The 288,358-nt window shown below is 32.3% G+C and overlaps 8 protein-coding genes and 2 long non-coding RNA genes across 14 annotated transcripts; 3 read left to right on the top strand and 7 right to left on the bottom strand.

Moving 5' to 3' along the window:
- Nucleotides 1-7,479: 7,479 nt before the first annotated feature.
- On the top strand, nt 7,480-59,190 carry LOC139513000 (uncharacterized). Its single transcript, XM_071301041.1, has 23 exons — nt 7,480-7,564; nt 16,809-16,966; nt 20,328-22,071; nt 26,594-26,724; nt 30,353-30,394; nt 30,760-30,828; nt 31,552-31,633; nt 32,570-32,658; nt 33,120-33,218; nt 36,844-36,925; nt 38,659-38,747; nt 40,622-40,682; nt 41,664-41,758; nt 42,938-43,032; nt 43,598-43,660; nt 44,256-44,338; nt 45,938-46,019; nt 46,697-46,784; nt 50,663-51,351; nt 51,631-51,741; nt 52,586-52,685; nt 53,069-53,130; nt 54,979-59,190. Exons 2-23 carry the CDS (start codon nt 16,835-16,837, stop codon nt 55,058-55,060), a joined length of 4,170 nt encoding a protein of 1,389 aa, XP_071157142.1. The 5' UTR covers nt 7,480-7,564; nt 16,809-16,834; the 3' UTR covers nt 55,061-59,190.
- Nucleotides 59,191-61,755: 2,565 nt separating this feature from the next.
- On the bottom strand, nt 61,756-70,163 carry LOC139512998 (STING ER exit protein-like). The gene is made up of 7 exons (XM_071301036.1): nt 69,982-70,163; nt 69,001-69,115; nt 68,449-68,490; nt 64,934-65,057; nt 64,563-64,652; nt 63,417-63,509; nt 61,756-62,584 (listed from the first exon to the last, which is right to left on the bottom strand). Exons 1-7 carry the CDS (start codon nt 70,100-70,102, stop codon nt 62,534-62,536), a joined length of 636 nt encoding a protein of 211 aa, XP_071157137.1. The 5' UTR covers nt 70,103-70,163; the 3' UTR covers nt 61,756-62,533.
- A 3,876-nt stretch (nt 70,164-74,039) lies between these two features.
- LOC139512993 (cyclin-dependent kinase 9-like) lies at nt 74,040-86,801 on the top strand. Its single transcript, XM_071301029.1, has 4 exons — nt 74,040-74,219; nt 82,626-82,707; nt 83,663-83,753; nt 84,724-86,801. The coding sequence occupies exons 1-4, from the start codon at nt 74,128-74,130 to the stop codon at nt 85,569-85,571; spliced, it is 1,113 nt and encodes a 370-aa protein (XP_071157130.1). The 5' UTR covers nt 74,040-74,127; the 3' UTR covers nt 85,572-86,801.
- Nucleotides 86,802-94,947: 8,146 nt separating this feature from the next.
- LOC139512992 (temptin-like) lies at nt 94,948-97,413 on the bottom strand. The gene is made up of 4 exons (XM_071301028.1): nt 97,298-97,413; nt 96,531-96,722; nt 95,545-95,692; nt 94,948-95,123 (listed from the first exon to the last, which is right to left on the bottom strand). The coding sequence occupies exons 2-4, from the start codon at nt 96,714-96,716 to the stop codon at nt 95,029-95,031; spliced, it is 429 nt and encodes a 142-aa protein (XP_071157129.1). The 5' UTR covers nt 96,717-96,722; nt 97,298-97,413; the 3' UTR covers nt 94,948-95,028.
- Nucleotides 97,414-109,634: 12,221 nt separating this feature from the next.
- Nucleotides 109,635-128,278, bottom strand: LOC139512999 (temptin-like). Of its 3 annotated transcripts, none has more exons than XM_071301037.1 (4): nt 128,048-128,278; nt 111,293-111,479; nt 110,520-110,667; nt 109,635-109,767 (listed from the first exon to the last, which is right to left on the bottom strand). In XM_071301037.1, exons 1-4 carry the CDS (start codon nt 128,056-128,058, stop codon nt 109,649-109,651), a joined length of 465 nt encoding a protein of 154 aa, XP_071157138.1. In that variant the 5' UTR covers nt 128,059-128,278; the 3' UTR covers nt 109,635-109,648. The 3 variants fall into 3 exon arrangements, with proteins under 3 accessions (XP_071157138.1, XP_071157141.1, XP_071157140.1); XM_071301040.1 differs by lacking the exon at nt 128,048-128,278 and adding an exon at nt 114,007-114,101; XM_071301039.1 differs by lacking the exon at nt 128,048-128,278 and adding an exon at nt 112,467-112,534.
- LOC139512996 (NFATC2-interacting protein-like) lies at nt 114,269-134,416 on the top strand. The gene is made up of 8 exons (XM_071301033.1): nt 114,269-114,352; nt 119,219-119,453; nt 123,020-123,164; nt 124,223-124,360; nt 125,596-125,752; nt 126,692-126,836; nt 130,333-130,463; nt 131,079-134,416. The coding sequence occupies exons 1-8, from the start codon at nt 114,329-114,331 to the stop codon at nt 131,241-131,243; spliced, it is 1,140 nt and encodes a 379-aa protein (XP_071157134.1). The 5' UTR covers nt 114,269-114,328; the 3' UTR covers nt 131,244-134,416.
- Nucleotides 134,417-138,127: 3,711 nt separating this feature from the next.
- On the bottom strand, nt 138,128-164,881 carry LOC139512997 (uncharacterized). 2 transcript variants are annotated; one of them, XM_071301034.1, is made up of 14 exons: nt 164,727-164,881; nt 162,067-162,165; nt 159,728-159,783; nt 157,352-157,414; nt 155,831-155,906; nt 155,202-155,231; nt 153,829-153,873; nt 152,381-152,413; nt 150,830-150,979; nt 150,037-150,072; nt 148,614-148,769; nt 148,008-148,019; nt 139,119-139,284; nt 138,128-138,403 (listed from the first exon to the last, which is right to left on the bottom strand). In XM_071301034.1, exons 1-14 carry the CDS (start codon nt 164,728-164,730, stop codon nt 138,214-138,216), a joined length of 1,116 nt encoding a protein of 371 aa, XP_071157135.1. In that variant the 5' UTR covers nt 164,731-164,881; the 3' UTR covers nt 138,128-138,213. The 2 variants fall into 2 exon arrangements, with proteins under 2 accessions (XP_071157135.1, XP_071157136.1); XM_071301035.1 differs by having other exon boundaries at nt 159,728-159,780.
- Nucleotides 164,882-168,722: 3,841 nt separating this feature from the next.
- On the bottom strand, nt 168,723-176,143 carry LOC139512995 (uncharacterized). Its single transcript, XR_011662370.1, has 3 exons — nt 175,978-176,143; nt 170,772-170,815; nt 168,723-168,786 (listed from the first exon to the last, which is right to left on the bottom strand). It is a non-coding gene; the product is annotated as an uncharacterized lncRNA (long non-coding RNA).
- A 21,878-nt stretch (nt 176,144-198,021) lies between these two features.
- LOC139510685 (uncharacterized) lies at nt 198,022-203,598 on the bottom strand. Its single transcript, XR_011661957.1, has 3 exons — nt 203,522-203,598; nt 198,898-198,924; nt 198,022-198,190 (listed from the first exon to the last, which is right to left on the bottom strand). It is a non-coding gene; the product is annotated as an uncharacterized lncRNA (long non-coding RNA).
- Nucleotides 203,599-241,483: 37,885 nt separating this feature from the next.
- Nucleotides 241,484-272,983, bottom strand: LOC139512994 (uncharacterized). Of its 2 annotated transcripts, XM_071301031.1 has the most exons (15): nt 272,839-272,983; nt 272,065-272,114; nt 271,286-271,339; nt 270,274-270,361; nt 260,354-260,389; nt 258,727-258,782; nt 255,006-255,068; nt 253,472-253,547; nt 252,893-252,922; nt 251,446-251,490; nt 249,260-249,292; nt 247,709-247,858; nt 243,573-243,608; nt 242,220-242,375; nt 241,484-241,626 (listed from the first exon to the last, which is right to left on the bottom strand). In XM_071301031.1, the coding sequence occupies exons 1-15, from the start codon at nt 272,876-272,878 to the stop codon at nt 241,607-241,609; spliced, it is 933 nt and encodes a 310-aa protein (XP_071157132.1). In that variant the 5' UTR covers nt 272,879-272,983; the 3' UTR covers nt 241,484-241,606. The 2 variants fall into 2 exon arrangements, with proteins under 2 accessions (XP_071157132.1, XP_071157133.1); XM_071301032.1 differs by lacking the exon at nt 260,354-260,389 and having other exon boundaries at nt 272,839-272,982.
- Between the last annotated feature and the right edge of the window lie 15,375 nt (nt 272,984-288,358).

Here is a 288,358-nt window from a genome sequence, read left to right as displayed (position 1 = left end):
GACTGTGGGAGTAAATCCCCTTTGAAGCCTGTTTTGTAGGATTTTGATGAAGTCCCTGATAAGATCACGGAGTAGACATTCTAAAATTTTCCCTATAACTGGTAGAACCGTAATTCCACGGTAATTTTTTGCTTCAGATAGTATGCCTTTGTTTTTGAAAATTGGAGTAAGTATACCTAATTTCAGGGAATCAGGTACTGATGCTGTTGAACATATATGATTGATTATTGCTGTAACTGCCTTAATTAATGTATCTCCTCCAAATTTTATATGCTCTACCGTGATGCCGTAAATATCTGGAGCTTTTTTGGTATTAAGTTTGCCGATTGCTTGACAAATTTCCTCTTCTGTAAAAATTATAGGCGAGGCGTTGTTTTTGCAGATTTCTTCGATAACGTCAATATCAAATTCTCTATCTGTATATTCCACATTTTCGTTTGACGTTTGTGGTGTTGCAAGTTGTTTAAAGTGTTTGTTCCACCCTTGAAGAATGTCGTCCTTTGACGTGTGAATTTCTCCTTGTACATTAAGCTCTGATAATATGGTTTTTCCTGATTTTCTTTGCGCATTTACCAATTTGTGGAACATTTTACTGTCACTACGTTGTGCCGTCATAATGGCTTGCATAGATTCATCTCTTTGTTTAGCAATCTCCTGCCGCCTAGCTCTTCGAAGTGCCTTTTTTGTTTTCTTACGCTTTTGCATTGTTTCTCCATCAACAGGTTTATCCTCTTGTCTCCATTGATAAAGTGCCTTTTTGTTTTCTATAAGTGCCAGACCAATTTCATCATTCCAAATGTGTTTGTTTCTTTGTTTTGAGGGCTTCTTTATGGTAACAACTGAATCTTGTGATTGTTTAATGATGTCCAATAGTTTTTCAATGGCTAAAGGATCAGCAGTATAATCAATTGGATTACGATCAAGTCTAGTTGTTAACTCAGCCTCGTACTTAGAAATGTCGATTTTATCCCAGTTGACTTTTTGAGGTTTGATTGGTTGATCACTTTGATGTTTAAGCTTTAGTTCCATTTCAATTTCTGTTAAAAGTGGGTAATGATCAGATGTATTATTATGAAGCATATCTAGTCGTATTGTATTATAGACTTGTGCATTGATGGAATCATGAGTAAGGATGTAGTCAATAGAAGAAGACTCGTGACCGTTTGGATGAATAAAAGTGAGTGGCATAGATCTGAATTTCAAATTTGATGTTTCGATAAATTCTTTCAACCACGATTGTCTGGCTGATGTTGTGGAGCCATTTATTAAGTCACAGTTTAGGTCACCGCATAGAACGGGGGTGTATTTACCCGAGTATTTTACTATTATTTCATGAAGTTGGTCAAGGCAGTCTTTAAATTCTTCATTTGCATGTTTAGTACCACGACATGGCATATAGGCACAAATTAAAAGTATTGGCCTCGGTTTTACATTCAGTTTAATGCAAACGATTCTTTCTGAGCCGTCATCTACCTTTTCGACAATATGATTTAGACTATCCTTCCACAAGATAGCAACTCCTCCATAACCTCTCGGTTTTTGTATTGGTGGTATTGGGTTATTATCATCTACAGATTTAATCGACCAGGAGACATTCTTAAAAAGAGTTCCCATATTTTCCTGCTCAAATTTAAAAAGCCAGTGTTCTTGAATACAAATAAAATCAGTAAAATCTAAAATATCATTTATACAGTCCTGAGAATTATATACATTTTTACAGTTAAAAGTTGATATCCTTATCAGATCGGAGGAGGTTTCTGTTAAGTTATCATTAGGTTCTGACCGCCCTTTGCTAAAAAAGACCTGTTCTGTTCAGTTGTTTCTTGCGTATGTACATCAACTGGCAGGATTTCTTGTTGTGTGTCCTCAAGATCGGAAGAATCTGAAGTATCAACAACTTCAATGGTGGTCACTGCTTCAATAATTGAATCTTTGCTGAAGTCTACAATTTGTTTTTCTCCTATTTCAGTACTGACAGCACCAGTGTCAGTTAACAGATTGTCATGTTTAGGTACTCCAGGTTGAGCAACAGGCTCATCTGAAATCTCAATTGTTTCAGTGATATTTGGTTGTTTTAGTTCAGGCTGACAAACTTTAATTTCATTGTTGGGTATTACTTCAGTCCTGCGAGCTTGTCGAGTATTTAACCTGTTCTGGTTGTTATTGCAATTGTATTTTATTTGTGCTCCTTCAAAATGAGGTACAGGTTTAAATTTTGGATCAGATACACCCATTGGCTGTTGTCCAGCATATGACGGTGGTGGTATGTTCATTGCCTGAGGAGGTAAACCATAAGGAAAATTGCCTGGTGCATATATTTGTTGTGCTGGGTTGTAGAGATGTTGCATGCCGACACTCGTTGGAGTAGGGAGTCGGTGGAACTGTGGATTAAACATTGAAAATGGAGGATTGTACATGGTAAATGCTGGATGATTTGGAATGGAATGAGGAGTTTGAAATGGTTGATATTGTTGGTAAGATTTCTGTTGTTCAAAAGCCATTTCTAAATTTTTAAGTCTATTTTGGATAGATTGTATTTCCATATCCTGCATCTGTCTGTATAAAGTCCTAGTATTTTCTATGTGTGCTATTCTATCTTTTAACAAATTATTTTCCAAAGATGAAATATGAGATTCTATACTGAGTTTTGTCTCATTGTTTGAGTTCTGTGGTAGGCTATTTCTAGTTTTTGTAGGCGAGTCTGAAGGTTGATTTTGAGTGCCAACTATTTTCATACGCAATATGCGGTTACTATTTTCTAGCTCTTTAACTTTGGCTTCCATGTTTACGGAGTATGTTTTCAGCCGTGATTGATCTTTAAGGGTGTCGCTTATAGAGGCTTTTTCTTTTTTTAGTTCTTCTTCTAACCTCTTTAATTTTGATTCTCTTTGCCGTAGCTCTTTATCAGTTGTGCCTATCTCAGATGAAGTCCCATTGAGTTTTTGATTACGGCTCATGGATTGCTGTGGAAGTACAGGTACGTTTGGTGTTTTTAAACCTTCAACTGAATGAGTCCTAAGGGATAGCTCTTCATCTAGTAAAGCTTTTGCTGACGTGATAGTTTGTTTTTCCATAGGACTTACATGTACATGTATTGGGTTGCCCTTAACATGTTTGTCTGGTGTGTACACAGCGTTCAAAGCTATTGGCATTGTTCTTTTATAATTAGGTTGTTTGGGCAAGGAAATCGAGGATTGGTCAGTGGTCTTTTGTTTTGAGACTTCTTTGGATGTTGGACTATGAGTCATAAGACTATTATCTGTGTCAAGACAATGAGAGCAGATGTAGTGCTTGTTACTGGCTGGATTTTCGAGCTTGTCAATGTCCACTTTTTTAAGTTTTTCACAAGCATAATGTATCCAGTGTAGACCTTTTGCGCATAAGACCCCTCTTGATAGAACCCTGCGATTACATTTTGGACAGGTCTCATTATGATTTGACGTAGGTTGATCATCGGTATGCACAGTGTTGGAGTTTGGTCTAGTTTTGGTTTTAATGCATTTGTCACTACTCTGCACACTGTTTGGTTCATGAAGGGATGATGCTTTTGCATGTTTCAAGCATTCATTTCTTATGGTTTCATTCATGTAGGAGTAGTCTTTTATAACGTTCATTTTTGTCGCTATGGTTTGAAGTTCACTAAAGAACTGTTGATGGTTTCTCCCATTTATTTCTGCTCTACATGTTGTATTATAGAGGTTTATTCTGTAGATTTGTCTTTGATTTTGTTGGTTTTTTATTGAAAAGGACTGTTCAACAATTTTCCCTCTACCATCCTGCATGTCATGCAATTCAGCTGTGACATCTGGGTGTGAATAAAAATGTTGAGCTAAAGTTTGACTGAAGTGCAGGAATGCTGCTGCGGTGAATTCTAATATAATGTTCCCCTTTTTGTACTGAACATTGACATCAGTTGGTCTGAAAGTAGTATCAGCTATTTTATCCAGGGCTTTCTGTTCATTTAAGATATAATTTTTTGCACTGGTATTTACTTTTGATGGGGTATAAACCTGAGTTGGGATACGATCCCTTCTTGGTCTCAGGGCTGTTAATGGATCAGACATTACGAAACTTATGACGAGCCACCAATTTCAATCAATAAATATGGTATAGCGTGGTAACTCCCACACTTACCAGTTATCCAATTTAGTTTTAGTATTTTAAATAAAGTTGTAAAAGAGCTAGACGGTACAGATTTTATGATTTACAATTCAGGCAGTAAATTATGGTATAGCGTGGTAACTCCCACACTTACCAGTTATCCAAATTAGTTTCAGTATAAATAAAGTTGTAAAAGAGCTAGGCGGTACAGATTTTTCGGTCTACAATTCAGGCAATAAATTATGGTATAGCGTGGTAACTCCCACACTTACCAGTTATCCAAATTTGTTTCAGTATAAATAAAGTTGTAAAAGAGCTAGGCGGTACAGATTTTTCGGTCTACAATTCAGGCAATAAATTATGGTATAGCGTGGTAACTCCCACACTTACCAGTTATCCAAATTAGTTTCAGTATAAATAAAGTTGTAAAAGAGCTAGGCGGTATAGATTTTTTCGAATTACAATTCAGGCAGTAAATTATGGTATAGCGTGGTAACTCCCACACTTACCAGTTATCCAAATTAGTTTCAATATAAATAAAGTTGTAAAAGAGCTAGGCGGTATAGATTTTTTGAATTACAATTCAGGCAGTAAATTATGGTATAGCGTGGTAACTCCCACACTTACCAGTTATCCAAATTAGTTTCAATATAAATACAGTTGTAAAAGAGCTAGGCGGTATAGATTTTTTTGAATTAAGGCGGTACAGATTTTTCGGTTTACAATTCAGGCAGTAAATTATGGTATAGCGTGGTAACTCCCACACTTACCAGTTATCCAAATTTGTATCAGTATAAATAAAGTTGTAAAAGAGCTAGGCGGTATAGATTTTTCGAATTACAATTCAGGCAGTTCAGGCAGTAAATTATGGTATAGCGTGGTAACTCCCACACTTACCAGTTATCCAAATTAGTTTCAGTATAAATAAAGTTGTAAAAGAGCTAGGCGGTATAGATTTTTCGAATTACAATTCAGGCAGTAAATTATGGTATAGCGTGGTAACTCCCACACTTACCAGTTATCCAAATTAGTTTCAGTATAAATAAAGTTGTAAAAGAGCTAGGCAGTACAGATTTTTTCGGTCTACAATTCAGGCAATAAATTATGGTATAGCGTGGTAACTCCCACACTTACCAGTTATCCAAATTAGTTTCAGTATAAATAAAGTTGTAAAAGAGCTAGGCGGTATAGATTTTTCGAATTACAATTCAGGCAGTAAATTATGGTATAGCGTGGTAACTCCCACACTTACCAGTTATCCAAATTAGTTTCAGTATAAATAAAGTTGTAAAAGAGCTAGGCGGTACAGATTTTTCGGTTTACAATTCAGGCAGTAAATTATGGTATAGCGTGGTAACTCCCACACTTACCAGTTATCCAAATTAGTATCAGTATAAATAAAGTTGTAAAAGAGCTAGGCGGTATAGATTTTTCGAATTACAATTCAGGCAGTAAAATTATGGTATAGCGTGGTAACTCCCACACTTACCAGTTATCCAAATTAGTTTCAGTATAAATAAAGTTGTAAAAGAGCTAGGCAGTACAGATTTTTTCGGTCTACAATTCAGGCAATAAATTATGGTATAGCGTGGTAACTCCCACACTTACCAGTTATCCAAATTAGTTTCAGTATAAATAAAGTTGTAAAAGAGCTAGGCAGTATAGATTTTTGAATTACAATTCAGGCAGTAAATTATGGTATAGCGTGGTAACTCCCACACTTACCAGTTATCCAAATTGGTTTTAGTATAAGTAAAGTTGTAAAAGAGCTTGGCGGTATTTTTTTGGTTTAAATATATATAAAGTTGTCAATAAGCAGATAAAATATGGTTTAGCGTGGCAACTTCCACACTTACCAGCCACTATTTGTTTTGGTATATATTTAGAATCCTATTCCTCTGTTAGTCTTTTAAGATATAATTATATTTTCTCAAGAGTATTTGCAAGGGTAAGCCAGGAAGAATGTCAGTGGTTAAGGTTTACAGTTTGGTGTAGCGTGGTGACATCCACACTAACCAGATTTAGTCAAGTGGAAACCAGCAATCGTGTTGAATTTGAAGTGCAAATTTGTGTAACCACACTTTATTTAATATAAAGCGGGGATGTATTCCGTCTTGGTATAATTCAAAGTTATAATCCAGTTTTGTATATCTTTCTTGACCTCTACATGTAGTATGCCTCGGGTTTCTGCATAAATCCTTACTAAAATCGGGTGAAGTTTGTTTTTGAAGTTTATTTAATTCACCGATCTGTTCATTCAGTAAGTGGATTTGAAATAGAAGTATTGAGTCCTGATCGTAGTATTTATCTAAAATCGGAAGCCTATTGTATTTGTTGTATTTTACAATTGAGTATGCTGGTATGGATAAAAATGTTACTCTTGAGGATGTATAATGGTTGACAATACTTGCAATTTCTCTATATTGCGTGATAATATTATTCACAATGTCATTCGACTCTGAAGTTAATTCAATACTATGGTCTTGTTTTTTTGTGGTTAGATCACAAGTAGCAGCCCAAATATATATGTGAATGTCACCATGGGTTTGGATTTCTTGTTCAATATGGTGTCTTAACCAGTTTGTGCATTCATGTGTTTTTGCACCAGATTTACAGCGAAATTGGATGCTTTGATGTATTATGTTTGTTGGTGAGATTTCCCTCTCAAGACGGGAGCCTTTGCTATCTGCCAGCAACAGTGGCGTTCTTCGCTGAACACCGTGCACAGAAGGTTGTACTTTAGCAAGGTATTTTCGGAGCTTGTTTGAAGTCATAGATTATATATATTGTTGTTATTCAAGTTATATGATATATCACTATATTTGGCTATAGTTGGCTATTATATATATATATGTAAGCTGGTTAATCAAAGCAGGCTCTAATAAAGCAGTGTATTGTATATATTGTCTGTGATATATAAGCGGAAAACAGAAATATAAAAGCAAAATTCAAAAAATGGCGCCAATCAGCTGCACGGACTTTTCACTCAGCCGCCATATTTAAAACAAGAAAATTTGTGTAATTCAAGTTTAAATGTTCAATTGTCAATAAAAATATGGCTTAACTTAAAACGATAAAAGTCATATAATGTCTCAAAGTTTAGCAATCACTAATTTGACGCAAATGAGGGCAGACGACAGTTACCAACACTCACCACACGCCGCGTGGTAAAAATCACATAAATCACATAAATATGTACACGAAAATTATTTAAATGAAATAAAATGAAGTAGGACTTCGATACGAGATTATAAAACAATAATGTTTTGTAAAATGACTATTCTACGACACTAAAATGTAAAAAAATCTTCTCTAGAAATTTTCCCTCCACCATTCACCATTCACCGGAATCTTCATCGCATATTTTTTTAATTTCTTAGTAGGGTATTAGGATATATTAGGAAAGTTTGCCGAGTTAGCTGTGGAAACATTCTTTAAAAATACTCTAGAACTGAGAGAACAAGTAAGTCCGCTTGTTATTGGTTCTGTATTTGTTTAAATTGATATGTTTTTGATACTGATTATTGTACTATTGTCAAAATAGATGCATTTACATGTGCATTGACCACATCATTTGTAAACACGCGGTCAGGGGAGATAATTTCATTGCGCCAAAAAATCATATTTGTTTTGATTTTCAGTATACCGGAATAATGTTGCTTTTTCATAATTTTACACGTAAATATGCTTCAGGTAAACCAACAACTGTTTGCTGGTAGTGGTGATAATAATTGAGCAACACAAATCCTATCAATGTACATCCACAGCCACAGGTGGTATCATATATCAAGTGTACCATGTGTGCTGGAAGGATAGTACCTGTTCTACATGTGGCCTTTGTTATATTTTTCATATTACACATTTGGTATTTAGGCACATTTGGTGATGTTAAAATCAAGTAAAATCAATATCTATATTACTAAATGACCAGAGTTGAAATTGGGGGTCATGTTTTCTTCTTTTACCAGTTTCTGTTTACATGAAATCCATGAATACATCAAAGATGTTATGACCATCGTTATTTTATTATGTGTTCATTTCAAGATCTTTTGGGGGATATTTGGGGTGGTAAAATCAGTAAAAAAAAAAAAAAGTTTGGATCGACTGTCATTCACGATGTTCAGCTCTGAAACTTACGTGCCATCTGTTCTGTTCTGTACAGGTATTTTTCTTTGAACATATCGGAGCACTCCAACTTCGGATATATGGGTTTAATTCTTAATCAAATATTTACACAGATATTTACATTGTACAAGGGCACTTAAGTTTTAAAAACTTTATATACAGGTAAGCATTATATGTAAACAAAAATATCAGGTGAGTGACACAGGCTCCTTTGATGCTAAATTTTTTTAGCGTTTTTGTCTTATATTTTAAAACTTATATAACAGAGAGAAAGAAACTAAAATATACAAAAATGTTAAAGCAAGAGAAGATCTACAATTAAGACATTGTAAGACAAATGGTGGAAATTGTCTGACTCCTCCTTTTTGTATAGCCTTCGACTTTAGTCGAAAAAGCGAGACTAAGCAATCCTACATTCCGTCAGGGTAGTCGTAGGCGGAGTCAACAAATATTCACTCTGTGGTTAAAGTTTTTGAAATTTTAATAACTTTCTTAAACTATACCAGGGCTCACACTACTGACAGAATTATAGGGAGAAGTGACTTCTCTTTTTGAAACTGATAGGGAGAAGTGGTGAGATTTGAAAGAGAAGTGCTCATATATATATAAGTTTTATATATGTGTAATTCAGTTTGATATGTTTTACGGAATTGTACAAGTGATGTCCGGAAACGCTTTTTTGTTTTGCTCTCTCTTTCATTAAATGTCGTCAACGTAAGACATGTATTAATTGCTTCAGCTAGTCCCAACCCAAAACTTATAATTAAGACGAGGCAATATTGTTACATTGTCATGTTTGTAGCCACGCTACAATGTTTGGATTTTACTATAGTATAAAGGGTCATATGTATATAATGTTCTTTTTATATTGTTCAATTCATATCTGAGTATACAATTTTAAAAAGTAACATTTCAAATTAAAAGTTGTTTAAGTTTTACTTAGATTCTTGTAAGAAAGTACCAACCAAATATCTAGCACTAGAAACAATATTTTTTTAATTTTAAAAATGGTAAAGAAATTATAATATATCAATTACAATTTGATTATAAACTATCTTGTGTATGAAATTCTGTGTTTTTCATCAAAAGATATACAAAGTTAAGCTGGGCCATAATATATTAATATTAGTATAGTAGTCTCAGAGTTAAGCAACTCTAATCAATAGTTTGAAACAATCCATATAAATTATAGGGAATTATATACAATGTACACCAATCAATTAGATGTAACCAAATGTCTGTTAATGCTTGTGGAATGCATAATTTTTACTTTTGGGATCAATATTCTTCTGTCAGCTGTTCCTTCCATGGGTCCGTAGTAATTATTGTAAAATTCGGTCATAGCTGGTCCGGTTTCAATCCCTAGTTTAGAAAACGGTCAATGGTGGACGAATGCAAGAAAATTTACAAAAATAATAAATGTTTGACAAGTTACATTTGTATTTGGAAAGGAACATGACGTTTTAAATGCAATAAATGTATTAAACATTTACTGGAGGCAATTTTTATCATGTTTAAATGAAGTAACAAACTTATTTTACAGCCGAAAGTTAGGTTGATGTACATTTTGGAGTAACAGCTGAACACCGGAACTTGTGGAAATGCTAGAAGTGATGAAAAGTTGTATCAGAGCTCCAGATAAGCTGCGTATTTGCGTGATCACGCAATACAAATAATAAAAAACCCAATGCAATTGCCCATTGCAGGGTTCAATAACCCAATTAATTCAAAGGAAAACCCAATTACATGTCAAAACCATGAGTTCTCAACCCTTTTATTGGCTACCATTTGCGTTATTTACCATTATCTGTTTACAGTCGTCGCATCAACTATTTTTATAATATTTATAATTGGAAATTTCCTTTCGTTCTAAAAATAGATCCCTGCATCAAATAGCTGAAATGGGTCCCTGTTAGAGTTTTCCGTTGCTCAATAGGTACACGTGTTTTTGAAAACTTCTCCAACTTCTCGGTGTTTATCTTATTAGCGTGTGTAATGTAGTCATATTTTTTCGCATTGCTCGGGATTTATCATAACATACATTGAATTAAAACGAAAGTGAATGTCCGTTCGTTAAAAATATTGAATAGAAGCATGTTTTCTGCTTCTTTTGAAAAGCTGAGGGAAAGTTATGATGATAACAAGACTCAGCCAGTGTTTTTAGGAAGCATCCATCGAACACACGGGCGTGTGTGCATACCTTACACATTGCTAATAAAAACAGGGTTTCCTCAAAAACGAAATCAGTTGGAAAAAGTGAAAGGCCAAATCAATTATAACATGATAAAACATCAGAAACCAAAAGTTCTAATAAAGGACAACTAAACCAAGATTTATGAAAATTGGAATAAAACAAAAACATTCAAGTATAATTAGAGTTTATATACTATTTTTTTTCTTCATTTTACGGTTTATTAATGAACAGTCAGAGCTCAGACATAAACAAGTCTATTTTTGTTTTTGACTTAAAGAAGTCAAAACATGTATTTATCATAAAAATGTGTTTTCAATTTTAGACTTATCTAAGTCATAAAATGACAGACTTGTTAAGGTCTATTTATGTTGATGAAAAAACTTAATTTCACTTGGTGGCCAAACTACACAACCTATGGCAGCAAAAACCTGTCTCAGAGTTCACAAGGACTTGAGCTATCTATATGTAATTGTCTAATTGAACATCCTTACTAAACACAGATGTTTTTCCTCATTAAGTGTAGTTCCAGGTGGTTGCATTGTAAGGTTAATTAACATTATCTCCGATTTTTTAGACTCTCATTCATATTTTTCTTTAGAAGACAAAGCATTGTCTTTCAATGTTGTCATTATTTGATTTAGATGCATGACCTCCTTATAAATATGCGTGGGTCTTGAAGTTAACCAATTTTGATCATTTATCGACTTGTAGGAGTCGATATTTGCAACTTTTTTATTCTGGTCAATTATTTCTTGCTTAACAACATTTGACTTATTAAAGTCGTATTTTGTCTTGCATTAAAGGGAGACTAATCCTGAAACTTACAAATTTAGACCTCTATGAGTCAAAAGCAGATTCAGACTTATTTATGTCTGAGCTCTGACTGATGAATACACACAGTCAGGCACTGGTCTCAGAATTTATTATATAAAGGTATAAGACGAGTGCCTGTGAATACACATATATCCGTTTTTTTACAGTTTATATGAGAAAACACAAAACTGGCAGAAGGTTTAAAACGGAACACAAATTAAACCTACAATTGCTCCTCAGTGAATAAACCAAATAAAACAGCTAGCAAATTACCCTAACCCTTGCCCTAACCCTAACCCTAAACCAAATAAAACAGCTAAACAAAGAAAGAAACATATTTAAGATGGAAAAAATCTGGGGTTGCTATTGCCTAAATATTCATATTGTGTTGATGAAAAACCCAATACATTAAGGAGCTTGGTGGTGAAAAACCCAATACATTAAGGAGCTTGGTGGTGAAAAACCCAATTTGATATTAACATGAGGGGTGAATTGGAATTGATAATGCAATTAGAAAACTTTATCACCCAATTATATATGAAAATGGTGGGTAAAAAACCCAATTTGTGAATTCTTATCTGGAGCTCTGTTGTATTTTTATAAAATAAACTGCTACACACTGTAAAGACAATGCTTCAACTTCTTTTCTTAAGAAAATGAATTGTTTATGTCTGAATTTTAATTATCAATAAAAAATTGATGTTTCATCAATTTGGTAAAAATTGTAACGGAAACGACTGAAAGCGAGTATTGTAGCCAACAGGGCAACTTGTTTTCGCTTTTGGGGGTTGGGGAAAGTGAAGTGACAGTCGGGGAAAGCGACTTCTTTGCACAAGTCGCCTGGTAGCGTGAGCCCTGCTTTACCATGTATACTGGATTTCTACCAAAATTGGACAGAGGCTTGTTTAAATTTATGATCAGAGGATACATAAATGTAGTATCCAGAAGTAAATTTTGTAAAAAAATTAATCCATTTTTTCCGTATTTTAATTTTAAATATGGACTTAGATTTTCTGCCAGGAAACAACACATTCAATCTGTGGTTATATTTTTTAAAATTTTAATAACTTTCTTATACTATTTTGAATTTGTACCAAACTCGGACAGAAGCTTGTTTATTGTCAAAAGTAGTATCAAGAGGAATAATTTATTGATTTTTTTCCATTTTTGTTGAGCAGTGTTCTCTCCGGCCTTCATAATATTTTCATAAATCCAGCAGCGTCTTAATTGGTCGCTGTCACTTGATACTTGATCCTGCAGCGTCTTAATTTTCACATTTTCATTATAAATGTTGGTTAAAGTTGTCAAGTTGCTAATCACCGCTGAGAGGTCGGTCAGTGTTACGCTATATCTGATAATTAGTTTTACCTGAGCCACGCTTATCTCAGCCTTATCGGACTATGTTATCATGTAATAGCGCAAATGATCATCAAGAAGATAGATATTTATAGAAGAAAACTAAAATATTTAAAAACTTCTGTGCAGAAATTGAAGAAATAGAATGCAAATACATTGCATTTACGCTTCGTGTGTATGATTACTTGACCATTTAAATAACGATCTATTTCAATGGTCCAGAAGAAGAATCTATTTAAACACGACCAATGAATGTGTTCAATACACGTTATAAATTTGAATACACATTGCTAAAGATATTTACGATGAAAATTATGAATGGGGGTAGTTGAAAAAATTAAAATAAAGTTTGATTAAAGATAACGAGGTGTGATTTATTTTAATTGAAAGTGAAAAATGTTGCTTGCAAGGTAAATTTCGTCTCAAACTGTCTTTATTTTTAAAATAAAATTATCATAATGACATCTTGAACATGTAAGTCGCTTGTGAGTCTGTCCATCGGGAAATATGTGGCATCAATATGGGTATGGAATCGTGGCAGCTTCTGTATAATGTCAGTAGTAAATAATTTCAATGGTCTCAACTTTAACAAAGTTTTTTTTATATCTACCTGCCAAAGATATAGGTTTTAACAATAATGCACACGGAAGGGTAAGTAAATGTCAAACTACGGAACCTGGTCAGCTGTTCATTAAAATATTTTTGTTTTTAAAATACGTTGTATACCAAATATCTTATCCATATTCGATTTTATTAATTCTGAATAAACATGTTCTCTGCAAATAAGAAAGGGGTGAATTCTAAGCAAAAGGCAGATGATGGAAGTAGAAGTTTCTTTTCAGACCAATGACTTTTAATGAAAAAGGAAATACACCTCAGTCTACATGGTCTACCTCCTTCTACACTCAGCTGTCAGTATAAGTAGATGTTATTGCTTCTCCTAATACCTACCGATCCCGAGCTAAAGTTTTACCAAGTGATAACAGCAAGCATTATGTTTCTGGTTGAGTGGCTGACTGAGTCTTCATGGCTTAGAAATGTTGAAGGGGGTATAAGCAAAAGTTATTATGAGAGGGTTTTTTTTTAACCCTAAAGAGGAAACAGACAAAGTTGAGGAACAGACTGTCCAACAAAATAACTCTATCTTGAAACAATATACCTAGAAGCAGAGAGTACAGAGATGAATATTTATATTTTGACTTCTTTAATTGACTGAATATAAATAACTTTTGTGTTAAAATCAATTTATTTCAATACTCTGCTCAATTAAACATACAGCACAAAGCATTATAATTCATATTGCATGTCATGATCTGATTGATTCAGATCACGAAAGTTCACTATAAAAAAAGAGTTACGTGCCCTTGAATTTTGCGCCTTGACAAAATCTTGGGGAGAACTCTGTTGAGCCTGCGATTTACAGCAAAATTAGGCGAGACATTGGGTTCTGTGGAACCCTTACAAATTTTTGGAGTTATTGCCCTTTAATTACGATTTTCAGGATTAATTTGTGTTATTTCTTATATTATTAAAATTATAATAGATAGAAACTTAAAAATCATTAATGTCAATGATAAGCAAGATAAAACCTAAAGGAGTACTGATAAGGGCCCATTTTGGCCTCAAATTTCATGTTCATCTGATGAAAGATTTTGTACTCTTTTTAAACACTTAAGTATCTACTTCAGTCGATTCAATTAGTTTGTGTGATTGATTTGAACTGATTTAGTGATTTCAGGCGCTCATATTCAATCTTTTAAAAATATGAAAAATCTATCAAATATGCCATAAATGCCACTTTTCAGATAGTTTTTGTCAAAAATGAAAATGGCCGCATCGTTGTTCACCCTCAATCTTTATATAAGTTATTCATTAGGCCAACTAAAATTAATTAGTAGATTTCATCCAAAGTTTTGAAAAAAATGGGGCGGGTGGGAGGATTTTATTTTTTAAATTTTATTCAATTTGAAACCTTCTTGTGGCGTGAACTTCATATATATGCAAGTGAGGCCAAAAAAAAAAAATAGGTGTGTTTCCTGTTGCATGCCCCAAAAAATTAGGGTCGGTAGGTAGGTATTTTTTTTTTTTTTTTTTTTTTTTTTTTTTTTTTTTTTTTTTTTTTTTTACTGGCCTGCTTCGGTTGTTTTTTGTGTATTTTTATATCAATAAAGGTGGTAGAATTAGAAAATGTCGTTGTTTGACTTCAATCTGTATCACACAAATGCTTACTGTATTAAAATTTTATTTGAAATCAAACGTTTAAAAGATGCCATTCAAAGGCTATACTAAACAAAAACCGTTTCCGGAAAAAAACGAAAAAAATCCGGATTTTTTTTTTTTTTTTTTTTCCGGGAAAAAAAAGTTAGGGTCGGCGCCAAAAAATTAGGGTCGGTCGGGCGACCGGAAACACACCTATTTTTTTTTTGGCCTGATATAATTACAAAATTTAGCTTATACCATGTAAATGTTTAAACATGTATAAAGAATCGTATATAATTCTTGAATAAACATCTCAGGCTGATTTGCAACGCGGACTGTTCTACATGCAATTGCTACTTTAGAAACATATTTTCAGCAAACAGTAAAACCATGGAGAAATTCTCTATTCATTTGACTATCAACTCCAAATTTATTTTGCTCTCTAAGCGATGGTTTGTAGTCCCCATAAACTTATGCAAATACAATGGTATGCAGCACAAGTATTATGAATGAAATGAACACTCAAACAAGTGTTTGTTCCACGATTCTTGCACTTTGGAAATCATTCACAGCCCAAATTTGCTTACACAAAGTCAATGTATTATTAAATAAATCCACAATTTTCTGATGAAAGAAATTTCCAATTTGTGACATACCGCAATTTGCGTTGGACACAGCGTATTTAATACTCGTAACACGAATATTTCATGCCCTTCTGGTAATCTTTCTATATTCTCCGTAGATGATACTGTCATCATTGAGCAGCAGATTTTGTCAACATAATCGTTTTAAAGTACTCGAAACAAGAAATATGAAAACCGAAAGTTTATAAACAAGAATTTCGAATAAAACGAAATTATTGACGGTTACCGGTAACGGAAATGAACAAAATCCGGAAATATTAAATTTTGCAAAATAAAAAAAAATCGGGGCGGGACGATTTCAGAGGGGCGGGCGGGGATGAAAATCTATCAATTAATTTTAATTGGCCTTATCATCAAATACAACTTACATTTAAATATTAAGAATGAACAAGAATATTGCCACTTCCATTTAAGACGAAAACCGTCCCAAATATAACGCAAATGCTAAAATTGTGAAGATTTCAGTAATTTAGCATTTCTTAATGATTCTAGTACCCGATATATGTGCATTGTATTGTCAAAAGCAGCCCATATTTATGTAGCAGAAGTATTCTACTTTCCTTCCAATAAATAGCTAAAAGTTTACATTATATAACAATTTTGTAAAACTGATAAATTTTGGGGCCAAAATGAGGTTTTACTTAACCTATTCCTTTTGCTGCTATAATTATTAGAAGACTGTTACTCTCTGCAGAAATTTCAATTACTCTCTTTTGTGTTTGGAGCAAAAGCTAAATACGATCTTGAAGATAGAGAGAAACTTAACAGACATCAATGATCAGCAATATAAGTTAAAAAAAAACAGATTTTTGCCATTAATTCTATTCTTGTCTACAATTTTCAAGATTTTGAAGAGTGCTTTATTAAATATGCATAAAGAACAAGGTGAGCAACACAGGCTCTTGAGAGCTGCTAGTTTAATGTACATGCCACTGTATATAACAGATTTTTTATAGCTCAATGTATGTGCATGTTCAAGTCCATTTTTTTTTCATACTAGCAAACAATGTAACAAGCTGCAGGAAGACACATATGATTTTGAGCATATCAGTCTTTTATCTTACTCAGAAATTCTATGTGCTTAAATTAGGAAAGGACCAGCAAAAACAAATAATTACTTCAGACCTCATCCTGCTGGGGTTGAACTTATATATATTTAAGGCAAGTATGCTTCCATTAAACCAAAAAATAATTGAAATTGACAGATGTTGACCTCGAGCTGTCATTTAGATTTTTGCTGTTGTTGGGTTGCTATCTCATTGATGCATATTTGTGTATAACCTCCATCTCCATTTGTTCTTAAATGTAAATTCTTTTAAATTATGTAAATGAGAAAACTAATTACCACTAAAATCCTACTTGTTTTGTTTTTTCAGAATGAGAACTTTAAGTTAGTTTTGAAATGACAGATCCAAAGAAGCCAGCATTGCCACATGGTTGGGTTGTGAAACAGTCTTCATCCTATCCTGACAGAGTGTATTTTTTCAATGTTAATACTGGTAACAGCACATGGCACCTTCCATCTGTAGAGATTGTAAGTTAGATTCCATCTGTAGAAATTGTGAGCTAGATTCCATCCGTAGAGATTGTAAGTTAGATTCCATCTGTAGAGATTGTAAGTTTGATTCCATCTGTAGAAATTGTAAGCTAGATTTCATCCGTAGAGATTGTAAGCTAGATTCCATCGGTAGAGATTGTAAGTTAGATTCCATCCGTAGAGATTGTAAGTTAGATTCCATCCGTAGAGATTGTAAGTTAGATTCCATCCATAAAGATTGTTAGTTAGATTCCCTCCTTAGAGATTGTAAGTTAGATTTATAAAATACCTATGAAAGGGTTGCAAAGGTTCATGAAAAAATACTGATAGACTTCAGGTAGCAATACACATTAAGCAAATGAAGCTGAAATTTGGTCTTTAATTAAGAACATGTGCATGCATTTTGAATAGGATATAGTCAATGCTACAGAAATACCCAAACATGTATTCATATTTAGAATCCTATATATATTCCTCAGCAGATTTCAAATCTGTAATCAAACACTTAAAACAAAATTGTACAATTTCAGTATCCTTGGAAACATTTGGTGTTTGTTTTCCATTTTTTATACGCCCGTCAAAATTTTGACGGGACGTATTATGGTATACAAATGTCCGGTGTCTGTCCGTCCATCCGTCTGTCTGTCCGGCGTAAACATGTCAACTTGAGAACGACTTATTCAAATTTCAAGAAACTTGACATAGTTGTTTCTTATGATGGTCAAATGATCTGTATACTTTTTGGTGAAAATAAGATTAAAACTTTTTGAGTTACGGCACTTTGTAACTAAAACAGGGGTGTGTTTTTTTCACATGTCGCACCGTATCTCAAAAACGATTCTTGATTATGGCTTAAAACTTTAAACACTTCTTAGTTATATTAATCTTAATATCTGTATACTTTTTGGTGATGATTCAAAATTTTATTTTTGAGTTATTGAGTATTTTGTAAAAAATGGGGGGGGGGGGGGTTTACATGTGGCACCGTATCTCAAAAACAATTTATGATTATTGCTTAAAACTTTACACACTTCTTTGTTATATTAATCTAAAGATCTGTATACTTTTTGGTGATGATTCAAAACTTTATTTTGGAGTTATTGAGTATTTTGTTAAACAGGGGAGGTTTTTTTTACATGTCGCGCAGTATCTCAAAAATGATTTATGATTATTGCTTAAAACTTTACACACTTCTTTGTTATATTAATCTAAAGATCTGTATACTTTTTTGTTTTGATTCAAAATTTTATTTTAGTGATATTTAGTTTTTTGTAAAAAAAAAAACAGGGTTGGGGGTTTCACATGTCCCGCCGTGTCTCAAAAACAATATAGTGTTATTGCTTAAAACTTTCTCAGAAACTATTGATGATTATTGCATAAACTTCCACACAAGACGTCAGGCGTATCATGCGCTCATGGCGCAGCTGTTTATTTCTTCAAAAAATGCTGTTGGACACCCCTTTACAGGCTTAAAAATATCCATTTTATAAAATTTCAATGAATATCACACATACATGGTTTCAACACTGAATGATAGCCCTCTCAAAAAAACTTTAAAAAAATGGGGATCTTTCTGCTCCTTTTTCCGCAAATTACCTTTCAAAAGATCTAAGCAAATTTACACCATTGAAAACAGTCAACAAATGCTGATATAGTTTTAGAGTAATTGGTGGACTTGATATGAATTTAGACCCGAAATTTACATTTCTACAGAGCAAACCAGGGTTCAATCTCTTCTCTGGAATCATATATACCTTTCAATTAAAACCACTCTCATAGCATTAGGTTTTATTTTTCTTCATTTTCAGGTACCGGTACATTTGTACTTTAATATAATTATAACTTGTCCTTCTCATTTATTTAAAAAATTCACAGGAGCCAAAATGTGAAACTAACACTTCTAACTGTATATTGCTACCTGAAAAAAACAGTGGGAAACTTACAAAGCCTGATTTCTTAATATTACCATGCAAGGATTCTCGCATGCTTTAGACAGTTTGTGAGTTCAGTGTCAGATGTTAGCTGTCTCTATTAAAAATATTCAATAGTGACATAACTAATTGCAAGCAATATTTGTCATGGACATGAGATATTAGCTTATTGTCTTTCTCTATGCCTTTATCACTCTGCTCAGTCAATCAGTAATTCCCATACAATGGCTTTGAAACGAGAGCAGGCATTATCAGCGATGTCACAATGTCTCTGGAGAAGTCATCAGCGATGTCATAATGTATGAGGAGACGTTTTTAAGCTTGCATTGTTCAAGTGTAAAAGTGTCTTAAGGAGGGGAAAAGACTGGTTATGGAACATGTAAAATGATAAACAGATAATCAGGTTTTCTTTGATAGTTATAAAATATCAGCTGCTCAACACAATATGAAGCTTATTAGCTCTTTCACTGCCCTCATGTACAAAAAAGGTTCACATTGTGGCTTGCAGCAGATACATGTATCTACAATATCAATGTGTAGGAACACAATAATCTATACTTTTGCTCCAAGGATCAATGTTAAGTACTTCCTTAATTTTCCATCTTTGGATTATATATATCCTTTATTTGTCTATTGAGTTTTTGTTAAAAATATTCATTCTCCGAGTCTCTGAAACTACTGGACCATTGATCACAAAATGAGCAGTAACAGTTCTTGGGTTTCAGTTATCTAGAGGATCAACTAGCATGATGGTTGTATTTGGTACTAATAATAGGGCATTTTGGTTCTGCATACAGAATAATTATATTTGTTGATCCTCAAAGTTTAAATATTTGTCTTTATTATATTTGTCCTAAAAAAAATACTGGTAGACACTAAAAAAAATAGGTTAAGTAATAAGGTGAGTTGAAATACAATTATTTATGATATTTTTTATCAGGCTTTTTATAATTATGAAATAAGGAAATGGAGGTATGATTGCTAATGAGACAACTATCCATCAATGTCCATATGATGTGGATTTAAACAAAAATATGGGTTACTACTGTATACACAAATGTTTACCAAATCCTGCATGTTAGATTGATTGATTTGAATGAAGGTTTTCTTGCTCACTCTCAAAATATCTGGCTATATATTTATGTAACTAGTATCGCTACTTACCTTTTTAAGTTAAAAAAAAGATGTATATATATCTTTCATGTATGTTACAACAATGATGATACTAATATTGTGTTCTTTATACATGTTATATATTCAAATAAGGACATGTGTAAGGTAAATTATGTTATTGTTATTAAGTACCGAGTAATTTTAATTTTGTATGATATCGATCCCTTCAGAAACTCTTAACAATATAATAAAATAATATAGAAAAAGTGTACCAGTAACTTAAATAACTGATGCTTGTCTTTGATATATTTCAGGCTGCTTACCAAAGTAATAAAGTTCCAGAAAAAAGAACAAAATCTTGTTTATCAAAGCCAGGTGTTTCTCGTCAGCAGACACCAAAAAGTGTTTCGATTGCCCCTCAACCAGAGTTTAGTCCTGAGGCAGATTCTCATGAAACTAGTGATGATGATTTACTGGATCTTACTGATGAGGATGGGAAAGCTGAAAGTGAGGGACATAAACATCATATGGAAATCTTACATGGATCAGAATCGCCAGTTCGAACAAATGTTCCACATCAAAATTTTATTCCACCAAGACAATCGGGTAGTGGTCAGTTATATGCAAAACCATATAGTTTTGATGACCAACTTGCTTCAATGCAAGATGTTGACATGAGAAAAGGTTTACTTCCACATCCAATCTATCAAAGGCCATTGCCGTCTCATTCTAGTCAAACGAACTATCAACAAAGATCGGTGCCAAAAATTGAAAATACTCATAAACATTCACTACTTACTGCATCAACAGTAAGTGCTTCAGATTCTAGAAATTATCATGAACAAACTATTGTAAATGAGCCTTTATGGACTGATGAAGATGCTGATAAAATTAAAAGTTCAAGTAACAGGTCATTATATCCATTACGTTTACCCATAACACCTGATAAAAGTTGTAGTTTTGTACCCCATACACCCAGTGAACAACCATCTTTGTCGGAAAGAGATTTATCATCTAGTTTCCAAACTCTTCCATCAGTTCATAGCAGTATCTTACCAGGTTATCATCAGTATTCATCAACTCCAATTGAAAAACGGAATAATGTGCAAAATAAAGCAAATAGTAGGTATCCTGAGTCAAACAAACTATTTCAAAACAATATGGATACAGATCTTAGAATTGAAAGAACTTTCAAAAATGATATTGAAAATAAATCTGTTATCAAACAAAACACATCAAATGAGGAACGAAAAAGAAGATTGAGTGATTTATGGACATCACAGAAAGATGTGAAAAAAATAAAATGTAATATTTCTCCAAATAATACGGAAGAGTATTTGTGTAATGTAAAGTCAGATAATAATGATGTCAATAATTTAATTCAAAGACCAAAAGTCCTTAGTGCTAATGATTTAAGACACAAAGTTTTAAAGAAACATGAGAATCAAAATAATAACATGCCTCAAGATTTACGAAATAAGGTGCTATCAAAGAAAGGTGTACAAAATTTTTTTCAACAAGAAACAGAATTAAAACATGTTAAATTGGAATCTGATAATTGTGGTACTGACTTAAACAAACCATTTATTCCAAAGAAGAAAATTTGTAAATTGGAAACAGAAGCAGGTAAGAGTGATATTCGAAAAGTTGTGTCTAATGCAGAAAGTACTGGTTGTAATTTTTCCGATCTTAGATCAGAGGATGTTTTCCAGCGAGATCAATCACCTGGTGACAGCGAGGAACCTAATAAAACTGATGTTCACATAGATCATGATAAACTATTGTCTATACAAACATGGATAGATAATTTACAGCCTGATGCTAGCTTTTGTGCCGATGAGGAAGAATCTTCCTCTAAGAGGACATCGCCTGATTCTGGTGTACTTAGTATTACATATAGTAATGACTTAGATAATCGTAGGATTGTTGTGGAGAAAGGGACACAACCCATGAAGACTGTAGATAGTGGTATATCATCTGTCAGTAACAACACTGTGTTCCAGCCAATTGTTGAACCATCAAGATCTTCACAGAATTATCCAAACACCTGTTGGAAAGGTAAAACTTTTATCCTCTTCTTTTAAAGCTTAAGTTTAAATCTACTCTTTTTCAGATTTGGTTGTAATTGAACACCTTTTATTATATAGGGCTGAGTTTAGAAAATGAAGCTGTTTACAGTATCTCCATTGCAACTTTTAGATTTATTACCTAATAGAACATACATGACAACAGAAGGTAGTACATGTATTGAAATATCCTTGCAACCTTTGGATTTCACTTTCTACTTTCTATTACAAAGAAGAATGCACATTTTCAATACAATGTACTGTGTGGCGCATAACACTTATCTAGATACAAATACTGTGTATGGAAAGTGTTATGCACCGTTCAAATCATTATAATACAGAATAAACACAGAATTTATTAAAAACATGAAAAATTTCAAGCACAAGAAATTATGCAAATCCCATAATTAAAAATAATTCAAAGTTGAAAATATGTACACAATTTGGCCATTTTGGGTCAACATTAAAAAAAAGAACAACTTTGAATTATATGATTACAATTTATACTTTTACTTTCATTCATCAAAAGATATTATGATGTCATGATATTGTGACGTCAAATTATGATATAATAACATTACCAAGGCTTCAAATATGTACCATCTTAATGATTGTAAAAGTGGCATGTCTACCAAATAGTTTCAATAAAGAAACTAAAGAAGGTTAGTGGCTGAAATGGTCTTAAAATATGGTTCAGGCCTAAATTGAAATATTGTTTGTTTGCCCTTTTCCGACCCTATGTTTTGAAACAGGGTAGGTAGGTAGGTAAAATATTTTATTTTTCTTTCCCAAAAAATAACTTAGCTCAGTAGATTTTTTGTCATGGGTAGGCAGGTAGGTATAATATTTTATTTTATAGATACAAAATCTGCATGATGTCATTTTTGTCTGTATTGCTTTTGTTTAAGTATGCTTTTGCTAATAAGTTTCTAGGACTATTAGTATAATAGTCCCAAGTTTTGAAAAAAATATATCATGTAGAATGTGAAGTTAATTCATATGCACTACAATTTTTTTCAAATTTCAAAATATAGGGCTGTGCGGCATATTTTAAACGTTTACATACTTGGAATTTTTAAGAATTTTAACTTGCACTAATAGTACTTTGTACCTTGAACGCTTACCTAGACCTAAAGTTTTTCTGTAAGCAGGTAAGAGATAACTTTGTTCTGGTAAAATATGTCCGGGCAGAAATACATTGTACATTACTTAAAAGTAGAAAAAGTCCCTAGAGTGTTTAAATTTTTGTGTGTGCCTGTGTTTCCAATAAAAATGCTACAAGACTTGAAACTCAATTGTCACGTATTTTACACCGCATTTATAAATGATCTGTATGGAAAAACTTGGCGATTTTACTGCCAAATATTCTCCCCTTTACAGACCTTTGGTTCATGTCAGATATAAATCAGAATATATCAATGCTGGTCGAAGGTATCATTAACATAATCATCCTAATCTACGGACCACCAAAGGCCATCCCTACATAGGATACAAAGTCTGTTTACAAAATATTTTGTACACACGTTGATAATTTAGTATTGGACGAACTTTTTTTGAATGAACCCTGCTCTTCATGTATAAAGACACAGAGTAACGTTCGTTAAATCATGATTTCAAAGCTTTCAACATCGATTTCAAACAAATGCTTTGAAACTCCAAATGCAAGTGTTCATTCATGTCAAACGCTCATGTGATACCAAAAGGACTAGACCTTATACAGGAAAGATAAAACCTGAGAATTCCGATTAAAAAAGTTTTGAGCGGGAAATACAAATATAAGATTTTTGGTAGGAACAAAAAATAAAATAAAATAAAAATGTTGCTGGTAAACACAAATAAAAGATTTTCAGGCGGAACGAATTTATAGGGTCGGTCGGTAAAGGGCAAACAAACAATATTTTAATTTAAGCCTCATTTGCATCAATAATGTATTATCTGTTCCCTATTCGGCTATTGGAGTTTCTACTCAAAAATAAAATCATCTATACAAGTTTTCATTGGACAAGACCAATATTTTGTCTGAACCTGAGTTGCTGGATGCCGTAATATGTATACATAAAATGATTAAAGCTGTAAAAAACTTGGATGAAAATTTTCTTTGAACAATGAGAGTTGGAAAATTTCAAACTATAGTATTTTCAAACAGGAATTGTCTGCATGGTAGATTTAAAATGACTTTTACACTACAACTCAACCATTGTCGACATTATCAAGCTTCAGACCTACAGCTACTGTTAAATCATATCTTTCGACAGACATATAGAGGTTAAAAAGTTTGATAAAAATTTTCTTTTTTACAATGAGTGGTCGACATAGTTTAGGCTGTCTTTTACTTGATGGGTCCCAATAGCAACCTATATAGAGCTTCATATAACTATTCAACCCTAAACCTTAGAACCGAAATAAATCTTCTTCTCAACGACAACCAATAGTTTGGCTGAAAATAAAATTTTAGTCAACATATAATTGACTTTCCTTATTTTTAGTGATGTAGTACATTCTTTCATTTCTTTGAGTAATCCAAGAAAAAACAGAATGTTAGAACTAGAATAAAATATTTCTCAAACACAGGGAACATATATATTTAACATGTTTAACTATGAAACTGATTGTATGTTGTATCATTCTACATTTCTATTTAGAATTATAGTTGAACAGTTATCAATTCTTGGTCTAACTGCTCAAAAACCACTGATCAGTTCTTGGCTGATCCCCACTCTGTTCAATAAAGCATGATATAGGGTCATTAGTCATGCTTGATTGAATATCACCTCAACCAACATGTGACAAGCATGATAAGAATTTAAATCTTATAAGAAAAGACTTTCTGTTCAGATGATTTTTTGAAAGATATCAACATACAATAAAATGGCTACTGCTTGCTACATGTGTCTCTGCTTACGTAAAGGTTTGGAGATTAGTGGTAAGATACAGACTTTTGTAGGATCATTTAGATCTGTTTATTGTGTTCCATAGATTGAATGACAACCTGATGCTTTATACCTTATATACAGATACCTTATGTTACAAAGTTTCTGTCTGACATATGCATATGTCTATTGTCCTTGACCTCATTAACATGGTTCAGTGACTACTTGGGGAAAAAAATAACAATTTTCATCAAGTGAAATACTCACTTATGATGAGAAATAGGAAAACTATATTTGGTTTGAGATTTCATATCATACCATAGGATAATGAGAAAAATAAAAATATTTCTGGTAAAGTTTAAATTTGATGTCTGTCTAGGGACTAAACTTAACGGTTACCCAGTCGCCCAATGTGACCAGAAATTTCCACTGGGCCCAGCTGGCAACAAATAATATTTTGCATTGAATCCCATGTCAATCCTTTCCCCCTCAAAATGTTATAAACCAAAAAATGGCGCATAAAAACTGTTCCCAAATGGAAAAACAATTGTTTAATTAAAGAGGGTAAATAGGACGGTGGATTTACGGTTAAACCAGTTAGGTCATATATACCTTGCTGAACAGCAACCAATGTTCACGAATGACTTTTATGTTTTCTATTGAAAACTAACATAAATGACATAAATTCTCAGAACATGGTAGACTATTAATGTCAAATCATTTATTACCTGGGCACTGTGTATTCCTGTCGTTTTTATTCGACGGCAAAAATTAATTTTTTTTTGGTTGTATATTGGTATCACATTGTTGTCTTTGTCGTCAGCATCGTACGAAGAAGGATGGTTTCCCGAAAATAACTTTAGTAAAAGTAAATAGAAATCAGTAAAAGGGTCCAAAATTAAACTTTGTTTGATTTCATCAAGAATTGAATTCTGGAAGGTCTTTGATATGCCAAATCTAACTGTGTATTTAGATTTTTAATATTTGGTCCCGTTTTCAAATTGGTCTACATTACGGCCCAAAGGGCCTAAAATGAAACTTAGTTTGATTTTAACAAAAATTGAATTCTTGGGGTTCTTTGATATGCTGAATCTAAACATGTACAGATGTATTTAGATTTTTAATTATGGGCCCAGTTTTTCAAGTTGGTTCAAATGAGGGTCCAAAATTAGACTTTGTTTGATTTCAACAAAATTAAATGTATGGGGATCTTTGATATGCTGAATCTAACCATGCATTTAGATTTTTGATTTTTGGTCCTCTTATCAAAAGGGTAAAAAAAATAAACTTTTTGTTTGATTTCATCCAAAATTGAATTCTTGGGTTTTTTTTTTGTTATGCTGAATCTATCCATGTATTGGATATTGGACCATAATAGGTTAATGTCCAATTTAAATTTTTTTTTAAAGAAGTTCTTAGACCACATTCATTCTGTGTCAAAAACCTATGCTGTGTCAAATATTTATTCACAATCCAAATTCAGAGCTGTATCAAGCTTGAATGTTGTGTCCATACTTGCCCCAACTGTTCAGTGTTTAACCTCTGCAGTCATACCAAGCTGTGCCCTGCAGAACATTTTACAATATTTATAGTTTTGGATTCAAGTAGTAAATTACATGTACATTGTAGTACCTTACATTACAGGGGTTCATGCACAAGGTGTAGCCATAGACCATACTAGAGATATCATGGACATGGAGATAGATGATATCCAGAATAATCTGACAGAACAAGACAACAGACCAGTGGAGGATATGGAAGTTACTGATATAGTTGTAAGTTATATTATTTAGATAATAGGGGTTTTAGTTTTATCCTTCAAATTGCACACATTATTATGCCCAGCAACTAAGAGTTACAGGGGCATATTGTTTAATCCCGTTTTGTCCATCTGAATGTCCATCTGTGTCATTTTTATACTGGGTTTTATAGTTTATTCCAGATAACTTATCCTTCAGTTTGGATGCAAGGAAGTTTTCATTTTGCTGATTGTTAATTCCTATATTTAAGTATATACTGCAGCTGTGCTATTTGAGCAGTCAAATTGCATTGACCGTATATTGATATGTGATATACAGTCACTGACCGTATATCACCTTGTTTATGACGTTGACAGTATGTTCCCGTAGAGTTTTATTTATGACGTCAATAAAACATACAGGTTCGCAGAAATTTTACGTCTTCCGTTGAAAATTAAGAAATGATGTTTTTTACTCTAAATACTTCATTTTGAACAGTTATAAGATCTAGAGTTGCAGTATATAAAGAATAACCATACATTGTCTCGAAATATCAATCTGTTATTTGTACTAGGCTCGAAACAGGTAGAAATGCTCGGCACAGCCTCGCTTTCTACCTGTTTCTAAGCCTTGTACAAATAACATTGATATTTCGAGACAATGTATGGCTATTCTATATGTATATGTGGTCAGGGTTTTGATTTTTATTAATATCTTCTCTCTATGGAGTAAGTTGAACTTTCTCATTTTTTGGGTGTATTTATTTGCATATAAGAACTTGCGGTCCTTAGTGTTTCAGTGTAAATCCTCCTCCAGTGAAACATTGACCTATGTGCTCAACTTTGTGTATAATAGAACAATACTTTGCATCTATAGGGGCATTATTTGTGTCTCCCAAACACAATAATATCTCAAAGAGAAAGTCCTACATTGACTTTGTTATAATACAGTTGTTCAGTGGAGTGCAGGGGCATTCTATGTTTTCTTTCCAATCAAACTCATGTAAGTGACTTTCAGAGTCACAGAGGGAGTAACGAAGTCCTTGTCAAGCACTGTACATATCTGATAAACATGATAAATAGACAGGTGTACTATTTAAGAAATACCTCATGGAAGCCATATATTTGTTGTGTAAATTTACAACAAATCTATGGCTTCCATGAATTATTTCGATTCTAATAGGACAAAAACGGTCATTAAAAAACTAAATCAAGGGTGGGTATGCCGTGTGTGTGGCTGTTCCTTTTTACTCCCTGTTAAATAAAGCTCAAACATTTTAATAAATCTTTCGCTTGCATTGATTATTTCGTTAATAACCGCCAAAAAAAAATATGTTTAATAATTCTTTTAATTCTCAAACCAAATATTTGTCATTTTTAATTAACATGTTTTTCTCGTAATTAATCCACACATCCAAAATTAACTAAGGAGCTGCCACATTAACTTGCTGAAATCAGTAAATATGCGAATAATGCAATAGAATGATAGAAAATTAAACAAAACCTTCCTCAAAAATCCATTTTGATACAAATTATACGAATTTCATTGGTGACATAAAAGTTTTTATTTTTGTGACATTGATCTAATATTGTTTTTATACTGCAACTTAAACTAGTTTATTGATAGCTTTTTAAATCGAAACATAAATAGCAAACTTATTTTAATCCCTTTATGAACCCCTGATTTTGGCTAAAAGTGTTCCATGATGAAATTGACATTGCACAAAATTGCTGTTTAACTATATTTAGGAAATTAACACAACTAGTTTCAGTATAATTCTGTTAATTGTTCATCAGAATAAGAATAAAAGTTCTTTGTCTTTTTTAACTGCAATTTTTATAACAATAAACTAGGTTCCAATATATGTTGATTTACTTGGGAGGTATATTGTAACATCCATTATTATGTATATTTCTGGGTCTGCGCTAAGTATAGATATATCGTGAATTATATCACTGTTTTGTTTACAAAGTGAAAGAAGCACGTCATATTAGAATATGTGATAGAGGATCCAAAAAGTCTGTGTTAACAGTTATTTAAAAAATTGTAATTTAAAAATAAAATATGCTTATTTCCTTCTTAGTTAAAACTAGAATAATAAAATTCTATCCACGTTTCAGTCTACAAAACATCAGGAGTTGGTTTCACAAAGAAACTTACGACTAAGATTGATCGTAAGGCATGAACAATTCAGTATGCTTAAGACCAATCTTAGTCGTAAGTTTTTTTGTAAAACCGACTCCAGGTCTTTATCCCTTCTAGTTTGAAATCTATATAAAGAAAATTATATACCAGGTTTACAAAATATTGTTTATGTATTCTGGTTACAATTTCTTTTGAAGATGTAAACTGAAGTGTTTTTACTGTTGGTCATACTTTTGTGCTTTCTAAAATTAAATGTTATACCATATACAATGTCAAAGTGGCAACTCTGAGTATAACAGACTTGCTTATTTAATGAAGAATTTAATAAGCTGATTAATGTTTTTGTAAGCTAGACAAATGATAGATACTTTGATTTTCAGGGCATCTCTCAACTTATGGCTGGTTTTTCCTTTCATTAATTGTTCAAAGTTTTGAATTTTGTAATGTTTTTGTCGAGCCTGCGACTTTTGTCACAGAAAGCTCGACATAGGGATAGTGATCCGGCGTTGTTAGCTATTTTCTTATAAGCTTTATATTTTAGAAGGTGGAAGACCTGAATGCTTCAAACTTTGTATATGGATGCCTCATGTTATGAAGTTTCCGTCAGTCACATGTCCAATGTCCTTGACCTCATTTTCATGGTTCAGTGACTACTTGAAAAAAAAGTTAAGATTTTTTGTAATGTTAAATTCTCTCTTATTATAAGTAATAGGATAACTATATTTGGTAAATGCCTACCTTGTAAGGTTCTCATGCCCATCAGACAGTTTTCACTTGACCTCCACCTCATTTCATGGATCAGTGAACAAGGTTAAGTTTTGGTGGTCAAGTCCATATCTGAGATACTATAAGCAATAGGTCTAGTATATTCGATGTATGGAAGCACTGTAAGGTGTACATGTCCAACTGGCAGGTGTCATCTGACCTTAACCTCATTTTCATGGTTCAGTGGTTATAGTTTTTGTGTTTTTGTTTGTTTTTCTTATACTGTATGCAATGGGTTCTATATTTGGTGTATGGAATGATTGTAAGGTGTACATGTCTACCTGGCAGGTGTCATCTGACCTTGACCTCATTTTCAGTGGTAAAAGTTAAGTTTTTGAGTTTTAGTCTTTTTTTTCTCATACTATATGCAATAGATCAACTATATTTGGTGCATTGAAATATTTTATGATCTATATGTCAGTCACACAGGTTTTATTTGACCTTGACCTCATTTTCACTGTTCATTGCTCAGTGTTAAGTTTTTGTGTTCAGTCTGTTTTTCTTAAACTATAAGCAATAGGTCAACTAAATATGTTGTATGGAAGAATTGTTAGCTTAACATGCCTGCCTGGCATAGTTTATCTGACCTTGACATCATTTTTATGGTTCAAAGGTCAATGTTTAGTTTTCTTGGTTAATGTTAAGTTTATGTGACAGTTGTGATAAAGCTTTATATTTAGGACTATCAACATAATATCAATGATTAGTAAAGAAGGCAAGACATTTTAACGTGTGCACTTTTGTTTTTTTGTAGGTAAAAGAAGTCAGAGCAACTTTGAAAAATAGATCTACTGAGGTAAGATTTTATTTGTTTTACACATGGATTTACGTGAGATAATAATATCATGAAGTATCCGGATATAAACACAAACGGAAAAGAGCACTTTTATGTTGGTTCTTCATCTCATTGTTGCAGTAATGTTACATTGTTCTCACTTTTTATGAACAGTATCCATAGCATTGATTTATGTGGTTCTAACTATATTATCTATATTTAATTGCTGCATAACTTGAAAATGAATATATGGTTATTTAATTCATTTTATTGCATGTTTACAATAATGAATTTCTCTGTTTTACAGTTTCTTACTTTCTAGTCTTTAAGTATGAATAAAGTAAAGTATTATTATTATAATATGTAATATTGTTTTGCTACTTCAGGTTGTAGGAATGTTAACTGAGATGATTTCAGATGATACCAAAGTGACTTCCAAGTACCGATCTCATAGGGTAGGTGCATTTAAGTGCATTCAAGGGGTATGTAAGTGGTTTATTGCTGCAAGGGAATTGTCTCCCCTTAGCCAACATATCCTTGTTTTCCAGAGGCTGTTCAAATTTCCTGCCTTTCATACAATGAACCCACTTTTTATCATATTGTTGATTCTCTTCTAATGTCTATTTTATCCTATTGAAGTCACAGTATCAATGTAGATTAATAGGTTGAGTAGTGTAATGTTATCGTAAGCTTGACTAAGGCTTATAGATAGAAATACGTCTGCCATTACAATTCTAATTAATAGATAATCGTATCACATTAATGCAACATCACAAAGATAGTGGCCACACCACAAAAGGATACGTTTAATATTAGCACAATTCTTAACACCCTTGTCCTGAATGTGCAAGAATTATTATCAACTGGCAAGCAACAATCAATCATTCACAGGGTAGTCAAGATCAATTGTCAGTAAAACTATCTCATAATCAACTCACAGGGTAGATCTAGTGATCAGTAGCTACCTCATAGAGGTACTACTCAAACTCATTGATTTTAAACTTTAAAAAAAAATCAAATTTATGCAATGAATATTATCATTATACTGTCTGAATTGCAAAATTATTAGAAATATACCCACATGAACATTCTGTTCCACAATTATTAAGATCAGCCTTATTGAATTAAAGTCTATAAATACATTTGTACAACTTTGTAATTTATATTTGATTTTTCAGGGTTTATTTATAGTTATAGATACCAATGTTTTAATTGGGAACTTAAGTTTTATTGAAGACCTGAGAGATAGGAATATTCCTGGTGAGTAAATGACTTCATCAATATACAAAAGAGAGATAGGAATACTCCTGGTGAGTAAATGATTTCATCAAAGTACAAAACCACAAACAGACTTGATAGAATGTATAAGTTAATTAACTTTCAAATAATATTTTCTTTTTGTAATATTTTATTCTCTAGATGTGTAAATTTGTTAATTTGATTTGTTTGGTTACTGTCTCATTGCCATTAACATTTACCCTACATATCTTTTTACTCACACTCTTTTATAACCCCCAAAATATTTTCTTAACCTTGAAATATTACTTTTCAAACTGCTTACATCAAATATGCATACCCTTTTTCTACCATTACTGTATTTGATTGTTTGAACACTTAGAAGAGTACACACTGAATGAGCAGGTACATTTCTGTAGCTCTTATTGGTAATATTAGTAATACTATTACATTTCCTTTTGATTTTTGGAGTAAAGATTGCATGCAATGAAAACACTATGATATTGACTTGATATCTATATCTTTCAAGGTTTATCATGATCACTACCTTTGCGATACAAAATTATAGTGCATTGTTTATAACATTCTTTATATCCTATCCATGAACATTTCCTAAAATTTATCACATGTAGTATATGCTCAGATAATCAAGTTACAAAATGAGGATATACTTGTCAAGAAAATTTCATAACTTTTGCAATGTGCAGAATTTTAATATCTGTTCTAAAAATATCAATGATGTCATTGTTAAAGTCATCTTAAAAATTAGAGTTATCTTCCTTTGTCCATAATTTTAGTTAAATCAACTACAACCAATACTTTAAAGTTTTATACAATGCAATGTTTATGTTTACTTACCACTGAAAAAATAAAGCAATTGTTACCATACATTGCTTAGGACAACTTTAATTTTTATTAAAGCATCAGCATTAAATAATGATATAACATTTGTATTTTCAGGTCATGGTAGACCAGTTTTAGTTTTTCCATGGGTTGTGATGCAGGAATTAGACTATCTAAAAACAGGAAAAACAACAAGTGCTTCACTTGTAAGTCAAGAAAATGTTTGTATGTTAGATGCACTCTCTTGAATTATATTGCTTTTAAATTTTTAACAAGGAATTTAACTAATTCTTTGACATTGTTAGACTTGGTCTTGAATTTCTTTTACAAAACAAAACTGTGAAATTTTTTTAAATGAATAGTTATTAAAGTTTTTCTTTCCCTTGGCTAAGAGATCAGACACAAATTGAAGAAAATGAAATAAAAAGGATATTTGAAATCTTTTAGATAAAAAAATTGAGAATACAAAATAATTGCTCTAAAGTTAGTTGACCCATATTATATTGATTGTAGCAGCGCTCAAAGCTTGAGGGAAAAAATTGTTGAAAATTTATGAGATAGACATCCATGATATAAATAAAAGATCAAGTTCATTGCAAAGGACTATTAGATACTTTTATAGATTTCATTTCATTTGAATTGAATTATATAAATTCTTTATTTCTAGTCTTTGTCAACCGCCAAGAAAGCAAGAGATGCTGTAACATATTTATACCAATGTCTCCAAGCCAGTCACCCACGTATTGTGGGTCAAACACCTGCACAGGTAGGTACAAAGGGGAGATTATTTCTCATTACTTACTTAGATATATGTATGTACATAATTGTGCAGAGAATAAAAAATCATAGTGTTAGTTTTGTTACTTGCTTTATGTTCAGTGGCAAACATTACATGTCTATTCATGAATAGTTATGTTAAGGAAGAACTTGAAAAACAGGTTTTTGTCGAGCCTGCAACTTTTGTTGCAGAAAGCTCGACATTGGGATAGTGATCCGGCGGCGGCTACAGCGGTGGCGTTAGCTCACTTCTTAAAAGCTTTATATTTTAGAAGGTGGAAGACCTGGATGCTTCATACTTTGTATATAGATGCTTCATGTTACGAAGTTTCCGTCAGTCACATGTCCAATGTCCTTGACCTCATTTTCATGGTTCAGTGACCACTTGAAAAAAAAGTTCAAATTTTTTGTAATGTTGAATTCTCTCTTATTATAAGTAATAGGATAACTATATTTGATATGTGCGTACCTTGCAAGGTCCTCGTGTCTGTCAGACAGTTTTCACTTGACCTCGACCTCATTAATGGATCAGTGAACAAGGTTAAGTTTTGGTGGTCAAGTCCATATCTCAGATACTATAAGCAATAGGGCTAGTATATTCGGTGTATGGAAGGACTGTAAGGTGTACATGTCCAACTGGCAGGTGTCATCTGACCTTGACCTCATTTTCATGGTTCAGTGGTTATAGTTAAATTTTTGTGTTTTAGTCTGTTTTTCTCATACCATATGCAATAGGTCTACTATATTTGTTGTATGGAATGATTGTTAAGTGTACATGTCTAGCGGGCAGATGTCATGTTACCTTGACCTCATTTTCATGGTTCAGTGGTCAAAGTTAAGTTTTTGAGTTTTGGTCTTTTTATCTAATACTATATGCCATAGGTCAACTATATTTGGTGTATGGAAATATTTTATGATCTTTATGTCAGTCGAGCAGGTTTTATTTAACCGTGACCACATTTTCACGGTTTAATGCACAGTGTTAAGTTTTTGTGTTTTGGTCTATTTTTCTTAAACTATAAGTAATGTGTCAACTATATATGTTGTATAGAAGCATTGTTAGCTGTACCTGTATGCCAGGCAGGGTTCATCTGACCTGGACCTCTTTTTCAAGGTTCATTGGTCTTTGTTTAGTTATCTTGGTTAATGTTAAGTTTATGTGACAGTTGTAATAAAGCTTAGCTTTATACTTACGACTATCAACATAATATCAATGATTAGTATAGAAGGCGAGACATTGCAGCGTGTGCACTCTTGTATGGTTTAGTAGCTAATTATCACTTCTAGATGAGCTGAACATTTGCACTTATAGTTGGTAACTATGCTGATAAAATGTATCAAATTGAACTGAAAAGGATAGCATAGATACACCTAGATCAAAATTCATATCATGACTTAAATTTAAAAATTGACTGAGGTTAGGTTGAGAAGTAAACTTTAAAATAAAATAGATTGAACTATATTTTCCCATTTTATGTTGTAAATGAAAGATGAAGTATTTGTCACTAGACATCAAGCAATGCGATCGAATAAAGCAAAACCTGTATCTTGGTTATATTATTACCTGATGATATGATATTCTAGGGATATTTTTATATGATAACCTTGATACAACTTGTAAAAGAGTATGCATACAAAAAAGCTATTCAAACAAAGAATTTAAAGGTCAATTAAAAGTCAACACTGCATTACTTTTACTGAAGCTATAATTTTTGTTTTTAATATCTTACAAATTACCAGATATTATTTTTATACGACCGCAAAAAAATTTCCGAAGTCAGATGGTTTTTAGATAATAACTTTAGTATAAGTAAATAGAAATCAATAAAATTTTAACACAATTTTTATAACCACAAAAGGAAGCTTGGGATTGATTTGGGGGTTATGGTCCCAATGGTTTAGAAATTAGGGGCCCAAAGGGGTCCAAAACAAGTATTTATCTAGTTTCAGGACAATAAGTTGTGTATAAGTATTTCAATTGCTCTGATATTGTACCACAATCTTCATACCATATAGTAGAAGGTCGAGATTTATTTTAAGGGTTATGGGGCAAACAGTCGAGGAATTAAGGGCCAAAAACAAGCATTTTTGTAGTTTCGGGACAATAACTTATGTATAACTGTATGGATCTCTCTGACATTGTACCACAAGGTTCCATATAACGAAGGGAAGGCTTTGATTTAGTTTGGGGTTAATATTCCTGAATATTTAGGAATAAGGTGCCAAAAAGGACCAAAATGGAGCATTTTTCTAGATTACAGGCAATAACTTGGGTTTTAGTGAATGGATCTCTCTGAAATTATGCTACAATGTTTCTTACTGCAAAGGAAAAGCTGGAATTGAGTTTCCGGGTTCTTGCTCCAAGGTGGGAGGGGGAATTCATTAAAGGTGTAATACCACCAAATCATGGTAAGTCACATCCGGTTGTATACGAAAATAGGAAATATTCCCTTGAATTTGACCGTTGTAGGTAATTAATCCTACATTTTATTGCAGTAAAACTATTTCTGTGTCATAAACATATGTCTTGGGTATTTCAAAACACCATTATTTTTTATTTGTGATTTCTATAGAAAATTTTGTAATCTTGAGGTTACATGGTGACTAAACCTTGTACGCAGATAGAATAAGGGGAGAAATTTGATTGGTTAACTTCCAATGATGGTTATTTTCTTATATGCAATGAAATGTTATGTGAAAATTTTTCTATAGAACTGGACAGGATAAAACTTTACTCATGCCAAGTATTTCTTTATTTGAAACAAAGATAAATTCTGCACAATTTTTTGAAAAGTGCAAATTTAACAAAGACTAATAGGGGAAAATCAATGGTGGTATTACACCTAAATGAGGGGTCAAAAAAGGGGCCCAAATAAGCATTTTTGTAGTTTGTAGTCAATAACTTGTGTTTAAGTGTATAAATTCCCCTGAAATTATACCACAAGTTTCCAGACTACAAAGAGATGGTTATGGGGGGTTGTGGCTCAAGTCATTAAGCAATTAGGGACAAAAAAGGGGGAAAGCAAGGTTTTTTTCTGGTTAATTTAGACAATTTAAAAGCAGTGTAAGAGAGGCAATGCAATTAAAATTTAAAGAATACTGTTATATATATATGTTTGATTACTTGATTACCTCCATTACACTGCTTATTTTCATAAGTTTAAAGAAGAAATCTTCAATTGCATAGTATTGTGCAATAGATTTGTTAGATCTTTGACCACATTTATATTGTGACAAAAACCTATATTATGTAAAAAATTTAATCACAATCCAAATTCAGACAGTATCAAGCTTGAATATTGTGACCGTATAAAGCTGCGCCCTGCCGAGCACCTAGTTCAACTTAGTAACATCTTCTCCAATGTATTTTTATATTACTTACATTGTCATGACCTACAGAATAGGTGATTCTAGTGGAAGAGGAACTGACCTATTTCTTTTTGTATGTGCGTACAGATTATTCTAGTTTGGCGTATTTTAGATCATTTGAAAAAAGTTGTTGAATGAAACAAATTAATTAACAATAAGTATTCATGTCATATGAGTATGAAGTTCAGCTATATACTGGTGATACTGCTTTTAAATACTTTTATTATACAATTGTTTATTTACAGGCAAGAATGAAGTGTGATGTTATAAAACCAGAATGTAATGACGACCGCATCATAAAATGTTGTATTCAATTTCAAAATGAGCGTAAGTATTATCTGTTACCAATGACTGAATGATTGGATGGAGTAATGCTTGATATACATGTACATGACAGAAGTATGAAAATTTTATACATTCTATTTTTATTTTGCCATGAAAGGAGTAGGGGCATTAAGGCCTAGTTTTGGCCCAAGAAAATAGAATGTTTGATAACCATTTCAAATTGGCACATAATGTTTAGAAATGCATAGGGTCAAGAAATATAAATGAAAAACAAAGATTTTGATCTGAAGATGTCACAATTATGTCATAATATGTACTGTTTTCCCAAAAACGATGAAAAATACAGAACTTTTGCAGTTTTCTGTCTTTATTTAGTGTGGAAATATCCTGCTCAGCCAGAAACAACAAAATAATTTAACAGAAGCTTTATTACAACTATTGGCATAATCTCACCAAATATAAAGTTGTTTCTTCGGTGCGCTAATACTTATTCAATCTAAAATGTACTTAAAATTTGACGAAAAACAAGGAAAATCACGAAATTTAACAAAATATGCAAATTAGGTCATAATTTGTTGCCATTGTAACTTGTTTGATGTCAAATTTGGTTTTTTTTTGTCTCGCCTTGACGGAGTCAAAAAGCGAGACATAGGTATGCTGTTTCTGGCGTTGGCAGCGACGGCGTCAACAATGTATTAGTTTTTGATTAGGTCTAGTTTATGGTGAACCATAAGTGGTATAGGTCAATCATATTTGGTATGCAGTTGTATAAGCATTGGCACATCTCATTTCCATTGAGATTATTAGGTACTGCCCCCTCCGTCATGGTCTATTGACTTCAAAACTTTTGCTTATTTTACAGGTATTAGTTTGTCATTAGGTCAGTTTATCGGGAACCACAAGTGGTAGGTCAATGATATTTGGTATGCAGTTGTGTAAGCATAATTATGCTGATGCTTACACAACTGCATACCAAACATCATTGACCTTTGTGTTTATGTAGTTTAGTAAAGAATTGAAAATAAAACAATGAAATTTGTAGGATTAATTGATAATGAACAAATTGAGCTTACAGTAATTTGTATTGAAAAGATATTAAAAGACCTGTGATAGCAGACTATAGAGTAATGTTGTTTTAGCATTAATTATACAAAAACAGGTGCCCCTGTTAAAGAAAGTGTGCATTACTCATAGTGATGTGTACTTTGTGTCAACAGAGGCTACTATTCCACACAGTCAATGCTCAAACACAGAATGATAATTTGTTACCAAACCAATATAAATCATTAATTTTGACTAATTTTAGCATGATACACAAAAAAACACTAAACTGATAATCAATTGGATGCTTTTCCTGAAATAATGAATTTTAGCTGTATGCCAAAACAGAGAATTTGTGATTATCAATGAATAACCTTTCCTTAAATTATTAATTTATTGATACAACATTTGCTTTTCTTTCTATTTATGTTCTCTAATGAAACATATATGTCATTTCACTTTCACTTTCATTTTCTATTTACATAACGTCACCATAACTACCGTAACTATACAGAAATGCACATCTCTGTAAATTTTATATGTAACATTGTCCAGATGACTGACGTCTATCTATAGGTGAAACATGTCGACCATTAAAACTATTACAAAGCGAAAAAATATCTGAGTGTTGTTGTTTTTTGTGATACTTAATCTTTCCATTAGTATAATATAGATTGCCTCTGACTTTTAAAGTTTTTATATCATTTGACTGTAGTTTTATATATTTATAACAGATCCAGATTGTATGGTTATACTACTTACAAATGATAGGAACTTGTGCAATAAATCTGTCATAACTGGTATTAAAGCATTTCCTCAACAAGTAAGTTCAATTTACTGAATGAAACTAGTAATTAGAGTTAAAAACATGTTGTATGAGTAAAAGTTCTATTCCAAACTTTGTCTATTATATCAATAATTGAGTAAATATAAGTGGTCTAAGATAAATGTACATTAACTTTCCCTATTATATCAATAATTGAGTAAATATAAGTGGTCTAAGACAAATGTACATTAACTTTCCCTATTATATCAATAATTGAGTAAATATAAGTGGTCTAAGACAAATGTACATTAACTTTCCCATGAAATATATAGAGATTAATACATGGCCTTTTCCATATCAGCCTGGGTATCAGCCCAAGACCCCCATATCAGCCCGAGACGGAGTCAAGGTGCTGATATGGGTCGAGGGATGAGACCCAGGCTGATATGGAAAAGGCCATGTATTAATCGCTTTATCATATACTTCCGACAATAGTTTAATGTAAGGCAAATAAACAAATGCAATAACTAAAACAGTCAAAACCTTTATAAGGAAGTTAAATTATGAATCAAATATACTATAATTGTCCAACAACAGCATCACTACCTTCATATATTAATGGTAACATTTCCTATAGAGGCATTTTTAAACATAGAAAATTTGGAAGAGTTTTATTATCATTATCAGTGAATATTACTCCATGTTTGTTGTACTATAAAATGATTCATAATTGTCAATGGCATTTGTTAGCAAGTACTTTTAAACTATCCCCACAAAAGTTCCCGTAAATTTTGACGTCGTCATATAAAGTATCTGACGTCACAATGGAAAAGAAAACAACCGATACCGGAAACAACGGAAGTAACTTGCACGAGAGGCACTATTATGGGTTTTGAGCACGAGATGCACCTGATATGGGTTATCAGCCCGGGTGGGAAATTATGGCTTGTGCACTTCCGCTCATTACACATATGCAAAAGCTATCATATCAATGCTAAGTATATGATAAAATGCAATAACATTAAAAAGAAAGAAAAGCACATGAACTTTGCTGTATGAAGATATCCAGCCATTCAACAGAAAAAAAACTCATCAGGATTAATTGTTATTCAACTTAGATTAACATTTAAATGTTATGGAGTAAAAAAATGTCATATGAATGTTTCACATGGAACCATTTCTGATTTTAGCTTTAATATTATTAATTGTAGACCCTATTATCAGTATTACCAACATTAGAAGGAGACTATCTCTGATTTTAGTTTTAATGTTATCAATTGTAGACCCTATTATCAGTATTACCAACATTAGAAGGAGACTATCTCTGATTTTAGTTTTAATGTTATCAATTGTAGACCCTATTATCAGTATTACCAACATTAGAAGGAGACTATCTCTGATTTTAGTTTTAATGTTATCAATTGTAGACCCTATTATCAGTATTACCAACATTAGAAGGAGACTATCTCTGATTTTAGTTTTAATGTTATCAATTGTAGACCCTATTATCAGTATTACCAACATTAGAAGGAGACTATCTCTGATTTTAGTTTTAATGTTATCAATTGTAGACCCTATTATCAGTATTACCAACATTAGAAGGAGACTATCTCTGATTTTAGTTTTAATGTTATCAATTGTAGACCCTATTATCAGTATTACCAACATTAGAAGGAGACTATCTCTGATTTTAGTTTTAATGTTATCAATTGTAGACCCTATTATCAGTATTACCAACATTAGAAGGAGACTATCTCTGATTTTAGTTTTAATGTTATCAATTGTAGACCCTATTATCAGTATTACCAACATTAGAAGGAGACTATCTCTGATTTTAGTTTTAATGTTATCAATTGTAGACCCTATTATCAGTATTACCAACATTAGAAGGAGACCATTTCTAATTTTAGTTTTAATGTTATCAATTGTAGACCCTATTATCAGTATTACCAACATTAGAAGGAGTTGTGAATCCTCAGAGACAATTAGAAGGTAAATTGCATGTGACTATGGCATATTGTTATTCATTTTGTGGTTGTGTACGTCTGAGTTCTTTTACTGTGGATTTATTTATTTTCGTAGTTACCATTTTTTGTGGATTGCCCACAGTTTGCCTTTTCGTGGATATGTAATTTCATGGTTTTGTCAATGTCTGCATACCACCTGATAGATAATTTGTACTTCGTTGAACATTTAATTTCGTGGTTCACCTTTACCCACGAAACCCAGGAAAATTGGTATCCAACAAATAATAATGAATCCACAGTATATTTGCCAGAAAAACCTGTATTATAATAATGTGTCTGGGTAGGTGATGTATCTTACTGCATACCTCTTTAGTGTGTCTGGGTAGGTGATGTATCTTACTGTATACCTCTTTAGTGTGTCTGGGTAGGTGATGTATCTTACTGTATACCTCTTTAGTGTGTCTGGGTAGGTGATGTATCTTACTGTATACCTCTTTAGAATTTGACAAATCTTGTTGGTTGAGTAGTCATAGTAGTTATCTTCAGTGATCAGAGGTTTTAAGTTCATACACTCATTCAGCAAACTGTAAAATTTTACTGTTAAAGCAAACATGAAATCTTTGTTGTGAAGTTTACAACCCCCATCTACACGAAAAACATCTGAAACTCAAGCCTTTGGCTCATTTTTTGGAAAATTATAGTTAAACCCAAAAGCAATTTCACAAGCCTGAGGCTGCTGTGCTGGACCTGTGTTTAAGTGTGAAGACTGCAACCTTATTGGGCAATACTTTTATACAAAGGAGCATTGTTTTGATAATCTTTTTTTCTAGACAGTAGCCCTGTTTATATTGTAAATCAAAGAAAAAAATTATGAAACATTATTTGATTATCAACAGTTTAACACAATTGAAAATTCACAATACCTCAAAATAAGTTACACACAAATTCATCTGCAATATTTAATTTATAAATAAATTGTGACAAAATCATCTTTTATTTTGATCAGACGAACAGAATAGTAATCCTAACATCAATGTACAGCAAAAAGAAACACATATTGAAATGCAGACTAGTAATATTGTAGAAAGTGAGGCTCAATACGTAAGTTATTCTTTAGTGTGTAATAATATCATCATAAAAAACTAAGAAATGTTTTAGACTGAATTTAAACCTGAACAGCTTATAGGATTTCAATAGATAGTCTCCAAATGTAATCTACATGATATTTGCAAAATTTTAAAGTACTTTTGCTGGCTGCTTTTTCAAGACCAGCAATTTTTATGTCAGCTTTTACGTAAAGGACATTTGCTGACATAAAGTGAATTTACTGACAGAAAGTCAACAATGATGGTATTTTGTAGGCAATTATTAGTGAAATACCATCTTTTAAGCACACTTTTTTTCTTCAAAACTGCATTAATGTTAATAATCATTTTGTAGTCGGGTTTGTGAATAATTTGTTAGTCAGTTGTGTTATACAATATAAAGTGTTTAAATGACACAATACTCTTATACTAATTTCCCTTTCTAATGACAATTATTTCCACAAAAGAAATGGTAGTTTATTCTTTACTATGTATGTTTTGAATTATTTGGGGCTGTTTGCAAAATATTACTCCACTGGGCAACCTTTTATGATATTATAGCATCATTCTGAATTTTTTCATTTACCTTAATAATTATTAGAACAAAAGGAGTAGGTTCAGTAAGGTCCTTAAATGGCCCCTTTTTTTAACGTAAATTTAAAATTAGGATTTATTGACTAATATTACAATAAATTATAGCTATGAAAGTGACTGGATAGGAAACAAGTCATTTTGTTGAAAATTTACGTTCCTGCGTTTTATAATGACGTCACAAGTTGTATTAATACTGATTTTGTATGAAAAAATCAATGAAAATGGGTAAATTTCCATAGATTATGGACAGGAAACATAGAGCGCATACGTCGACAACAAGGATCTTTTAAAATAATGTTTGTGAAGGCATTTCACGTGTCTTATTTGAATAGTTAGTTTGTCGACGCCTGCGCTCTATGTTTCCTGGTCCTAAATGTGGTTGAAATCCAGCCGATTTTGTCAAATTTCACCAAAATCTCGTATCTTTACCTTTTGGGTATGTAAAAATCAATGTGTAAGAACAAAACTTTGACAAAAATAGTTCTATTTAACTTTCTAACATATCTTTAAGTCAACTTAAAACAGTTTTTGTCTTGTAACAATGAACTTTATAATCGGGGCCAAATTAGGCCCTAACCGAACTTACTCCTTTCTTTGACAGTTAGATGATGTATATTGTAAAGTGAAGTCCTTGATACAGGAAGCTTTATCTACAATCCTTGAAAGAGAAATGAAGAAACTGTTTGATGACATATGGTAAATAAACTAATTAATCCTTACCAAGTATAGACCCATGTTTTGAATGATAAATGAAAAGAGGACAACAATAAAATAAAGTAGTGTTGTGTTGTGGTACAATAGTCAGGATGTATTACAGATTTGTCAGTATTTACTGGTGCTGGTGTAATGACTTTCATTGTTTCCGTAATGACTTATCAACAGGATTCAAAGGAGTCAAAAAACAAGAATCAGGAACAATTGACTCTTATTTTACAGAAAGTTCATGTGCACTTGTTTTTAGTAACACTTAGCCATTCAAAACTGGTATATAAAACCTATTAAACTTTTTCTTAGATTTGAAGTTTCATATGACTTTGATGTTTACAGAATGTTTGTATATTCATAAAAACATTATCTAAGTGGCCCACAAACTCTATTCCTCCATTTTGAAAAATTTTCATAAGAATTATCGATTAGTTTAGAAGATTAAATTCTACTACAATATTGAACAGAATGTTATGATTTTTTCTCTATAAAGTCATACATAATAAATAAACCTTGTAAATAAAGGTCACTGACTATAATTTTTTCTTCATTACAGGTTAAATATTGTTTATAGAAAACCACCTTGGTCATATAGAGACGTATTAGAATGTTTCAAAAAGTAAGTATACATTTATACTTCTTATTGTTGATTCTGTACTCAAATAGTTTCCTAAAGGAGGTATTTACAGTAGCATATATATATATATATATATATGGGATGGAGCATTAAGGCCTGTATTGGCCCCCCAAAAAATTAAATTGTTTAGAGCTGTTTGAAGTTTTCACATTATATATATGGAAATTCACAAGATCTGGAGATATGAATAGACACAAAAGTTTTTGATTTAATGACACCAAAATGATGTTGTTAAATGTGCCTTTCATTAAAATGAAGAAAAAAAGCTGAAGCTTTGCATTTACATAGTGGAAACATCTTGAACAGCCAAGAACAACAAAATAATTACAGAGAAATTTTACATTACATAATAATACACCAATACTAAGTTGTTTCTTGGTTGCACATTTTTTTATCCAAAATATACAAATGTGATTATTTTAAATTGCCAAATTAAATATTGTGTCAAAGATTTTAAAAGCACTCCTCCACATATCTTGAAAAGAATATATCTATTTATTTCTTTAAAGACTACCATTTCATTTTTCTTCACATTGAAGAAAGTCATTTGACTAATCTATGTTACTTCTATTTACAGACATTGGATAGCTGTATTTGGACAGATTTACAACAGAACACTAATTAAATGTGTGGAAAACCTTCTAGGTCTGATTGTCAAAGGTAAATACAGTATTTGGAATTTGTAGATTTCAATTTCATTGCTAAGATAATATCATTTAAAAGTTTCCTATGTTATAAGTCAGTGTTAGTAGTTTATATATCCTGTGTAAGTTTCCTTAATATATGTTATAAGTCAGTGTTAGTAGTTTATATATCCTGTGTAAGTTTCTTATGTTATAAGTCAGTGTTAGTAGTTTATATATCTTGTGTAAGTTTCCTTAATATATGTTATAAGTCAGTGTTAGTAGTTTATATATCCTGTGTAAGTTTCCTATGTTATAAGTCAGTGTTAGTAGTTTATATATCCTGTGTAAGTTTCCTTAATATATGTTATAAGTCAGTGTTAGTAGTTTATATATCCTGTGTAAGTTTCCTTAATATATGTTATAAGTCAGTGTTAGTAGTTTATATATCCTGTGTAAGTTTCTTATGTTATAAGTCAGTGTTAGTAGTTTATATATCTTGTGTAAGTTTCCTTAATATATGTTATAAGTCAGTGTTAGTAGTTTATATATCCTGTGTAAGTTTCCTATGTTATAAGTCAGTGTTAGTAGTTTATATATCCTGTGTAAGTTTCCTTAATATATGTTATAAGTCAGTGTTAGTAGTTTATATATCCTGTGTAAGTTTCCTTAATATATGTTATAAGTCAGTGTTAGTAGTTTATATATCCTGTGTAAGTTTCCTTAATATATGTTATAAGTCAGTGTTAGTAGTTTATATATCCTGTGTAAGTTTCCTATGTTATAAGTCAGTGTTAGTAGTTTATATATCCTGTGTAAGTTTCCTTAATATATGTTATAAGTCAGTGTTAGTAGTTTATATATCCTGTGTAAGTTTCCTTAATATATGTTATAAGTCAGTGTTAGTAGTTTATATATCCTGTGTAAGTTTCCTTAATATATGTTATAAGTCAGTGTTAGTAGTTTATATATCCTGTGTAAGTTTCCTTAATATATGTTATAAGTCAGTGTTAGTAGTTTATATATCCTGTGTAAGTTTCCTATGTTATAAGTCAGTGTTAGTAGTTTATATATCCTGTGTAAGTTTCCTAAGTAGTTTATATATCTTGTGTAAGTATAATTGACAATGACATACCGGTACTTAATTCTAAAAATTAAATAGAATTAGATCTAAAGGCCTGTAGCCTTTGCATAAAAAAAATGAATGCATTTAGGTGACAATAAAAAATTAGAGTGTAAAAAGTACAGACACTACCAGGATTTAAAGAAAATAAAGAAAAAGACAAGCAATAGCTGGAATAAAAAAACCCACAAAAAATGTTATGCTACCAAACAATTTGCTTGAACTTTACCTTGATTACTGAATTTTGTAATTTGATATTTTGATTCAATTATTTGGTCAGCTTCTTGAGGTGACAGTAATATACCAATAGTTTAGTAATATTTAAATTTGCTGAAAGCAAGGGCATCTGTTTTTTGTTTTTAAAATCTGGAGCTTTTAAGTTTTAGATTTCTCTTTTAACTTGGCGTCAGACTTGAAACATATTACTATATGACCATAACAACTTGAAGACACAACATATTTGCTGGTCTATTCTTGTTTTACTTTATACATATATGTGTATATTTGATATAGGTGCTATGATAAAATGGTCAATAGTTGAAGAGATGATCTGTGACTCTATTCCATTGCTAGATGAAGATCTGAAACATGAAAGGTAGGTCAAATGCTTTAGATATTTGACAGCTGATGGAGGGTGTTTAAGGGTAAATTATAGTGGCAATTACTTACAATGTATATTTAACATTTTTATTTGAAGATTTTTTTCTAAAAACTTGAATTAAAGTGGTATAAAAATAATGAAATATGGTATGATTGCCAATGAGAAATCTATCTACCAGAGATCAAATGGTAGGGATGTAATCAACTATGATCATGGTATGGCCTTCAACAATGATCAAAACCTATATCTATATTAAGCCTTGGCATGAAAAAATGTGAAATGTTCCAAATGACAGCCTGATTTATGACAAAATGATAAATGAAAAATACATCAGGAATCACAGAAAACCACTGAATAACAGGCTACTGTCTTGTGACAGGCACATTCATAATGTGGCCTTGGTAAACATGTTTCTGAGTGCTCAACCCTCTCATACCCTGACAGTGATTTAACACCAAACTAAAATCAGTTGAAATAGTCGGGACTTATAGCAGCACAAATACACAAAAGTACTGATTTAAGAGTACAAAGTTATTTGTTTACTTTTTTCAAGTTTTATCATAATGATTTAAACTATAATACTTTCAAAAATATTGGAACATTGTAATGAAAAAATTAGGAACTGAAAGTTGGTGTTATAAAAACATTAATGAGATGTTTTTATTTGATAGTTGCAACAGCAGTATTTCTAAGATAAAGTCAGATTTACTGGATCTCAAAGGTTGTTGTCAAGGACCAAAGAAAGCCAATATTAATCAGGTAATATTTTATGACAACAACTTTTAGCTAGTCTGTCCAAAACATACAAGTTATTGCAATCTCTCAAAAAGTTTTCTGTTATTTGTTGAAATGATGTTTTTTTTTTAAATTACTTGACCAATTCATAGGAGACCTGCCATAGCCATGGTTTTAATACAACCGCAAATGTTTATATAATGCTATCATGTCGTTGTCGTCATCCGAAGACGCATTTGGTTTCCAGACAATAACTTTATTTTAGGTACATGGATCTCTATTTATTACATTGGTTGCAATGAATAACATTTATTTCCCAGTTAAATAAAATCCGATAATTTCACATGTGAGATAAATGTAGTTATTTCACTGTCTGACATCATACAACAATAGGCGTTGTCAAGACGTCGATAACGGTGGATCAAAACAAATTGTGAATGCGTAGAAAAAAGATATAGTTCCTTACATGTTTTACATTCATTTCTTTAAAAAGAGCCATTTGCCAATGTAATAAAAAGAACAACAAATTAAAGAATTCAAATATCGAAAAATATTCAACTTGACCGAACAACACTGATAATTAACTCATGTGCTACGCGCATTCATGAACAGGTTCATGAATTAATGTGTTGTTCGGTCACTCATTGAATATTTTTCTCTATTTGAATTCTTTGATTAATTATTCTATAAATATTTTTACCAGAAGGTTCAATATCTCTTAAAAAGAAAGGTTGGGATTGATTTTGGGGATTATGGTTAACTTAAGGAATTAGGGGAAAAGGGTCAAAAACAAGTATTTTACTAGTACAATGTCTGAGCAAACAACCAAACAAAGTTTGCAAGCAACTTTTGATTTGCATGCTTTATTATTTTAACTGTAAAGAACAAGGTAAGATAAGGCCCATTTTTTACCCCCCTATTTTCTCATTTTCTAAATTTTGTTTTGGAAAGCTACTTATCACCTTAAAAGGGCGTAAAAATGTCAAAAGAAGGAAAAATAACGATTTTTGGCCATTGTTTCTTAAAATTTAATAGCATGCACCTATGTGACCTGGAAAAAATTATGGCGATTTAGACAGCATCAACAGTTCTCATGACATTGGAATATAAAAATTCCTGGGTCACCTGCAAAATGAATAATGATTACAATATTTGAATAATAACAGCTTTTCAAAACAGAATTTGAAAAATGAGAAAATAGGGGGACCAAAAACAAGCCTTATTGTACTTTGTCCTTTGAATGTTATATAAGAATTGTTTCAAACATTTATCATTTAATAATTGGTTGCCTAATAGAAGTAGATTTTGCAAGCATGGTTGAAATATTGCATCCTTTCTTATTTGCCAAACATAATATCTGAGGTGACTGCCCTTTTGATCTTACAACTGACCTTAGGGAAAATGCAGTTCTAAGCTTGCTTGATTAAGCATTGTAATTAAAATTGGCATCTGCAAACAAAATGAAATAGGGGGAGATAAACTTTAAACAATATGAAATAGGGAGAGATAAACCTCAGACACTATGAAAAGGGGGAGATAAACCTCAAACAATATAAAATAGGGGGAGATAAACCTCAAACAATATGAAATAGGGGGAGATAAACCTCAAACAATATGAAATAGAGAGAGATAAACCTGTATATTGCATTAACTTGGTCCATGTGTCAATCTGTTCTTTCTGCAAAATATTTCCATCACACTTTTCCCAGGTTCTACTGAAAAGAATGAAATAGTGTTTGGTCAGCAGCTTGAAAGTGACAATTCTTTTTATGTATGTGCACACTTAGATTTGCTGGACACCTACTTCCTATTTGCTGATTCTTTAAATTTTTAGCTCACCTGGCCCGAAGGGCCAAGTGAGCTTTTCTCATCACTTGGCGTCCGTCGTCCGTCGTCGTCCGTCGTCCGTCGTCCGTCGTCATCGTCGTCGTCCGTCGTCGTTAACTTTTACAAAAATCTTCTCCTCTGAAACTACTGGGCCAAATCAAACCAAACTTGGCCACAATCATCATTGGGGTATCTAGTTTAAAAAATGTGTGGCGTGACCCGGTCAACCAACCAAGATGGCCGCCATGGCTAAAAATAGAACATAGGGGTAAAATGCAGTTTTTGGCTTATAACTCAAAAACCAAAGCATTTAGAGCAAATCTGACATGGGGTAAAAATGTTTATCAGGTCAAGATCTATCTGCCCTGAAATTTTCAGATGAATCGGTCAATCGGTTGTTGGGTTGCTGCCCCTGAATTGGTAATTTTGAAGAAATTTTGCTGTTTTTGGTTATTATCTTGAATATTATTATAGTTAGAGATAAACTGTAAACAGCAATAATGTTCAGCAAAGTAAGATCTACAAATAAGTCAACATGACCAAAATGGTCAGTTGACCCGTTTAGGAGTTATTGCCCTTTATAGTCAATTTTTAACCATTTTTCGTTAATTAAAGTAATCTTTTACAAAAATCTTCTCCTCTGAAACTACTTGGCCAAATTAATCCAAACTTGGCCACAATCATCTTTGGGGTATCTAGTTTAAAAAATGTGTGGCGTGACCTGGTCAACCAACCAAGATGGCCGCCACGGCTAAAAATAGAACAAAGGGGTAAAATGCAGTTTTTGGCTTATAACTCAAAAACCAAAGCATTTTGAGGAAATCTGACATGGGATAAAAATGTTTATCAGGTCAAGATCTATCTGCCCTAAAATTTTCAGATGAATCGGTCAATCGGTTGTTGGGTTGCTGCCCCTGAATTGGTAATTTTGAGGAAATTTTGCTGTTTTTGGTTATTATCTTGAATATTATTATAGATAGAGATAAACTGTAAACAGCAATAATGTTCAGCAAAGTAAGATCTACAAATAAGTCAACATGACCAAAATGGTCAGTTGACCCGTTTAGGAGTTATTGCCCTTTATAGTCAATTTTTAACCATTTTTCGTAAATTAAAGTAATCTTTTACAAAAATCTTCTCCTCTGAAACTACTTGGCCAAATTAATCCAAACTTGGCCACAATCATCTTTGGGGTATCTAGTTTAAAAAATGTGTGGCGTGACCTGGTCAACCAACCAAGATGGCCGCCACCGCTAAAAATAGAACATAGGGGTAAAATGCAGTTTTTGGCTTATAACTCAAAAACCAAAGCATTTTGAGGAAATCTGACAGGGGATAAAAATGTTTATCAGGTCAAGAACTATCTGCCCTGAAATTTTCAGATGAATCGGTCAATTGGTTGTTGGGTTGCTGCCCCTGAATTGGTAATTTTGAAGAAATTTTGCTGTTTTTGGTTATTATCTTGAATATTATTATAGTTAGAGATAAACTGTAAACAGCAATAATGTTCAGCAAAGTAAGATCTACAAATAAGTCAACATGACCTAAATGGTCAATTGACCCCTTAAGGAGTTATTGCCCTTTATAGTCAATTTTTAACAATTTTCATTAATTTGGTAAATTTATGTAAATTTTTACCAAATATAGTTCTCTGTTACTAATGGGCAAAGTTCATGATAGATATAATTGTAAGAAGCAAAATCGTTCAGTAAAGTAAGAACTTCAAACACATCACCATCACCAAAATACAATTTTGTCATGAATCCATTTGTGTCCTTTGTTTAATATGCACATAGACCAAGGTGAGCGACACAGGCTCTTTAGAGCCTCTAGTCCATTATGTTAAAGTGTGTGCACATTTTGGTTCTCTGGGATGCCTTCTTCCTTTTGTCATTTACAGTGAGTTACAAAGGGTGTGTGCTCAGCACGACAACAATAGCACATACATTCTTGATGATACATGTAATTGATAATATTTTGACCTTCACTAAGTGAAACTTGAAATATCTAAATGGCAAAGATGAGTTTTTGGATTAGGAAATATTTTCATGACAATATGAATATTGATATTTTAGAATTGTCAGCCAGCAGAAAAACATCAGAAATCTACCTCACCATTTAAACCTCAAAATCAGCAAACATCAAAGATGAGACATCAACCTATTCAATCATCACAGAATAATGACCGAAATAAACAATCACATAGTTGTCAAGAAAATAAACAATCAAACAGTGGTCATGGAAATCGACAATCGCACAGTGGTCAAGGAAATCAACTATCACATACTGGTCAAATAAATCGACAATCACGTAGTGGTCAAGGAAATCGACAAAGAAACAGTGGTCAAGGAATTCAACAATCACATAGTGGTCAAGGGAATAAACTATCTCAGTCTAGTCAAGGAAATACACAAGGACACAGTGGTCAAGGAATTCAGCTATCACAGTTTAGTCAAGGAAATACACAAGGACATAGTGGTCAAGGAATTCAGCTATCACAGTTTAGTCAAGGAAATACACAAGGACACAGTGGTCAAGGAATTCAGCTATCACAGTTTAGTCAAGGAAATACACAAGGACACAGTGGTCAAGGAATTCAGCTATCACAGTTTAGTCAAGGAAATAAGAAATCCCAGTCTAGTCAAGTAAATAAACAGAGGAAGAGGAGGAAATCTGGAAACACAAAGTCTCCAACACAACAACAGCCATTTTCTAAATCAGAAATTAAACTTCAACAGATCTGGCAAACCATACTTAAAGCTAGGTATGTGGTTTCCTGAATTGCTCAGTTTGTCATGAAATATAAGCAAAGCTTAATTTTTTGCATCAGAAATTTAAAAAAAATCTATTAAAATCATATACCTTTTTTTCACGTCAGCTTTATTAGCAATGCTGATATATAAATTAATGGGAATTATATTTTTTTAAAGTTTTGTTCTGTATTTTATATTGATAATTTTCTTTCATTCAGCATAGATGTGTTGGTAATTTACCACAATGATTATTATTATTTGATGAATTTTATACTTTATCTATTATATAGTATCGAATTAAAAGAGATAGCAGTTAGTACTGATAGTCCACAAAGACGTGTGTATGATATGTGTGATAAACTTGTTCCAGCTGTTAAAGACTTAGAGTACTATTACAGCAAGTAAGTCTCTATACAACACATATGTCTCTTAGAGTACTATTACAGCAAGTAAGTCTCTATACAACACATATGTCTCAGTCTGGTCATTATCAATCCACTGACCATTTTACAGCTCAAGATGTTTCAATTGCTGGTGCCTTAATTTTTATGCCCCATTTATGGGCATTATGTTTTCTGGTCTGTGCGTCTATTTGTAAGTCCTTTCGTCCGTTTGTCAATTTGTTCATCAGTCTGTCATGCTTCAGGTTAAAGTTTTTGCTTAAAGTTTTTGGTCAAGATAGTTTTTGATAAAGGTGAAGTCCTATCAAGAAACTTAGTACACATGTGATATGATATGATCTTTCTAAATTTAATGCCAAATTAGAGTTTTGACCACAATTTCATGGTCCATTAAACATAGAAAGTAATAGTGTAATTGGGGCATCCGTGTACTATAGACACATTCTTGTTTTAGTTTAATATAAACATTGAATAAAATATATTAAATGTAACTTCATCAGCACTGTAGAAAATGCCAAGTGGATATGGATTTTATTTGACTTGATTTTATTCCAGACTTATGTGCAAAATTAAGGCAATTATTAAGTTTAAATAAAACATAAAATGAAAAACAGAATTACCAATAATATTGGACAGAACAACAGTCACCACACCAAACACTTGACTTCTGTAAAAAAAAATGTACAAATAAAGATTGAAAGCAATAAAGAAAACTGAACACTATAAATAATAACCCTTTTTAGGGAAATTGAAAATTCTTATTATAAAAAATGAACATATACAAACTTAAAATAACTAAAAGAAATTGAATATAAATTTATAGAACATTTGCTATTTTTTTCAGAGCTCTAATGATCCCCCCAGGAGATATTCGTTCACACATTGAAAATATCATAGAACTATGTGATCACTTGAACAGTTTTCATGACAGTGTGGAAATAGAGGTTTGTTATTTGTATTAGAAACACAGTTATGATAAGGCTACATGAATGTATCTTTTTAATGAGAAAAGAATGAAAATGGATTGAAAGGTTTTAGTTTCTATTTCAATACAAAGTAATATGTAATAGATCAAAGCATTGACCTGCTCATAGAATTTCTTAAAAACATTCTTGTTAAAATCTAATTTACATGTCCTGAAAATTTAAATTTAGGTAGGCATAATTTAAAAAAAAAACCTAAATGTCTTTGAAAAGAATATTACCTTAATAATTTGTTACCAATGGAAGTAATAAATACTATTTTCACATAGAAAACTTGCCTCACTGAATTCCTGGAACAGCTTTTTATAAATTACAAATTTAATGATAAGTTGATGTTATTTTAGGACACAGAAGGACCTATTGAAACATTTGACCTACTTGACCTTTTTGCTGCAGACGACAAAAGGTAAATATACCAATTGTTTATTTGCTATCAATGAAGGGTCTAAAATCAGCTACATACTCTTTATTATTATTTACAATATTTATATAGTGCATTATCTAATTAAAATTACCCTAAGCAATTAACATAAAACAATCAATGCAGGTAATAAAAAAAAGGTGTTAAACATTAAAACAATCAATGCAATAAGAATGAAATAAAATTTTGAAACACATATAAAAAAAACAAACCCAAAAGGAACAGAAAAGTTAAAAAATAAATAATCATAATTAAAAGGCATATTATACTACAACGAAAAGAACAAAGTTAAAAAAAGCCATTGTCAGTATAAAAAGTTACATGTAATCACTGAAAGCGAGTCTAAAATAATGGGTTTTCAAATTTTTCTTAAAAAGTTCGATTGAGTGTTCATGTCTCAGATGGCTAGGAAGATTGTTCCAGAGACTCGCAGTAGCTTTGTCGAAACGTCTTTCTCCATATATTTTGGTGCGTACACGAGGTTGTATAAGCTGCATGGCATTTTCCGATCTAAGAGATCTTGATGGTTGATAGGCACTAATGAGTTCCTCAAGATAGACGGGCGCTAGGTCATGCAGGATTTTGAAAGTATACAAAAGAAGTTTATATTGTATTCGGTACTGCACCGGGATCCAATGAAGAGACACAAGAACTGGTGTTATATGATCATGTTTCTTGGTACATGTAACAAGCCTGGCTGCCGTATTCTGTATTCGCTGTAACTTTTTGACTAAGCTGGTATTTACTCCATAAAGCAGAGCGTTTCTGTAGTCGTGACGTGACGAGCGAGCAGACTAAAGTTTTACAGGCATCCTCGGTGATATATTGCCGAATTCTACCAATGTTCCTAATTTGGAAGAAGCACGACTTCGTGATGCCATTGACCTGCTTTTCCATGCTTAATGTTCTATCAAAATAAACACCAAGATTTTTTACCACAGATGCATTGCTTACTATTGATCCATCAAATAACAGATGACAATTCGAAAATTCCTTTACACGATTTTTTGGTGAAAATAAGATCAGTTCCGTTTTGTCTGTTATGACAGAAACAGGGGTCTAAAAGTTTCACGTCACTTATTTTGACTTTCTGATATCAAAGAAAAGCATGACTTAATCTTTTGAATCTATTACAAAATAACAATAAATATAGTCAAATTACAGGTTGGATGCTGCCCCAATTACTAAAAAAATTAAAAAGTCGGTAAACTCAAAAAAGAAAATTAAAAAAAAATACCAGTTGCTATTAAAATTTGGTTAAAAATACTGCTTTTATCCAGATTGCATTCCTGTTGGCTAAAAACCCACGTATAAAACCATAAAATATAGTTTTAAAGTATTTTCAAATGAAAAGAAAACTTGTTACAATCCCCTAAGAGCTGTTTGATTGCTTCCAAACTTGTAGATTTTTAATATAGATTTAATAAGGTGACCTGGTCTTATTGTCTTATTAGTGTTTAATGTTCAATTGTTTGTTAATAACTGTACCACCATTTAGATTTGATAATCTTTGCAATTCATTCTATAAGTTCCAAGTGGAAGAAATATTCTTTGATATTTTTTCCACTGGAACATAAATTGCAGTATTTGTTCCTTGGAGAATAAAGAGTATAGATTATTTGTTCCATCAGGAACAAACATTATGACATTGTTTATAACAAAGTTGCCTTTGTAACATAAAAACACTTTGTGAACTATCTAGTTCTTAGCAAACAAGTTAGAAAGATTATTGACACAATTAACATGAATGGAGGAAAATGCTATAAAACCCAAGGTTAGAAAAGTTTTTATGTAAAATTTTATCTTTTAAGTAGTATTAACTTTCATTTGCAGATCAGTTTTGGAAAATGGACATACACAGTTAAAAGATTTTATGCAGGAGATAGCCTCATGTATTGAACAGCTGCCAGACTGAACTGATTGGTGCCTAATGCTACCAATGATATTAGAGCAATCTCTGGATAAAAGAGGTTGATGGTTATCAGATTTATTTCATCTGGCTAATACTCATGGCTTTTACTATATTATACATACAGATGATATTCAAAATAATCTGTTTATACATGGTCATGAACATGATTGTGTCAGTTTTTAGAGCAAAATTATGAAATGGGTTTAATCTGAATATTATTTTGAGTTAAAAGACTGGCTTTATTGTAAAAGTGTTAAAATGATAAGTAGGTGATGGAAGGTTATTACCAAGAATGAACCGGTTGTATTATTAGGGTGGTAGTGGAAAGACATTGTGGAGGTAATGGAGAATTCTAAAGAGTATTGTTTTAGTTGTATAGTGTTACTATATTTACAACAGCTGTTTGTATCTGATTAATTTTTAGCTTTTATTTCTGTTCAACAGTGCATCTTGTATGCATAATGGTTGTTAAATTGTAAAACATGTTTTTTCTTGATATTTTTTTTAACCCCCAAAATTGGCTGGTGGATTTAGTGATATCCTTGTGCATCCTTGTGATACACTATTTCTCTGTCCTTCTTTATATCCCTATAGAGGTAAATATATTCATATTCTACTGGTGAAAATATTTTTTCTAGTTCGGCTGAGACTAAAATGTGATTTTTTTTGGTCAAAATCTATGAATAAAATGGCTGTTATAGGTCAAGTGTCAATTTTGACAAGAAGATGCTATCACAACTGTTGTGGCATGCAAGGTAACTATTATCATCCTAAATTGTCTACTTTGATATGCCCCTGCTATTTTGTGATTAGGACATATATTGCCAACTCATCCCTCTTTCCTTCCAAAACCCTACAGCTGTCTTCACTGAAAGCTCAACTTGCAGATAGGACCCTGTAAGCTATTGTCAACACTCTGTCCTTCCACTATACATTTTTGGCAGTATCTATGACTTTCCATTACAACATTCCTGTGACCCAAAGAAGGCTCTTCCAAATCTGCAAAATGAGGTTTGATAAATGACCATTAAAAATTAAGACTCATTTAATGCCTACTGTAATGAAAAATGTCTGTTTGACGCTTGACTGTAATGGGCATTCCTACCCTCCTGAAAGGAATGCTATGTATTTTGAATTTGATATATTTCGGTTGTTTTATTATAAAATAATTGTATGTAAGTAGAATTTCTACTATGAATATTGGTGCTATTTAAATGTGCTCAAAACAGAATGATGCATTAATGTGGTTTATGTTGTCAAAACTGAATATTGCATGAGTGAACATTGTCAACTTGTTTATGTCTATTTTATTGTAAGTTAACATCAAACATCCAATATAATCCAGGGTGACTGTATAAAAGTTGTTTCTATGACTAGTTGGCTGTCACCACTCCATCCTTTATAAAACTCTTTTAGTCAACTTCTGTACAATAACTCAAGATGTAGATCTGTTTTTGCCATGTGCCTACCAAATGCTATTATGCTTCAATATTATATGCTTTCGGTTAGAAATATGGACATGTTACAAGAGGGACATAATCCAGTGTGTAAAATAGGTTTTAGTTTTTATGGTTGAGAATGGTTATTAGGAAGCATTTTGTGAAACAACTAAAAATATATTTTATGATGAATGAATATGGTGAACAGTGCCTAGGAACAACAAGGCCAATACTGTGTTTTATTATCATCACGATTATTCAACAAGATGTCTAAATTAATGAACAGCATTTACTATGGCGTTAGAAATGGGGAGGATTTTTGGTTCTATCAGTGTAAATGGTTATTATGAAAAGTTCTTTCAAATGTTAATTGTTATGTTACTTTTTGTCAAAACTTAAATTGTTTTGTTATGTTTAGTAAAGCTTTACTTATGTTGTTTATCCATCAAATATTTTTTGTATCTGTCAAACATATAGGGAACTTGTTTTAATATCTAAACTATTAATTATGTGTGATAATAAACAATCATGCAACTTTTTTACAAGTAAATCTTTGAGAAAAAAATTTATTCTCCGTAGTTTAAATTAAGATATGATAATTTGTTGGACTGAATAATATTGTGTAGGATTTACAACATACTGTAAACCAAATTATTTTCACGATTACTTTATTTCACGTTTATTCCCAACTAGTCAACTTCGCGCAATTTAATTTCGCGATTTTCTTATCTACTTGATGTAGTTTGATAGGGAAGGATCCAAGTGATACATTTTCGCAACGATTTAATTTCTCGTTATTTTTCTACTCGCGAAAAATAAATCACTTGCGAAATTTAGTTGGTTTACAGTATTGTAAATGAGATTGTTACTCAGTGCCTTAAAACTGGTAAGTTTTTTAAAAGGTTAAAGGTTGTGATGATGAATTGGTCAAGGGTAAGGTTTATTTAAGAAAGGTAAGGGTTGGGCTAAAGTTAAAGTAGTCCTGTACTATTTCTAAAGCTTGATATGGAACCTTCCTTAGAGACTAATCCATGCTTAAAACTAAATTTATTGTTCAAATTTTCCAAAATGTAAATAATGAATTACTATATTGTAAATAGGATAGACTTTATTTTAATGTGGATTCACTTATATTTGTGGATACATGTACCAATTACATGTAGTATTGTGGATTGTGGATTTTTGTTTATTTTGGGTATTTGATTTCATGGTTTTGCCAAATAGTCTTCATACCAGCATATAGAAATGTTTGCTGTGTTAAAGATTTAAACTTGTGGTTTATATTTATCCACAATTTTTTTTTCAAATGTGATCCTAAGAAAAATGTTGAATCCACACAATTCCACAGTATAAAATTTTTAATTTAAGTCTAAGAAAAGACACAATTATTCCATGTTACGGTTGTTTTGTTACTTTTTTAATAGTTGACTTTTTTGTCTCTGTTTTAGCCTACCTGGCTCAAATTGGTCACATAAACTATTGTGATCTGTTTTGCATTACACAGGATTGCATATATGAGAATACATAAGTCCTAACCAAAGATTAGTGAAGTACTGTTAAGCATTAGTGTTTATGGTTTTCTTGTATATATACATAAAATACCATTGAGATTGTTATAACATTGTAATGTGAACATTCATGTCAAAAGTAAGAGTAAAACCTTCTATGAAGGACAATTTTACAATAGAATTGATTTAGTGTTAAGAATATGGGCAAAAAGTTATATTACTGTAGATTCGTCTATTTTTGTGGGACCAATTGTCTTTGATACTTGATTTTGTGATTTTGGAAAAGTTTCTATACCCAGCTGATAGGACATTCATACTTCATTGTATAATTGAATTTGTGGTTTGCCTCTTCTAACAATTTAAACAAAAGTCAGTACCCAACAAATAATAATAGATCCACTGTATACCTTGAAATTGAGGGGGCCTAATCTGGGATCCCAGACACAGTGTTACTTCTTTACTAATTGTACTCCTTTACCAAAATTGGTAGAACAGTGGATTTCTTCAGCTTTGACTGATTCATTCCCTGAATGGTATAGTATTTGTTTGGGAAATGGAAATACAAGTTAAATGTTAAAAGTGTGTAATATACATATATATGTTAAAATACTAAATGAAACTTACAGCTGCTAGTTATTAGCTATATATTGTTTTACATTAGTCTGCTTTGTAAAGTTTCTAAAGGTACACAATGATGTTTGGAAGATTTAACATATCAATTTACCAATTGCTTAAGTGATGCAGATTTACTGTTTTGCTGTAGAAATGGACAAAGCTTGAGTCTAACTGCTTATAGTTTTAGTAATCATGTACACATTTCATTAACTTTATGTGAAAGATATTTGTTTATTATAGTCCCTCAATAACCTGATTTTGGAGAGCTTATAATGAAAGTATTATCTCTGCCTAGTGTGGCTAAACAAGGTTGTCTGTGTCATTATCTATAATTTATGAAATAGTGATTTTATTGTCAGGTTTTTTATTGAAAATTGTTATAGAAAATCATGGTTCCATATAGTATGTAAAACATATGTTCATGTAATATACTTTTTTCTCATTTGAAACATAAAATTGATAGCTAATCATTTTTCGTAATCATTTTTTTTTTTAGTTTTTGAATTGTTCTCCACCTGATGTAAATTCAGGCTTTGTTATGAAAAGATGCCAAATAAAATTGTTTGTTATATCAAGTGTTTTTTTGTCATTTAACCTTCAAAAGTGATAAATATGCCTTTATTTACTTGAATGGGTAAGTTTTACTACATGTATAAAACAACTCAACATAGAAAAGAAAATCTTTTATTTATTCTTAATCTTCAGAAATGAACTACTATTCTAATTTGCCAACAGCTTTTCTTTCTGCTATAACATAAACCATGACACCTCTTGTTGGAAATTTATAAAGCAATCACATCTATCAAGTTCATAAGGAAAAACTGATGAAAGATAGAGAGTAAAAAAACTAGGAGTATTCTGAAACAACCCAACAACAAAATGATTAAGAGACATAAAGAGGGCAATATAAAATAATCAACAATAAATAGTCTTAAGAGCATGTCAAAATCAAAATTGACCATTGTCTATAAAAGATGTATAAAAAATGAACGAAACCATCTAAGGTCTGCCTGGATATGTAGTCTTGATTCCCCTGCAACGAAAATCATAGTATGCAAGACGTAGGGATAACTGTCATGCAAGGTAAAAGACCTGGATGCTTCATACCTCATATGCAGATACCTTATATTACAAAGTTTCTGTCATATACACAGGCACTCGTCTCAGAAAAAAATTTCCTATATACCGTTATATAAAGGTACATAGGAATTTTTTTCTTCTTAGACGAGTGCCTGTGCTCATATATATCCATTGTTTCTTACCTCATTTTCATAATTATTCAACTGCTTGAAAAAAATAACAGGTGTGTATCTAGGTATTATCTGTCTTAATCAATTAACCAATCACAATTAACTTGATAACTCTTAGTGGGACCTAGAGTCCCTGAGAACATTGGTTTATTGTCTTGCCTGCTAAAAAGTCACAGAAATAAGACCGTGATTACTATCAAGTGGCAGTGTGAACTATTTGTATTTAGCTATATATTTGGGAATTAAAATAACCTAAATGACTTTTATTGCTAACTCACTGATGTTAACTGATCTAATCACACAAACTTGAACATGTATACTAAGCAAAAGTTTCAAAGTCAATAGGCCATGTCTGACTTGACTGAGGGGACAAATAATCTCCATGGAAATGAACAAGTATCATAGACTTTCACCAGCAGTTTCCCTTAAACTGACTTTATCACCAACTTACATTGGTGATGACATAGAAACCATCCATAACAGTATACCTACAGTCTTGCTTTTTGTCAAGCCTGCAACTTCTATCGCAGAAAGCTCGCCATAGCGGAGTTGGCATTCAGTACACTTCTAAAAAGCTTTATATTTGAGACAGTGGAAGACCTTGATGCTTCATACTTTGTATATAATATATAGATGCCTTATTTGACGGTTTTTGTCTGTCATATATCCATTTTCCTTGACCTCATTTTCATAATTCAGTGACCACTTGAAAAATAGGTTAAGATTTTTTGTAATGTTAGTTTCACAGGTTTTATTTGAACTTAAGGGCATACGATACAGTTACAGGGGAGGTAATGACGTTGCTAACGTAAATTGTTATTTTCGCGACGTCAAACTATGACTTATTGGGAAAAGATTCAGTTTTCGACTGATTTTCTTCATTCAAATTATCTAACTTGAAAACGAGTTCATGAACCCCTTTTTTTAAAAATGTCATTTGATTTGATTACGCTACAAGATTATGTGTGCCAATTGTCACGAAAACGTAAATAGTGCAATTTTTTTAAATTTGATAAATATACAGCAAAAAGGCTTAACTCATCAGATGGACAAAAATACAAGTGGACGTGGTTATGTCTGTCTGGAGGGTATCATATGACCTTAAGTTTTCCTGGTAAAGTTTGTTTCTTAATAGATACTACAAGCAGTGGGTCATCTATATGTAATGCATAGATTGATTGTAAAGTGTAAATGTCTGTCTGGCATGGTTTCTCTGACCTTGACCTCATTTTCATGGTTCATTGGTCAATGTTTAGTTTTATTGGTTAAGTCTATTTCTTAGAAACTACATGTATAAGCAGTGGGTCAACTATATTTGGTGTATTTAATAATTGTAAGGTATGCATGTATTTATTGTTTGATTTATTTAACCTTGGCCTCATTTCCTTGTATTATAGTTAGTTTATATGATACTTGTAGTAAAGCTTTATAGTTAGAACTATCAACATAAAATGAGTGGTTAGTGAAGGAGGCGAAACATTTCAGTGTGTGCACTCTTGTTTTAATTTTGTCGAGGAGAGACAAGAGTCAATAGATCAATAAAACGTGCAAACAACATACAAACTGTCAAACAAAATACAAACTGACATACAAACTGTCAAACAACATACAAAATGTTAAGCTCTTTTGAGGAACGAGTCTAAACAAATCTTATATTATACCAAATTTACCAGTGCCACACACTGTTCATCAAGAACTATTAGAATAACCCACTAAAGGGTAGGGAGGTTAGCTGTTACAAGGCAAAAACTCTTCCTCTATTCTTGTAGTCCAAATCTTCCAAACTTATTTAAAGATTTTGATAGTTATCCTTCTTGTATGTTATTCATAAGTTCAAACTGATCTAAAACTTGCATATATTACACAGTATAATTACTAACACAATATATTCTCAAAATTTTATTCATAAATGGATCTTGATTTTAACAATCATCAATTTTATCTTAAAACATGACTAAAATAAAACTTCCATTATTTGTTGACACATTAATGACAACAAAATTGAAGGAACATACCACTTCACTATCTTCCTACACAGTAACATCTCTCAAATCTTATGTTAAACCATCAATCATAAAAGTTTTTACTGCCTCATTCTTAATCCTCAATTTCATAGAAGTTTTAACAAAAGTTCTATGACATTTATAATTGAAATTTGTTTCCATGAAAGCTATGGAAAAAGTTGCTTCAAAAACAACAGCTTAATATTAAACATCACATTAAACATTTCAACATCATTAGAATTATATGCTAACTATAAAGCATACTGTGGATTCATTATTTTTTGTGGGATACCAATTTACGTGGTTTTTATTGGTATAGCCAGAGGTGAACCATAAATTTAAATGTTAAAAGAATCTGAAAATGCAAGATTTCCTCAATCTACGAAAAATAAAATGAATCCACAGTAAAAGCATAGCAGATACATAATTATTCCTTCATACAAATAATGAAACATTTTATGAGCATATGTGGGAAATGCAAGTCTTTATATCATAATCTGTAGGTCTCAGTACAAACTTATCTATACTCAATCTTTATAACAACAACTCATATGACAGTATGAATAAAACTTATTTTACAAAAGATGTCCATGTTATATACATAGTAAATTGTTTATATTTTTATAGACAGTCACATGACTATATCACATGACTATGGTTCTCACGTCTTGTCAATCAGTGTTCCTTTTGTCTTTTTCTTCGCCTCTTCAGCCTGTAAATAGTACAAATGTATTAAAATATATATTCAAAATAGGATACAATAACAAAATCAGACAAAAGAAAGAAAGCATTTTAAACTGTTTGTTATGTTTATACATGAACGGACACAAAACAATCCTAGTGCAAGTAAGTAAATCTACAGTTCAGTACCAGTAGTTTACAGTACGGTACCAGTAGTTTAATAAGTATCTTTTTTTATCTTTTTTGTGTGTGAAGAGATATTTCCTTTCATTCAATTATTTTGGAAATATAAAATGAAAAAAAGGTTAAGTTAAAATACCATTGTTTAACATGTTTAATAATACTTTCAACACAGGAGAATACAAAATGCAGTCAAACATAAAACTGTATTATTTTTTTTTATACTTGGTGAACACAAGGAGAAAAACATTCCCATCAATTATTATTAATATCAATACATAACATTTGGAGTTTTTTTAGTTATCCGGATAATAATCCCCCATATGATTAACAAATGTATTATGCAAATTGTTTCTTTTAATCCAATGGAAGGTTAAACCTACAGTTACCAAAACAAAAAGAACCTTGTGGCCAAGTAGTCTAAGTAGTTACTACTGTTATCACTAGGCAGTCAACACTGATGTTGTGAGTTCGAACCCCACTGGTGCAGGTGCACTCAACTACAATCTTAATTGACTAGAATAGTCAGTTTTCATATCAAAGGTCAATGGTTTTCCCCTGGAAACTCAGTATTTATCCACCAATAAAAACTGGCCTTCATGTAATAGTCCAAAAGCTGCGCTTAAAAGTGGTGTTAAAACACAAAAGGTGCACTGGCATATACATGACATTACTATAATTACCTCTTCCATCAGCTTTCTTTTATTCATTCCTTTTCTTATTAACTGCTTCTCTATTACTCTGGCATTAGCAGCATATGAGTCAGCTATTTCTTTCTATAAACATAATTCGATTGAGGTACAATGAGGCATAATGAATTTATATTAGCAATAACTACAGTCCCTATTGTACCTGATATCTATGCATTAATTTATGTTGACCTACGTGTATCATATTTCAACAAGTCATGGTTCTTTGGAAATCGGTAGGACCAAAGAACTCTGTAAAAGTAAGAAATTTTTCATGGAGGATTTAATTTCATTTATTTTGTGGAAAGAATATAATTATCCATGAAATTACACCACCCCCCCCTCTGAAAATTTAACCTTCATATAATACTGTATATGTCACCTCCATTTAATTGAAATAATTAAATTAAATCCATGAAATCCCCATGATTTTTTATGTAGAGACAAAACCACGAAAATATTGACCCCAAGAAAATTATTGTTTCTACAATAAATGTAACTTAAGAAACTCCATTCTGAAAAAGCTTCAGCAATGGTTTTCATCATCCAAACTTACCTGGTTTGTCTGGATGTAGTCATCTAGCAAAACATATTTAGCATGGTAGTATTGCATGCATGTCATTTTCACCCATTTGATCCCTAAATGGAGCTAAATCTTTGAAATCCCATGCATGATTAAAAAGGCGGAGTTTACGTTTCTGTTTTTATTTATTTCACAGATATTAGTACCAAAAAAAAATTGGTATAAAATAAGTGTGCACCAAGAGAAAGTTATGATTTGAGCCAATAGACCACATATGAATTTGTTCGTCACCAGAAAGATCTTGTCAATTATATGTGCATTTGTGACGTCATTTACCAGATAGAGGGGATCGATCGCCTGTATCCCTGCACTATTAACGCTTATCAAGCGTCTTAGTGATTGTCATTGTGCAGGATAAACTAGAAATAATGTTTGTTCTGAGGTACTTAATCACAATTCCATAATGACAACAGTAGTTCTGATTGTCAATTATGAGAATTCAATTAGCCGAATAACTTGCAATATACATGTAGCAATAGATGTTCACCAAAACCAGTGTTTAACAATAAGGCATCAAACTCAAGAGTTGTCTATTTAATTATCATAAAAATACTTACAGCTTCTAGTTCATCTTCTTCATCTTCCACTGTTGATACGGTTACTGAACTGAATTTACCCATGTTCTTTGTATGTTTAGTCAGTGTTACCTATATAAATAAAATAAAAACAGAATTATAAGTAAAGACAAAATATGTTTATCCTTATCTAAATTAGTTTATCCAATAAAATTACATGTTTCAATAAAATTTAGCATAGCTAGTTTTCAATAAATATCATTACCCCTTATGTCAGGACTATGTCAAGGATTACTATTTTGTTGTTTACTTTTTCCTTTACCTGTTAAAAAGAATGTTATATTTTTCAGTAATATGACAAAGTTAAGATATTCTGAGAGTCTTGACCTAAACTGCTTTCCAATAAAACTCACTTTCTTAGATTTTGAAATCTGACTATAAACATCTGTTTTTGCTGCATCCCTCTTCAATGCATTGTCAACTATAAACATCACATTACTGTTACCTTGGTGATGATAACACAACCATAGTCCACAACTAGCAAAAGACAAATAATATAAATAAATCAATTAAATCTCTACAAGTAAATGCATGGCTACAAAATCAAATGCAACTCAAACTTGTCTAATAAAACACCTAACTTAACTAAACACTAATAATGTTAAGCTATTTACCATCTACAATACTAAAATAAGGAGGTCAAATTTGTCAGCCGTCATGGGGTAAAAACCACAAATCAAAGGATTCAACTTTATATATAGCTAATATAGGACAATGGTCTTGATTAAAATTACACCACTCCAGACCCTTTTGCATTTGTTTTCCACATAAATAATATTGCCAACAATTAACAAGTTCCGTGTCTAATCCGATACCAATAGTATATTCACCTGTTACCTTTTACCTTATCTGTATGTTCTTCATCTGTCAGGCTCACCATCAAACAATGCATTTAGGATTTTGCTATTACACAGGTCATAATCACAGGGTTGACACTACTAAATTCAATCATTGTCAAATTGTTCCCTATTGTAGTATTTTAATCAGTAAGACTTTCTAAGATGACCATACGAATACTAAAAATCTAGACTTAAAATAAAGCGTATATGTACTGTTTTCAATTTGTTATCGGAGATGATGTAAAACAGCGAATCAAAGAATTCAACTTTATTTATAACTAATATAGGACAATGCTGTTCATTAAAAAATACTCCATTCCAGGACCTTTTGTTTCTCAAATAATTAATATTACCAATGATTGATAAGTTCCAGGTCGACAGGTTCAAACAGAAAGATTTTGATAGCAGATAAAACTGTGCATCTTATAATCGGCTTGACTTTATCAGATGACAATACCAATACTAAAATAAGGCTTTTGCAAAGTTATTTACTTTAATTCCGTCACGGAACCGCGATATCACGAGTGTGTTCTAGTGTGCCAAAAGACTAAGACAGGTGTACAGCTTGTGGAAGAAACTGTAAAATACTCAATGCTTTGAGGAGTTATGGAGTTCTACAACATAACTTTTATAACTATAGCTAAAAACAATGACTTGTAAATTCTTGCTTTTGATATTGAGTCACAAAATTTTTAGCTTCAATTAGAGTTGTTGCAAATATTATCTGAAAATGGTAGGGGAGGTGTTTAATTTTTTTTTCACTTATCGAACATATTTGATTCTGGTAGAATACTTCTACAGAATGTAATCAAATACTTCTACAGACATGCAGAATGTAAAGAAACACTTCTACAGAATGTAATCAAACACTTCTACAGAATGTAATCAAACACTTCTGCAGAATGTAGTCAAACACTTTTACAGAATGTAATCAAACACTTCTACAGAATGTAGTCAAACACTTTTACAGAATGTAAACAAACGCTTTTACAGAAAGTAGTCAAAATAAACTAACAAAACCTTTGAATAGACTTATTAAGAAGGGATATAGTTACGATACTGTTGTCAGGTCATTAAAGATTGCATATTTTGGCGTTAATATTGATTCACTTATAGGGTCTTTGCATCAGAACTAAACACATTTATTCAAAAACCAGTTGTTGGCATGATACCGGTTATGTTCTTCTCATATATGTTATGATGGCCATGTATGATACTAAACCCCTAACGGGAAGGATTGTGTCTGATGTTCATATGATGAAATCATAATCTTTCAGTCAGTTTAATTGAAGTCTGGAGCTGGCATGTCAGTTAACTGCTAGTAGTCTGTTGTTATTTATGTATAATTGTCATTTTGTTTATTTTCTTACATCTTCTGACATCAGACTCGGACTTCTCTTGAACTGAATTTTAATGTGCGTATTGTTATGCATTTACTTTTCTACATTGGCTAGAGGTATAGAGGGAGGGTTGAGATCTCACAAACATGTTTAACCCCGCTGCATTTTTGCGCCTGTCCCAAGTCAGGAGCCTCTGGCCTTTGTTAGTCTTGTATTATTTTAATTTTAGTTTCTTGTGTACAATTTGGAAATTAGTATGGCGTTCATTATCACTGAACTAGTATATATTTGTTTAGGGGCCAGTTGAAGGACGCCTCCAGGTGCGGGAATTTCTCGCTACATTGAAGACCTGTTGGTGACCTTCTGCTGTTGTTTTTTTCTATGGTCGGGTTGTTGTCTCTTTGGCACATTCCCCATTTCCATTCTCAATTTTAGCTTTTACAGAAAGTAGTCAAACACTTCTACAGAATGTAATAAAACACTTTTACAGAATGTAATAAAACACTTTTACAGAATGTAATAAAACACTTCTACAGAATGTAGTCAAAGTTAAAATATAAGGAATAATTTTGAATGGTGACAAATAAGGGGAAGTAACTCTTAGTTGAAATATCTTTGTAAAACAACAGGGCAATTTATTTACGACCTAAAGCTAAGGTAATTGGTGTTAATCAACAGTGTGTTTGACACCAAAGCTGTCAAGTGAAGCCATGCACTTAATGGGTCACTTAATTTGACAGTTTACATAGCTAGATGAACTGCATGTTCATGGAAGAATTACGAATTTGCCGGTATTTCAAACTTATGAAAATCAATCTCAAGGCTAAGAAATACGGGTGAAATCGGGTCATTTTCGGAATTTCCGGGTTATTTCAATGACCCGGCCGGTAATCCGGGTGATCCCTCAGAATTGTGAAAATCTCGGGTCACACCCACAGAATCCGGGTCAGTTGACAGGTATGAGTCAAAAGGACGCCCTGGGTGCGGGAATTTCTCGCTACATTGAAGACCTGTTGGTGACCCTCTGCTGTTGTTTTTTATTTGGGCGGGTTGTTGTCTCTTTGACACATTCCCCATTTCCATTCTCAATTTTACTTCTACAGAATGTAGTCAAACACTTTTACAGAATGTAATAAAACGCTTTTACAGAATGTAATAAAACACTTCTACAGAATGTGATAAAACACTTTTACAGAATGTAAAGAAACACTTCTACAGAATGTAAACAAACGCTTCTACAGAATGTAATAAAACACTTCTACAGAATGTAGTCAAACACTTCTACAGAATGTAAACAAACGCTTCTACAGAATGTAATAAAACACTTCTACAGAATGTATTCAAACACTTCTACAGAATGTAATAAAACACTTTTACAGAATGTAAAGAAACACTTTTACAGAATGTCAATAAATGCTTCTACAGAATGTAGTCAAACACTTTTACAGAATGTAATAAAACACTTCTACAGAATGTAGTCAAACACTTCTACAGAATGTAGTCAAACACTTTTACAGAATGTAAACAAACACTTTAACAGAATGTAATAAAACACTTCTACAGAATGTAATAAAAAACTTTTACAGAATGTAATAAAAAACTTTTACAGAATGTAAACAAACGCTTCAACAGAAAGTAGTCAAACATTTCTACAGAATGTTATCAGATGCTTAGTGTACTAAATCTTACTTTTTACATTTCTGTCTATATTGTTTCTCTATGCCTTCGGGTCTGAAACAAAAAAAAGTATTGATTAACTTAGAGTGCATATAATATATCTTAAAATTACCAAGCTGCAGAATAAATATGAAATCAACCCCTTTGATAAGGCCATGCAAGAAAACTTTGATAAAGCCAAGGAAACTCTAATAAAGCCAAGTAAACTTTGATAAAGCCAAGGAAACTTTAATAAAGCCAAGTAAACTTTAATAAAGCCAAGTAAACTTTACACTTATATAATTAGAATCTTTGTAGGTCATGTAACCAGAAAATAGATTTATTTTAGATCTTACTTTATTCAGGTTTCAGAGGAATTGGAAAGATAATGCAAATAAGAATATCAATTATCATGATTATATATAAAATGAATTGTTTCACAAGTATATTTCATAACAAGTTCCATTCATATCAACATGATCAAATCATTATCCTGAATTTGCATGCAATATATGCCACATTAACATATAAAGCTGAAAACAATCCACCAATCAATCAAAGCAATATACAGTATATTTATGTTACCTTCTCAGAAACACAATATCATCTGGTTCACAGGTTAGTCTATGTGCATGTTTCTGACTGTCTATTACTCTTGCATTATCTCTTCTTCTCATTGGTAACTTATCCATTGCACAATCTGAAAAAAAACAAGAGTGCATGTGTTGTCGCACTAATCGTATACGGTATCAGGTCTGTTCAAGCCCAATATGCTTTCGCACCCTACATGTTCGCACCTCACATGTTTGCCCCAAAAGTCTGCACCTCACCCAATTTTTATTCTTGAAAAAAAATTTGAGGAACTATTATATAGATTTTTTTTTATTAATTTGATGATTAATTATTAAAAGTTAATCATGGATTATTACTGCTAATTGGTTATACATTGCTTAATTTGGTGTTATTGTTGAGTGTTTAAAAATCATGATTGTTGTTTTAACTTGCTTTGATGTAAATACTGTATGTTATGTTTTTTGCTTGGTATAAGTAAAACTTTGAAGATTTTAAATAAATTATGAAAGATAATTGTTTTTAACAGCTTGGCTCCTTTGATCTCATGTGTGCTTGGACAAGTATGATATATATGATGGCTGAATATAACTACATGTATGAAGCATTTACCCTAAAAGAAAAAAAATATTTTTAGCAACACACTATCCAAAACATGCGAAAGTGAATGGGTGCGAACGGACCTGGATTAGGGAAATAGGGAGAAGGTACATTTACCTGACAAATAAAACAAAAGGTTGTAGATTTTTTAACAATTATCTGTGTCCATTTTAAGTAAAAAGACCAATTCTAAGATTTTCCAAAAATGACGATAATAGTTATTTGAGACCTCTGACAAATTACAATAAGGATATTTTTTAACGAATCTCGATAACATTTTAGCCAATTTGACCCTCACAGTAGCCGAAAATGACAGTTTGACGCCTGACGGTAAAGCCTAAACTGCTAAAGGACATACATGTAGTCTGATAATTTACTACCCTCTTTATATTGTACCTAAAATAAGAGACATTTGACCACAAATGCAGTAGTATACATATAGAGGTTTTTCTCCCTGGTATTCCTCCTGATCTTTGGTATCCGTACACACTACACTTCTTGAAACAACTTTAGGCATTTTGTTATGAATAGTACAACATGTTCAACAATGTGCAAAATCCGTCGTTACAATCATGTCGCTTAAAACATTAACCAAATGCCAAATTATCTCCCCTTATACGTATAAATAAAATCATTTAATCTTTGCAAAATCTAATCCTCTTTTAAATGCGTAAATATTTTTAAAATCATTTTTAAAATTCATTGAATACTATTAGATTGTATAAAAAAGGTTATTTCTGATTTTGATATGATATAAGCGTCAAAGTTTTGGCTAGATTGTTCTGACCTAAAATCAATTAAGGTATAACAAAGTTTTCTTTTTTTTAAACTGCAACGCACCACAACAAACTAGAACAAAATAAAATGGAAACAACACGTTATAGATTCCGTATGTGACGGTATAAAGTCCGAGGCTCTCTTCTGGATTTACGGATACCTTTATCAGGAACGCTCAATCCAGAATATTTGAAAGCCAAGAATGTATAACGTAACGGTACCCAAATTGCAACGAGTACCCAAATTGCACCTATTTAGCTAAAATAGCAGTGGAAGTCTTACAAGATTTCCTAAAGACTAAACAAGTTGTATTTTTATGAACCGATAGTATGCACGTCTTTCAACATAGGTAAATATATTTAGATATGCACAAAACGTTTACAGTATTTATCACTGAACAAATGAAGTGTTTACTGAAAAAGCAAAATGTACTGAAACGTCGCCATGCGACGTCATCAAAACGTCATCTTTTTAAAATGAGCAAATACAATATGTTTCAAGTATCCATTTCTTAAAAAAAGAAAAGTAAGCATGGACAAATATCCGATTGTTCAAAATATTTGAAAAAAATAAACAAAAGCTCTGTTATTCGACTTTTGACTTTGCGAATTTAAGCATGGATGCAATTTGGGTACTCCTCATTACAGAATCATTGATGGTTTGGAGGTTAGTTCAGACCAATTTTTCTATGATTCTATATGAATTGAAAATCAAATTGGTGTACCTATATAATAAAGAAGGATACGGCTACAAAATAAACACAAAATGGAAATGTTTGTCTTGATCATAAAAAAACGTAGTTGAAAAAACTGTCAAAATAGGTGCAATTTGGGTAACTAAATTTTTGAGTGTGACATGGACTGCTGCGGGCAATCCGCCACTGCAGCCGGTATCGTGTAGCTATTGTCTTATCCTGTCTTATCTTATGTTTAGATCATGCCTTTCAAAGCCACACCTCTGGTTACAGAATAAAATGAAAGGTGTGTTTAACACCATGACTAAAGTTTATGATGCTTAAATTATAAAATCTAAAACTAAAGATTATTTAGATTTTAAATATTCACTGACTTATAGTGATTGCATGCAACTCTTATTTTCTATTCACCGGTAATGGAAATATTATCGTTTTGCGTCTAATGTACAAAGCAAAGCAGCGTTTTTACTGATGTATATTTTACAAGACAAAGAAAGTCTGTCACTTGAAATCTTCAGTTACATTGACAGTTACAGAGCAAGGCACTAGCATCCAATATTAGTTGTGTACTGATTTCTAGTTTTTCTAATGTTCTTCATTTTGCGCAGAGCTCGCTATTATGTGTGAAGGTTCAAGCAAATGGTAGTTTTTATCAAAGGCCAAAGAGGGACATAAGTGAATAAAATTGTCTAATGTTTTAAATATAAAAAAAGAAGATGTGATATGATTGCCAATGAGACAACTCTCCACAAGAGACCAAAATGACACAGAAATTAACAACTTTAGAAGTCCTCCTCACATAAGAGTTATGTTTGGTTGACGACTTGACGTCAACTTGGGCTTGGTTGTAAGCTGTCCTATTACATTGGAAAGGGGCATCGGAGACTATACATGGTGTACCGGTACGGAGTCGCCGAAGTTTGATACTGTGCTGGATGTCTTAAAGGCAGATAGATGTCTGGACACTTGCCAGAGCATTGTATAGATGAACAGATTTATAATTAGATGTTGAAATACATGAAATATTCGGAAGTAGACAGACATGGTAACCACTTGTTCGACCCAGAAGGTGTCAATCGCTTTCATGATAGAATTTTTCCACTTTAATTTCGAGTCATCTAAAATGTTAAAGATTCGGATACTAGTAATAAGCTGTATTCAATTTATAATAAAAATCTGATTTTTGTGAACCAACTGACTTTTACGGCTTGTTAAAATAAGGATTTGTATTTATACAACTTGCCTTTCTATAGAGTTCTCTTGTCTTAAAATGTTAGCAAAAGTTCCTAAAGCTATAATTTATGATTTTACTGATTACTGGAATCCAGGGGCAGATCCAGCCATTTTAAAAAGGGGGGTTCCTAACCCAGAACAAAAGGGGGGGGTTCCAATTACATGTCCCCATTCAAATGCATTGATCGTCCAAAAAAAGGGGGGTTTCCAACCCCCGGAACCCCCCCCCCCCCTCTGGATCCGCGCCTGGAATCGTACCTGGCAGTATATAAACGACCATGTCTGTTGAGTTCTTGGGAATATATAGAATTTTTTTATGCTTTTCGATTATGAGATGATACTTCAATTGTTTCCATTTGTGTAGAATTTGGCAGTAGTGATTTCTAAATCATAAATGACGGTAACACACAAACTTGGAATAATTGTAGGCATGTCATGGGATTAAGGTCATTCTTGCAATGCAAGCCTGTTCCCGTTAAGTTGTACCGTCATTGCTCTCCTTGCATTGTGAGGTTACCGTGACCATCGACCATGCATCTTACTAGTCTAGTATGTTTATTTTTCAAATTTATACACTTCCTCTTTTGGCAGCTGACAAAATGAAAACTAGACAATAAAATAGAAAATGAAAATGGGGAATGTGTCAAAGAAACAACAACCCGAGGCGACCAAAGAGCAGACTACAGCCAAAGTTCACCAATGGATCTTCAATGCAGCGACTGAAACTTAAGCACCCGGAATCCTATTGATTAACCTTCTCTAAATGAAGAATTTGCTGCTTATCTATATATATCTATAGGAAAATTACCTGTAATAATCCTTGTTATTATCATTATTTTGATTAGTAGTTCACTTTGAAACTACTGTAGCAGACAGAGTTATTAGTTAATTTTTAGCTCCCTTTGGTAAAACTCTAAATTTCATATTTGATGTATTTCATTGTTAATTAATTTACATGAAGCTTATTAAGGATATATTTGTTAAATTACATAGCTTTTGGTATTTGAATTCATTGGTTAAAGATATTTATTTATATTGTAAAGTTTAATATTTGCATCGTCGCAAAACCTTTGGTTACCTTCAGTGAGAAATTTATATATTTTATATAACTAGTTTTAGATTCAGATTCAGTCCAACCTAGGAAAGCCAAGCTTTCCAACCAGAACATAGGTTAGTGCATTTGCTACATTCCTCCATAGTACGTAAGTGCATTTGCTACATGCCTTAATAGTACGAGTTAAATTGAAGTCTTTAATGCTCCATTTCTAATTACTTTTGGCTTTACATAATAAAAGTTGTACTCTATTGATTAAATTATATATTGTTTTCAGTTTTTGGTTTTCATTAACTTAGATACATTATAGCGCATCACTTTTGGCATCAGTCGTTTTCCGCACACATCAGTTTACAAACTAGAATTAGCTGTGGTCCGCATCCCCGAATCTTAGGCAGAATTGTTCCTGCTACACTACTATAACAGTTATAGTAGTCTCAGGTTCATTATACAATGACCCAGAAATTTATCACGACACTCGAAAATGACCAATGGACAAAAAGTTTATAATTTAGTATAAAGTCTAAATAGTATGGACTTTTTCTTTTTTTTTTTAAATTCAGTATTTTTATTCATAAAAAGATATTTATGATCATTTGGTTTTACCTGGGAACACTATATCAGGGAATATATATGTTCCTGGTTTTACATCATGTACGTTGTAGTATATTTTTTCTTTGATATTCCTCTGTTATTGGTTTATTATTGTATCTTAAATGCTTCTGTAAAGAAACGATCTCGTGGTGGGATAGGTCATATAAGCAAGGCTAGTTTATCAACAAAAATGCAAAGAGAAGATCACAATATTCATTATCCTTTCTGTCAGGACTCTAGCAAATATGAAAAGTTGTGCAAAATTGGACAGGGAACTTTCGGGTATAAATATGTAACCTCAAATTTGTCTATGAATCTATTAACACAAAAAGTATCCAAAAAATGCATGCTACAAATACATAGGATTGTCTGGACCCTTTAGGTAAAATGTCCGTGTTGACACTTCAAAATAAACCCTGAGTAAGAGTTTAGACGTACCTGATCATCTGGGAAATTCTAATCACAAATTTAGGTATTGCATCCCCTAGATAAATAACATTGAAATGAATTTATGACTTATGTTAACAGTTATAGAAAATTAAGAACTAATCATCAGATTTTGCTGAGCACTTTGTAAGTTTCTTTGTCACTACAGAAGTTGATAAATTTAACAAATCCCATGATATGGTCCAACCAGTCACAAAGTTAAAATTACCCATTGTTGTCAGATTTCTATTGTCTATGTCAATCAATTCAGTTCAGTTCATAAATGACATTACATGCCAATAATATTTTTTATCAAAAATTGGTTAAAAAACATGAGTATGAGTGAGTTAATTTGCCCACCGAAATCTTTGATTCTTTATATTTCTACTTTTTTACATAAAAATTGCATCAAATTTTATTTAACCAAATGTATTCACTGAACTAGTGAACACTCAATTTTTTACGTTTTTTATCTTATTTGTATTCTGTATTCTGTAGGTGTCGCTGTTGACACTGGATTGTCTCCCTTGTAATTTTTCAAGTCTCGCATGTATATATTTCACTCTGGTAAACAACTCACTTGTACTTTATTTCTTATTTCTGAAATATATCAGGTTTTATCATGTATTAACGAACAAGAAAGTAAGAAAATGATGATTTATTAATGGACAACTAAGAAAGGATTTCCAGATGAATAAAAAGAAAAAGAAATGACAAGTCAATATTACTAAAATAGCTAGAAATTAATGAAATAGATAAATAACAATTTTTTTATTTTTTTTTTATAAATATAAAAGGGGCACTTCATGTAGCTGTCATGTTCACCAATTTGACTCAAATTCTCGTATTTGATTTTATAACAATTTCAAACATTTATCCAAATTATTAAAAGTCTATAATAAACAATTTATAGAGCATGGGCTCAATAATATGTAGCTTCGTTTCTGTGTATGTCTATATAGCTATGTCTAGACGCCATCTAATTAAAACTCAGTAGTTAATTAGTTTCATAAGATGGTGTCAAGACTAAAATACACAGGTAACAAAGCTAAATTTTATCGAGCCCATGCCCTGTAAATGGATTATTTTAGACTTTTTACAATTTGGATAAACGTTTTACATTGACATTGTTGTAAAATTGGTGAACACAAATTTGTGTTTGTCACTGTCAATGAAATTGAAAATTTGACAGCTAGTGCCCCTTTAAAGGGAAATTCCGCGATTTTTTACTTATCATCTAATTAGGTTCATCTTAACATAAAAAACACATTTGCAAAGTTTTAAATTTATATTCCTTCTAATAACAGAGAAAATCAAGTATTTGTAACTTTTTTGGTTGAATTCTCGAGTGGGTCGTGACGTTTTATCCCGATTTGTTGAATTCTGGGAAAAAATAAAATCTGTTTAACTCTTATAGCTTATCGACAATATACGTAATTAAAAGCGCACAGCTGACGAATGGTCGTAGTAATTATTAACCACAATATAAGAATGAACGAAAATGAATATGCATATACCGTTTTGTATTGATTGAATTAAACTCCTATAAAATTATCTCTAGTAAATGGTTTCGAATAAATTTCATTAATTATTGTTGAGATTTTTTTCATAAAATATTTATTGAACATTTTTACTGATATTGAACTGAAAATATTTCAGTTCTATTTACCGTTATTGTTTTGATAATAATTTCAATGCAACTAATGTGTGAGCAGAGTGTGTATATTATTTTGTAATGGTCACTGTATATTTCTCGGCTTGAGGTCAATTCGTTTACCTTGTAGCTATTTAGCCGCAGGTGTGAGTTCAAGCGTACACAGGTATGAATGTTGTTATTTGGAAAGGATAAACAGAAAGGATTAGAAAGAGTATGCTGTATTTAATACACTAAAATTTAATACACGATGAGAATAAAGATACAATAATTAAATTGTGTAAATTAATTGAAAATAGAATTCATATTCATAATTCCGAAAGTGTTTAAAAATAAAAGGAAACAATTTTGGATTACTTTCTTAGCGGCAATTGGCGTAAAGATTCAAATATGAAGTAAAAAATAGTAGTTTTAATCTTTAATAAAAACTAAATGCAATATTTCCCAATTTGATATACCATTGCACATCTGTTTGATATCATTGACTTTACCGGAATTTCTTAACTTGTATTCAAATCTGGCTGTGTTTAATGCTCATAAAACTATCGCAATTTTAAAGTTTTTAATTGAAAAAAAATACAACATACAACATGCATGATTTTTTGTGTGTTTCTTTTTAACATTTCATTCTTACATATTAAATTCATTTGACAATCATTTACACAAACTTTTTGTGAAAAGAATACCAATGATCTAAGCTAAGGCATTATTTTTTTTTAAGGATTTTTGTACATTTATTTTTAAATTCTATGATAATATTTGTGCAATGTTGAACATGATAGCCGTCATTAATCCAAATAAGTAATACAGTAGTTGTAATAAAACTTATATTTTAGTCATGCATAACTGATATTGACGAATTTAGAATAGTTCGTCCATACATCGTTGTTCTTGAAACAATCATTATTAGTATACATGTAAGTTTCATGACGTATAAGCGCCATTGAGGATGAGCTCTGGAGAAAGCAGACTAGTAGCGTTTCGTTAGTTGTTTGTTGGGAAAGGAGAGGAAATGCAACCACTTGTACAGATAAACGACAGAATTACCATACAAGCATTTATAGTCAACACAACCAGAAAGAGTTCCCATCGTTGGACGGGGAATATGAAGGCTTCCAAGAATGAACAATAACATTAACGGTACCAATTTTTCTGCACCAGATGCGCATTTCGACAAATAATGTCTCTTCAGTGATGCTCGTGGCCAAAATATGTAAAATCCAAAGCTTATATAAAAGATGTAGAGACAAGTGACATGTCTAACTCTGAACAGTTAGAAAACGGATTATCGACATCAACCGCTTGTTCTTGATATTTGAAACTGCATGCATATATACGTATACGTTTATGATAGTGATGAGTTCTTGTGTCTGACAAAAACTAAATTCCTTCATGGTTATATCTTGCCATACGTTTATATTGTTTTGTAAGGTGATTACTCAAAATCGTTATTTGAAGATGTAGATTCATTTCAATACAGAAATTTCGTCTATATATTAATTTTCACAAGTGTATACCACGGAGAAGCTCTGAAGGTACATTACTCCCATTTTGTTTGGGTGTGAACCATCGATGTTTACAGCAATATCAAAGAATAAGATGATGATGGTAGAAAGAACTATGGGCGTCATGTGGAAAATATTACATGCATATCGGACCATGAGTTGTCAATCTGTATGAAAATATTTCCAATACAACCATATTATTGAGAAGGAATGTTTACATGCTATACTCTTGTACTAGTATTACGGGGTTCTTGTGGCATCCACCTTAGACACGCATCTTTTTAACGATGTTTAAAAAAAAGACAGAACCAATTTAATGTCATATTTCCCTTGAATACCAAGAAAGAAAATAAATCCCGAAATTAATTTGAAACTTTGATACTCAATAGTTTCCCAGCAAAATATTCACATCCCTTGGGGATAATTAGTGTTTGTCCAGTGGCATGTATAACAATTGTGATGACGAATTCCTTCCTTTGTTCGAGAACAATCTTAATTTTATTGAAATATTAATCTGTGATTTTACTGTGTCCACAACTTCGATGAACCAAAGCAAATTATACATCGACCTGTATTTAAATCAAATTGGTTCTCTTCTTCTTCTTATTCTGGTATACAATAGTCTATCGACATTCGATGATTACATACTCTTGGCATACGTGGACTAGTCTTTTTACACAACTTTTACCCCAATTTATTCAAAATATATGTTTTTTTCTTATGTTCAATGTATTATATACATGTATATATTTTAAATTGCGCTATAGTTCTGTAACTTTCATCCCAGTCGTATAAACGAATCGTCGACAAGTGCATACATTTTTTAAAATCAATATTTCTGGTATGTTCCAATCTGTCCTTCACTATTGACAATGAGTATATATTACATTTTCCCAAATTCACCCTTGGAAAAAATATTTAAATAGATTTTAATTTCATCAAATCTTATTTTTTGGGTATTATTTATATTTTTATGAATAATATTCTTTACACCAGAAATGTTATTTATAAACAAGCGTATGAGTTTAGTAATGACAAGTAAGACAGAGTTGTATATTATACATCTGATAGTTCAAAATGGAAAGTTATAAGTTATCCGCCGTGTACACTGATCAATACCTGCAGAGGTGAAACGATGCATGAACTTGCAACCCGACAGGAAATCGCTTGAATACCTGGACGTGTCACCTCACACCCCTCACAATACCTTTGGAAGTAATACCTTTAGCCATGCTGGTGATCAAATGAGGGAAGATCAGAATTTATTTGAAAAAAGTTTATTACTTTAAAGAATTACTGTATAAACATTAATTTTCGTGGGGTTAAAATTTCGTGGTTTTGTATCCAAAAGTGAGTTCGTGGGGATTAATTTTCGTGGTTTTTAAGTTTAGAAAAAAATTATACAAATGTCACTTTATAATTGACAATACTCAATAAAACTGATGTGAACTTTTGCCGTTGGGAAAAAAATCAATAATTGCATTTCATAGTAACAGTGAGCACTAATCAAGTGTTGTAACCTGCACACGCTAATTGGCTGTTACACACCTTTGATGTTTTATCCAAGGACAATGATTGTGTAATAAATGTATTACAACTTGAGGGCATTACAGACACATTAGACTGTTAAATGACATTGGTTGACAGTTCTTCGTGATTATTAATTACTGTACAAACAAATGATTAGGATTATCATATGACTTAAAGAAAACCTTTGAATATCGATGTCTAATCAATTAACCTATTTATTTCATTGTCTGCATTTATGTTCATCAATTATATAATGTCAATAAGATCATAAAATAATGTAAATCTACAGTTAAATTTTCGTTGGGGTTATAATTTCGTGGATAATTCTTATCCACGAAATAAACGAAATTAAATCCCCCAAGAAAATTTGTGATTTTACAGTATATGAACAATTTGATTTTCGAAAACAATTTTCACGGAACACTTATTTATGATTTCAACTTTGACTTTTTACCTAATTCCAATATCAACAGTTTAAAAACAACAGACCATGGTAATTTAAAAAAATAAGAATATTTTCCGTATCAAGTTAGTTAGTCGGATAAAACAACCGTACGATTGACAAGATATCGACACGCAATTACGACTACATCGGTTACTGTAGTTTTGTTCCTTTGTTGTTTATAGACATATCGTTGTTATTGATCGGGAAAGAAGACAAAATGGCCGAACGCAGAGAATTGATACTCTAAATTTAAAATCGATGGTGAACGCTTATCTAGCGGAATAAAACTTTAATAACTCTGAATTTGAGCATTTTTATACTGAATGAACATAATATCAATTTTTGATTTTTTTGCGAAGTTTCCCTTTAAGAAACTGAAAAAAAGAAAAGTTAAAAAAATGTTATTATAGAAATAGATAAAAAATCATGGTTAAAAGTCTTGTCATAAAAAATTGCCACATGTTTAGACTATTTTAAAATTGCAGTTTAGCCACACCTTTTAGATTAACCCACAATTTTATTGCAGAGGTAATTAATTTTATGATTTTCTTTTTAATAGAAAAAAATACCCCAAGATACAAAAAATTGGTATCAAACTTTTCCATTAACAAATGATTAATGACTATTAATTACATGATTGATACAGGAACTTTAAGAGAAAAAAATGGCTTTCTATATATGGACCATAATTTGCTATTGGGCTCGTTTCCTATAAGATAGAAAAGTGATAAAAATGTGTATTACTGTAAGAAAAGTTGTAACTACATCTAAAGATGCCTTTATTTTTATCAACATACAAGTGTATGCTACTCTTCCCTAGAAAAAAATTGAAATTAACAAATTCCAAAGATTATACGGCCGTATTTTTGTGTCGTTTCTCGCGTTACTTTTCGCTTCCGAAGTGCATAACGCTGACTGATTTATAGATAATCGTCCCCGGCAAATTTGTAACTTTTGCTTTCAAATAATAAAGAACATCGACCAATAAGAATAGTCAGAAGAAAATGCAGAGAACTATAAGTATTTCTGTAGCAGGTGTAAGAACACTAGCCTTACTTTGGTTTCCGATTTCGTAACGCAAATTTTAGATAATGTAATCTGCTTTGTTGTAATAGAATTTTTATAAAAATATGCAAATATGAACTCTCGCATGATGTTCAAACAGGTAAATCAGAGATGATTTACATTCTAGTTTTGTTCTTCGTAATAATTAAGTTAGAAAATGACGTTATCGTTATGCGTTACATTTCACACGAAATAGAAGTCCAGTTATTTCCTTTTTTTATCAAAATTGTTTTTGTCGTTAAGTTCTAATCATTTCCGGTCATACGTGAAACATGTGACTAACATGTGATCACGCCCTTACGGCCGTATATATGAAATACTAGGTCTAAACATTGTTTTTGTTTCCACTGGCCATGGGATGTTAGCAAACATAATCTGTAGACTTGTTTCGTCTTGTTTTAAAAAGGAAAATACAATTTTCAAAGAGATTGCGCCGGGGGTCTATTATTTTTCCTATGTGCATAATGTTACATACGATCTTGTGTGAAAATAAATGCCCAGTGACTTGACAAAATCGATTTCAGATTTGACAGACGTTATAACACACTTCGTTTCCGGATAACGATGTAAAGGGTCCTTGGAAAATTCAATAGACATTACGTCTCTCATCATTGTGCCGATGCTCGTTGGATTGATTTTGCTTCAGCAGTAAATATTACTGGATATTTTAGGTGAATAAAGATAATTTAATAAAAAATACATGTTAATATACCGTTACACTTGGAATGTACAAAGTTTGTATCTTTGTCACAATTTTTAATTATTTTTTTTTATTCATGTTCTGCAAACACTTTTCAGAAACGCAATAAACTTGTCAAAGGAGAAGTAAACTTTTACCATGCATGACTTGAAAGGAAGTACTTTATTGATTTTAGCCCACTAAAGTAGGTTAAAATGTGGAAACCATGTAGATGGTGTACAGGTCACAAATATCACATGGTGCCTATTTTAAAGATTTTAATTCCAAGTTAAAAGTTTTTTTCTTTACTGGATTTAAAGAATTTTACATTGCCAATGATTTGGAAAATATTGTATATAACTGGAATTTCAAAACCAAATATAAATTCATTTTATTTGGCTAAAACATCAAGATACAACGATTATGGTATCCTGTATCAATGAAGAAAATATGGAAATTTCTAAATAAATTGTACTAATTGTTTTCAAAACAAGCACATATTTAGGAGTTTTATAATACTGTTACATTTAAGATGGATTTTAAGAAAAAGTATACTGTTCAGATTATTTTAAGCAGATTTTGCAATAAAATTAAACTAAAAAAATGCTTTCGGTTTCTTATGGTTTCCTGTCGCGTTTAAAAAAAACTATAATTTAACATTGAAAATAGATTTTAAATATTAACATGAAGCAAGTAACACTAGTAATGGTGTTCATTTATGTCTATTGAAATATATTGTGCAAAATAAAGAAAATAAAGATTGGTTTCCTGTTTGGTTTCCTGTCACGTAAACGGTGAATCAAAATGTATTAATTTTTTCTTGAAAAACTCAATTGTTCCATTAATACTATTCTAACACCAACACAACCCACAGAATAAAAGTTAAAGTTTTAGAACTTATAAAAAAGGATACAAAAAGAAACCAAAGGCAGAATACCAAATTATGGTCCATATTTAAAATTGGATTGTCTCCCTTTGGTTTAGCAGTATAAGTCAGCAAATTGTTTTCTTCTAAGTTCAAATAATATAGTAGAGTAGACAAAATATTTTTTTGAAGGGACACAAAAGAAAGTAAAGGGGTGGAGTTATTGGACATGCGGAATAAGTCGCAATAACTGTACACGACTTTAAAGGATCCTTCAGATTTGATTCCTATTGTAAGTTTATCGCCCAAGTTACAAATGTATTCCTTAACATTTAATTCTAAATTCCAATATAAAAGAGCAAATCATGAAAAAGATGTTAATGTCATCATGGTCTTGTGAAAAAAATATTTCTATGAGTTCACAGACATAAACCTTTCAGTCAGCTGTCAGAAGATGTATTACATCCACATTCCAAAATTAGATTATAACTTAAATAATTGAACTTATCATTATTTCAGGGAAGTGTTCAAAGCCAGAGATAGGAACACAAAGAGACTTGTTGCTATGAAAAAGATACTCATGGAAAATGAAAAGGAAGGGGTATGTAAGATGAATAAATTACTTATTTGAAATAAATGGTTGTTAAATTGTGCTTTTTTTACTGCTTACATTTGTTTAAAAATTAAAAAAGTTTTGAATATAACTTTTACATGTAGAAACAGTACATTTGAGTTTCTGTAAATGTATGATTTATAATGTTAATTCAATATGAATCGTTTGAAATTAAGATTTGATGATGATTGTGTACCCTGCATGGAATAAAATAAAGAAATAACATGAATCAATAAAACTTCTTTAGCCCTATCTCCTGTTACCAGATTACTATATATTTACAATATCAAAACAAAAACTCATATTAGTTCTGGGATTTTTACAGGTAACCTACCTGTAATGGTTGTAATCTTTATAGAAGTAGTTAAATAGAATGTATAAGGTTTGCTTGAAATGCTTTGAAGCTTCTAAAGTCTAAGTGAAAGGAGGAAAAATTTACATTTAGTTTCATATCACGTTTATAATTGTATGGTTATTATAACATACTTTTTAAAACTGTCATATTTGCTGTATTACTCCACAAGTTAAAGTCTTCCTTTTACTATATGTTATACCCCAAAATTGTATTGACTAAAAGAGTCTTCAAGTATGTATAGGTTTGTGTTTTAAAATATCATTGTGGTTTGACCTTGACCTCTTAATTAAACATGCAGGTGCTCTTTAGAAGGTTGCCATTTAAATGAAGAAGATCACTCTCACTTTAATTCCTCTTCAACTTCATCTACATCAATATTTTTACTTTATTATTTTCATTTGTATTTATTTTTATCACTCAGACAAACTTTTCTCAAGTATACTGAACTATTGACCTCTGTCAGTGAACAGTTACATTTTGTAATTGTCTACTTTTTTCCAGTTTAGCTAACTTAATGGATATACTGTACATTACACTTATGGCTTGATTTATTTATATGCATATTCAAATTTGAAATTTCTTTTATAGTTTCCAATTACTGCTTTGAGGGAGATCAAGATATTGCAGTTGCTTAAACATGACAATGTGTTGAATCTAGTAGAGATTTGTAGATCAAAAGGTAAACTAAAAGAAGTGAAATACTTGTTTAAGATAGTCTTAGATCTTTAGAACAAAACATTCTATGTAACTAGACCCGACTATTCTCTTAGGGAGCAACCATTTAACTTCCAGGGTTTGGGGTTATATTTTCTTTGGTTGAGTCAGATTTTTGTTCTCATGCAAAGTGAAATGAGTTTTATTTGGTTTTGCAAAGCTATCATTCAAATTATTTTTTTCAATATTTAATACTACATGTATATGTATGGGGAAAATTTGGATTCAGAATATTTTTTATAAAAAATACTCCTGCTTGAAATTAAATGGTCCTTCCCTTAGAGTAGTCCAGTGACAGTATTAATTTACTGTTTGTCATAGGAATCATACTAACCAAGAAAAACAACAAGAAATACTTTTTTGATAGATGTTTTATATTGTATGTATTGGTTGTGATTTCAAACAAATTTTGGCATCCAAACAAATCTAAAAAGATCTTGTACTCAATAATCATTCAATAAATGAAGTTTTGTATAAATATTTTAACTGAAACATAAAAAAAGTCTCATTATGTTGAAGTTTATAACTTATATTGTTTGGTTTTATATCTAGTCTCTTCATTCGAATTAGTGAAATTAAATATATAAAGTGACATTAATTCTCATTATTGAATTTGTAATACATTTATGAGTATTTATAATAGACAGAAAATCCTAAATGGAAGACTTTTTTGTTTTCAGCGACCCCATACAACAGATATAAAAGTACATTCTATATTTCTCTCTTTTCAGCGACCCCATACAACAGATATAAAAGTACATTCTATATTTCTCTCTTTTCAGCGACCCCATACAACAGATATAAAAGTACATTCTATATTTCTCTCTTTTCAGCGACCCCATACAACAGATATAAAAGTACATTCTATATTTCTCTCTTTTCAGCGACCCCATACAACAGATATAAAAGTACATTCTATATTTCTCTCTTTTCAGCGACCCCATACAACAGATATAAAAGTACATTCTATATGATCTCAGACTTTTGTGAACACGATCTGGCTGGATTACTCTCAAACACAAATGTCAAATTTAATTTAGGCGAAATTAAAAAAATTGTTCAACAGTTGCTGAATGGACTTTATTTCTTGCACAGTAATAAAATTCTGCATCGAGACATGAAAGCTGCCAATATTCTAATAACCAAAAATGGTGTACTAAAGTTAGCTGACTTTGGACTTGCCCGATCTTTCAGTTTAAGTAATAAAGGGAATCCAAATAGATATACTAATCGTGTTGTCACATTATGGTATAGACCACCAGAACTATTATTGGGAGAACGTGATTATGGTCCAGGAATTGATACGTGGGGAGTTGGGTGCATCATGGCAGAGATGTGGACCCGTACTCCGATCATGCAAGGCAGAACAGAACAGCATCAGTTACAACTAATCAGTCAACTTTGTGGATCAATCACAAAGGAGGTGTGGCCAAACGTTGAAAAACTCCCTCTCTGGGGGAAAATAGATCTGATATCTGGCCAGAGAAGGAAAGTTAAAGACAGATTGAATTATTATGTTAAAGACCAGTATGCTTTGGAGATGCTTGACAGACTGCTGACAATAGATCCAGCAAAAAGAATAGATGCTGATACTGCACTGAACCATGACTTTTTCTGGACTGACCCAATGCCAATTGATTTGAGCACTACCTTATCAAAACACACAACTTCAATGTTTGAATATTTAGCACCAAGAAGACCAGGTACCCGCCAGCCTGCTCCAAATGCACCCGGTAAACCAGCAGCACACAATCCAGACCAACATTTTGAACGGGTTTTCTAAATTTTATTATATATATACTATGTTAGGGTATAAAATGTATTCTTGTTATTTACCTTTTTTTTAATCATGTGGTAAAGACTGTTTGCACATAGTCATTTTAATATTATGTACAAAAGCAAAGTTAAAAAAAAGCATTTAAACTTCTTCATGTTACAATGTATCTACGAAACATGCATTAATGTCCTACATGCACTAGACATTCTACAATGTATTTGTGCATTCCATTTTCTCAACTTTATCATTTTCTGTTTAACAGTACTTGTGATGAGTTAGATTTTTTATTTTTGATAAACCCTATGCCTCCATTTTGTAATCAGATGTGATTCTAGAAATTGATACACTTTTTCATTTTAATTATATATGAAAAATCTGCCTCACACTTATGCAATATATTTTTTGTACATTGAAGCTCTAAAACATTTCAAAATACCTCTCTAAAACATTTCAAAATAAAGGTATCAAAAGGCACAAATACAAATATTTAGATATTGAATATAGCTTGATTTTTGTTTTTTTCAAATGCACAAAAAGAAAGAAAACATTCATACAAAATTTACAATTTCAGCTTGAAAACAATTCAGTAAGCGAAAGCTTTTTATGACTTTAAAGCAGACTTTGGTGTCCATTTTGGAATATGAGGTTTTTTATTCATTGGTCATCTAAACCTTACCAAACTGCATTGTTTTTTCCGATCATTGATTATTTAGTTTTTTACATACATTTTTTATTTCTATATAGTTATCAATGTGTTGTTTCAAACAAAACCAGTGTTACACAGTGCTTGAAGGTAAATGATACGTGCCTAAAAAGAAATAAAACTGATAAATATTTACATTTATAGTTGAAAATTATACATAATTAAAACTTAATCAGAAAATATTCACATACATTGTATAATGTTTTGTCTTGTGAACTTGCTTCCAAAGCAAATAACCATGATTTTTTGCAATTTTACATTTTAATCTTATTTAATGGAAACTTTTATCTTTTGTTGTCTTCTTAATCTATCGATCTGTATATGTAACAGAATTGTGATTATCAGATCAGATCTTTTTTAAAAACCTAATACTAAATGTTCTTAGAGTCTTGTTATGTAGACTATTTTTAAAAACCTTTATGAAGAAGAATTACCATTTTGTTATGTGTTTGATGAGTTTTACATGAACTTTTTATGTATATTTATATATCACAAATATTACATTAAAAATAATTTGCCTTTTTTTTCTTTTATATGTTGTTTGCTTTTTTTTTAAAGGTTGGGAATTCTTGTGATGAATTATTATCTCCCTTTGGACAGAACTTTTCATTCTTTTCAGCATGCTTTAGAATAGAAGTTCTGCAGAAGATGTTTTAATTAATAATATCAAAATAAGAATAGCCTAAACCAAACTAGTAAAATAATTCAAATGTTGTTCTTTCCTGTCAAAGTTTTATATTTGTGATGCACTCTTTACAACCTTTCATTTAAACTTAAAGGGGCACTAGCTCTTAAATTCATGGTCACCGATTTGACTCAAATTCTCATATTTGATTTATAACAATGTAAAACATTTATCCAAACTATCAAAAGTCTAAAATAAACAGTTTACAGAGCATGGTCTAAATAATACATAGGTTCGTTTCGTGTGTATTTTAGTCAAGACGCCATCTAATTAACTATCGATTTGACCTCAGATGACCATATAAGCGATGTAAAAATGAATAAAGATATGAATAGATTAAACCAACACGTGCAATTGGATTTTTATAGGTCTGTTTGATTTGATTTTATAGATTTAAAATAGATGCTTCTCATTGCTTTTAACTGTATAAGAATGATTTTATGTGCGTCGAATTAGTAATCAAATGATTTACCATAGTTTCACTTTCATTGTTGACATTCTTTTTCTTTAAATAACCAGTACACGTACAATGCATGCGTTGTCAATCTCTAGCTAGGGGTTAAATTTAAGTTCACATGAATATGGATTTAAAGAGGTCGACTCATTCACTTGCAAGTGAATAACTAATTATCAATGTTTGTTAGCGTAATTTGACAAAATTGAACCTTTTTGGCTGCAAAAAGCGAATTGTTATTTCACTATTTCACTTTCATTATTGATTGAACAAAAAAAATCAAACTTCAGATTTTTTTATATATCTCGTAGCTAGTGCCCCTTTAACACTTTTCGACTTAATGACACTACTTACCGTAATTTACAAGATTGTAAGTATGATATTTGTAATGAAGACTTGACGACCTTTCATTTGCTATGCGACAACACCATTATTTAGAAAGTTTGATTTTTGCACTTAATAAAAAGTAAAATAACAGAAATACTGAAATTTGAGAAAAATTCAAAATGGAAAGTATGTAAACAAATGCCAAAATCAAAAGGTCAAACTCATCAAACAAATGGATAACAACTGTCTTTCTGACTAGTTACAGCCATTTTCTTATGTAGAAAATGGTGGATTAAACCTATCACTTGTATGAGAGTGGCATAAAATTCAATTATATTGAAAAAAAGACATTGTAGTTAAAAATGTCAAAAATAGGAGTACAGCAGTCAACATTGTGTTAAAGTCTTAATCACTATAAAAACATGAAAGGCATACAGACAAAGCACATTAGCAAAAATGAAAGACAAGAATACAAGAATTTAACATAGCACAATAACACAATGACAGGATATATAAGAACAGAGTCATGTCATGTGTAACAAAGAAAAATTAAAAGGCATATAGGCAAGCACATTAGCAAAAAACGAAAGACAAGAATACACATGTTTTCTCTCCATAACACAATGATGGGATGTCACCAAAACAGACTAAACAGTAATATTCATAAAGACAAACAAAAGAAGACTATAACACGTTATTAAGATGATAAACATTGTCAGTGTACAGAATTTATACTGCAAGACCATCGTGTATTATTTGTGAAGTTGATACAGAATATTAACGAAAAAGGTCTTGGTACATTTGTACCTTCAGATGAATTTAAAAAAAAAAGTATGAGACACTGTGACAAGACACAGTGACATATCCCAGTTTTATCAACTTTCTACTTATAAATAAAGGCAACAGTAGTCTACCGCTGTTCAAAACTTGTAAATCTATGGACAAAAAACAAAATTTGGGTAACAAACTAAAACTGAGGGAAACGCATTAAATATAAGAGAACAACGACACAACATTAAAATGTAACCTACACAGAAACGGACTAAGCATTAGACAAAATCCGATGAGAATAACAAATATAACATCAAAACCAAATACATGAATTTCAGATTGAAAAGTACCGTGAAACGTCTTATAGTAATGTGAATTCACACTCAAATATAAGAGAAAACAAACGACAAAACGGAAACACAACGTTAAAATGTTACACACACAGAAACGAACTATAATATAACAATGGCCATTTTCCTGACTTTGTACAGGACATTTTTAAAGATAAAAATGGTGGGTTGAACCTGGTTTTGTGGCATGCCAAACCTCGCACTTTAATGGCAATATTAAATATAAAATTGAAATGACAACATAATATTACAGGACTACAATACAAATAAATAGGAGAACGTATTAGACAAAGAAACACATGATTAAAAGATAACAAAAGGCATCAAGTTTAAAATTCAATAGGCCAAAAACGCGCCTCGTCCACACAAGACTCACCAGTGACGCCCAGATATAAAAGATCGAAAGTGAAAAAAAGTACGAAGTTGTACAGAAGTTGAAAAAGGTTGTGTCAAATACGGCTATGTTTTTATGCTTGGGATAAGAACATCCTTATTATATAGAACAATCTATGCTATCACACATGTGACGTTTTTATGCTTGGGATAAGAACATCCTTATTTAGAACAATCTATGCTATCACACATGTGACGTTTTTATGCTTGGGATAAGAACATCCTTATTATTTAGAACAATCTATGCTATCACACATGTGACGTTTTTATGCTTGGGATAAGAAAATCCTTATTATTTAGAACAATCTATGCTATCACACATGTGACGTTTTATAAAGTATAAAAAATCAGCAGCAAGCTCTTGCATACCGAATAAGTTGGATTATATATAGGCCATATGCAGGTAAAATTGGTATATTGCTTCTAAGATGGGGGAAATTGATAATTTTAAAATTAAAACCGTCTCGTTTGTGAAAGATTCTGGAATCTGGATACCCATCCAACTCATTTTTGGAGGAGAGGAATCTGATATTTGAAATGAACACATTATGACCTCTCATTTTCTCTCAAATTCTAGCACCCCTATTGACTTCTATTATACAAAACGGTCGTGCTCGAACTAAATTATAAGCATCGTATCTGTGATCTATGTTCAAATGTGCGACTTTCAACATCGTCACAATAGCGTCATTCAAAGCGTCGAACCTCAATTTAAACAGTATGAATTATTCAGTAATTTCTGAGTAAGATAAAATAACTTATCGAAAATTATCATGACCCAGAAACACAGGCATTGGAAAAATGTATCCAATTGGAGATTAATATGCTATATGCACCATTAACACAGCTGCAATAAAAAGTATAACAAAACCAAATTCCAAATCAATTGAAAACTGACAAAAGCAAAGGCTACAAATCAATCAACGTTAAAAAATGAAAAACAGCTGACATAGTCCTGACTTGATACAAGCATTTTTCAAAGAAAAAAAACGACCAAAGATCAAACATCAGTATCCAAATCAGAATTTTCTGTTGTATTGCTATGAAATTGATCTGTTACTGAATTTGTTAAAGAGCAAAAAAATAACTGATTCTTATGTTAAGCATTACAAAACCGCCTATAGGTAGCAGGGATGTCTAAATATCCGATGACATATTTTTCTTTAACTCTGTAGAATACTTCTAGTCAATGTTCTTTCAAAATTTTATTTAAGAAATGAAGATCACGGACATTGTTTTCCCCCCGTTAAAATGCACTGAACTGATTAACTTAACTAAATCGCAGTTATTTCATATGGGGTGTATAGGGTATACTAATCAAATCAAATAATTTTATTGGTGTAAATTTCTATACAGAAATGATACCAGCTGACATTTACAAAATACAAATACAAAAATAAACATGCAAACAAAACAAAAAAGCAAAAACAAACCCAAACATATTTTCTCAATGATAAGAGATATATATTTTATATTTACATTGCGTGGAGGTGTTATTCATACAATATTATTAATTCAAGCTATCACAATCAGCTTTAATACTCTAAAAGCTCTTAACAATATTATGTTTGCTTTAAATGATACTTGATTTGTGCTTATTTAGGAAACATTAAACGATAGAATTGTTTATAAAGTAAAGAGTAATCAATGAAAGAATTGCTTTTCATATACACTTCCGAAGTATCAAAAGTCATGGGTTTTATTTTCTTGAAAAAATCCAAATCACACAAATTGTCTTATTCAGTCATTTTAATTCTGTCCTTGATTGTAAAATATTTTTTATCAGAAAATTGACCAAAACTTTTAAAATTTGTTTGTTTTACGCTTCAAATTTAAGATTTTCCCTTTGTATATTGAATGTCATATGGCAAACTATTTTTAAACAAAAAGAATACTTTTGCAGCATGCCTAAATGAGAATCAGAAAAAAGACACCGGCTCAACTTTAATCGTAATCGTGACGTGACAAGAAATCTATTTTGTCGACTTTTATTTTACATATTTCAAAAAGATCTCGAGACACTGAAATGATTTATACATCAACACTTAACTCGATTAATCTTTATATCTTTGATATCAATAAAATGGAAATGTTAATGGCAATACTGACATATGTCAATATGAAAGAAAATGCGTAGGACACATTTTTGAGAAAACGCAAACTTATTAAAATCTTTACCTGCATCTTATACATTTGAACTTCTAAGGAATATATTCAATTTGCCGAACTGAAAAAAGAAATAACACGACGGGTGCCGTATACGGTACAGGAAATACTTACCCTTCCGGAGCACCGGATTTTACTCCCGGTTTTTAGTTGAGTTCATGTTGTTTCTTATTTATTATTTATAAATGTTAATGTCAATTTCCTTTGGTTTTGTGAATCTTGTTTACTCCTTGGTTTTGATTGTTATTGTCTTGCTATATCCACGTAGCATGACATTTATTCTATTTTTTAGATATACATATGAAGTGGATCTATACTTATACATTCCGTTATTGAGATATGGTAATTTTTATATTTTTGTCTTTCATTTTTGCTAAATTGCCCTTTGTCTATATGCATTTTTGTGTTTCTTTGTTACATATTTCATTGTTTTTATACTTTTTTAATCCAAAAAGCATAAAATTAAGTAGAACTTGTCTTTCAGCTTTGGGCAAGATCTTAAGGAAACATAATTAGTATATATGTTTTTTAACAGTAACTTTAAATCAGTAATACAATTACATTTTACGATTTACTTCATTATTTTATTTTTGATTTAATATTTCGTGGACCTACATCTTAATGTAAAACCTCCGTCGTGCAATGCTTTGTCATTATGATGCTTTAAACGAAATGCCAACTAAAAAATTGCGAAATCCAATTTGAGGGTAATTAACGTATACATGAAAGTACGCGTAACATGCTTAATTATTTCAAATTGATACACTCCACATTATTTTCGGAGCCCACATGAGAAAATAAAAGAATCGTCGGTTTCTGACATATTCAATTCTACGAGATCAAGACGGGGTTTTTTTTTCAATCTAAGTTAGTACAAACGCCATAGTTGATACGGTGTATATTTGATTATTAAAAGTCAAACTTTGCCATGAATCCTATTATGAGTCCCATATAATGTCAAAGGACAAACTTCAATTTATGAATGGCTAGTATTTATTTTGAATTTATTGAACCATAAAATTAATTTGACTCTTCACATTGAATAATCCGCGATGCGGATTATGGAAAATGTGAAGAGTCAAATAAAGGCAACAGTAGTACACCGCTGTTAAAATCATAAATCCATGGACAAAAAACAAAATCGGGGTAACAAACTAAAACTGAGGGAAACGCATTAAATATAAGAGGAGAACAACGACACAACACTACTATGTAACACACACAGAAACGGACCAAGCATCAGAAAAAATCCCACGAGAATAACAAATATATCATCAAAACCAAATACATGAATTAGGGATAGACAAGTACCATGACACGTCTTATCGCAATGTGAATTTACACTCAAAAATAAGAGAAAACAAACGACGCAACGTTAAAATGTAACACACACAGAAACGAACTATAATATAACAATGGCCATATTCCTGACTTGGTAAAGGACATTTTTAAAGAAAAAATGGTTGGTTGAACCTGGTTTTGTGACATGCCGAACCTCCCTCTTTTATAGCCATGTGAAATATAACATTAAAATGACAACTCAACACCACAGGACTACAATATTAATAAATTGGAGAAGACAATTGGCAAAGAAACACACGAACAACAGCCAAAAAAAGGCAACTAGTAAAATTAATTTTATGGTTCAATAAATTCAAAATAAATTATTGCCATTCATTATAAATAAATTTATATCAAAATAAGACTCAAAGAACTGTTTATATTATTTATATTAACAATCTGTCACAACGTACACACATGTTGGTGAATGAATACACAACGTCAGAGTGGGCGTGTCGCCATAAAACATGGCAATATTGAAAATAAAAATGAATACTTATAACCAATCAGAAGACAGTATATACACCAAATTTATTTATTTCAATTTAAAAAAAAACGTAACTTTATGACTTGGATGGAAGGTTGTCATATTGTCACTTATACCACATCTTCTTGTATCTTTATGTAGGGTACTATAGATAAGGCCTTCAAACATCAACTTTTACTACGCACCGGTTAACCGGTTAATCGGTCGAAAGATTGTCCGAGTAACCGGTTAGATTTGACAACACTATATTATAGTGATTAAGATTATAACACAGTGTTGACTGCTGTAATAATAGTTCGTTTCTGTGTGTATTACATTAATAACGTTGTGTCGTTTGTTTTCTCTTATTTTTGAGTGTAAATTCACATTGCGATAAGACGTGTCACGGTACTTGTCTATCCCAAATTCATGTATTTGGTTTTGATGTTATATATATATGTTATATTTGTTATTCTCGTGGGATTTTGTCTATATGTGTTACATTTTAGTGTTATGTCGTTGTTCTCCTCTTATATATAATGCGTTTCCCTCGGTTTTAGTTTGTTATCACGATTTTGTTTTTTGTCCATGGATTTATGAGTTTTGAACAGCGGTATACTACTGTTGCCTTTATGTACCCCTATTATGGACATATTTACTTATTATGTTTGTTTGTTTTGCTCACATATCATTGTCAATATAATGGAATTACAAGTGAGAGCTTTAGCTAGCTATAAAAGCAGGTTTAATTCACTATTTTCTACATAAAAAATATCTGAGGAAAGTCAGGAATATGAAAGTTATTATCCATTCGTTTGATGTGTTTGAGCTTTTGATTTTTCCATTAGATTACGGACTTTCAGTTTTTAATTTTCCTGTGAGTTCGGTAGTTTTGTTATTTTACCGTTTGGTACCCTAACATGTCTTCTTTATCTTTTTTTTTTAGGATTTGAACATCGATAAAGTTATGCTGCTAACAAATATTACAAGTGAAATGTGATGACATATCAACCAACCGCTTAGATAGAAAGGGGGCATTATTGTAAATACGACAAATGAGTGATAAATACATTCGAATGGCTCAACATTAGCATTTTAACTTTCAATTGCAAGGTTATCGACTGATTATCCTAATTTATTATGTCTGTTCATATATTTTGATTAGTTGCCACGTCTCTCGTAGAAGAAGTAAACAGACAAGCAATGTTGGGTCCCATTTGAAGTTCGACTAGTAAAAACTAGAACGAACATATAAAAAAAAGTTGTAAGAAACAAAATCATGCACATCTTTGATGTCATTTTAGGTAATCAAATTAAGTTCTTTTTTTGGACTAAATATCATTCGTCCTTTACTTGTAGCTGCAGTCTTTTTAATGAACACACTTGAACTCATACATTTTCTCTTACTATAAAATATGGAAAATGTTTGAGAGTAGGTGATTAAAAAGTCAACCGAAAGAATTGTATCAATTTTGATTTGAAAACCATTAGCGTAAACATAAAAGTTAGTAATTTAAAAAAGAGGTTCTGAGTAGACCATAGATACCAGGACTACAATTTTGTATTTGCACCAGACACGGGTGAAGGACACTCATCAAATTAGTTCAGCAATAACACATTGTTTACATGGACGCTGAAAATTTCGAGGTGTTATATTCAAAAGATTATATTCTTACATTTTGTCTGTACATACTTATAACAACTAGGCATTTATATGAAGCAATGCTTAAGTGAAAAGTTTTTAATATGTTTGATGTTGATCAGTCGTCATATTATATATCAAGGTCACTAATACACGTGCACAACTCTATTGATGTCCTTGTAAACCGGGGGAATTTTCTAAAAGGTCACACCGGAAATGTTGATTATGACAAACTGAACTTCCAACCGGTTCACATATTCCTACAATAAATCAATGTTTATATAAATGTTGAAAAATACTTTTTCTAACAAATACATTACTTTAAAAAATGCAATTCTTATGTCCTATATAATTATCAGTCTATACAAAATGTAACCTTAAAATGGTAGAAGCATTAGATTTAATAAAAACACGTTTACACCCCTAGCAAGCGTCAGATATTTTATTCTTGTCATGCAGTTTGGAAAGACGACGACAGATTTGTCTATTTGGAGATTATCCTCAATTTCTTTTATCATGTTCATCATCAATGTCAAAATTTCTCCATCTGTTGAAACCTTTAAGATGTTCCTTCAATACCGTGTTGTTGTTATTTAGGAACGTAACACCACTAATAACCGTGTACTGAAATAATTTGTTACTTTTTTTGTCATATCGTTCGGTACATATATTATATGTTACCTGGATGTCCAATTGGATTAGATGATTTTTGTCCTGAATGCCATGAACAGTTTGAATCTCCAAGTTCCTCTCCATTCGTCATTCCATCTCCATCAGAATCTTTTCTGCATATTGTAGCATTCCATTTAAAACCATTTGCTCTGAAATCCTATAAATTAGTTATTGGAATACATTTACAATTAGTATGAATAATATTATTTATAAATTGATTGCCGAATTTTCAGTACCTAAAAATTTTAAATCTTTTAACCAAGCTAGGTTTTTGTATTCAATGTGTGTGTCTAGTAACAACAAAAAGACCAACTGCCGAAACAGTTTCATTTGTGATGATACAATTAATATGGACTATGAATTTCTTAACAATGCTTACAGTGAAATAGTTGTTATATATCAACTATTTGAACAAATAAATTGATAATTAAATTAATACTATTAGAATGAAAATAAAGTATAATTCTCGTTTGCGGTCGATAAACTGCATTTTTATTCGACAGTTCTATTATATTTTTATACATTTTAAAGAAATTTATTCGACTTAGAAATTAAAAACACCGCAAGGGCAAAATGACATAAATCACTTAGCTTTAACAGAAAATAACAAAACTCGACCCCGATGTTTAAGTGGTAAATAGATTAAGGTAAACAGTAGTATACCGGTGGTCAAAAGTCACAAATAGATTGAGAGAAAACAAATCCGAGGAAAACACATCAACTTCAAGATGCTAACATACATCGAAACGAACTATTCGATAACAACTGCCATATTACTGACTTGGAACAGGACATTTAAAAATTAAAATGGCGGGTTAAACCTGATTGTATTGCTAGATGAACCTACCGCTTATATGACAATGTTAAAAAATATAGCTAAAATGAGAATTCTATTGAAAAACAGCACAAAGACACGCAACAAAACTCATCACAGGGAAACGCACACACAAAGATAACCGACTAAATGATCAGACTTCAATTTAAAAAATACTTACAACACCAAATGGATTTTTCAGGTTTGTATAATGTTCTGGATTATAGTGCCCAACTGGGTTCCAGGTTGAAGGAATCCTACATGGATTAGGTACGTGATAACCATTTGGTATTAAATCCCGAAAATTTGGCCTACTAAGTACCATTGGTGAGATAACTAATAGCAGAGTGACAAATTTAATCATCATCAAAATCTAAAATAACAAATAACAAATGTTTGTATAACGCTAATGACAATATATTGTCATTGATTTTCAAAAAATGATTTATGATATAAGCCATCATCTGACTGGACGGTCAGATTTCTATTCATCAAGCCTCTCAAAATTTAAGTAACTGAATAGGATCTTTTCGGTGTACAAATTGTACTTATGGTGCAAACAAATAAGAAATGTCTTATATGCGTATGTTTGATGAACACATGTAGGATATCATTTGCTCTATAATATATTAGAATAATTATTTGAATTGATGGGAATTAAGGGATGCCAATTATTTTCTTTTCTTTTCTCCCGAAAGTAATCATGAAAAACATGATGCATCTAAGATGGCGAAAATACAACAGGAGTAAAATCCTCGTTAAGTCGATTAATCTATCAAAATGATACTGGTATATGTTTATCCAATGAGCAAATCAGGCTCCTTGAGACTACACATTTTTAAAAACTAAATTTTTAAATGATTTAGAATTGTTAAACATGTTCATAGATTGTTGAGATTGTTAAAAGTATGCATATACGAAGTGTTTTTAACAAATAATTCTGCTTACCTTGTTCTGTTAACTTTTCGGTTCAAATATGATCAGATTTCTACTATTGTAGTACCTTATAATTATATGATTGGATCATTGACGTAATTCTAGGGTGACTAATCGTGCCACTATTGATTTAAGAGATAAGACCTCAATTTACATGTTACAAAAGTTAACCTACTGTATTAGTACAGAATGGGGGAAATAAACTATAATAAACGAAAACAGACTATAACTTTTCTGTAATTAGTTGATGTCTTTATTCTGTACATATTTCTGTCATCAGTGTTTTATTTATACCTTTTAAATTTTTTTTACAGCTATTCATTATTATTTTTTCTGCATTTTATTTTTTGAATTCTGTTAACTCTAACATGGGGTTACAGAATAACGGACAAGATGTTTGACAGTCGTTATTTCATCTTGCAAGTGTTTTTTTTCAAATTTTCTACACTTTACACAAGTATTCCCCATTCCAAACTTAAAGACAAATTGAAAGAGTTGCTTTGTTTCATAAAAATTAATGGCCAACGTAGATGGAAGTATCATGTCTCAGGGAAGGATAAATCCAACTTTGTAAAAAATAACTGCGATTAAAAAAACTATTGGCATTTCAATGGGAATGAATTGTGCCCCTCTTCTGTCCAACTTGTTCCTTTATTCTTATGAGACTGATTTCGTGCAGGAACTTCTTAGGAAAAAAGAACAGAAGTAAGCAATATTTTTTAACTAGTGTTGTCAAACCGTACACTTTTTCCTAACCGGTTACTCGTATAATCGTTTGACCGATTAACCGGTTAACCGGTAGTTTAAGTTAATGTTTGAAGGCCTTATCAATAGTACCCTTCACATCGATATAAGAAGATGTGGTATGAGTGTCAATGTGGCTACATTCCATCCAAGTCATACATTTACGTTTTCATAATACGATGAATTGAAGTTTGGCCTTTGGTTTCATAAGGCTTGTCTGTGAAGATTCCTGTCGAAGTTTGACTTTTAATAATCAAAAACACGATATCAACTACAATGTATGGCGTTTGTACTAACTTCAAGTTGATAAATAAAAAACGTCTTGATCTCGTAGAATTGAATATGTCTGAAAACGATGATTCTTCCATTTTGTTTTGTTGTCTCCGAAAATAATGTGAGGTGTTTCAATTAAAATTGATTAAGCCTGATATCCTTACCATCAAGTATACATTGATTACATTCACGTTGGTTTGCTTTTTACAGTTTTTGAGTTAGCATTTAGTTTAAAGTATGAGAAAGACTTGCACGACGGAGACTGCACATTCAGATGTAGGTCTACACAATATAAGATCAAAAATGAAATAATGAAGTAAATCGTTAAATTTAATCGTATTACTGATTAAAAATTACTGTTAAAAAACATGTAACTAATTATGTTTCCTTAAGATCTTGCCCCGAGCTGAGAGACAAGTTCTAATTAATTTTATATTTTTGGATTAACAATACAAATCAATAAACTGGACAATTGATCCGTTAAATTAATTACCACGACGACAATTTTTAAAGAAAACACAACTATTTAATGATTTCAATACAAATTTATATCAAATCTATTAAAATTGAAAAAAAGTCCGGTTAACCGGTTAGCGTTTTTGGTATTCGGTATTCGGTATTCGGTCGTTTGACAACACTACTTTTAACTTTACTTTCCGCTATATAGATGATTTTCTCTTACTAATTAATTCAAAATTTGATTACTATGCTGAACGCATCTATCCCATCGAATGAGAGACTAAGGATACAACAGATACAGTTAAGTCTACTTCATATCTAGACTTATATCTAATAATTTACGATGAGGGTCGTTTGAAAACAAAACTTTACCACAAAAGAGATGATTTCAGTTTCCAAATTGTGAACTTTTTATTTCTATGAAGCAACATTTCAGCATCGCCGGCATACAGAGTATATGTCTCACAATTGATACGATACTCTAGGGCTTGTATTTCCGATCATGCTTTCCTTGATAGAGGATTGCTGCTCACAAGGACGCTATTAAACCAAGAATTTCAGATGGTGAAGTTGAAATTTTACAAACGCCATCACGAGTTGGTTGACTGTTATGAAATGTCTGTTTCACAGATAATATCGGATATGTTCGACGGTCAGAATTAAGAAACTGAATGGGTCTATCAATGCCCATACTACGTCAATCTTTAAAGACCCTAATGTTGGAAAACACCTATCCTACCTTCATGACAAATATGTTGTTGTCCCCAAAACAACATCGTTTTTGTGTGTAAAACTCATTATATTAACTGCTTGATAAACGAATTAGGTATTGACAATTCACTTGGAAACCCAACATATACCCTCACGACACTTACGAAAGAGGAAATCCTGGATAATCATAGGTCTGTTCTATGTTCCTTTGGAATTTTAACTAAAGATGATGAACTGGATCTTCCATCACTGTATTGGATACCTAAACTGCATAAGTGACCTTACAAACAACGGTATATTGCTGGGCAACCTCATTGGTTGATATCGTTGGCGAAAGTATATGTGATACATCCTCATTCTTTCAATATCAAAGCTGTGGGAAGGTCGTGCTCCCGTGTTGTCGGCAAAGTAACTATATTCTTTAACTTTTACTTACATTTGCCTTGGTGGCAATATATAGCCTTGGTTGCTTTAAAACCTTGGTGGTCATTTATATATGCCTTGGTGGCAATAGACCTAGGTGGTCATTTATATATGCCTTGGTGGCAATAGACCTAGGTGGTCATTTTTATAATTCTTTACATTTGCCTTGGTGGCAACATTAAATTAAAAAAAAACTAGGCTTGGAGGCTTTAAGACCTTGGTGGTCATTTATATTCGCCTTGGTGGCTTCTTGATAGAACTATGGTAATGTTTGACCTTGGTGGCAAAATGTTTTGGGATTTAGACTTGGGGTAGTTATTATCAACCCAGGTGGTCAGATATTTGTTATGACGTGCGCCGGTTAAACGCAGGTCAAAGTGCTATCGCTATATAATATTTTATGTGGAAGTGGGGGCTCTGGCCATTTTGGAGACCTGTATTTGAAAGGAGAATAATAAATTGTTTATAGGGTAAATAGTTTCTATTGTTACATTTGAGTGTTGCGGACTTTTCATTGATTATTACATCGTACATACTGATAGAAAATGCTCTTTAAAGACTTTGTTAGAAAAGAATAGAAATATTGAGAAAGTGGAATAATTTAGTGTGACATGTCACTTGATATTAATGTTGTTTACCGGAGTGATGTGTATTGAATTATAAGGTGTCTTCATCAAGGTCCGCGTTCAGCGGTCTGTTTGATTTGTACATATAACTGAATAGAATGTTTTTGTTTTCAGATGGTGTTACCTACAACTTTGACAGGCTGATGAACGAAGGAGAAGCAATATGACATCGCATGATGATTCATGTCAATGAGTTCGAACAACCTAAAAGGAAAGGATTTTTTCTGATCAGAATCTGGTGAGAACAAATTGCAATTTAAGTAATGTTTTGATTTCAGAAAATAGGAAAATAATTTTATAAAAAACAAATGAATGGTAAAATATGGATATAACACTTAATTCTGTTTGTCTGTATTGAGAAAGACAGAAGATGCCAATACGGCACGGTACTAAAGATAAATCTGTGATGGAAGCAGCTTTATGTTCAAATGAACCTATTTAAAAGTAATTCTAATAATGTGTCCGTAATTTTATGATGTTTACTATTGGATGTGTATATAATTTCATTGATGTGTTGAAATATGTCAAAAAAATCTGTTTGTCTTGGGAGATTAAATATTGGTTGCAATATTTTTGTTTTGTTTTATTTATTGAATGATTTTGTATACTTAGTACAATCGTATACTTACATTTTATGTATGGTTAAATTTTTAATTTAAATGTCTTTGTCTGCAGTTCGAGGGACACTGATTCCCTTGTGGTTTTCCACGTGGATTGTAGGCAAAGGGATTTTTCCTTTTCAAAGTGTGACTAATGCTGTCATAAGTACAAATAAACAAGTTGTTATTGGTTAATATATTTTCAGCAAAGTTGTGAAGAATCAATTGGAAATACAGTTGTCAATGTTCCTGATTAGAAAGTAAAGAGTGTGTTTGATTCAACAACAGTAAAGAAAGAGACAAGCCAACATAGTTTACACTTGGAGGTGAAGTCCCTTTGCTTACAACAAGCTTTCCGCATGCTGAAGATGTTATTCAAATAATGACAATGTTTATTTTGATATGAGTTCATTGCCTTAACGCTACTTTTAACTTTAAAAAGTGTGTATGTGGTCAAATTCATGAGAATTTATTGAAAATGGAACTATTTATAAAGAACTGTGTACATGTATCTTGAAATGTTTAGTATCGTTGTGAAGTAATTAAGGAATAATATTTAATAAAAGTGTTGAAGATATTTTTGTTTTGAGTATTGGGAATACTTTTCCTTAAGGGAAAGCCTTGCTAGTGGTGTCATTTGAGATTGGCCTGCAAATATGCTGTATGGACTATAGAGTTTTCTATGCCCATAACTTATCATGAACTGGATGCAAGATTATATTAATCACTGAGGATATGTGTACAACCTCATTGGTTGATATCTTTTGCGGAAGTATATGTGATACATCCTCATTCTTTCAATATCCAAGTGGTGGTTGGTTTAAGGGCTATGTTTGGTAGTCAATACATATTTACTGTTTGGGTTGATGAGGTTCTTGATAAGTTCCCTCCTCTCCCACCCACAAGTACCAAAATGTGGAAATGTTTTTATATCTATATTTTAATATTGGTATTACATATATGCATTTTGGGTTGATGAGCACGAGACAACATTAGAAAAACATAAGAATTACCATGGGATTATGTTGTCAAAACAAACCTTTGCGTTATCGATTTTCAAGGGAAAGGTCAATAAGGGCAAGTGGATTCGTATTTTTGTGCTTGTTATTTCATTACAATTGTAAAAATAAGATTATATATCTCAGATGACAATAATGTTCATTATAATGCTTCATTTTCTGAGCTCCAGACTAGTTATATAAAAAAATGCACACTATATCCAATGAGCTCTTATGCATACCATTATGCATAGAAGTCCACATTTTGTTTTCTGAAACGTATAGATATTTTCTTGTATTCGGTTCTTTCCTCTACAGTTTTCTATGCCCATTACTTAACATGAACTGGATGCAAGATTATATCAATCACTGAGGATATGTGTATCTTCCAAGTGCTCCACAAAACCTCTTTCTAAACTATTAACATCTATTTTATCATCAATCAAAGACGGGCTTCCAAGTTATTGTGAAACTGCCTATTCTAGAGGTGGCGTGAATCAGATGTGGATACTTAAAAATTCCAAAGATCTTTTAGAGTACATACAATCTAACTCTCTTTTATCTTGTAATAGTATTAAAACATTTGACTTTTCTACAATTTATACAAGTATTCCACACACATTCCAAACTAAAAGACAAATTGAAAGAGTTGTATTGCTTTCTTTCATAAAAAAGAATGGCCAACGAAGATACAAGTATCTTGTCTTAGGAAGGGATAAATTCTACTTTGTAAAGGATCACTCTGATTCAAACAAAAAATTCTCTGAAACTGACATTATCAAGATGCTTGATTTCTTGATTGACAACATATTTGTTCCGTTCGGTTGACGTGTTTTTCAACAGACTATCGGCATTCCAATGGGAACGAATTGTGTCCCTCTTCTTGCCGACTTGTTTCTTTATTATTATGAGGCTGACTTCATACAGGAACTTCTTAGGAAGAAAGTTAGCAATCTCCTTTAACTCTACTTTCCGCTATATAGATGATGTTCTTTCACTATATAATTCATAATTTGGTGACTTTGTCGAATGCATCTATCCCATTGAACTGGAGATAAAGGATACAACAGATACAGTTAAGTTGGCTTCATATTTTGACTTACATCTAGAAATTGACAATGAGGGTCGATTGAAAACAAAATTTTACGACAAAAGAGATGATTTCAGCTTTCCAATTGTAAACTTTCCATTTCTAAGTAGCAACATTCCAGCAGCACCTGCATACGGTGTATATATCTCCCAAATTGATACGATATTCCCGTGCTTGCATTTCCTATCATGATTTTCTTGATAGACGGTTGTTGCTCACAAGGAAGCTATTAAATCAAGAGTTCCAAATGATGAGGTTAAAATCATCTCTTCGTAAATTTTACGGACGCCATCACGAGTTGGTTGACTGTTATGGAATAACCGTTTCACAAATGATTTCGAATATGTTCCTTACGTCGTAACTACAGTCCCCTTCCCTTTCATAAATGTGACCTACGAATAAGACTAGTTACCGGATTTGTTATCTCATAAGCAACACGACGGGTGCCACATGGGGACCAGGATCTACTGACCCTTCCGGAACACCTGAGATCACCCCTAGTTTTGGGTGGGGTTCCTGTTGTTTATTCTTTAGTTTTATATGTTGTGTTATGTGTACTATTGTTTGTCTGTTTGTCCTTTTATTTTTAGCCATGGGGTTGTCAGTTTATTGTCGATTTATGAGTTTGACTGTCCCTCTGGTATCTTTCGTCCCTCTTTCCTTACGCCAAACTACAATCCCGTTCCCTTTTCACGAATGTGACCTACCGAATCAGACTGTTTACCGGGTGCTTCATGTGGAGTATGACCTGCAGCCGCTGCTTATCCTTCCAGAGCACATGAGATCACCCCAATTTTTGGTGGGGTTTGTGTTGCTTAGGGCTTAGACTTGTATGATGTGTCTTGTGTACTTTTATTTGTCTGTTTTTTTCTGATTTTGCAATTTCGTTGTCAGTTTTTTTTTCGATATATGAGTTTGAATGTCCCTCTGGTTCTGGTCTTTTTCGCCCCTCTTTTAGCATCTTGCCCGGCAAATATTTTTTTCTCGTAAAGAATGACATTTCTCATCCTACCTTTTTTAAAATGTTTAAAACAGTGAAAAAATTGTTCATAATTTGAGAAATTTCTTATATCTTTCATCAGAAAAGGGATAAAGGTTATAGCCAGTCAATATCGTTAAATAACTTCCATCATCATCAATTAAGTAAAAATGGTTCCTTCGTCCAAAGTTCTGACTAAATACTTCTCATAAATACTGCAATTCTCAATTGAATTTTATAATGATCGATCGAGACTTGATGAAATAACATTAACGAACCTGTTCAGTCGCCTGGATTGAAAATTGAAAACCAAGAACGCCAGGCAAATGGATCTTTTAACATAACACTTTAAAGCCATACAGCCCCTTCCCCCCGAGCAAAATAACATGATCACACGCAGTAGGTCGTATTAATATCCAAACTACAATGCGCGTCAGAAATTGTCGAAAGTGAAATGAAAAGTAATATTAAGAAAATTCCACAAAAACAGTTTGTATGTACTAAAATATAAAAATATCGTTTTTTCTAAGAAGAAACCATGTTTTAATCATTGTCTCAGTAATGGTTTGTCCTGAAAAATAAACTTGACCTTAATAACCTTTACCTTCTAAATGCCAAACCTGTTTGATCTCGATTATGTCAAATCTATGAGATAAGCATTGATAACTTGTCCTACCTATAAATATATATATGGCATTGAAATGATCCAGTGATATAGTTCTACTTAGTTACATAATGTATGCTGTCATTAATGGACAAGTTTATTTTTTAGGACAAATCGTTACGGATACAATGAAATAAACATGGATTGAAAGCTAGTTAAACATTTCACTTGTAACAGACAGCTTTCTAACAGTAATCACAAATTATGAGTCTGTAGAGCATCTTTCGTTATTCTATATAATACCTTTACACATACACAAAATTTAAGACTGATATGTTTTATCGGCATCAAAAACTAAAATCACAAAAATACCGAACTCCGAGGAAAATTCAAAACGGAAATTCCCTATTCAAATGGTAAAATTAAAAGCTCAAACAAGCTTAAGTGTAACCAAAAAAACCCCAACAAAAACATACATAGATACGAAATATTTGATAACAACTATCATATTTCTGACTTGTTACAGGAAAATGTAATAAAAAGTTGGTGGGTTGTTGTTAAAAAAAGAATAAGCAGTAGAAGTAATAATTTACAGCGACAAAAACATAAAAGAACACTATATTCAGATGATAAACAACTTCAGAACCTAGAATCTATACTCTAAGACCAGCGTGTATTATTTTTTGGAGTTGATACGGAATATTTACCATCAAGGTCTGGGTGTCTTTCAATTAACTTTTAAGAAAAAGGACGAGACATTATTTGACATGACCCTGCTTCATCAACTCTTTTCTGAGACACTGATGACGTTTTATAAAGTCTAAGTACAAACTGCAAGGTCTTGAATATCGAATGAGTTAGGAGGTGTATACCCAATACGTAGGAGAAGTTGGTTTATTGCTACTCAGGTGGGGAAAATTGATAATTTCAAAACTAAAGTCGGCTCGTTAGTCATCGATTTCGGTACCAAGATGACCGCTTATGTCAAATTCGATGTTCAAGTCTAATGATGAGGCAGAGGAAGACGTGTCTGTTGTTTCTTTAATTTCTTATTCTGGAGGATATGTTAATGGAACCCAATCAGATAATTTTGGATTGTTAAAGGGAAAGAACATCATTAGTATACCTGAGTGTGAAATGAAATGATCTGGCTTTTTTTATCTTCTTGTTTTTGACAAGTGTCTGAAGAAACCCGGACTCATATGAAACTTAGAAGAGGTCGACAAGGAGAGGCGCACAGTTCGTCTTTACTTTAAACATTAGTTTGACATCCTGATTACTCTTTATGTACTACTTTTTATTATTTCAGCAATGGAAAATTACGCTCATTTGCGTGGTTTATAATATAGGATACAATATTTGAAGATATTCGTTTTTTGTGAGTTGTAAGGTTGGTTCACTGAGTAGTAAGGTTGGTTCACTGAGTTGTAAGGTTGGTTCACTGATACATCTCCATGTATTGACTAAGATATTGGGTTTTTGTGAGTTGTAAGGTTGGTTCACTGATACATCTCATGCATGTATTGACTAAGATATTGGGTTTTTGTGAGTTGTAAGGTTGGTTCACTGATACACCTCCATGCATTGACTTCCACGTTATTCAACCCTAACAGTGACATGTACCTTTTTTATCAGAGATATTTTTGATTTGAACAAAGATGACGATTAACAAACGATTGACGATTGTAGTAATATGTATTTTCCATGTCAGGCCCATATGCTTCAAATAAAGTGCACAATGGGATATATTTCTTTTACTTCTCGTTTATTTATATATGTTACAGGCATTTTCTAAATTTAGGCATTTTGTAAAATGACTGAATTGTTAGGCATTTTCTAAAATGCCTATAAAGTTGACAGGCATTTTATAAAATACCTAAAAAAAACTAATAATTTTATAAAATGCCTGAAATTTTTAATGAAAATTTCACAAATTGCCTGGTCTGTTTCCGGCAAATTGTGTAATTATTAAATACATGAAATAGATGATGAAAATATATTGTAAAGCTACAAAAAAGGGTTGAGTAAAATAGATTTAAGATTATTCTTTAAAAATGTAGCCTGCAGGTTAAGTTTTTATGTTTTACTAGTTTTAATGTCTATAATTAGAAACTCCATAGAGCAACAACAACAAAAAAGTTCTAGAATATTATTTCCACTGGAATATATATACATGTAAAGTATATGTTCCTAACGGAATAAATGGTATAGAATATTTGTCCAAACATGAGCAGATATTATGACATTGTTTATAGCAAAGTTTCCAGTGGAACTTCTGTTAGGCGGAACTAATATACGTTGACAACTCTGTATTCCATTAATGATCTTCTTTTCATTATGGCAGAAGGGCATGTTGTCATTACACCAGAACAAAGATGTACAAACCAAATAATTGAAAATGCTGATTCTAATCAGAAAAGTGTTATATGAAACAGAGAAAAATATGAAACTATTTTGAACAAAAATTAAGATTGGAATAAAAGGACATTCTTCGGATTATTATCATATGCAAAGGTAGGTGCATTTCTTCTGTTGAGTTATAACTTATTTAAAAGTTTTCATAACAAGCGTTAGGAAGAAAATATGTAGGCTCCTAGGCGCCTGAATTGCTCATCTTGCAAAATATTAGAAATAAAAATATGATGCACTCAAGGAATATTTTAACAATTGGCCAAGTAAAAAAAAGACATAATCATATATGAAGATTGAGTTGACGACTTCTGTTACCATTTTTTGCCTCATAGGCCTATTGAATATGCATGAAATATTTGCCAGTGGAAATTTAGCGTGCACCAATTCATTGACATAACATTGCGGCTTTTTGTTTTTCTTCCTTTTTCTTCTTCTAGATTATTTTAAGCTATTAAATTGTATAAGGCCACCATTGAAAAATTACAAATTAACAAATGTATATACTTTAAAATTGCAGATTTAATGTGTTACACTGTGGAGATGTAGAAAAATTGATAAAAAAGCGACAGTCATTGACAGATCCTATCCTATATTATGCATATGCAGAGGAAACATACAGCATTGTAATGAGAGCACATTTGAACACAGGACATAGTAGAAGAGATAAAATGTTAAAAGAGGTCAACAAGAAGTACAGAGGTGGATGTTGGAGCGATTGTATTGGTTGCAATTCCCCCATGTGGATCGAAGAAAAGGAGACCCGTGTAACCTTATGGTTGTTGTTACTGGAAAGGAAGAGCATGGTTATCAATTGGGAATTAAAGATGGAAGACTACTTGGACTTTACACCAGGAATCAGTTTGAATTGTCTGACAGTAACTTTGTATTCAATATGTAAATTATGACAATGAAATATCTTTTAGAAAAGCTGTCAGTAAAGTTTCTTTGTGTGATGGTCAGGGTTACAAAAATGTGGCTGTAGTGCTAGTGGTAAGGCTAAATGTAACACTAAACGTTGTCTTTGCAAAATTCGAGACAAATGTGTAACAGTCGCTGTCATCAATTACATTACATGTAGCAACAAATAGTTTTCATCTTCAGTGTTAATGTAAATGATTCAATTACAATTATAAAACTGTAACTGTTTAAATTGCATGCTATATTTAATGATAGAATAAAATTATATATTTGATATTTTCAGTCGTTAAATTTTGAGTACATTCAATACAGTTTTAGTCTTTTAGGCATGTTGTTAAATGCCTCACAATTTTTTCAGGCATTTTTTAAAATGCCAGAAAAAAATAGTCAATTTGTAAAATGCCTAAATCATGCAGGCATTTTAGAAAATGCATAAATTTAGAAAATGCCTGTAAAATTAATATATATATATTTATGCTGTAAATGAGGATATTTTCCTTGTGATATTTGTTTGTTTTGGAGAGCAAGTATACTACCAAAAGAATATTATGTCAGAAAAAACTGTGTCTTGTGGGCGTATTCGTTTACTGTTATGCATCTAAAAATAACACTACATTTGATATGTTACCAGAGCAAGAACTAATCAAATTGTAATTAAATAGTATTTAAAATAATACAAGGCTAGGGTACCTGATGAGGATTTACGGCCTTGGTCAAAAATGACCTAAATGATATCCGAAACACCAGGTGCAGCTTAATCATTTTTACATCACTGGACATCGAATACTTCTACTTGATTACCACACATCATTATAATCTTATAAGTTAACCTCAGCTTATAACAGACATACACCTTTCTAACAGTAATTATTTTACATAAGAAAGGTCAAATCAGGTGACGATGAAAATAACTACAAAATAAATGTATAATTTACGCAATATATTTGTTTAAAAAAAAGTCTATACCGGAAGCAATATATAAGTCACTTATTGACAAAGGTATTAATATGTTTTGCTGGGATTGGTAATGAACACGACTATTAATAAATAATATGCATCCGATTTTAGAACTGAACTTTATAAAACATACATAAATTAGAAGATGTAGTATGATAACAGATACCAAAAAGGAAGAGGTTGTAAACAACTATAAGTCGGCCACCCAACGACCTTCAACATTGAGCAAAAACCATACCGTACTGTAAGCTATTGTATATGGTCACGGGAAGACAAAATGTGAAATATTTGAAATGAGGAAACCAACTTATGCCAAAACAATAAACTTAATACAAATATCGCTGACGGCAAACAACGGCAACACAGAATTACATGCTTGGGACAAGATAATAATGAATGCATTGGGGTTAAATATATCTGTGAGCGCCAAACCCTCCCTTAAACTGGACAGTGTTGTAACAAAACAATATAAAAAAAGAAGATATCAATATTAGCATGTTAGGCACAAATCAACGGTAACTGAAAGACAAGACCCATAATACCAATCTAAGAGAACTGTATTTTATTGTTTTATTTTCCAATGCTACCTGGATAAGTTATATCTCCATATAAACCATCACAATTTTCCATACAGTCACACTTGAAACGTTGATACAGACAAGACGGATCTCCAATTGGTTCACAAATACCTATTAAGATGAATTGGAAAAAATACGTCACATTAGTAAAACAGCATTACTTCAAATTGTAAAACAAGATTATTCAAATTAAAGTATTATTTATATTGGAATTGGTACTGCAAATTCCAACTTTTCTTAATGAGTTGTCGGCATATTAGAAAATAATCGTCATTTGTGATAAATTTTATTTAAGTTTAAGGGTCATCGACATTAACAAGAATCCACTCGAACTGGTTCCTATGATCATTTTCAACTTTATGTGTACGCTGTGTTCTGTAATGAAAGCATCAATTTGACTTTGGTTGCAGTGTCTCAATATCTTGGTTCACTTAACATAGGCATTGCAATATAAAAATTAAAATTGTATGTAACATTTTATCGATGTCTCTGTATTAAATAATGTAAATAACGCAAAAAGAAATATGTTCCATGTTGAATGTTGTATCTTGTACTAACAATGCTTTTATTTTTGTAGACACAGAAAAATACATATTGAGGTAGTTTAGGTAGACGAAAATTTCAAAATTCTGTGATTCCGTGATACTTGTTAAAAAATATGTTCATCGGACAAAGTTGCATAGCTCAGAGTTTAGAAGATATGATTTTTTTCTAAACATAAGTTTAAGTTTATGATTGCAGAAAGAATCTTTACCGTGAACTTGCTCTAGCTTTTAAAGATGTTGGATGGAGAGTTGTAACTTGTCTCATTGGCACTCATACCACATCTTCCTATATCTATATATACATGTTTTACTATTTACCAGGATGTCCTACTGGATTGTATGTTTGTTGACCTGGACGCCATTTACAGTCTGGGTCTCCCAGCTCGTCTCCGTTCGTCATTCCATCTCTGTCGGAATCTTTCTTACATAGTGTAGCATTCCACTTGAAATCATTATCCCTGAAATCCTATTGTAACAACATGATAAAACATTTCAATCTGTTTCTGTAAATACAATGCAATAAGGGTGCGTTTTAGGTCGTATTCTTTGACTATTCGAAATATGTTGTTTAAATTCTGAGTAAAAATATGTAATGAAATAACACAGCTTCCTTAGAATAATGAAAGAATCAGCGTTGGTTCACAAAGTAATAATATTATTATAAAATTATTTTGTATTCGTTAAATTATGTTTCTGATAGTATAAAATTATGAACAGAGTTTTATATATGGACGTACGTGAATGAGTTTGAAACCAAAATGTGATGGTTAATAAGAGACAAGTGTGTTCTCATGATTTGTTATCCCATATACATTTTGAAATAAATGCAAATAATGACCTCAGAATGGAAAAAAACCCTTTAAATTCGAATTTGTAAAAAAGTATTTATATGATTGATAATCAATTAGATTCGTTCAAAATAAGATTGGAAGTCCATGTAATATGTACATTGTTATTCAATGATGAGATCCTAAATACTTTTATATCTAAGAACTGAAATTCAGAATTATTGTAGTCTTCTGGTATAACTAAAAAATCATATCTTCGTGATAATTAATTCGGTTATAATGATTCTCATTTTCAATACTTACAAGACCAAATGGATTTTTAATTGACGTGAAATGTTCTGGATTATAATGGCCCACTGGGTTCCATGTTGCAGGTATCCTACACGGATTAGGAACACGATACCCACTTGGTATTTTATCTCGGAAGTCTGGCCTACTAAGAACCAGTGTTATGATAGTTAATAGCACTGCGCAAACTTTGATCATTGTTCTACAATAAAAATGAAACAAAGATGTATATGAAAGATTGATCTTACTAGGACAGCATTGAGTGTAGTATACATGTGTTTACTAGAAGTCTGTAGTACGAAACGCACATTTCTTTAAACATGTTTCTCTGAACATTCTTACTTCACGTACTAGAATAGGACTTTGGTCTTGTTTTTGATATTGGTTACTTAATACAAAATATAACATACATTGACGTTTGTAACAGTTCAAGGTTTTTAAGAAATGGCCTTCGCAACGTCATCAGTGATTATATAGTTATTCAACTAGTTGGTATACAAAGTGCTTTCCTTCTTTTGCATCTAGATTAAAAAAATTGTCCAAGAGCTCTGAACATAAAAAAAAAGACGATGTGGTTAGATTGCCAATGAAACAGCTCTCCACAAGAGACGACATGACACAGAAATCAACAACTGTAGGTCACCATACGGCCTTCAACAATGAACAAAGTCAATACTGCATAGTCAGCTATTAAATGCACCGAAATGAAAAAATGTAAAACAATTCAAACGAGAAAACTTACGCCTAATTTATGTATAAAAAGATGAACGAAAAACAAATATGTAACACAGCAACAAACGACATTCAGGTTAGTCATCTTTAAGAGACCGTGATTTGTTTATGTGGTATTTTAAACATATTCCTTATTTGGTTGATGTTAATTAGATACTTTGCATGGCCACAGTGTGTAAATTATATGGGATATCTTAATTAGAAAAAAAACTTAACACTCTGGAAAAATCACGAATTGGCTTTGAGTGTTTCGGATGATGGATAATCCAGAAAAGCGTTTCGAATGCATAAAATTTACAAAATATCTCTTTCATTTTTTTTTGGTCGATTTATGATTGTATATGCATCCACCAGACATCTCATGTTTTCGGTATGAACATTGTCATGTTATACATGCCAGTTACTAGTATATAATATCATGTAAAACAATAACTGACAAAAGGAGCATTGCACTTACCATATATATATGTCTGATAAACTTAGACCAAAACAAATAATCATTGGGAAAGAAGGTTACCAGGTCATATTACCAATTTAATTAATGAGTACGATAAGGCACATGTATATGTATATATAGGCACAGTCAATAGTTTACGAACACAAGTACTTCTATAGGTACAGCCAATAGAGTATGAGTACTTTACATTATTTCACATAAAAAAAACATCCTGGGGATTTTATTTCAATGTGTGGAGACACAAATGTTTTTGGAAGGGTTAAAAAGAAGTTTGTTCGTGGGTTTCATTCACTTGTTCAACCTTTAACCAATGTTTTAAACGTTAAAAGTATGTGTATCTGATCTCTCTCTCTCTTTTATCAAAATTAACATACGCGCAAAATAATGGATGTTTGTTTTTTGTTTTTATTAAAGGGATTCATCCATTCGAAGTATATTACAATGGTGTATGGGTATTATTTGCTTTTAGTGAATATGTCAGATAGTACATTTTAAAAGTACATGTATAAATTAAAGTATACAACATAATTATAGCAAACTCTCACATTTTTCAATCTGATGTACATTTATGGAAAATACATTGTTTAAACTTAGTATGCAGAAAACTGGAAACCTAAAAGGTAGTTTCACTCTCAGATGTTTAAGGAAGTCATGCTCCCAAAATATATACATTTGCCCTTTTTTTTTTTTTTTTTTTAACTAATTATATATCGAAAAAAAAACTTAATTTACACACATCCTGTACAGCGCATGGGTTGCTCTTTTTTCAATTTGTATTTAACTCGGTGTCCTCTTTTATAACAAAACAAGTTATGAAAAACAAATATGATAGTCAAGAACAAACGACAACTTGGCCACTGAACTACAGGCTCCTTAACTGGGACATGAAGAATGAGGCGGGGTTAAAAATGTCACACAGTTTGAAGCCCTAAACCCTAATATATCGAGTCCCGGGCCAACTGACTGGACTACTTCATATGAAATAAACATGGCCACGATCACGGTATACAGCTAGCTTCACAATATGCCATTTGATGTCATTTGTCAACCAACATCGTCAATAGCTCTCAGTGAAATTAACATGGACATAAAATGCTTAATATAATTTGAAAACCGTTACAAACTGAGTCATGTGACTCGGAAGACTGACTTGAGAAAAATATCAGGAAAAATTCAGTATATACCAACAACTCGTGTCAGCCTTCAGTGGTTGTTATCTTGAAACTATGGTAAATAGAGAGATTATTTGAATTACAAATCTGACTTTCTGTTTCATTTGGTTCTTTGTGGAGAGTTTTGAACTTGTCTCATTGACAATCCTACCACATCTTCCAGTTTTTTCAATGAAACTGAGCCGGTCAAATATTTAGTGTCAGTCGACTCCATAAAGGAGATATTTTCTCTCAAAACACGAAATTTATCTACAATATTTTTTACGTTTTCGGCTATAATAATTAAAACATTATTTTGATTGACAAACTTTATACAGCAAAATTGATTAGACTGAAACAAGTTTCTTCTACAAGTATATTCTGATCACCTTAAGTTATTTCTTTTGTTTTCCCATTAGAACACCGCAGATTGGTTAAGAAATCCATTACACGGATTGTTAAAAGATAACATTTTCTATTTAAAAAAAACATAATTATGTTTTAAATTCAAAATAGTATAAAATGTAAACCAGTAGACTAGCTCTGTGTTAGTGTATGTAAAAAGACAACTCAAACATTACGGGCCATTGGCTTTCATTATTTTATATTTTATAAATGGGTTTAAGATATATTTCATAGACGGAATTTTACCAGCTTGACTCTGCATTTAGACATTTCGGCGGGTGATCAACAAAATCAAAACAAACTAAAATGGATTGTATAGATTTAGAAAGGGTATGAGGACATGTTTGTTTAACAATGTCATTTTGTTAGCGGTTTTTTTCTACCCTTGTCCCTGAAAATTGAGCATATTTTGCTAAAATCATATGGCTGGGGGCAAGAATTTTCTATTTTCGTTTCCTCACCACTGCCACTGGTAAAAAGGCCAGACAGAAAATAACCATGATCTAAATTATTATGTTGTATTATACTCAATTATGTATGATTAACTATTTGAGCTATACTGAGATAGACCAAGTGAGGTATAACCTTATTTTCTTCTCGAAGTGTTCTTAAGGTTCATCATAACAAACGGACAAATATGGCTGTATTTACATGCCAAAATTTACTCTGAGTTCAGACTTACCTGTGAAGTTGGAAAAGTTTAAATGCCTGGCATCCACTAGATATAATAAAGTTAAATGCATTTTGTGTTTCAGAGAGATAAAATCTCTTTTGGATTTTGATGGGCATTTTTTTTCCTTCTGACATGGAAAAGGTCTGAAAATTAACTTAAGTTGGGGTACAACTATGAGATGCTCCCTCAGGTAAAAACCCGCTTTGTATTGTTTTGATTGTCCTTAATTGACATGGACAAGAGGTATCTTCACAACTACAGGTGAGTTAAAGAGTTCATCTGAGTCAGTGAGTGGACAGTATCAAAGTAATTCAGGTGTTTGTTTATTTTTACACCTTCTGCAGAAAGGAAAAAAAATGCCTAGCAAAAACCAAAAAAGATTTTATCTTTCTTTAACACAAAATGCATTTAACTTTTATATATCTAGTGGATGCTAGGCATTAAAACTTTCCAAACAGCACAGGTAAGTCTGTACACAGAGTAGTTTTTGGGGTGAAAATACGGCCATATTTGTCCATTTGTTATGATGAACCTTAATACAAGGATAACACGAATGACCAAATAACACTGTTATTAATAACACTTGTAATGACCGAATAACACTTGAAATTTTAATATAAACACATGTTGGTGACTTTTTATACATTGATTATTAAATAATAATATATTATTGATGTATTTTATAACTTAAAATGATTTACAGAAAGCAGATAAGTTCATAAAGATCATTTTAAATTTAGCGTGTAAATCGAACATGGTGGCCATTGTGATTTCCCTGGTCACCATATTGGATGTACACGCTAAATTTAAAAAGTTATTTTCGAACTTATCTTCGTTCTGTAAATCATTTATAAGTTATACAATACATCGATAATATACTATTATTTAATAATCAATGTTTAAAAAGTCACCAATATGTGCTAATATTAAAATTTCAAGTGTTATTCGGTCATTACAAGTGTTATTCGGATATTAACAGTGTTATTCGGTCATTCGAGGTACCGCTTAATACAATGTGTGCACATGGTCATAGACCTCACAGCTATATTTGCATAGATTTGGGAATCTGCAATATTAACCATGACATTTTGTAAAGCTTGAACTATTGACATAAAAAACAAGAGGTTGGGGAAAATCCTCTTGAATGGGTATTATCCAATATACCCAAATTTGTGGATAAATTTATCATGGTTAAAAATGATGAGTCCCAGGACTTGCCTCCAAAAATACATAGCGAGAACCTACAAATGTAGTATTTAACATTGTTTAAAGGACAAACCTGAACAACAACAGGGGTTCAAATTAGCGGTGGTACAAGGTCCGTGACCTTCCACTTTTGCAATCGGAATTTTGTTTTGGTTACTAGCTACTTCCGACAGACCATATCAAAGAAAATAAAAATTAACTTTGCTAAAATTTCCAAACGATCTCAATATGTAGTTTCATCTTCATTATTAATGACAGCGATGTTCGTTTTGTTCAACCGCTAGCTTTATACAGTAGATTCCGGTTATTTGCATAGCCTATTTGTCAGACAAAATTATGCAATAAAGCGGAGTATGCTTATATCCGAAATGCCAAATGACAGAGTCAAATAACATCGATAGAACAGATCAGTAAAAGAAATCCCTGAAGAAAGATGAACGTCTGTAATCCACATACAATATACTGAATGTTGATTTATTGTAATAAAAAAATTATGTCTACTCTAGTGTCATATGTGTTATTTTATTTTGTTTCTTTAAATAAAGATTATAAACACATTTAGTTTTAGTTTATTTGCATTCAGACTTTCCTTTACCTGGGATACGAAAATAAACTGTTCTAAAAATAGATTTGTTTCTATGACCCATATGTACAATGTACATAGTTAGGCTTTGATTAAAATAAACTTTTAAACAATACTTCACAGTTTATAATTATTTTAACCTTAGATGTGTAATGAATTGCTGTTGATATGCAGTTGGGCACTGAAGTAACAACTTGTTAGTTTCGTATATGCAAAGCAGTAATGGTGGGGCCCTGTACGGGTTAATTGCTGGACACAATTGTTGAAAGTGAGAAAATATAATAATTAAAAGTAAATGCTCTTTCCATAAAATATTAAAAACAAATGATTGATGTATAAAATTCTTTAACCATATGTAATATTAACATTAATACAGATCACCCCAAGCCCAATAGAGTTTTATACATTGGTTATGATCGATAATAAGAAGGAGTTTTTGTTTTAAAAAGTAACCCCAAATGTAATCTATGGACAAATACAATCAATTATTAACACCCTTTGAAGTAGAATGGTCAGTGTTTTTACAACAATTATCTGTTTGACATTTTTATGACCTCGAGGCTTAAAATAGAACATGGGAAACTTTACCTGTGTAGACATCGAGGTTTATTTTTAAATCACATTCCATAATATAAAACACGAAAGAAACTGTTTTAAAACTTTATTTCAATAACACAAAAGTGAATATGAAATAATAACGAAAATAAGGATGCACTCAAGAAAAATATACTTACCAAATGACCGTTTCCGGTCAGAAATCTCATCAGTTTTAACTAAGCATATTTAGACGGCAATAATTTTCTATGCAATAAACCGAAAGGCCACTTGTAGAGCTATGCATATAACCGGACAATTTAACATTAGATGAATGGGAAATGGTTTTGTGCAGGAGAAAACTATGCAATTAACCGAATTATGCTATTAAGCGGTATGCAATTAAGTGGAATCGACTGTACCGAAAATCGACAACAAGTTAATTGAAAATCCGAGTAAAATCGTATTTGACTGACAAAAACAACATTGAAAAACAATCGAGCCATAAACTGGAAATGAAGACAATGATAATACCAGATCCGATTCCGGATGCGGATAAGGCTAATTCTGGGTTTGCCGATCAACTTAAATGAAAAAATAATAATTCCAGGCAGGTGACAAAAAACATCTATGCTGATAAAAAATAAATACTAGAATTGAAGACCAAACGATATATTGAAAAGATAGAAAAAGTAGGAAATATTTTATATAGAAAATCAAAATTACTTTTAGTTCACAAATTTTCATGTTAAAATCCAATGAAATGTGACAGTAATTTTCTTTATCATTAATAAATGTTGATATTACATAAAGACTTTTTTTATAGTGTAAGCATATTACTACAATTCCAAGAGGTAATTTCATCTCAATTTTGAAGGGCCAGTAAAAATCTGGAAGTTTCTTACTTTATTTTCACACAGGAACTAATATACAATAATAGTGCAACTACAGATAGATATGATACACTTAAACAGATTTGCATTTGAACTGTTTAATATAATGGTATAATTAGTAATTAATCACCAATGGTTGAGACAACACACCTACCCACAGTGACACCCTTCCAAATACAAAAAAAAATATTTGAATTTATATACAAGACAATTACATTTATCATCAAACATGTTATACAACAGTGATTTTGACAATGAAACAAAGTTAAATTAACCTTAGACCAAAAGCACATTAATTTTGTATATTACTGAGTTGGGAAATATTTCAAGTAAAAGTAGGACCTGGAATTTAGGTTGTGGACCTTTCAGTTTGGAGTGTCAAAGGTCCTGGACCTTCCAGTACCAAATGTTAATTTGAACCCCTGAACAATAAACTTTCTATTTTTTGGTCTTGAGACATTTTTTTAGAAGTATAGTATTTATATATAATTAGATTCATAAGTACATGTAATGACTGACAAATAAGAATTTGTACGTTGTACCATCTTAAGAAACTGCAAAAAATGTGGATTGAAATTTCAAGTTTTTCCAAACCAGCTGAACCTGAACCAAACTATAGAAATTGAAACAGAAATGAACATCAAGCTTATTGATCCAGAGTTCACATAATCATGATAATGATTAGAAAAAATACAGTGACAAAGAAAAACTTTAAAGGTTTAAATAAAAAGCATTTTAGAGAAAAAAAGATGTATAAGACCACTATGCAAGAATTATTAGTAGATAAACACAATCTTAGATTTTATACAACAGACTTACAAAAAATGCCACATGATCAGCTCTAGATTTTATATAACAGACTTGGGGCAATCAGTGCTACATGTACTTGTATCACACTCCCCTGTTGTGTAAAATGTAGCTGTATTGGACAAGACCACAACATTATCTGATTACATATAAAATGAATTGTACAAAATGTACATGTAACTGCTACCGGTACAAAGGGTACATGTAACTTCAGTTAAAATTAATAATTTTATGTTGTCAAAACTTACAATATTCTTTAAAAACACCAAAAATTTTGTTGGAATATTTACAATGTATGGGATTCCACATAAAAGATTGACAGTCAAATGCTCTCTGTAAAAAAAACAATGTTTTGTTAGTCCAAGGAAAATGTGAGACTTAAATTTTAATTTTGTAAGTTCTATCAGGCCACAGACTACAGAAATGATCTTTATGCACGAAGGATAGTTGTGACAGTTTACAAAAAAAAAAGATTGTCTGTAAAATGTTTATCTTTGTAGGATAATTCTGTGAGTCCACAGAAAAGAATTAATCAGAGTGACAGTGATGACTCGCCTGTAAAAACTAAATCCCACAGAAGACGTGGACTGGCAGCCAGACTAAAGACCCATAAAACATTAGAAGCCAAGGAAGTGTCGGATCATGCTACAGTCTATTCAACAAAAGTATCAAAGTTATTTGGAAGCTTTGAAGATACATCTGGTTCCCTGTCAGTAAATTCCATGATGAAACAAGGTAGGATGATAATCAAATAACAATACCATGTACAGGTATATATATAATGTCTAAAAATAGCAACAATCAACATCCAATATATTTTATACAGTACATGTATATATAAAATAGGGAGTTGTACATGTGGTGTAATTGCCAATGAGACAAAAAAAGAAAAGAGTCCAAATTATGTGGATATATGCAACTATATCATGTATATACAAAATGTACATGTAGGTACTATGTACCTGTTCATCATCCAACAAAACCCATGCCACATAGTCATCTATAAATTGCTGTAAAATGACAAAAGGGAAACAATTCAAAAGAAAAAAAATACATTGGCCTATTAATTTTTAACAAAACAATAAAAAAAAAATACATACCAGTATATATGGCAGGCAGCACTTTAGAGAGGCATATACAGAATGTTGCAGGTTAATGTTATTAGCCCTTAACTCTCTGCATATCCTGGGACACTGGTGTAACAGCACAACAGAAGAACAGTTCAGTTATTTTGGTTTGCCATGGTATTTATAGAAAAAAAAATGTGAAAACAATTGATAATGACTGAATAGGGATCAAGATTGAGGCATGAGTATCTTAATCTATTCATGCAACTGCTGTCCTAAGTCACTTTCAGTAGAAAATCTCTCTTTAAACTAACATTGGAATGTAGAACAACAATTGCAAGATATATTTAAGTCAGTATCACAGTAGATGTATTTGACTAAAATCATGTGTGTTTACAGTTTCCTTCATGAAAATAAATTAGAATTGAATTTTCATACTGAATGCTGGTTACTTTTTGATATTTAACCTGAAATATTTTTCTGTATATTCCTGTAGTAAAATATATATCTACATATATATTACAGTCATAAAATAGATTTTTATTACCTCCACTCATCAGTGGCTGTCAGTGGAACACATACAGTACGCCCAGAGAGTATGTAATCGCGAACTCTAATCACCGATTTCCGAGTGTAGCGGTGTGACACCGCGAATCACGGATTATACTCCCAATTTCCTCCAAAGATTCTCTCCCAACACCGCGTCGCTGTTAATTGGTTTATTGCCCATCGGATGTTCTGAAAATTAATGACGCGTGACAACATCATCGGATTAGCCAGATTTATTACCTTTGTACATTTAATCGATCTTGATTGCACCTGTGTGCTTTAAAATACGTTATTTAAATATCCTTTCATTGTCAGATAAAAGTGTGACATTTCTATTTAAAATAAGATTATTATTCTTGTATGTATATGCCCATGTCATTGTCATATGACATACAGCGTACAGACGTATAAAAATACGAATAAAACACTTATTTTGTATTTTCATTATAGTCCGATCAGGTCATAAGTTTTTTTTTTTCAACAAAGACGATTTTACCACAATTAGAACCTTTTATGACCTACTCAGTGAGCAATATTCGGTTCATTAATAGTTCAATATTATAAAATTAATATCAACTGGCTTAAAACAAAATGATGTTTTTACGGTAATTTGTCCAATCTAAATTAAACCCAAGAGTTAATTTATCGGATCAACAAGTGAACTCTGTTACTTTCAATTTATTTTGAAATGTAAAATATTATGTTTCACTACCTTGGTAGAATAAAATTTCTGTCTTGAAATATTTGAATTTTAAAAAGAAACTGTAAAGTGACAAATAGTTTTGTATGCAATGTGGCAGCCCTATATTCATAAATACTGAGAAGACACAACACAATAATCACAACCTTATTTAATTATATGGAGAAAAGAAATCATGTGTTTTTAATCTGTTATTGATCTTTAATTATTTAAAATAAAATTGGATTGGCGCAATCCGTAGTTTACTGCTCGTTAAAACTCCTCGGCGAAACAATTTATACAATAGAATATTAAAATGAAATTATATCGTGTTCTACAAGAAAGAAATGTGTAAAAAAAAAATTAGATCGGATTTTAACGATCGACAAATTTTCACAGAGGTCTCTACCAACGCCCATCATGAACATGCATCCTGTTTTCATATACCATTAATATATAGTGTTGACTATAGACGTATAAATAATGTCCGGTTTTATGTCCTCTGTTGACTGAGAAACGTAAAAATAAAAGGCTGATGTTGGTTTATTCAGAAAAGGAATATAATTTAGAATCCGGTTAATCAATTGTAAAAGGACCTTCTAGAGCCTCAATCTTAACGCACACAAATTTATGTCAATCATTACAAAGCAAGTTTAAACCTTGAATGAATTTTCCCACGGTTATCCAGAAAGGTCACCTGAGTTAACTGTTACATGATACTATTTCCCGCCAAATAAAAATCTCGTGGACAAAATTGATGTCACTATTTTTAGCATTCAATATTGTGAGCGAAGTCAAGTTCAAGTTCAACCACGCACTGTTGATCACTGAGTTGCGTATCGTCTTCCCACGGCAATTTATTGGTTTAGAAATATTTAAAGATTACTGTTCTAAATACAACACAACAGTTTACATTCATTGTGCGTAAATGAATATTATGCAACGACGATTTGATGCAGCTATAGAAGTATTCCTGTTGTAGCCGAAATGTATTATTTATCCTAAAGTAATGCTAACAAATCGTGAAGAGAAAATGCCGTAGACTTATTAAGCATAGCGAATTGTGAATAGTATTTTCTTTTTTTCTTGCATATACAAGTTTAAAGACACGTAATTTTCTTTTTTTCTCACATTTTATAACTTCAGCGTAATTTCCGTCTATTTTCGCAAGTTATATAAATTACCGATAAAAAGAACAAGAGATCATAATCAAGTATAGATTTTTTTTTTATAAAACTTTACTGCAATTGAAAGCATTAACAACAATCTTTTGCTTTTTAAAACTTTTATTTTGTAATCGTAAAATGGAAATGGAAACTTATTAGCATAACAGATAGTGAATAATATTTTCTTTTTTACTTGTATAAAAAACTTTGAGACGTGTAATTTTTCTTTAAACTGTCCTAATTTATTCAACGTTAGTCTCTGTTTATTGTTACACAATTATATCTCTTTTAGTAAATTAAATATTTATTTACTGATAAAAAACGGAAGTCAAAATCAAATATAGTTTTGTTTTTAACTTGATTTAAATGTACAGTGTATAAATTGAAAGAATTAACAACAACGTTTTGACTTTTATTTTAATCTTTCATTTGTTTCAAGCAATCAGATATAACCTGATAATCAATAGACAGGAAATACAATTGTTTAATTACATTAGAAATCTCGCATACCTTGACTGTCGAGTGCCGGCATAGATCAGAAGGATTAGGGCAATTAATTACCTGGTGTGACACCGCGTCACTCCAGACTGGGAGAGATGTCGCTAATACAATAAACAAAAGGTAACGGATTTACGCGGAAGTCAGAGGGAATACTCCCAAATTTCTCCGACAATTTAGGGAGTGATGTCGGAGTTTCCTGGTGTCACACCAGCAAAAAACTCGGTGTTTGGAGTTTGGGATGGCTTTCGCGAAAATTGAACTGTAGCACCAGCAACATTGATTTTTAACTGAAATTGATTGAAAATATATTGATTGGTTTCAATGGTTTGCCTTTTTCAGAGTCCTTCAAGAAGAAACAGGCAGACACCTCTGTTGGAGCAGAAGAACATGCCCCAAATGGAGTCAGTACTTGTCTGAATGGTGATGATATATGTGAGGGTGATCAGGATGTTATACCACTAGAAGATGATGAGGATTTTCCTTCGTAAGATTCTTTCTTAACTAGCCCAGGGAAATCATTCATTTTGATTTAAACATGTTAAACTTGTTCTTTTGCATTCAAATGATTTTTCTTTGTATTTTTCTCCCACAAACATAAAAAAAAAGGATTGATCATAATTTCTAACAAAATAAATAAAAAGAAATCTATCAACTCTAATATACCCAGTAATGACATTTTAATAACTCTGATGCTGTCAAGGGAAATAACACACCTCTGACATTATTAGGCTAAGTAATATAATGACATTTTGAGATTGAAATAACACACCTCTGGGTAAATGTTCATCAGGTTAACATCTATCTGCCCTGAAATTTTTAGACAAATCGAGAACCTGTTGTTGGGTTGCTGCCCTCGAATTGGTAATTTTAAGGAAATTTTGCAGTTTTTGGTTATTATCTTGAATATTATTATAGATAGAGATAAACTGTAAACAGCAATAATGTTCAGCAAAGTATGATCTACAAATAAGTCAACATGACCATAATTGTCAATTGAGCCCTTAATGAGTTGCCCTTTATGGTCAAAATATTTGTAAATTTTTGCAATATTTTACAAAAATCTTCTCCACTCAATCTACTGGGCTAAATAGAATTAAATTTAGCCACAATTTTAAATAGGGTAGTTTGATTGAAAAATATATCCGATGATCATGCCAACCAGGGAAAATTGTAAAAATCAAATTCAAATGGTCACAACTTAAAAACTAATTTAAATAATGACATAAATGATAAGGGGTCTTTAGTAACTATTGTAAGTCTAGTAACTAGTGGGATGACCTGCTTTTAATTTAACTACTGTACCAAATTAAACCAAACATGGCCTAAATCTTTATTAGGATATCTAATACTATTTATTATGATTTAAACCTTACATGTATTTTACATGATTTCCAAAACCGCAGTAGATACAGGTAAGCGACACAGGCTCTTGAGAGCCTCTAAATTTTAGAGTTAATATACATGATATACGGTATTGATGTATTAATGTCATTATCTCACACAATAATCCAAAGTAATCAGTAAAATATATTTGTTTTAAAGAACACCAAAATGGGCAAAGAGCACAGCTGACCTAGTTAAATCACCAACACCTCCTCCACCACCGTCACCACCAACTGGTATAGCTCAACAGTTTCTTAAGAAGAAAAGGATGTCCAAGGCTCTTAAAAATGCCATAAGGTTAGTATATTAAGACACCCCAAACTGGTATAGATACACAGTGGAAGATATCAAAGTACTGAAGTACTGAAGATCAGATGACAGCAAGTTCTTGTGGATGGTCACAAGCACTTGTCTCAGAAAAACAATCACATCAAAAGTCATCTCTATACCTGAAAGTGAGGTTAATGTACAGATAATTAATTCATGTTCTAAAAAAAATATTTTTATGAGTTTTCATTGAAGAATTGAATTAATAACAAGAGATATGGAGTGTTATTTTGCACTCAATAATGTCCGCACATTCATATGATCGTTAACCAGTCAATAAAGAAAGTAAAATCTCTGTGGCAACAATACATTGGAATGCCCTTACTGTCATCACCATGTAAAAAAGGATGTTAAAGGCTTTTAAAAATGCCATAAGATTTGTATCTTAAATACAGATTCATTCCATGAACGTTGTAAGTAATGGATCCCCAAAAAATGCCTCTTTAAAAGATTTCATATACAAATACCAAGACAACCAAAAATGTCATGTATGGTAGTCTTAACCAATTAAAAAAAGAACTATGTTTAGTTTGGTTTAAGGATAACCACTAGTAATAAATCAATGAGATTTTGCATTTAGTTTTATAAGCATTGGCACATCCTGCTCCCATGGCAATTATATGGCCCACCCCTCATTCATCTTTTTTTTACTTTGAAACTTGTGCATAGTTTACAGGTGAAAGTTTGTGATAAGAGCAGTGCAAGTTGAACCATTAGCTATTTGTAAGTAAATGAAATTGGTATTGAGGTGTATAAACATTTGCATGTCTCATTTCCATTAAATATGATATGGTCTGGCCATCTTATTTTGGTTCATTCACTTACATAATTTGATTGTAACAATTTGTATATAGGTCAGTTTAAAAGGGACAATTTATGAAAGTAAAAGCATATGGTATTTGTATTAGCATTGGCATTTTTTCATTTCCACTAAAATTATTTGGCCTAATACTTTCAGTCATGGTTCATTGATTATGAGATTGAAACTTTTAAGTATTGACATTTAAAATTCATTATTTATATATGACTATCAAAATTACAGGAAGGCGAGATATATCTCTGTTTCAACAGTTTATTTATACTAGAGGGAGCTTGTCTTGTTTAATTCTTTCCAGTTTCTTTCCTTTTTTTGCCTCAGAAGTTTAAAATACTATTATTTATTTAGGTCACATTTTAGGTAAATTTAAATATATCTATGTTTACAGAAACATCTGTGATGCCAAGGAACATTTAATAACAGAAGAAAGGGTTCGAGGACCAGATGACCAGGATGTAGTTTGTGTAGAAGATGATTATGGTGAAGATACATTAACTGTCAGAATAAAATATGGTGCTGACACATTCAGATATCCAATGAAAAAGGTAGGGAATAAAAGTACCAAAAAACATGTAGTGCAAAATGTTGTTTATAAGGGCAAAATTATATTTCTTATGACAATGAAATATAACCTTTTACCTTTTACTATTTAGTTTTACCCATTTTTGTTATGCAGTAAAATCAATAGTGCCGAAACTTTTCATGAGAATGCATGCAGATTTTGATTTATAGATCAGTATTGTGTAATGAATACTTATGGATCCAGTTTTCTTTTTATTTCCATTAACTGTTAATGGAAATAAAAGCCTTTGGACTTGTCCTGACTTTCTTACTACCTACATATATTAAGCTGATTTATGCAATAAGCTTATATGTATGCAATAAGTATCCATGTTTTTTTCTTCATCATATGGATCTCTCAGATTCTCTCTCTTACTAAGAGTAATAGGATAACTTTATAATTAGAAAATAATTCATTCACCGGTTAAAAGTTTAAAAAACTATTTATTGGGTATGAACTAATTACTGGAATCAAACAGTTCACTTTTAAAAGACTATTTACTAAGTGCAACCATTCATTTCCTGTACTTTGTACATTAAAACACTTATTTACTTGCAATTCATACAATGTCAAGGTCAGTGCCACTCTAAACACCAAAGTTCCCCCTCTGCTTCAATTCTCAGGGGATAATGAACTTGCATTTGTCAGTAGATAAGTGAATAAATATCACTTATAATGTATTAAGTATGTAACTTATTAAAACTAAAATCAATTAATCAGTGCAAATAATCAATTTTGTATAGCTTAAAGTTATATGAATCAGTATCCTAACGTTAACTTGGCCACAAATAACGTTGCAAACATTTGTTTTTATCTCAATATTTTTTTCATTTTAAATAAATTACTTAATCTTATCCATTGATTTTGAATTATGTATTTTGATATTCAGATAATCAGTAAGAATTATGCAATTTTTTTATAGGGTGAATTATTTAAAAGAGTTATACAGGAAGTTGCAAGTAAACTAGATGTCAATAGCAACAAGATTTTATTTCTGTTAAATGACAGAACAATCCATTCCCATGATTCACCAAAGAGTTTGGGATTACAGGTGGCAGATATATTATGTAAGTTTTTAATTATTGTTGTGATACAGTAATGTGTTAAATGATAGGGATAGGTCATTTACAGTGTTCCAGCTAGGCCCTTTCCCGAGTGCCACCCTGTGCCCTTTTTAAAGTTTCCAGGGCGCCCTGCCTTTTTATGCCCCACCTACGATAGTAGAGGGGCATTATGTTTTCTGGTCTGTGGCTCCATTCGTCCGTCTGTGCTTCCGTTTGTCCGTCCATCCGTCTGTGCGTCCGTTCAGGTTAAAGTTTTTGGTCAAGGTAGTTTTCGATGAAGCTGAAGTCCAATCAACTTGAAACTTAGTACACTTGTTGCTTATGATATGATCTTTCTAATTTTAAAGCCACATTAGACTTTGACCCCAATTTCAAGGTCCACTGAACATAGAAAATGAAAGTGGGAGTTTCAGGTTAAAGTTTTTGGTCAAGGTAGTTTTTGATGAAGCTGAAGTCCAATCAACTTGAAACTTAGTACACTTGTTGCTTATGATATGATCTTTCTAATTTTAAGCCAAATTAGACTTTTGACCCCAATTTCACCGTCCACTGAACATAGAAAATGAAAGTGGGAGTTTCAGGTTAAAGTTTTTGGTCAAGGTAGTTTTTGATGAAGCTGAAGTCCAATCAACTTGAAACTTAGTAAACTTGTTGCTTATGATATGATCTTTTTAATTTTTAAGCCAAATTAGACTTTTGACCCCAATTTCACGGTCCACTAAACATAGAAAATGAAAGTGGGAGTTTCAGGTTAAAGTTTTTGGTCAAGGTAGTTTTTGATAAAATTGAAGTCCAATCAACTTGAAACTTTGTACATATGTTCCCTATAGTATAATCTTTCTAATTTAAATGCCAAATTAGATTATTACCCAATTTCACGGTCCATGGAACATGGTAAAGGATAGTGCGAGTGGGGCATCCATGTACTTTGGACACATTTTTGTTTGAAGATTGATTGTATATTATTTTGTTCGTATTGATATGATACGCTAATAACTAAATTTTACCTGGGGAAAAGTTTATGACTTTGTTTACGACCCCAAGCTAATCAACGGTTACAACTGGTGTCATAATCTGTTGTTATAGGTAATCTGTTTATCGGATGGGTCATTAATGATCATCAACATTAATTCATTAAAATAGAATTGGTCAGTCAGCAATTATCTTTGAAGAAATGTGCATACAACAACTTGGGCACAATTTGCAATGTTTACCGTAGTTTCATGGAGGAAACGTAATGACAGAAAGTTGAAAACTATAATCAACTCGTTGAAGACATCGTTTAACTTGTTTTCCGTGAAATAAACAGCAAATTCAGACGTATTTGTCATTGACTGCCCTCATTTTTGATACGAAAATAACAAAATCGGCCGCCATATTGTTGATCATATTTACATCATATTTACGTACTGTTTATAATCCTCCAAAGAAGCACACCCGAATAAAGAAAGATAACTCAATCTGATTTTTTTCCTAGCATTGAGTAACCCACTTACATATTCTAAAATATGTCTACATACTTCTTGCTTAAGAATATATATGTTTAGGTATTTTGAGCTATGGGAAAAGTTAAAGAGGATCTTAGTAGCAGTGTTGGTAGGGTGCCATGGTCATCTTTTTCTGTATTCTTTATTTTTGATACAAATTTTCACTGTTGCTATATATCCTAACATTGTGCATTTACTGAGCACAGCTGTTTTGTGCTGTATTGCCATTAAGCACAGCAGGGGAAGAAATGTGAAACTGGTAAAGTGTGTGAGACCATAGAAACAGAATGAAGCAGGTCACTTTTGAAAACATACTGCAAATAAAGCTCAACTGTACTGTTCCAAGCAATGATCTGAAAACTTGTGTGACAAGCTGCTTGACAAGTTTTTCAGCCTAAAAAGTAGAAAGATAGAGTTCTATATGGGCTAATGATGTTGTTCTTGTATAACCTGTGATTCAACAAAATAAACACAATGTTTGATTAATATCTTTTATTAAAACATGTCCTTTTCATATTATCAAATCACGCTTTAAATGCCCTTTTTCAGGATTGGCACCCTGCCCTTTTGAAATCCTTGCTGGAACACTGATTTATCTGGACATTACCATAAAGTAGTACGCAAAATAGAATAAGGAGATGGTTTTTGATTGCCAATGAGACATTTGGTTTGAAAACGCACCATTAATTTCAGGAAGGCAGTTTAGTACCCTTTTCTTCTATTATTCTGTTCATATGGTAATTTATGATGGCTTTTCTAAAACTGACACATTCTTCACATATGTGGTTAAATATTTAAGGTACAAAGGGAGATTTGTTTTTCAATAATCATGATAATTTGGCATACCTTTGAAAATTTCATTAATATTGTACAGCAGTTTTTTGAGGTACAAAAATCCATATATTCAAACAAACAGGTCTCATGAAATTCAGACCTTTGCAAACATTTAATAACTCCAAAGTTTTAACACCTTTATTCTATGGACCTCTGTTATTTTAATCAGCACAAATGATTAAGCTCAGTCACTTGTTTAAAATTGCACATGTCCAATTTCCATGTGCAGAGAATTTTTGTTTACACTTACCACTCAAATTAGTTTAGGAACATAACTTCTGTCTGAAAATGAAGAACAAGTAAAACAAAATCCTGATTACTTTAAAATTTGTGATTTCTTAGTTTTCAATCATTTGTTTAAAAATGTTCCTGCAGTCATGGCAGTTATGGTTGTCAAATTACAGACAGCTACACTTTTTGCAAACTTTGTGTGAAGAGGTAAAAATTGAAAGTTTAACAAGTTTTGCACATGGTCTGGTTAGAGGTGAATTGGTGGTATAGTTGATTAAATATGAATAGAAATTAAAAGTACATTATATTTGAGTACCTCAAACTCAGCGGGGCCACTTCAATACTTAATTCATAGGGGTGCTGCTGGATTTCAGTTACCTCACCGTTTTCATATAATTTAAGTTTCAAAAGTGTATACCTTTTCATATATTACATAGGTAAATATGTTACCTTTTCTCATATTACTTGGGTTTTGTTTGGTGTGTAATTTAATGTTGAAATACCAAAGTGCCAAAAGAGCAAAAATTGGTTGATAAAAACGAGATGGAAACACCAAGAAAGATGACAGACAAAGTAATGGGAACTTAACTGACCTTATCATATATTTCTGAGATTTTTATCGACCTATTCACATATTTTCAATTGCCCACATGTTATTTGTCAGCACGGTCAAGCTTTTGAACTTATATGTCAGAAGTCCAGTAGTACATTGTACCTGAGGAAAAGTATGATGAATTTTTGGTACAAAAGGAGGATTGAACAGACAATGTGAATGCAATATGTATCATCCAAACACAAGATTGTTCAAATCAACAAAAAATTAAAAAAAATTACTATCACTTCATATAAGGGATAGAATTTGTTTCTAGATAATTTCCTAAATTTATTTTTGGTTCAGAAATTCTATGAAAATTTGAATAATAAAAGTATATATTTTATTTGATCAGATTGTCATGTAAGTAGAGAGGAGAGATCAATCCTAGATGACAGCTCCTGCACATTTGAATGGACTGATAGTATACAGTTGTTTGTTCAGAGTAAAATGAGTAAACATAAAGAGGAATACACCATCTCAAAGGTATTGTCAATTATAATAAAGGTATTGTCAATTATAATAAACCATTGAAGGTATTGTCAATTATTATAAGCTATGGAAGGTATTGTCAATTATGATAAACTACTGATGGTGATGTCAATTATTATAAGCTATGGAAGGTATTGTCAATTATGAGTTAATTAACAGTATTGTTGAATATTTTTGATATTTTAAATTCTTTTGACTGGTTATTCTTTTTATTACATTGGCAATGGACTTTTTAATGTAAATAAAGTGGGAAATGCAAGGACCTATATCTTTTTCTTCCCATTCTCAATATCCTTTTATGCAACATAAGGGCAATGTCTTGACACTGGCTATTGTTGTACAAAGTTAGAGGAGCGAATTAATATTGAAATTTATTTCACATGTGAAATGACTTGTAATCCATTGCAACTAATGTTATTGTATAAACTATGGAAGAATTGTCAATTATTTTAAACTGTTGAAGGCAATGTTAATTATTATTAACGATTGTAGATATTGTAAATCATTATTTCTTCTGCTGTTGTTTATATTTTACCTGCTTCAATGATGACTTTAAAACAGTGAAAATAATTGAAAACATGTTGACTGTTCAATTTGTGCTTCTTTCAGAACCAGCCTTTAGATGCCATTCTCAGAAAATATTCAATAAAGACAAACACTGACATTTCAAAACTGAAATTTCAATTTGATGGTGAAGACTTATCAGTGGATGATACCCCTAATGATTTAGATTTAGAAGATGGATATTGTTTGGATATCATTCATTTGACTTGAGATTCAAGGAGCTTCATCAATATTATCTCAGGGTAAACTAGGTTAGAGAGTGCTCATCAAAACTATTTGTATTACCCTATTCCAGTTGGAATCAAGAACAATTTACCTGTTCCACTTGGAATCCAGAATAAAATACTGATTTGTGAAAACTGATCTAATTTAGGGGATAATTAATGCAAAAAATCAGTATTTTATTCTGGATTCCAAGTGGAACAGGTAAATTGTTCTTGATTCCAACTGGAATAGGGTAATACATGAAGTTAAGTATGAAGAAATGTTAAAACTTTTGTCAATTGTTGATCCATAACTAAAAATGGAAGAATGACTTTAATAACTTGCATCATTGGAAAACGATTGAAGTAATTGTTGTCACCATACTGGATAATGTATTGAGTATTTTACACTAGATCTTGTCTCATGAAATAAAAATTTTGATTGGAAATTGTTTTTTGAATGAGTTTTGGGCCAAAGAAAAAAGAGGTATAAAATTGATTGGCAGGGTTTCTAATCAAATGTTAGGATGTATAATGTGATAATAATTGTTAAATCTTTTCCAAATCAAATGTTCATGTTTGTTATTGCTTGTAAATTAAACTGCAAATAAAATGTATAGTTAGTAAACCATTTTTTTCTAATCAAATTTAAAGATGATGTTAATTATGTTTTCAATCAAATGTACAGATATTATTGAATATAATATTGAAACACTTCATAATTCAAATACAAAATACAAAAAAGTTGTGTGTCCAGTTGTTCTGCCTGTATCATTTAAATTACATATCTAAAGCATAATGTGTGTTTTGTTTGTAATACATTTGGTATATATTGTTAAAACAGTGTTAAGGAGGTTTTAGAAGTTCTTTGTATATGAATACATATTGCCATGTTTCACTCTGGATTGTCAACAGTCTGGGAATTTGATGGAAACTAATGCAAAATGTTAAAATATTCAGCAATCTAATTTATTCAAGACAAACACTGAGTATTTAATTAAACTTCTTGAAAATATGTGAGACAATATCTCTATAGGATGTTCTTTCATTAGTATCACGAAATTTCTGTGTATTTGTATGTATTGTTAGAACAATAAGTTTTGTTATTGCTTGAGTGATGGTATTTATACAAAGCTACATATATCATTGTTTTGGTGATTAAATCTTGTAAGTTGATAAATAATTTAGTTTTATGCATTCTGAAATGACTGTACTAATTGTTTTTATGATTTTTTTTAATTTTCCCTATTGTTATATATTTTCTTTATTTTTCCTTTTTTGTATAAAACTTGGACTTTATGTTGACCTCATTTTCATAGTTTGTTTGTCAACAGTAAGGTTCTATCTTTAGATCAGTGTAAATACTGTAAAAAAAACTGGTCAATTATATTTTGTTTATTGATGTATTGTAAAATGTATAAGTGGAATTGACAGGGTTCACCTGACCTTGATGACATTCATAGTTCATAGATGTACACTGTTTGTATGAGGTCATTTCTTTATTTCTATAAATACAAGGTATTTGTCAACTATATTTGTTATACACATAAATATGGCAGTGCACTTGTCTGTCTGGCAGAGTTCAATTAATGATGACCCCATTTTCATGTCTCCATTGACTATTTTTTAATAAACATTAATATTTTCCATTTACTAAAACCTAAAATGTCTAGTAATATCCCCAGTGTGGATGGTTTGTAGAAATCATTTATAATGATGAAAAAGAAAACTTATCCTTGATGCCAAAATGTAACCCAAATCAATAAGTTATAGCATTGAAACAGAAAATATAAGAATTCAGGAAAATATTCATGTTTACAGTAAATTGGTAAGTTATCTATGATAGTAAGACCATAATCTCAAAGATAAAATTATATTCAATTTCATCAATTATCATTTATGATTATAAATTATTTCAGTGTGTCCAATTTAGTTGAAGAAAGTTTGCTGTTGCCATGGCCTGACATTTTTTAATTTGATTATTTAAAACTAATTTCAGCTCACTTTACCATAACAGTTATCTTTCCTCATATCTTTAGCCCTGTATTTTTTTCAATAATCGTTTGAAAGAATCTCAATTTCTGACACCATTGATTTGATTTAAACTTCTCCTTTATGAATCTACTTAAAGTTAAGTAATTGTGGCCTAGTATACTAACCAGAATGGTTGTCATTACTGTAAATTGAATATATGAGAATAAAATTAAATGTAAAATATATTTGATTTCCTTATTACATTTTTGAAATTCAAATATTTTTGGGAGATTGAAAAAACATTGAGGTCATTTATAAATGTATTAACGATTAGGTTACCGATATGATTCAAAATCAAAATGACAGACTTCTAATAGCTCTTTGTATAAGAAAATTAAAAAAATGTAGCTGTGAAGACAATTGTTTTGTTGTTATTGTTGTTATATAGTAGCTATTTCTGTAGTAGTAAGTGACATTCCGGATAAATAACGATATATTGTCATTCAGGAGTCCAGGTCACATCTATTATTTTATCTTTTTCTCATCCAAAACACATTAACAAAATTTCACTTAATATCCATCTATACCATTCAATGACCTTAGTTAGGATTAAGTCTTAGATAGGAATTTGTCTTTTATAGAACCAATTAATGAGTGTTGCTATCAGAAGGTAGCAATACTTAGATTTATCTGTTAATTTACTGGATTAAAAAGAGCCTATTTCAGCTGTATTTCTACTACATTGTCACTTAATTCAATGTAAATAGATGTTCTAGCACTGCACCAAGTGTGATACAATATTTCTCCACTCAAGACAGTTTAATTTTTAAATTTAAATTGTGAAGCTAACAGTGCATTTTAAGTATTTATAATTTAAATCGAAAGTAAAAAAAAAGTATTGTATTGCACAAGATTCAGTGGAGGAATTTATTTTTCTATTGATTCTGATTTTTAGTCAAAATGTAGGCAAATGTTTTACATGTACTTCATTTTTACTGATCTGCAAAAAAGATGTTATCTTTCACCAACATAGTATCTTAAAATCAAACAACCACATGTTGACTATGAAAAATAAAGGCTACAAGTTGGGAAAAGTATATATCAGCTAAGAGGTAAAGAGTTGTACCTACATACATGTACATGTATCATGTTACAAAGTTGTCTTGATGTGAAATATATCATCTTAATAAATTGTTTGCAGCAATGTTTAAGTTTTCTTTTGTTTATTTTCTCAAAGAATGTATTGATGTTATGCACATTAAAATAATTATCTTTATTTAGATAGAGAAATTCAAAATACACTCCTTACACATGTATTAAATATTACTCATCAACTTTTAAAATACTAGTTGTGGATGTTTGTCATCATTTGTCTTTGTATCATGGGATGAAAGAATAGTGACCATTTTATCTTTAATCAAATTAAAACTGCTACCAGTTGAATAAAGTTTAAAGTGGAATAATTTTGTTTTGAAGAATTTGTAAAAAATATAAGCAATATCTTGATTTTATTCTCATTGGAAAGATTAGTTAAACTTTTATTGCAAATTAGTTATACACAAACCTGGATTCTTCTATTAATCATCGATGTATAAAAATTACTGAATGTGGTATGATTATGAAAGAGACAACTATCCAAGGACAAAAGAACATTTACAGGTTCTGTATAACTTTCAACTATAAACAACACGCATACTTTAAAGTAAGTTATGTAAAACAGCCTTGATTGACAAAATGTGAAACAATTCAAGAGAAAACTTACAGTCTGATTCATTCCACAACAATGAAGAAAACTAAAATATGGCAGCCACCAATGTTATCCACTGGAAGAAAGGTTCAGAGTTTCAGACTGGAGAGAGGTAAAAGATACCAAAGAGACATCGAAACTAACAAGTCAAAAACAAACTAAAATGCCATGTCCAAAACGGAAAAGACCAAAAGGACAAACAATAGAAAACAAACACAATATAGCCATATATGATTGAGCAACAAAATTACCACATAAAACCAGAGGTGATCTCAGGTAATCCTGGAAGGTTAAGAAGAAACTCCCAAGAAAATTCAAAAAAGATTGACAGAATGGAAATGTAACATTATTTAGCTGTGACATCGTCTGGATGCAAAGAAATGTTTCATGGTGAAAAAATCTTTTTCATGATTTGTTTAAAAGTAATAACCAAATTGTAAGCTCAGACTAAATCTACATTTAGAAGACATTGCTTTCCGCATTTAATATTTCAAAGACAACTGTGTCCCAGGATTACCTGCCCTAGCCAAGAAGTTGAGTTTTGTAAAGCTTTCACAGGATTTTACTTGTCAAATCCACAAACTATTGTATACCTTCGAATATGCTTTTCCTATACTCCTAACCATAATATAATGAAACGTTCTCATTGAGTGTTGTTTTATTTGTTTGATGATTTTATATTACGTACTTATCTTATAAATCTTTTTCTCAGAATATTTGCCATAAAATGCTCATATGTCCTTTCTATTTTGATGCTGTTTATTCCTCAATTGGTGTTGAATGTTTAATCTTGAATGTTCCCACTCATTTTGTATCAGGAGCTCCTGCATAGAATATGATAAAATATTTTCCTAAGTCTTGAATCTTTTAAGGTCATTACGCACCACCAGTTTTTATACGACTGCAAATTTTTTTTTGGTGTCGTATAATGGTATCATTGCGTCGTCCAAAGACGCATTTAGTTTCTGGACAATAACTATAGATTTATGGATCTCTATAAATTTTTACCAGAGAGTTTAATACCACTAAAGGAAGGTTGGGATTGCTTTTGGGGGTTTGGGTCCCAATAGGTAAGGAATTAGGGGCCAAAAAGGGGCCCAAAATAAGCATTTTTGTAGTTTTCTAACAATAACTTGTGTTTAAGTGTATGAATCTCTCTATAATTATACCACAAGTTTCTATACCATGAAGGGATGGTTAGTTATGACTTTGGGGGATTATGACTCAAAATGTTTTGGAATTAGGGGCAAAAAAAAAGGCGAAATTAGGGGCAAAAAAAGGGGAAAAACCTAGGTTTTTGGACCAAAACTTTAGATTTAATAAATGGATCACTATAAATTTTTACCAGAAGGTTCAATACCACCAAAGGAAGCTTGTTTGATTTTGGGGGTTACGGTCCCAATAGCTTCGGAATTAGGGCCCAAAAGGGGGCACAAAATAAGTATTTTTGCATTTTCAAACATTAACTTGTGTTTTTAAGTGAATGAATCTCTCTGAAATTATACCACACGTTTCCATACCAATAAGGGATGGTTAGTAATGACTTTGGAGGGTTATTATTAAAAATGTTTTAGAATTAGGGGCAAAAAAGGGCGGAAACAAGGTTTTTAATTAAGACAAATTAAAAGCAGTGTAAGGGAGATAATTAAAAAACACTTAACATGCAATGTTTGGTATGTTCGGATTTACCTCCCTTACACTACTTGTGTGAATAATGTATAAAGAAATGTCAGGTTTTGGACTGATTGCAAAAAAAGGGTGGTGGTAGTAGTTTTCATTTTTTTCCCAAGTTTCTCAATTTCCAAATTTTTGAAAAGTTTGAAGAAGAAATCTTTAAGTGCACAATATTGCATAATAGATTTGTAAGATCTTGACATTTGTTTTGTGTCAGAAACTCATATTACATGTATGTCAAGAACTGATCACATCCAAATTCAGAGCTGTATCAAGCTTGAATGTTGTGTCCATACTTGCCCCAACTGTTCAGAGTTCGACCTCTGTGGTCTTATAAAGCTGCGCCCTGCGGAGCGTCTGGTAAATTATGAGTTTAATTATTACCATTGACCTAAGTGGAAAGAACAAATACCTTGCATAGAGAGACAGTTTAAATATGAAAAATTGACTCATCCAATCAGCATTAAGCACATACTACAAAATGACTTCTATATAACATGACATTCGTGAATTAAATTAGTAGCAGTGACAACTTGCAGGTGTATGAAATATCACTAGTTGTCTCATATGCTCTTATATGTAATAAATGTATATGTTTAAGTACTGCTAACAAAAATATAGGTTTTGCAATGTTTTTCTGTATTTTCTATTTCTTAAATGGTTTTGGTGGTGATGAGTTTCTGCTACACTTGAAGCATTCGTTTTGGTAATTGTTGTTAGTAAAGATACGGTGATAATTCAGATTCAGGTATGCTACAACCGAGTAATAGCTAATTGTGGCTATGGAAAGAGGAACTCATTCGATGTAATCTATGCCACAAATATTCTATAGTAACCAATCAAAGGATGATGATTTAGAAAGACATTAACTGTAAAAATCAAACTAGGAACAATGAAAATTATCATTTCGAAATCCTCTATTGGCCCTTCATAAGAGGATTTAACTTTATTAGAAACATTCAATTTGTGAAAGCCAATGATGTAAAGTATTTTACATGCCCAAGGAGCAGCATGACCGACAAGGACCAGAGGATACATGGAGTTATAAGGTAATCATGGTAGGATATGTAAGCTGCATATAGCGTATCACCTGGGCGATATATAGTCCATATCAGAAAGATATGGAATAACTCATATCAATAGTGTGGTCCTGGCCAATGAACTAAGGTATCAACCAAGTGCTAGATAATGAAACACAATTTATGAATTTGGGATGTCCGAAACTGTTTGCTAATTCAAACCTGAAAAAGCTGAGGATGCATGGGCAATAATACTCGAAAAGCTATATGACCATACGAAACAACGCGAGTATATCCAAATCAACCTTGGTTCAACTTTGACAAAAAGAGCAGTAACCTTAATATTTTTTATATTTTTTTTCAGCGGTGAAAAAGGAATAGGAATTCGATAGTTATATTTCGACTTTTGTTTCCCAAATTTTGAATTAATGTAAGAAAACTGAAGTATATAGTTTTCTTTACAAATCAGTTAAACAATTTCGATAATCTAGGTTTCACTTTATTTTAGAATCATACGACACAAACACATTTCCTAAAACACCATAACTTTTTGGGTTTTATTTCTATTTGCCTGACTGTTTTTGTACCAAAACTGAATCTTTCGGTTTTATTCCGGTATTACAATAGTCACCATGACAACAAAAGTGGCATTCGAATGCATTTGGATTTTTCACGACATCATATTTAGAGCAGTAGTCTTGATCAGCTGATTCTGTTAACCACTTTGTTCGACAAGTAGCTTCATCAACACATCTAAAACAGAATGATAATATTAAGTCTTGATGGCGTATAGACACTAAGGACAATAAAACACTTTTAAATGCTACAATAGGCATGTTGTTGGTCGTTTAAGGTGGCTCGGACCTATTCGAAGTTTCTGTCAGAAGTGCCGTATTTTTTGTCATTTTAATCTTTATAGGGAGTGAATCAAATTGGTCGAACAAATGGGGGTCCGGACCATTTAAGCTCAGAATATTACTTTTAAAGAGGTATGTAAAAGGGACCGTTTTTCAATGAAATGTCATTTTGAATCTTTCACAGATACATATAATAACGATAATAATTTGTAAGTGACATACATAATTACAATAAGTTAACATTTTTAGTCAATCAAAAAATTGAAAAAAAATTAGTTAATTTAACACAGAAATTGTGCATGGTGTTTGATACAATAGAGACGAAATGTTACATTAAATATAGTATAGTCCCGTGAATTGTATCAAAGAACCGTTAGACCATTGCCCTCCCGATTTGCATTTTGGATTTAATTGGTGTTTACGTTTTCAGTGTCATGTTATAATGCAACTCTACGATACAGACCCAAGTTATCTGTTTTATATATCTACACATACTACATTTGTATCATATTTCAGTAAAGAAGACCGGTTTTAGTAGATTTCAGATCTGGTAGTTTTAAATTCTACAATTACAATTGATAAAAATGAAAAAAATTGAGAATTTCGCATACCTTTTGAAAATATCTTTGTTCCCAGAAGAATCTTGAAGGACATCAGTCATGCAGTACTGTTGGCTACTCGGACAAGTGGTAGTTGTAGTGATGTTCTTAAAAACGAGGCTCTGTGAGCAAGGGATTCTACCAGCTAGGTCTCCACATATATTGCAAGTTACGGTGGCTATATATATGTAAGCAGACCATTATATTACATAAAATTCAGCGACTTAAGAAACATTTATCCAAATAAAAAAAGCTATGCAAATAATGAAATGTTATTATTGAGAAAGCACATAAAACGGCTATTTTACCCCAGGAGTAGATTACCTTAGCCGTATTTGGCACAACTTTTTGGAATTTTGGGTCCTCAATGCTCTTCAACTTTGTATTTGTTTGGCTTTTTAACTATTTTGATCTGAGCGTCACTGATGAGTCTTATGTAGACGAAACGCGCGTCTGGCGTATAAAATTATAATCCTGGTACTTTTGATAACTATTTACACCACTGGGTCGATGCCACTGCTGGTGGACGTTTCGTCCCCGAGGGTATCACCAGCCCAGTAGTCAGCACTTCGGTGTTGACATGAATATCAATTATATGGTCATTTTTATAAATTTTCTGTTTACAAAACTATGAATTTTTCGAAAAACTAGGGATTTTCTTACCCCAGGAGTAGATTACCTTAGCCGTATTTGGCACAACTTTTTGGAATTTTGGGTCCTCAATGCTCTTCAACTTTGTATTTGTTTGGCTTTTTAACTATTTTGATCTGAGCGTCACTGATGAGTCTTATGTAGACGAAACGCGCGTCTGGCGTATAAAATTATAATCCTGGTACTTTTGATAACTATTTACACCACTGGGTCGATGCCACTGCTGGTGGACGTTTCGTCCCCGAGGGTATCACCAGCCCAGTAGTCAGCACTTCGGTGTTGACATGAATATCAATTATATGGTCATTTTTATAAATTTTCTGTTTACAAAACTATGAATTTTTCGAAAAACTAGGGATTTTCTTACCCCAGGAGTAGATTACCTTAGCCGTATTTGGCACAACTTTTTGGAATTTTGGGTCCTCAATGCTCTTCAACTTTGTATTTGTTTGGCTTTTTAACTATTTTGATCTGAGCGTCACTGATGAGTCTTATGTAGACGAAACGCGCGTCTGGCGTATAAAATTATAATCCTGGTACTTTTGATAACTATTTACACCACTGGGTCGATGCCACTGCTGGTGGACGTTTCGTCCCCGAGGGTATCACCAGCCCAGTAGTCAGCACTTCGGTGTTGACATGAATATCAATTATATGGTCATTTTTATAAATTTTCTGTTTACAAAACTATGAATTTTTCGAAAAACTAGGGATTTTCTTACCCCAGGAGTAGATTACCTTAGCCGTATTTGGCACAACTTTTTGGAATTTTGGGTCCTCAATGCTCTTCAACTTTGTATTTGTTTGGCTTTTTAACTATTTTGATCTGAGCGTCACTGATGAGTCTTATGTAGACGAAACGCGCGTCTGGCGTATAAAATTATAATCCTGGTACTTTTGATAACTATTTACACCACTGGGTCGATGCCACTGCTGGTGGACGTTTCGTCCCCGAGGGTATCACCAGCCCAGTAGTCAGCACTTCGGTGTTGACATGAATATCAATTATATGGTCATTTTTATAAATTTTCTGTTTACAAAACTATGAATTTTTCGAAAAACTAGGGATTTTCTTACCCCAGGAGTAGATTACCTTAGCCGTATTTGGCACAACTTTTTGGAATTTTGGGTCCTCAATGCTCTTCAACTTTGTTTTTGTTTGGCTTTTTAACTATTTTGATCTGAGCGTCACTGATGAGTCTTATGTAGACGAAACGCGCGTCTGGCGTATAAAATTATAATCCTGGTACTTTTGATAACTATTTACACCACTGGGTCGATGCCACTGCTGGTGGACGTTTCGTCCCCGAGGGTATCACCAGCCCAGTAGTCAGCACTTCGGTGTTGACATGAATATCAATTATATGGTCATTTTTATAAATTTTCTGTTTACAAAACTATGAATTTTTCGAAAAACTAGGGATTTTCTTACCCCAGGAGTAGATTACCTTAGCCGTATTTGGCACAACTTTTTGGAATTTTGGGTCCTCAATGCTCTTCAACTTTGTATTTGTTTGGCTTTTTAACTATTTTGATCTGAGCGTCACTGATGAGTCTTATGTAGACGAAACGCGCGTCTGGCGTATAAAATTATAATCCTGGTACTTTTGATAACTATTTACACCACTGGGTCGATGCCACTGCTGGTGGACGTTTCGTCCCCGAGGGTATCACCAGCCCAGTAGTCAGCACTTCGGTGTTGACATGAATATCAATTATATGGTCATTTTTATAAATTTTCTGTTTACAAAACTATGAATTTTTCGAAAAACTAGGGATTTTCTTACCCCAGGAGTAGATTACCTTAGCCGTATTTGGCACAACTTTTTGGAATTTTGGGTCCTCAATGCTCTTCAACTTTGTATTTGTTTGGCTTTTTAACTATTTTGATCTGAGCGTCACTGATGAGTCTTATGTAGACGAAACGCGCGTCTGGCGTATAAAATTATAATCCTGGTACTTTTGATAACTATTTACACCACTGGGTCGATGCCACTGCTGGTGGACGTTTCGTCCCCGAGGGTATCACCAGCCCAGTAGTCAGCACTTCGGTGTTGACATGAATATCAATTATATGGTCATTTTTATAAATTTTCTGTTTACAAAACTATGAATTTTTCGAAAAACTAGGGATTTTCTTACCCCAGGAGTAGATTACCTTAGCCGTATTTGGCACAACTTTTTGGAATTTTGGGTCCTCAATGCTCTTCAACTTTGTATTTGTTTGGCTTTTTAACTATTTTGATCTGAGCGTCACTGATGAGTCTTATGTAGACGAAACGCGCGTCTGGCGTATAAAATTATAATCCTGGTACTTTTGATAACTATTTACACCACTGGGTCGATGCCACTGCTGGTGGACGTTTCGTCCCCGAGGGTATCACCAGCCCAGTAGTCAGCACTTCGGTGTTGACATGAATATCAATTATATGGTCATTTTTATAAATTTTCTGTTTACAAAACTATGAATTTTTCGAAAAACTAGGGATTTTCTTACCCCAGGAGTAGATTACCTTAGCCGTATTTGGCACAACTTTTTGGAATTTTGGGTCCTCAATGCTCTTCAACTTTGTATTTGTTTGGCTTTTTAACTATTTTGATCTGAGCGTCACTGATGAGTCTTATGTAGACGAAACGCGCGTCTGGCGTATAAAATTATAATCCTGGTACTTTTGATAACTATTTACACCACTGGGTCGATGCCACTGCTGGTGGACGTTTCGTCCCCGAGGGTATCACCAGCCCAGTAGTCAGCACTTCGGTGTTGACATGAATATCAATTATATGGTCATTTTTATAAATTTTCTGTTTACAAAACTATGAATTTTTCGAAAAACTAGGGATTTTCTTACCCCAGGAGTAGATTACCTTAGCCGTATTTGGCACAACTTTTTGGAATTTTGGGTCCTCAATGCTCTTCAACTTTGTATTTGTTTGGCTTTTTAACTATTTTGATCTGAGCGTCACTGATGAGTCTTATGTAGACGAAACGCGCGTCTGGCGTATAAAATTATAATCCTGGTACTTTTGATAACTATTTACACCACTGGGTCGATGCCACTGCTGGTGGACGTTTCGTCCCCGAGGGTATCACCAGCCCAGTAGTCAGCACTTCGGTGTTGACATGAATATCAATTATATGGTCATTTTTATAAATTTTCTGTTTACAAAACTATGAATTTTTCGAAAAACTAGGGATTTTCTTACCCCAGGAGTAGATTACCTTAGCCGTATTTGGCACAACTTTTTGGAATTTTGGGTCCTCAATGCTCTTCAACTTTGTATTTGTTTGGCTTTTTAACTATTTTGATCTGAGCGTCACTGATGAGTCTTATGTAGACGAAACGCGCGTCTGGCGTATAAAATTATAATCCTGGTACTTTTGATAACTATTTACACCACTGGGTCGATGCCACTGCTGGTGGACGTTTCGTCCCCGAGGGTATCACCAGCCCAGTAGTCAGCACTTCGGTGTTGACATGAATATCAATTATATGGTCATTTTTATAAATTTTCTGTTTACAAAACTATGAATTTTTCGAAAAACTAGGGATTTTCTTACCCCAGGAGTAGATTACCTTAGCCGTATTTGGCACAACTTTTTGGAATTTTGGGTCCTCAATGCTCTTCAACTTTGTATTTGTTTGGCTTTTTAACTATTTTGATCTGAGCGTCACTGATGAGTCTTATGTAGACGAAACGCGCGTCTGGCGTATAAAATTATAATCCTGGTACTTTTGATAACTATTTACACCACTGGGTCGATGCCACTGCTGGTGGACGTTTCGTCCCCGAGGGTATCACCAGCCCAGTAGTCAGCACTTCGGTGTTGACATGAATATCAATTATATGGTCATTTTTATAAATTTTCTGTTTACAAAACTATGAATTTTTCGAAAAACTAGGGATTTTCTTACCCCAGGAGTAGATTACCTTAGCCGTATTTGGCACAACTTTTTGGAATTTTGGGTCCTCAATGCTCTTCAACTTTGTATTTGTTTGGCTTTTTAACTATTTTGATCTGAGCGTCACTGATGAGTCTTATGTAGACGAAACGCGCGTCTGGCGTATAAAATTATAATCCTGGTACTTTTGATAACTATTTACACCACTGGGTCGATGCCACTGCTGGTGGACGTTTCGTCCCCGAGGGTATCACCAGCCCAGTAGTCAGCACTTCGGTGTTGACATGAATATCAATTATATGGTCATTTTTATAAATTTTCTGTTTACAAAACTATGAATTTTTCGAAAAACTAGGGATTTTCTTACCCCAGGAGTAGATTACCTTAGCCGTATTTGGCACAACTTTTTGGAATTTTGGGTCCTCAATGCTCTTCAACTTTGTATTTGTTTGGCTTTTTAACTATTTTGATCTGAGCGTCACTGATGAGTCTTATGTAGACGAAACGCGCGTCTGGCGTATAAAATTATAATCCTGGTACTTTTGATAACTATTTACACCACTGGGTCGATGCCACTGCTGGTGGACGTTTCGTCCCCGAGGGTATCACCAGCCCAGTAGTCAGCACTTCGGTGTTGACATGAATATCAATTATATGGTCATTTTTATAAATTTTCTGTTTACAAAACTATGAATTTTTCGAAAAACTAGGGATTTTCTTACCCCAGGAGTAGATTACCTTAGCCGTATTTGGCACAACTTTTTGGAATTTTGGGTCCTCAATGCTCTTCAACTTTGTATTTGTTTGGCTTTTTAACTATTTTGATCTGAGCGTCACTGATGAGTCTTATGTAGACGAAACGCGCGTCTGGCGTATAAAATTATAATCCTGGTACTTTTGATAACTATTTACACCACTGGGTCGATGCCACTGCTGGTGGACGTTTCGTCCCCGAGGGTATCACCAGCCCAGTAGTCAGCACTTCGGTGTTGACATGAATATCAATTATATGGTCATTTTTATAAATTTTCTGTTTACAAAACTATGAATTTTTCGAAAAACTAGGGATTTTCTTACCCCAGGAGTAGATTACCTTAGCCGTATTTGGCACAACTTTTTGGAATTTTGGGTCCTCAATGCTCTTCAACTTTGTATTTGTTTGGCTTTTTAACTATTTTGATCTGAGCGTCACTGATGAGTCTTATGTAGACGAAACGCGCGTCTGGCGTATAAAATTATAATCCTGGTACTTTTGATAACTATTTACACCACTGGGTCGATGCCACTGCTGGTGGACGTTTCGTCCCCGAGGGTATCACCAGCCCAGTAGTCAGCACTTCGGTGTTGACATGAATATCAATTATATGGTCATTTTTATAAATTTTCTGTTTACAAAACTATGAATTTTTCGAAAAACTAGGGATTTTCTTACCCCAGGAGTAGATTACCTTAGCCGTATTTGGCACAACTTTTTGGAATTTTGGGTCCTCAATGCTCTTCAACTTTGTATTTGTTTGGCTTTTTAACTATTTTGATCTGAGCGTCACTGATGAGTCTTATGTAGACGAAACGCGCGTCTGGCGTATAAAATTATAATCCTGGTACTTTTGATAACTATTTACACCACTGGGTCGATGCCACTGCTGGTGGACGTTTCGTCCCCGAGGGTATCACCAGCCCAGTAGTCAGCACTTCGGTGTTGACATGAATATCAATTATATGGTCATTTTTATAAATTTTCTGTTTACAAAACTATGAATTTTTCGAAAAACTAGGGATTTTCTTACCCCAGGAGTAGATTACCTTAGCCGTATTTGGCACAACTTTTTGGAATTTTGGGTCCTCAATGCTCTTCAACTTTGTATTTGTTTGGCTTTTTAACTATTTTGATCTGAGCGTCACTGATGAGTCTTATGTAGACGAAACGCGCGTCTGGCGTATAAAATTATAATCCTGGTACTTTTGATAACTATTTACACCACTGGGTCGATGCCACTGCTGGTGGACGTTTCGTCCCCGAGGGTATCACCAGCCCAGTAGTCAGCACTTCGGTGTTGACATGAATATCAATTATATGGTCATTTTTATAAATTTTCTGTTTACAAAACTATGAATTTTTCGAAAAACTAGGGATTTTCTTACCCCAGGAGTAGATTACCTTAGCCGTATTTGGCACAACTTTTTGGAATTTTGGGTCCTCAATGCTCTTCAACTTTGTATTTGTTTGGCTTTTTAACTATTTTGATCTGAGCGTCACTGATGAGTCTTATGTAGACGAAACGCGCGTCTGGCGTATAAAATTATAATCCTGGTACTTTTGATAACTATTTACACCACTGGGTCGATGCCACTGCTGGTGGACGTTTCGTCCCCGAGGGTATCACCAGCCCAGTAGTCAGCACTTCGGTGTTGACATGAATATCAATTATATGGTCATTTTTATAAATTTTCTGTTTACAAAACTATGAATTTTTCGAAAAACTAGGGATTTTCTTACCCCAGGAGTAGATTACCTTAGCCGTATTTGGCACAACTTTTTGGAATTTTGGGTCCTCAATGCTCTTCAACTTTGTATTTGTTTGGCTTTTTAACTATTTTGATCTGAGCGTCACTGATGAGTCTTATGTAGACGAAACGCGCGTCTGGCGTATAAAATTATAATCCTGGTACTTTTGATAACTATTTACACCACTGGGTCGATGCCACTGCTGGTGGACGTTTCGTCCCCGAGGGTATCACCAGCCCAGTAGTCAGCACTTCGGTGTTGACATGAATATCAATTATATGGTCATTTTTATAAATTTTCTGTTTACAAAACTATGAATTTTTCGAAAAACTAGGGATTTTCTTACCCCAGGAGTAGATTACCTTAGCCGTATTTGGCACAACTTTTTGGAATTTTGGGTCCTCAATGCTCTTCAACTTTGTATTTGTTTGGCTTTTTAACTATTTTGATCTGAGCGTCACTGATGAGTCTTATGTAGACGAAACGCGCGTCTGGCGTATAAAATTATAATCCTGGTACTTTTGATAACTATTTACACCACTGGGTCGATGCCACTGCTGATGGACGTTTCGTCCCCGAGGGTATCACCAGCCCAGTAGTCAGCACTTCGGTGTTGACATGAATATCAATTATATGGTCATTTTTATAAATTTTCTGTTTACAAAACTATGAATTTTTCGAAAAACTAGGGATTTTCTTACCCCAGGAGTAGATTACCTTAGCCGTATTTGGCACAACTTTTTGGAATTTTGGGTCCTCAATGCTCTTCAACTTTGTATTTGTTTGGCTTTTTAACTATTTTGATCTGAGCGTCACTGATGAGTCTTATGTAGACGAAACGCGCGTCTGGCGTATAAAATTATAATCCTGGTACTTTTGATAACTATTTGGCATTACATATTGAGTGTTGTGAAAAGGAAAATATAGGCTATCCCTAGATAATACCGTATCAGTCAGTTGATAAATGTGTCTGTGGATGTATCAATGAAAATACATGGCATGGATTTTCATAAAAAGCTTGTAAAGGTAAATACAATAACTAGCACAATTCTATTATGTACATTTGTACCTATTATGTCTGTTTGTTTGTTCACACATTATGGTCAATATAATGAAATTTTATTTGATTGTCATACACGTGAGAGATTATACTTGCTAAAATAAACACGTTTATCCACTTCATTCTACATACGATAATGCCTGTTTCAAGTCAATAATATAATGACAGTTGTTTTTCATTCGTTTGAAATTTTGATTTTGCCATTTGAAAAGGGACTTTCCGTTTTGAATTTCTCTTGGAGTCTTTTTTTTTCTATTACAACCCGATGCCACCTAACACGATAATGCTGATTTTACTTGACACAATGATGATAAAATTAAAGGCACCGATAACTTTGTCTCCCATACAGAACATCATCAACAACTATTGTTGACTGTTTTCGGATCAAAACGATCCAAAAATTGATAACAATATGTAGAGCATTTAGTTGGATTAATAAATATATACGAGATACACCGTTTTATTCTTTAATGCTCCAAATCAGTTTCCTTTATTGTTAATGAAAATGTCAAAAGTTATAAACTTCGACATCCTAGGAAATGATATTCATATATATAAAAATATTCAAAAGTCTTTACAGTTTTAAAATGCCATAGGTACACAAAAAGGTAGCTTCCTTTTTCACATTTTGAAATTTGAGTCGGTGTCATTTCAGTTAGAACATCGTAAGAAATGCATGACCGAAACTATATTGATACAGAGAATGATAAGATTTCGCTCGGAATGTTCTGTACCAGAAAAAAGGCTACAAAAGTGAGAAAGATAATACAACTACTTACGGTTCAATAAGGCTGAAAAAATGAAAAAAGAAGGTAAATAAAATTATTTTCAAATAATAAAAAAAAAACATCATCTAGGATAAAGTTAATCAAAACATAAATATATATTATATATAAGTACGTCTATATAAGTGACAACTCTGCGACAAATAAATTCATTAAGTCACCAGAAAAGGTGATACAAAGCTTAAAACGCATATTATATTCATAATTACTCGAAATATCAGCACAACGATGTTTAATCTGGCAAATTTTGATCTTCACTCGCAAGGATTTTAACTCGTGCTACTGAGATATCGGGACAACACCGCCAACACTGTGTCCAACGCTCTACCTCACTGGGCCACCTAGACCGATAAAGTTATAAAATATGATATCGAATATTTAATGTATTCAGCTGTTTATGCACAATTGTGGAATGCAAAAAATAAAATTGTCATTGTTGGGGTCTTACATGTTTATTACTATTAGAAATACCAATAAGAACTATAACACTAAAAGTAAAGTAAAAATTAAATGAATTCCCGCCAAAAAGTTTTCTGATGTGATTAAATTATATATATTTAAAAAAATATATATATGGAAGATTCCGTACATTATACATACCATAATATTCAGTGCAATAGTTACATGTCAGCGGACATGTCTCAATGGCATATTTCTTTGTATCCGGTACTGCATTTGGATTACACAATAAGTTTTTGTATGAAGCTTGTGAACATCTAGGATCGTGATCACTACATGGAGGTAATGTCGTGGTTCCTATAATTTATAAAAGAAATATAATTGTTAATATCACTAAATTGGAGTACTGGGTTATCGTGAAATCTTTTTTCACACATACTGCACTTATACTCTACTTAAAAGTCGTTCAGTGAAGAAGTAGAATTTGTTGCATTGACAAAACACTTAGGAACCGTACATCTATTACAATGATAATGGTACCGAAGAAAAAATCCCGAGAAATTTGTAGATTTGTATGATTACTTTGAAGGCAAGTTTATAATTTTTTAACCGTTTATATGTTAAAGGATGAAGAAAAACGTATAGTATAAGATCTTGAAAAAAAAAAACGATACATGTATTTTCGGGGTGACAAACTAATACCTAGGGAAACACAAAATCTATTAGTTTTATTTTTGTTTTAAATAGTTAAAAATCAAAGCGTCGTCTGTGCTGTGATTTGGCCAACATTTATTGCCAGTCGAACATTATTTCAGATCTCATCTTCAATACGTATTTGTTCTTTCTACCAACTCCTATAAAATATTCAAGACTAGTCATCAAAAACTTGGAAAAAATATTTAACCAAAAGTGTAAATGTGTGTCCGGACATTATTTTTATTAACAATACCATGTGGTCAATAGATAAGGTCACGTAGAAAAATCATTGGTGGCCTTTTACAGTTTTATTGTTAGTATTTGACTGTTTTCACTCTGACATATTCCACTTTTCCATTCTAATTTCTATTTCTGACTTTTGATTTGTTTCTATGGTTTATTTGGTCTTTTAAGACAAAAACATCTAATTGTTTTCATCATTCACCTTTGGCATATTATTTTAGAACAAAGTTTGTTTTAGTTTTCGAACAGCGGTATACTTCTGTTGCCTTTATTTAGTAGGTGGTGATCAAAAGTTTATAAATATATTATTTATCAATCATTTAACATACTATAGATGTCAATAACTGTTATTAAATTATTTTTTTAGCATTTTTTACATTTTGATTTTCAATGAAACTATATGCAAGTGTATATTTGAATTTAAGTAGCCGTTTCTTCTTCGTATGACAAGTGTGTCATGTATCATTTTGTAGATAATGTTAAGTAGTTTAACGACATAACACAGCATTAAAGTTATCGCCGGGATAAACCATGTTGGAATTGAAAAATGATGAAAGTTCGTGACCAAGTGTCATTCCTCAAAAATGTGAATTGTGTACCTTGTGATATATATTTTAGTCTGAAACCAGTGACTTTGTGTGACTGGAATTTAGCTACCTTGCATAAAATATATGACAAAACTTACCCGTTAACGTGGACTGGGTGGGTGCTGTTCCGTTTACTGAAAAAAATTATTCAAACATGTATTAAAAACATCAAGGAACAAGAACACTGTTGACGTACACTGAAACGTTTATAATTCAATTATCACTGACTGATAATATCATACCAGTCACTTATAAAACTTGATAGTGTTATAAGAAAAAATATTCTTTGTAGTTTTAATCACTAATTTATCTATCAATATGTCGTATCGTATGTCAGTAGAGCAGGTTTTGAAAAAGAAATTTTCCAGTATAACAACAAATTATTTCAGGAAATACACATGAGACGTAATTTCCGTGTGTTCAAATAAGATAGATATGAGCAAGTATTGTCTTTCTAAAATTCATAGTAACTCAGGAAAATACTAAGTGTTTTTACAAATTTTCTGTTGAATGAGCCAAACTATCAGTATCACCAGCGTTCAGTATGACAAATAGTTTCATATTGAATTAAACTCAGTTTTACATTTTAACCATATCCCAAGTAACAGTGATTGTTCCAATTTATGACTTTGGTATTGAGTAGCAGTCTATATTTTCTTTTCTTAATTCAAAAAGACTTTTTCTTCGTATTAAGAATACGGATATATATTACTGAATATATTGACAAAATTTAAAGGATTTAAAACTAAATCACAACTGTACGAATGTTAATTTTCTTCTCCAAATTTCTTTCAAAATAATACATGAAACAGTTAAATAGACTGACATTTCAAAGCTTACAAAATACAATCATTCTACCTTTATGTCACGACGATTACATATAAAACCTACCACAGAGGTTACAAAATTTTGGACATCTGGTCCGTGCTATGGTTTGTAGCGTAGATGTAAGAGATGCACATAAACCAAATTGGTTATTGTAGTCCTTACAATTGAACTTAGCGTCTTCAATGTCTGCACATAAAGTTAAAGGTGTTGTTCCTATAACATATAATATTCTATTTATTACTATTACCATTTTCCGTCCACTACAACTAAATATCTTCCACCTCCTACTTTAGATATACAATTGAAGATTGACAAAATTTTAAAAGGGAACATAACCGATCCGTCTTCCTCTATGTAAACATCAACTGTCATAAGAATTCACACTTTGTCAAAATTTATGAGATTCTAGCACTCATTGAAAAGTGAGTTATTAAGCGACAGATCATAATCAGTACATCTGAATGTGAAACTAAAAAACGTAGTTCCGAATGAATTCGGTCGCCAGGAGTAAATAAAAAGCATCCGTTTGTGGTGCACAAATAGTGCAAATAGGAATACCGACGGTCTTCTGAAATATCAATCCACAAACCTCAACAAATATTTTTCGATGAAAAAGTCTAGCTTTTTAATGATATCATTCTCGGTGTATTTGTTATGGTGTGGTTTTGCACCTTGTAAAAATTTTAATTACCTGGTAAAAAGTGCGAAAAAAATCCGACAATGCAGCATACAAAGAAACGAAATATAAGATAACTGCTTAAAGACTTAAACTGAAGATTACAATATTCTTGAAGACCATCTTTTTGTAAATGGTTTAAACAATTTCAGAAAGATGTTTGGTCGAACATGTTGACTGCCCAAAAATAAATCGTTCTTTATTATGATTTTTGTTATCAAGTAAAAATATGGGATATTTTTCATTGACTGGGACAATGGAGGGGTTTTATGTGTTGTCCTAGGTTTTTACATGTTCGTTTTTATTCTGTGGTTAATCCCCAGATCGGTGTTGACAAAATCCTCAACTATATAGTCATGTGTATAAAATTACTGCTTGCAAGGGTACGAATTATTCTAAATACTACGGATTTTCTTGTCCAAGGTATAGATAAAATTAGCCGTGTTTGGCACAAGTCTTTAAAATTTTGGGTCATCGGTGCTCTTCAACTTTGTACCTTTTTTGGTTTTCTTTACTATTTTGATCTGGGCGTCACAGGTAGGTCTTATGTAGACGAAGCGAGCGTATGGTGTATCAGATTGTAGGCCGGGTACCTTTGATAACTGTCTTTTTGTAATGTTTATTTGTGTATTTTCCTGTCTGTAATGTTCTTGCATTTGGTTGTGCTGTAGTCTTGTCGTGTGGTGTTGTAATTTTAGTGTTATATTTAACAATGCCATAAAAGCGGGAGGTTTGGCTAGCCGCAAATCAAAGTTCAACCCATAATTTTATTTTATTAAAATGTTCTGTACCAAGTCAGGAAAGTGGCAGTTGTTATCTAATAGTTCATGTCTGTGAGTGTTGCATTGTCGTTTAGTTTGTTTTGTTGCACTTCAGTGTTTTGGTTGTTGAATTTTTTCCCTCTTATAATTGGTGTAGCTGATTATAAACTTACTTACCAGAAACAGTTGAAGTTAATCCTATAGTTGTTACTTTATATGAAACGACAAAAATTTATTTTAAATTAACATGTCAATCATTGGAAGTTATTTGCTGTCCTTTACATAGATATAGGAAGATGTAGTATGAGTGTAAATGTCTTTTTATCGTTCTTTAAACCCCAACAAATCGGATGGATCTACACACTACACATTCAACTAAAGCGACATGCGAATCAGAATTTCGGATATAACTTTTTCTCACGTTGGTTAAGTTTTTAAAAATACAAATAAAAAAGTAAAGATAAAATATTTTGAATTCTGATACTGCCTCACTGGAAACAGCTGAAGTGGAAGCTGAAGTATTAAGAAGTTAAAACAATACCAGACAGATATATTACAATTTTCCCATACACTAAATATAGTTCGACTATAGCTTATATATGTACACATATTGATATTGAACAATGAGCCATGAACATGATTACAAAATTAGACGAACCCTATTAAACAGACATGTACACTAGGCAATCATTCCATACACAAAGTATAGTAAACCTTAAAGCTTATTGTATCTGACCAAACCACAAAAATTTAACATTGACATATGAACCATGTGAATGAGGTCAAAATAGATTGAACTTGCCGGTCTGTCGCAAACCTTATAATATTTCTTGCGCAAAGTATAGTTGACTTATTGTTTATGGTATCTGATATATGGATTTGATCATGAAAATTAATCTTTTTCACTAATCCCTGAAATGAGGTTAGTCGAGTCCTGTCTGACAGATATTGAAACCCTGCAATGACCACATTTACCTTATAATTAGCGATTATTTCACCTGACAAAAACTAAACATTTTTAAAGCAGTCTCGGAAACATGAAAATGATGTCAAAGACAAAGGACATATGACACACGGAAACTTTATGACACGAGGCATCTACACACAAGGTATGAATCATTCAGGTTCTCTACCCTCTGAAATATAAAGCTTTATACCAATAGTTTACGCCGACGCCGCCGTCGGATTGTGATCTCTATGACTCGCATTCTTCAACTTGCATCGGATGAGACGCAATAAAAATGGAATCTTCATTTGTGCAGACAACTGCGGCAGTTATATCGTGAAATTTACCTCTTTAAATTTAAAGACGGCATTCAATCATAATTGTCATTCCTAACACAATACATTAAGTACTATAGAAAATTATGCATGTCTGTTGACAATGGAGTCACTTTTGGTAATAATTAGGTGTACAATACTTTTAAGCAAATATTGATAAATACATATTTCATATTGACTGTTATCTCATTATGTTTTGAAAAGTTAATAAAATTGTTTTATCATTTCTGTAGTGAATTAAGAAATTCATATGTTTTCATATGCTATACTACAATGATATTTAAAAGTTAAATGACAATAAACGATTTCAAGATAATAAAAGTTTTGTTGTATAGCAGACTTACCGGTTGCAGCACCTGTTGCAGCCATAGGGGTGGTTGCTGAACTAGCTAGAGAGTAAACAACAAGAATTTCACATTCAAGCTTTATCATTCTGACATCATAGTCAACGTTTAAAAACATATAAGGAGGAGGGTTGAGATCTCACAAACATGTTTAACCCCGCCGCATTTTTGCGCCTGTCCCAAGTCAGGAGCCTCTGGCCTTTGTTAGTCTTGTATCATTTTAACTTTTCCGTGTGCGAGAATTTCTCGTTGCATTGAAGATCTGTTGGTGACCTTCTGTTGTTGTCTGCTCTATGGTCGGGTTGTTGTCTCTTTGGCACATTCCCCATTTCCATTCTCAATTTTAAGTACTGGTTTGGTGACCGATTTACACAATTAACAGGTGATCACAAATCCAACGCATAATAGAAATGTTTAGTTACATTTCTTATATTTTGTTTACAAAAAAGCCTGACTGAAATATTCTTTTTATTGACTATTCTATATTAAGAAAATGTTTGTGCACTTGCTAATGACTCAAGACTTAACAAGTGTAACATTTCCATTTGGAGGGCAATATATCGCCAAAAATGTGAGTTAAAATAGACGGGTACAGAGACGCAAAGACAACAGAGGCCCCTATTTTCCATCATCAAAGTTTATGTAAAATAAAGGAAATATTGGTGAAAACAAGAGGATAATGAATCAGGTTGAATATCTCAATAAACACGTTGAACGTAACTTGCACAAAATCGTTTTACTAAACCAGAAACATGGAAACTTGACATTACACAAGACAACAGGCAAACACTTATGCATCCTGTCATTGTGTTATTGTGTTATTGTGTTATTTTTGTATTCCTGTCTTTCATTTTGCTAATTTGCTTTGTTTGTGCACTTTTTTGCGTTTCTTTTTTAAATATTTATTTGTTTTGATTGTGTTTGAGATTATAACACAATGTTTACTGCTGCCCACCAATTCTTCACATTTTTACCTTTTATATCTGCTTGTTTTGTTCACGCAAGGTTTTCAAAATAATACTTTTTCTTTTTTATCCATTTATTACAAATACGACTGTCATGCAAGTGACAGGTTAAGATAGCTATAAAACCAGGTTTAATCAACCATTTACCAAATATATGAAAAACATAACAGTTGTTATCTATTCGCTTCATGTGTTTGATTTTTTGATTATGCTATTTTATTATGGACTTTCCGTTTTAAATTTTCCTGGAATTTCGGGTATTTTTTCTTTTCAATTTACATCATAAATGTTTAATTACAAATCTATATGTTTAAATCGTCATGTTGAACATTTGTAATCCGGACACGGGTGTTTAATTCATGTTAATGAATATATATTATTAATCTGGTTCTTTCATACGTTGCATACCTTGACTTGTTGCCTGTGTTGTCAATGTATCTGCAATAGTAAGTTTATTACCATATCTTTAATTTAACACTGTCAGACATGTCATATAACTATTTATTACCATATCTTTAACTTCACACTGTCAGACATGTCATATAACTTTTTATTACCATATCTTTAATTTAACATTACCAGACATGTCATTTAACGTGCTTACACATTTGAACTGATGTGCGTAAAAGCTCCCAATTCGGAATACTACAACAAAATGCATGCCAATTTATTAAAATGATGCATTTGAAATCTAACGGAAAGAATGTGTTGACCAAATACCGATAACAAAACTAGTAAGACTTAGAATCAGACGAAAAGAAGAAGAAATAGTAGTTAATTAGCAGTACAATGAACGGAATAGATAAAATCAAATGCAGCAGTTAATGAATATAAATCAATTAAAAACAAATGCTGCGAATACAAGACTAGTCATACGGCCTAGTTAGACAATTGTACTGGCAAAGACTTTTTAAAGATAAATAACAACGAGACTAAGGGTTACCAAGCTTAAAATTACATCAGCAATCCGTTGCTTTCGATACTAGTAATTCAAATGTAGATAAGAATACCCATGTATTCAAAGCTGCATGTCTTACCTATAATTCCAGTGCATAATCTAGAATCACAATGACAGTCACCGTTTAAAGGTAGAGGGATACAAGCTATTACATTCTGAAATATATAAAATTTTGATATATATAATTATGTTCAGTGGGAACAATAAAGGATTAATGAACTTTTTTCAATTTCGGATTGAATTAATTATTCCAAAAATAAATAAACATCTCCTAAAACCCATTATTTTGAATGAACAAGACAATAAAGTAGAAGAACGTTTACTCCCCTCACACACATTGACGTATAACTCAAAACAGAGTAGATGGTGTATAAGTCTAAAATGCTACTCGAGCTACCATTATATGTAGCTCTACTTAACAATGTACTAATTAAGACCTGAACATCTGCTGAGCGTGTCGTGTTTGTTTAATCTTCAATAGAGAGCTTTATGTCGTTCAAGAACTATGGTATGTCCTTGGCACTTCGCTAACTTTAGTATCCAAATATAATAATAAACTTAGGCAAGCATTTATTAAAATTGTCGAAATTTCTATGTTAGTCATGTCATAAATATAGCCATGGTGTTGTCATTTATTGACTGTCCCTTTGGTATCTTTCGTCCCTCTTTAATAGTGCTGTGTTGCGATATTTTAGTTGTTCAAGTTTTTATTGAAATTAATCTGTAATTGCAATGAAAAATTTACAATAAGCATACATTTATATTGACATTGTTTTTAAAATAAAAAAATCCCAATCTGATTGATTTGGACATAGGCTGAGCATTAGTTAGCTTTCTTATCCGTAAATTAATTACGAGGGTTCCTGTAAAAAGACAGAATAGAAATCGGATTATGCCATACATGCTGTTTTGATGTTTTGTGGTATTAACGTGAAAAGTTAACGGAAATTGACAAGACCATAACATTTCATATGTTTACTAGAGACGCGAAACATACTAAATTGGCATTCAAACTCATAAAACAAATATAAACTGATAACGACATGGCTAAAATAAAGTCAAACAGACAAACAACAGTAAATAAACTCATTATAGAAACCAGGACTAAATTTAGTATATACGCCAGACGCGCGTTTCGTCTACAAAAGACTCATCATTGACGCTCGAATCCAAAAAAGTTAAAAAGTAAACATTCAAAGTGTTTAAAAGCACTGAACGGTAAAGATTGATTCAATTTGTCAGTGGGAAGAGCAATTAAATATTGCATTGGTTTTAGTTGATTTAACAGCTATTCTAGACAAAGGAAGATAACTAAAATTTTTAAAGATTAGGTCAACAATGACATAATTTATATTTTTAGAACTGATATTAGATTCCTGCAGTTTTTGTATTATCTACATTAAATTAAAAAAGAAAGAGGTTCCGTTGAGCACTTGACAGAACCAGCAGTATAACGTTGTTTGTAAGAACACTTATGTAGTTTATGTATTCACTATTCTATTCGTCAACAAATTTGCACTAAAAAGCTTACGTAAGGGAAAAATCAGTTTTGCCCTCAAAGATATTTTCATTCTATCTGTTAACTAAATATCTGACTTACGGCTTGTGGTAGTTCGCAGGATCCACTTATTGGAATGGCGTTAACGAACGTCACACGACAAACCTAAAAATGGCAATGATCTGATAATTGATTTAGATATATATATTATCTCAACTTAATAAATTTACAGGAAAAGAAATGCAATGATCTTATTCTGTTTTTGTCATTACATTAAAAACTTCTATATTAACATTCATTGACAATTAATCTCGTGAATAACTTCATATATGTATACAAATGTAACTACATATATAATCATGTTTTAAAATGACAGTGTTTCGTTTGTCTGTATTACTGGTTGAAAATATAAATGAGCGTAACTTTTGTAATTATATCATGTCAATTCAAGATGTACTTTAAGTAATTATTGATTCATTCATCCATATAAACCATTAAAAATAATTATAAAAAAAATGAAATGATTTTGTAACCTTGTCATACTATCAACATAGGAATATGTATGCTATTTATAGAGAAAAACGAAGGAAGAAGTTATTATCGTGACTTTTTACGTTAAAAAAATACTATAATTGATAGCATTATTTGATGTTTGCTGAAAATGATATGAAATTACTAATAAAAGAACTTACAACAACGTAAGCAAAATTATATGATGATAGAAACAGAGATGGTTTTAAAATAAACTCATCATAGATACCAGGACTAAATTTAATATATATGTTCCAGACCATATGAGTATTTGGACCATACGCGTATGGTCATGACCATAAGCGTATACTCATATGGTCCGACCATACTGTTATGTTTTTATCGTGGGTTGCAGTGATGACTATTTCATTAGAGTATACATGTTTATTAAAGTACAATCTTCACACACTATGATTACATTTGCAATACATCGGTTTATATAAAACAAAGAGTAGTGTAATGACATGGGAAAGTTACGCCCATAAAACCTCACAGAATACTGCAGCTGTGAACTAAGAGAAGAGGTGAGATTAGATAATAATCTATTGACAGAAACATCCGTTAATCTGATGATTATAAATTCCTAACTGTCAGTATTAATTATAAGCCAATTAAACTATTAAAGTGATAATGTATCGTGTAAACATAACACATACGCGTATGGTCCGACCGTACGCGTATGGACCTACCGTACGCGTATCGTCGGAACATATGAGTATAATACTGGTTTGGTTATTAACGGGTCGGACCATTTGAGTATTTGGACCATATAGGTATTTTTTTCAAATTACATTATACACGTTTCAATGATACAAAAACTTTTTCTAAAAACAACAGCGATGATTACATGACAATATATTAATTTTATAATACAAATACTACGTAAAAATTAAATATTGATGACATAGTTAGTTTTCATCGCTAGTTACATTATTGCATGTAGGCTTAGGTGACATTCACTTCCACACGGCATCATAGCTTTTTTGCATTTGCAAGAATTTTGTGCACGATCCTTTTCATTTACACCTTTAGCTTGCGAGTGAAAAGCTACCATTTTTGCAGCTGCGTACAGTTAAACTGAGGTCTACTTTTTTCAAGAAGCTCTAGATCTCAAATATCGTAAAATGACTACAATACACCATATTTACAAGACAACTTAAATAAACTTAGTTACTTTTCAGTGACTTCTTGTGTAACAGTTCATAAAGAAATTTTTGAAATTTATTTTTTTTAGTCGACATATTGCCATTTACTCGTAATAACAAATCGGTAATGACCATCGGTAATGACCATTGGTATAAAATGTGTTTACTATAAATTTGACAATTAAGCAAAATTAAGTATGTGAAACTTCTTATTTTTATTTAGATTATCTTTTTATTATAATATAATAATAAAATTACCTATATGATAGCGTCTTTTTAATGAACGATCATACCATATTAAGAGTTTAAAAGTATTAAAAGTAAACTGTAACAGTGTTAACTACCCCGACCATACGCGTTCGGTCGGAACATACGCGTATGGTCGGACCATATGAGTATATACCCATATGGTCATGACCATACGCGTATGGTCCAAATACTCATATGGTCCGGAACATATACGCCAGACGCGTGTTTCGTCTATAAAAGACTCATCAGTGACGCTCAATCCATAAAGTTAAAAAGGCCAAATAAAGTACGAATTTGAAGAGCATTGAGGACCAAAATTCCTAAAAGTTTTGCAAAATACAGCTAAGGTAATCTATGCCTGAAGTAGAAAAGCCTTAGTATTTCAAAAAATTTAATATTTTGTAAACAGTTAACGTATAAATATAACCATATCAATGACAATTCATGTCAGCACAACAGTTATATAAACTTAAAATTGTACCTACGAAAGATGAAACTTAGATATCGGTATTTCGATGGATACAGACAGTAGTTTGATAAAGTATGTACTTACTTTAGGTGTGGTGCATGTTGTTCCAAAACATGTGAAGACTTCAATTCTAGGAACTGCTGAAAAATTAAACTATAAATGAGAATGCCTATCAAAAAGTATATACTTACTCAACCATTTGTATCTTTGTGAATATAAATAACTATATATTTTTTACAAAACAGTCGTGAGTCATGTGGTTTCAAACGAATTTCTCATATAAACAAACTCTTTATTTCCCATTATCGTTCACAAAAATCAAAACGTTAGAATCTAAATGAACTACTTGTTAAGTCACTAATTATTTGGAAATATGAATATCGAGAAAAGTGATGGATAGAAAAATAAGGTAAAATAAGGTTTCAGAGATATTTAGGGATTTTTCATTGATGATTTTGGAGTTATCAAGCACGTGTGCCTTGGGCGTAGTTCATTAATTTACCTATAGCTATAATGTGGTTCTTGAGGAGAGTTTCGGTGTTTATCATACCACGTTCTCTTATTTTTTTTCAAATATCAAACATACAGGGAAATGGATTAATTTGGAGCTTACACGGGTTATAACGTTGGAGATATAATGTCCATAAGTAATTTTATAAAATGTTATTGCAAAAAATATCCAGCTCACACGGTCGCATAAGTATGCATGTATAGAAGGTAGACATATACATATTGTTAACTTTTTATGATATTCGTTATTTCATATTGTAAATGTAACCCCAACCTTGATGGGAAGAGTCATGTTTGATATATCATAAATCTTGTTTTTCAATATGATTGACTGATTTAACCATATCTGTATATCTTTGATTGGTTCTTTCGTCAATTCGATAGTAAATGTCAGTTTTCAATTTGTGCAGGTTAATTTGTATTTTTTTGCTCCCATCAGACAGAGCAAATCTACAAACAATACGACTTTTAGCATTATCTTGAAATCGGCCTGTTACATGTATTATGAAGTCATAACATTGACAATATTGTTTCATATATTGATCTTTTTAAATTTTGTATATTTAAGAAATTATTGATGCAAGCTATACTTTATTGTAGTTTTAATATGGGTAGGCATGTGATTATTTCTGCCCGAGCGATAGTGATTCTGAATAGGACAATTAAGGTAATTTCTATGTCCAATAAGTATAAGTGTAAAAGCGAGTGTGTAAGCTCTTCCATGAACCTCCCTTTTTTTTTGTAAAGAAGCAAACGGCTGGCACTGTGATTTTTCAGAGGAGGAGTTTGAACAGTCAGCATGAACGGTCGTCGTATCTAGGTCAAATATGGCAATTTCGGAATGCAACAAATTACAGTCTTAATAAATGAAATAATAAAATCATGTGCACCATTTAAGTGCATGATAATTTGATAAAATTCATTATTCTGAAAAAGTCAATATACGCATGTACAAATTTTATTGGATTTAGAGCATGGGTTTGTTCTCAGAGCGAAAGAAGTACGTCATATTAGAATTCCCTATATAATGTGCAAATTCGAAGTATTCTCAAGCTACATTGTCTATGCTTAAAAGAAATGATCTAAAACCAAAACTCTCGTGTAAATGTTATATGTTGGATGAAACATGGTCCTCCTTGCTCATACTCCGATTTGTAACACTAAAGCTACATGACAATCCCCCCTAAAAAAATAAAGTCTTCAACAATATCGTTTATAATTTGCTTGTAAATCACAATAATTCAACTTATACATAAGGTTATAAGAAGTATAATCACATAAAACGTACTAAAAAACTACTCTTACCTCCTTTCTTGTTTACCAGATCAAGGCGAACGTTTGTGTTATCCTTAACACTTCTCGTCGCAGACATATATGTATAATGTAAAATGTCCTTCTACAATTTTTTTTGCGCTCAAATTTGTCACGAAATTGTGAACAATTCTATTCATAAACTGCATCAATATACTATTTATAATTTATCAAAAGTAGGGGATATAATTAGTTATCAAAGGTACCAGGGTTATAATTTAGGTGCCAGACGCGCGTTTCGTCTACATAAGACTCATCAGTGACGCTCATATCAAAATATTTTTAAAGCCAAACAAGTACGAAGTTGAAGAGCATTGAGGATCCAAAATTCCAAAAAGTTGTGCCAGTTACGGTTAAGGTAATCTATTCCTGGGATAATAAATTCTTAAAAAAAAATTCAAAGTTTTGTAAACAGGAAATTTATAAAAATGACCACATAATTGATATTCATGTCAACACCGAAGTGCTGACTACTGGGCTGGTGATACCCTCGGGGTATAAAACTTAGAAAATAAATTAAGATGCCATCTCTATTAAAAAAGCAATATCTTTATCATAGGCGTAATAAAAATGAGGGATTTCTACGAACATTAGTTATTTACCTGTTGTTTGGGCGGCGGTCAAAACAGTTGGGGCGGCAGTTGCGATAATTGGGGCATTAGTCGGGGCGTTAGTTGGAGCAGGTGTAACTTCTTGTCTGACTGAAAAGCAAGATGTGACAATAAATAATACAGTATACAGCCTGTCATATGAACATCATGAAAAGAGTGTAAACAAAATCTACAAAAAAAACACACTTTTTACCTTAGACAAAAACATATTAAAGTCGTGTATAGTTCAACATGAGGACTTCATCATAAGTCAGATCTATCAAAATAAATCAAGCTCAAAGCCGTTGTTGTTAAGAAACACGTATACATTCGATTAATACGGAGAAAAAATGTCAGTGAAACTCACATTTGGTTTAAAACTAAAGAGTAAATTTTAATTGATTGGTTGTTTGAGGGATGTTTCACGCCACTTTTAGCAATTTTGGCTACTTCGTGACAGTCAGATTTTAGTGGCGGAAGGAGTCAGAGTGGCAGAAGGACTTGAGTTGAAAGCACCTGTCATGTCCGAGAATCGAACTCACAACCTCAGTGTTGACATACTAATGATACCGTAGTACCACTCGACCACCGAAGACCCTGTAAATTTTTGACGTAAATGTGAAAGACAAAATGTTAAATCTCATTCAAAGTTCTTAACTAAACTAATCAAGTTTAGGGACAGAAGCTGAATTAAACTTGTACGTCAATTTTAAGCGAAATTGGTACTGACAGAGTACTGTTAAAATCACATGAAATATCAAATTTAAAAACGGTGAATATGTTGAAATACTTATATGAGTAAGTTTTAATGTAAAACAAGAATACGTGAACTTCCTTTTAAAAGAAAATAGTATTGTCTTCCCGTACTTAATTTGCCGACGTTTTCCGGTAAGTAGTGACCTTAACTACAAGACATCTTGTTAGAACTTCAGCCACCGCTAAGGGCAAATGCAAGGGGAAACCGTGATGAAAGAAAGTAAACAAACGTGCCCTGAAAGGTAAATAGTAAGAACTGATTCTTAAAAAAAACTGCGACACATCATTTAACAACTGTTGCGGAAAAGTTTATTTACGCATGAAAAATATTACAAAATTATCATGATTCTATCTATTCATATATTTTTCACGTGCTTCGCGTGCTCTATGTGATTGTTCATCTATGTCACGATCAGGATAATTTCGGCAACAAACTTTAAAATTAATAACCATGCGATCACCAATCACTAAATGAAAAATATTTATTGATCAGGCGTTATAATCAAACATGATAAAAATCGTTCAAAAAAGACTCATAGTATAGTTTATAGTATGTATGCATTGGTTCAATAATTTCGATCATATTCAATTACAAGAAACGTGTTTCATATGAATTAAAGTATTATATATGCTGTTTTTGATGATGTTTTTTTATCAATCTAATTTTCATGTGAATGATTTTTCAAAAAATCAGTCCTCGTTATTTTTTTGCCATTTTCTTTCTAGGCTTTTACAGTACGATTCCTTTAAAATCTCTCATTTGATATCTGTGTTTAAAAATCACAATATTTCTTGTTTCAATTTAAAATGTCTGCCTTTATAGATAAAAAAACCTTTTACTACATGCATATATTCTATTAATTTTCTCTTTGACTTTTGGTGAATGATTTTTAAATGGTTAACATGTGGTTTAATATATCAAACTAGTATATATACCATATTCTATAACCATGGCATATTAAAAGAATATACTGTCGAAAATACTAAATAAGACAATATAAATAGTTGCTATATATGAACAGTTGATCAGCGTATCCACCATATTCAAGGTGATAAAAATGCAGATCCTGTGTTCAAGAGTTTCATGCAAAGCTTGGACACACAGTATGTATTTTAATCAGATTGCAATATATCTATTTTATATTTTGAGTACGAAAATAAGACCCCATAGACAATATTCGAAATTAGAAGCTTTGTCGAATATATATACGGTAGTGACGTTCCACTCTTAGATAGGAAAAAACCCATGCAAGCTTCTGATAAAGAACTTTTTTGGCTCTAGTTCATATGTCCCTGGTATCACTTTGTAATGTAAGATACATTATTTTTTACAATATTGCTTTACATAGATCTTTGATGTCAAGGGTTGCACTTTTCATACTAAAATATTATACATACTAAGATATTATACATACTAAGATATTATACATACTAACATATTGTACTTACTAAGATATTATACATACTAAGATATTATACATACTAAGATATTATACATACTAAGATATTATACATTTATACATACTAAGATATTATACATACTAAAATATTATACATACTAAGATATTATACATACTAAGATATCATACATACTAAGATATTATACATACTAAGATATTATACATACTAAGATATTATATATACTAAGATATTATACATACTAAGATATTATACATTTATACATACTAAGATATTATACATACTAAAATATTATACATACTAAGATATTATACATACTAAGATATCATACATGCTAAGATATTATACATACTAAGATATTATACTTACTAAGATATTATACATACTAAGATATTATACATACTAAGATATTATACATACTAAGATATTATACATACTAAGATATTATACTTACTAAGATATTATACATACTATACATACTAAGATATTATACATACTCATAGAATCAACACATGCTTGTGTTTGACAATAACAATGATCTCCTGGATGATGGGGTCCTAAGCATAACTGGTGTGTCTCGTGGTGCTGCAAAACAAAAAATATTTGCAAATAGTTGGATTAACTGTTTCACAATGATCCTTTGGCACCTAGTTAATGATTGATCGCTTTTGCCTATGGTTTAAGACAGTATAAAGTTTCGTTTTTTAATCTTTGGTTGTAACATATTACATGGTCTATTTCGGCAATTAGATGTTTACTTATTATGCACACATAAATGTCATTTGATTGTATGCGTCTTAATATCCAATAAACCGATCATGTATAACAGGCTTAAAATGGTTATCCCTAGAAATAAACGCGCGTTTGGTCGACGAAAGATTGAACGGTAAAAAGTTAAAAAGACCAAATAATCTACGACGATAAAGATCATTGAGGATCCAAACTTCCGAAAAGTTTTGTTTAATACAGTAAAAAAACTTAGTATTTTGAATAAAAAAATAATAATTTGCAATCATGACCATATCAATGATAATTTATGGCAATACAGCAGTGCTGACTATTGGGCTGTTTATACCCTCGGGGATGAAACCTCCACACAGTGGCATCGACCCAGTGGCTGTATATACACTCATTATAGATAACAGGCTTAAGGATATGCATTATATAATCAATTGTAGATATGTTGTAATTTTGCCAATATTCCAAACTTTTTAAACCTCATCAAATAATTAATCCAAATTTTCAAAACAATACAAAAAATATTAGATACAGTCACAAGGAGAGGAAATTCGTGAGAGAACAGTGACCACATTTCGTTTCTGGTTTAGAGAAATTAAGTTAATGAATTTTTTCCAAGAAAAAAAAATATTGTGTAGTTATAGATGTTGTAACAAAGATATTATTATACATAAAACAAATACTAATTGTGGATTAGCAAAAACTGTTTGTAACAATTATTACTTTATTCAGATATTTAATTTTATGTTATTTTATTTTATGTTATTCATAGTTAATTTTATATTCACTGGTTAAAATAACAGGAGTACTTGATGAAATCCTCTACACCTAATTTTATTGTTAAACAGCAATATGTGAAATAAAGATGCAACTTTAGTGTTCAGAAGAAACTAATTTTGAATTTCATAAAAGCGGAGATTTCGAATGCCTCTTTCTTTACGTGTGCGAATGACAGTCAGTTTCAAAGTATCATTGATTCTAAAGGGTATCGAGTTCACCTTATTATTTGTGTAACTGATTGAGTCTCAAACATCTGATGAACAGGTAATAGGCTTGAATTTATTGACGTCACATTGTATAAAACAAATCTGAATTCAGAAGTGTTCTAGGCACGTCATTTCAACGATTAGATAAGATGCTAACTGCCAGAGATATAGTTTTGATACCTCAAATCTTTTGACGGAAATTTGCATACAAATGAAATTTCAACAAGTCTATCCAGGAGAAGCGAAATATACTAAAGGGACATTCAAACTCATAAAACGCAAATACACTGAAAAAACGCGAAAAAAAACCCCAAAAATAACCCCATAAAACAACAGTACACAAAACACAACATAGAAAGAAAAAAAAAGGACCGAGCAACACAAATCCCTCAAAAAGACTGTCGTGCTGCTCAAGTGAGTACAAACCCCGTGATAAGCATGTTCAAGAATATTGGACATTTCCAAGCGAGATAACCTGTTTAAAATTTTTTTTCATAAAAAGTCTGATAGTTTTAAAATGCTTACCGAGATATAATTTTATTATGACACATGATATTTCGTATGTGTATTTAAATTAAGTCTTCAAAATTTTGGTAAATTGACATAACCTCGGTTTTGAATGTATCTGTGTTATTCTATTGTTCATTTTTTTCTTATCGAAATATAGCATATCATATTCATAAACAAAATACGTCATTTTGATACATTTTTCTGTATCAAATCTCTTAATATTCGATAGAACCCTAAATAAAAATTATCACTTTTTATTTCTAAATAGTGTAGTGGGCAAAACAGAAATTATTATAAAGGCAACCTTTCTAGTATGTCGATCCATTTGTATACTATACATACGACATCTGTCGAACGGAGGTTTGGAGTTTGCATTTCTAAATGTAGTTGACAACAGAAGACATTCAAATTTGATTTAAAATATTTTTTCTTAATAATTAATTTGTTTTATCATTTTTTCACTCTTATCTGCTAAGGAAAAGTAATTGTGACCAAAAATGGAATTTTTATGATTTTTTTTATCAACCCATAGTCAAAGGTAAAATAACCCCAATAGAAACATAGGGAAAAAATAAAAAATATGAATGTTATTTTCAAATGGCCAATTGACAACAGTAAACGCTGACTTAAAGTTAATTTTTTTAAAGAATTATACTTGTAAATCCTTCTAAAAGTTCAGTTGCTATGGAAATTTTTGATCACATTTAAGGTAAAAAAGATATATAAAAAATTATAACAGGGTATATTAAGTGTTTCCCATTTACATCAATGATAACTATTTATAAGATTTATTTAGAGTGAAATCAAGTGCTCCGGAAGGGTAAGCATTTCCTGTACCGTATACGGCACCCGTCGTGTTATTTCTTTGTTCAGTTCGGTAATGATGGAAGGTTATTATGACTGAGGAAGAATATCAGATATGATTTCTGACACACTTTTGTCATAATGGTCAATCAGGTCATGATAGTATTCATTTCGAGAAAAAGGTCTAAATATGAAGCAGATTTATCAGTGTCGATAGTAACTATAATTTCAAGTTCACTTGGATATATTAAATGTTAGTGATCACTGAATCTATTAAAGTCTTTAAATTATTTTGCGGAATTTTAAATTTTAACACTAAGAAAATAAGGCAAAAAGATAGGCACATGTAATAGGCCCCCATAGCAAGACCGTGTTTATTATAGCAAAAACTTATTAATTTGTTTTATTGATAAAAAAAATTATAAGATACAATAAAAAAGGAAAGAGCGTTTTGCCTCCATTGATAAATGTGAAGGTAATTTGGAAATCAAAGCACAACAATGTCGTCAACCACATCAAAAGCTAAGAAAACCATTAAACAGGCTTATTCAGAAGGGATATAATAACACCACTGTGGTTAGTACATTGAAGGTGGCATTTGTTTTAGTTACTAATTGTAATGTTCTATGCATCGGAAATTATTACATTTACTCTAAACCCAGTTGTTGGCATGCTTCGGGTTGTGTTCTTCTCGTATTATTATGATGGTATGATACTTAACTCCTATTGGGAGGCACTATGCTTGAATTTCATATGATGAAAACATAATCCTTCAATCAGTTTAATAGAGGTCCGGAGCCAGTGGCGGATCCGAAAATTTTCATAAGTGGGGCCCACTGACTGACCTAAGAGGGGGCCCACTCCAGTCACGCTTTAGTGATTCCCTATATAAGCAACCAATTTATTTTCCAAAAATCCGCCTATGGGAGCTGGCATGGTAGTAACTGCTAGTAGTTCTTTGTTAAATTATGTATCATTGTCATTTTGCTTAGTTTCGTCTGTAACCGATTATAAAATCGGATATGGACTTCCTTTAAACTGAGTTTAAATGTGCGTACTGCTGTATGTTTGTTTATTATACATTGGCTAGAGGTATAGCGAAGGATTAAAAGCTCACTTAGCATGTTTAAACTCGCCGTATTTTTTGGGTCCGTCCCAAGTGAGGAGGCTCTAGCCTTTTTAGTCTTTAGTTTTATTTTAAATTTTAGGTCATTTATATGTTTTGGATTTAAGTGTGACGTTCATTAACTTTGAACAAGTACACATTTTTGTGAAGTGGCCAGCTTAAGACGGGTACTGGATTTTCTCGCTGTGTTCAAAACCCATTAGTGGCATTTTGCGTCTGTCCCAAGTCAGGAGCCTCTAAGATTCCTTAATCTTTCATATTTTTTTTTTTAAAGTTTAGTTCATTTATATGTCTTGGAGTTTAAAATTTAATCAAATAGAAGACGCTTACTCCGTGTCCATGAATTGGCGTATAGCAATTTCCTGTGTTCTGATGAATTTGAACCATACAGTACTGAAAAATACATAATGATATAATGAAATAAAATAATTCCTGTTATTTGTATTATTACAAACAAATATGTTTATATATCTATCTCAAAATCACCAATTGATGCCCTCTAAGCTTAAAATACAATATTATTACCTCCATTCTAATGAAACTGACAGAACAGAAAAAAAAACGTCAGTTCATATATTTAAAATCTGTTATACGTCGCTTGCACGTTTCCATAGCATCAGTTGTGAATTGATGCCTAGAAAATGGTGACGTTTTGCATTCAAAATAAACGTTACAAATGATGTTGCTTTTGAATTTTCTGTCTCAGGCCAGTAGCGATATATAAAAAGTTATGACAAAAAAATCAAAGAAAAAATATATCAAAATAAGAAAGTGTTACTCTTGTCCTTTTGAAGCACAATATGTATTCCTCAATATTATTGTAATAATAAGAAGAGTACTGTTTGTATCACATTTCCGTAAACAAATAACTGTGTAAATATTTTTCAGTTACAAAAAATTGTTTCGTCGGTATACGTGCTTAAGAATTCAAATGCCATTAATAGAGTGGGGATAACAATGGTGCAATCCGAAACATCAATCGAAGAAAATGACAACATTATTCTTTCGGGTTGTATAGGGCGTAATTGAAAAAAATACTTATATGTGTACCAGTATGAATCAAAATTGCCATTATCTTTTTCTTCGTGGTCTTGTTACCTTAGGATGAACGGTTGTTTAGCTTAGAATGTAGGCAATATAGGTGTAAAATTTCTTTTCGATTTTCCATTATTTCGGATCAGAATCTGACCTACCCTCAGAACCGATCAGAAGCAGACCTGCATCAGAACTGATTAGAAGCAAACCTGCATTTGAACCGATCATAAACTGGTCTACCTTCAGAACCGATTACAAGCAAACCTGATCTTCAGAAATAATCATAATCAGACCTTCCCTCAGAACCGATAAGAAGCAGTCCTGCAATAGAACTGAACAGAATCAGACCTGCCCTCAGAATTGATCAGAAGCAGACCGGAATAAGAACCGTTAAGAAGCAGACCTGCATTTGAAGCGACCAGAATAAGACCTGCCCTCAGAACGTCCAAAAGCAGACCTGCACTTTAGCACCGATCAAAAGCAGACTTGCCCTTCAGAACCAACTAGTAGTAGACCAGCATTAAAACCGATCAAAGCAGACCTGTCGTAAACAAAAAATACAAAACTGACAATATCGTCTTTTTATTTTCTCTGCATATAACAAACATATTTAACCAATATATAGTGGAATATTATTATGATAGAACTATGAAGATTACAATGAAAAGCTGGGATGATTATTTCACTCAAACAAAGCCTTCATTCTATATTCTTGCTAATTTACAAAGACTGTAGATAAGATTGGTTGTAATGTAACTTCAACTATCGTTTTTGAATTGAAATCATGCGTGCAATTTTGGGAGGATCATACATACCTTGATGTTCGAATCTATTTTGAAAATGACGTGTGTCTTTTTTTAACAGTTTGTTGACCTCTATTTGCCTTTTGAGTCATTGAGGTGTTTCATTGATGCATATCAAGCATCGTCATTCATGCATAACTAGCTTCTACCAAATCTCAATAAGATTTTATTTCCTATATTGCCCTTTCCAAGAATAAGCCAACAAATCGGCCAACGTTCGAATGAAAGGTGTATGCACCAAGGTAATTATAATGTTGTTACTTGAGAAATAATTGAAGGTAAAATATGCTTTTTTTCAAAAACTAAATTAAGATGATGTACAATGAAGCAAATAACAATAGTCTAACTAATAAAAATGAAATTTGAATTTTCAAATATATCTTTTATTGGCTAAAGCCTTTAGACAATTTGCAATTTATTTGAAGATGTGACCTTATTTGATAACTGGTTAAAGAAACTGAATAACATGTGTATACAACATCGACACAACTAGTTTACCATAATTTATATTTTTCTAATCTTGCATTTAATACAACTTACATCAGAACAAGAAAGTCCATAGCAGTTCAATCCGTCTGCTGTCCCTAGAAATTTGAAGATATAGATCAGAATCCATAGACACAAAGAAATATAGTTATTAATGTACATTAGTTCATCGCAGGATAAGAAAATTGTATGTTATATAATTGTGATAAAATTAGATTGCAAGTCCCTTAAACTTCACCTAGGATGAAGTCCTTTCATCTGAATTTATTGACGAAACGTTTGAAGATCATTTGCTTATATTATATTATAAAAATCAGTGATAACTTTTATATTTTATATAATATATATGCATAAAATATTTGTGATTATCACTATCAAAATTCAATGTATTATTCAGAATGTTAATAGAATTGATGTAATATACATAAATTCGGTTATTCTAGTGGAAAGTTTTAATCTCGGCCGTTGCAGTGCTTTCCTTTATAAATTCATATGTTGTCGATAAGATGTATAGTGGTGACGTCCATTTGACGTTAGCGTTCTTTTTTACTTTGAGCTGCAAGTGAACAGACGTGTATTATTACAGAGAGAAGTATTTTGAAAATATTTTAGTGATTTTAAAAGTACATTTTGTGGATCGCTGTATCCCAGGATCCAACAGCTAAGTTAGTTGATCGCTGTATCCCAGGATCATACGTCTATTAATCTATATATATCTATCTAGTTATCTATAGGTTGCCAGAGGTAACCAAAACATAATCTATACATCTATGAATCTAGTTATCTATGAATCTATCTAGTTGAACAATATATATCGTTGAATCTATATATATGTGTACATATTTAAATTTGTGTTTAATAATAAAAAGCTGTGGTCAATACTGCCAATAAATCTTAGTTTTACAAGCCATCTCGAATAACAGTGTGGTTATGGAACTGTAGTTTTATTTATGCTTTGGTCATTATGGAGTTTAATCAGCGGCAACCCATAACATGACCCAGTAACGAATTGCTGAATGTAAGCAATGATTTACTGAAGTTAAAATAGCTATTTTGGGGATCAAATTCATAAACAGTTCTGGTGATTGATATACTATCAAGGAAACAAGTCACAACAAAAACAGATCAGGAGCCAAACATGTACTAGTAGCTGAGATGAAACAAATATGTGACGGGTTTTGTGTAATTTTGTAGCCGATGCATTGTAGGGACTTCATATTATCTAGAGGTCCTTGACCTCAGATGTGGAAGTGGCATTCTTGATTGTTCGTGGAGAACATGGCCTTGATATACATAAGAATTAATTGTTCCTTGTATTTAGCATTTACGTCATACCCCTACCACATTGTTTTTTTTAGGCAAGTACGAGCACAAAATGCTTTGTTGGTACTTAAAGTTTGTTTCAAATCTTGAAAAAGGTTATTATTGCTTTTTTCATTTCTAAATGTTGTATGCGAATATCCACAATATTGTGACATAATTAAACAAAGGAATCAAGGTAGTACTTGTCAGATTTCTACCATTTACCCATATTATTTTATATAATAGGACGAAAGCGCACCTTTATTGACTCGACGACATACTTTCCAATTTATTTTCAACGGACAACAATATTGTGGTTGCGTTTCAGAAAGTTTACAACCGTTCGTTCATCAAAGGTGTTGAGATTCCCATTAATAACATGGCTATAGAGATCATACTGAAACTTCAATGTTTCACAGTCTCATGAAGATAGAACATCGTTTTCTATACTAACGTCTGCTTTAACTGATGTGTAATTAAACATTAAATGGGGACATTAGTTTGAAACGCTTACATTTAATTATCTTTTTAAATCTGAATGTAATTAAATATTTTGCGATACTCCACAGGATCCATATTGGATTTTTACTCTTTTTTTCTATTACACTATCAATATAATACATGTTTTTATAATGAAATTGAATGATAACTTTTAACTAACCGATGACAATGTTCAGTATTAAATATAACTTGAATAACCAGTGGAACATATTTCACAGACAAGTAAGCTATTTCACCAGTTAGGAAGCAAATCTCTCAAACCTGGAACTTGTTTCATCAGGTAAAAAACAAAATTCACAAAACCTATAACTAATTTCACGAGATGAATTGTGGAACTTATTCTATAGAGAAAATGTCTGGAAAAAAGTTCTCCCATAATATATTTACTATGATATTTATTATTCAAAGGAAACAATTTTGACTCACACACTCATATGGTGGACTGGGGATCAATATTGTTTGACACTCGTTATAAATGTAATGTTATTAACTTATTGGTATTTGGCTAAATTTGCATAATAATTGATGTCTGGTATGTTCATAATATAAATACAGATAAAAGACTATAAACTGTAAATTCAATACGATGTTGGATTCGTTGATTACTTGGGATTGATAAGTTTGCCATGTGAACTATAATAACGTTGTATTTTATTAACATTATCCATGAAAACATTTTATAAAAACATTATGAATTTTGTATCCATTTCACCGAACATAATTTATATAAAGCTCATAAAGTTTTATCAATGTTCGATGCAGATTTCATCGTTATATATTCGCTCTTGTTATTGTTTCGTAACATTTTTAGAAGACTTAAACGACGTTCTGAAGGAGTGAGATCTCGTGTTTTGCATTTCATTCGCAAATCAAAACAGGTTGACTCTTGTATTTTGCGAGACACATAGTACTGTTTGCAAATATCCGTTAAAATAAAGTGCTTGAGAACAAAGTATTTATAAAAACCAACCGATTATAAACGGTGATCTGCTTACATAATCGAAAAGTATAAAAGGGAAAACCAAACCGCAACAAGTCATTTGATGGAGAAAAATTCCTTAGTATCAAACAATTTCTCAAATTTTATCGGAGCAAACAAAAAAACTAAAAGATCAGTTTTGTATGGAAGCGCATATGGTACAAATTAAGTATACCTATTGTCAAAGAATGTGTAATTGTTTTCTTGGAATTCTTACTTATTAACTAGGAATTCCGACTTGTTTTCATTGATTGTCTACTTGTTAACAAATCTTGTTGACATTTTGAACTGACTTCCCTTATGGTTTTCCTTCTTCTAATTTTTGTTTTCTTTCTTTCTTCTTTCTCTAAGTATACTTCCACAATTCAAAGTAAGCTTTCTCTACAACTAACCGGTGTCAAGTTTCAATTTGACATTGTCATTGAACATCTCAATAAGTCAACCTTTTGAACTGTGCCTTTGACAGTTTTAATTAAACAAAAATTCAGTTATTCTTCTTCCAACGATAGCCCATTTCCTCATATACTATTATTATATTATGATGGACGTCAAGTTGGTTACTTATTCCTTATTCCTTATTCGTTACTTATTCCCTATTCCCTATTCCCTATTCGTTACCTATTCGTTACTTATTCCTTATTCCCCATTCGTTACATATTCGTTACTTATTCCTTATTCCCTATTCGTTACCTATTCGTTACTTATTCCTTATTCGTTACCTATTCGTTAATTATTCCTTATTACCTATTCGTTACTTATTTCTTATTCCTTATTCGTTACTTATTCGATTTTTGATATCTTTCCCCTTTTATAATTGTTTATATTCTTATCTCCGGTTATAGTTCTAAATTTGTTGAGGTAAAATGACCTTTTTATGACCTATTTATATGTGTTTGTGCTCAACCGATCCTGTTGCTTTATGTTAGATACTTATTTGTTTCTTATTTGATTTTAATACGTTCTACCTTTTAAATGTTTTATATTCGTATGTTTGAAGATCTGGTTCTTGGTTCGAAGAGGTGAAATGACCTTTTAGCGCTTGTATAAAGATGAAGATGTGGTATGATCGCCAATGAGACAATTCCCCACAATAGACCAAAATGACACAGAAATTAACAACAATAGTTCACGATACGGCCTTCAACAATAAGCAAAGCCCATACCGCATGGTCAGCTATAAAACATGTTAGCGGGGTGTACATCGTTTCGGAGCTTGACTGATACCTTGTTTATAACACGCGTATTATACGTTGCGCCTTTTAGAAAAATGATTTTCAATTGTGTTCTTGTCTCTGGTGGTAACTATGTGTTCTTAGAGATGAAATAACCCTATTAGCGCGTTTTTACCCGTTCCAGCGCTCGGTTTATACCCTGTTAGTTATTTGTTCCTTATTCGCTTTTAATACGCGTGGTACACGTTGCACTTTGAAATAAATCGTTTTTCAATTGTGTATATGTCTCTGGTGGTAACAATGTGTTCTTACAGATGAAATAACCCTATTAGCGCGTATGTACCCGTTCCAGCGTTCGAATAATACCTTGTTACTTATTCGTTACTTATTTGCTTATAATACGTTTGTATTAAAAGCGATTAAGGAACGAATAAGTAACAGGGTATAAACCGAGCGCTGGAACGGGTACATACGCGCTAATAGGGTTATTTCATCTCTAAGAACACATAGTTACCACCAGAGACAAGAACACAATTGAAAATCATTTTCTAAAAGGTGCAACGTATAATACACGTGTTATAAACAAGGTATTAGTCAAGCTCCGAAACGATGTACATTTAAAAGGTAGAACGTATAAAAATCAAATAAGAAACAAATAAGTATCTAACATAAAGCAACAGGATCGGTTGAGCACAAACACATATAAATAGGTCATAAAAAGGTCATTTTACCACAACAAATTTAGAACTATAATCAGAGATAAGAATATAAACAATTAAAAAGGGGGAAGGATATCAAAAATCGAATAAGTAACGAATAAGGAATAAGTAAAAAGTAACGAATAGGAAACGAATAAGGAATAAGTAACGAGTAGGTAACGAATAGGGAATAAGGAATAAGTAACGAATAGGGAATAAGGAAAAGGTAACGCATAGGGAATAAGTAACGAATAGGGAATAGGGACTAAGTAACGAATAGGGAATAGAGAATAAGTAACGAATTAGGAATAAGGAATAAGTAACCAACTTGACGTCCATCATAATATAATAATAGTAAATGAGGAAATGGTCTATCGTGGGAAGAAGAATAACTGAATTTTTGATTAATCAAAACTGTCAAAGGCACAGTTCAAAATGTCAACAAGATGTGTTAACAAGTAGACAATCAATGAAAACAAGTCGGAATTCCTAGTTAATAAGTAAGACTTCCAAAAAAACAAGTACACATTCTTTGACAATAAGTATACTTAATTTGTACCACATACGCTTCCATAGTATTGTTATATGAAAGCTTATGAAGAACTTACCCAAAACAGCAACAAATAATATAAGACTTGTCAGCGCCATTAAGTATGATTATGGAGATTCCTTTTATGAAAATATCTGGTCTTTATCACAAGGTTCGAAGTAAATATCCAAAGTATTCGTCATGCAATGACCTGGATATTAGATCGACATAGTACTAAGGTCTGGTATAACTAAACACATGATTGTCTCTCATGTTTATCTTTATATTTAAGTTACGATAAAAATTTAAAATGCTGAACTGGCTTTATTTATCCTAGACAACATTTAGAAAGCTTAAAATATAAGAAGTTTTAGAGCATAATAATTAAAAATGCATAAAGTGAATTGTGGAAACCGTTTAAGGTGACTTATACCTGAAGGATTGCAACATATAAGTTTTAGTATTTTTTCATAATTTTATAAACTTAAAATTTACAAACAAAACGTGACCTTTAAATCATATAAGTCCATTTAACTCACGGTGGGTATGGTTGTCCTGCGAGAGAACGTTCTGTGCTGGTTATTTGGTCCTGTCACGTGCTGGTGGGTTTGTTTACATTGTATCAGAACGGCAATAAAACAACCATTTTGTTCCTTAATTTTTCTCTAATACGTCATTAGTACCATTCAAAGAATATTTACAACAATTTTTTATTGCAAAAGTCGTGCAAGTTCGCAAAACGAAATTGTCCTGACGATGTGCTGGTGACTAGAAAAACGGTCCTGGTTCTGTGCTCCTATGTCCTGGTTCTGTGCTTTTATATTTTAGTCTAAAGTGGCATATTTTGAAGATCATTGATGCTGTACTGTTATTGACTAATTAACTGTTGTCTGCTTTCTTGAAATTGACATTGTTGTGAATCTGTTTACTGTTATTATGTGAGAAAAAATACCCCTATTTTTAATTTTTTTTTTAAATTAACTGTAATCTTATTTATTGGCCTGTTAACGGAACCCTTCTTGTCCCCTTTTAAGATCAAGACAAAATGTTTACGATTTTCGGGATTACGATCATTTTACAAGATCACCAAAATACGTTGTAATTTATACAATACTTATATAAAGTAGATGATATGGTATGTTTGTTGTCAATGGACAAATTTCCATAAGAAACCAAAGGAAGTATGTGTTAACAGCCTTACGTCATCGTACGACCTTCAACAATAACCCATAAAATGAAAATGTAAAAGGTTTGCATAAAAATGAAGAGCAAAAATATAGAACAAAGGACTTTCTGAGCGTTTGAATCATATGTCTTTAGCAGCTCGAAACACATTTGTTTGTGAACAATTTAGTGCTGACTATAAGTTGTTTGGGTTTTTTTTTTGGGGGGGGGGATGGGGGATAAGTTAGAGCGAGGTTACAGTGAAAGTTTTAAGCTTGGAATAGTTTCCCGTAAGATTTAAAAGTTGTATTTTAAAAGAAAAAATGTATCTTATAGCTATTAAGAATCACTTGCTGTATCTGTAAGATTATTTCAACATAATTTTTTTGTCTGAATTGTTGTCAGGTATTTTTTTTCTCGAAAGTTCGATAGAACACTAAAAAAAATCAATATTTTATGAAAGGGCAGACTAGAATATGTCAGAGAATGAAGACGAGATAACCTAGAGAACACTAACAAAACTAAGATGTCTTCGCTTTTTCATTTCAAAATTCCAAATTAAAAAAATATTTTTGATAAAGAATTACGGGGAAGGAAGTGAACAATGTGTTCTACTTTTCTATATTTAAATATTTTTATGAATAAAAATCAAATGTGCCTTAATTCTTATTGAAAATGAGTAAATGGAAAAAATACCCAACTAAAATCACTGGGGTTAATGTGATCTCCGTAACTGCAGTTACGTATATCCAAAGATGACGGACGATGTTTCTTGTCAATTTTTCTTTTGTCAATTTTGTAACAACAATGCATTATTCTTTGGTATTTCATGTCTGTTTTAACGTAATACTAAATTTGAAACTGAAATACTAAATGTTTTATTCATAATTCAACCGCTGAAATGGAGAAAACAGCCATCTAAAATATCGTGATGATATGGGTAACTGAAGTAGATAAATTGTCAATGATATACGTAACTGCAAATATTGATATCCGTAACTGATTTTATTTCTACACAATTTAATCATATTTGAACAGAAATAAATGTCTCCGGTTATTTAAAGTGTGACAAACATAAATAAGAATTGTTCATCGAAGTCTTTAAAATTATTATGTGAAAATATTGATCAGGCTTCCAATTCTGTATTTCTATATAGTCAGCAGCATTAGATGAAATATTAAGAAAAATTGAGAACGGACAGTCTTTTAGCAAATGAAAAAATCTAAAACCTTTAACACATGAAACGAATTGATAACAGCTGTATTCTTGATTTGGTACAAGCATTACCTTATGTAGAAACTTGTAGATTAAACCTGGCATTATTATAGATAGCCAAGTCTCTCATTTGTATGAGAGTCACTGACTCTCAGACTCACATAGAATTCCATTATATTAAAAACAATTATTGGGTAAAGCAAACGGTCAAAATATATCAATATATCACAGTCAACATTATTTTAACATCTGAATGCCTAGAAAACAAAATTTAAAACTATTTCAACAGAGAAACACAAAATGGCAATTGCGCACTTTAAAGGAGATAAAGGATACTACAGATACAGTTAAGTTGACTTACATCTAGAAATTGACAATGAGGGTCGGTTGAAAACAAAACTTTACGACAAAAGAGTTGATTTCAGCTTTCCTATTGTGAACTTTCCATTTCTAAGTAGCAACATTCCAGCAGTACCTGCATACGGGGTATATATCTCCCAATCGATACGATATTCCCGTGCTTGCATTTCCTATCATGATTTTCTTGACAGAGGATTGCTGCTCACAAGGAAGCTATTAAACCAAGAGTTCCAAATGGTGAAGTTGAAATCATCCCTTCGTAAATTTTACGGACGCCATCACGAGTTGGTTGACCGTTATGGAATAACCGTTTCACAAATGATATCGGATATGTTCCTTACGTCGTAACTACAATCCCCTTCCCTTTCATGAATGTGACCTACCGAATTAGACTATTTACCGGATTTGTAATCACATAAGCAACACGACGGGTGCCACATGTGGAGCAGGATCTGCTTACCCTTCCGGAGCACATGAGATCACCCCTAGTTTTTGGTGGGGTTCGTGTTGTTCATTCTTTAGTTTTCTATGTTGTGTCATGTGTACTATTGTTTTTCTGTTTGTCTTTTTCATTTTTAGCCATGGCGTTGTCAGTTTGTTTTAGATTTATGAGTTTGACTGTCCCTTTGGTATCTTTCGTCCCTCTTTTAACAAAATTACAAAATGATCATAGCACCGTAACAAAATAGCAGTCTGTATGAATACTGAGACACCCCAAAATAAATTATTTAAACAGTAACACAGAGTAAAGGTTAACAATATACAAAGACAAAACCAAATAGCACAATATCACGTACAGCTGATCATAATCAACAAGTACCTAACCACTACATTTCAAGACCGCCAAGAGTGACTTGGGATTGGAAAAAATGGTTTCCATTGGACTACCTCCCCGAAAACCGTAGCAAAAGTCGGGCATCCGTTTTGCTGTGCGGGATGAACAAGTTCGCATCCACGTCCGGTCAGAATGGGGTCGTTTAATCAGATGCCTCGTGTATAGATTATTTCTTGCTCTTTGTACGTTGATAACCCTTGTAACAACTCTTTGACGGTGGTCAATAGATGGCATGTGGTATGCTTCTCGTCCTGAACATATATATAATACTAGGAAGATGTGGTACGAGTATCAATGAGATACCTCTCTACATGAAACCAAATAACATAGAAATTAACATTTATCAGGTCACCATTCGGCCTTTAACAGTGAGCAATGCCAATACCGCATAGTCTGATTTTAAAGGCCCCGAAAAAGACAAATGTAACACAAATTGAACAAGTCAACTTATGGCTTTATTTATGTACAAAAAAAAAGAACAAATAGCAAATATGTAGCACAGCAACTCACGACCATCACTGAACTGCAGGCTCCCGTGACATGGGTCAGGCCTAGGCAAATACAGAATTTAGCGATGTTAAACATGCAAGATGGCGTTCAACTCCCCTTACCTGGGACAGTGGTGTTACAGTACAAAATAAGAGCAGAGGCGGATACAAATAAAAATAGTTTACACAAACAAAGTGAACGTGGGAGGGTACTTGAGGGAATTTATGAGTTTTATTTCGGGAAAAAAAAATGATGATCCTTACTATTAAATCGAGTATAATGAATGTAGCAGAAACGATGTAAATCAACAGTTACGGATGTCCTTCACTCAACGTTTATTACAGTTACGGATATTAGTCTACACAGCTACCCATATCTTCGCGATTTTTTGAAATGATGATTTCTCCATTTAGCGATTGAACTATGAAAATATGCTTTGTATTTCAGTTTCAAACTTAGTAATACTTAAAATAAGACACGAAATACCGAAGAATAATACTGAATTATTACAGAATTGACAAAAGAAATATTGACCAGAAACTTCGTCCGCCATCTTTTGATATACGTAACTGCAGTTACGGAGATCACATTTACCCCCAGTGAAAATACACTTTTATTTTAATATTGGTAATATCACTAAGCTTTTAAGTTTTGTGTGTCAAACACACCTTCTCTGTAGTAATGACACCTTACTAAGATATTTCACTTCATCCATTTTTTTTCTGCATTTTTTGATATTGTGAATTCTTAGTATTATTATATTAAAATGTAGCCTTAATTTATATTTAAAAAAAACTGAATCTAAAGCCAGATATATCAAACATTTTTGTTGCCATCTATCCGTTTTCAGGACTTTAGCAATCAACGTAAACACGCCTTGAAAGTAAAATGCGTACTCGGCTGTCTGTAATCGACAATTTTTAGACACACTCCTAAAAAAAAAGCAGGGGTGGGGGGGGGGGGGGATCTGGGGTTCAGAGATGCAAATTAAGTACTTAGATCAATATCTTTTCGTGTATGGTTTATGACCCCTTCTGTGGCCTGTCAATTACGAAATGTGCAAACTGCAATAGTATCAAAAAAGCACAGACAATGCATAATAGAGATATAATTTTGTACATATATCAAGAGGAAACTTCTTGCAAAGCATTATTATTTATAGTTCATTATTGTATGTAGTAGAAAAAGAGAATTTGGTGAAAATAAAATCACTTTTTTTGTAGAAAATTCACAGACTTTTGTACAGAGATTTTTGTTATGTTTAGCATCGGATCAACACAAGGGTACATTATCCTTAAACATCTATTTGAAAGTATTTGAAACTACCGTTTGCTTTGTTAATTGTGCCTTCAATTTCAAAAATTAAAATATCTCGTAGCTTCATACTACCAATTTAGTATAAATCAAGTATATAAGTTTAAAAAAGAAATTCTTAGATTAAACACCTACATTTAACTTTAAAAGGTCATAACAGTTTAAAACAATACAAATCTACACACACAAAAAACTGGCTTAATTTCAACTGGTAATCAACCCGAATCGCTATAAGATCATAATATAAGCTCACCTGTGTCGAGGGGTCGTGTGAGGTTCATGTATTGTCTTGGCGTCCACAATTACAAAAAGATCTTTTCTGAAATTACTTGACCAAATGTTACCAAATGATTTTTCAAGAGTGAATCTAGGAAAAACAATAGTCATCAACAAACATGACCACTGTCTGTTAAAATGTATTCGAGCTTTTAGTTACAGCCAATTCCATTGAGTATGTAGGCGAAGGTAATATCTTTGGTTAACTTGCTTGTTAGCTAAACCGTGAAGTCATTGTTAGGTAAGGTATACTACCCTCCTTTCGAAGTAGCCTGGTCCTACAGACAGAAAGATGTGTCATTTGTCGGACTAGTCTACTCTTAAAGTAGGGTAGTTTACATAACCTAACAATGACTTTTCTGTTCAGCAAGCAAGATAACCAAAGATATTCCCTTTGTCTACACACTCATTGAAATTGGCTTTGCAAATATAAAAGTTCAAGCAATTAGGGCAAAACTTACCGAGTAAAAAAAATCAAAAGGCTAATGTCTATCTACCTTGCACATTTCAGAAAATTCAGATCAGATGATAACGAAACTGGGTCCAGCAACATTTATAAGCAATTTAAGATTTTGACCCTCACAGTTTCCATTCAGCACAAATATATTCTCGTTACAACGAATCATTTTAGATACAAAAATACCAGTTGCAGCCTTTTGTTTATCTATTAATACATGTATACGGATAAAGTTATGAAAGGCAGCAGGGTCACCAGGGTGAGGAGTCCATGTCATCTGAAATAAATGCTAAGCATAGATATAGAAAGCGACAGATAATCATGACATTAAAAAAACTCTCTTCTTTTCGACTTTTTTCGAACAAATTATAGATAATATATATTGTTATCTGATATTGGACGAAAGATGTTGCCCTTTTATGTAATTATACATACAAGTTACGAACACATATTAAACAGCCAAATGGATGCACAAAAGCTAAAATAGGATTCATAGATCCTATTGACAACAATTATCTGCCCAATATTATTGATTTTGTAACATTTGTTTCAAATATTACCAACTTCTTATCCAAAATCCCCAGCACCGTATCAGGACCCACCAGCACAATGACAGGACCCACTAGCAAAGTATCAGGACATGAATAAATTGAGAAAGTGCTAAATTTTAATAAATTGCAATGTTTTTTCACAAAATATTTTTGTCGAAAGCGGACTCTATGTGCATTTTTGTTTTATTTTTTCAGTTCTAGATTTTCTGAAAATGAGCACTTTTGTGTTACGCTTACTGAAACAGTTTAGAGGGTCAACTTTTTAATGGTTTACCTATGAACCCATAAGAAACAAAATTGAAAAATCTCAACTGTTTCCTTCCATTTTTTATTAGTGAAAACGTCAAAAATCATCATTTTCGTCTTTGTTTACATTTTTGCATTGATCACCAGCACCCGTAAGGACCGAATCACCAGCACAGAACGTTCTCTCGCAGGACAACCATACCCACCGTGTGTAACTTGTACAACCAAAATCACTTTTTCTTCAGCTTGTTTCAGTACCACAAAGTTATGGTTAATTGAATATTTAGGTTTTGCACTATTTCATGTTGAAGTTTGTGTTCAGATAAGTTTAGAATGAACTAATAATTGTCCATGGTTTGTACCACATGCACAACGCTTTAAATAATCATACAACATGTATTGTCTTACCTTTAAGAAAACAGGTCAATGTTCATTCATTTTCACATATTTATTCAGTAATTTAATTTACCATATCAAATAATTTATGATGTTTGCCTCTGTATTGCTTTTAAATAAAGTTTGAATGTCTGTACACATACATATTGTATGTATCTGTATACCAATGTTATTTGGTTTATTGAGAAAAAAATAAGATTATATATCTTTTGGTCTGAATTTAATATTATAAAATGATTCATACATATTACAATGCGATGTTTTGGTTAACACTTATGGCTTATAAACAAGTTACGAAATTTCATAGTGTATCCCCATTTAAACATAATATGGCATAATTTTTAATTAATATTAAGACATTAACACATAAAATTTTGAACTTTATTGAAAAATCAAATGATAAAAAAAAAATTAACGACTATAAAAACCCTGAAATTTCTGCATTTTGAAAATACCTTTATGCAATGTATTAACGTACATATAAATATAACAAAGGAAAATATTGTGAAATTCAAATTACCAGTTAATCAAAGCTAAGAAAAATCAAAACTTTATCATCTATTATATTCGTTAGAGAAGCAAAATATGACGATAATCCCCGTAAATTTTTTTTATATTAAAATGCCATACTTAAAACATGATTCACTAGTTAAATGCAATGCATGCCTATAATAAGTAATTACGGGCTAGCGAAAGGTTTAACTACTCTAGCTGCTGCTTTTATATCAAAGCAGTTAAGATTCAACAGAATAAAAATTGAAATATTACAGATAAGCCTTGTCAACTAATTCATTTCAATTTTTTTCTTTAAAAAATGGGGAAAATGCCAAGGCGACAATCAAAACTAAGGATGTACTTTAAATGCTATAGCAAAAAAAAAACAAAAAAAAAACCCACAGAAACAACTAAAAGATAAACAAATCCATAAAACAAAGCTCAAGTCGGATCAACTTGAACTCCACATAAAACTGGGGTGATCTTATCTGCTTCCGACGTGAAAGTAAAACCAATTCCACTTTAGGTGTCAGTCATGTTGATCGTGGTAATTGGACAACCATTTAATTTAAAGGCCAGGGGTGGCAGGCATTGCGAACATTGGTTTCCAGGGAAGGATTTTGAAAATTGATAAGTTGGTCAGGTAAGAACTGAAGATGAATAATTTGAACAGGACTGGATGTAAAATTATTATTCTGCAAAATAAATGCAGGATTTTTGAAAATAAATCACGCATGGCGAATCCGCTATAAAAAACTAAGCATGCGTAGTAACAGATAAAGAATAAATAGTTAATCCAGAAGTATCCTACTGTCCCTTCTCCATCAAGGAGATTTTCAAATGGTTGTTCCATTAATACATTTGGTGATAAGATTTATTCGATGGTGTCACGATCGATTGAAACGGGATGGTGTTAAGGATTGCACATGAGGTGTTCCCGGTACTACTCTCTATGTACACGACGTCACATAAAGCGTGTCAGATTTTCACCCATCATTCAGCTTAACAAGTGTATACAGCAAATTACCTGAGTTCAATACTCCTACTTTCGATCGAGATATACTTCAATGGCAGTCATTTTGGGACTTATTTCAAACAGCCGTGCATACAAACCCAACCTTAAGCAACGTCAAAAAAATTCAATCATTTGAGTTCGTTACTTCACGATGAAGCTCTTACATCAGTGACGGGTTTTGCGATCACTAATGCAAACTATGAAAAGGCAATTTCCCTATTACACGAAAGATATTGTCAGCACCACAGAGGTATATGTCGGAACGTATTGATATCACATCGCCTAGATACACACTTTTCAACCTCCAACATTTTTAAGACAACATTGAAATATGCATAAGAGGTTTAGAATCCCTAGGACAAACTGATAATTATTGCGGAGCACTGTTAGTACTAATTATATTGAACAAACTACCAGGGAAAACTTGTAAGAGAATTCTAGTCTACTAACATATGCTTGGCCGACGTACTAAAGGGCATATTTAATTAATTAAATATCATTGAAGCCGATAACTCAATAGACAGTCATGAAAATCCTACAGCTACTGCAGCAATTTTGACAAACATGAAACCAGAAAATCTACAATCAAGTCACAGCAACAAAAATAAGGTTCACCAAAACACTTACTTCAACTTTAAACAATGCGAATATTGCCACGAGTCACACGCCCGGGTAAAATGTACCAAAGTAATTGAATATAAAGACCGCATGTCAATTGTAAAACCTATGGTTCAACTGTGTATGACATCACAACTTGGTTGATTGTAGGTCAAACAAAACATGCAGGAAATGTCACTTTCGTCATCACACTAGTTTAGGTAAGAATAATGCACAAATAGATAAAGAAGCTAGTGTGAACGTTAGTACCACACAACACAACGCGAAGGAATCGGACACAATTTTACATTCACAGGCGACCACAAATGTCGTGCTCAAAACCACAATTAATCCTGTAATTTCGAGAATACGATGTTTAGATGCCGACATTCTTTTTGATAAAAGAGCACAGAAGTCGTTCATTACAGAAGACCTAGCCGCTAAATTGCAGTTATCAATAACTGGCACAGATAGTTTAAATTAATCCGGGTTTGGGGACAGCGCAGAAAGTTAAAAAAAAATTGACACTTAAAAAATGCAACTATTTATTTGCTAACAGATGAAGAACAATTAACGATCAGAGTATTGATTGAACCGGAAACCGCCGCATATATAACATATATTGAAACCAACTTTCTTGTATAACACCAGTAATTTAATCTATATGAAAGTTTCCATATTAAATGTATTCAGATTTTTTATCTTTATGAACCTATTATTCTAATAACTAATACAATATTTAAAAAAAATCTATCATACAAACCTTAAACAAGGAGAACGTGTAACGGAAATATTAAGAAGAGATAGAAATTTCCAAATACTCTCTGCGTCACAATTTGAAATCAGACAGATTGATTTTTTTTTATTTTTTTTTTTATTAAAATTTGGTTTCAGTTATGAATTGATGTTCATTTATTCTCTCCTTACCCCCCTCCCCCCTCACGTTTTTGTTCGTGGAAAAAAATCTTAAATCAATAATGATTTTTAATTCTGTTCTCGTACTATGAATAACATATTTATCTATTTCATAAAAAAAAACCTTCTGTACTCATAGTTCACAGTTGTTTTTCTGATAATGTTTTACATCTAAATGAAGGCAACAGTAGTATACCGCTGGTCAAAGGTCATAAATCAATTGAAAGAAAACAAACCCAAGGAAAACACAACTTCTATAAGAGGAAAACTACGAAACAACAGAACAAGTGCAACAAAAAGCAAACGACAATGTAACATACATAAAAACGAACTATCAGCTAACAGCTGTCATATTCCTGACTTGATACAGGGCATTTTACAGTGCTTATCCAGTGACCTTTGGGGTATCGCAATAGCAATAGCCAAAACAGTTTACCAAATTGCAGTTAGATTTCTTCTCCAACTAACTGATCAACTGGTAAAATGTTTTAGCAGATTGCTCAAGTGAAATGTTGTTAGTATGAAGTGAGTGCTGTGAAATCAAAAGTAATACTTACCATCCAGATCCAGTTAGTTGATATCTTTGTCATTTGTTTCAAACACAAAAATGACTTACTATAGTATGAGTCACTGAATAAGAAGGTCTAATTTTGACATGGAAACTTCTATCATAAATAGATTTTATAAATAAATAGTTCAAACCATTGTTTTGTAGATGTATATTTTATAGCTTTGTCTTCTAAGACAAAGTTATTGTGTAATTATGATTCGTATAATATTTTCTATACAAATTATTGATCTGCTGGCATTAAAGGGAAATAATTTGTATTGAGTTATTGTACACTAAAAAATTAATCAATGATACCTGATTTTGCCTACAATTTTTTCAAAATTTTAATCATCTTAAAAATAAATTTCATTGTTTCTTTATAAAACAGAGGATAAAAGTTTAATAATCATAAAAGTAATGTTACAAACAAATTAAATGAGGAAAGTTGATATTTGTCAGACAAAAATTGTGACAACATTTTGCTGATTTTCAGTAATGTAAATTATTTCCCTTTAATGGTAGCAGATAAGTAATTGCTTTAGAAAAAAAAATCCAAATTACAATTATGCACTAACTTGTTGTTGGAAAACGGAGCTATTAATTATAAACTTACAAAGCAATGTTTTCAACTATTTATTTATAAAATCTATTTATGATAGAAGTTTCCATGTCAAAATTAGACCTTCTTATTCAGTGACTCATATTATAGTAAGTCATTTTTGTGTTTGAAACAAATGACAAAGATATCAACTAACTGGATCTGGATGGTAAGTATAGAAGAAATATAACTGCAATTTGGTAAACTGTTTTGGCCATTGCTATTGTGATACCCCAAATGTCACTGGATTAGCACAGTAAGAACAAATGGTGGGTTGAACCTGGTTTTGTGGATAGCCCCAAACCTCCACGCTTTATGGCAATGTTAAATATACAGCTAAAATGACAACATTACATGACGGGAATACAGTACAAATAAATGCAAGAACATCCAAGACAGAGAAATACAAAATTAAATAATATTATTGTACATTTCGACATGTAAACCAACGTATAACTAGAAATGATTAGCCCGAATTTTGGTTTTATGAATTTTGTATTAATATTGTGTCATAGATCAAATTTATTCGTTCAGTGTAAGTTCACTTGTTTTTGTTTATATGTCGTTTGATTGATATTCTATATTTTGTCTTTCTATGTTATGATGTTACACTATAATTTGAGTTTAGAGTGCATTTGGCGCCTGTTAAAACTTTCAAACCCGATGCATTTGTTTGCACCTTTTTCAAGTCAAGAACCTGTTGTTCAATGGTTACCATTTGTTGATGTGGTTCATAAGTGTTTCTCGTTTCTAGTTTTTATATAGATTAGACAGCTGGTTTTCCTGTTTGAATGGTTCTATACTATAGTAATTTTTATGCTCTTTATAGCTTGCTGTTTGGTGTGAGCCAAGGCTCCGTGTTGAAGGTCGGACCTTGACCTATAATAGTTTACTTTTACGAACTGTGATTTGTATGGAGAGTTGTCTCATTGGCACTCATACCACATCTCGTCATATCTATTTTCCAGTTACACTTCTAATAGACAGAACTGATTTAATGGTATATCAAAAAGTATTTCACACCAAGTTGTCAGTGTCGATGTTTTGTAAGCCTCTCTAGTAGCTTAAGGATGTTCGTTGCTTTTTTTGTCACATTTTCGGAATCCTCTAATTTTATCCATGAAATGCCAATAAAATATTTTGCCCTCTGATCCCTACTTTTTCAATCATAATTTTATAGGATATTATTTAAAAAGCCATTATTTTTAAATCTGATTTAATCTTTACTATTTTTTTCATAGTCTTATGAAAGAAAAATAATGCTAGTTTCAAATATATAAAAAGTCTAGAACGAATCGCTTCCCTCCAAATTTTCTATGGCCAATATCTCGAATACAAGCACACAGACCCTTTATTTTTCTGCTTTTCAGTGCCTTTATCTTCATACTATTAATTTTAAACAGTCTTTTAAAAATGCGTGTCATTGTGAAACATAGAAGCGAACATCCTTAATAATCCATAGTTGTCTATAATGTAAATCATAAGAAACCAAATATTGGCAACGGTATTCCCTTCTTCTAGGACGAAAATATTTATTCAGGCTTTTTATTTAACAAGATACCAGAAATAGTATTTTCATTTTTTATGTACGTATTTGTATTAACCGCTCAAATGTCAATGTTAATAAACTGTTATTAATTAGAGTTTATATTACACCAAATTAACAGTTTTTTTTTCCTTTTGTGCGACCTACCTTATAGCCAATAGTTGCAAACTGCTTTCACTCGTTTGAAATGAACACCAATGATGTTTAAAAACTAGAAACGTAAGGGTCTATATGACCATTAAGGCAGTGGTGTAGCTTGCATGTATGTTCAGATGCTCAAGCAGCATCCATACCATTTTGACCAGCAGATCAACTCGGAGGTCTCTGAATATAACAGGTAAGGATGTAAGGATAACGCAAAATAATTTCCGAAGCATGTGCGTGATCGTATTTTTTTTTTTCATTAAGTTTATGCAAACAAGATAGATAAGTTGCAGAAAAGTGTTCTGGACTTTTATTCGTAAAAAGTCTTCGTCTTCGGCTTGCGGCTTCGGCCTGCGGACAAGTGTCGTCTGAAATTATGCCAAGCGGAGCGATGGATTCTACATCTGATGCAACAACAATGTTACCATTGTAACGTGTACACAGGGTAAGCGTGTCTATTTCTATTTAGAATGTGTTCGTTACCAGTTTGATACTGGATCCAAAATTGTTCTATTTACAAAATATATAACAAACAATCTTTATTTATAAATTAACGTCAATGAACCAAAATATGTACAACTGCTCTTTGCAATCTTTAATAAACTATTTATAAATACTCTACTCAAAATATATATACTGGTACAAATTTGTACTCTCTTACAAATTTGTCCTGGGTCAGGAACAAACTTGTCCTCCTGGTACAATAATGCACCCTACAAGTTTACACACTTGTCTTTGTTACTCTGGTACAATTATGTACTTTACAAGGTGGTCACACAGACTCACACTTGTCCTATACGGTACAATACGGTTCAACTTGTAAACGTACAAGTCCGTATTTCTAACAGGCACCAACCTGTTCTTTATTACACTTAGTAATATTAACACAATATCTAATATATAAGAGACATCGATCTCGAATATAAACGTACCGTACCTTGGTCTTATGTCTACTAAGACTTGTGACAATCGATCCTGAGCTAGGAATCTCTCCTGCTTTTATACCCCAATGGTAGCCGTACCATTATTATAGGAGGGGTGTTCTTCCAAAGTGTCTCTTTACTCGTATTGACAGTTTCCTTTGGAACACCCCTTCACGTTTGACCTGACCCAAAGTTTACCCGCGAAACATCCAATTCTTTACTATGTTTTATTAAGGTATATATACAATGCATAAAATAATGCTTCTACCGAACTGTAACCAATGTAAACAATCTAACCGTAGATACAAAATCATCACATAATATACGCCTCAAAAATACATGCGTCCCGCATGTCTAAAACTAACTTTAAAACGGACAAAACATAGAAATACTATATACACATCTTGATTAAGTTAAATGTACAAAAACTATTTAACAATGTAATCTGCCATCCGAGCTGGTTTTCGCCTTGCACGGCGTCCTTCGTAACTACTTTCCTCAGTTTCTTCAACAGGCAACGTTGACTCATGAACAGCAATGTCTTGAACATAAGGAGTCTCTATAGCTGTATCATTTTCAGTGTCTAATGGAACAAAAGTGTTATTATCTGATTCTGTCCTTAATGCCTGTTTGTTCTTTTTCTTAAGTCTGTCGACATGTATGACTTGTGGTTTCCCTCTGTATCCACAGTCAACTTTATATGTAAGGTCACCATATCTGTCGAGAATTTTAAAAGGACCTTTCCAGAAACTAGTCAATTTTGAAGACATCCCAGGTTTCTTTACTGGGAAATAGACGTATACCTCATCATCTTTTCTGAAATTTTGATATGACAATTTGAGGTCGTTATAGTGTTTCTGTCTTCGCATTTGCCCTTTAATTTTACCTCTGACAAAACTGTGGGAGTGTTCTAACTTCTCTTAAAGCTCCCAAGCCAACTTGTGTGCAGGTATATCTTTAATAATCTCTTTTTGTAACATTTTGTGAAGGTTGTCATTTACTACCTTGTTCAAATGATATGGTGTACGACGAGGTGGTTCTTTAAACGGCCTTGCGTTTCCCGTATTGATTTCATGTTTTACAAGATTGGTCCTTCCCAAGTCAACATCAGAAGAAGCAAACAAGTTCTGATTTTCTATCAACAAAGATTTTAATTTTTGTTTGTCTTTCGAAGTCAATTCATCTGATGTCCTGTCTAACAAATCTTGTAAATCTGGTCTAAGTCCGTCATGTTTCTGTTCATTTGAACTAATATTACCATCTAGTACTTGTTCAACACCAGACATTTGGGCTATAGTTGTACAAGGATAGATTGTCTTAGGATCTGGTTCTGTGTTCATTAATCTAACAGGGACTTTTTCGCCTGACCTTACCAACGTTCTAGCAGTTAAAATGTAGTCTTTCCCTGCATGTTCATTTGCTTCTAACAAAGCATTGTCAGCAGGTAATTTCTGACCTTCTGCTAAGCAAACCGTGCCATTAATGACAATTTCTTACCTTGGCGGTATAACAACCGCTTCTGAAGCAACCACTCAGTAACAGCCTATTGATCCCTGAAAACACAAATCTACCTTAAAATCCCCAATACAAAAGTGCCCATTCTTAACATCAATTAAACAATCATGTCGTTTCATGAAGTCCAAACCAAGTATACCGTCAACTTGCAGATCAGTCACAACAGCTTCAGATTGCAACATATTTGGACCGAAATGCAGATTGAACCTGCCTTTTCCACGAAGCTCTAGCTTATTGCTACACACTGACCTAACAGTTGTCTTTACTTCACTTAGATATGATTTATCTCATGGAGTCAACATATCATATAACTTGGAAGATACCAATGTCAAAGTTGCTCCTGTATCAACCACAAAATTGGCTTCAATGTCCCCTACATTTAGTTTGACATACATACCAGCATCTTCAGATGCTGTTATAACCGCACCTTCCTTTGTCTTACGGTTATGTTGTTTCCCAGTTTTCATTGATGTTTTGACCGACCCATCCCCCTTATTTCCATTATAATTGTTCTGATTTCTTCGAGGTAGGCGACAGTTTCTTGCTAAATGACCAAACTTGCCACAATTGTAACAACCCTTATTTGTCCTCTTACTTTGGGTATATCTCGTTTTATTATAAAAAGACCCCTCATTTGTACCACTAGTTTTTAATTTTGCCATTTCAGTCGTAAGAGTACTTAGACTTTTCTCCATTGTTTGCATCCATGATGCAATGTCTTTCGTAGGTGAGTCACTTTTTGTAATCTTTTCTTCCCTATCGAACTCGTCATCATTCATAGTCTGCCGTAAATAACCTCGTCCCTCTCTTACTTTATTTTCGGCTTTATTGTACGCCTCTAGTTCAACAGCAAGTCTTACGGCATCATTTAAACCTTTCGGTCGCGATTGTTTTATTCTAAGCCGCATTTCCGAATCGACAAGCGCGTCAATAAACTGCTCTTTCCCGAGAGTTTCACGTACGTCCAATGGGGCAGTAGGATATGCCAAGTTGGACAATCTTCGAATTGACTGGCCTAATTCGGGAAGTGATTCGCTGGCTTTTTGACGTCTTTCTTTAAACTGAACTCTATATAACTCAGTTTGACTAGAAGGCGCGAATCGCTCTTCAAGTGCGCTGACTAAATCGGTAAAGTTTTGTCTTTTCTCACTTGGTAAATCTCCAAGTACAGTCTGTGCTTGTCCCATTAACGATACCGCTAAGTATAACCCTTTTCTATTTTCCGACCAATTATTTACAAGTGCACACATTTCAAAATGGGACAAATAGTCTGTCCATGATGTGCTATCATCATATTGGCCTGGTTTGATTTTTACACCAGAATTATCTGTGTTACCAGTATGTCGGTTCTTTGATTTGTCAGTTTTGTCTTTTTCCCTAATGTAACTATTATTTATGGGTAAAGGCAAAGTATCCCCTTCCTTTAAATCAATTTGGGAAAATTTTACAGTTTTGTACGTATTCGGGTTGTTGAATGTTGGTAAATCAACTTTTTCATTATCTCCCTTTCTTGACAATGAGGACCCTCTTGATCCCAGACCCGCATCATTTCTTGATACAATATTATATTTTTGACGAACAAACTTGATCTTTGGGTGTTGAAGAAACAAAACTATTCCTATAAGTTGTTCCTTCTTCCATATCATATATTTGTTTTGTGTACTCGTCGATTGTATCATCAAAAGACATGTTTGTACTTTAATTTGCAGTTTAACCTTGCATACAATATAATAATGTCAACACAATGTCATAAATGTACAGTGTAATAAATGTCAATCAAAAACTTGCCTGTACCACTATCGATCGTTAATCCCTAATGTTAATAATAATCGTAACTTAACCGTGGGAAATTTAAAACGTTAACAGGACAATTTTGATCTGTGCAAAAGTGAACAGTTTGGACAAAAACGATCTGTGCAAAAGTGAACAGTAAATTCTCACAAGACAGTTTGGATATAAGTTTATAAGATGATCAAATTTGGATATAATCTTTCACTATGGATTTAAAAATGAACAATTGGATCCCAGCGCTAGCCACCAAGTTATGTAACGTGTACACAGGGTAAGCGTGTCTATTTCTATTTAGAATGTGTTCGTTACCAGTTTGATACTGGATCCAAAATTGTTCTATTTACAAAATATATAACAAACAATCTTTATTTATAAATTAACGTCAATGAACCAAAATATGTACAACTGCTCTTTGCAATCTTTAATAAACTATTTATAAATACTCTACTCAAAATATATACACTGGTACAAATTTGTACTCTCTTACAAATTTGTCCTGGGTCAGGAACAAACTTGTCCTCCTGGTACAATAATGCACCCTACAAGTTTACACACTTGTCTTTGTTACTCTGGTACAATTATGTACTTTACAAGGTGGTCACACACTCACACTTGTCCTCTACGGTACAATACGGTTCAACTTGTAAACGTACAAGTCCGTATTTCTAACAGGCACCAACCTGTTCTTTATTACACTTAGTAATATTAACACAATATCTAATATATAAGAGACATCGATCTCGAATATAAACGTACCGTACCTTGGTCTTATGTCTACGAAGACTTGTGACAATCGACCCTGAGCTAGGAATCTCTCCTGCTTTTATACCCAAATGGTAGCCGTACCACTATTATAGGAGGGGTGTTCTTCCAAAGTGTCTCTTTACTCGTATTGACAGTTTCCTTTGGAACACCCCTTCACGTTTGACCTGACCCAAAGTTTACCCGTGAAACATCCAATTCTTTACTATGTTTTATTAAGGTATATATACAATGCATAAAATAATGCTTCTACCGAACTGTAACCAATGTAAACAATCTAACCGTAGATACAAAATCATCACACCATCAACTATACTACCATATCCATCCTGATATCGCTTTTTGTGACATGAAAGACGAAATGATCAGAACGCAATTTGTGACGGTCATTCCTTGGATTTTAAATACCCAATAACATCTAGGTACAAATATTAATTTTATTTTCAATAAAATGTGCCTTTTATTTTTTATCATAATATATAGGATATAGTTACGATACTGTTGTCAGGTCATTAAAGATTACATATTTTGGCTTTAACATTGATTCACTGATAGGGTCTTTGCATCGGAACTAAACACATTTATTTCTAAAAAAACAGTTGTTGGCATGACACGGGTTATGTTCTTCTCATATATTTTATGATAGTATGATACTAAACCCCTAACGGGAGGGATTGTACCTGATATTCATATGATGAAGACATAATCTTTCAATCAGTTTAATTGAGGTCTGGAGCTGGCATGTCAGTTAACTGCTAGTAGTCTGTTGTTATTTATGTATTATTGTCATTTTATTTATTTTCTTTTGTTACATCTTTTGACATCAGACTCGGACTTCTCTTGAACTGAATTTTAATGTACGTATTGTTATTCTTTTACTTTTCTACATTGGCTAGAGGTATAGGGGGAGGGTTGAGATCTCATAAACATGTTTAACCCCGCCGCAATTTTGCGCCTGTCCCAAGTCAGGAGCCTCTGGCCTTTGTTAGTCTTGTATGATTTTAAATTTTAGTTTCTTGTGTATAATTCGGAGTTTAGTATGACGTCCATTATCACTGTACTATTATGCATATTTTAGGGGCCAGCTGAAGGACACCTACGGGTGCGGGAATTCTCGCTACATTGAAGACCCATTGGTTGCCTTCGGCTGTTGTTTGCTCTATGGTCGGGTGGTTGTCGCTTTGACATATTCACCATTTCCTTTCTCAATTTTATTTTGTAACATTACACACACATAAGATCGTCGCTTCTTGATTGACAAAACACTTGATGCTCTAAAAGGGGCGGGGGTTCCAAGCAATTTCATTATCCAATGTTTTGGCCATATCGTCACTTTAAAGGCCAAGTAATCAAAAATCAAAAACCCATTGGGAGGCTTAAATTCAGAGCGATGGGGATCACTGTCTGGTTATTATAATCCAAAGTTCCATAAATAAAAGTTCCACTGTAATGGTTCCGTTTTTGATCTGTAAAATATAAGATTGGTTGGGAAACTTTAACATTAAATACTTATAAATTCATTGAATGATGGTAGTTTCGAGAGAAATAAAATGCTCTTGAAAATATATATGAAATGTTGGTTATATTGAAATTCAATGCAACACAATCTCAGATACACCAAATATAATATAGAAGTGACCTCCATGCTAACTTAGGATCCATGGCTAAGGGCGAGCATCATTTATTGAGATTTGCTTCCAACTTCCAGTCTTCTTTTTTGTTTTTATTTAAAAATATGGAATACATAAAGGTTCAATTCATGATTTAAAGTTTTATTCAATTGTAGGGGTTTCGTTGGTCGGGAGTTTAAAACTGAATGCTTCTTGGTTTAAAGAATGGCTAAGATATTCGAGAATTTATTGCGAAAGTTGTACTGTCTTTGCTGTGAAGATATCAAAGACATACTGTTCATTAATCATTAATCCGGTTAATGATTGAGTTGATCTTTCCAGATTTGTTACTCGTGACGACAAAGAGTGATCGTGTCTTGCCTTGTCGGAAGTTGCAGCCAAAGATATTTGAAATTGGGGAAAATTGAATCGGTCATAAGTATGTTGTCTTTGTCGAAAAAGAGCAAGTTCTAAGAAATCGTCATATCCTTGATAAAACTATAAGAGCATTACTATTAGGGGTCATACCGAAGCAAGAAGTAATTTCATGTCAATCCTACGTGAATTCGCAGAAGATGATCTAGTATTAAAGGAACGTATTCATAGTACAACTGCAAGGTACAAATATACTTCCCCTGACGTTTAGAATGTACCTTTGACTATATGCGGGAAACAGATTTCTGGTAAAATAGTCGATGATTGCAATGAAGCTGGTTTCTTTTCTGTGTTTGGCGATGAATGTACAGATGAGTCAACTAAACATCAAATGCCTATTTGTTTAAGATTTAAAGATGCTAAAGATGTTAGGGAAGATTTTCTTTGTTTTGTGGAACCCGAAAACACAAAGGGTGATACAATCGCTAGATGCTTATTAGGCACATTAGACAAAGAAGTCGTCGTGATCGATAGAATGAGAGGAAAGGGTTATCACGGTGCCGCTAAAATGTCCGGGAAAACCCAAGGCGTCCAGGTAAAAGTCAGGGAACAAGTGTCTTCAGCAACATACACACATTGCAAGGCCCACAAACTTAATCTGGCTCAAATACATTCTTCAAAGGAACAATGTGCTCGTAATATGATGACAACTGTTCAGGATATTGCATTTGCGTTTGCCTTTTCAGTAAAGAGACTCAATGCCTTCGCAACTGAATAAGTTATGGAATGAAAACGTCAAGAAAGCCATGGCAAAACGATCCAAGCTAACAATGGATTGGTCAGCTCGTGCAGATTCTTAGTTCATATTTAAGTCGGCCTTCGCCGTAGTTGTTCATGCCTTAGAATATCTCCGTGATAATCGAGATGACATAGTCAGTGCTAACATGGAGTTAAGTTAACAGCTATACCTTAATTTGAATTTTGATAGCGTTGGTTGTAGTGGAGCATATATCAAGCGTGACAGACACCATTTTACAAAGTACGAGTTGCGATCTGATCGAAGCAGTTGGCGAAATCAAGGTTGTCTTCCAAAGATTGCATAACAAAAGAAATAACCCGTCTGTGTGGGCTGCATTGGATGGAAATGCAGCAAAAGTTAACGCAGATTTTGAACTAAATATATGTATATCGCGTCGCGCCGGGCGATAAATACAAAAAGCAAATCACACTGTACAAGACCCACAATAATACTGGAAGGTTTCTCTATTCTGCGTTTTCTTGACCGTCTCGTTCAGGAATTGGGATCACGTTTAATTCAGTCAGTATCTTGCAGAATAATTTGTTGCAATTACACTACAGGAATTGACATCAGATCACATGAATAAGATATACAATGCTTACGGCGATGATATTGGCACTCTTGACCAACTTGAAAAAGTAATTTTCTCGTTGGAAGACCAGACGGAGCATGACCATGTTTGAAACGAAACCAAAGACATAAAACACTCGTCACATCAAACAAAAATCTCTATCCAAACATTTCTGCTATTATATATGTCCTTCTTACATTGCCAGCTTCAACAGCCACAACAGAGAGATCTTTTAGCGCAATGAAAAGAATTATAACCATTTGAGAACCACAATGAGAACAGAGCGTCTATCGACGCTTTTACAAAATTTGCATCTGTTAAGGAAAGAAAGTTGAACTTTTTGTTGTAAATATTCAGAATTGAAAATGTTATAAATAAATCACATTGGAACCCTATTAAACATTTTCAAGGCTATTATTTATGGAAATCTTACCAGTGTCGGAATCTGGGGGTAGTACGCATGCATTTAGAGAAAAAGGCCGAAGAAAGGTAAAAAAAAAGTAAGCTCAACTTGTCAAGAGAGAGTTGGTTCTGAATCCTATAAAAAGTCTATAACTAATTAAATGCATTTTATAAATAGAGAGGTTAGAGGAATTTTAAAGTAAAAAACAAACATGTTCTAATATTTAATTAATTGTTTTATCCAACTGGTTGTACATTTAAAAGAGTGCCTTGCGAACAGAGATTACATGACTTTGCACACAGGTTTTTAACTATAGGCACATCACATGTGTTGCTGGCGACAAGTATGGTGCAGTTCATTTTGTCTTCACAAGGAGGTCCTATAAAAATAAATAAATAAAAGTCTAATATCGCAATCATTGAAATGAAAAAACCGGATGCAAGTTATGATAAAGTTTAAACAAGAAAAGGTTTACTTGATGGACTGATATAACACCTTTATCTGGAAAATTTGCATTTTAAAAAAACTAACGCTAAAAGTAAAATAACATAAACATCGAAATGCATAAACAGATGACAAAACCAAAATCTGGCTTGTTACAGGCATATCCTTGTGTAGGAAAGGGTGGATTGCATATGTACATTTCTAAAGGTATAATAAATGTCAAAAAGTATATGCTCGAGATACAAAAACGTAGCAATGTCCTATGTGAATAAGAACATTACTCAAATTGCTGCGTTAATGAAATGTTCATCCGTATAGTTTGAACATGCACGAGAGTAATGTATCTGTTTAGATATGAAACCAAAAATAATTTGGCAGGTGGTATGTTAATGCTGTAAATTGAGGGACTTTTATTTCAATCAAGACATCATAAAGTGGAAAAAGTTAAAAAAGAAAAACTTCAATCTTTTACTGGCTTCCTACAGTTTACAAATTCTGAAATGAACATCAGCATAATATGTTACCGTAACGTAGCCCACATCGCTGTACTCCTAGGTCAAAGGGTGTTATTATGTGTATCCAACAATTGATAATTTTGAAAACTGGTAAAGTATTTTGGCACTATGTTTTAATGGAGCTTACCTGTTGTTAGAGTCGGAGTGAATCCAGCTGAAATTAAAATATAAATGACGGAGTAATAGTTGAGAAGAGGTATAAATTAGAATAAACCACACATTTTTTTTTTATCAAGGAGCACTAATGCGAAAACACTATCGATTTACCACAAATCAATTTAATAATCGGATAAAACAATAAACAGATGGATAGATACTCAATATCCTTTATTTTTCTATTCTATACAAAAAAAAGTGTTAAGTAAAGCTTTAATAAATTTATCCACAATTTTATAAAGCACTACAAAAGTCAAAAAGTCTGAAAAGACCAGTTTTTGTCTGAATTTGCATGAATTTTTACTCGACATTGTTTATTCTAAATATTCTTAACGTAGTATGAATTTGTCTAATAGCGTTCTTGATTTTTCTTGACAAGTGTCTTGACTGTATGAACATTGTCTTAAAATTTCTCGACACTTCCTGTATCATCTGATAGGAGTCTGGATTAGTTTCGACCAATTCTTGACTGTCTTAAATTTGTCTCGATCAGTCTTGACATATTCTTGACATTCTTAATAATGTCTGAATGTCTCTTGACATATTCTTGACGTTCTAAATAATGTCTAAATATGACTTGACACATTCTTTACAGTCTTAAAGCTGTCTGAATATTTCTCGACACATTCTTGAAAGTCTTAAATATGTCTTGACACTATCTCAACAGTATAAATTTCGCCTGAAACAGACTCATTCTGCACTATTGATGACTTTCTATTGATATTATATACTCCTTTTTATTATGCTAAACCACACTTTGAATAATCAAGATTAATTTTGCATAGTAAGATACACTTTGGGTGCAACTAAGTGGGAATACCCCGAAAAATCCCCATGTTGTTTAATTTTGATTTATTTTTATTGAACGTTTAATTAGTTGTTTTCACTTGGAATAACATTAACGGTACCAATTTTCCTGCACCAGATGCGCATTTCGACAATACATGTCTCTTCAGTGATACTCGTGACCAAAATAGTTGAAATTCAAAGCTTATATAAAAGGTGATGAGCTTTAATCCAAAAGGTCCATACAGAATAGCCAAATCCGTGAAAAAAATCAGAGCTTTGCATGAGGGAGATACATTCCTTAATTTATAATAATTTCTAACACTTTGTAACAGCAAATTTTAATAACACAAAAAAATCCGTATTTTCATGCCAGTTCCGAAGTACTGGCTACTGGGCTGGCGATACCCTCGGGGACTAACAGTCCACCAGCAGAGGCATCGACCCAGTGGTAGTAATAACATTAACGGTACCAATTTCACTGAACCAGATGCGCGTTTCGACAATACATGTCTCTTCAGTGATGCTCTAAATGGAATATATGTCAAAGTTAACGACAAACAGCATTTAGATTTTTGCCGTTCGCACAACTGCCAATCAAATTTGCTTTACTAAAATAGGTGACTTGAGAAGTTTTAAGATGTGACCATGTGTCTCTCTTGGATTCCACAATTAATCTTTTGCGTTTTTGTGGCTAAAAAGAAGCGGCCATTCGTTAAGGTCAAATAATTTGTTCCCATCTTGATTCAAAAACCTTGTTCATTTTCTTAGAACCAAACTCTTTTATTATTCAAAATTGAGTGTTGATCGAATTTCATAATTTTTTTTTATCAAAACTAAATATTTGTGATAACTCCCTCCTATAAAGAAAAATATTTAGATCTATATTATGCATGTCTGTTTGAGATCCATTTCATAAGACCAATGACTTCTATAGAAGCTGAAGCATTGGGAAGTTATTCAATTTGTTTTTATGTTAAAATAATTAACTTCATAATTTTGATGAAGACACTCCATTTTAATTCATTGTTTTTTTTTAATTAGAATGATGATTTTCATTTCCATCTATCAACAAACTTTTTAAATTGTAGTTGCATGGTTTGTCAACTGATAAGTTGCATGGCTGATTACAGGTAAAGCAGTAAATTTTCATATGACAGTTGCGTGTACCAAGGGGTGTGGAAGAATGTAGGACAGAAAGTCACAGGACAAAAAGTCACAGACAAAAAGTCACGGACAAAAAGTCACAGGACAAAAAGTCACGATTCATTTTTTCTGATTATTTTCTTTGAATAAAAACTGCTTATTTCTAGAAAAATATTTTTGTATTTTTCTTGAACTATTGTACATGTTGTATATATAAACCAACTTTGTTAACAAAATTTATCCAAAAAATATCAAAGATGATCAAATAATTGTTAAAAAAACAAATGTCAAAATGGCTTGGCACTTAAATGGCTTCATGGTGCCAAGAAATACATCTTTTGCATGATTAAAATTAAATAAATCTTGATTTTTCAAGTATAATGACACATTTCCTCAACTTAATATGAATATATGTATTAAAAAGTAAATATTTCTAGATATTTCTCTTATATATTCAAACAATTGTCAACAAATTGTTTGTGACTTTTTGTCCTGTGACTTTTTGTCCTACCAAATTTGTGACTTTATGTCCTGTGACTTTTTGTCCTGTGACTTTCTGTCCGTTTACCGTGTGGAATACCTTAATTTTATGGGGAACATCCTGTCAACGTGTAGTACTTAATACATATTCCAACAGATGACATTACATTATGATACCATCATACTTTGCTATTTATAAAAACTACATTTTGGTACAATAGTTATTTACCAAATTTACATTGAATATTATGAATGTAGAATGAAATATGTCTACAGTCTTATTGGTTTTAATCATTTAGTAATTATTAATACGATTTAGGAATCAATATTTGTAATTATTTAAAAACCCACATTTAAATTGTTCTATATCAACATACCCACATGTGTATTGTTAAAACTTTAGATTTCATAGCCGTATTTGTATTTGTAAAAATATTTATATACCCAAATTTTTCAATTATTTCACATGCCCAACTTTTATTTTTGTTGTAACAAGTGTAACTTCACTGGTGGTAAGCAGATGGTCGTAACTAAAAGTAATTACGACAATCTGAATATGGGAGACAACTCTAGGGATAAGTTTTTCTTTTCCGATTTTCGTGCAGTAAAAGATTTATTTGAGTCTACCCGCTTTTCTCATATACACTTATCATGAGTGCGTTGTTACCAAATTTGTCACATAAAATCATTCCAATTTTCGTAAAATAGTCATTCAAAAATTCGAGCATGATGGTCGTAACTTTAAATTATGATGGTCGTAACTTCAACTATAGTATTTTGGATGATGGTCGTAACCGAAACAAGATGGTCGTAACTTTGAAAGATGACCGTAACTCAGGTATTTAGACGAACTTTTATTAAATTATTTTAAAAGTACTGTGCATGCACATAACCATGTTAATAAACTCAGTTGTTATACAAAGTTTTACTACAAACAATATTATTTAATTTGTTACTCTGATAATTGTATGCAGAAATTAAGTTAAAGAATTATCAAACATACATTTTTGATATATTCCAAACGACCATCATTTAGGAGTAACAGTGAAAACTAATCAACTCGCATTAAGCCAAATAGTATGTTAGGGTTGAGTATTGATAATTTTTACTGTACGTTTCGGCATCACATTGTTGAATACACGACTTTTTTATTACCTGCAATCATGTCGGCAGATGGAATTATTGAACGTAAAACTTTGAACAATCATCTTTAATTTTTAATCAGCTATTGCAGTTTTTATAAACCATTGGCTTTCAAATATTCGGCTTTTGGTCGTCCATGAATAATGAAAATCCACAAATGCACTTCGGAGTTCTGGTGTTTTTAATGTGTTGTCTTTATTGTTTATAGATTGCATGACGATCTTGTGGTATATCATTGATATTTATATCATTGGTATTTGTTTTAAGTAATTTGGTACGGAATAAAAAAAAAATCAATGGTGTCGCAATGAACATGGTGTTAACCTAGAAAGTATGAATATTGTTGATATATATTTTACACTGTTACACGCGTTGAATTTAAGAGTAAGATCAAATATAAGTAGTTTGTAGCCAGGCTTGTAGACAGGATAATATTACAAGGTAGAACATTATGTACTGCGGCAACAATATAAATGGATACAAAGAAGAAAAACATCTATTTATAAAAAAAAACCGACCAGACGTATAGATCTAAAATCATTCGCATAATATAAAGAGAGAAAAAAAACAAACACTGACAATGTTTCCGAGTCGAAATAAACACATACTGCAAGGTACAACTAAATTGAACAATGTTGGGAGCTTTAAGAAACCAAATTTTACTCATTGAATGCAATTTGACCGATCGAACAGAATATCAATTAATTTCAGAAAACAAATCTGTGAAAACAAAATATAAATTTCTGGTCCTAGCCACAAATGGCATGCAAATGGTTACTAGTGAAAAACGTACCCTAAAGTCTATTCTGTTGAAACGAATTTTAAAAAGAATGCAATGATTTCTGCATACCCGGAAATAGCACTTCTAACATTATAAGTAATATATTTGTTAAATTCTTGGAAGTTCATTTTTTCAACTGTTCTCAAATTTGTTTTGAATTTGGTAACAGTTTTGGATACGCCACAGGAATCGAGTACAGTCAAAATTAAATGGATTTACAAATCTAATAAAAAACAAAAAGACGTTTAAATTCACATACCATTAGTTGAACGTAATCCCATTGTGGTTACTTGACATTTAACAAAGTTTCAATCTCAGTATTTATGAAAATTACAATTATATCAATTTGCACTTGTAAATGTCGAAAAAAGACGAAGGATGCCATAGGCAAATTCAAGGGTTATAAGTCTAAGATAAATCGATAAAACCATGGAAAATGGAAAATTCAACAGTGTAAACTTTAAAAGATATCTATCATTTATGTGTTGCCCACTCCCTACCACCTTCATTAATTGATTGTGTTCAGAACACTTTAAGGTGGTACCTAACACTACAGGGAGATAACTCTGTAAAATCAGCAGAACGTTTTAATGACGTAGTGTTCATAAGGGAATATTAAGCTTCTCAATGATTTAAATAAGTGTTTGTCAAACTGCTATATAACCAGTGTAATTTTTCTGATAAAATTTTTTGAAATTTTTATATTTTTGTCAAAGGGTCAAAGTGAATACTTTGTAATTTTAAGCAAAATTAAACGAAACAAATTAATTTTAGTTAAAGTGTTAGGTACCACCTTAAATTATAAAATGTTACCTATTCCCGAATATGACTGTTATACCGAGTGTGAATTTGCATTGCTATACCATTTATACGACTTATCTGAGTATGTTGTACATCCAGAATTCATTCATTTATTTTTATGTTTCTGTTATTGTTTCAGTATCTATGACTGTTTAAATAGAAAGTCTTTTTATAAGAAGAGTCATTTCATTTAAATATGTGTTTCTAAAAATTCTTTATCGAACGTCAAAATGCAATTATTATTTTTTTTCAATATGGCCATCTAAATTAAAAAAGCAATTTGAAAATATTTTCATTTCCTCTGTATAAAAATAGTTACTTAATCGGAAAGAACAATATAAGGTCTGTCACTTCGATATGAATTTGCGAAATCTCTACCAAATCAATGATAGAAATATTGGAATCATTAGAATGAAGATTTAATGAAAAGTCTATGTTTGGAAATTTTTGGCACTATATTGGCAAAAGATCAAGACAGTTATATTGTGTCCGAAACCACTGCAGGAAAAACATGAAATGGAATCGAATTTACTATTTTGGAAGTTAATATTTTGGAACGCCGGAACTGTCTTATAATGTAAATATCAAATGTGTTCTGTCGCTTTGTCTTTACGTCCTGTCGTTTCTTCTTTATGTTATGTGCAAATGTCTGTATTTCATGACACGGCATCTCTGTGTTATGTCAAATTAGTTATTTGTTTGGTCAAACAGTAGTATGATATGTCTTTGCTAAAGTTTGTTATGTACAATAGGCATTACATCATGCTTTAACTACTATATATTCTGTGAATACTTCGAAACTTTATGATCAACCACCTTTACATTCTCTCATATGTTATCTATGTTGTGTCTATTCTTCTTTTACGTAAGTCAGTTAAAAATTGTGTCCTGTCTCAAATGTGATTGTTATGAGCAATGTTCTAAAGGTTTTGTTTTGATACACCTTTGTTCTATGTAAACCTCATGATATTATAGTCTTTTTGGCGTTATGTTGTGTTTATTCATATGTATCTCCAGTGAAAAACACAACACATCATGGTATAGTTCCTATGCGTTTTGCCGAACAATTGATACTCTCTGTGAGCATTCATTACGTAATGTGCAAATGCCTTTTACATTATGTGCAAACAACTTATACGTTTTGTGCAAACCTCGTTTACCTTATGTGCAAACATCGTTCCTCCTATATGCAAACATCGTTTACCCTATGTGCAAACATAGTTTACCTTATGTGCAAACACCTATTACGCGTTATGTGCAAATACCTACTAAGTTATTTATAAAAAATACATCATTATGTGCAAACACTATACTTTATGTGCAAATACCGCTTACTATGTGCAAACACCATGTAAGTTATGTGCAAATACCTATTACATTATGTCCAAACATCTATTACGTTATGTGCAAACGGTGTCTACCTTTCGATTGTATTCTATTGTACAAAAACATATATTTCATAAATACTGACATCAGAATGAAATCAAATTTAAATTTAGATTATATATATATCAGATTTAAGGATGTATTTAGGTGAAAATAAAAGAAAAATCAAGAATTTAAAATTTAAGTCAGAAGAGCATTGGTGGAAGGGCAAAATAAGCTAAAAAAATATTGTAAGGCTATGAAACTCCTTTTTGAAATATATAATTTTGTTTAAAAGTCGAGAAAATGCAAATGCGGACTTTTACCTTATATTTGCATTGGTTTCAAAGATCTTCAAATGGGAAAGAAAAAAATCTAGAATCTGCTTAAATCTTAGTAAATGACTTTTTCATGAGCTATTGAAGTCTTATATAAAAAGAAAATGGATGTTATCGGGCAAAATAGTTTAACCTGTAACATAGGGGAAAAAGCAAGGAGTCCATCCTTAATACACTGTTTAGCTTGGGTACTCAGCAACAAGTAATAAGTGGGCAAACCTTGTATATTAGATAAGATCCTGACTTTTTTCCGTTCAATTCTTTTTAATTTTTTAATTTTTTTATTTGTTTACTATGTTTATTAATTTTTTTTTAATTTTATTTTTTTAATTGCACGTCTAGAACAACAAAATTTTGGAAGTATTTTACCCCAAAAAAAGAGTGTTTTATTGCAATATTTTTTAATTTTTTTTTTCATATATCAACATAATTTATAATCAGTCTTTCACTGGTGTTTTATTCAGAAGGAGTAAGTTTTAATGCTTTAAAATACTGACTGTATTTAACAGGTAATTAATAATTCATTGTTATAACAACACCTATTGTATTTTGTTTGTAGGCATAGGTTGAATATATATTTTTCAAATTTTGGCATAGGTTGAAGACACCGTCTTCAAAAATTGAAACAAGATTATATCACAGTTCTTCGACTATTCATATATTAGATGGACACGAGAAGCATATACTTTCCAAATATGAATCGCCTATTTCTATAGTATCTGAAAAACAGACCAATTCCCAAAAATTAACATTGAAATATAAACCACGAGAAAGAGATTAAAATCAAATCAAATGAAACCTGCCAGTCGTTTATGCTAACCCTACACATTTTCTATACATCAAATATACAGTTGACTTATTGCCAATAGTATTTGAGATATGCACTGGATTACGAAACTTTTTCTCTAATCCATGAAATGAAGTCGACGTTCAGTGAAGCCTCCCTGAAAGAAATGTAAACCCTGCAATCATTTCAAATGACCAAAAATAATAAAGTAGGCTATGAACCATGAAATGTGAGCAAAGAAAAAGGATAAATAACAAACGTAAACTTCATAACATAAGGAATCTGTATACAAGGTATGAAGCGTCCTGGTCCTCAACTTTTTAAACTACATGCAAATAGTTTAACTGTCTTCGTCGCTGGATTGTACGCAATATTTATGTCTCTTTGATTAATTCTTTGATTTTCTTTGTAGGCGAGACAACGAAGACGTATTCTGTATTTGTACAAAATATTGCGATAAGTAAATCGCGAATTTTAGTCATTCAATTACAATTGTCATGCAAGAAAATTTGCGTTATAATAATAAATACCTTTTGACAATGAATTGAATAATGGAGGTGATAATTGGGTGAACTATATGTATAAATGAACTTATATTTCAAATCGTTTTAAAACTCATAAAGTAATGAAAAGTGAATAACGATGCCTGTGTGAATCAACTTCAAACTGCATTTCTTTCATGTGCAATGTCTTAATGGAATTTTAAAGTTAAATGAACACATATGGCTTCAAATTTCCATTTAAAATTTTGTGGTTCAAAGACTTTCCGGTTACAGCAGGTTTTTTGTTTAAGCAATAAGAGAAGTGTAACTAGCTAGTAATCGAACAGTAGGAATTTCAATTTGCTGTCTTTTTAAGATATTTTTTTCTTCAGAGTCAACGTTAAAATTCAAAGTACTGATTTTGATTTGGTGATCAACTTCCACAATAAATAATTTTCATTGCATATCAATGATTGTGATGTTCAAGAACTTATCTCAAACTGAATTATATTTTCTAAAGATGGTTTAAAAAACAAACTGTCTGAAATAAAAATAAATTTGAAAATACAGGTATTTTTTCAATTATTGATGATTTTGTATTTCACCCAGACATGTATATCGTCTTCAAAAGACTCATCAGTTTTCTTATTCAAAATTTTGTAAAAAGTTACTTTTTTAAATATGACCATATCAATGATAATTCATGTCAAATCAGAAGTGCTGACAACTGGAGCAATATAAAAACTAAATATTTTCACAATTTTCATTCGTCCTGAAATTACTAGTAATATGTCCCCTATAATGCACCCACGAAGATATACGATTTCTTATGAAATTCCTAACACTTAATTTTTAAGTAACAGATGTTTTGTATATTGTGTCATCTGAGAAATATGGGCGAAAGATACCTGAGGAGCAGTAAAACTCATAGATCGATGACAAACTGACAACTCCATGTCTTAAAAAATGAAAAGACAAACATATAAATAATAGTATAGTTATTGAACAATCAATAGAGATTAATACATGGCCTTTTCCATATCAGCCTGGGTATCATCCCGAGACGGAGTCGAGGTGCTGATATGGGTCAAGGGATGATACCCAGGCTGATATGGAAAAGGCCATGTATTAATCGCTTTATCATATACTTCCGACAATAGTTTTATGTAAGGCAAATAAACTAATGCAATAACTAAAACAGTCAAACATTTTATAAAGAAAATTAAAATTATGAATCAAATATACTATAGTAGTCCAACAACAGCATTATACTCCTTATATATTTATGGTAACATTTCCTATAGAGGCATTTTGAAACATTGAAAATTTGGAAGAGTTTTACGATCATTACTACTCCATGTTTGTTGTACTATAAAATAATTCATAATTGTCAATGGCATTTGTTAGCAAGTAACTATCCCCACAAAAGTTCCCGCAAATTTTGACGTCGTCATAAAAAACATCTGACGTCACAATGGAAAAGTAAACAACCGATACCGGAAACACCGGAAGTAACTTGCACGAGAGGCACTGATATTGGTTTTTTGCACGAGAGGCACTTGATATGGGTTATCAGCCCGGGTGGGAAGATATGGCTTGTGCACTTCCGCCCATTACACATATGCAAAAGCTATCATATTAATGCTAAGTATATGATAAAGTCGGATAACGTTAGATATATACTGCACATAATTATGTCCTACTTGACACCTGTCTATTGCTGAATACTATTTATTGTAGTATATATGTCGTTTGGTTATTACAAAGGGTCGTTGGTTGACTGATTGAATTATATCCCACATATCCTTAATATTACCCATTTATAATTTCACGGTAGGTATAGTGTCCGGCTAGGGTCGTGGTTTTTCAAGTGATTTGATCGGGCTTTTTCGAGTGTGACCACTTTTTTTCGAGTGAATATGTTTAAAAATGTAAACAAACAGACTTCTTTTCTAACAAGACGTGATATAGAAGCTTCAGTTTGATAAACAAGGTTGTACATGATATATTGTTTTGAGATATAAAGATAATATTATTCTGACATTACTTTTCGTTTAAAAAGTTAAATTTAGCCTTAAAATGCTTTTATTCCAAAGTACCGAATAAAGCCATTTTCTTACACATACCAATGCAAATGTCGACCGAAATGCATACATGGATTCTATGTATCCTTAGATATTCAGACACTTTACAAAAATTATTGTTATTGCATTGAAAACGACATTTTGAGAGCAAATTCAATTTTTCATGTCCGGGTTTTTTCGAGAGCAGTCCGGGCTTTTTTGAGTGTGTCCTTTTTTTATCGAGTGATTATACACATTTCTTATAGCTAAAAATCTTGTGTGTTTACGTTTAAAAACTATAAAATAAAGGCTCAAATTAAGTACTTTCAAGGCAAATGGTGTATTAACACTTGCGTTTTATCATGAAACCAGTATCGTTCATTTGTATATATATATTCTTTTTCTCAATCTTATAAATGGCATGTGCAGTATATATCCGTGATGTCAACAATCTAATGTGAGTGTTCCGGACCATATAAGTATTTGGACCTCATGTAATGACTATTACTGAACAGCAAAATGTCGACTTGGAAGATAACTTCCAAAAATGACTTAATGAACTATTAAACAAGTTAGAGTTCAACGGTTTTACTAACTGACAAAAAAAAAATCGATATGATAAAGATTCTAATAATTGATACTAGAGACGGACAGAAAACAGATACACCCAAACTTAGACAATTAATTGAAAGACAATGGGTTTCAACTTGTAACTTGTGCTGATTTGGGTAGCCTTTGAACTTTAAAATTAATACATTTCATGTAACCGTCATTGTTATAGATAAGTTTATTGTTTTATTGAATCGTTTCTAATGTATAAAATTGAGAATGAAAATGGTGAATGTGTCAAAGAGACAACAACCCGACCATAGAACAGACAACAGCAGAAGGTCACCACCAACAGGTCTTCAATGTAGCGAGAAATTCCAGCACCCGGAGGCGTCCTTCAGTTGGCCCCTAAACAAATATATATACTAACAAAGGCCAGAGGCTCCTGACTTGGGACAGGCGCAAACATGCGGTGGAGTTAAACATGTTTATGAGATCTCCCCCCCCCTTCCCCTATACCTCTAGCCAATGTAGAAAAGTAAAAGCATAACAATACGCACATTAAAATTCAGTTCAAGAGAAGTCCGAGTCTGATTTCAGAAGATGAAACCCAAAAAATAAACAAAATTAAAATTAAAATGTCAATTGTTCTTGAACAATTGAGAGGTCTTTCCTTTTCGAAATGTAAAGTACATGTTCCAATAGGCGTAGAATTCATTGAAAAGCTCTCAAACACACACAAAACCGTTAAAAAATGACAAAAACAACAAATTCGATAATTTGGACATGACCTTGGCTTTTGACCTTGTAACCTTTGTGAAGGTCATTGGTCCCCAATGTCATTGTAAAAGACCCCATGGCTCTAGTACTTTTCGTTCAAGGATTAAAGCTAATTTTACCTTTTCAGAAACCGTTAACGGGGGTTATGCCCCTTAAGAATATGTCAAATCCTTTTGGTCAAAATGTGAAAAAGTTGTGCCTCAGTCACCTTAACATTTTTCACTGTTTACTTTTTCTGTAAGATTAATCGTTTTTGAGATATCGACTAACAAGTTGAAAGGTCAAAGGTCAAGGTCAACCTTAAAAACATTTAAAACACACTAAAAATCATCAAAATAAAGTCAAAAACACATAATCGCTATCTGGGACATGACCTTGACCTTTGACCTTGTGACCTTTGTCAAGGTCATTAGTCCCCAATGTCATTGCTGAAGACCCCATGGGTCTAGGACCTTTGGTTATGTGGTAAAAGCTGATTTTGTCTTTTCAGAAACTTAAATCAGGGGTTATGCCCCTTACAGAAAGGTCAAATCTCTTTGGTCAAAATGTAACAAAGTTGCGCATTAATGACCCAAATATTTTCCACTATTCAAAACTTCTGTAAGTATAATGGTTTCTGAGATTATCCCATAACAAGGTGTTAGGTCAAAGGTCAAGGTCAACATACAAATTTGACCTTGAGATATTTTTCAAAGATACATGAATTGATGATGATTGGTGTAGATCCTAGGTGTCTACGACTTACGGTTTCTGAGTTTTGGTGGCCAACCATTTTCATGCGGCTCTTGGGCTGATATTGAACCTAGGGCTGATAATACATGCGATATGAAAAATGCCATGTAATAATATGATATTATTTATTTTATTGTTTAAGAAATGGAAACCGAAAATGACTAAATGCTACAACTGTGAGGAGTATTCTGATTATACAAATAAATAATTGGTATACAGCAACTTAACACCATGATAACTCCCTTGTTATAAAAGAAAAGTGTCTAAAAAGTGGAAAATATGAATATTAATCAAGACATTAAAATGTTGTTCCTAGTGTCGTTCGATGCACTGGACAATCTAGCTGGTGATAGCATATGCTATACACATTTTGTACATAATTAGGCTAATGATCTATTCATTTCATTGTTGAATTTATCTGAAATTTTATTCACATTTTATGTTCAATGGCAATAAAAATAGGAGGGATTAAGTGTGTGTGTTTTTTTTATGTTTTTTTTATTAATAGGTTTCTTTTATTAATCTTCGGAGTTCACCACAAGAAATATTATTAACTGTAAAATCAAAAGTAGCATGAAATGAAGTTAAAATGAATATGAGACCCCTGCATAATGTTCTAGACACCGTTTTGTTAAGGATCAAATGAACACCGGAAAGTAGTTCCAAACAGAATATTTGCATTAAATTGAAGACAAGATTCATTTTGATATGTTTTTGATGACTTATTGTGAAAATATGATATTGTCCTTCACTTAATTACAGTTATAAACTAGAAAAAAAGTCATTTTTTAAAGCCTAGAATACCTTCAAATTTTCTGTAAAAAACACGGACCATTTGTCTAAAACCCCGGACGAAATCACAGTTGCTCTCGAAAAAAACCCGGACAATAACAAACACTGATTTATTTAATAAAGACAAGGAAGTTGAGATTCTTTGTTGATCAAAACATATATAGTATTCAATATAAGATGGGTAGTAATGTTAAAAACGGTTATAATTACGAAATATCCGTTAATTGAACTTATCGCATGTTTTATCACTCGAAAAAGCCCGAACTACACTCGAAAAACCACGATCCTAGTCGGACACTATACCTACCGTGAGTTTGGTGTACTTTAAAATCGGCCCATGACAAATCACAATAAAAAAGGTTATATTAAGTAAAGTTTATGTACGTTCCTTCTATTAAGAGTATGTTCAGAAGACTGATGTTTGCCAACGATTTTGAACCAATAAAAAAGAAAATATATAATTTATCATTATTGTGCACTCCCACCCATTTAATTCTAAACACATGTCGCATCACGAGTCAAGAACCGATGAGGTTTTTAACTCGAGTCAGCTATATAACTGGGAACAAGAATTTGGCCGGGTTACACTATTTTTTTTAAAATTCTCCCTCGCCCTGCTCGTCCGAATTTAAAGTATTTAATCTCTAATTCAATAGGCTATAAACAAGACAAACACAGATATAGGATTAGTTGCTCGCAGTAACATCTTATTTTCTCTTGCGATACAATATTTTATTTTACTGAATTGTACATATTTCTTCAATCGAAACATTATATAAACACATGACATATAACATTGTTCCTCTTTCGCATCGTTTCTTTTCCCCCGGCTAATGCCTCCAACGCCTGAACGTACAATAAACATAGCAGCAACTGCACATATACCTATGTGACCAACTTCAATCCGACGTAACTGCGAGCACCTTCGATACTAATACATTTAAATCCCAAACTTTATATAGTACCTATAAACACCACCCATAAAAACCGCCAAAACTTTCCTCGTGCCTCCTGCATCTAACATCAAACTTATAAATAGTACATACTGTTACAAAACCAGTATCCGAACTAGTTATACTAGTTCCCATCTGTAAATATTAACTACAAATAGCAAACGGGAAAAACCCTATTTCAAACGAAATAAAATACATTTAAATTCTCCCTCGCCCTGCTCGTCCGAATTTAAAGTATTTAATCTCTAATTCAATAGACTATAAACAAGACAAACACAGATATAGGATTAGTTGCTCGCAGTAACATCGAAACAAAGGAAATGAAACAGTTCAGAATAAGATGCTGATATAAAATGTCTTAGATATTGCTACTTGAAGATAACTCTTCAACCACTAAACTGGACCAATATCAGTTTCAAGTCGACTGTCGGAACGTCAAATACGACATATTGAACCGGAAGCTTCCGCAATAGATGGTTATGCAGACAAATGTTTTGCAAATCTTGAATCGATGGATAATTTCTCAAACTGTTTTCCTTGATTCTGTAAATAGAAGAACACAATCAAAACTTCATACATACATGTACTTGTATCTTAATCAGATAAACATTAAACTCTATTGATATATACATATTTCATATCTATATACATCAACTTCTAATCACACTGTGTGATTCTTTATGTTACACAATGCAACATAGCTCATGAAAGTCTAAACATATAGATATCTCAGATCTACATACTTCAACTTTATATCACACTGTGTGATTCTTTTGTTAACATTCATAAAAATCTAAACATATATATATATATATATAAGAATAAGAATAAGAATAAGAATAAGAATACTTTATTAATCCAATTATGGACCCTTGCGGGTTTTAAATTTCATACAATGATTACAATGATTTGTTATAACAATGAAATAATAAAATGAAATACATGACAATAGAACTCTGAACAGTTATTGCATGCACATGGAATAGAAAGTAATATGGGAGACAATCAATCAATTTCTGTAAGGATTATTCCCCTTTAAACAGATATGGTGTTTTGAGTTGCATACAAATGATATGCAGCCTCAACTGATTAGATATAAGGGTATTTTTCTCCCATGTACACACAGCAACCAATTACTAGATATTTATGTATATAATTATATTTTTTGACAATTGCAGGAATATGATAAGCACCTTAGAGTTTTACTGCAGTTTGTTTATAAGCATTTACATAATAATAGAAGAAATATGCATACACATAGAGAAATGTGCACTTAAATTAAATTTTTGAATTTAAAATATATATATATAGATAAACTAAAAGAGATTTAGCCATTAACAGAATTTGTGGATCTCAATTGAAAACTCTGGATAAGAAAAATGCATAACTTTTTCAGTATATGTTGATCTTCAGTGGTCATTAACCATAAAAATTTTGATTTGCAGTCCAAGTTATTGAAATTTTGACAGTGTTCATGAGCTTGTGCAAACAGTGATTCTCTACATTGATTATACAATGGACAGTTAATTAAAAAATGAAACTCATCTTCAATATCATTATGAGAACAAAAATTACAAGTCCTCTGTGACCTTTCTATAGGTTTGTTCTTATGTCGCTCTTTTTCTACTCTTAATTGGTGAGCACTTATGCGAAATTTACATAAAATTTGTCTTGATTGAAAACTTTGAATATCAAGATATTTTTCCATTTGGAAATTACTTTTATGAGAAAAATATGTATCTAGCTTTCCATTAACATTATCTTTATCATTGAACCATGCTTTTAAAAATAATGTCTTTAACTTTTTCATAATAAGTTGTTTTAATCTATTAATTGAATAATCAATACAATATGTTTCTTTCAATTCAAGCTTTTGTAAAATAAATTTAACAGAGGAATACCATGTTATAGTGTTATTTTCATGCATATCTTTGTTACATAAAAACGCTTCTTTCAATAAATTTGAGTTACAATGATGTAATCTATGCAGATAGCTTATCATAGATATAACAATATTAAAATATATAGGAAATCTACCTAATTCTGATTGTACAGCAACATTTGTACTTTTATTATTTAAGCCTAGAATATGCTTACAGAACTTTAAGTTCATTTTATCAGCAACATTATTCTGGTATATTTTTTCAAGCACATTTGTAGCATCTTTTTTACAGGAAGCAGAGTTGGTTTTAAACATTCCCCATATCTCTGAGCCATACAAAATAATAGGTTTAATGGTATGGTCAAACAGATGTAAATTTGTTTTAATACTAGCATCTGAGCCAGATAAACATCTATTAAGTTTATATGAAGCTTTTAAAGATTTATTAAATAAGTCTTCTTTTGCATAATTAAATAGGCCACTTGACTGGAATATAACTCCAAGGTATTTATATTTGAAAACAGTTTCAATTAATTCACTTTTAAAATAAAATGGTTCTTTTATGTGGCGTCCACTTTTATTAAAGATTAAGACTTTAGTTTTTTTTAAGTTTACATTAAGGCACCAGGTATCACAGTATGATTCCAATGCCTTCAAGCGCTTTTGAAGTCCATCTGCAGAATCAGAAAATACAATGACATCATCTGCATACATAAGACAGTCTATGCGACTAGTGCTGAGTTTTACACTATCAGGACAATTTAGTAAACAGTTAGGTAGATCATTTATGAATAGATTAAAAAGGGCAGGGCTTAAAACATCCCCTTGTCTAACCCCAATATAAGAGTTAAAACATGGACCTAGTTTGTTATCAACTTTTACTCTTAAATTATTAAGTGTATACATGTGTTTAATTAACTGGTAAAATTTTCCCCCAATGTCTGACTTGAGCATTTTGATAAGAATACCTGGGTGTATCACAGTATCAAAAGCTCTTTTAAAGTCAATAAAACAAGCATAAAATTTACTTCCCTTACAGTTAGTATATTTATCAATTAAGCATTTGAGGATAAACATGTGATCTGTTGTCCTTGATTTATTTCTGAAGCCAGCTTGGCAATCAGTCAAAATATTTCTCTCATCTAAATGTTTAGAAAGTCTTGTATTTAACACAACATTAAATAACTTTCCAATACAAGAATTTATAGCTATACCTCTGTAATTTTCAGGGTTATTTATATCTCCTGATTTATGTATAGGTATACAGTATCCTTCACACCATAGCTTTGGATATGTACTATGAGCAAATATTAAATTAAAAAGTTTATTAATGCAGCCTATAAGGGCTGTTTGTCCAGCTTTAAGCATGTCGTTTAGTATCAGGTCCAGACCACATGCCTTTCCAGGTTTTAAGTTGGTAATTGCTTTAAATATTTCTTGATTAGTCACTTTATAGTCTAATACATTTGACATGTTCTCTTTTTCTAAATCAACAAGCATGTTATTTAATAGGTTTATTTTTGATTTATTGGTATCAGATAGAGAATTTAAATCTTGGAAGTATTTTGTCCATGTGGAGTTATTTATAGAAGTTTCTGGGGTGTCCCTAGTTTCTTCTGTTTCCCCCTTTAGTTTATTTACAAGGTTCCAGTATTCCTTTGGATTCTTAGTTAGTAGATTATCCAGCTGTTTAACAATTTTTGATTTAAACTCCTTTCTTTTATATTTTTTTAACTTTTTGAATTCTCTATAATGTTTAAAATAGTTATTTCTAATATTAATATTATATGGATTTTCAGACATATGCTTAGCCTTAATGTTTAATTCTCTCCTTTTATTGTAAAGATCTTGATCATACCATTTTTTCTTATTAATAGTTTTCTTTTTATATTTATTAGATTTGAATTTGAGTGACATTTTTGCTGCTTTAATAATAATATTCTGCAGGTCAGTAGCAGCAGAGTTTATGTTTGATTTATCTTGATAGTTGTTAGTTAGAAAAGCATTAATATCCAGTTTACAAGATGGGTGACATAGAGCATCCTGAAATTTTTCCTTTGAGCAGTCGGTCCATTTAAATTTACCTGGAAAATTTTGAGTATTTTCATTCTTATTTATAAAAACAGGACAATATGAGGCAAGCAGCATACATGATACCTTACAATGGCAATCTGAAAAACAGGGAATAAAATTTGATACTTTACAATTCAAAGTATGTTGAATCAAATCTTCCGACATAATAATATAATCTACCACACTTGTGCCATTAGGTTTAAAACAAGTAAAATACCATTTGAATCACCCAACATACGGCCATTCAGTATTCTGAGTTTTAAAGTAATACATAGTTGAAGTAATTGCTTGCCTCTGGCATCAACTTTATTATCACAACTATTCCTTTTCTGTAACCCAATATCATATTCATATTCTTCATCGTCCATTGCAAATGGATCATATGTATCATTTTCTATAAAATCTAATTCTGACCCAGTCCTTGCATTTAAGTCTCCACATAGAACTATGTGACCCCTCTCAGCATAATAATTTGTTATATCTTTTTCTATAGTTTCTAATGGGTCATCATCTGACTGAAATATATAACTAGATGATGCTGGGATAATGTATGCCAAACACAAGAAAATATTTTTGGCGAAATTAAAGAATTTTTTATCCAATTTGACCCATTGATAGTCTAAGCTTGTATTTTTCAATATCTCAACACCAGGTAAAATGGTATTTTTAACAAAAATGCCAAGACCACCAAAATATCTATTGTTTGCTGATTTTGGTCTGCAAACAGGAAAATACTTATATCCTGGAAGGACTATATTTACACCTTTGCCAATATGTGTCTCAGTTAACAGTACTATATCATAAGCTGTTATATCATTTAAGAAATTAGAATCTGTTAATTTATTCAGATTTGCTGAGATGAGGCCACCGATATTCCATGTACAAAATGTTATGTTAGATATAAATGTTCTATTTGTAATACCTTTAATAAGGTTAGTACTTTTATTCTGTACTTTAGTCATTGGAACATATAGAAATGTTACTATTATTTTTTTATTCTAATATTTAAATGAAAAAGAAAAAAACAACAAAAAAACAACAAAAAAAAAAATAATAAACTAGCAAACAAATAAAGTCAAGTGGATAACTACAAGAATTTACAAAATTACAATATGTCAATAAATGTTATTCAGTAAATATGTTTATTTTCTTGGTCGTCTGTAGGGTGGACGGTCTCTATGGTTGGAATTGCCTTGTTCTCTTCCATTATCATGTTTATAAAAACTACTACGCCTTGATTGCTTAATGTCCAATAACGAGTCAATGGTCCATCTAAGATTACTGGCTAGGACAGCAATGCCATCTTTAGATAAGTGATACTGATCCCTTGCTAAGAACTTGGGAACTGGTTTCCCTAAACGTGACAAGTTACCATTATCACAGAGGGTAACAGTATCATCCTCCATATATTCACATTTTAGCATTGCATTGACAAGTTCAACATTAGTTTGGTATTTTTTGTTATCTGCCCTTGGAGTAGCTAATGAAACTACAACTGAAGTGCTGGGCATTGACTCATGAATATGAGAAATTAAGTTTTTCATATGGCTTACACATACTGGTGCAGATTCCTTTAGGTCATTGGTTAGTGAATGCAGCACCAGCACATTTGGTGGATCTTTAATCTGGCTTATTGTTTTTTCAGTATCAGCCAATGTCATAGCCTCTCTTTTTTGCAGAGTGTAAGAGCTGGAGAATTTTTCCGGCTGGATACCTTTTGTGTTAGAGGTGCCTATAAGTAGGACTTGAGGTTTGTTCTGAGAAGCCTTTGTTTCAGTAGTGGAGTTGGAATTTTTAGGTTGAACTTGTGTCCAATTTTCATCTTTGTTATTGTGGATTTCATGATTGTTGTGTTGTTTAAATGAATATATAATTTCATCTTTCTTATCAAGATCAGTTTTGTGTTTTCGTACATCAGCCTCGAGTGCTTCAATTTGTTGATCTCTCGCTTGTATTCTACTGACCATACTCTCATTGGATTTACGTAAGCTTTCCACTACAATAGAGCTTGAATTTTCAATATCAATCATGCTACCTTTTAAAACGTTGATAACAGATTTTAAACTTTCAATTTCAGTCAAACTTTCATATCTAAGTTGCTGTAGTGTGAATTTTAATTCTGCATTTTCTTTTTCTGTTATAATTAATTTACCACTTAAATCCTGGGTTTTGGAAAAAACTTGTTGAGTTGATGAGGCATCAGATTTCAAAAGAAGGTCTTTAATCTGTACATATGTATCATTTTGAGTTCTCATTGTGTCATTAACTGCTGTTAAATGTTCATTCAAAGAATGAGCGTGCTGTATATATAACTTTTCTATTGCAATAGTTACTTGATTTTCGAGATCATTAGTTGCGGTCTTCAACATGGATTCAAAGCTTTCACAAGAGTATTCATGTGATTCTTTTACATTTTTTCCCTGTGGGTAGGATGTTTTAGAATTTGAGTCAAGTTTTGCCACATTCATCATGTTCGTATCATTTGTATTAATTGCTGACTGAACCACAATATTTGTATTTTCTTTAGCTTCTGGTTTAGCTTCAGGTATTATCTGTTTTAGATCAATTATATTAGAGTTGACATCTATATTATTGTGCCCAAGTAGTGTTTTGGGATCTGTTTCATCATCACTTTCATGATTTATAGTAATTGTATCAATATTGTCAGAAGCACACATATCTGTCGAGACTTTTTGCATAGTATCATGATTATCTTGTAACTGTTGTGATACTATGTGTTGAACTATATCTCTTAAAACTGAGAAATGCTGAGAGGCAAATGTTTTATAATAGTGCCCTTGGACTTGTAATGTTCCAGTTTTAAGAAACAGTGTCAATTTGTACATAAGTGGATTATGTTTGTCCTCTTTGGTGGTAACATCAATGGCAATTGATTTAAGATTTGAAGGTGTCCATTTTACAGGATCATGGGTCCAGTCAATTTGATATTTGTCTTTATTTTCAGGGTGGTCACCAAGATACTCAAAAAAATATACATTTAATGCCTTAATCCAATGTCGGACTCTATCTTGAGTTGTCCGGAAGCCAACCATTCTGGCCTCTGGCTCATAATAATCTACATCTATCTCTTCAAACTTTAGTAATTTTGCCTTTTTAGCCGCTGGCGTTTTCAGTTTGTCAGGAACGCATGCTGCTGGGTATGTTTTGTATATTTCACCGTTATTAAGGTAGTTTGAAAACGTAGATAGGTCTGTTGTTGACATTGTGCATGAGAATATCTTGATTTAATATTTTGTATGGCGTATATTTAGCTTACAGGAAGAAAACAAGTCATTTTTTGCTTTACCAACGAAAAGCGCTGGGTGCCGCCATTAGTATTTACATGTCCATATATATATCTATTATATCAACAACAACAAAAAACAAAGTCTACAGCTATGTCTGAAGCTCTGACTTTGTACAAGGTTTCTTATTATCTTTGTTACATTTTTATTATCGATTTTAAATTAAACAAGTTTTCCACTCAATATGTTATGTACCATGTGTACGGACTGTAAAATATTACTGCTTACCGTTTTAAAATCTCTCCAAGTTGAACTCTTGGTACTGTCCGATATATCTCACATAAAAACGGACTACTTTTTATACCTACACCTGCATATTTGTGGCATCCGGGAAATAATTAGCACATACATAAGGTCTCCAATATGGTACTAAAACTCTGATCGTTTTATAGTAAATGCGACCTGCTGATAAAATAAAATCAAAATTGTGGTATTTAATGAAAAAACATATAAAACTGATGATTATTACAAGTCTCATCTTCAAATCAATTGTATACATATATTTAATTATGTACAAAAGTTAATGCCTTCATATTTAATCTTTTGTTTTCTGTATATTAATTTAACTATACAACATCCCATGGTGCATTGTGCAACCAATCACATCGCTCCCAGCGACAACATTCCATGGTGCACTACACTGTGCAACCAATCACATCACTCCCAGCGACAACATTCCATGGTGCACTACACTGTGCAACCAATCACATCACTCCCAGCGACAACATTCCATGGTGCACTACACTGTGCAACCAATCACATCGCTCCCAGCGACAACATTCCATGGTGCACTACACTGTGCAACCAATCACATCGCTCCCAGCGACAACATTCCATGGTGCACTACACTGTGCAACCAATCACATCGCTCCCAGCGACAACATTCCATGGTGCACTACACTGTGCAACCAATCACATTGCTCCCAGCGATCTAATAAAATAAATTTCATACATACCATTTCAAACTCATCTGTAACTCGTATCACTCTTCGTGACAAAATCATCTCACTTCGAGAAGATTTAAACATAATTATGTTGTTTCCATGTCCCAAATCTAGTACAAGTCTTACAAATTCTTTACCTGAACTTTGTACTGAAACAGTAATCAGATTTTATACAAAAGACGGACACTGTAATATTTAGTGAGCATTTCATCTATCAACTTTTAAATAAAAGTTGCATGCTTAAAAGCTGATTTGTTTTCATATTAATGAACTCAACATGGTTCACATGGTTCAGTATTGAATGGAAATATTTAACCAAATTCTGTAGTATTTTAAAATAAAATCATAAACCTGTAAAACGGTTTTTTAAAAAAAGATCACAAATATATTGATATTCGCTTCTAACTAATAATACGATCTCCAGGCATGATTTCAGAATGTAAATAAAGTCAACATTATACTCAACTCCGTCATGTGAAAACATGTTCCTCTTTCGCATCGTTTCTTTTCCCCCGGCTAATGCCTCCAACGCCTGAACGTACAATAAACATAGCAGCAACTGCACATATACCTATGTGACCAACTTCAATCCGACGTAAGTGCGAGCACCTTCGATACTAATACATTTAAATCCCAAACTTTATATAGTACCTATAAACACCACCCATAAAAACCGCCAAAACTTTCCTCGTGCCTCCTGCATCTAACATCAAACATATAAATAGTACATACTGTTACAAAACCAGTATCCGAACTAGTTATACTAGTTCTTATCTGTAAATATTAACTACAAATAGCAAACGGAATAACCCTACTTCAAACGAAATAAAATACATTTCAAATATCAACCCTCCTAATGAAGATTTATCCTTCTTCGCGTGAGTACTAATTTTTTTCTCTAATTTTTGTGCTATTTTCACATTTCTTGATCGGTGTGAGAAGAATATTTATTACATTGCTTGCAATAAATTACATTGATTTCCCAGTTAGATAAAAACCGATAATTTCACATGTGAAATAAACGTGGTTATTTCACTCTCTGACGTCATACAACAATTAGTCTGTTTCCCGGCCGTTATTGAAATTCTTGACAATACTTTGTATATTCCGAAGGCATACTGAATGTTTTACGGAGGGGACCAACCTATACAACAATAGGCGTTGTCAAGACGTCGATAACGTCGGATCAAAACAAATTGTGAATGCGTAGGAAAAACATATAGTTCCTTACATTTTCTACATTAATTCCATAAAAAAGCCATTAGTCAATATAATAAGAAGTATAACTAATCGCCGTATTTGAATATAAAAAATAAGACAACTTGTGACCGAACGCCGCTATGCTGCGCACTCGTTTAATCCATGCGTCGTTCGGTCACGCGTTGTCTTATTTTTGATATTCAAATACGGCGATTAGTTATACTATAATTCTCCTCACTAGTGAAATATCTGTTCTCGGCAAATGATTAGATGAAATTTGATTATGACGTCTAAATGTTTTGTGTTCTTCTGAATTTTCCTATTGTGACGTCATAAAAAAAACGACCATACCTGATGACGTTGCATATAAAGAACACAAGTTTCTGAAAGTCTTTGAAAATGGAGGATAAAAATCATTAGAGAAACAGATTCCTACACTTTAACTCGTGTATTACGATATTTCTCCGTTCTCGACAGTTAAATTTTAGTTATTTAAAGAGTTCGACAAGCCTCGCGCTTTAAATTATAAAATTTAACTGTCTCGAATGGAGGAATATCGTAATACACTTGTTGCAGTGTAGGAATCTATATCTCATGGTCTAACTTTTTTTTTATCATGCTTGATCTAATTAAAACATCCTTCATTTTTTTATATTAATAAGCCCGTTAGTTTTCTCATTGAATTGTTTTACATTGTCTTATCGGGGCCTTTAATAGCTGACTATGCAGTATGGGATTTGCTTATTGTCGAAGGCCGTACGGTGACCTATAGTTGTTAATGTCTGTGTCATTTTGGTCTTTTGTGGATAGTTGTCTAATTGGCAATCATACCACATCTTCTTTTTTTTTTATAATAACTGTTTCTGGTTGACTAAAACGTACTTCAAAATTATTCAACACGAAGAACAACACCTTTTCTGACATAATACATGAGAAAGTTTAACTTTGAATTAATACAAATGACTTTCATTTATAACATGTTCACCAATCACTAAAGTTTATGGCAAAATAATAGCTTTATTATGATATTGTGAAAATGGGATCTTTACTGCCATATAAGGGGTTTCGCATTTGGCAAATGATACATATTTGGTATTGAAATATATAATCAATATTTTGTGTCTTTTCTATTTCTTAAACCATCATGATTTGAATCAAGATTCAAAATTTTGCCATTGTTTGACTTTTTTTGTACTTGGAAAGTAGTTTTGGTAATCCAACATAACACTTACAACCAGTTAAATTATTGATGATTCAGATTTTAACATATAGTAAGTTTCTTTTTGTATAAGACTAAAAGTACTGAAGACGCAGACGACATGACAGTATGTGTAAAACGGACCACAGGTTAACAGGGTTTCCAAGGGGTATCAGGCGGATAGCAAGTCAGCTTAATGATATTTTGTTAGTTAAATTATCAATACTTCGCTCAATGTAATGCAGAAATTTATCCAAAGGAATTTAATTTAAATTATTCAAATACCAGCAGTAAACTCTATCTTTTTCTTGATTTAGACATTTTTAGTGTCACACGGAAAACACTGCACAACAATTTAGAACACACGGATTTTTCATTGGTCTATAGTATTCCAACTTGTTTGCTAAGCGTTTATCGCTAGTGATGTTTAAATTTTAATGAACGTTATCTATGTATCAATTATTTCAAAGATACAAAGATTTGATCTTGAAGTTTAGCTGTTCTCCTACAAAACTTATCACAAACAGGATGTTACTAATAATATTTACGTTACAATAATGTTGGAATTGAAAAGCTACGGATTTATAAATACATAGAAATGTAGGAAGCAATTTGATCAAAAGGGAATTAAGAGAAAAGCCAGAAAATTAAACATGATAATATCAAAGCACTTACATATGATTCTGATGTGCATGCTTTTAAACATACCTTGTCAAATAAAACTATTAACTTCTTCTGGACCGCTGGTTTGTTTATTTTAATGGGGCAAACTTCAAAAAGCAATACAAAGAAGCTTTCATTTTCCAACAATGTCCACGAATTTGACAAAATAATTCAAGATTTGGTAAATTCTATCTCATTAAACATTAAGAACAATACGGTATCAAAGATTCTAAATCGACAAAAAGCAACTAGCGGAGCAAGGTCTGCTTAAACTTCAAAAGTTGTTCATGAGATCACCCCTTATTTTAGAGGATTTTATATTACTCATGCTATAATTTATTATGCTGTGTGTTTTCGACTTATTCGTCTTTCGTTTTTTGACATTGTTTTGTCAGTTTCTATTCGTCTTTCGTTTTTTGACATTGTGTTGTCAGTTTCTCATCGACTAACACGTTTTGAAGGTCCCCATGGTATTTTCTCTTTCTTTTAAAGTATGTCTTACCTGATAAGTTTTACTGACTTGGTTAAGGAATATGTGTCACAAATAACCACGGTTTTAGCGACTTTACGCAGTTTTCTGTTAATCATGTTGTCTAATCTTTAGCGATCTGTGTTGTGCAATTTGACCTGTTCTTGGTTTTTATTTTGTCTCTTTTTAACATTGTTTATTTGTCCTTTGATGTTTGAGTGTCCTCTTAATATTTTTCTTCTTTTGATGCTATTTATTGCAGTATCTAATGTTATTTTTATAGTTGCTGATGAATTAGATCTATGCTGTTGTGTTACTACTATTTAATATTTTTGGGGAGTTTAGCTTAAGGCAACAGTATTTAACCGATGTTCAAACTTAATGAATGGATTATGTTGATACAAATCAAGGTAAGAAAAATTCCAATAACGTCGTTTGCGTCTTCTATACATCCCACTATGTGAACGTTAAATTACAGATCATATGACAGTCTAGAACCAATAAATAGAAGACTACAAGAACATATCGCTTAACAGTAGAGACACTGTGTTCGAAGGTCATGCATGGATTACTAGTAAGTGAAAACAAATCCGGGTCATAAACTAAAACCAAAAGAAACACAACACTCTAAGAGGAAACAACGGAACAACACAAGCACTGAACTTCAACAAAACCAGATGCCATCATACATAGAACGGACTATTTGATAACAATAGCCATATTTCTGACTTGACACAAGACATTAAAAGAAAAAATATTAGGTTGTTCTTGGTTTTATGGCTAGCCAAACCTCCCATTAGCAATAAAACAGGAACAAAGATACCCCTTCCAATAGTAAAAGCGCGTTATAACATATTTCCGCCAAAAAACAAACCATGCCTCGTCAATATCCCAAATCATACTTTATTTAACGGGTACCATGTATCTAGAATGCAAGTTGATAACCTTCGTACAAAATGAAAGTTAATAAATAAAGGCACGTAAGTTTCTGTCTACAATAATTGACACATTTTTTTAGTTACAAAAAAAGGCCTTCTTGATCAGGGTTATCCAATAGGAGGTCCATTTGCAACTTGAACTGACGAACAGTGTTTGCAAGTCTTTGCACAGTAGATCTTAGCTGTGGGTACATCACAGATATTGCTAGCAACAAACAATTTACAATCTAATTCCGTTTTGTCTTCGCAAGGAGGACCTGTAATAGTACATACATAGAACTAAACAGTCGAATATCAGAATCTTTGCAACTATTTATATACTTTTATGTTCAAATAATTACATTACATGTATTTTTCATTATAATAAGTTACTCCCCAGGAAAGCACTTCATACAAAATATACTTTTGCAACGCTTTAATATCCCAATACATTTGCAAAAGAAGACTTCAGTTCTAAAATGAACCTCTGAAAATGGCGCTAGGTACGCAGCAAATAACGATAATAACGAAGGAAGTTTGTCTTACGATCAAATAACCCCTTTCTCACCTGTACTATTGGAATAACTTGAGTTCAACTCTTTTGTGTAGCAATAACATATATGTGTGTTAGGACAAACTAGCCATATTTAATTTTATTTTTTAGAACTAATTTTGAAAAAATTTAATAACAATAACATGTAAACGTGTTTTTTTTTACTGAACTAGAATTAAAATGACTTTAAAAAAGTACACGTCATTCTAATGCTAAACATAGTTGTTTGTGGTAACTAAGTCGTTTGCTCTGTTTATTTTTCAAGGCAAAAGGTAAAAAACCTTTATTCATGAAGTTTGTTATAAGAAATCAATTGTAACTTACTGAAGCGTTATTTTACATGTCAACATCAAGATCTTAAACATTGAAATTGGAATGAAATTGACAAGTTTTTAAATAAAACTGCATTACTTTGTCCATAAAATCCCAAAATATCAGTATATTTTCGGTTTAGAAGTTCTATATCTATCTTTCGAAAACTAAAGAATTCAAAAAGTTTTGGAACACCAATGGACAAATCTTGCGTAGGTTAAAAAAACAAATTTAAATTTCATTCCATGTTTAATCCAAGGTGTTATTGTATGCTCTAATGAAATCATGAAAACACAGCAGAGAGGAAATAATTGATATAAAATTTGATGAATTAAGTAAGTCCACGAAAACATCGCTACCACATGCACAACTTACAATGATTGCACGATCTAGCACATAAGGTATTGGCTACAGCTGTTGAGCAGATATTGGTTACCATAAGAATGGTACAATTTACACCAGGGCTATCATTGCATGTTGCTGAAACAAAGCAAAATGTATTTGAACAAGTGTTAAACGTTTCACTCTGCATACGTTTTCTTAATTCTTATAGAAGCATGTCGTTTGTATAATAGTTCTACAAAAATTATTGACCATCTCAAAAACACTGTTCTTGTTCTGAACCGACATGGATTTTGGGGATCCTTAAAACCATTAACACACTTGATTGACTTATAGACCGTGGCATGTAAGAACAAAAGGTTATCATTTCTGTCTATAAGACCATCGATTCCCCTTATACTATTTTACAAAAAGATAAATTCTAGATGTCCTCTGGTTTTTGATGACTTGTGCTTGTTAGCGTGTTCTTTACTTAGGATTCGTTCTATATTACCCATTACACAAAACAGGATGCAATTAAAAAAAGTCATTGTCGAAAAATATCGACACTTGAAGTGATCGCCTTGGTTCTTCATTGACTCAATTATGATAAATCCAATCTTTTTAAGATGCTAAGAAACTCTCTGTAAAATAAGTTGAAACGTGTATTGTATTATATAAGAGCAATACCAGATCTTTGTAACAGCAAAAGAAAAAATCTTAATTCAATTGAGAGTATACTTAAGCTTAAATTAGATAAATATGGCAAAAATGACATTTTCAGTTATGTCATTCTCATTTTATATTACTGTATACGTATTATACGTATTATTTGCGATGTTGTGTTATGCCTTGGTTGTTAACGTTTTGGCTTGCAGACACTGAACTAGCAAATTGAGTTGTTGATGTTATTGATGTTTTCTGTACAGCTGAAGTTGTTTCTCTAGGAAATTGTGTAGTGGTTAACAGTTTTGTGGGATTACTTGCATTGACAGGAATCGAAGCAAACGCAACTGGCGTAGTAGGGGTTGTTCTTTGCAAATTTTCAGTGTTAGGCAAGGTTGTTGGTTCATGTGAAGCTGAAAACGTTGTTGTTCGTTCACGTGAAGTGGTAGGCGTTGTTGTTCGTACATATGTGGTCGTTGGCGTTGTTGTTACGTGTGTAGTGGAAGACGTTGTTGTCGATTCATGTGTAGTGGTAGGCGTTGTTGATCGTACAAGTGTAGTGGTAGGAGTTGTTATCGATTCATGTGTAGTGGTAGGCGTTGTTTTTTGTACATTTATGGAGGTAGCTGATGTTGTATTCATATGTGTAGTAGTAGGTGTTGTTTGTTGTACTTGTGTGAAAAAAGAAAATGAGTGCACATACCACCAATGAACGAGTTTTTAATGTATGTAAATCGGATAAGGTAGAAAATGAATATAACTTTTTATCGAATAATGAAAAAAAATCTAACTTTAGAATGAACTTTAAAACTATTATATTCAAAATACTTCCTTCAAGTTGTAGTATGAATCAGCTAAATATGACATGTTGCATTCATAGCAATTCTTTAAAAGTACTGAAAGTGACAGTCAAGTTCTTATTTACATAAATGTCAGGTATATATAAATGGAAGTTGGCTTCTTTATTATAACATATTATTTCATTATGCTGTTTTATACAGTTATTTAATATGTAACTATGCAATAGATCAAAATATATTTCCCGAGGTATGAAGATCAGCGCATTGTTCTATTGCCCGAAGGCAACAGCTGAGGGCAATAGAACAATGAGCTGATCTTCATACCGAGAGAAATATATTTTGATCTATTGCACTGTTACACATTCAATAACTGTTTTATTACCTATTACATACTGAGTCATTTCTTACAAATTCTTAGAAATAAATCACATGAAATTAACAACTGTATCAAATATAATGTGTAAGGAGCATACATGTGCAAGAATCCAAGAACGTTTAAAAGACCCAATGCTATTGGACAACATGAATACCTTTCAACTAATCCGATTTCAGAAAAAGAGGTCATAACAGGTCAGTGCAATAGACTGCTCATAGGTGTAATAGAACGATAATTTCCAGTGCAATAGACCGTGGAACAAAAAATAGCAGAAAATAGCAATTGATATAGAAATATTAATAAAACAGTAAAATACTCTTTATAAGGTAATAATCTACGGAAGCGTATTAGTGACATAGAAAAAATAAAATTGGCAGTGAAATTTTTTTTCAAAGTCGAAATTTTGACATTTCAAATCTTAAAATTTCGACTTTTACTTTTCTTATCTTGAAATTTTGACTTTCAGAAAACTTGAAATTTCGCCTTTTGGAAAAGTCGATATTTTGACTTTTTTGGAATTCGAAATTTTGACTTTATAAAAAATCGATATTTCGACTTTAAACTCAAAACTTTGACTTTTTTAAAACTCGAAATTCCGACTTTTCTAAACTCAAAATTTCGACTTTTCTAAACTCGAAATTTCGACTTTTCTAAACTCGAAATTTCGACTTCTTTTAAACTCAAAATTTCGACTATCCTCAGTATTTTTACGTTTGCGATTATCACATTCACAGTCATTTATATCAGCAAGCGGAGAGTCATATACATTATTAACTTGATAAGCATATTCTAATAAACTAAACCATTTTCAAGAGGTTATCTTAGATAGAAAATCTTGGAATAAATAAAATATGTTTCACGTTCAAATACATATTTCAAGTCTGGATTTCAGATATTTGTATGAAGACAATCCCGTTATTCCGACACACCTATATATTGACATACATTTATTCAACAGTCTAATATATAAAGACAATGGTTAATAGTTGTGTCATAAGAATGTCAACTTGTAGAGAATGTTTAAAAAAAAACAAAAAAACCAACATTTCAAAATTCCAAAACTAGAAAACTGAGCAGCTAATTGGTCGTCCTGAATATGCATGGCATTTTTGGCTACTTGATTTAACATTCTTTAAACAAGGCAAAGTCAGTGACTTGCTATTGGGAAACCAAACAAGCCGTGGTGCTAAATGTCCTCATATCTGACGATCCTATGACAGTGTCGATTAATCTAAAACATTGAATATGGGAAAACATTTTTTTTTTCTGTCAACATGCATGTTTTTTTCCGAATGAAACTCTTCAATTTTAAATGCTGATCCATACCTTAATTTAAGAACAAAATCAATTTCTGAATATAAATGTGTGGATGACGCTTTAATAATTTGCGTCCATATTTACCCCTTCTAAAATTGTAAGAATTGTGTTTGAATACTAACATCAAAGTTTTAAAAGTACTTAGAAAAAGTCAAAATTTCATGATTTCAAAAGTCAAAATTTTAACTTTAAAATAAAAATTTCGAAATTCTTAAAGATGAAATTTTGAGTTCAAAGTCGAAATTTTGAGTTTAAAAAAAATAGAAATTTTTAGTTTAAAACCAATCGAAATTAGAGTTTAAAAAAGTCGAATATTTTGAGTTTGAATTAAGTCAAAACTTCGAGTTTTAAAAAGTCGAAATTTTGAGTTTATAGTGGAAATATCGACTTTTTGTAAAGTCGAAATTTCGAGTTTTAAAAAGGTCAAACTTTCGACTTTTTAAAAATTCGAATTTGGAGGTTTTAAAAAGTCAAAATTTCGAGATTTGGAAAGTCAAAATTTCGAGATTTGAAAAGTCAAAATTTCAGGTTATACAAGACACGATATAGAAAACTAAAAACTAAACACCACGAACCCCACCAAAAACTTGGGGTGATCTCGAATTAAAATAATCTTGTGTGAGCTATCTGCGGGCCGAATTATCCTCTTAATATTTTCCTTCTGAAGTAATTAAGAAACTGGCTGCTATTTGAACTTCGAAAACAGGAAAATGAGCAAAGACTTGCTTTGGAAATATACTTACTTACGTATTGCCTGGTATGACATTAGCATGTAGGGCTAAAAACAGTGTACGGCTAAAAAATTTGACGACAAAATAATGTTATTTAATGTGTTGTATGTTGCAGGAACAACACCACTAGATTTGTGTCCAGACCATGAAGACGCTAGGTTCAATAGTCAAGACTCGAACAATGCATATGTTTTATGTATATCTCTTACACCTACGCTACAAAACATAGCGAGGACCAGATGTCCAAAATTTTTCAACCTCTGTGGTAGTAAGTTTTATTTATAATTTATTTAATTAACATTTGTTTATCACTTAAAACTTGGCATTGTAAAAACTGATCTATTATTACGACTGTAAATGTTGATTGACCTAAATTTACAACTTGACATACAAACTAGAGGCTCTAAATAGCCCGTGTCGCTCACCTTGGTCTCTGTGCATATTGAACAAAGGACACAGATAAATTCATGACAAAATTGTGCTTTAGTGATGATGATGTGTATGTAGATCTCACTTTCCTGAACATTTTTTCTGAATACAATTATATCTATCTATAATGAACTTAGCCCAGTAGTTACAGGGGAAAATATTTTGTAAAAAATTGTTAAAATTGACGATAAAGGGCAATAACTCCTTAAGAAGTCAATTGACCATTCTGATCATGCTAACTTATTTGTAGGTCTTACTTTGCTGTACATGATTGCTGTTAACAGTTAATCTCTATCTATGATAATGTTCAAGATAATGACCAAAAGCTGGAAAATTTTCTTAAAATTACCAATTCAGGGCCAACAACCCCAAAACTGGTTACCTGATTGGTCTGGAAATTTCAGGGAAGAAATATATTGCTCTTATGAACTATTTTATCCCGTCAGATTAGCTCTTAAATGCTTGGGTTTCAGAGATATGAACCAAAAACTGCATTTTACCCTATATGCTATTTTTAGCAATGTTGGCCATCTTGGTTCGCGGGCGGGGTCATATGACACATTTTTTTAAAACTACATACCCTAATGATGATTGTGGACAAGTTTGATTAAATTTGCTTCAGTAGTTTCAGAGGAGAAGATTTTTGTAAAAGATTACAAAAATTTAACGAAAAAATGTTAATAATTGTCTATAAAGAGCAATAACTCTTTAAGGGGTCAACTGACCATTTTGGTCATGTTGACTGATTTGTAGATCTTACTTTGCTAAACATTATTGCTGAATACAGTTTATCTCTATCTATAATAATATTCTAGATAATAACCAAAAACGGCAAAATTTCCTTAAAATTACCAATTCAGAGGTAGCAACCCACCAACGGGTTGTCCGATTAGTCTAAAAATTGCAGGGCAGATAGATCTTGACTTGAAAAACAACTTTACCTCGTCAGATTTTCTGTAAATAATAATAAAAAAAAAACTGCATTTTACCGCTATGTTCTATGATGATTGTGGTCATGTTTGATTAAATTTGGACCAGTAGTTTCAGAGGAGGGAGAGGATTTTCGTAAAAGTTAACGAGGGATGACAGACGACGGACGACAGACAACAGACGACGTACGACGACGGACGCTCGGTGATGAGATTTCCTCTGAGTTCAGTATTTTTGTGACTTGCCTTTTAACTGTTAACAAAACTTTGAATTTTTGAAATACTAAGGCTTTTCCACCTCAGGAATAGATTACCTTAGCTGTATTTGGCTAAACTTTATGAAAATATTGGTCGTCAATGCTCTTCAATTTCGTACTTTATTTGGCCTTTTTAACATTTTTTGGTTCGAGCGTCACTGATGAATCTTTTGTAGACGAAACGCGCGTCTGCCGTAAATATGAAATTTTAATCCTGGTATTTATGATGAGTTTATTTACAACCACTTGGTCGATGCCAGTGCTGGCGGATATTTATTTCACCGAAGGTATCACCAGCCAAGTAGTCAGCACTTCTATGTTGACTTGAGTTATCATTGATATGTTCATAATTATAATTTAATTGTTAACAAAACTTTGAAATTTTTGAAATAATAAGGCGTTTCTACCTCAGGCATATATTCTGTGTACAAAACTTTTAATTTTTCGAAAAACTAAGGATTTTCTGACGCCCAGGTGTAGATTACCTTAGCCGTATTTGGCACAACTTTTAGGAATTTTTGGGTCCTCAATGCTCTTCAACTTTGTATTTGTTTGGCATTTTAACTGTTTTGATCTGAGCGTCACTGATGAGTCTTATGTAGACGAAACGCGCGTCTGGCGTATTGAATTATAATACTGGTACCTTTGATAACTATTTACACCACTGGGTCGATGCCACTGCTGGTGGACGTTTCGTCCCCGAGGGTATCACCAGCCCAGTAGTCAGCACTTCGATGTTGACATGAATATCAATTATATGGTCATTTCTATAAATTTTCTGTGTACAAAACTTTTAATTTTTCGAAAAACTAAGGATTTTCTTACGCCCAGGTGTAGATTACCTTAGCCGTATTTGGCACAACTTTTAGGAATTTTTGGGTCCTCAATGCTCTTCAACTTTGTATTTGTTTGGCATTTTAACTGTTTTGATCTGAGCGTCACTGATGAGTCTTATGTAGACGAAACGCGCGTCTGGCGTATTGAATTATAATACTGGTACCTTTGATAACTATTTACACCACTGGGTCGATGCCACTGCTGGTGGACGTTTCGTCCCCGAGGGTATCACCAGCCCAGTAGTCAGCACTTCGGTGTTGACATGAATATCAATTATATGGTCATTTCTATAAATTTTCTGTGTACAAAACTTTTAATTTTTCGAAAAACTAAGGATTTTCTTACGCCCAGGTGTAGATTACCTTAGCCGTATTTGGCACAACTTTTAGGAATTTTTGGGTCCTCAATGCTCTTCAACTTTGTATTTGTTTGGCATTTTAACTGTTTTGATCTGAGCGTCACTGATGAGTCTTATGTAGACGAAACGCGCGTCTGGCGTATTGAATTATAATACTGGTACCTTTGATAACTATTTACACCACTGGGTCAATGCCACTGCTGGTGGAAATTTCGTCCCCGAGGGTATCACCAGCCCAGTAGTCAGCACTTCGGTGTTGACATGAATATCAATTATATGGTCATTTCTATAAATTTTCTGTGTACAAAACTTTTAATTTTTCGAAAAATTAAGGATTTTCTTACGCCCAGGTGTAGATTACCTTAGCCGTATTTGGCACAACTTTTAGGAATTTTTGGGTCCTCAATGCTCTTCAACTTTGTATTTGTTTGGCATTTTAACTGTTTTGATCTGAGCGTCACTGATGAGTCTAATGTAGACGAAACGCGCGTCTGGCGTATTGAATTATAATACTGGTACCTTTGATAACTATTTACACCACTGGGTCGATGCCACTGCTGGTGGACGTTTCGTCCCCGAGGGTATCACCAGCCCAGTAGTCAGCACTTCGGTGTTGACATGAATATCAATCATATGGTCATTTCTATAAATTTTCTGTGTACAAAACTTTTAATTTTTCGAAAAACTAAGGATTTTCTTACGCCCAGGTGTAGATTACCTTAGCCGTATTTGGCACAACTTTTAGGAATTTTTGGGTCCTCAATGCTCTTCAACTTTGTATTTGTTTGGCATTTTAACTGTTTTGATCTGAGCGTCACTGATGAGTCTTATGTAGACGAAACGCGCGTCTGGCGTATTGAATTATAATACTGGTACCTTTGATAACTATTTACACCACTGGGTCGATGCCACTGCTGGTGGACGTTTCGTCCCCGAGGGTATCACCAGCCCAGTAGTCAGCACTTCGGTGTTGACATGAATATCAATTATATGGTCATTTCTATAAATTTTCTGTGTACAAAACTTTAAATTTTTCGAAAAACTAAGGATTTTCTTACGCCCAGGTGTAGATTACCTTAGCCGTATTTGGCACAACTTTTAGGAATTTTTGGGTCCTCAATGCTCTTCAACTTTGTATTTGTTTGGCATTTTAACTGTTTTGATCTGAGCGTCACTGATGAGTCTTATGTAGACGAAACGCGCGTCTGGCGTATTGAATTATAATACTGGTACCTTTGATAACTATTTACCTTAGCTGTATTTGGCAAAACTTTTAGGAAAACTTTGGTTGTCAATGCTCTTCAACTTCGTACTTTATTTGGCCTCTTTAACATTTTTTGATTCAAGCGTCACTGATGAGTCTTTTTTAGACGAAACGCGCGTCTGGCGTAAATATAAAGTTATAGTCCTGGTATCTATGATGAGTTTATTTACAACCACTAGGTCGATGCCACTGCTGGTGGAGATTTATTTCCCCGAGGGTATCACCAGCCCAGTAGTCAGCACTTCTGTGTTGACTTGAGTTATCATTGATATGTTCATAATTATAAATTAACTGTAAACAAAACTTTGAATTTTTGAAATACTAAGGCCTTTCCTAGCTTAGGAATAGATTACCTTACATGTAGCTGTATTTGGCAAAACCTTTAGGAAATTTTGGTGGTCAATGGTCTTCAACTTCGTACTTTATTAGGCCTTTTTAACATATTTTGATTCGAGCGTCACTGGTGAGTCTATTGTAGACGAAACGCGCGTCTGGCGTTAATATAAAATTTTAATCCTGGTATCTATGACGAGTTTATTTAATGATTGAATTGCTATCTCTTCTAATAACCCAATTTATTTCCAACATCTGCAATATTGTAGCCATGTTATTTTAGCTGTCTTGTTAGATCTTCATTATATATTGTGTTTGGCCAGAAAATGCGCATGATTCTTTTGAATCTTTTAATATGAAACAACTGTCAGTTTGTTTATGTCGTTTACTGTCAATCTCCAGTATTCTGGTCCGTATGCCAGAGTGGATGGTACTCTACTCTGATACAGTTTTTTGTTTGGTTCGCTCACTGAACTGTGCCTATTTCAATACATTTTAAGTGATAATACAAACAGAAAGTTACTACGTTGGCTGATTTGAAACTGTTATTTATTGCCTATGGCCAAATTTGGAATACAAATATTAAACAAACGACCAACTAGGTGCCATTTTCACACCTAATTTAGATTAATGTCAGTTTCGTACATTTTTACAATGTTTTAAATAGATTTTAAAGACAAATTCCCTCCTTATTTCATTTTGGTTTTTATAATATCAATCAGTATTTCCATGGGGAAAATTTTTCTTAAATTAGGACGTAGTTTCTCAAATTCGTCATTTAAAATAGGACTCGGTGCTGTGTGCTAAAATTAAATTTTGATTTGTTTAATGAAGGAAGTTAAATCAAATTTGTATTTGAGAAGATCTACTGGGAGCAACAGTGTAGTATATTTTGGTCTTTTAAAAATACGCTCAACATTTTAAAGAAATACAAAAATGCCTTTAAGTTCAATTAAAACCAAAAGTTAGAGAAAAGGAACACTAAATAGGTTTTAAAAAAACTGAAAATGTGTAAACAGATGTCGATAATTTAATATTCTTTAAAAGTCTTGGTCTGTGACATATTATCAATTTAAAGCAGTTGCGAATAAAAAGAATTAAGTATGGAGACGGTGAATGTGTGAAAGGGACAATAACTTGTCCAGAGAACAGAAAACAGAACAAGGCTACCCAAAGGGTCTTTAAAGCCGCGAGAAAATTTCGTTCACAACGGCGTACATCAGCTGCCCCATAATCGATAATGTATATTAGTTATCGAAATGGACGTCATACTTAACTCCAAAACATATTTTAGAAATAATTGATACCAGCTATACTTTATTGTAGTTTTAACATGTGTTAGCATTATATTCGTGATTATTTTTGCCAGAGCGATAGCGAGGGCTAAAATAACACGAATATTATGCCATCCCATGTTAAAACTAAAATAAAGTATAGCTGGCATCAAATTATTTCGATTCTGATTAGGACAATTACCGTTATTTTTATGTTCGCTGTGTATAAGTGTACAGTATTTGTGAAGGCTCTTCCATCAACCTTCCTGTCGATTTTTATCAAACTAGTTCAAACCAATTTAATTTCGAAAAGTTGTATTTCTAAAATTCAAAATTGAAACAGAAATTATCAGATTTATTAACTTAAACACTATTTGTGTCACAATATAACAGAACAGTTATAATTCAACGTCTTTTTCTCTGAGGTCAATTTCTGACACGCACATTTTCAAGTCAGTTGTCAATGGCGGTGGACACACAAGGAGAATCGGGTAGGTCGATCTTTATTTACTAAATCAATTGTAAATGTTCCGCCGGTTATTGTAGCATTGGTAAATATGTTCATATCTGATAGAGGATTCCTTGATAAAGTTGTGCTAGCATTCGAGACTTGGCAAGAGGGGCCCTTTGGCAGAGATTCATTTATACTTGCGGTAGTACAAATAATTACGACCGTCTGGCAAGGCTATTTTAATTTTTTTCTGGGACTCCTTCGTACGACGGCGTCCCAGAAAAAAATAGCCTTGCCGGACGTCATAATTATTTGGACTATACTATAGCTACACCCTGTTAAGTTGATGAAAGGGCACGCCTTTGTGCATCTGACGATTTCAAATGCTGTATTACATGATGATTAAAATTATTACTATTACCGAGTGACAATCTTGTTGCTTTTGTAAAATGGATGGGAAACCTTGGTGGTATATTGGTAGTTACGCCTATTTTTTATAGAATGGGGTTCGACTCCCTGCTAGGGTCAATCTATTTTATCATAAATATGAAACAATTTTGTCATTTCAGTGCAACAGTTATAATTAGCCTATACTTTATTTTATATTTTATCGTCAGATCATATGTTTCAATGAAATTATTATATACATGCCTTTTAACAGGATAGATGAAACGTGTTTTTCAGAGGGAGGGGTTTTGAAGTTAGAACAGCCAAAATGAACGTTGCGGTATCTAGGTCAAATATGTCAATTTCGAACTGTAACACATTGTTGTCATTGCAAAAGTATAAGTAACAAAATGTGTATTATTTGAGTGTTTGAAAGTGTCCTAAGTTAATGAAATTCATTAAATGCGTATACCAATTTGATAAAATTCATGTTACTGCCGTAGTCAATATACGTACGTTTATTGGATAATAAAGTATTAGAATATTGAATGAAAATTCTTGAAAAGCACCTAGGTTCATGGTTTGGGACATATTGAAAATATGTGTTTTATTTATTTCGTAGGTCACACAATTATATCTGCAATTGTAAGGTAAAATATTTGATTCCATCCTGTCTAGCGCAAAACATTTTTTTTCACTTTTTCCCGGCCAGAATATTCATCTAGGAAATTCTCCACCAAACCATAATCAAGCCCTCTTTTCTCCTAATCAATCAAACGTTTCTTATCCATATTCTCTACGTCGTTATTATGAATTGATGTGTTCTTCAAATATCATGAAATCATTTCGAGATGTGATAAAATGATTCATTTTGTCTCGCCTTGACGTAGTAAAAAAACCCGATACGTATGTATGGGTTCATATGCGTTGTTGGCATAGGTGGTGTCAATAATGTATTAGTTTGTGATGAGTTTAGTTTATGAGGAACCACTAGTGGTAGGTCAAAGATATTTGGTACGCAGTTTTATGAAGAATTGACACATCTCAGGTCTATTTGGTTCCGCATCATCATTCATGGTCTATTGACTTTGAAAATATCGATTAGAGTACATGTCTAATAAATTTTGTGGTTAGGTCAGTTAATGGGGAACCTCTAGTGATAGGTTAATTATTTTGGTATGCAGTTGTATAAGCAATGAAACATCTCATTCCCATAGAGATTATTTTTTCAAATTTTCTCAGTCATTGTCTATTGACTAGAAACTATTCTTTAGTTTACATGTACTTATTTGTGATAACTTCGGATTACACCCTAGTGGTAGATCAACTGCCATTTGGTATGTATTTGAATGAGTATATGAACATCTCATGACCGGGAAGATTGTTTGGCTCTGCACCTTCAGAAATTGTTCATTGACTTTTAATATTTTGCATTGCTAACGTGTAAAAGTATTGCTAGTCTAATTTTAATAATTGCATTTTACTAAGAAAATAATGAAAAGCCGAGATATATCTCAGTATAAACAGTTTATCTAAACAAAAAGAGAATTTCCATTAACGTTTATGACAAATGTTCCGAAAATTATAATTATTTCAAAGCTGTATTATATTAGTAGAAATATCTAGAAATACTTTTCCTAACTTTCCATGCTTACTTCTTGACATTAAAATACAATATAATCGTCGTGCGTGAGTCAAACGTATGATATACTCTTTCCGTTAAGATAAGCAATTATAATTGCAAAGTATGATAGCTTTTGGTTTATTTCTTCATACATTTTTTGTTAACTGCTTGTATTAAATTATAATATAGGGTCGATTGAGTTCTGTTATTTTTGAGTTATTCTTTTTAAAGTTTCAAAATGTCAGTTGAACATAAGTATAATGTGTACGTTTCTGTATTTTAAGGTAACGGAACAGCACCTACTCAGTCAGCGTTGACGGGTAAGTTTTGATTATACAAACATTTCATGTAAGTTAAATATAGTACAGCAACACCTCCAGTCGTGATATTCATCAATTTTGATTTAATTTTCTAAACGCTAAGTCAACTTCAAAGATGGCAGGACTGCTCACACACAGGGGCATTATTCCTTTATAATACTTGGTATTGAAAGAAGATCGATTACAGAATAATTTTATTGGCAACCACCATTCATGCGGTATGGACTTTGTTCATTGCCGTAGGGTTTCCTGTATTTGTTAATTTCTGTGTCATTTTCTCTCCTGTGTAGAGTTATCTGATTGGAAATCATACCACATCTTCTTTTTTTATATTCAGGCAGAACAATTTGGCTTAATACGATCTTCTGTGTATGTGAATAACATTTATGTCAGAAAGGCCCGAAACATCGTGATCTTAATTCCATCAATTGGAAACACAACTTCAAATTATTGATGGATTCAGTCGAGCATTGTGGCAAGAAATTGGATCAAAAAGAGAAAGAAGACGAAGATACTCTTTCCGAACGGATTAAGGCTATGAGGTCAATAATACAAATCAGAATTAAGAAAACTGAATGGGTCTATTATTACCCATGCTACATCAATCTTTAAAGACGCAAATGTTGCAAAACACTGGCCCTACCTACATGAAAATATGTGGTTTTCCCCGCAGATAAAGCCCCAAAAACATCGTGTGTAAATAACATTATTTAAGCTGCTTGATAAATTAATAAGATGTTGACAAATCACTTGAAACTCAACATATTCCCCCAGGACTCTTACTGAAGACGAAATCATAGTGAAATCATTGTTCTGTTCTATGTTCCTTCGGAATTTCGACCAAAGATAAATAACTGGATCTTTCATCACTGCATTGCATACCTAAACTACATAAGTGTCCTTACACACAACGGTATATTGTTCGGTCTTCCAAGTGCTCCACGAAACCTTTTTCCAATTTGTTAACATCAATTTTATCAATTTTATCAACAATCAAAGTTATTTTGAAAGTGCCTATTATAGAGATTGCGTGAATCAGATGTGGATATTACAAAATTCAAAAGATCTTTAAGTGTACAAACATTCTAAGTATCTTTCATTTAGCAATATTATTAAAGCATTTGACTTTTATACACTTTACACAAGTATAAAATAAAAAAAAATGGTCCTGTTTTGATTCATATTATTAATAGCCACTGTAGATACAAGTATGTTGTCTTCCTTCGGGAAGGAAAAGTCTTCTTTGCAAAAAAAACCATCACTCTGGTTCTAACAACAAATTTTCTGAAAATGATTTAATCAAGATGCTTGAATTCTTGATTGACAACATATATGTTACGTTTGATAGATGTGTTTTTCAACAAATAATCGGCATTTTCATGAGAACAAACTGTGCCCCTCTTCTTGCCGACTTAATCATTAATGCAGAAACTTCTTCGGAAAAAATAAAAGAAGTAAGTAGCCATCATAATTTTTCTTAACGCTATAAAGATGTAGATGATGTTGTCTCATTAAATAATTAAACATTTGGTGACTATTTTGAACAAATCTATCCCATCGAACTTGAGATAGAAGATACAACAGATGGAGTTACTTCTTCCTCGTATCTTCACTTACATCTAGAAATTGACAATAGGGGTTAGTTGAAAACAAAACTTTACGGCAACAAAGATAATTTCAGCGTCCCATTTATGAACTTTCAATTTCTATGTAGCTACCACTTCAGCAGCGCCTGAATACGGAACACATACGGTATTATGTCTGTTTGTTTGTTCACACATTATTGTCAATATAATGAAATTTTATTTGATTGTCATACACGTGAGAGATTAAGCTAGCTAAAATAAACACGTTTATCCACTACATTCTACATACAAAAATGCCTGTTTCAAGTTAATAATATAATGACAGTTGTTTTTCATTCGTTTGAGATTTTGATTTTGCCATTTGAAAAGGGACTTTCCGTTTGAATTTCTCTCGCAGTCTTTTTTTTCTATTACAACCCGATGCCACCTAACACGATAATGTTGATTTTACTTGACACTATGATGATAAAATTAAAGGCACCGATAACTTTGTCTCCCATACAGAACATCATCAACAACTATTGTTGACTGTTTTCGGATCAAAACGATCCAAAAATTGATAACAATATGTAGCGCATTTAGTTGGATTAATAAATATATACAAGATACGCCGTTTTATTCTTTAATGCTCTAAATCAGTTTCCTTTATTGTTAATGAAAATGTCAAAAGTTATAAACTTCGAAATCCTAGGAAATGATATTCATATATATAAAAATATTCAAAAGTCTTTACAGTTTTAAAATGCCATAGGTACACAAAAAGGTAGCTTCCTTTTTCACATTTTGAAATTTGAGTCGGTGTCATTTCAATTAGAACATCGTAAGAAATGCATGACCGAAACTATATTGATACAGAGAATGATAAGATTTCGCTCGGAATGTTCTGTACCAGAAAAAAGGCTACAAAAGTGAAAAAGATAATACAACTACTTACGGTTCAATAAGGCTGAAAAAATGAAAAAAGAAGGTAAATAAAATTATTTTCAAATAATAAAAAAAAAACATCATCTAGGATAAAGTTAATCAAAACATAAATATATATTATATATAAGTACGTCTATATAAGTGACAGCTCTGCGACAAATAAATTCATTAAGTCACCAGAAAAGGTGATACAAAGCTTAAAACGCATATTATATTCATAATAACTCGAAATATCAGCACAACGATGTTTAATCTGGCAAATTTTGATCTTCACTCGCAAGGATTTTAACTCGTGCTACTGAGATATCGGGACAACACCGCCAACACTGTGTCCAACGCTCTACCTCACTGGGCCACCTAGACCGATAAAGTTATAAAATATGATATCGAATATTTAATGTATTCAGCTGTTTATGCACAATTGTGGAATGCAAAAAATAAAATTGTCATTGTTGGGGTCTTACATGTTTATTACTATTAGAAATACCAATAAGAACTATAACACTAAAAGTAAAGTAAAAATTAAATGAATTCCCGCCAAAAAGTTTTCTGATGTGATTAAATTATATATATTTAAAAAAAATATATATGGAAGATTCCGTACATTATACATACCATAATATTCAGTGCAATAGTTACATGTCAGCGGACATGTCTCAATGGCATATTTCTTTGTATCAGGTACTGCATTTGGATTACACAATAAGTTTTTGTATGAAGCTTGTGAACATCTAGGATCGTGATCACTACATGGAGGTAATGTCGTGGTTCCTATAATTTATAAAAGAAATATAACTGTTAATATCACTAAATTGGAGTACTGGGTTATCGTGAAATCTTTTTTCACACATACTGCACTTATACTCTACTTAAAAGTCGTTCAGTGAAGAAGTAGAATTTGTTGCATTGACAAAACACTTAGGAACCGTACATCTATTACAATGATAATGGTACCGAAGAAAAAACCCCGAGACATTTGCAGTTTTTATACGATTACTATGAAGGCAAGTTTTACATTTTTAACCGTTTATATTATAAAGGGATAAAGAACAACTATAGTATTAGATCTGGAAAAAAAACTATACATGTATTTTCGGGGTGATTATCTTAAACTTAAAGGAACAAATAAACTATCAGTTTTCTTTTTGCTTTGGATAGTTAAAAATCAAAGCGTCGTCTGTGCTGTGATCTGGCCAACATTTTAGCCAGTCGAACATTATTTCAGATTTCATTTTCAATACGTATTTGTTCTTTCTATCAACTCCTGTAGATATTCAAGACAGTCACCAAAAACTTAAATAAGATATTGAACCAAAAGTGTAGATGTGTGTCCGGACATTATTTCTATTAAAAATACCATGTGGCCAGTCGATAAGGTCACGTTGAAAAGCTAATGATGGCTTTTGACTGCTTTTTTGTTAATTTGATTTGACTGTTTTCACTCTGACATATTCCACGTTTCTATTAGGTTCATATTGTTTTTTCTATGGTTAATTTGGTCTTTTAAGAAACTGACATATAATTGTTTAAATCATTCACCATTTTCGTATTATTTTAGAACACAGTGTTTGTATTGGTGATCAAAAGTTTATGAACATATTATTTATAGATCATTTAGCATACTATAGATGTTAATAACTGGTATTTAAAATTTTCTTTTTTTTACATTTTTTTTTAAATTTTGATTTTCAATGAAACTATATGCAAATGTATAATATAAAAATTCCAAGTGTGTCATGTATCATTTTGTAGATCAACTAAAGTAGTTTTATGACCTGACACGACATAACTGAATAAACCATATTGGACTTGAAACATGATAAAAGTTCGTGACCAAGTGTCATTCCTAAAAAACGCGAGTTATGTACCTTGCGATATATGAAGGTATATTGGTATTTTATTTTGAAACCAGTGACTTTGTGTGACTGAAATTTATCTAATTTGCATACAATATCTGACAAAACTTACCCGTTAACGTGGACTGGGTGGGTGCTGTTCCGTTTACTGAAATACATAAGTTAAACATGTATAAAAAAACCATCAAGGAACAAGGAACAATGTTGACGTACACTGAAACGTTTATAATTTAATTATCACTGACTGATCATATCATACCAGTCACTTAAAAAACTTGATAGTGTTATAAATAAACTGTTATTACAGAGATATGTATCGTTGTTTTGTAATTTCGATAATGCAAATGTTGAAATAATTAAAATAAAACACACTTTAACATGTAAGTTTAGCAAAAATTCAAAGTCAATGAACCATGACTGAAGGTACATGGCTAAACAAATGTTAATACAACTGCATACCAAGTATCATTAACCTACCACTACTGGTTCCCCCTCAACTGACCTAATACCAAACTAATACATGAAAACGAAGCAAAAGTTTCAAAGTCAATAGACCATGACTGAGGTAGCTGGGCCAAATAATCTCCCTGGAAATGAGGTAGGCCAATGCTTATACAACTGCATACCATTTATCATTAACCTACGACTAATGGTTCCCCATAAACTGACCTAATCACAAACTAATACATCAAAAATAAGCAAAAATTGCAATGTCAATAGACCATGAATGAGGGGCGGGGCCAAATAATCTCCATGGAAATGAGATATGCTGATGCTAAAACAACTGCATGTCATTTATCATTACTTTACCACTAGTAGTTCCCCATAAACTGACCTAATCATAAACTAATACATGAAAACTAAGCAAAAGTCGCAAAGTCAATAGACCATAACTGAGGGGGCGGTGTCAAATAATCTTCATTTTAATGAGATGTGCCAATACTTATCCACTAGTGGTTCACCATAAACTAGACCTAATCACAAACTAATACATTGCCGCCGACGACTCCGGAAACAGCATACCTATGTCTCGCTTTTTGACTCCGTCAAGCGAGACAAAAAACCATTCTTTGTAATTTTAATCACTAATTTAACCGTCAATATGTCGTATATGTTAGTCGGGTACGTTTTGAAAAAAAAATTCCTGTAAAAACAACAAATTATTTTAGGAAATACACATGAGACGAATGATGTCCGTGTGTTCAAAAAAGATGGATTTGAGTAAGTATTGCCTTTTTCAAAATTTTTGCCGTAATGTAAATTGAAAGGCCCGTTACACTTTCTGTTTGCTTAATATACTGAGCCAAAAAAGTTGAGCAACATTTTTTTTTTCATTTTATTTTTTTTCGTTTCAACGATTTTTTTTTTAATATCATTGATATAATCTTCAGTTTTTACCTGTAATTTTAAACAATCGTCCCTTTTTCCAGTTGATTGATTTCACGCCATTTAAGCTTTGCACGATGTTTTACCTCTTTTACCTGTACCTTTCAAACGAAATATGAAATTTATTTTTCACTGACGTTCAGAAACACATCATTTGTCAGAAAAACACACGAAATTTAAAAAATAAATTGCATGGGGCGTCGATCAGGCCTCCCCTAAAAGGACCGTCACAGAGCTATTGGGATGGTTGATGCCGGAATGAGTGTTGCCGACGTAGCGGCTCAATTGCACGTGTATAGGGCAACAGTTTGGCGACTAATAAACAGATTTCGACAAACTGATAGATAGACCGCGATCTGGTAGACAAAAAAAATACACCAAGGGAGGAGCGCTACCTTCGATTAACGTCAACACGTGACAAGTTTATTCCGGCCACACGAGTAGTTCATAGACTTGGGGCAGCTACTTGGGTACGTGTTTCGGCTCAGACGGTTAGAAATCAACTTCACAGACTAGGAATATATGCACAAAGACCACATCAAGGAATGGAGCTAACACCTAACCATCAACACCAAAGGCTAGTTTGGACAAACCGCCATTTACGATGGCTTAACAGGGACTGGAGAACAGTGATGTTTACAGATGAATCCCGCTTTACATTGAAGTTCGCCGATGGTCGCATGCAGATATGGCGTCGTAACAATGAACGATACCATGCAAGCACTGTGATGCAGAAAGATCGGTTTGGTGGATGCAGTTTGATGGTTTTGGGAGGAATTCATCATGGTGGTAAAACAAATTAACTGATCGTTCGTAGGACATTGAATGCCAGGAGATATTGTGATAACATATTGACACCTGTTGTTCTCCCCTTCTTTGCCCAGCGTAATCACAATGTATTCCATTTTCAACATGACAATGCAAGACCTCATACTGCTCGCCTGTCGATGAATCTGTTCCAAACGAACAACATTAACGTTCTTGATTGGCCAAGTCGATCCCCAGACCTCAATCCAATCGAACATGTTTAGGATCTGTTGAACAGACGCATTCGTGAAAATCACGGTGATTTCCAAAATTTACAAGAACTTGAAAATGCACTGATTAGAGAATGGAATGCAATTCCACAACGACAAATTCGAAAGATAATCAATAGAATGCGAAAACGCTGCCAATCCGTCATCGATGCACGGGGAGCATTGACAAGATATTGACTTTTGATAACTTTTTACCCATTTACACGTTTTGAACCTTCTGCGGTCCACGCCCAGAAATTCTTAGTGAATTTGAGTGATAAACATTCATATTGCTTCTGATTTCATATAATTTCATTTTATTTTGATTAAAATCATATTTTTTTAAGTCTTCAATGCATTATGTATTATGGTTTTGTTTTCTGTAATTAGTTAACGTCAGTTTGATCATGTAAATCTATTATGTTCATTTGATAAAATTTACTGATTGCAATTGCATAAATTGTTCTATATAATAAGGATGTTCTTATCACAAGCAAAATACTCTAGCCGTATTTGGCACAACCTTTTTCAACTTTTGATCCTCAGAGCTGTACAACTTTGTCCCCCTTTTTTTGACTTTCGAACTTTTATATCTGGGCGTCACTGGTAAGTCTTGTTTGGACGAGGCGCGTTTTTGACGTAATGAATTTTAAACCTGATGCCGTTTGTTATCTATTATTCATGTGTTTCTATGCCTAATACGTTCTGTTATTTATTGGTATTGTAGTCCTGTATTATTATGTTGTCATTTTAATGTTATATTTAACAATGCCATCAAAGTGCGAGGTTTGGCATGCCACAAAACCAGGTTCAACCTACCATTTTTGCCTGTACCAAGTCAGGAAAATGGCCATTGTTATATCATAGTTCGTTTCTGTGTGTGTAACATTTTTACGTTGTGTTTCCGTTGTGTCGTTTGTTTTCTCCTATTTTTGAGTGTGAATTCACATTACTATAAGACGTGTCACGGTACTTTTCTATCCCAAATTCATATATTTGGTTTTGATGTTATATTGGTTATTCTCATCGGATGTTGTCTAATGCTTAGTCCGTTACTGTGTGTGTTACATTTTAATGTTGTGTCGTTGTTCTCCTCTATATTTAATGCGTGTCTCTCAGTTTTAGTTTGTTACCCCGATTTTGTTTTTTGTCCATAGATTTATGAGTTTTGAACAGCGGTATACTACTGTTGCCTTTATTTGTTATCAAATAAAATTTCATAATTTTGTTGCTAAATTTTTTTGGCTCAGTATATTATACTAATACTATTATTGTTTTAATCATTCACCGTTGACATATTATTTTATAAAAAAAAGTTTTTGTACGTTGTGATCAAAAGTTTATACATATATTATTTATCGATCATTTAACATAATATAGATGTCAATAACTGTTATTAATTTTTTTTCTTTTTCACATTTTTCTTTTTTGATGTTCAATGCAACTATATGCAAGTGTATATTTGAATTTAAGTTGCTGTTTTTCCTTTTGTATGACAAGTGTGTAATTAGAAATTCATGGAAAGTCTTGAAAATATTAAGCATTTTTACAAACTTTCTGTTGAATGAGCCAAACTATCATAATTACCAGCGTTTAATATGACTAACAGTTTCATATTGCATTAAACTCAGTTTTACATTTTAACCATATCCCATGTAACAGTGATGGTGCCAATATATATAGACAACATTGAAAGGATTTAAAACTAAACCATAACTGTACGATTTTTTCTTCTCTATATATCTATCAAAATAATACAGTGATCGGTTGCACAGACTGACATTTCAAAGCTTACATAATATAATCATTCTACCTTTATGTCACGGCGATTACATATAAAACCTACCACAGAGGTTACAAAATTTTGGACATCTGGTCCGTGCTATGGTTTGTAACGTAGGTGTAAGAGATGCACATAAACCGTAGTGGTTATTGTAGTCTTTACAATTGAACTTAGCGTCTTCAATGTCTGCACATAAAGTTAAAGGTGTTGTTCCTATAACATATAATATTCTATTTATTACTATTACCCTTTTCCGTCCACTACAACTAAATATCTTCCACCTCCTACTTTAGATATACAATTGAAGATTGACAAAATTTTAAAAGGGAACATAACCGATCCGTCTTCCTCTATGTAAACATCAATTGTCATAAGAATTCACACTTTGTCAAAATTTATGAGATTCTAGCACTCATTGAAAAGTGAGTTATTAAGCGACAGATCATAATCAGTACATCTGAATGTGAAACTAAAAAACGTAGTTCCGAATGAATTCGGTCGCCAGGAGTATATAAAAAGCATCCGTTTGTGGTGCACATATAGTGCAAATAGGAATACCGACGGTCTGCTGTAATATCAATCCACAAACCTCAACAAAGATTTTTCGATGAAAAAGTCTAGCTTTTTAATGATATCATTCTCGGTGTATTTGTTATGGTGTGGTTTTGCACCTTGTAAAAATTTTAATTACCTGGAAAAAAGTGCGAAAAAAAACCGACAATGCAGCATACAAAGAAACGAAATATAAGATAACTGCTTAAAGACTTAAACTGAAGATTACAATATTCTTGAAGACCATCTTTTTGTAAATGGTTTAAACAATTTCAGAAAGATGTTTGGTCGAACATGTTGACTGCCCAAAAATAAATCGTTCTTTATTATGATTTTCGCTATCCAGTAAAAAGATGGGATATTTTTCATTAACTGGGACAATGGAGGGGTTTTATGTGTTGTCCTAGGTTTTTTACAGGTTCGTTTTTATTCTGTGGTTAGTCCCCAGATCGGTGTTGACAAAATCCTCAACTATATAGTCATGTGTATAAAATTACTGCTGGCAAGGGTACGAATTATTCTAAATACTACGGATTTTCTTGTCCAAGGTATAGATAAAATTAGCCGTGTTTGGCACAAGTCTTTAAAATTTTGGGTCATCGGTGCTCTTCAACTTTGTACCTTTTTTGGTTTTCTTTACAATTTTGATCTGGGCGTCACAGGTGGGTCTTATGTAGACGAAGCGAGCGTATGGTGTATCAGATTGTAGGCCGGGTACCTTTGATAACTGTCTTTTTGTAATGTTTATTTGTGTATTTCCCTGTCCGTAATGTTCTTGCATTTGGTTGTGCTGTAGTCTTGTCGTGTGGTGTTGTTATTTTAGTGTTATATTTAACAATGCCATAAAAGCGGGAGGTTTGGCTAGCCGCAAATCAAGGTTTAACCCACAATTTTATTTTATAAAATGTTCTGTACCAAGTCAGGAAAGTGGCAGTTGTTATCTAATAGTTCATGTCTGTGAGTGTTGCATTGTCGTTTAGTTTGTTTTGTTGCACTTCAGTGTTTTGGTTGTTGAATTTTTTTCCTCTTATAATTGGTGTAGCTGATTATAAACTTACTTACCAGAAACAGTTGAAGTTAATCCTATAGTTGTTACTTTATATGAAACGACAAAAAATAATTTTAAATTAACATGTCAATCATTGGAAGTTATTTGCTGTCCTTTATATAGATATAGGAAGATGTGGTATGAGTGTAAATGTCTTTTTATCGTTCTTTAAACCCCAACAAATCGGATGGATCTACACACTACACATTCAACTAAAGCGACATGCGAATCAGCATTTCGGATATAACTTTTTCTCACGTTGGTTAAGTTTTTAAAAATACAAATAAAAAAGTAAAGATAAAATATTTTGAATTCTGATACTGCCTCACTGGAAACAGCTGAAGTGGAAGCTGAAGTATTAAGAAGTTAAAACAATACCAGACAGATATATTACAATTTTCCCATACACTAAATATAGTTCGACTATAGCTTATATATGTACACATATTGATATTGAACAATGAGCCATGAACATGATTACAAAATTAGATGAACCCTGTTAAACAGACATGTACACCAGGCAATCATTCCATACACAAAGTATAGTAAACCTTATAGCTTATTGTATCTGACCAAACCACAAAAACTTAACATTGACATATGAACCATGTGAATGAGGTCAAAATAGATTGAACTTGCCGGTCTGTCGCAAACCTTATAATTATTTCTTGCGCAAAGTATAGTTGACTTATTGTTTATGGTATCTGATATATGGGCTTGATCATGACAATTAATCTTTTTCACTAATCCATGAAATGAGGTTAGTCGAGTCCTGTCTGACAGATATTCAAACCCTGCAATGATCCCAATTAACCTTATAATAAGCGATTATTTCACCTGACAAAAAACTAAACATTTGTCCGACGTAGTCGGTATAGTTTCGGTTTGTGCCCTTTGAACTTAAGGACGCTTAACTATGGCAACAGAATACGCATGCTCGAAAATCCTTTCTGTGATTGGACAAAATGCTGTCATGGTGGGTGATTTGGTTGTGTTTGAAAAAACGTCTCGTTAATTATATCGTGATGGAAAGCAAGTAAAGAACTATAAATATTTGAACTAGATCTTACAAAGATTTATATTTTTATTAAAATAATTGTTTCTCCAATAGCTCTTTGCATCCATGACAGCTGTTTATTCCGAACAATTTTATAATTTTTAATGTAAACTTTGTTGTACGAACGTACATGATTTTTAGAACGCACCTACGCATGTGAGTTTTCCGCGGGGTAACACAAACAGAGAAAACGGTATTTAAATGGTAAATCACTTATTTAAATATAATCGGAATATTCACAAAACAATTTGTAACGTTCTTTTGTTGGTAATTCATTAATTTTTAGAAAGTTAGAGCATTTTTGTTCACAAGATGAAGGTAGTGAACGGGTGTTGCCACTAAGGACAAATTGTGTCAAACTATGCAGGTTTTCAGTGCACTGCAATCGCCTTCTTTTAGTTACATTCAGATGGAGATTTAATTAAAGAGGTCCTGCATCATTAAGTCATTGTGCTTCTGAAGGTTATCAATATGACAGTTTTAAACATATACTCAAATTTAAATACGTCGGATATCTTTTTTAAAGATAGTTCTTGTTAAAGCAGTCTCTGAAACATTAAAATGCTGTCAAAGACAAAGGACATATGACACACGGAAACTTTCTGACACAAGGCATCTACACACAGGGTATGAATCATTCAGGTTCTCTACCTTCTGAAATATAAAGCTTTATACCAATAGTTTACGCCGACGCCGCCGTCGGATTGTGATCCCTATGACTCGCAGTCTTCAACTTGCATCGGAGGCGACGCAATAAAAATGGAATCTTCATTTGTGCAGAAAACTGCGGCAGTTATATCGTGAAATTTACCTCTTTTAATTTATAGACGGCATTCAATCATAATTGTCATTCCTAACACAATGCATTAAGTACTGTAGCAAAGTACGCATGTCTATTGACAATGGAGTCTCTTTTGGTAATACTTAGGTGAACAATACTTTTAAGCAAATATTGATAAATACATATTTCATATTGACTGTTATATCATTATGTTTTGAAAAGTTAATAAAATTGTTTTATCATTTCTGTAGTGAATTAAGAAATTCAAATGTTTTCATATGCTATACTACAATGATATTTTAAAGTTAAATGACAATACACGATTTCAAGATAATAAAAGTTTTGTTGTATAGCAGACTTACCGGTTGCAGCATCTGTTGCAGCCATAGGGGTGGTTGCTGTACTAGCTAGAGAGTAAACAACAAGAATTTCACATTCAAGCTTTATCATTCTGACATCATAGTCAACGTTTAAAAACATATAAGGAGGAGGGCTGAGATCTCACAAACATGTTTAACCCCGCCACATTTTCGCGCCTGTCCCAAGTCAGAAGCCTCTGGCCTTTGTTAGTCTTGTATCATTTTAACTTTGAGTTTCTTGTGTACAATTTGGAGTTTAGTATGGTGGTCATTATCACTGAACCAGTATATATTTGTTTAGGGGCCAGCTGAAGGACGCCTCCGTGTGCGAGAATTTCTCGTTGCATTGAAGATCTGTTGGTGACCTTCTGCTGTTGTCTGCTCTATGGTCGGGTTGTTGTCTCTTTGGCACATTACCCATTTCCATTCTCAATTTTAAGTTCTGGTTTGGTGACCGATTTACACAATTAACAGGTGATCACAAATCCAACGCATAATAGAAATGTTTAGTTACATTTCTTATATTTTGTTTACAAAAAAGCCTGACTGAAATATTCTTTTCATTGACTATTCTATGTTAAGAAAATGTTTGTGCACTTGCTAATGACTCAAGACTTAACAAGTTTAACATTTCCATTTGGAGGGCAATATATCGCCAAAAATGTGAGTTAAAATAGACGGGTACGGAGACGCAAAAACAACAGAGGCCCCAACTTTTCCATCATCAAAGTTTATGTAAAATAAAGGAAATATTGGTGAAAACAAGAGGATAATGAATCAGGTTGAATATCTCAATAAACACGTTGAACGTAACTTGCACAAAATCGTTTTACTAAAACAGAAACATCGAAACTAGACATTACACAAGACAACATCCTGTTATTGTGTTATTGTGTTATTTTTGTATTCCTGTGTTTCATTTTGCTAATTTGCTTTGTTTGTGCACTTTTTTGCGTTTCTTTGTTAAATATTTGTTTGTTTTGATTGTGTTTGAGATTATAACACAATGTTTACTGCTGCTCACCAATTCTTCACATTTTTACCTTTTATATTTGTTTGTTTTGTTCACGCAAGGTTTTCAAAATAATACTTTTTCTTTTTTATCCATTTATTACAAATACGACTGTCATGCAAGTGACAGGTTAAGATAGCTATAAAACCAGGTTTAATCAACCATTTATCATATATATGAAAAACATAACAGTTGTTATCTATTCGCTTCATGTGTTTGATTTTTTGATTATGCTATTTTATTATGGACTTTCCGTTTTAAATTTTCCTGGAATTTCGGGTATTTTTTCTTTTCAATATACATCAGTATTGAATAAATGTTTAATTACAAATCTATATGTTTAAATCGTCATGTTGAACATTTCTAATCCGGACACGGGTGTTTAATTCATGTTAATGAATATATATTATTAATCTGGTTCTTTCATACGTTGCATACCTTGACTTGTTGCCTGTGTTGTCAATGTATCTGCAATAGTAAGTTTATTACCATATCTTTAATTTAACACTGTCAGACATGTCATATAACTATTCATTACCATATCTTTAATTTAACATTGTCAGACATGTCATTTAACGTGCTTACACATTTGAACTGATGTGCGTAAAAGCTCCCAATTCGAAATACTACAACAAAATGCATGCCAAATTATTAAAATGATGCATTTGAAATCTAACGGAAAGAATGTGTTGACCAAATGCCGATAACAAAACTTGTAAGACTTAGAATCAGACGAAAAGAAGAAGAAATAATAGTTAATTAGCGGTACAATAAACGGAATAGATAAAATAAATGCAGCAGTTAATGAATATAAATCAATTAAAAACAAATGCTGCGAATACAAGACTAGTCATACGGCCTAGTTAGAAAATTGTACTGGCAAAGACTTTTTAAAGATAAATAATAACGAGACTAAGGGTTACCAAGCTTAAAATTACATCAGAAATCCGTTGTTTTCGATACTAGTAATTCAAATGTAGATAAGAATACCCATGTATTCAAAGCTGCATGTCTTACCTATAATTCCAGTGCATAATCTAGAATCACAATGACAGTCACCGTTTGAAGGTAGAGGGATACAAGCTATTACATTCTGAAATATATAAAATTTTGATATATATATAATTATGTTCAGTGGGAACAATAAAGGATTAATGAACTTTTTTTCAATTTCGGATTGAATTAATTATTCCAAAAATAAATAAACATCTCCTAAAACCCATTATTTTGAATGAACAAGACAATGAAGTAGAAGAATGTTTACTCCCCTAATACACATTGACGTATAACTCAAAACAGAGTAGATGGTGTATGTACGTGAATAAGTCTAAAATGCTACTCAAGCTACCATTATATGTAGCTCTCCTTAACAATGTACTAATTAAGACCTGAACCTCTGCTGAGCGTGTCGGGTTTGTTTAATCTTCAATAGAGAGCTTTATGTCGTTCAAGAACTATGGTATGTCCTTGGCACTTCGGTAACTTTAGTATCCAAATATAATAATAAACTTAGGCAAGCATTTATTAAAATTGTCGGAATTTCTATGTTAGTCATATCATAAATATAGCCATGGTGTTTTCATTTATTGACTGTCCCTTTGGTATCTTTCGTCCCTCTTTAATAGTGCTATGTTGCGATATTTTAGTTGTTCAATTTTTTATTGAAATTAATCTGTAATTGCAATGAAAAATTACAATAAACATACATTTATATTGACATTGTTTTTAAAATAAAAAAAACCCAATCTGATTGATTTGGACATAGGCTGAGCATTAGTTAGCTTTCTTATCCGTAAATTAATTACGAGGGTTCCTGTAAAAAGACAGAATAGAAATCGGATTATGCCATACATGCTGTTTTGATGTTTTGTGGTATTAACGTGAAAAGTTAACGGAAATTGACAAGTCCATAACATTTCATATGTTTACTAGAGACGCGAAACATACTAAATTGGCATTCAAACTCATAAAACAAATATAAACTGATAACGACATGGCTAAAAAAAAAGTCAAACAAACAAACAACAGTAACTAAACTCATTATAGACACCAGGACTAAATTTAGTATATACGCCAGACGCGCGTTTCGTCTACAAAAGACTCATCATTGACGCTCGAATCCAAAAAAGTTAAAAAGTAAACATTCAAAGTGTTTAAAAGCACTGAACGGTAAAGATTGATTCAATTTGTCAGTGGGAAGAGCAATTAAATATTGCATTGGTTTTAGTTGATTTAACAGCTATTTTAGACAAAGGAAGATAACTAAAATTTTTAAAGATTAGGTCAACAATGACATAATTTATATTTTTAGAACTGATATTAGATTCCTGCAGTTTTTGTATTATCTACATTAAAATCAAAAAGAAAGAGGTTCCGTTGAGCACTTGACAGAACCAGCAGTATAACGTTGTTTGTAAGAACACTTATGTAGTTTATGTATTCACTATTCTATTCGTCAACAAATTTGCACTAAAAACCTTACGTAAGGGAAAAATCAGTTTTGCCCTCAAAGATATTTTCATTCTATCTGTTAACTAAATATCTGACTTACGGCTTGTGGTAATTCGCAGGATCCACTTATAGGAATGGCGTTAACGAACGTCACACGACAAACCTAAAAATGGCAATGATCTGATAATTGATTTATATATATATATGATCTCAACTTAATAAATTTATAGGAAAAGAAATGCAATGATCTTATGCTGTTTTTGTCATTACATTAAAAACTTCTATATTAATATTCATTGACAATTAATCTCGTGAATAACTTCATATATGTATACAAATGTAACTACATATATCACGGCCGACACTCGGCTAACCGAGAGTTGGTCGGTTAATCTATATTGAGTATGCGGCTATATCGGCGGTTGGTCTGTTAATCGGGTTGGTTATACGTCTGTTAAGAGTAAAACTCACAATTTAATGTTAAACTCTGTTAAATATACAGATTTTTGCCATATTAGGAGAACCACATCAAAAAAAGAAAAGTGTCTGACAAAATGATATCTATCATAGAACATTTTCCACCAGTAAAAAAAATGCATAGCCTGCGCAGTTTTAAGTAAAACGAAAAGGCGTCTCGCAAGTATGTGGTTTTTATGCTTGTACGCATAGCAATATTTTGGATAAAAGGCTAAAAAACATTTTTATATATGATTTAAAGGACACAAAATAGTACTTTGGTTCTAAAAAAATAATTGTCATTGATAAATATTTCATAATTGTTATATAAGTTGAGTAATACCTCATTTTAATGAATATTAGGGGAATACAGTCTGTTAATGGGTTGGACAATTTAAATCGTGTCAGTTAAGAGTTATTTAGCCACGACAATAGTCTTACTACCTTTAGTTTATATTTTCACATTGAAAAAAATGAGATGTACTTGTGACGAAAAAATTACAATACGGTGCAACAGTATCCTTATAGAAAGAGAACTTTTATTTTAATTTTATTTCTTTGCATTTCATTGAAGGGTGTGTCACTTCAATATAGCGTTATATGGACTGATTGGCCGCTCGAATTCGCATGAATTTATTATTTACGCCAAGTTATCAATCAGCCTTATTTTTTTTGTCTGTTCAAAGTCTGTAACATCTATGAATCTGTCATGTGTTGCAATGCAGCTGGTTGAATTCCATGCGTTTTCTTTGAAATACTAAGGCTTTTCTACATCAGGAATAGATTACCTTATGCCGGCGTCACACATTGGCGTATAGACCGGCGTGCACCAAACGTAAAGAGAAAATTGACAAAGTCGGTATACGTTAGTTGCATGCCATAGGAACGCTTAGCAATCGTTCAAAGCGCTTCAGTGGCGGATCCATGGGGGGTTCCGGGGGTGCGCACCCCCCCCCCCTTTATTTTTGCCGATCAATGCATTTGTATCGGGACATATGTTTTGCACCCCCCCTTTGCCCTGGGTGCTCTGGGTTAGCACCCCCCTTTCGAAAATTCCTGCATCCGCCCCTGCGCGTGGCATAAGTTTGGAGTACGTCGAAATACAAAGCCCCACGGTAAAATTGAGAAAGGAAATGGGGAATGTGTCAAAGCGACAACAACCCGACCATAGAGCAGGCCAAGGCCACCAATGGGTCTTCAATGTAGAGAGAAACTCCCGCACCCGTAGGCGTCCTTCAGCTGGCCCCTTAAAAAAATATGTATACTAGATCACACAAGACTAACAAAGACCAGAGGCTCCCGACTTGGGACAGGCGCAAAATTGCGGCGGGGATAAACATGTTTATGAGATATCAACCCTCCCCTATTCCTCTAGCCAATGAAGGAAAGTAAATACGTTTGATGAACGCTACAATCCCAGGAAATTTGTATGCAGCATAAAAAAACATACAACATACGCCAACATACGTTTCTAGTACGCCCAATACACGCTTAAAGCTCGTTTTGCACACGTTACAAATATGATTGATAGGTTAAATGCATCCAAAATTACTAGCGTATTGGCAGCGTAATTGATTTTGAACACGCCAGTGCTATACGCTGATGTGTGACGCCGGTATTAGTTGTGTTTCCTCAATGCTTTTCAACTTCGGTTTTTTATTTGGCCTTTTAAACATTTTTTTCGTCACTGATGAGTTTTTCGTAGACAAAACGCGTGTCTGGCGTAAATATGAGGCGTAAATATAAAATTTCAATCCTGGTATCTACCAGGAGTTTATTTCCGGTAGTATTGTCTTTTGAAATTAATATTACTTTGATATTACACTTTTTGAAACCATTTCTATCAATTTCAGATTCCATTGTCTAAACTTATGTTTCATTGTTCATGTGTTGTTTCCATATATTCTAGCCACTAATCTTGAGTCTATCCCTTTATTCAGATAACACCCCATATAGCAATTAAATTATGCTTGTAATGTCATTCATAACTCTTAACAGACCAATTAACAGACCGAGTTTTATACATCCGACCCATTAACAGACCACACGTTTATCAAAAATTAATTTGTGTCACCAAAATACAGTTTTTCGTGTAGATTTTTCACATATTGATGTTAATATGGTAAACAAACATAATGCCTGTCTTTTTTCGATGTTCAAAATATTGCATGCAAGTAAACTCAACCAACTTGTCATTTTTGTGTACATTTTGTGTGTGTAAAATGTGTATAAATTTACTGATGAGTAACTCGCCTTTTCATTTTATAGATCGTTTATTAAAGCTAGACAAAAAATAATTACACCACTGGATTCAGTACTCCAAATCGTTTTGTCAGACATGAATAGTTTTTATGATATAAATATAATTAAAAAGATATACAATGAAACATAATGACCTTGCAATGATTTTCTCGATAACACCTGATTAACAGACTTTAGCCAACCCGATTAACAGACCAACCGCCGATATAGCCGCATACTCAATATAGATTAACCGACCAAACTCTCGGTTAGCCGAGTGTCGGCCGTGTATATAATCATGTTTTAAAATGACAGTGTTTCGTTTGTCTGTATTACTGGTTGAAAATATAAATGAGCGTAACTTTTGTAATTATATCATGTCAATTCAAGATGTACTTTAAGTAATTATTGATTCATTCATCCATATAAACCATTTAAAATAATTATAAAAAAAATGAAATGATTTTGTAACCTTGTCATACTATCAACATAGGAATATGTATGATATTTATAGAGAAAAACGAAGGAAGAAGTTATTATCGTGACTTTTTACGTTAAAAAAATACTATAATTGATAGCATTATTTGATGTTTGCTGAAAATGATATGAAATTACTAATAAAAGCACTTACAACAACGTAAGCAAAATTATATGATGATAGAAACAGAGATGGTTTTAAAATAAACTCATCATAGATACCAGGACTAAATTTAATATATATGTTCCAGACCATATGAGTATTTGGACCATACGCGTATGGTCATGACCATATGCGTATACTCATATGGTTATTAACGGGTCGGACGATATGAGTATTTGGACCATATAGGTATTTTTTTCAAATTACATTATACACGTTTCAATAATACAAAAACTTTTTCTAAAAACAACAGTGATGATTACATGACAATATATTAATTTTATAATACAAATACTACGTAAAAATTAAATATTGATGCCATAGTTAGTTTTCATTTCAGTAAATGTATAAATATAACCATATCAATGACAATTCATGTCAGCACAAAAGTTATATAAACTTAAAATTGTACCTACGAAAGATGAAACTTAGATATCGGTATTTCGATGGATACAGACAGTAGCTTGATAAAGTGTGTACTTACTTTAGGTGTGATGCATGTTGTTCCAAAACATGTGAAGACTTCAATTCTAGGAACTGCTGAAAAATTAAACTATAAATGAAGAATGCCTATCAAAAAGTATATATTTACTCAACCATTTGTATCTTTGTGAATATATATAACTATATATTTTTAACAAAACAGTCGTGAGTCATGTGGTTTCAAACGAATTTCTCAAATAAACAAACTCTTTATTTCCCATTATCGTTCACAAAAATCAAAACGGTAGCATCTAAATGAATTACTTGTAAAGTCAATAATTATTTTTAATATGAATATCGGGAAAAGTGATGGACAGAAAAATAAGTAAATAAAAAAGTGTACAGAAATACCTAGGGAATAGAAAACAATAATTTTCATTGATGATTTGGGAGTTATGGTCCTCGGTTATCATGCACAAGTGCTTTTGGCAGAGTTCTCTATTTTACCTATGGCTGTTAACTTCCACGTCATTTTGGTCCTTGGTTGGGAGTATTACTGGTTATCATTCGACATTCTTTTATTTTTTTCTTAATATCAAACAAACAGGTCAACGGATGAATTTGGAGCCTACACAAGTTATTACGACGGAGTTAAAATGTCCATTAGAAATTTATAATTTTTCGTCACACGGTCGCATTGATATGCATGTATAGAAGGTAGACATATACATATGATTAACTTTTTATGATATACGTTATTGTCATATTTCAAATATAACCCGAACCTTGATGAGAAGGGTCATTAAGTTAATTTTGATACGATATAAATCTAGTTTTCATATAATTTATTGATTTAATCATATCTGAGTATCTTTAATAGATTCTTTTGTCAATTTACTAATTAATACCAGTTTTCAATTCATAAAAGTTAGTTTTGATTTTTTTTTAACCCATCAAACAAAGCAAATCTACATACAATGCGAATTTTTGCATATTCTTGAAATCGGTCATTTTTATGTATGTACTATGGTGTCATAAAATTGACAATCTTGTTTACTGTATTGATTTTTTATTTATTTTGTACATTTCCATGTATAATGTACAATTTTGAAGTTTTCTCCAAAACTTTATAGTCCTTTTTAAAACCGAAACTCCCGTGTAAATATTATATGTAGGATGAAACATGGTCCTCCTTGTTCACACTCAGATTTTGAACACTAAAGGTTTTTAAGCTACATGATTTAATTCCTGAAAATAAAGTCCAAAACAATATCGTTTATGATTTGCTTGTAAGTCACAATAAATTAACTAATACATAAGGTTATAAGAAGTATAATCACATAAAATGTACCTGAAAATTACTCGCATCTCCTTTCTTTTTTTTACCAAATCAAGGCGCACGTCTATATAATCCTTAGAACTTCTCATCATAGACATATATGTATAATGTAATACAGTTCTTTGATACAATTCTTGTTTAGTTCAAATTCGTCACCAACTGTGTACAAATCCGTTCATACACTGCATCAATAAACTATATGTAATCTACCAAAAGTGGTGGATACAAAATTCAGGCGATAACTTGAGATGCCATCCATATTAAAATCAATATCTATATCAAAAGCGTAATTAAAAAGACGTTTTCGACGAATTAACCTAGAGCATTTCTATGAACCAAATTAATTTACCTGTTGTTTGGGCGATAGGTGTAGCTTCTTGTCTGACTAGGAAAAAAAGCAAGATGTGACAATTATTAATGCAGTTCTGCCTGTCGTAAAAACAATATGAAAAGGGTGTCAACATAAAAATATCAAAAAAACTTTTTACTTTACACAAAAACATATGAAAAGCTATGTAGAGGTCTACTTGTAGTCTTCTTATTAGAAAGATTTCTAACAAATATATCAAGCTCTAAGTCTTTCCAAAACTATAAAAGATTGTCAATGAATTAAACACGTATACATTCGATTTACAACTTTTAGCACTTGGTTTAAAACTGAAATATAAAATGATTGGAAGATTGGTGTAAAACTCATCTTTTAGCACTATTGTCTATTTCGTGGCGATCAGTTTTTATTGGCAAACGAAATCGGCGAAAACAATCGACCTTCGGCAGGAAAACTAACTATCCAAGTGACTAAGGTTTGGTTCAGTCAAAACCTCAGTGTTGACAGAGGAATCTTGAGCAAAGAAATACGCGTCTGTCGTACATATTCAAAAGCATGAGGTTTTCAATATTTAAAAGCCATAAATAAATTTAAATAAATACATCTGTGTTTTACAAAGTCGCATATTAATATTTTACTTATATGTAATATAAGTTTTGTTTATACAAACAAGAGTATAATTAATATTATCTGGTGAAAGATGCTGACATCATTGATACATTTAACATCATTGACCACCTGTTTTAGTTTGAGAAAAATTTCTATGGTATTTGACACTTTGAGGTTATGGAGTCTCACCAGGACAAACATTAATCTTTTCCTAATCAGATACATGTCACAAACAATTACTCTTGGTGAGGAAATGCAGATTATGATAAAAGATCTGATAAAATTTATTGCACAGCAATCAGTATATCTTTCTGAAGGCTAAGTGAGGTCAGTCTCCTCCCACTGTATGATTTGATGTACCCAATCTGTGTGTGAAGCCATATGCATGGTCTTTGTATAATCACTTTCTAGGTTCACAGCAGTCTGACTAGTTGATATAGTTTACAGTGCTATTATTCAATTTAATATTATTTCATTTTAAACTACTGGATATAAACATTTTTCATTTTTATTCTTTTTGGATTACCTTAACATTGTCTCACTGTGGCTGCATTCCCTGATCAACTACTACTGAGACTTTTATTTACAGCTTTGTACATAAACTTTTTATTCACCTTTGGATCTTATTAACCCATACGCAACTGAGTTTTCAATGTTTGCAAACTTGTGTAGTACCTAGTACATGTACACTATAATATCGAGATAATCTGAGTATGGGTGACCAATATAATTAATATTTGGTTATACTTGTAAAGTTTTTAACTGTGTAAGACAGTAAATTATGAGACAGAGCAGGAATTATAGCAGATCCACTTACTACCAGACTTGGGATCCGTATGCACATGTGAGTCCTGACCATACAGAGAGATACTTTCAAACAACTGTTTCTAGGCAAGTATATTTGGACTGAATTTTATTTTTTATACCCAGATGTATCGTGCTTCGAATTTTCTTTGAAATTTCTTAAATTCAATCAAACAATAGACTTACTGATCTAACTGGTTTATATGAAAAAATGTTCATGTTTATATGCACTTTATTCATGTTTTAAATATTTTTTCAGAAAACAGCTACATCCAATATGGATCCTTTTCATTATCTTTAATAAGTTAACAAGTTGTGTATTATATTTATTTATTTCATTTTTTTTAATTTAGTTTTTTTCCCGCTTTCAGTTATTTTTGTTTGCTCCACCTAATGAACATTTAGTAAAGTAGTTTCATTATCCTAGATAGATTAAATAAGATTATATATTCAAAATCTAAGGGCCTGACCATGTTGGACAAGTAGTTTATTATAATTTTTGTTTCGCATATTTAAAATGCATATTCAGAAAACATAATATGGTTTTTATGATCTTTAATTAGTTGTATAAAAAGTAAAATCACAAAAATATTATTATTGTATTATTATTATAATTTGTCTCTCTCTTTCAGTTATAAGTGTTTGCTCCACCTATTGCACTTTTACTAAAGTAGTTCATGATTCGCAGATAGATTAAATAAAGATATTTTATTCAAATCTACATGATCTAAGGGCTGGCCATGTTGGGCAAAGTAGTTTATTACAATTGTTTGTTTTTATAATTGAGAGACACTCAATTATTTCTGACAATTACATTGTATATAGTATATTCTATATATGGCTTATACCTCTTTTTATATATGAGTGTTTAATATAAAGATTATACAGATATTAAAGTTATATTGCATCTCCTTATACCGGTACTTTACTGATTTAAAAAGTTGAGGAATTACACTTGTTGACATTTAGTATAATTCAGTTCCGATTTTAAAGGATTTAATGGGTAAAACAGTTACTTTGTTTTGTTTTACATTTACATATATATATATATATTCATAGAATGAATTCCAGCATTCAATATTGCCTATTACTGACACCTGGCTTCCTTTATTTCTTTTGCATATTAAACATTATGGAAATGGAGACTTGCACCTCCTGTATGCACACTGAGTTTCATCAGATTTACAAACAAAGACATTGGACATTGTGATTTTAAAGTGATTAATTTACCTAGACGGGATTACAGTTGAACTTATATGTCAATGGGACCAACATTTTCCAGGCATGGATTTTAAACTTTACATTTCAATCAACTGAAGCTCACTCATACCGATATATACACTTGAACATTGCCAGTATTCTTATTGTAGTATCACTTTGAAATTTGATAATTTTAAACAATATTTCATCCTTAACCCGTGGTTTAAGCACAGATGAGCAACACATTTAACATGTTTATCAATTCAGAATGCTCCCATGTTCATACAGGATTGTAACAGATACTTCAACCATACAACATTTGAAACTAGAGCCTCCTTACTACAACATGGAGTATATTCAGATTCTATTTTCATGTGGACATAGTTTCTCCAACCATCCAATCAGTACCATTTTTAGGATATTGACTACAAACAGCACTACTGTGAGCCGCCTCATCTGTACCAAAGAGATCAGGAAGTATGTGATTATGAACCAATTGTAATTGGGACGTTGCTATTTTTAGCATGCTTGAAACAATATACATCTTTTAGATGGACTATCTTACATTTAAAACTGTCTACACCATGGAACCATACAACTGGCTTGTACTTATTATAAAGAGATGTTTTATACATTTGTATGTCTTTTTAAGGTGTTCACCCTTTTTTTTTTACTGTTATCTATTTATTCAAAGTAAGAGACAGTATGCACATAGGTTTTATTGCTCTATAAACTGTTGAGGAGTAACTGATGGACTGAAAGTGTAACTGTTTAATATATAAATATGTCGGATTACAGTCATGTTTACTGTTAAGTATACATGCTCATCAAATTTTTATTTACACACACAATGTTTAGTTTAAATACAAACTACAGTATACATGAGCATTCAATACCAACTAAGAATCTTCGAAAGGACTATTAAATATATTAACTGCATATAACATGTATTTAATGATGAGAACTTCTAGCCAAGGATTTATTTATTAACTGCATAAAAATTGAACAGATTGGCATCTTCACAAACTTATTCAATTTTTTTTTATCATACGGTATGGTTTATTACATCCTCATGCCTGTATTGCAGAGCCAGTTTTGATAAACCCCTGCTACTCTATTAGCACATGAGCTATCCCCTGATGCAGACCTTGCACAACCCGGCTGCAGATGAGATGTCTATTCTCATCATCTCTGTGGAAACCCCTTGCTCCACATTCCCGAACTGGCATATTGACATACAGGCAGTTTTTCATCCTCATTCTTAAATGCATACTGAATGCATCTTCTATGACGTTCAAAATCTATAATTAATAGATCTGGTGTAGCTTTCTCATTTTAGAATTTTGACATTGAATATCCTTTTTACAGCATTCTCATCATTGAATACTGAAGATAATTTTATAGCATTCTAATGTTTGAACTTTGATGTTCTAGCATTCTCATAATTTGAACACTGATTATCATTTTTATAGCATTTTCATCATTGAGTATTATTTTTAAAGCATTCTAATAATTTGAACACTGATTATCATTTTTATAGCATTTTCATCATTGAGTGTTTTTTTTATAGCATTCTCATAATTCTAATACTGATTATCATTTTTATAGAATTTTCATTGTTGAATAGTGAATATTATTTTTCTGGTATTCTCATTATTGAATACTGAATATTATTTTCTGGCATACTGAATTTAATTTAAGAAATAATTGATGCCAGCTATACTTTATTGTAGTTTTAACATGGGTAGGCATTATATTCGTGATTATTTTTGCAAGAGCGATAGCGAGGGCTAAAATAACACGAATATAATGCCTACCCATGTTAAAACTACAATAAAGTATAGCTGGCATTAATTATTTCGATTCTGATTAGGACAATTACGGTAATTTCTATATTCGCTGTGTATAGGTGCACAGTATTTGTGTAGGCTCTTCCATCAACCTTCCTGTCGATTTTTATCCAACTAGTTCAAACCAGTTTAATTTCGCAAAGTTGTTAATTTCTAAAATTCAAAATTGAAACAGAAATTAACAAATTAATTTATTAACTAAAACACTATTTGTGTCACAATATAACAGAAAAGTTATATTACAATAGTCTTTTCCTTTGAGGGCAATTTCTGACACGCACATTTTCAAGTCAGTTGTCAATGGCGGTGGACGCACAAGGAGAATCGGGTAGGTCTTTATTTACTAAATTAATCGTTAATATTCCGCCGGTTAATATTGTAGCATTGGTAAATATGTTCATATCTGATAGAGGATTCCTTGATAAAGTTTTGCTGACATTCGAGACTTGGCAGGAGGGGCCCTTTCAGTTTGACAGATCTCCATTTATACTTGCGGTTGCTACACCTTGTAAAGTTGGTGCCCTTTGTGCATCTGACGGTTTCAAATGCTGTATAACATGATAATTAAAATTAATACTGGATGACAATCTTGTTGCATTTGTAAAATGGATTGGAAACCTTGGTGGTATATTGGTAATTACGCCTATTTCTTTTTATAGGAGAATGGGGTTCGATTCCCTGCTAGGGTCAATCCATTTTATCAGAAATTTGAAACAATTTTGTCATTTCAGTACAACAGTAATAATAACCTATGCTTTATTTTATATTTTATTGTCGGAACATATGTTTCAATGAAATTATTATATACAATGACATGCCTTTTTAACAGGAGAGATGAAACGTATTTTTCAGAGGGAGGGGTTTTGAAGTTAGAACAGCCAACATGAACGTTGTGGTATCTAGGTCAAATATGACAATTACGAATTGTAACATATTGTTGTTATTGTAAAAGTATTAGTAACAAAATGTGTATCATTTTAGTGTTTGAAAGTGCTTTAATTTTAGGAAATACATTAAATGCATACCAATTTGACGAAATTTATTTTTCTGCCGTAGTCAATATACGCATGTGTAAACTAATTTTATTGAATAATAAAGTATGGTTTCTTTACAAAGCTAGAGAAGCACGTCATATTAGAATTCATATTATAGCATTCTCATGCTTGAAACAATTTGACTCATCTGTAAATTTATGTATTGGAGATATTATATTTTATAAAGATATGACCGTTTTGAAACAAAAACAGTCTAAAAAACAGATCCCTCCAGGAAGGGTATAGATATTCAACTTCATAAAGTACAAAATCAAATGTGTCCTTATAATATCTTAATAATTAAATATTTTCAAATTAGAAAAAGTCTAATCCCTAATCTCCAATCTGATGGTTTTTTTTATCTCACACTATTTTTCAGCCTTGAAAAGAAATTATTTCATTAATTGCATTCAACATGTACTTAATAGTTTATGTGGCTTCAACCCTGATCACTTCAATGGTCATAGCTTACGCATTGGAGCTGCCACAACAGCCTTTAAAGCAAATATTGAAGACCATTTAGTCAAGTACTAGGACGCTGGTGCTCTGATAGTTACTGCAGGTATATAAGAGTATCATCTTCTTCATTAAGTATGCACAAGATTTGTTAGGTAATTCTTAACACATAGCATTATGATGTTTTTATCTATCAGTACAAAATGTATTTACATTATAATGGTTTAATATGTAAAGTTTGTAAACAGGTGTATTTGTTTTAATTTTTTTTTCTCTCATGACTTTATTGAAGGTGAATAAGTCCACACTCCTAAATCCTTGGGGGCACTCAGCTGTTCCATCTTTTGGACCTTGATGGAATTTTATCACTGGTCATTTCTAAAATTTCATTCATCCCCAAGCATTTCGGGGACACATTTTATCTAAATTATTCCAGCGCCAGTTTGATAGACCCCTGCTACTCTACTAGCACATAGGCTATCCCCTGATGCAGACCTTGCACAACCCGGCTCCAGATGAGATGTTTATTCTCATCCTCTCTGTGGAGACACTCCACTTCCTGGCTGGCGCATTGTCGGGCAGGCAGATTCTTCCTCACACTGAAGGTTGCAAGCTGACTTGCTCAGACAGGAACTCAAAATTTAATTTTGTATGCTGAGTGTTTCTCAAGGGCCAAAACTGTTTTGATTGTTTATAATAAAATTATTATTCTAACACATCTTCCTGCTTTAAGCCAGAGTGACTTGCAAGGATTATGTCTTGGTTAACACACAGATATCCCTTATGTTAAATTTGGTTTAGTTGTGTTTTGAGCTGGTAATTGGTGTACAATGCTTAATATGTGGGTAACTGTCTTGACTTTAATTGAGATTTGTTTTATCAGGAGAGTTTACTTGAACCAATTATTGAACTTCAGGACTTCTCATCAATACACACAGAAAATAATTTACCTAAATTACAGCTGTACAATACAGGTTGATGCATGTGATCGTTAACTTTCTTTTCATCAATGGAAGGCTTACATTATAAAACTTTGCTCTTTGGGATAGGTAAATGAATATAACTCAAAATATTTAGTACGCCTGTCATTGGTAACCTTCATTGTTTTGTTTCACTGACATTATACATTTATAAAAGAAGGGTCTGCATACCACTGGACAACAACAAAATAATAAACAACCACCTTCTTAAACTACAGGAAATATTTACATCTACAAGATTTCAGGAAAGATAAGAGACTACAAAAAGATTACAATATGAGACAATAATACAGACTGACTACATACAACAAGTTTGTATAAATTGCAATTAAAGGAATTCCTATACATTTTTACAATATATATACTATATAAAACAGCAAATATCAAGCCAAACATCGAGTCACTTTATACCAAAATAATTATAAACTAACCATGACAACGTAAAACATAAGATAATATATATATTATATAATTATTTTCTGTGACTGTATATTACATTAATTTGTAGGATCCTTTACTATAGATAATTTAGCTGATCTGTAACAATGACATCTTCATGCCTTATATATCATGTACTGTAGTACGCCGCTAGATTAAAACTGACGAGGAAAGGTAACACACGGCCAGCAAAAGCTCTTTTTTTGAGAGCCCAGGTGGTCGTGTGGTCGAGCGGCACCGCTGCAGTGCAGGCGATTTGGTGTCACGATATCACAGTAGCATGGGTTCGAATCCCGGCGAGGGAAGAACCAAAAATTTGCGAAAGCAAATTTGCAGATCTAACATTGTTGGGTTGATATAGACGAGTTGTATATAATATAGGGTTAGGGTTATATATATATATATATATATGTCTTTTCGACAAAAGAATAAACATAAATCACTCTATGATAAGTTATATTAGGCATTTTCTCATTTCACATCGAGAGATATAAATCTCAAATTATTTTATCTATAATCCAAATAATAATTTATGAATCATTTAATCTTATAAAGAATTAAAAAATAAATTATCTAAAATTAAACTTTAAAAATGTAATACCCCTATTTATGTTAAAATTACCAACAAAAAAGAACGTTGATGATCATTTCTATGGATAAAAAAAGATATGTAGACTTTCACAAAATAAGATATTTGCATTACAATTCAAAAATAAACTGACAATGCCAAGGTTAAATATGAACAACCAACGACCAACAGACAAACACTTAGTCTAGTTAAACAAACACAACGCAGAAAACAATGACATAGCAAATCGAACACCACAAATAAAGAACCCTTTTTAATTTAAGCATGATACTAGTATGTCTTTTTAAACGCAACAATTTGATCGAAATCCGGGTTTTGCAATTACGACAAATGATGCCTTTATGTTTACATAAAGGGTCGTTGTTACCACATACATAGTGTTGTGCTACACACGAATTAGCTTTCGAAAGTAATCGATTTCATATATCTAGAAGTCATAAAACGATTTCCAACGGAGAAAAATTTCCAAAACTGTATAACAATTTCTCTAGATCGCCTAGAGTATATAATTATACATAATTGTTAAATCACTCCAAATTCTCAAAAGACAGATTATGTGAAAAGGAAAAGACAACCACATGATTTGTGAATTTGCATGGACATACCAATTTTTGACGCAGTTACACTAGTTCTCCTCTGTCACCTTTTTATATAAGAAGTACTGTTAAAAGAACGTACAATGAAAGGGTATGACTAGTTTCATAAAATTGAGAACGGAAATAGGGAATGTTAAGAAGGGATATTAAGAAAGCATATAGTTACGATACTGTTGTCAGGTCATCAAAGATTTCATATTTTGGCTTTAATATTGATTCACTTATAGGGTCTTTGCATCTTAAACACATGTATTCTAAAACCAGTTGTTAATATGACACGGGGTATGTTCGTCTCATATATTTTACGATGGTATGATACTAAACCCCTAAAAGGAGGGATGTGCCTGATATTCATCTGATGAAGACATTATCTTTCAATCAGCTTAATTGAGACCTGGAGCTGGCATGTCAGTTACTGTTAGTAGTCTGTTGTTATTTATGTATTATTGTCATTTTGTTTATTTTCTTTTGTTTCATATTCTGACACGGGACTTGGACTTCTCTTAAACTGAGTTTTACTGTGCGTATTGTTGTGCGTTTGATTTTTTCTATCTCATAAAACATGTTTAACCTCGCCGCAATTTTGCGCCTGTCCCAAGTCAGGAGCCCCTGGCCTTTTTTAGTCTTGTATGATATTTAATTTTAGTTTCTTGTGTATAAATCGGTGTTTAGTATGACGTCCATTATCACTGTACTAGTATACATATTTGTTTAGGGGCCAACTGAAGGACGCCTTCGGGTGCGGGAGTTTCTCGTTACATTGAAGACCCATTGGTGGCCTTCGGCTGTTGTCTGCTCTATGGTCGGGTTGTTGTCGCTTTGACACATTCCCCATTTCCCTTCTCAATGTTATTTTAATGTGTCAAAGAGACAAACAAAATGACAATAATACATAAATTAACATAAACTACTAGCAGTTAATGACATGCCAGCTCCAGACTTCAATTAAACTGATTGAAAGATTATGTCTTTATAATATGAATATCAAGCACAATCCCTCCCGTTAGAGGTTTAGTATCATACCATCTTAAAATATATGAGAAGAACATAATCCGTGTCATGCCAACAACTGGTTAGTAATTTTTCACCTCTGTTTTTTAATTTTTCTGTATGCCATCAAGCATAATATGCACCCTACCCATTTTACAATTTGAGTACCTTAGTAAGACCCAGTTACGTTCAAAACTTACATAGGCGAAAATGTCATGCAAGATTCTGATAGAGATGAGTCGTTCTAGAACTTTTTTTGCAATTAGTTTTTAATTCATTGGATACAATTTTGTAATGTAAGAGACAATTTGTTTTACCTTATTGCTTTATACATATCTTTAATGTCAAGGGATATACTTTTCTAAATAAGATACAGTTAGATTCTTTATACTTACCCATAGAATCAACACATGCTTGTTCGTGACAGTAACAATGATCTCCTCCGTGATGGAGTCCTATGCATTGCTGGTGTTCCTGTATGTGCTGTAAAATTAAGACATTTTTAATAAATTGAAGTTATTGTTGCACAGTGATCCTTTGATCATCGGTGGGATTTTTCTTTTCAATGATATAAACATTTTATATGTCATCTAGGGCCAAAAAAATGTAAAATAATTTTTCGATAATTTTTGTACCCTCGAACCTCCTTAATGACCCAAAGGGTTATTAAATGAAGACCGTACTTTGAATATACTGGTTTACTTTTACAAAATCTGATTTGGATGTAGATTTGTTTCATAGACACTTCTACCACATATTCTTATATCTATTCAACGCAGCAAGACAATCTGGCAACGAGAGGTGGACTTCAGCTGACCCGTAAACAATAGTAAATACTAGTTCAGAAAAATGAACAATACACGGGATTACAAAACATTTGAATGAATTTCCACAAAATTAAAAAAAAACACAAAACAAAAATAAATAATAAAGGTTCCGAACTTCGGACAGGCGTAAAAAAACAACGGGTTTGTTTTATGCAATCTCAAACCTCCCTCTATACCTCTAGTGAATGGGAAATAAACAACCACACAGAAAGAGGTAAAGTTAAACACAGTTTTAAAGAAGTCCGAGTCTGATATTAGAATAGGTAACAGAAGAAACTTAGTAAAATAACAACGATCAGCATAAGTTAACAAAAAACAGTCATTTTCTTGGTGGATTAAAACTGGTTGTATAGCTTGCTAAACCTCTCAATACCAAACCTAAACAAAGGACTACTAGCAGTTGTTGACATGTCAGATAACGTGAAAGTGGTGCATTTAAATTCTTTCTAGATAAAGCAGCTTTGTAAAATGTCTCTTAATGATAACATTTTAAATTATCACTGCATTGAAAAAAACAATGACAAATTGATACAGTTTTGCATATGCATATTATACAAGTTAAATTAAATACAGGACTTACTCCGTGAGGTATAACACAATTTCCACTGCCTTCATGAATTCTAATAAAACAGTTCTGAAAAAAAAAATACAACAATAATTTAATTTCTGTTGTTAGCAATACAGGTGTACTATGACGACGTTGTCAATTTCATGTCAATTTCATTAGCAACGCCACGTGCATCTTTAGTTCATAGCGATAATTTTCCATCTCAAGCGAGAAGCATGATATGAAAAATTATCACAAAAAAAAGCAAAGGAAAAATGCACAAAATAGCGATAATATTCAATCTTGGGCAAAGAAAATCAAACGTAATACATCGAGCATATTTCTACCATATACTGGCATTATGGAAGATCTACAGTTAGATACATAGAAATCTGTTCAATTAGTTCTGTATTCTCAAGTTTGACCTTTAGCATCATTAAACAGATAGTTATTGTCAAAAAACTCATTCAATGAAGAAATATTGGTACCTTTCTAGTTATAACCTATTATAAACAGAAAAAAGTCATGTTTTGCATGATGATGAGATTTATTAACCAGTTTAGGTCAAATGTATGAAACTATCCCATTATTCATATAAGTAAAGCTGGTCCATCACAGACTGACAGAGCAAGCTTTTTAAAATATATCTTTATTGACCTCTTTTTTTTTTAGAAAAAGTCCATGTATCTGAATATGTATCCTTAGGCGTGTTTGATGAATAATAATAAGAAATTTCTCAGAATGTATGACATCATAGATATAATTTTTTTATCATTTTATATTTTACTTATTTCACATTTAATTCAACTTACCTCATTACCTTGACAAAATTGTCCAAAGCAATTCAAACCGTCTGTTGTCGCTATAAAAGTAAAAATATATAGAATAGAATACTAAGCAATAAAGTTTGGGCATAATTCAAATACACAGGCTATGTAGTTGTGCTAACAATAAGTTTTTATCTCCCTTAAAATAGGCCATGGTTTGTTCGTTCTATTTATAAATGTATAGATATATTTATTATACATAATCACGGTTTGACATAAGTGAAGCCCTATACTCAGAGTAGTATGGATCTGTTGATCTCAAATCTCACCAAGAATAACTTTTCCATAATAAAGAGAAAATGATCAAACAAAACAATCCCATGTTTGTTCAGTGAGCAACCAAAACTGGCTTTTGGTAGACCCAAAATCTTAAAACTTGTTCATAAGAGAAGATTTTCTTTCTAGGCCAATATCTTTGTCAGCAGACTATGACAAGGGGGTTACTGCGAACATGTTATAATGTCTTGATAGCAGACACATACTGCATACCAATACCTTCACCAATCACTACACTAAAACTCCTTACACCATTATGTACAATGTTACTTTTGATACAAGAAACTCAGTATCTCCTGCAATGATTGATTGATAATTTATTCATTATAATTCTTCTAAGAAGAAGAAGAAGAAGAAGAAGAAGAAGAAGAAGAAGAAGAAGAAGAAGAAGAAGAAAATGTTATTCCTTAGTATCCAATGATTTCTGAAATTTTACCGCAGCACAGAAATTTTTTTCATTAGAAACCTTATAAAAAAACTTACCCAAAACAGCAACAAAGAATATAAGACTTGTCAGCGCCATTAAGTATGATTGTGGGGATTCCTTTTATGAAAATATCTGGTCGTTATTACAAGGTTCGAGGTAACTATCCAAAGTATTCGTCATGCAATGACCTGAATATTTAATCGATATAGTACTAAGGTCTCTCTTATTCAAGTTACGATAAAAATTCAAAATATTGAACTGGCTTTATTTATTCTAGACAACATTTAGAAAGCTAAAAGGATAAGAATTTTTAGAGCATAATAATTAAAAAGGGATAAGGTGAACTGTCGAAACCGTTTAAGGTGACCTATGCTCGTAGGATTGCAACATATAAAAGCAACAGTAGTATACCGCTAATCGAAGTTAAAGTATTTTTTCATAATTTTATGAACTTAAAATTTACAAACAAAACGTGTCCTTTAAATCATATAATTCCATTTAACTTGTACAACCAAACTCATTTTTCTTCAGCATGTTTCAGTTCCTCATAGTTATGGTCTATTGAATATTTAGGTTTTGCATTATTTACGTGTTGAAGTTTACGTTGATGTTAGTTTAGAATGAACTAATAATTGTCCATGGTTTGTACCACATGCATCACGCTTTAAATAATCATACAACATGTATTGTCTTACCTTTAAGAAAACAGGTCAATGTTCATTCATTTTCACATATTTGTTCAGTAATTTAATTTACCATATCAAATAATTTATGATGTTTGCCTCTGTATTGCTTTTAAATAAAGTTTGAATGTCTGTACACATACATCTTGTATGTATCTGTATACCAATGTAATTTAATTTATTGAGAAAACAAAAAGATTATATATCTTTTGGTCTTTAATGAATATTATAAAATGAATCATACATATAACAATTCGATATTGAATAATTAATATGAACACTTATGGCTTATAAACAAGTTACGAAATTTCATAATATATTTACCATTTAAACAAAATATTGCATAATTTATGATTAATATTATGAAAATAAACTCACACACTTTTGAACTTAATCGAAAAATTAAATAATGAAAACTATGAAAACCTTGAAATCTCTGCATTTAAAAATACCTTAATCAATGTATTGACGTATATACAAATATAACAGAGGAAAATATTGTGAAATTCAAATTACCAGTTAATCAAAGCTAAGAAAATCAAAACTGTATCATTTATTATATTCTTTAGAGAGGCAAAATATGATAATAATCCGCTAAAAAAACATAAGATTAAAATGCCATATTAACACATGATTAATTAGAATAAAATGGTAATTACGGGCTAGAGAAAGGTTAACTACTCTAGCTGCTGCTTAATATCAAAGCATTTAATATGCATCAGAAAAAAATTGAAATATTACAGATAAGCTTTGTCAACTAATTTTTTTCTTTAAAAAATGGGGAAAATGCCAAGGCCACAATCAAATATTAGAATGTACTTTAAATGCTTAAGCAAAAACACCCCCCCCCCCCCCAAAAAAAAAAACAACACTTTTTGGTTGTCCAGTTACCACGATCAACATGACTAGGACCTAAAGTGGAATATGTTCTACTTACACGTCGGAAGCAGATGAGATCACACCAGTCAGGTAAGAACTGAAAATGAATAATTTGAACAGGATAGGATGTAAAATGATTATTCTGCAAAATACATGCAGGATTGTTGAGGATACAAATTGTTCTTGGGTAAAATAAATCACGCATGGCGAATCTGTTATAAAAAGTATGCATAGTAACAGATAAAGAATAAATAGTTAATCCGGAAGTATTCTACTGTCTCCTCTCCATCATCCAGAATTTCAAATGGTTGTTCCATTAATTCATTTGGTGATAAGATTTATTCGATGGTGTCACGATCGATTGAAACAGGATGGTGTTAAGGATTGCAAATGAGGTGTTCCCGCTACTACTTTCTATGTACACGACGTCATATAAAGCGTGTCAGATTTTCACCAATCATTCAGGTCAACAAGTGTATACAACAAGTTACTCGAGTTGAATACCCCTACTTTCGATGGAGATATACTTAAATGGCAGTCATTTTGGGACTCACTTGAAACAGCCGTACATACAAACCAAACCTTAAGCAACGTAAAAAAAATTCAATCATTTGAGTTCGTTTCTTCACGATGAAGCTCTTACATCAGTGACGGATTTTTTGCTCACTAATGCAAACTATGAAAAGGCAATTTCCCTGCTACACGAAAGATATTGTCAGCACCACAGAGGTATATGCAAGAACTTATTGATATCACATCGCCTAGATACACATTTTTCAACCTCCAACATTTTATAGACAACATTGAAATACATAAGAGGTTTAGAATCCCTAGCACAAACTGATAATTATTACGGAGCACTTTTAGTACTAATGATATTGATCAAACTACCAGGGAAAAACTTGAAACAGAATTTTAGTCTACTAACATACGCTTGGCCGACGTACGAAAAGGCATATTTAATTAATTGAATATCATTGAAGCCGATAACTTAATAGACAGTCATAAAAATCATACAGCTACTGCAGCTTTTTTGACAAACATGAAACCAGAAATCGACAATCAAGTCATAATCACACAAATAAGGTTCACTAAAACACTTACTTTAAACTTTAAAACCTTAAAACTTTAAACAGTGCGTATATTGCCACGAGTCACACGCCTGGGTAAATTGCACCAAAGCAATTGAATATAAAGACCGCATGTCAATTGTAAAAAGAGACTACCTATGTTTCAACTGTTTAGGACATCACAACTTGGTTGATTTTAAGTAAACAAAACATGCAGGAATACAATTAACGGTACCAATTTTCTTGCACCAGATGCGCATTTCGACAATACATGTCTCTTCAGTGACGCTCGTGGCCAAAATATTTGAAATCCAATGCTTACATAACTTCTTAGGAAGAAAGATAAGAAGTTAGCACTATCCTTTAACTCTACTTTTCGCTATATAGATGATGTTCTTTCACTAAATAATTCAAAATTTGGTGACTATGTGGAACGCATCTATCCAATCGAGCTAGAGATAAAGGATACTACAGATACAGTTAAGTCGGCCTCATATCTTGACTTACATCTAGAAATTGACAATGAGGGTCGGTTGAAAACAAAACTTTACGACAAAAGAGATGATTTAAGCTTTCCAATTGTGAACTTTCCATTTCTAAGTAGAAATATTCCAGCAGCACCTGCATACGGGGTATATATCTCCCAATTGATACGATATTCCCGTGCTTGCATTTCCTATCATGATTTTCTTGATAGAGGGTTGCTGCTCACAATGAAGCTATTAAACCAAGAGTTCCAAATGGTGAAGTTGAAATCATCCCTTCGTAAATTTTACGGACGCCATCACGAGTTGGTTGACCGTTATGGAATAACCGTATCACAAATGATATCGGATATGTTCCTTACGTCGTAACTACAATCCTCTTCCCTTTCCTGAATGTGACCTACCGAATTAGACTATTTACCGAATTTGTTATCACATAAGCAACACGACGGGTGCCGCATGTGGAGCAGGATCTGCTTACCCTTCCGGAGCACTTGAGATCACCCCTAGTTTTTTGGTGGGGTTCGTGTTGTTTATTCTTTAGTTTTCTATGTTGTGTCGTGTGTGCTGTTGCTTGTTTGTCTTTTTCATTTTTAGCCATGGCGTTGTCAGTTTGTTTTAGATTTATGAGTTTGACTGTCCCTTTGGTATCTTTCGTCCCTCATTTACATAAAAGATGAAGAGCTATAATCCAAAAGATCCAAAAAGTATAGCCAAATCCGTGAAAGGAATCAGACCTTTGCATGAGGGAGATACATTCCTTAATTTATAATAATTTCTATCATTTTGTAACAGCAAATATTAATAACACAAAAATCAATATTTTCAGGAAATGTCACATGCGTATTCACACTTGTTTATGTCAGAATTATGCACAAATAGATTAAGAAGCTAGTGTGAACGTTAGTACCACGCAACACAACGCGAAGGAATCGGACACAATTTTACATTCACAGGCGACCACAAATACTGTGCTCAAAACCAAAATTAATCCTGTAATTTAGAGAAAACAATGTATAGATGCCAACATTCTTTTTGATAAAAGAGCACAGAGGTTATTCATCACAGAAGACCTAGCCGCTAAATGGCAGTTATCAATATCAACAACTGTCACAGATAGTTAGAATTAATCCGGGTTTGGGGACAGCGAGCGTAGAAAGTTTAAAAAAGGGACATTTAAAATATGCAATCATTTGCTAACAGATGAAGAACAGTTGACGACCAGAGTGTTGATTGTACAGGAAATTGCCGCATATATAACATATATTGAAATCAACTTTCTTATATATATATGACAAGTTATATATCAAATGCAATCGGATGTTTTAGCTTTATGATCCTATTATTCTAATAACAAAAACAATATCTTAAAAAAATCTATCAGGAGAATGTGTAACGGGAATATTCAGAAAAGATGGAAATAGCCAAAGATCGTGCACGAAAAACCCCTAGCATACTCTCTGCGTCACAATTTGAAATCAGGCAGAAGGAATAATTTAACTATCTTTTTTTTATGTATTACAAGTGTGGACACATATGAGTGTGGATAGTATGTTTGGATGTTTGACAGTGTCTTATGACAAAAGGAGTTCTATGTTTTTCCTATATGGTGTTATTAGTTGTGTTGTACGATGACAAACAATCTGAGCATTAGGAGTGTTGTTTATTTATTATTTAGTTTTTATGTTCAAGACGGGCATGGAAGAGACATTAATTGCATTAGTTACCAAATGATTATGATAGAATATGTTCCACATCTTTGATTTTGGATACATTTTGTATCTAGGAGAGCAACACATAATACATTTTTCTAGGTTCATTTTTTCATGTGTTTTTTTTTTCTAAATGGGAGATGATATCTAGATTTGAGAACATGATATAAGGAGCCTGTAATTCAGTGGTTGTCGTTTGTTTATGTGTTACATATTCGTTTTCATTTATTTTTTGTACATAAATAAGGCTGTTAGTCTTCCCGTTTAAATTGTTTTACATTGTCATTTCAGGGCCTTTTATAGATGATTATGCGGAATTGGCCATGCTCATTGTTGATGGCCTTACGGTGACCTGTAGTTGTTAATTTCTGTGTCATTTTGGTCTCTTGTGGAGAATTATCGCATTGGCAATCATACCACATCTTTTTTTATATGTATTTGCTTACTATTTGTATGGTTCTATTTATATTACTTTGTGGAGGATCGTTAGTATCATTAGTAAAAAAAATTGTTAAAAGGTCGAATTGTTCCTCAGATTAGAATACATTTATTGGTTTTTAGTAATGACAATGCCTGACAAGGTGCTAGGGGCTAGATGAGCTAGGAAGTAAACTTCTGTGCTGATTTTTATCAATTCTTTGATAATATTTCCTCCAAAGCTGGTCGAAGCAAAAAAAAATTGACAAATATGAAAATGATTTCACCAAAAGAACTTTTTTGAGCATGCTTCAAAGACTCAAAACTGCTCCAAAAGTAATCTAAAAGAATTTCAAGCATGTCAAGTGGATATTATCAACATCTACTTAATTAGTCTTAATATGTCTAAATATCTAAAAAGTTATAGTATACAAAAGGTATTGCAAAATTATTCTCTTTTCATTTTTGTTTGTTATATAGATACAAATATAAGTGATACATGTACCACAAATACAGTATTTGTTGTGGTATGAAAGTGTAGTTATTAACATTTACTGTTACAATGTCAATTCACACAAATTTATTAGAAATAAACAATTGTATGAAAAATGTTGAACATGTACAATGAAACATAGTTTTAGAAATCAATTAGGCCAGATAATAATCGAATGACCATTTACACTCAGGACCAAGTCATCAGTAGGCAGTACAGATGTATTAAAACAACCTAGCATCATATTGCTAGTAGCGGGAGTAGCATTGTCGGGTAAATTTGTTCTTTTTATAATTTTTGGTCAAAGGACATATAATGTTTGGTTCAAATCGATATATGCTTTTTATCTCCCTATTACTTACATTGAAGAAAGAGGTGATACTACTTTGACAAATCCTTGTACATGAGAGTTGTCTGTCAAATCTTTATTTCACAAAGAATGAATTGCATAACAATGAACTGAGCTCAAAGCAAAGTACTTTAATAATACACTTAGACAAAGAGCTAAATCCAGTGATATACTTTGTACTGCAGGTTCTTCACGAACATCCATTGACCAAAACCATATCTCAATAAAATGCCATATACTACATGTTTTGATCAGAAGTCCTGAAAAAGACATGTTTTTTTATCATAGTTTAAGTATGCACAGGTTAAAACTTTCTTGTGGTATAATAATTCAGTATCTAGCAACTATCAATTTGCTTCATGCACAAATTGATATAGGTTGAGCGCTCCTCTGTTGGAAATAAGAATACACCTTCTGGCTCCACCTAATTTTAGTCAACTGATGATGAAGAAACGTTCAAAACTATAAAATGTTATCCAAGACTTTTCAGTGTCTATTTACCATTTCCACTGAAACAGTGATATATTTGTACACATATATAAGACCAAAACTGATATTCGGTCTTTACTACATCTTCATTCCCCAAGTCATTTTCAAATTTTCCAAATTTAGCTATATTTAAGCTAACTACTCCTCACACACATGTATAGATTATCAGTTTTTCTACACATGAGTATCGTAAGATATTTGCTAGTGAGCGGCAATGAATATTTTTAGCGAGTGAGCCCAGCTAATGAGCTAAAATGAATCAAATTGTGTACTCAGTCAGAGTTGTTGATATTTTAAGGTATCTTTACAAAAAAAACCTGCAAATCTCAGTGGCAATTCAGCACTTTTCATAAAGGGGTGGCCTCTGACTTTCCAAAGGGCTGCCCACTCCTGTCAAGCTTTGATGATTTCCTATATAATCAACTAAATTTTTCCCACCAATAGGCAGACCCCTCCCCCTTTTTGTTGGAAAAATTTTGTTGATTATATAGGGAATCACTGAAGCATGACTGGAGCGGGCCCCACCTTATGAAAAGTTCTGGATCCACCACTGCCACCCCCTGGGTATATCTATGCATCTGTTTATGGTTCTGCGTAATAGTACCAATACTGGGTTTTTTTCACCTTCGTTACTTGGCCCTAGACAGTTGCTTATCTGGTTAAGGTTCTATCACTAGCTTTTTTTAGACTAGAGATTTCATGCGTACAAATTAAACCGGACCTCAAACGCATGTACTACAGACGAAAAGAGACAAATAATTTTATATAATAACCTTGAGTTTACTTCGACTACTGAAATGCAAACCAAAAAACAGACACAAAAATATCATAAAATAGCGATTGAAAGATTGATTGCACTTTGAATGTATAGTTCAGACTGAGACAAGTGTTACATGAGGAGCTCAGAGGCGGATTTAGAGGGGAGGCCCAGGGGGCCCCCCCTTTTTGGGAAAAAAATTGGTTGCTTATATAGGGAATCACTGAAGCGTGACTGGAGCGGGCCCCCTCTTAGGTCAGTCAGTGGGCCCCCACTTATGAAAATTTCTGAATCCGCCACTGGAGCTGGTTTGTTTACAAATAATAATGTCACGTGATCACTCACTGACATCACAATTTGCATCGATCTTGCAGTACACTAGACAGTTCGCTCAAACAGTACCCATTATCATGCAACGCAAATGTGATTGGTTATCAAATAATACAGAAATAATGCATGTACAGTTTTAGAAGAAATTAGTTCATCAAATAGATTAGATTTTTACTTTTGACACGAATATGTCGGGTTGACATTTCTGTCATCGGGGATAATATTGAGATAAATGGGATTAAACTGACCGTCAAAGATGTCTAGAGAAGCACATGTACATCTGGAGAACTTTAACATAAATAAGCCATACTTACCAAAATTACTTTATATTAATAAACCCTATGTCAGTGAAATTTCACAATGATTACGATAAAAAAGTTTGATACTGACGATGATGCTGGTCACGGTTAAATTGGCGCAAAAAATATTCTTACTCCTATTGCTTTACGTAATAAAGTTTGAATAGAATTGAATTTGACTGAAGTTCAGAATACAAAAAAACGTGGATATGCAGAAGCATGACAATATATTACTGATAAAGTGTGTATATATTTCTGTAAACGAAGTTGCCTGTATACTTCACTTGAGCGAAAGGATATATCTATTTGTGAATCGGTTTATTAACCCTTTCAACCCAGGGTCGAAGTTCAAGATGTTAACATATTAACAGATTTTTTTTGGGTTGCTTTTACATCATTGAGGCTATCTATTTTCATTGCGGGGTTTCACATATTTCAAATGGAATTATAGAAAAAATAGAATGTTGTTAGAAGAATCAAAACAGAAAATGATGAACACTTGATTATTTTTAGCAATACATAAATTGGATTGAGGGTCTGTGTATTCACATTATTTGTAAAACTCTACTTAATTATTCCTGTGAAGCGTGTGCTTTACATCGAGGCTTGCTATGCTTTACATCAACGCCACAGTGCTTCAACCAATCAGGGAATGTTTATTTGGGGCATTCGACCTATTCTAACTCAGATTTTTGCACATTTTAATCCAAATTATAGAAAAATGGAATATTGTTAGTACATATAAAATAGAAAATGATGAATACTTTTAGTTAAAGATGAATTGGATGGGGTTCTGTGTATTCACATTATTTGTACAACTCTCCTTACTGATGCCATATTTTGGAAATTCCGTGACCTAAATGGTTCGCGAAAATTAATATTTTTATATATATAGTATAATAATTAAACTTCAAAAAGTAAATCGGTTCGATTGAAGTATTATACGGCGGCTTCACTGTTGTGCCTTTAAAATACACCTATACTGCACGTACAAACTATGCTAGAGGAAAAACGATGATTTTTCAGTGTTATTTTCAACCCTTTTCAGATGCATAAAGAATTATATATAGGACTATTTGGAAATGCCCTTAAATTGTATGAAGATCAAGAATAACTGTATTTACCAATTTCATTCACAAATTATTTCTAGAACGTGTTTGTTGTGACGTCTCCGGGTGTGGGAGCTTCTCGCTGCATTGAAGACCCATTGGTGGCCTTCAGCTGTTGTCTCCTCTATGGTCGGGTTGTAATGGGTCTTTCCCGCATAAGCAATTTCACACAGCAAAATAAAATGAACATGTTTACTTTTATATAAAGTTTCTTTAATGAGGGAGTTTATTAGTAAATTGAGTTGTTTTCGCATCACTTAAGTAATTACATGTAACGAACTAACATAGGTCCAAGTAATGTGCAGTGGCTGATCCAGGGGAGGGTTTTCAGTTGGAACCGCACCTTTTTTGGGGTGATCGATGCATTTGAATGGGTACATGGTTGGACCCCCCCCCCTTTTCACAAAATGGCCTGATGTGTTTCAGTTTAGATTAGAGTAACTGAGACAGATCCAACCATTTTTTAAAAGGGGGACCTCACCCAGGATAAGCAGAGGCGGATTTAGTAATTTTTCAAAAAGGGGGACCTATTAATGTAAATTGAGTTTTTTTCGCATCACTCACTAAATAACATAGGTCCGAGTAGTGTGCAGTGGCGGATCCAGCAGGAAGGTTCCCGGTTGGAATCGCCCCTTTTGTGGGGTGATCAATGCATTTGAATGGGGACATGGTTGGACCCCCCTTTCAAAATGGCTAGATCTGCCACTGATGTGTTTCGGTTCTGACTTGACTAGCTGAGACAGATCCAGCCATTTTTAAAAGGGGATCCTAACCCAGGATAAAGGGTCAGTTCCAACTGATATCCCTATCCAAATGAATTGATCGTCAACAAAAAAGGGAGGTTCAACCTCCGGAATCCCCCCTCCCCTAAATCCGCCACTGACCAGAGACTAAATGTGTACAAACCTGACTTAAAATTATGTACTATTGAATAATAAATAATATCACACAATAAGTTCCCGCGCAAATGTCATGTGTTACCGAAACGGGAAACACACAAAAGAATTGTAGGTGCATGTTGTCATTCGCATTCCGATTAATTTACACAGTTCAATAAAATATATATGTTAACATTATCTATATTGGTTTTGAATTTAGTTACTAGATCAGAAAAATGATTTGTTTCTCGCAGACAACACAAAATAATATACATATTAACTCGACACTTTATCGAAACATCCCTACAACAAAATGGGACGACCAAACAGATTTCCTAATTTTGATAAAGGTGAAATATGTAGAATAAGAATTGTGAACTCTGGAATAAGATCATAAATAAAGCCCTATATAAAGTGTAAACCAAAAAAAATAATGTATGAAATCATTGTTTATTACATCTGCTTGCATAATAATATTGAAGTTGAAACTAACAACGATCACGTGTATCCTGTCAACCCCTGAAAAACATAATATTGTCTTCTTGACTACTTCCGCAAACCGTGGTCTGGTAAAATGATATAGTGTTATAGTGTATGTTAATAAAATTTGGTTTCAGTTATGAAAAATAAAAGAATACATGTGTTTCCACTAACATGCTCCGTAAATTAAAAATTGAAAATACATGGTTTTGTTCGAGGAAAATAATCTTATTTCAATAATGATTTTTACTTCTGTTCTCGTACTATGAATAACAAATTTATCTATTTCATAAAAAAAACACTTCTGTACTCATAGATCACAGTTGTTTTTCTGATAATGTTTTACATCTAAATGAAGGCAACAGTAGTATATCGCTGGTCAAAGATCATAAATCAATTAAAAGAAAACAAACACAAGGGAAACACAACAACTATAAGAGGAAAACAACGAAACAACAGAACAAGTGCAACAAAAAGCAAACGACAATGTAACATACATAGAAAAGAACTATCAGCTAACAGCTGCCATATTCCTGACTTTATACAGGACATTTTAAGAACAAATGGTTGGGCGAACCTGGTTTTGTGGCTATCCACAAACCTCCGCGCTTTATGGCAATGTTAAATATACAGATAAAATGACAATATTACATGACGGTACAAATAAACGCAAGAACATCAAAGGCAGAGAAATACATAATTAAATAATATTAAAGTACATTTCGACTTGTGAATCAACGTATAACTATAAATGATTAGCCCGTATTTTTTAAAAATTCATTTTGTATAGATCAAATTTATTCGTTCAGTGTAAGTTCACTTGTTTTGTTTATATGTCGTTTGATTGTATTTCATGATGTATTTTTTTTATGTTATGATGTTACACTATAATCTGAGTTTATGGTGAATTTGGCGCCTGTTAAAACATTCAAACCCGATGCAGCTGTTTGCACCTGTTGCAGATGTGGATACTTAAAAATTCCAAAGATCTTTTAGAGTACATACAATCTAACTCTCTTTCATCTGGTAACAGTATTAAAACATTTGACTTTTCTACTCTTTACACAAGTATTCCACATTCCAAACTAAAAGACAAATTGAAAGAGTTGGTATTACTTTGCTTCATAAAAAAGAATGGCCAACGTAGATACAAGTATCTTGTCTTAGGGAGGGATAACTCATACTTTGTAAAGAATCTCTTTGATTCAAACAAAAAATTCTCTGAAACCGATATTATCAAGATGCTTGATTTCTTGATTGACAACATATTTGTAACGTTCGGAGGACGTGTTTTTCAACAGACTGTCGCCCCTCTATTTGCCGACTTGTTTCTTTATTATTATGAGGCTGACTTCATGCAGGAACTTTTTAGGACGAAAGATGAAAAGTTAGCAATATCCTTTAACTCTACTTTCCGCTATATAGATGACGTTCTTTCACTAAACAATTCAAAATTTGGTGACTATGTGGAACGCATCTATCCCATCGAATTGGAGATAAAGGATACTACAGATACAGTTAAGTCGGCTTCATATCTTGACTTACATCTAGAAATTGTCAATGAGGGTCGGTTGAAAACAAAACTTTACGACAAAAGAGATGATTTCAGCTTTCCAATTGTGAACTTTCCATTTCTAAGTAGCAACATTCCAGCAGCACCTTCATACGGGGTATATATCTCCCAATTGATACGATATTCCCGTGCTTGCATTTCCTATCATGATTTTCTTGATAGAGGGTTACTGCTCACAAGGAAGCTATTAAACCAAGAGTTCCAAATGGTGAAGTTGAAATCATCCCTTCGTAAATTTTACGGACGCCATCACACGGTTGACCGTTATGGAATAACCGTTTCACAAATGATATCGGATATGTTCCTTACGTCGTAACTACAACCCCCTTCCCTTTCATGAATGTGACCTACCGAGTTAGACTATTTACCGGATTTGTAATCACATAAACAACACGACGGGTGCCACATGTGGAGCAAGGTCTGCTTACCCTTCCGGAGCACCTGAGATCACCCCTAGTTTTTGGTGGGGTTCGTGTTGTTTATTCTTTAGTTTTCTATGTTGTGTCATGTGTACTATTGTTTTTCTGTTTGTCTTTTTCATTTTTAGTCATGGCGTTGTCAGTTTGTTTTAGATTTATGCGTTTGACTGTCCCTTTGGTATCTTTCGTCTCTCTTTTGCAAGTCAGGAATCCGTTGTTCAATGGTTACCATTTGTTTATTTAGTTCATACGCGTTTCTAGTTTTTATATGGATTAGACAGCTGGTTTTCCTGCTTGAATGGTTTGACACTAGTAATTTTTATGCTCTTTTTAGGTTGCTGTTCGGTGTGAGCCAAGGCTCCGTGTTGAAGGACTTTGACCTATAACAGTTTACTTTTACAAACTGTAATTTGCATGGAGAGTTGTCTAACTGGCACTCATACCACATCTCGTCATATCTATTTTCCAGTTACACTTCTAATAGACAGAACTGATTTAATGGTATATCAAAAAGTATTTCACACCAAGTTGTCAGTGTCGATGTTTTGTAAGCCTCTCTAGTAGCTAGGATGTTCGTTGCTTTTTTAAGCACATTTTCGGAATCTTCTAATTTTATCCATGAAATGCCAATATAATATTTTGCCCTCTGATCCCTAATTTTTCAATCATAATTTTATAGGATATCATTTAAAAAGCCATTATTTCTAAATCTTATTTAATCTTTACTATTTTTTTCATAGTCTTATGAAAGAAAATAATGCTAATTTCAAATATATAACAAGTCTAGAACGAATCGCTTCCCGCCAAATTTTCTATTGCCAATATCTCGAAAACAAGCACGCAGACCCTTCATTTTTCTGCTTTTCAGTGCCTTTATCTTTATACTATTAATTTTAAACAATCTTTTAAAAATGCGTGTCATTGTGAAACATAGAAGCAAACATCCTGAATAGTCCATAGCTGTCTATAATGTAAATCATAAGAAACCAAATATTGGCAACGCTATTCCCTTCTTCTAGGATGAAATATTTATTCAGGCTTTTTATTTAACAAGATACCAGAAAAGGTGCAAAAATTTTGTTATCTTAACTCTTCATAGTACTTTGATTTTTTTATGTACGTATTTGTATTAACAGCTCAAACGTCAATGTTAATGAACTGTTATTAATTAGAGTTTATATTAGACCAAATTAACAGTTTTTTCCTTTGGTGCGACCTACCTTAAAGCCAATAGTTGCAAACTGCTTCCACTCGATGATATTGCAGTTACTGTACTTAGCTTTTAGCGTACAGTTTAACCGACCAAATATAGCATGGTTACCAACTGGTGTTTCCTATGGATATACTAAAAATAAGTATTCGGTTCTAACGGACTGTCGTTAACAAAAAATATCACCCATCCTGTAGTCAAAGTAACCGACTATTGTTAAGCGGCAAGTAACATGTTGTTGTTCATCATACAAATCTAGTAAACTCTGTGATTTCCCTATTGGTATAAACGAACAATTCCAATTCAAGTGTATATTTACGGAATTCGTTTGACATGAACACCAATGATGTATAAAAACTAGAAACGTAAGGATCTATATGACCATTAAGGCAGTGGCGTAGCTTGCATGTATGTTCAGATTCTCAAGCAGCATCCATACCATTTTGACCAGCAGATCAACTCGGAGGTCTCTGAATATAACAAGTAAGGATGTAAGGATAACGCAAAATAATTTCCGTATTTGTTTTTCATTAAGTTAATGCAAACAAGATAGATAAGTTGCAGAAAAGTGTTCTGGACTTTTATTCGTTATTTGCAAGAGCAAACACAGGGATGGTGAAACACAGACCTGCGGACAAGTTTCGTCTAAAATTTTGCAAAGAGGAGCGATGGATTCTGCATCTGATGCAACAACAATGTTACCATCAAATATACTACCATATCCTGATATCGCTTTTTGTGACATGAAAGACGAAATGATCAGAACGCAATTTGTGAAGGTCATTCCTTGGATTTTAAATACCCAATAACATCTAGGTACAAATATTAATTTTATTTTCAATAAAATATGCCTTTTATTTTTTATCATAATATATACATTTTGTAACATTACACACACATAAGATCGTCGCTTCTTGATTGACAAAACACTTGATGCTCTAAAAGGGGCGGGGGTTCCAAGCAATTTCATGATCCAATGTTTTTGCCATATCGTTACTTAAAAGGCCAAGTAATCAAAAATCAAAAACTCATTGGGAGGCTTAAATTCAGAGCGATGGGGATCACTGTGTGGTTATTATAATCCAAAGTTCCATAAATAGAAGTGCCACTGTAATGGTTCCGTTTTTGATCTGTAAAATATAAGATTGGTTTGGAAACTTTAACATTAAATACTTATAAATTCATTGAATGATGGTAGTTTCGAGAGAAATAAAATGCTCTTGAAAATATATATGAAATGTTGGTTATATTGAAATTCAATGTAACACAATCTCAGGTACACCAAATATAATATAGAAGTGACCTCCATGCTAACTTAGGATCCAGGGCTAAGGGCGAGCATCATTTATTGATATTTGCTTCCAACTTCCAGTCTTCATTTTGTTTTTATTTAAAAATATGGAATAAATAAAGGCTCAATCCATGATTTAAAGTTTTATTCAATTGTAGGGGTTTCTTTGGTCGGGAGTTGAACACTGAATGCTTCTTGGTTTAAAGCATTCATGGCTAAGATATTCGAGAATTTATTGCGAAAGTTGCACTGTCTTTGCTGATGAAGATATCAAAGACATACTGTTCATTAATCATTAATCCGGTTAATGATTGAGTTAATCTTTCCAGATTTGTTACTCGTGACGACAAAGAGTAATCGTGTCTTGCCTTGTCGGAAGTTGCAGCATAAGATATTTGAAATTGGGGAAAACTGAATCGGTCATATGTATGTTGTCTTTGTCGAAAAAGAGCAAGTTCTAAAAAATCGTCATATCCTTGATAAAACTAAGAGCATTACTATTAGGGGTCATACCGAAGCAAGAAGTAATTTCATGTCAATCCTACGTGAATTCGCGGAAGATGATCTAGTATTAAAGGAACATATTCATAGTACAACTGCAAGGTACAAATATACTTCCCCTGACGTTTAGAATGTAATTTTGACTATATGCG

Source organism: Mytilus edulis, chromosome 2 (assembly GCF_963676685.1).
Source record: "Mytilus edulis chromosome 2, xbMytEdul2.2, whole genome shotgun sequence".
Taxonomy (NCBI): Eukaryota; Metazoa; Mollusca; class Bivalvia; order Mytilida; family Mytilidae; genus Mytilus; species Mytilus edulis.
This window is presented reverse-complemented; position numbering and strand designations above follow the sequence as displayed.

What these genes read in the sequence shown, in the direction of transcription:
- LOC139513000 (XM_071301041.1), top strand. Translation starts at nt 16,835, where the DNA reads ATGACAGATCCAAAGAAGCCAGCATTGCCACATGGTTGGGTTGTGAAA. An exon ending in TGAAAAATAGATCTACTGAG is followed by an intron (nt 30,395 to 30,759) that starts GTAAGATTTTAT and finishes TTGCTACTTCAG; the next exon opens with GTTGTAGGAATGTTAACTGA. An exon ending in GTATTAGAATGTTTCAAAAA is followed by an intron (nt 43,661 to 44,255) that starts GTAAGTATACAT and finishes TTCTATTTACAG; the next exon opens with ACATTGGATAGCTGTATTTG.
- LOC139512998 (XM_071301036.1), bottom strand. Translation starts at nt 70,102, where the DNA reads ATGCCTAAAGTTGTTTCAAGAAGTGTAGTGTGTACGGATACCAAAGAT. An exon ending in AGATTTCAAAATCTAAGAAA is followed by an intron (nt 64,653 to 64,933) that starts GTGAGTTTTATT and finishes TTATTTATATAG; the next exon opens with GTAACACTGACTAAACATAC. An exon ending in AAGAAGATGAACTAGAAGCT is followed by an intron (nt 63,510 to 64,562) that starts GTAAGTATTTTT and finishes TTATGTTTATAG; the next exon opens with AAAGAAATAGCTGACTCATA.
- LOC139512993 (XM_071301029.1), top strand. Translation starts at nt 74,128, where the DNA reads ATGCAAAGAGAAGATCACAATATTCATTATCCTTTCTGTCAGGACTCT. An exon ending in ATTGGACAGGGAACTTTCGG is followed by an intron (nt 74,220 to 82,625) that starts GTATAAATATGT and finishes TCATTATTTCAG; the next exon opens with GGAAGTGTTCAAAGCCAGAG. An exon ending in AGAGATTTGTAGATCAAAAG is followed by an intron (nt 83,754 to 84,723) that starts GTAAACTAAAAG and finishes CTCTCTTTTCAG; the next exon opens with CGACCCCATACAACAGATAT.
- LOC139512992 (XM_071301028.1), bottom strand. Translation starts at nt 96,716, where the DNA reads ATGATGATTAAATTTGTCACTCTGCTATTAGTTATCTCACCAATGGTA. An exon ending in TGAAAAATCCATTTGGTGTT is followed by an intron (nt 95,693 to 96,530) that starts GTAAGTATTTTT and finishes ACTAATTTATAG; the next exon opens with GATTTCAGAGCAAATGGTTT. An exon ending in TAATCCAATTGGACATCCAG is followed by an intron (nt 95,124 to 95,544) that starts GTAACATATAAT and finishes GATTTATTGTAG; the next exon opens with GAATATGTGAACCGGTTGGA.
- LOC139512996 (XM_071301033.1), top strand. Translation starts at nt 114,329, where the DNA reads ATGGATTGTATAGATTTAGAAAGG. An exon ending in ATTGTATAGATTTAGAAAGG is followed by an intron (nt 114,353 to 119,218) that starts GTATGAGGACAT and finishes TTATCTTTGTAG; the next exon opens with GATAATTCTGTGAGTCCACA. An exon ending in ACAGGTGGCAGATATATTAT is followed by an intron (nt 126,837 to 130,332) that starts GTAAGTTTTTAA and finishes TTATTTGATCAG; the next exon opens with ATTGTCATGTAAGTAGAGAG.
- LOC139512999 (XM_071301037.1), bottom strand. An exon ending in TTAAAAATCCATTTGGTCTT is followed by an intron (nt 110,668 to 111,292) that starts GTAAGTATTGAA and finishes TTGTTACAATAG; the next exon opens with GATTTCAGGGATAATGATTT. An exon ending in CAATCCAGTAGGACATCCTG is followed by an intron (nt 109,768 to 110,519) that starts GTAAATAGTAAA and finishes TCATCTTAATAG; the next exon opens with GTATTTGTGAACCAATTGGA.
- LOC139512997 (XM_071301034.1), bottom strand. An exon ending in CCTGCGAACTACCACAAGCC is followed by an intron (nt 155,907 to 157,351) that starts GTAAGTCAGATA and finishes TATATATTTCAG; the next exon opens with AATGTAATAGCTTGTATCCC. An exon ending in TGCAACAGGTGCTGCAACCG is followed by an intron (nt 152,414 to 153,828) that starts GTAAGTCTGCTA and finishes TTTCATATAAAG; the next exon opens with TAACAACTATAGGATTAACT.
- LOC139512994 (XM_071301031.1), bottom strand. Translation starts at nt 272,878, where the DNA reads ATGGCGCTGACAAGTCTTATATTCTTTGTTGCTGTTTTGG. An exon ending in ATTCTTTGTTGCTGTTTTGG is followed by an intron (nt 272,115 to 272,838) that starts GTAAGTTTTTTT and finishes TTACTTTTATAG; the next exon opens with CGACAACAGACGGTTTGAAT. An exon ending in CCTGCGAATTACCACAAGCC is followed by an intron (nt 253,548 to 255,005) that starts GTAAGTCAGATA and finishes TATATATTTCAG; the next exon opens with AATGTAATAGCTTGTATCCC.